Source organism: Chaetodon auriga, chromosome 3 (genome assembly GCF_051107435.1).
Source record: "Chaetodon auriga isolate fChaAug3 chromosome 3, fChaAug3.hap1, whole genome shotgun sequence".
In the NCBI taxonomy this organism is placed as follows: domain Eukaryota; kingdom Metazoa; phylum Chordata; class Actinopteri; order Chaetodontiformes; family Chaetodontidae; genus Chaetodon; species Chaetodon auriga.
This window is the reverse complement of record NC_135076.1, coordinates 11,742,462-12,030,819: the sequence shown is the minus strand read 5'-3', so window position 1 is coordinate 12,030,819 and position 288,358 is coordinate 11,742,462. Positions and strand designations below refer to the sequence as shown.

Below are 288,358 nucleotides of genomic sequence, written 5' to 3'. Positions count from 1 at the left end.
CCCTGTCTAAGGAAAGTCTGACAAACTTTTCAAGAGCAGACTTTGCATTTTGTTGCAGTCCTTTGAGAATCACCTGTTTTTGTCCAGACTTTCTGCATTTCGAGAGGGGACAGAACCTGTTGACCCTGTCTGAAGCTGCAGCCCCATATCGTTCACTGTTTGGAAGAGCAGGCTGTTTATTGGATGCTGTGCCTAATACATAGCTGCTGCCACGTGCTGCACTGTTTACTATTCACTGTGTAAACCAGGCAGCAGCCTTATTCATTTGTGTCTAAGTGCTGCTTGATTATAAAGGCAAACATTTCATCTCCAAGCCATCAGGCAGGCAATGGATCATATACAGTAACACCTGGAAAACTCCCAGCCTGCACCGCAGGTATTTAATTTCAACTGTTGCACAGGGAGACAATGCCAGGCGGGCGTCATGGCAAAATGTGACAAGTTGTCCTGTCGCATCTCATCTTGTACCTCTCACACAAACACTCGGGTTCACATGCAACAGAGTCATTGAAAGGTGTCTTCAACAGAGCATGTCATGTATCAGCCTAACAGAGCACAGATAACAAGCACTCCGCCTGCCTGTTCTGTTCTGTTGACTGAGTGGTGCAGTGGGACACTTGACAGAAGAAGGGAAACAGGATCTGAGCAGCTGGCTGTCTACCTCTCAGTCTACCCGTCTTCTGGTCCACATTTCTGTTACCTGGCTTTAAGTTAGAGCCTGAACGTGTCTGCTCGTCAACTGTTTGGGCCTGTTCTGCTTTTTGCTCTTTGTTAGTCTAACTTGAGGAGTTACAATCCTGATTATAACATGGTGATCCATGGGACGGATGAATATGTGACAATCCGTCTGGATGCCCAGTGAAAATGGTGAAAAAACAGAAATGAAGGGAAATCAAATGCTACAGGAATAGAGCAGTAGCATCCAGCCTGTCTGCATCCATTCCTTGATTCCCTCTGTCATGCTCTTGCATCATGCCAGCAGATGAAAGGCATGCAACAAAAGATAAAAAGATAAAATGTTGTGTGGACAAATCCAACCATAATAAAATGAAAAACAGAGATCTCTCTGTCACATTTCCTGCCCCATCCCAATCAGTCTTTTAAGATCTGGATTTGTCATCACTGAGTCCAATCCATTATCTATTTTATGTTTTATATTTGTTTCCCTGTGTGATACAGCGGCACAGTGCAGAGCTGCGATCTGTCATCCATTGCCACGACAGGCCATACATTTTAAAGATCATACTGAGGACATTTTAATATATTAAGCACCACTGACAGAGACGAGGGGGAGAGGGGATGGCCAACAATGAATATTCAGTACACATTCAGAGCATGTCACTCAACATAAGTGAACAACTTCATATATTTCAAATACTTTCTTGAAGAATTACTATTAAAGATGTGTAGCATAGGAATTAGTTTTTCACACTCTTCCTCTTAAATAAGGCTGTCAGCTTGAACAAAGCAAGAGTGCCCTCGTCTTTACATGAACAATATACATATACTGCACAGTACTGGTAAATTTATTGTAAGTATAATCTATTTATAGCAGCACAGTTATGAGTTTTATAAAAAGCTCAGTGTTATAACCTAATGATTGAATGTATTTCAGCGGTGGTCTGCTACTGTAACTGAAGGAGAATATCTACAGTTTTGGCAGTATTTCAGTAGTTCAGTTTTTTATTTTTTACATAAACTGCGAGATACTGTTTAGAAATAATCAGTTAACTTATTCTCACCTCATACCTTTTAATGTAAAAGCTTTCCCTTTAACAGTTTTCACACATTTCAAATTCTGGTTCAGTAAAACAGTGAAAGAAAACTACACAATTGCACCTGCAAGTGAGGATACAGAATTTATTATGACAATTTACCAAATGCAGAAAAGCAATTTTATTTTCATTCCTCCAGAACTGGAAGAAAAGCAATTTATATAAATTGTTTTACGATTTGAATCCAGTACTGGTTCCTCTGTACTAATCCACTTCAAAGCACACAGATGTCCAGGCAAAGATTTTCTGACACTAGTTACATAATGCCCATACATATTTGGTCCTTTCTGTTGTAGATGGGAAAAATGTGATGCATTTTCTATCTTTTTGTCATTTGCATTTTCTTTCTGATGTATTGTCTGAAGAGGGCACTGAGGCCAGTAGTTTGCTTTTTAAAGCCGCTAAAACTGTCACGGGACCATAGAGTGCAGTGGCACTCTGTCTGATGGGAGCCTTTCAGGGCTTTTAAAAAGTGACAAATGATGCCCTGCCTAACTTTGATGCATACAGATGGAAAGATGAGAATGCTTCAACTTGAGCAAAAGATTTGTTACGTGACTCTTTTTCATTAGTGCGCAGAGACAGGAGTAAAAATGGAGAAATTATCAACTGCAGTTTCAAGGTTTTAGATAACTATAAAAAAAAACATGAAACCATACTTGCACTTGCATATTAGCACTGAAGTGGAGGTCACTATAAAGGCTAATTAAGGGTCAACAACACCAGTTTTCCGCCCCAGCATTGGAGGATTTTTTTTCTCCATGACAGAAAACTTACAATTGGCTGCAGTAATTGGTATTAAATTGAAAGACAAAATACAACAACATGTGCCCTATTAAAATGTTTCTGTTTTTTGTTTGTACATTAATGTGTTCCTGTTGTAAGGAGACATCTTGGCATGTCTGTAAATTTGTGAGTTTGTGACCCTAAGCTGCTGCTGCTGCTGCAGTTCAGCTGCTGATCCCGTATCTGAAGTAACAGTGGCCTGTCTGCTACTACATGAGACCTTGTGTTTACTCTGGATTCACTCATGAAAAAGCAAACTTCCACTCATTAATTTACTGTCTGAAGGAGGCTTTCATCCAAAGGAGAACAACAGAAACAATCATCAACAAGTGCCCCAAAACAACTTATGTTCAAGTGACAAAGCCCTCTAGTGGCAGAAGTAGTTATGATAGCGCCAAAGGAGAAAGTCTGCTGATGTTATTGTAGAGCAACAAGGTTCATGTAGGAACAAGGTCAGGGTGGGTGAATGAGTTAACAAAACACCAGACATTAATGGTATATTCATGGAAAAACAGCTTCTGTGCACACCTCCTCCATGGTTGTGTAGCTTAAACTAGAACTGCCATGACTTTAACCATGACACAGCCAAATGTTGTTAACCACTGATGGACGATTAACCTATTAACTTGCGTTTCTGAATTTCTAGAACTGTATAATAACAAATTGGCCTCATATCAAGAACAAACAAAATATTTAATCTGTGAATTATCAGCATTCAGATGCAGCTAGCCAGTTTAGGTTGACTCTCTATAGAGTAGCGATCTGCTAGCTACATTACTGTAACATTGTAGTTAAGAACTCATAATATTCCCACGGCCCACCTGCGGACTGTCAGAACGTTTCATTCATTTGCAAGCATCTATTTGCAAAAAATAATAATAATAATAATACATTAATTCAATTCAATAAAATATTCAGGCAGAAAAAACTCTATTTCGGTGGGTTCAAACTTCTATTAGTCAAGGCCAATACCGAATTACTTTTTAACAGTGACTTTTTTGGACTGTTTTGGAAGGCACAGAAAAATGACGCTCATCTGCCAACAGAAGTGTCAGGACTTGAACAATGTATTTGTTGGTTAATTTGGAGGACTTAATGGTCTTATGGTCCCTCTGGTTTTCTTATCAGTCAAAAGACATGCAGCTCAGGTGAACTGGAAAATCTGAATCAGTCATGAATACAAACACAAGAAGGTTTGTACATCTGTGTGTGTTTCAGGTACCAGGAAGGTAATGATAGATAATCCAGGATGTCCAGTTTGAGTAAGTGGTCCATGAGTTTGAAGTCTTGTGAGATGTCACACCGCACAATGGTTTATCACACTGGCAATAACTTTACCCTCGACTGCAACAAGCAGCAAGTGAAGAGTACAAACATGCCATTCATATCACAAAGTGATACATGAGGAACACACCCATGTTAAGATCGTCACAACTTGTGTGAGAACAAAGGACAGCATTAAATACGTCTTTCACGACACATTGAATATGCTTTATGATGGATAGATATTTCTGAAACTATGTTATCACATCATTCGGCAGCCTACAGGCCTTGAACGCCTCCCACATGAGAATAGTGTCGAGGAGAAAAATCACAGAGCGAGAGGTCAGAGGAGTGGAAATAGATTCATTGTTCCCACGTTTTCTACAAATGTGGTTTTTTACTTTTTTCTTTTTCAAAACTCAGGTTTACCAAGTCAGTTAGTCTCAGGACTAACACTGAAAAAAAGAGGCTGCTGATCTTTAAGACCACATTATTTATTTCATCCTCTCACTAATCTTAAAATTATGAGGGTTCCACAACAGGCGACATTAAATCATATTTCTAAACTCATTCCTAAACGCCCCTCATGCTGATTGTAGGTCCTGAACCAGCAGCTGTTGAGAAGCTTCTCATCGAGACCAATGATGACTAGTTTATCAGCTGGCTCCAGTCCGCTCTGTCTGGAGATTTTCCTCCTCACAGAGATCATCAGGGTGAGACAGAAAACTGGTGCTCAGGGAGCTCCTAATGAGCAAAGTCTCTCTTTTTATCTGTGTTTCTCTTTCAGTCGCTCTCTTCTCCATTTTCACATCCTGATGTGGATGCTGTCATTTCTCTCTCTCTCCCTCTCTCTCTCTCACACACACACACACACACACACACACACACACACAGCCTTGTCTCTCCGAGCACCCCCTACTTGACTAAGTCTTTGGGAAATCAGCTGTGAAAAGTAAGTGCTTTCTCATAAGTTCTTGTTGAGACAATTAAAAAAACTTGATTAGCGTCCCTCTTTTATTCGCTCCTACAAACAGTGTCATTCTAATGAAGGGTGAGCAATCACAGAGAGGGCTGCACTCCTGTTGAGTGTGCACTGGAGGTTATAAACACTCACAGTAGGGACTTCACACGAACTGTGTTCATTATAAGAAAAAGTGTTTTCTAAAAAAAAAACAACTGAGGCAGAGGTGGCATATTTTCTCACAAACGCAGAAGCAGATGGACAACAGCAACGTGTGTGTGTGTGTGTGTGTGTGTGTGTGTGTGTGTGTGTGTGTGTGCGCGCGGAGAAGTTCCATAAATGCCGGACAATATATTTCTCTGTCGTCTGTCATTAAGGTGTGGAAGTTAATCAGATCAACAAAAATTTCCTTTTTTCACTCGTGGTTTAGATTTATTAATTGGGTATAAAAGTAAAAAGTATATTTTTAACCTGGTTAAGCTTTGGATTAGAATACTTTACCATTATTTTCCTTTTGTAATCTTTGATTGGTTTTACTGCATTTTCTTGCTTTTATTATATTTTTACTATTTATAGATATTATAGTTATTTTATTATTTGGTTTCAAGAATCCATTTTTTCAGATTTATGATGGTGGACTTGAACTGGGCATTAAGGAAATAAAATGAATTTGCTCTTAATGTATATTATTACTTTTTTCTTTTTTTTTTTTGATATTTATATTTTATTGTATGTTCTCCAGATTGCATTTTTTTTTCCAGACTTAATGATTATGGATTTTAATTAGGCATTAAGAAACTAAAATTAAACCCCAGTGAAAAGCACACGACTAATGACATTTGAAATGCCACAGCGTAGTGTTTGCACTGGCACTGCTCCATTTCCCTCTCCACACACATCCTTTTAGCTGCTAAGTACTACTGTATACCATTTTCACACACAATCCATTTGACATGGGATTACACATGGGATCAACTAGCGTTTGACACAATCATAACCAGACTGCTGTCATGGGTTAATCCCCTCATTGTTTCTATTCTCAGAAGTCCACAGCTGCAACTCCATACACATCACTGCTCAACGGAGCAAATATACAGAGAGGATATGCTGCTGGTGCAGGTGGGGGGGGCGTTGAATTATCATTTCTTGTAATTGGTAACTTTGTGAAGAGCTAATCAATCCATTTATCTGCTAACACCGGTTCACATTAAATATGCAACGACCCTCAACATACAAACATGTTCAAATGTATCTGTGACTGAGCAGAGGCGAAGCATAGCGTAAATTCATTCCAACAGAAACTCAATTCACATTCTAGCTTCCTTGGCTCAGCTGATCACACACCAAGCCACATCAACTGACAGCTCAGCTGATTCTCTGCTTCACACTCTATTGGCATATCTCAAGCACGGCGCTCTATTTAAGATGTCCTAGCCTGCTTACCCTCGCTGCTCCCTCTGCAAGCCATTTAAAACCCAGCTCCACCTTTCATGCTATGTCTGACAGAATGTCAGACTGTCAATGTCTGACTGTCATTTCCATTGTCATTGATGCATGCTCTGCTCTGTTCCCTATGGGGTCATTGCTGCTGCTCTCCCTGCTTCAGGCGTTTCACGTAAGCATGTGGAAGGGCAGAGCCATAGCACCAAATGGAATCTCTGCAGTATCAAATAAATATTCTTTGACTAATTTGGCCCTGACTGAATTATAGTTGGGCAGGCATGAGAACTGAGAGGGAAAATCCGACGATAATTCAATGATAACCCTACAGTGACCCTCTCATACCAAAGGTGAGCAGTGTCAGGCAGTCTTCAACGTGTTTACCCACTGAGATCAACAGCAAACACATCACCAACCACATCACTGTGTCAGTCTAGAAGGCTTCAAAACAGTAAGCTTTCAGGCTGTTGCAGTTCACCAGGGTAATGATTACCGAGGTATTACATCAAGTAAGAGGAGAATATTGACTGCCTGCCAGATCAATTAGACTCCTCCTGCATGGGTGTACTGAGCACCTTCTTGACACAAACATAGTACACAATCAGACTTTTTCATAGCAGGAAAACCACAAGCATAATCACTAATGTTAATGATGGTTCTATGGCATTTAGGTGTCGTAGGGTTATTATTTGTGTTTAGTGTGAATTAGAAGATGCTAATATGATAAGCTAATATGTTTAACAAGGTAAACATCAAACTTGGTAAACATCACCATGTGAGAATACTGATGTCATAGGATTTAGCTCAAAGCACAGCAGTGCCTGAGCTCACCTGTGTGCTGTGAGAGACGTCTATTGGCCAGAAAATCACACTGGAACCAGCACTCATCCTCAGCAGCACACATTTAACGGTCGTTTTTGGAACCAATGTACAGTAGTTTAAAAAAAATGCTGCTAATTATGGATTTTCCTCCAAATATTTAAAAAGTTAGAAGTGAACAAAAAAGATGGCAAGCCAGATCGTGATCAAGCATTAAGCCCCTTTGGCACCTTAGATGCTGCTCATTCTGCCTCAGATTATACTTTGTTTGGAAAGTGCAAACACAGACTGCAGGTGCACCCAGCACACATAGAAAAAAACAACCCAAACCTCCTACAGAGATGTTAGGGGGGCAGATAAAAAACGAGGTCATACTGAAAATAAAAATTGGGAAATGTTTCGGGGAAGATAAATTTGGGCCTTGTTTGAAAAGCAATCTGTTTGCTATTTGTTAATTTTTTAGCTTTATGTGCTGTTTGAAACACTTGATAGGAAAACTGCATTTTTATATTTAAGGCAATGCTTAATGTTTGATGTGAAAGATCTGTGTTCACCCAAACTGTATCTGTATTATGTCCCTCACCAGTGTTTCTTACACAGAAAACCAAACCCAATCCTCAATCTACTCATCAGTTTTAGCTTCCGCTTCTCTTGAACATGAAGACATGAGCGGGCTGCTTGGCATGTTAATTACTCTCAATTATCTAGCTCATCTCTTCTTGCTATTCATCTCCGTCAGCTCAAGCTTAGTGAGGGTAATACTCTTTCAGAGTCAATGAGAGAGAGGAGGGGGAGGGCGTCCTTTTGTGTACTCACTGATTAAATCATAACCAAGACCATTCACTTTAGTTTATGATACGCGTAAGAACACTGTCAAGAGTCAAAGGGAGAGACAGACGAGCAGGACAGAGAAAATGAGACCAAAAACCATTCTGTCAACACAAGACTAAACGGGTGCTTATACTGGATGCTAAAAATGGACCACCCACAATTTGTGTGCTACAATAAAATAACAGCCTTTGGATCGTACAATAAACAGGTATTGACAGCTGCAGCCTTTTAAATTAGTCAAAAGAAGGCACATTTCCCAGAACACATCGCTCTCTGTCTTTTCTTCACTTTTTAGGCAGTGTATGGAATCAGGGTTGTGGAGTTTAGCTCAGCCTCCTTCAGGTAGAAAAATCTAATTCTTGAATTGAGATCCAACACATCCAGACTTAGACAGCCACAGTGCACATGACGACGGGGCAATCTTCCTCTGCTGATGAAGGACATCTGATTTGACTAAAAGCTCTCGAACAGCTACTAAATGGACCTTGTGGGGACAATGTTTTCTCAACAATTGTTTCCAAGGTCATGAATGAACCGAGAAGCAAGCATTTAAGTCAACATGGGCAAGTCCTTAAAGTGCTCATAAAAATGGAAATTTGCATAACGACAGAGCAAACTGCATCTGCTGAAGGAAGCTCAAGAGTGCTACTCGAAGTTGTGGTGAGACTGTTTTCTCAAGTACTTTGGAGTTGAGGCAAGGTTGGGAGCAGATAACATGCAGAATTCAAAAGTCCTGTAAGCCCGTGTAATTTCTTGTCTCGTCATTTGCAATCAAACCTTGAAAAGAGTTGAGTTTTTCTCTCAGCTCGGTAGACTCGGTGACCTTGATTGCACCTGAAGAATAAAGTCTCAGAACACACGTGATTTCATAATGTATTAGGCATGAAAGCAGCGCACCCACAATCATGATTATGAAAAGAATATCTTGCTATGTGTCATTCAATCAGATCAGATAAATGTAAACAAAATAATGAACTTACTACAAACCCGCAACAGCTACAGACACTGGATACCGATTCATTGATTGCTGTCAGGATGCAGAGACTTTAAACAAACATAAGATTCCTCTAAGATACATTACCTGCTCTAGCTTTAAGGTATTGACAAGTTGATGATAAATGGGAATAATTCAGTCCGCTCTGTGCTTGACAACAAAACCCAATTATCATGAAATGTGCTCGCACTATCGCTGTTGTAATTACAGTTGCCTGACGACCTCTTACTCTCCATTTCTTTCTCAAATTTTGTCTTTAATGCATGCGCACACACACAGCTGTCTCTGCTCCTCCTGCTTCTCCACCATTATATTTCAATTCCATTTGGCCTATAGAGCTGTGGGCATTATCCTGCCATGTCTCTATCGACCAGACAAGTGAAAGCCCACTTAAAATTGCCCAGTGAAGATGATCCAATGATGGCTAGATGGCTTGAGATTTCTAAATGGTTGCTGCAGGAAAAGGAGGAACAAAGGTCTGTTGTTAAACTAAATGACAGGAAACACATGGGGATGACATCTTCTTCGGCCAAAGTGGGAAAGGGGATTGCCTTCCTCAATCATGTTTACACTATTTGCACAAAACAACTATCAACTACCATAAAAAGCAAAAACAACATATGAGGCAGCAAACAAACAGTCTGAACAACCCAAAGGTTGGCGAGCTAAGAATACGTGTCAACTGAATTCAACGTAATATGTTCCTCTTCTAAAACTTTCATTATATTTTATGGGAAATCCATTTAAATGTGCTTGAGGCATAATGTTTACAGCCAAATGGACAACCTATGAATGAAACACAACATCGATGGCAGACTTTTGAAGAATTAACTGGCAGTGATATCACGTCTTATCATTTTATTGACTTCATCAATTTTGTTGTTTATCAATTTCATTGTTATGCTTTAGACTCGTGCCCAGCTCTACCAATTCATTTTTAGACCAATTTTATCTATTTTATCTATCTTTACTTTGCTTTTTACCTCAATTGACTTCAGTCTGTACAAATTAGGCTGTTCAGCTAAGCAAAACTTGAAAGAGTGGAAAGGCTTAATTGTAAGGTAATGCTGACAACAGCCTAATCAAAAGAACATAATATTTCCATAAAGTCCATGGTACTGCATACACAAGTATTACCACAAGCAAAGTTAAAACCCAGACAATTCTCCAAAAACTAAGTGAATGACCACCTACCAGCTAACTAGCTCGCTTCCACTGTATCCTGTTTAACTAGAGAACAGCCTGCTGACCTCAGCACTCGAGACAGATAACACCAATGTACACCAGCAGCTGGCATATTATGGTTACAAAACACAAGCACTCACAGATTTGTGTACATGTAAACACATCTAATATCCTCACCCTGTAAACTCCCAAAAAGAGGGATAACTGGTTGTTGGCATGCTCCACAGTCGCCTGTTTTTAGCTCTCTGTGTGAGGATTTTTAGCAGATGCATCTTCTGTCGGGGGATCTGCCAAGAGTATTTCATCAACTTCCAAAAAAGCCAGTACAAATATAGTGATGGTGTCATTCAAGAATGAAAGAATACCAGCATAAATAGCTTTTAAATAACAGAAATGGGCTTGAACCACACTGTATTTACCTGCAAAAACACAAGCAATGCAAAGACAGGCCTGACTCAAACTTTGTGTGAACTGAGTGAGAAACATATGGTTCTCCTCAAACTCAACAACAACCGATGACTGTTTCTGGAGACTGTCCTCTATGGCCAACAGCATAAATATACACCTTTGAGGTGTGAAAATATGCAGTTATGAAGCAGGGTGTTGTTGAGAAAGACCAAATGCAGTCAGCAAATCTCCAGTGGGTACAGTGTCACAACACTGTGCAGTTCCCAGGTGTGAAAGCGTACAGCTGAGAGAGTGCGAAGTAAGGTGTTATCAAAAAGGCTATACAGTATAACCTAGCAAGTCTTCCATGATAAAAAAAAAAAAGTCCGCATGCAAAATCTCTGATTTCCAGCTTTGCAGTGGCAGCCCATGATTCCATTTCTTTCACTCTAGTCTGATAAGCATTTTGAGTAGGATGTGTGAGCGATGATTGACAGTCTTCTCCTCTACTCCTGATATCACCATAAACCCGTCCTACGCCTGAATGGATGAACCAACCTCTCACTGAGCCAACAATGGTCTTTATGATTTTTAAACCTTGAAAAACAAAGCAGGTGTTTGGAAACTTACATGTCTTACCACTGAATGCTATTGATGAATACACTAGGTATATAAATAGGCCATGTGAGGCTCCCTGCTGGCTTAGGGGTTCAGGCATCGACCATGAACTGCAAAGTATCTGGATCTACTCTAGTAGGGGACCTTTGCTGCACATCATTCCTCATCTCCCTCTCCCCTTATTTCTTCTCATTACTCTATTGCCGGCTCCAATAGTAGCTTATAATGTCCCCAGAAATAATAATAATAATAAAAGAGAAATGGGACATTGCAAAAGCAACACCTGCAGCAGTTGAAAAGGCAGTTCACAAGGTTTGTGCGTCTCATGATCCCTTGAGTCACATAAGCAGTCAATAATTGCGTTGACATAGATGAGTCAGGCCAAAGCGCTTCTCAGTGGATGTTCATCAGACTTCAATCTCATAACAAAGAGGGATCTCAAAAAGTGTAGTATGGCTTTGTGAGGCTATTCACCGACTGCTGCTACTACTGCCTATCTATTGTATAGAAGGTGATTCATGACAGTAGAAATGGGTCAGCTATTTCCAGTGGGAATTGGATTGAAGTGTCCAGACCACCACCTCTCGAGTTACTGTAAGTGTGCACTGACTGATTCTGGGTTAAATCCTGCAGGAGCTATCACTCCTATGTCCCCACCCCGACAGTATGCTGTCTCTTTCACCAATACAAAAGAAGTGAGCGTACAGGCCCAACCTCTTTAAAATAATCAATACATAAATAAAACATGCCAGAATGGCAGCCGAAAGACCACCACCACCGGGATTTCATCAGTGTCTGAAAAGCTGAATTCTTTTTAATTGTGAGAGCAGAGCAGCATTGCATTCACTTACTGGGTGAGTGTGCAGTACATAAGCAGGCTAATTGGTTGACATGCACGCAGAGTGTTACATTACGGAATGTGTGATTACTGTAATAAAAAAAGGTTTAATGTGCATGCATAGCCCACTATGTAACCCACATTGGCACCACACACACTTTTTAATGCAATCAAACTGCCCACATTATAGAGTGCTCAATTACAATCCCAAAGTGGGCCAGTGTAACCAATTTCAGCCCCATAATGATACCAATTAAATATTTGTGATTAGCACAAGTCAATCTTGACAGTCAGTATTAGGTGCCATTCCTCACGTGCTGCAGGGCTGAATATGCTGGTGTCTCTCAACTAAGAGCTCTGCTCACGAATCAATGGGTTTCCACATTTACAGATGGAGTGGAAGGCAACAGATCAATAGACCCTGAGTTTTGGATGGAATGACTGGCATGGAGGAATAACGCCACACATAGTTCTCCCATCGACTTAGGGAACGACAGCGAGACAAAGAGAGAGGCAGAAGTCTGAAGATGTGGAATGCATGTGAGCAAAGCTGGAGGATTTAAAGATAGCAGAGACGCAGGCATGAAGGAAGGCAAGCAAGGAAGCACAGAGAGCATATCAGAGCATGCGTAAGGTGCAGAATCAGAGAGGTATGTGAGAAAGATATAGAGTGTCGAGAAAAATGACTAAAACAGAGAGAGCTGCTGGAGAGAGGAAATACGCCTGCCAGTTAGTCAATCAGCAGAGTGTGTCTGTTCACAGTTTCCCTCACAAAGCAGGACAGCCTGCTGGTTTGGATCTGTCACAACTGGGAGTCCCCGCACTGCCTCTCCACCATGTAAGGAATTCCCATTGTACCAGGATGGTTTACGGTTCATGATCTGAGTAGATTCTCAGCCCACCAAACTCTAATTTACAAATTCAATAAATGCAATACAAAGCCACTGCAGCAGACACAGGCCAAGACTGAACTGTCTGAAAAGTCTGTCAAAAAATCTGAAATGTCATTGTACTTGAAGCCACTATGAGTCAGGACACCATAAAAGGGAAAGCTGCTGCTCTCTGCAATATCAGAAATCATGTCACCAAGCTCAGTGACGGACAGACGCGTTGACAGCTCTCTGTGTTTGGGTTGTTGAGTTGAGTTAGGATTACAACTGGACGGCAAGAAACTGTAGCAAATGGGTTCTGATAGATGCCTCTCTTTTAGACAATAACATAATCCACTTGTTCACAGCAGGTCAGGTCAACACCATCGGGCTGCATCCTCATGGATGGTGTGTCTCCCGCTGGGACTAATGAGCACTCTCCTGCAAGGCACTGAGGCAGTTGTGGATGACACTTACAGTATAACACTGCTGATGGAAATATGACCCTCATATGTAATGTAGATCAATGGCAAGCATCCTAATGAGCAGGTGTACTGCCATGTCTTAGAGCCCAGCAAAGACTATATACCTTCATCCAATTAAAAAACAATAGGTAACATGCTATTTAGCCTACAAAGTGAAAGATGTGCTGCAAATGAATGACATTAAATAGTAAAACACCTTAAAGTGTATATTTGACAGAAAAATATCTTAAAGTCAGCACTGAATTGCATTGCATTTGTTCGTATGAATAGAGCAGGGATGCTGTGGTTTGTCTGGTTTCAGTGACTCCTTGGACTGTGCTGATTAAAGACAGAAGGAAGCACCAGGGGTTAAAGGCTCGGATTAGGCTGAACTTGGTGTATTTAACAGTGACAGGAGCCAAACAAAGCCAACCAAAATGTTGTCCACGTCTCCAAAATCCCATTTCCAGTCAGCCCTGTTCTTCACTGTGGCGTTTGAGATCAAATTAAAAACCCCGTCTAGCAAATAAAAAAATAAAAAAAATCAAAATCAAAAAGTAAATGTAATTGCACAAGCTAATTTCTAAATGACCGAAAATGAAAGGCTTCTTGATTACCTCGTCTCCTCCACAGTTCATCCACACGTGGGGACAAAGGGAATCCCGACGCCTTTTGCGCGTTGTTTACGGACCGGAGCGAGCAGCTGTCACCACGTCAAAAAATGTCTTTCATTCCGTATCAGCGACTATTTTCGCCATCCTCTGCTGGGATATGCTCACTCCACAGCTGTCCCCAACGAACAAGACAATCCACGCTCCTAAACCGTTGTTATTCTATTCACATGATCTGAGGTTGTTTGCTTGTCCACTTTTTCCGACATTGAAACATAAGTGAAACAAAACTGGTGCGTTCATGAAACTGGCGCTTGCTCGTTGCATCCCGTTGTGCCATTCACAGGCTCCTTTCTGTTTGGGGTGGGGGTTGAATGCTTTCTCGTATCAAATGTATCAGAAACTCGGTGTTCCCCTCCGACCAGTCCTTCCCACCTCCGTCCCTCCTCCCTCCCTCTGAGCAGACGAGGAGTGAGAACCAATTGGGAGGCAGAAAAAAGAGAGAGAGGCGATCAGAGCATCTCAGACTGCTGTGGGACCAGAGATGTGTCAGTGACTGAGAGAGCAGCTTTCTGCAGAGTAAAGCATCAGTGAGACCAGAAACACACTTCAGCTCTTATTGTTCTCATCATAGTGATTAAGTATTTGGCATGTTAGTCTTATAACAACCTTGGTTTTTATTAACAATACAATATTATTGTATCATTTTTTAAGATAAGCTAAGATAAGATAAGACTTTACTGATCCCACACTGGGGAAATGAAGTCATTACAGCCAGCAAGTATTACAAAAAGCAAAATCGGTGGCACAGAAGGGTAAAGAAAAAAAAAAAAAAGAAAAGTGTACAGGATACAGAAAAAAAAAATATATATATGTACATTATGTACAGATAATAAAAAGAATAGTAAATGCCATGAAAAAATTCTACTTCCCATAAAAGTACTATTGCCAATATTCCAATGAGAAAAACTACTAATGTTATATGCTCTATTGCACTTGAGAAAAACTGTTGCATATAAATCTTGAAAGGACATTGAATGGACATTGAATTTCACTAAATGTCATATTATTTTAAATATTAACATTTGTACAATTGTTAACTCAACAGTGGACAAATAGATGGTTAAAGGCAGGATGTAGGCTAATTACATTCACTCCAGTGCTGCGTTTGAGTACAATTCTGTTAGAGTGCTCTGTGGAGTTTCCCTTTAAAGCTATTGTGTGTATGTTTTCTGACATTATGGATTCTGTACAAGATCAGGAAATAGTTCTATAACTCTCTAATAAATAATAAGCCCAGTGACCGCTCAAAGTGCGTCCTGGTTTCTGGCATTGTGAAATGACCAGAGCTGACTGTTACTTCAGTCACTGGAGCAGGGAAGTTCTGATCAACTGTATGAAATTTTCCACATAACTCACATGTGAACACCAGCCAAATCCCATGATTGTCAGCACATAATGTGAAGATGGGTTTCTCTCTCTTTCATCCCTGTTGTCACAGTATGATTAGTATCACCAGAGTCATTAACTGTTCAGCAACATGAGCTCAGTGAATTCCCATAACCTATATTTTATACTTGCCTCCTTTTACAACTATAGACATCTTCAAATGATTCCCATGCTGCTGTAAATAATCTAACAAGAGGAAGAATAATGTGGAAAAAACGCAATATTACTCTCTTGTGAGTTCATATAATATGCTTTGTCAACATCTGATCTCATGTTCTGGGAGTTCTCCATAATAAATTTGTAACTGAATTGTGTGTGTGTGTGTGTGTGTGTGTGTGTGTGTGTGTGTGTGTTACTTATGTTGGACAAAATGTAATTTCTCATTACATATATCATTAATTCTTAGGGTAAGGACTTGGGTTAAGGAGATGGAAGGTTAGGTTTAGGTCAAGGTCAGGAAATGAATGTAAGTCTATGTGATGTCCTCTGAAGTGATGGAAACATGACTCTGTGTGTGTGTGTGTGTGTGTGTGTGTGTGTGTGTGTGTGTGTGTGTGTGTGTGTGTGTCACCATGTCACCAGGTCATGTTGTATGTGATTACTCCACATATGCTGTCTCCAGTCTGTCCCCATTCATTAAGCCCTGTGAGACTCTGCTGCTCTGCACTGATTTTCCGTGGCTTAAAAAAGATGACTCTTACTGTCAAATACATATAGTTTGTGACATTTGTCTCACATAATCCACTGGAGCTCATATTTACTGACCTACATTAACCAAAGAGGCTGCAGGGAAGCTTTTTCATGAAAGTAGTTAAATGCATTATGAGCACTGTCAAAATGCATTTGGATAAAAATCCAGCTAAAATAATCTAAACGGGGTAAAAGGTGTAATGTGTAAGATATGGTAAGAATTTTAGTTAAAAACATTCAAATAATGAGCTGTGTATGACGTCTATGTATTGTTTTGCAGAGATATCTTCTGAAGTTAGCATGCTAACTAGCTACCTGGGCCCGACAGGTCTTGTAATACCACTTTGTACCTCAATAGGTGACATCTGACATTATAGCTCAGGTCCTGATTCAGCGTGTTCACTCAGAGGCTGCTGCACTTGGTTTACCGGAAAATATTCAAACATGAGGACAGCGGCAGTGAAGGGTAAAACATTTGATGTACAGACACACTGGACACATTGACAAAGTCAAGTCTTTGGATCCTGTTGATTTTTTATGGCGTGCAAGAGATGTGGTGCATGTCGGAGTCGTCGGCATATCTGAATTTGCATAATCACAACTTGCCCTCAACTTTATGTAAATGAGTCTGTCCAGTGTGACACACCAAGAATCAAATCAAACTGTCAAACTAGGCAGTGTTCATAAAATCTGAGTCAAGTTTCTATTACCGCACTGCCTATTTTTCACCTAAAATGTTTTCAGAAAACATATTTCAGTTGAGTGTTTAGCTGTCTAGCTGTGGCCGTGGCTTGTCAGGCTATTCCTTTCAAGATGCAGGAGATGTTTCTCAAACTGGGAGACAATGGAGCATGTGGGGAGTGAGTGAGAGAAGAAATTCTGACTATGCCGACCTTGGGGAGGCTAAACTGGAGACACAAGAGGAGCAGGACGACGATTTAGAAAGTAGGAGTTGATTGTTAGGGGGTGCAGGTGAGTGTCACAAGAATGATGGTGAACAGGTGGGTAGATATACTTATGGGGTTGGTCCTACAGACACCATCCTACCCAGGAAGGAGGTTTCTCTATTGTGTGGTCTTTCCCAAGTTTTCTTCCAATGTCCCTGTCAAGAGAGTGTGAGAGTTTTTCCCCGTCCACTTTAGGGGAATGTCTGCTTCTTGTCACTGTCAGGTAAAAAGAAGCAGCTTGAGACAAACATACGCCATAGTGGTAGCACATGTCTGTCTCCAGCCCTCCTTACAATTGTAACGGTACTGACATGGACCTGGTGCCTGAACAGTGTGGGTGGAGGAACTGTGGGGTTATTCAATCCGTTATATCCTGCTTTTCTGAAAGGTAAAAGGAAGTTTCGGGTTCAAAAGCACAGACAATTGAATGACATAATGAGGCGAGGGTCAGGGCTCACAGATCAGTCGATGCACTTAGAGCAGAGTGGGAGAAGGCGAAGCAGTTCAAACACTGGAGGAGCTGTTTGTGCAGGGGCTCAAAGAGAAGGCAAATGTCCTTTGTTAAAGGGTAAGAGTGCTTGAGGTGCAGCTGCAGAGCAAGGAGTGCTTAATTTCCATTGAAGATCAGAAATTGGGGAATGGACCCAATCTCATGCTACCTCAGTGGCACCTATCTGTCCCCAACCCTCCATAGGACATCTGTAAGAGTTAGCTTTGGGACCCTGTGCCTTGACAATGGAGGTTGGAACTGGGAGCACGTTCAATGTGTTATACCCTCCTGGTGAAGCTGGCAGGTAAAAAGAAGCAGTACCACGGCTGTACCATGTTCTGTCATGATATGGATGCCGAAGCTGATTTGGTTAGCTTTCAATCTCAGAGCCCATCAGTTATTGTCTCAAGACGATAGAGTAAAGAATTAGTGTTGGAAAATCTTGTGGTTTGGTCAAAGGTATTACTTTGTTAAGGTTTGGAGACCTTCATCATGGTTGGTTAAGGTTGGTAGGGAAATGGGAAGCAAACTGCGCTCTGCGATGTGACACTTCCTCCTTTGCTTCCTATGATTCCTACGACCAACAGAGGGCTTTGTCTCAGCGTAAACACAAGTAGTTTGGGGGGATTCACTGAAATGACTGATGCTGTCATTTCTCGTGGGAGGACAGTCTCACTTACTCTTCTATTTCTGACTAAAGAGCTTTAGTCATGTAATGAATTTCTGTAATCCAAGCACAAGAGTTGAGTGCCATTTCAATCCAACAGAACGGAGACATTTATGCAACACAAAGCATACCTAAAACAGAGATATGAACATGTTATTGCTTACTTACACTTTTCACTGTCAATTGAGTATTGACTTGAATTTAGAGAGAGTGGGGCTAACTGACTGACATTTTTTAATCATATATTAGTGCTCATTATGACACTCCTTTTTCACCCTCACAGAGAGATTTGGGCTTTTCCATTTTTGTTGTAAATCCCTTGTATCTCTGCGACCACAAAGCATTTCTAATCCTCCTCAACACCACAGGAGTAGGCCTCTGTTGAAATGAGGATTTAGGAACAATGCAGCAGCCTATTGACTACAAATGTTATTTACTCATTTCCGGCATCATTGACCCTTTCAACCTTTTGTGTCAAGTACCAAGTCTGTTTTTAATGTGATGTGGGACAGAAACGGATCACACGCGTGGGAGTGCTTAGCATTGAGGCAGAGTTACGGAAATAAAGTATTTAAGGATTAGTATTGTAAGAAATGGGGTGGTACGACATAACAAGCAGAAGAGAACCATTTTTAAATTGTGCTGCCAACTACAGGACCATTTTCTGTGTGCATGAGTGTATAATAGTGCATCTGGTACACTATTGCTATTACTGCTGCAGCTTCTTTCCAGGGCTCATAAGCATATTGTGATTTGAATGCACACAGAGTCAGCCATCAGATCTTTAATGCACAGTTCAGCAAGTCAAAAAGGTCTGATCAGTCAACAGTAATATTTAATGGAAGACCCACACTGCTATGAGTATACCATGCCCGCCTCAAACTGTCTGATGCTTATTAGTCCGAATAAGCTATTAAAGGCCTCAGGTTAGAATACTTCATTCAGTCACAGTGGAACAATGCCCAAAATGCAGAATGTAAATGAGTTTCCATGAGTTTGGATTAAAGTAATGTTTGAGAGCTGCAGAATACTGTCACCTTGTAACATATATACTGTATACATCCACATGAGGTAGCTCGATATGAGCAAGCCTGGTTTGCAACTGCTGAACCCTTGATTTTCAGTGATTTCAGCAGGTCTGGCGTTGTGCTCACTCACAACTGTTTACCCTGTTGGGATAAACAACTGAGTTATTAAGAGATTAAGAGATTTAGGAATCAGGATGTCATCTTCCTTTACTAGACCCAGAAAAACTGCAACAGAGAGATTGGCACAAAAATGGTGGTAAGCATGGATGACATCACCACACAGATGTACTCTTTGTTTTGATGTGAACAACTTTAGGATAAATGCTCCTAGTGACCCGTGGCTAGTAATGAATCATGAGATGAAACAAAACAGCAATGGGTTGTTTGCAGTCACGTGATGTTAAATTCAGAAAGAGGGCCTGAAGTGAAAAACTGCACTGGATGAGATGGAGGAAACTTCTTACTGGGCTCGTTTAGATGAAATTACGTGATTGCGCCTGAAAGATGGAGCTAGAGCTACCAGGTCATTAGCTTAGCTTTTCATAAAGACGGGGAAACTGCCAGGCAGCCTGTGTCCACAGTAAAAAATCTCTGTGCTCTGTAAAGACTCACTGCTCCCGGCCAAGAAAGAGAGTCGGCATGTAACTCCCCTCAAAAGCTCAATTTTGGATTAAACAATGTGTTACTTTGTGGTCTTTAGAGGTGCTGGTAAGATTATTTTTAATTTTGCACAGTATCCAGCGAGCTTCTCCTGCTTCCAGTCTTCACGCTCAGCTTAGATAATCACCTGCTGGTTGTAGTTTCATATAAAGATGTAACTGTTCCTTTAAACATAAAACCCTTGAAAGAAATCATTTTTAGAATCATGTTTTCTATGTTTACAAGAACATATTTTTCTTAATGAAATGAAGTTATGCTGATAGTAGTGGGTAGTACTGACTGCAACTATTGTTTTTTTGTTTTGTTTTGTTTGTTTGCTTGTTTTTTAAAGTTTTCCAAAGTGAAATATCTGCTTGGAGCCAATAAACCCGAGGTGTGTTTGGTCTTTCTTTCCACTAAGCAGAAACCCTGAGGAATTGCGATCTTTCGTCTTTTCTATCTGAGCCTGGGGGAACTCTTGCGAGAAAATAAAACACATTTACACACATTCCTTTTCTGCATCTCCACACACAGCTGCACACACAAAGCTATTTAAACCACTAACTTCCTGCTGGCTCAGGCTTTGCAGACATTGTATAGCCGGCGTGAGTCTGTCCCTTCCAGTTCACGGTAATAGTGGAGAGTAACAGCGAGAGGCCCTCCTATCTGAGCGTGAACACATGATTACCCTTCCCTTTGTGGAGGCAAGGACTGTAAACACACGCACACACACACACACACACACACACACACACACACACACACACACACACTGATGAGATATGCAGCACCAGCTCCACTGTGAAGATGCTCATCAGTCATACTGCTATGTATTAAGTCATAGACTGAAGAGATATGTTTACAGGAGATAAACATGTATCTGCTGAGATGTAAACATCACCTCTATGTGACAACAAATGGAGACTGAATGAATCTATTTAGGTCTATTCATGTTCCAAAGCTGAGCAGCATTTATTTGCGACCAAAGAGGGAAGAAAAGGATTACGGCGACTTGAAAAGGGAACAAAACTGAAGTGATGTTTCTGAATGCAAATCAATTCAATCCCCTCCTCCTGCATCTCGGTGGATTGACTCAATCTCACATTTAGACATCCCTGTATTGAGTTAAGATAGAATATTTCTAAATCATAATATGCAAAGCAAATCTCGAGGCCGCGTAGACTCTGCTATTGAGATTAAAATACTACCACAGCTATAATACGAGTATTTTTTCACAGTGCTTTCACGCTGATCTCATTTCACTGACATAATTCCTCTCCTCACTGTGCGAAATGCTGTCACTGGGCACCAAGACAGATAAGAATTGGACTCCTCTCTATTGATGAGAGATGATGCCTCGGTGGGTGACCAATCGTATTTGTTTAAGCTATGACACGATGCATTCTGTACTTCTAATTGGAGGCAGAGATACGCTGCTTTTTGTTGATTCCCACTTGACCCGTTTCCTGCAACACACAAATCCCAAGAGGTCTGTTTGATTCGTGTTTAATTAATGATGTGTGTGAAATGTGTGCATGGTACAGTGAGGTTAGTACATTAGCAAGGTGTGTGTATGTGTGTCTTGGTGTTTGCGCGTGCAAGCACTTGTATTGAAAGTAGACAAATGGGAAGTGTGTGTGTGTATCAGTGTTTGTGTGTTTTGGTTTTTCCGACAGGGGGATTTACTACTTAAGTAACACAACCGTGATTAGGAAGCACTGCCATCTGGTCGTTTGAGAGGGGTGCTGAGACACATGCACAAGGGCATGTGCACACACATACATACATACAAGGGTACACACTTGCAAACACATACACACACACACAAATATCACCACATAATAAATAATTCAAATACGCAGAAAAATGTCTTTCAGTGTCTCCCCATCCATATCCGGTAATTACACACACATATGATATGTAGTAAAACAACACTACCACCTTCTTCTGTCTCGGCCTGCTGCTGATTGCAGAGAAACTTCAAATTCTCTCATGAATATCACACAGTGTGCTCCTTTACTCTCACCAGACACTGCAGATTTACTTTCAGAGTTGGGAACACTTCCAGTAGATGTTGCTTTCATTTTGTCTAAAGCGAGAAAAAAAAATCACCATCTGTTGACTCAGATGAGGATAAAACATCAAGTCTGTCTCAGGAAAAAATGGATGTTTCTAGGTAACATATTTACCTCTTTCTATATTGAATTACAAGGCTGTTTTATACCTCATAAAGTTAAACATCTTCTGTTTTCTCACTGCTTTCTCCCACAAAAACAGCTTTATCTCATTGTTTATGTGCACTGCAGCTGAGATGAGTTTGACCTTGGGGCAGCCCGATCGCTCACCTGGCAGAGCGAGCACCCCATGTAGAGCAGGTTCAATTTCAACCTGGAGCCCTTCGCTGCATGTCATTACCAACCCTCTTGCTATCTCCCGTCAGCTTAAAGAGAAAGTCATCATCTGCACTAATGATAAACCTTTCACTGCCACTTTTCAAACTGCTGCTGGTGAGGTCAGTTCATTTGGATAGAGCACAGTTTGTCCTGTTAACAGATCACTACTGTCCTCTACGGACAGCAGTGTCACATGTTGCACCCTCACACTCATATACGTGAACACATATGGGTGAAATCATTCAGCTCGCCTCTAGCTGACTCTCCCTCACACACACATGCAGATCGCTCACTTCTGCTGCTCATCTGGTGCACAGTGAGCGAGGCGTGCTGAGTGCTTTTGCCTACACACTTTGGTATCTCATTCTCGTCTTTATGAGTTTAACCTGTCAGACCCCACAGCATGATCTGCAGACATGACTCACCAGCATAACGCTGCATCTGTACACACACACACACACACATACTCACACACACACACTGAAGTTGCAGCCATCAGCACACATAGGTTATCCAAGAAAATGTGGAGGCAGAATTTTGTACATTTGATTCCTTTTCATGTACATCTGATGTTCCATTAAGCATCAGACGACTGTACACACACACACACACACACACACACACACACACACACACACACACACACACACAGACCCAAAGACTGAGCACATAACTGTCACCCACATACTGTAGACCTTAACCAAGTCTTCATCCTAAACTTTAATGATTTACATCATGGGGACCTGCATTTTGTCCCCATAAGTCAGGCGAGTGACTGTGTAAGCAGACACACACACACACACACACACACACACACACACACACACACACACACACACACACACACACAACCAAGACAAGCTGAGACGTACAAATATTAGTAATCTGTGTAAAAAACAAAAAGAAGCATAAATTCAAATGTGCTCTTTGCAATCAGACACACATGAAACAAAATACATCTACACACACACACCACATGACAAAATGCTAAATATGAATTTGCATCCAAAATGCCACAAATCTGGGAAACTTATACCTAAGCGTTATCATAATGGATTGCATTATCCGCTCAGGTGTTCACAATATTGTGTCCAGTCCCTGCACAGTACATACTTTATCTTTCAGTAAAACAGTAGACTCTTATGAAGCGTCTGAGACTGTAACGTCTCAGCAGAAAACATCTTTAAGATGATATTCATGTGTGCGCTGTATGGTCTACTTTATAGATAAAAAAGGTCAGTCTTTGCTTCGAGTGCTTTTTCCTCCACATCTCTCTGTCTCCTGGCGTTCAGTCTAAAAATAGGAATACAACGTTTGCATATATGCTGGTTCTATAGGCCTGCCAAGCTCACACACACATCCAATCCACACACACTATACACATATTTAGGCAAACTTGGAAATTATAGAATATACAAATATATGTTTGCATACAGTCAGAGAGACTTATTTAGAAGCACAAACAAACATGCATTCATAGCAACGCACGTACGCAGACAAACAATCAAGATTTAACCTGCAGCGTTTTTCTGTGTCATTGTGGTTTCACAGACCTGCAATCAGAGAGAGAAAGAGAGCCTCCTGGAGGTAGCCTGGCTTATTATTTCAATCAGCGGGCACTTGGCTGACAGGTCAGGGTAACACACAAACAGCTTGGTGGAACAGGCAACAACAAGCACACAAAACTACACTAAAACACACACAGACACACTTCCACTAAGTCTCCACACAGTGAAAAAAAAACCCTCATCTATAAACACATTCTCTTGTATTAATGCCACGCCAACATGCTCTTACTGAAATCATGCACTGCACACACACACACAGGCTATAGACACTCACGATGCCATATAGAGCCACTGTTTCAGACACTGCGTAGGTCCATTGGGTGACTGACCCAGAGAAATAAGCTGAAATATTTACAGCGGAGTGTCTCAGTATTTATGTCCATATACATTTATCTTCATGAATGTCTCTGTCCCACAGTGTGACCTCTGTGGGATATTTTTTAATGGCAGACACCACTGGGACACAGAGACGCTGGGAAAACCTTATATGCACTGAAACACTGATGGAGGTCACTGCTGCCTTTGTTTTTATCTGCAGGAAAAGGCTCCATAAAGACATAACAGAGCATGAGGTCCAGTGGAAAAGGGCCGCATACTTTGAGTCTGTTGCAACTGCTGTTATTGATTTTAAAAGTCATAGTTTGGAAAAAAAAAAAAAAAAAACTTTTCTGCTGCCTGTGAAAAGATAAGATTGGTGTTATTTTATTCTTTTCAAGAATAAGGTCCAACAAGCCACAGTGAATGTATCCATCTAACAACAATGATCAGTGTTCATGGAGTATGTGTACTCATTACGGTGAACATGGCCGGTGGAGTTTATTGTGGACAGCTCTGAGATTGCATTCTAGATCTCTGCAGAGAACAGCGACACAGAACATGCTTAGGTTGCTTGTTTACTCTACTTTGCTAGTTTGACTAGTGACCCGACTGCACTGGTCATGTTTATTGTAATGACCAAATGTGCCACCCAAATACAATAAGACACATTTTTTGAGTACAGTTTTATGGCTGAGGCATGTATGTAGCATATCAGGCAGCTGCTGCAAGCAATACGGTATCAGTGTCTTTGTCACCCCCCCTTTCTTACCCATTTGGCAGAAAATCTAATAATCAACCAGATTCTGCTTTGCAGCACCGATACAACAGCTGTTTCCCCGTCTTGAAACACTGCCTGATCATTTTATTGCTGTTCATGAGACTTTTTCTGTCTCTTTTCAGACAGACACATCACAGTAATATCACTCTGTGGAACCACAAAGATAACTTTCTCAGGCTCAGAAAAAGCACAAAGTTTTTGCGTTGCAACGATGCATTTTCAATGCAAATAAACCTTTAAAAGACTCACAGTCTCCTCTGCAAATCAGTTGGGGTTTGCATGCCCTCCAAAAAAATCTGTTCCAAAAACTCCCCTCGGTAGAGTGAAGATGCTGTGTTGAGTCTTCCTTGTGATGAGTGTTCGGAGAGCAATCCCTGTGCACTTTATGAGAGGGCTGTTAACAGCAGCATTGTTATGTCAGGGATGGAGAACTCTGGTGATGGAAGGAGAAAGAAATGATGTTTTTGTTCATATATATGCAAAGTGACAACATATTAGTCCAGTTTTGAAGCCACAGCAAGGAGACGGTTATCTCAGATTAGCACAAAGACTGGAGACAGGGGAAACATAATAGCAAATATCTTACTGTGTGCAAAAACCAAAATCTAAAAAATTCTTTACAGTTTTGGAAGATGGAGACTCAAATAGTTTGGCACAAAACCGCAATGTTTTTGTTTGTCTTTTGGGATTTTTAGATGGCTTAAAAATGACATGTTAACTAGTGAGGATTTTGTTACCTTTGTACAGAACCACGCTGGCTGTTTCCCCCGTTATCAGTTTTCATGCTAAGCTAAGCATGTTAGCATGTGACTCCTCCTCAGCGTTTACCAACCTCAGCTGAAGGGAGAGAGAAAGAGAAAGAGAAATCCTTTCAACAAAAACCAGTGTGATCACGATGGAACTGCCGCTGCTGCTGAGAATAAACGATTCATTCTGACGCTTCGTCTTTTCTGCCTGTTTGAGTAAAGACAAAGATCTACCTGTGTGAGCCCTGAATGGCTACGATGACGATGCTGTGTTTGGATTTACCCAAAGAGCATTGTCATGACGATGGGGAAGGAAGTGGAAGGTCATATCAAGCTCTCTGGGGACAGGAAGAAGAGGTTTACAATGAAGTGTGTGTGTGTGTGTGTGTGTGTGTGTGTGTGTGTGTGTGTGTGCGTGCGTGCGTGCGTGCGTGCGTGCACTTGTACAGCTATCTCAATGAGAGCCAGTTTGAGTTTTAGACCTTGGGAGGACATCTTTGGAAAGTGAGGACATATTGTCCAGTCCTCACTTTCAGACAGACCTTCAAAGGGCTGTTTGAGGGTTTAGACTTGGTTTTAAGCGTCAGGTTGCATTAGGGAATGCATTATGTCAATGAGTGTCCTCACAAGGATTAAGGTACCAACGTTTGTGTGTGTGTGTGTTGAGGAAAGTGACAATTCTGAAAAATAACACACAATTAACCTGCTCAGAGTGTCTCCCTTGTTTCCCTGCAGTCTGCATTTAGTCACAAAGGACTGACAACAAGCAGTCAACACCTCGTCTGTTTTGTTATTATTTTATTCAACAGTGAATATTGTCATTACGAATAAAAAAAACACAATAGAATTTAATTGACATGGTGATATTAAATGACAAACTGAGCTCATCAGCAGCCTGTTCACACTGCTGCCGCCTGGCAAGCAATCCAGAAGTAGTAGTAGAACTAATTTCATGCATTAGAGGTAAAACTCAAATGTGATTTCATCCTTAGAACACACACATCCCAGTGTTTAATCAAGCTGTTTAATCAATCTGCTGCAAAATTAGCTCATTTACAGTGTTTATGTTGTTCACAGAGATGCTCGCCTGCATCAATCTGCTGTCTCTGGTAAACAGCACAAGCACCATAATACTATGACAGAAGTGTTGTTGGAGGAGGGGGTGATGAGGAAGATTAAGATGTCCATCTGTTGCAGAGCAGTCAGCTCGGATCAGCATGTGGAGCTACTGATCGGTGTGATGCCTTTGCTGAAATGATTAGAAACTGAGAGATACATGTCCACTAAATGGGAAAAAAAGATAATTGATGGATGTGATGTGATAGACGTGAATTAATGCCATCAGAACTCGGCAGGATTCAGCAGGGAGGAGGCAACTGAATACTGCTGGGTTAGCGTGTGTGTGTGTGTGTGTGTGTGTGTGTGTGTGTGTGTGTGTGTGTGTGTGTGTGCCATCTGACTGACTGAATGAATAACTGAATAACAGGAGTAACTGATGAAATGAGTAACTGATTAAACTCACTGAAAGTGAGTTAACCTCTAGACCCTCGAGGTGTGTTGCACGTTAAAAAAAGACCTTGAGAAAAGCACTGATTCGTGTTTCTTTGATTCCAGTAAAAAACTCAAAAACCGAGTCTGCTTCAAGGCTTTGAAAAGAGAGGAGTCTGAGGTGGAGGACTATGACATTGGGTCATTGTGTAAAAACATTTCATTGTGCCTGTAACATATCTGATCCTCCTCTATGTATTCAGCTCAAACCCAAAAGGATCATATCATATGTGCACATGGCATAATTACTCACCTTTTTGATTCATTACTTGATAAATGTCTTTAGAAGAGAAAGAATCCGTATTCATACAGCTGTGAATGTTTGTCACATGCATTTTCTGTAGCTCATTTTTCCCCCACTGAATCAACGTTATTCATGGCACCCACCGTATTCATTAAATGATATTTTTACTGGCTCTTTGCAATTTTTCAGATTGCTCAAGATGTATCAGATTTCCTGGCCTGGTTTCACAGTTTTTGAAGTCTTAAAACAATAGTCAGGTGCTCATTTGAACAGTGATTTTGCTTTCTGTAATCATTCCTGTTCATACTGTCCTTTAAAACATCCCTTAACAATAATATGAGACGTCAGCAGTCTGTCAAGTGAAAATCCTTTTCAGTATGTAAATCCCCCTTTGTGTTAAGTCTTTCCTTAATGATCTGGGGTGGAGGCAAAGTAAAAGGGTAGAATTTTGAACTAACATCCGCAAGCATCAGATATAGTTTGGAATGTATTTTCACACCAAACGTGGACTGCAGATTTCGTCCAGTCTATGACATTGTAATTGCACTGGGATCAGACCTCTTCAGGGCCAGTACGAACAGGAGAAAAGCCTGTTTCACTGCTCATACGGGCACCTGAATGTTATTGTAAGACAGACTTGAACAATTAACAGTTATGAACCTATCCTTTATATAGTTGTTTTACAGTTACATTGTTCTGTGGTATGTGATTCTTTCTGTCAAGCGGTGAAAATAGCCACACATACAGTGAGAGATGTTTAGATCTATTTTATCAGCCATATAGCTGTTGAAAGCTGAATCACAGCTGGCTGTACATCCAGGAGCAAACAGGCTGCTCAAAGAAAGGAGCGTTTAAGAAACAGAAAATCATTCATTTTCTGTGCATTGCTGGTTGTTTGGCTATATGATCAGTGACATGTCAGTCACAGTTTACCTCCCTTTCACTGACTGAAGTTACTTCAAGGTAAGTAGGACTCTTAAGGGATTGGGACCGTGAAGAAATGAAATATTTGAATATTCACATACTGCTATCTGACTGTCTCTTCAGCCTTGTCCATGTTTTACATAACTACTTGTAAAGTCTCCCATCCACATTTAGCTTTCTGACTAATATCTGTGATTACTGCATACCTCCTGCAGCACTAACCTCCTCATATCTCCCAAACTGCCCATCTCCCTCTCTCATCCTTTAATCCGGCTCCTTCAGCACTTACCATATCCTCATCTCAATGTCCTTTTAAGATCCAAACTCTTCTTCTCTCCCCTACTCTGAGCTTCATCCTCCCTTTCTGACCACCCTCTCAATCTCTCCAAAATAAATCCTTCTTTACATACCCACCCCATATCCTGCCAATCCTCCCTTCTCCCATTTCTTTACTGTGGTAAAGTTTCAAAAAATTATATTAAGAAACTCATCATATCATTGAAGTTATTAATAAAATAATGGAGGGTAGTGAGAGTGGTATGAATTATTCTCTGCATGAGTGAGGCTCCTGCAGCTTCCAAGATAAATCTGCTGTGTTTCCTTGGACTGTTTTTGAGTCAAAGAGATGTTGAGATGTCCTGCAGAGCTGCTTCAACTGTACAGACTCCTCCATCTTTGAAGACTGATCTCATGAGCTGACGGATGATTTGCATGGCTACATTAATGGCTGTGCGACACCCGCCAAGCAGGTAGTCCAAGGGTTTCCAAACAGATGAAAAGTAATTCTGTTTTCTGTGCACAGAACAAAGCTGCTGTCACAGAAATCAGAAAAGACGCAGTGAGGCAAATTCAGGCGTAATAATCTCAGATATGGTATGAAATGCATGACAGCCATTCATGATAGGGGTAATCACCAAATCTCACGGGATGGTTTTACTTGGAAGCAGCTGCCAGATTAGCTGAAGAGTTTTTTATCTGAGAGTTAATACTTCTATTATACTCTTTCCCTCTCTCTGAGTTTATAATTTGTGTGATCTTTCCAGCTCTGCTCCTGCCAGTGACATAAATTTAAAGTGCCGCACAGATTTGGAGACAGGCCGTGGAAAGTTCAGGATCAGACAGTATCAGTGGTGGGTTGCTGGCGAATATGCTGTCATGCATTTACTCCCGATACAAGCAGTACCCCATTTTTTTTTTTTTTTTTTTGTGTGTGTCCTTGTTCCAAAAACCGAGAACCCCCTAGCTCTAATTAATTTCTGCATTTTCCTGCACAGCTACAGTCACAGTTAGCCTCACGTGTTTGCTGGAACGAAGGTTTTCTGTTGGACTGGAATCTTATTGGCTACTGTAAATCATGGACTGATTTTGCATATTGTCTCCATTGCAAAGGTGGAGCAGCCTGTTCAGCCAAGGCAGCCCCGAAGGTCTTCACATGTCTGGACTCTTTTATGAGGGAAGCAAACCAGGATCGTCTTGGGAGAGTCATTAAATTCTTTGAAACGCTGTGAGCATAAATGGTCATCTAAGGAACCTCCTGAAGCTATTTACTGTTTACAGATTCATGGTGCCCAAAACAAATGCGAGGCATGCCAGAGACTCTTCAAACAGACTGAATGTTTTGGTGTAATCAGTGCCGGCTCCAAGCAGTTGGCACTTCACACTGTGGCACTTTGCTTGGACTGTTTCTTACTGTGGATGCTTTTAAAACTTCAATGTGACGGGTGCAACTCTGAGCTATCTGTTCCTGGCAGAGGGTTGGCTTTATCTATCAGCAGTGGTGACTTTATTTTGACCTTGTTATTTATTTGAGTTGTATTTGGGTTTCATTGTCCTACTTGTGGGATGTTTTTTAATACAGTTTGTTTTATGTGCTTTTATGAGTATTTTGGTCCTGGCTGCAAACCAAATTTCCCTCGGGACAATAAAGCTGAAGTTGAAGTTGGGGACTCCAGACAGCTCGGCAGCAGAGAGACTGGAGGGATTTTTCAAAAAGGCCAACAGAGGCAAGTGGAGTGACTCCCTGGCAGCATTTAGCCAACTCTCACACACAGGAAGAACAGTTTTCTCCTGCCTCCTATCAGCTCATCCTATTATAGTTTCCCCACATTAGGGAGATACAGCAGGGCTTAGCTGCACTTAGCCTGCCTGTGTACAGATGAATTAGATTTGGGGGGCGAGACAGACGGAGACACTCCATGACTGCACATCCAAACTGCCTTCACACTGTTACAGCTAACCTTGATGAGCAGATTGTGCTTCAACCAAAGGAGGCACAGAAGCAAAGCTCAATCCTTGTGTTTTTAATGTTAGTGGCTCTAAGGATGGTAATACGTCACTGTCTGTTAGTCGACCACCTCAGTCCAGATTGAAATATCTCAACAGCTTCTTAAACAAATATTCGCTGACTCCTGTTAACAACCTCTTTGGTCCCCTGACTTTAAATCTAGCGCCATCATCAGGTGAAAATATGAATTTATCGTTCATGACCAAATACTGCAAAACTAATGACTTACCCATCAACCTCAGCTGTACTTTGTTTTGTGCTTATTAGTAAATGTTAATTGAGTGTGTGAACACACTAAGCTAAGATGAAAGTGGTGAACATTACACCTGCTAAACTGTCACTGTGAGAATGTTAGCGTGCTGATGTTAGCATTTAGCTCAAAGCACCACAGCGTCATGGATGCATTATAGCTCTCCTAAATACATCCACGTGCAGCCTCACGGAGCTGCTAGCATTGCTGTAGTCTGCCTGGATTACTGTATCATTGCTGAATCTGTGAGGTGTAATGTGGTTCAACACTAAACACAACAAGTTGTGTTGAACACTGTGCTCATAATTCAGTTTTATTTAGATGCTTCTTTCCAGTTGACAGCGCTAACTTAGCCACTAACTGCCACCTGCACTTAGCTTCATTTCTACATTCTGTTGCTAGCAGCAACCTCGACTGGCACACCTCCACAGCAGCTGCAGCTTTAACTGACTTTGTGATATCTGCCATTTTCTCAGTTAATGTGCTGATAATGGGAAAGGTTGACTGGGTGAACGTCTTCGTGACTCCATTCACAATAGCACAATACTGTGTTGAAGCAAACAAAACAATCCAGTGAAAAATGGAACCACACAGCCTGTGTTTCAGCATATCTGAAGGAAATCCTCCCCACCGGCTGAGATGATGAAGCCCTGGGACCTACCTTTATATAACACACATAATTTCCATTAAGATTAACTTAAAGGTCAACCGATCTAAAGGCCTGCATAATGCTAATCATGATATTTAAGTAGAAGACCATGTCTCACCCCACAGGCATGTGCCAAATCAAGCACCCATATGTCAGTGGGTATCACCACTAAAGTGCCCTTGAGCAACACACTGAACCTCAAATCAGCTCCAGGGCCAGTGTCATGTCTCTAACCTTGGGCTCTGGATGGTTCCCAAAAGCTAAAAAAAAAAAAAAAAATGACATGGTGGTAATTGCTGATCAAGGGCCCCCTCTTCTGGTAATTATGCAGCAGTGCACTGGTTCATTTGGCCCCAGCAAGAGCATTGAACTTTCCCAAAATCTGCTTATCAAATGAGATGCTTTAGATTTTTCATCACCCTCTAATATCGAAATCTGACCATGAGAAAAGATAAACAAAACGTTAGATTTTGATCAGGAGGACTTTGACGCAGAGACAAGACCGATAAGAAGATAAGATTATCTTTGAAGTCACGAGTGGTGGAAGGAGATTTAACTTGATAGTCCCTGCAATCATCCACTATCTGAAAACTGGGACATTTCAAGTGAGGATCTACTGTACATTCCCCTGAATTTCATTGATGTGAGAGTCAATTCATTTCCTTACTTTTGCCGGGACATTTATTCATGGCACTGGATCTCAATGTCGTCGATCGAGGAGAAACACTGGAAACACAGTCGCTGCTGGATAAATGTGTTGATTCTTTTTCGTGATCAGAGTGCACAACTCATTCAAACCTAATTATGGGAAAAGCTGCAACAGAATTCCCAGCAGTATTGGCCTTTTAATAACAACAATAAAAACAGTTCAGAAACAATTGTGTTTTTAGCCAAAAGCAAGCATGTACAGTAGTAGTACAGTAGTAGGCCAGTAAGAGTACAATACAATCTGTAAATACATATAAGTGAATAAAACAACAAAATCCAGGTTGGACAGAAAACGTAATCAAAATAGCTGAGGTCCACTTGTTTCTCTGTTAAGAGGCCACTCTGTAACCATGCCTTCCCGCACCTGTGTCAATGCATCCATGTGAGGCAACATGGAGAAACTGCCTGGTGGTCCTCACATCAGCAGCTAGCTGTACAGCTTAACATGAAATTTACTCACCGGCATGAGAGACTGTTTTCAAATCAAACTGATGGACTCAAACGTAAAGTATCATCAAACAATGGCTGCCTGTCAGCTGAAATGGCTGAAAAATGCTTGTGCAAAACCTACCGCACGGATGTGATCACAGCAAAACAAAAGCAGGAATTGATGTGGTGCGAAAAACTGGAATTTTAGTAAGAAATTATTTGGAGTGAGGCGTCAAAAACCTGATGCTTGACAACTACCTTGAAAACTTAGATCCCTGTTTAAAGCCACAGCCAAAATGTGCCATTAGCCTGTCTGTTGCTCGGTCTCCACCCTGCGAGGCAGCCAGGAAGAATACGTGATCAGTACATTCAGTTGATAATGCAGACTCTTCGATGGATCGGCCTCTCATCGTGCAAATATCTGTAGTCCAAGAAACATACCCAACTCAGACCTTCAAGTTTTAAGTGAACAGTTGGTCCACTGAATCTCACATCCTAGTTTTATTAACATGTTAGAAAAAAACGCATATGACCGCAAGCATGATGCTGCTTTTAAGTCCAGCATTGAAATAAACAGTCAGTAAAAATGTCAGTCAGGTTAAAATGGCCGTGCAGGAGGTAAGGCCACTCTATCTGGGATGGAAGATGCGTCCCATTGGTCCAGGCTGATCCAACACCTGCGTCCTCAGTCCAAGTCAGAGCTCTCTTTTGTACTTCAAGGCGGCTGTTTGGCCATTTGGTTGAAATCCACTGGGGATGGTTAACGTAGAATGCAAAAGCAACCTGATGGGTATGGGTCCAGCATTTTCTGTGGGTCAGTAGGGGGGCCACGTCAGTAGTTCTTTGCAGGTTTGCAAGTAAAAATCTGCTTAGCTACAGACTGTTACTGAGCTCCAAAGGCCACCAGCAGTCCAAGTCAAAAGTCAGACTGGCAGTTCGGGCCCCCTGGAATACGTTGTGTTAGCTTATGTAACAGGCTGTCAGTGGAACAGGCTGTCTGACAGACGTGGACAGACCATCTCATGTAACCCAGCAAGCAGTCAGTGAGTGAGGGCGACCGTTGTTCAGTCGTTGAGGCGGCGGTCACAAAGTTCCTTGTAGATTCTCTTGCGGATGCGAGGCATGTCCTCCTGACTGAACAGCAGAGGCTGCTTCACAGAGAGACAACGGCAGTACTGACAGACCAAGAGAGAAAAACAAGCAGTGAGCGGAAACTGATCCACAACCACAGCGAGGTCGCCATGCTAAATGTAGACAATGACGGAAGCTTCTCTCCAGTGCCTTTTGCCCCCTTGGAGACCTGAGTGAAGATCAAATTTGCATCGAGACCTGGGGCAGGAAAGACACTGGAGACACAGCTCCGCTTCATTTCTCTTTCTGCCAAAGAAAAAGACAGATTGAACAAAGAGAGGGGGCAAACAGGGACAGGAGATGAGGTGGAGAAATAAAAGAAAGAAAGTGATGAACAGAGGACAGCCATAAAGGTGGGAAAGAATAGTGTCTCACCTCGAGGACAAAAACTCCACAGTCACTGTCGTTTTTCTGCTGAGGAATGCCCTGAGGAGTCAACAAGACACAGTCAAGCCAACAATGTTTCAGCTTCTGGACTGAACGTCTCTATCTGTGTGTATTTACTGTACACAGGCAACTGTAGTCTAGATCAGGGATGTCAAACTCATTCCACAAAGGGCCGAGTGGCTCAAGGTTTTCTTTCCAACCAAGCAGCAGCACACCAGACTTGACTCATTTCATTAGCTGATCTCAGTCTTCAGACAGCTGATTGGTCAGACTGCGTGCTCTTGATTGGCTGGAGGAAAAACCTGCAGCCAGGGCTCATGGTTACCTTGATGATGGTAATCTTCCAGCCTTTCTGGAAAGCCGTCTGTTTCTTCTCTCTGGCTTCAGACAGAAGGTACTTCATAATGTTCTGATAGGGAGGCACACACAGAAGACACAGATAAGCTACAAGGAAAATGTTGGAAGGACTAGTTTTGTTCTGATGAGGTGGAACTTGTACTCAAGACTTTGCTGCTGACAGCTTGACGGCAGCTGTGGGGAATTTTTAGCGTGGTGATAGTATTTGGATTGAAGTCAAAACACTTCTGTGACACTTGCATTGAAACTCTTCCAAGCAAGCCCGTTGTAGTTCATTACACATTCTGACTATCTGCAGTGACTGACATCAAAATGGAAAAAAAAAAAAAAAAAACGGCCGTTCATCTCATGGAGATTACTGAGCATCTCGTCTCATCAGTTCGTTTCTTCTGCAGAGAATCAAAATCATCACGAAGCAGAAACAATGAACTACAACCCGAACGCTTCAACGTGCGCAGATGCACTCACGTCTGTGGTGTGTCTGAAGACGATGCCTTGGCTGTCATAGTAACTGATGGTCTTGGTTGCCATGGTGACCGTGACGAGAGACCAGTGGATTTCCAAATGGATGGGAATTAGCAACAGCCATTTGGAGAACAGATCAACCTGAAATAACACAAGTACAAATGTCAGATTATCAAGAAATATTTGGTCTATGTGTCCAAAATACACCAACTGGATTCTGCGTGACGCTAGATAACTTTTTGACCTCCTTTACTTGCACAGGTGGTTCACATGAAATACTTTTACTTTACCTAGTTAGCAAACTGTGGTTGTCAACAGTGGCAACCAGACCAGAAAAAAAATGGCTGACTGTGAAATCTAGTTTCCTGCAGCAACAGAGCAACCGCTGCTGTCAAGCCCCAACTCTGAGAAGCAAATTAAAAGCCGGAATGAAAAGCGTAATTGTGACACGAAGGTTCGGCTACTCGTGATACTGTGAGAAAACCTGAATAACGGCAGAACTGCACTAACTGTTCCAGCGTCCTCCTTACTTTTTTAGTCCATCTCTTCACACCGTCATAACCCTTGGCAACCAGCTGCTTGTGGAAAAAACTGTTGAAAAAATGAACCTGAAAGAGCGAGAGAGAAAAATCAATAGAGAGCAAATTTTATTCATCTATTACATAAAAGACAGAGAATCAAATATTATCTCAAGAGTCTCAAAACAATATAAGACAATTTTTAGCCTCCTAAAGTGAGACCTAGATTTTTTAAATGCCAGTCTACATGCTTCTGGGCTGTGTGAACACTCGGCTACAAACACACCCTCTCATACCTTGTGTTGTGTCGCCTCCATGATGAGTTCTCCATACATGTTGATAATCTGACAGACAAAGAGAGGCGTTTCAATAAAAGACTGTCCAACTTCACCAAAACAACAAACGTGTTATTTCTGCTTTTTCATTGTTGCTGGATTAAACTTTCATGGTGCCTTCTTGTTGGAAGGCTGGACAGAGTGAGAGGAAGTGTGATCCGTCTTTACCTGGTCATTAAGCCAGTTCTGTTCCTCCAGCGTGCCGAGGTCCTCCAGGCCCAGAGTGTGTTTGTTATACGTCACCATGAAGCCTGCGATAGGAGCAGAGGCCAGCCCCGCCCGATACCGACTCATCTCCCTTTTGATGTCCAGTCCGCTAAAACAAAAACAATTTCACACAAACCTCTGCTGTGTTTATCATATCTTCAAGGACATTTCAAAGAATATGACAGACTCGGATTAGGAAACGGATGCTGCAAGGCCAGAAACCAAAAATCCTCAGCACGCTGTAAATGACACATTTTACTGGTCATGGCTTCAGTGTCCTGTTTGGAATGTTTACCCATTTTATGACATGTACTATACTGTGTGTCACTGGATTCATGTGAAAGACTGAGGCTGAAAACATACAGATAAGGCCTCAAGAATTCAAAGCAGATTGCGTGTGTGTGCGCACGTTCGTTTGCATACTGACCTGTTGCTGAGGTCAGAGTTGCCTTTCTTCTTCAGGTATTCCAGGACATCAGTCTCACTGAGAGGAATGAAACCGCCATACTTCATGTAGAAGCTCTCCAGAAACTCTGAGAGAGGGGAGAGTGGAGGTCAGCATCACTGAATCTTACCATCCACATATTATCTGCACTAAATAACAGAAACACGCTGTTGTTCACAAGATGAGCAGCTGTGTTATCTCTGATGTGTAGAAATGTTTGACGGACGGGGTCGTGTGTTTTATGGATGTCACATGACAGAGAGATATCCTCAGAACGTCTGTCAGTTTGTGTGTAAAAGGATCAATGATTTACTGCGCTTCATTTTGAAATGATGGTGACTGTATCTGTGTGCTTAAAACCATTTCTTACCATGGATCAGATCAGTAAGCTGTTCCAGGCTTTCCTCCTCATCTCCTCCACCTTTGCCCAACACTTCCTCCATCTCCTGCTTCTCCCAGGTTCCAGGCTGACAGTACAGCCTGTGGTCTCTTAACGCACAGCAGTGCTGCATGCTGGATACTGTAATAGGGCCCAGGGATGAGGGAACAGCCGTCGCTGGAGGAGAAGTTTCCACCTCCATAAGTGTGGAGCAGTGGTCCTCATTCGTTGGTGTGGTGATGTTTCCGTTGGACAAAGTTACTTGAACAGACAATGAGTCTGTTTTGCCAGGAGTCTGGTCCATGTGCATCTCAGAGTCAAGGTCCTGGGGAGATCCTGACCTGGAGGCAGGATCTGACTGAGAGACAGACAGTAGTCCATTTTCCATTTCACTTATGATCATGTCCTCCTCCTTTGCCTCCTCTTCAGGTTCGGTGTCAGATAGGTTTACTGTGTCTCCATTTCCAAATGGAGATTTAAGTGAGCTGGGGTCAGGCTGCCCTCCATGGGCCATCTCCGCATCTTTGTTTGGCCCCAGCCTCTGCACAAACACTAATCGAGGTAGGGCATACGTTTGAGAACTGATGACAACACCACCTAAACCTCCCCTCTTTATTCCACCTTCAACCTCCATTTTTGATGCAGACGTAGCTCCCACCATTCCTCTCCCTCCTCTCCCTAAAGCCCTAACTACTGGTGCTCCCCTGCCTGCTATTCCCGACAATCTCATCTCCACATCCCTGCTATCACCACCAACTTTCCCTTGTGGAACCGCAGCGACCCCTGACCCCTCGATCAACATGTCCTGCTTTGTCTGTGCATCCCCTTTCTCTGGAGCAGCATAGTTCCTTATTGGTCCATCCTGCAGGGATACCGTGACAGGGAGGGCAACAGGCATTTGTGACTGAGTATCAGCCACCACAACAGTCGTTTGCATCTTCTCATATCTGTCATCTTCATCCTCTGCTTTCTCCACCCTCTCATTGCTCAAATCAAATCTTTTGATATGTGTCAGCTGGCCGCCCACTTTCCTTTTTGGGGTTTCCCAGAGGTCACTAGCAGCACCCCTCCCTCTCCCTCTCCCTCTCCCCCTCCCTCTGCCCGAGGTTCTGACAGTGTGTCCTTTACTGTTGGGGCCACAGCAGTCACATGCCTTAGGGGTCCTCTTCCTGCCTGATGTACGGCCATTGACTGGGCCCTGAGCAGCGGTTGGTGCCGGCGTAGAGGACCAAGATGATGCTTGGCTTGAGTTAGTAGCAAGTGCTTTTTCTAGGGTTACAACAGGTGGCTCTACATCAGCAGGGGTCGGAGTGGAGGCCTGAGTCAAGTCTGAGTTGGACGTGAGGTCTGTGGTGAGGAATCTGGCAGGGGTCTGGGTTAGGTCCTGATCTGTAGTATTTCCAAGAGGGGGCACTAGAGGAGCTGCTTGCAGAGGAGGTGCTGTAGCAGGAATAGTTAAATGAGGTGATACTGATGGTGTTGTTTTCATTGAGGATGCAGAGCCGCTGTGAACCATGACGTCCTCCTTTGGCTCTTCAACCCCATCCCCAACACCCCGTCAGCACTCCTATCCTCTCCTCACCTTTGGTCCTCTGAAGTTTAGGCACTGTTGTCGTTTCCTTAGTTTTTATCCTGACTATTCTGTCCAGGTTGTCTTCTGAAGTCCTTTCACTTGTAGGAAAGAATGTTCTCAAGCTTTTCCCACCATAGAGGTAAGTGATATGACAGCAGACTAGAACATGGCAGGTGTTGAGTGTTCCTCAGTGATGGGCAGACACTGTGTGGAACAGTAACACCAACATGGCCTCCTAATTAAAGTGGGAAATGTGACGAGGAGAGGGAGCAAGACATTGGAAGAAAGAGAATAAGAGCCATGTTAATGTTGGCAAATGTTATCAAACTCCTTTCAGTTAGTGATATAACTTAATTTTTGCAGTTTATGGACAGAGGGTATGACTCAACAAAACAAAAAAAAAACAAAAAAAAAACACAGCAGACCAAGGCAGTCCCATAAGCAGGCTGTTCAAAACAATTGCATCTTTTTCAGCACAATGAGTTTCTTCACTGCAGGTGAGATTTCATCTGTGGTGGAGAAAATAAAACATTCAGCAGCAGTCATTCTGTCTTCTCTGGAATGATGGCATTTATGTGTTAAGGTAGATGTTATAGTCATTTTTACTATTTGTTTTGAATACAGCTTAACATGTCAAGTTTGGTCTTGATGTAAGTATCCACGCGGAAACCATGACATGTCTCCATGTGTCCGAGACAGATGACACTGTCACCAGTCCGTTCACTGCGAGGACACACCTGTGTAAATTCAAAGAGTAAAGCCGACTTTTACAAACTGTAAATGTATGTTATTTAAAATAACTTTGTAACCTTTAACCTTTAACCCATAGCTCATTGCGCTGAGGACGACACTCGTTGATCATGTGACACTTGGCCCTAAAACGGAGGCAGCAACACTGGTGTTCTCTTCAATTAACAGGTGGGTCACTGCTCAGATACAGTGTGCAATTCATTTGTCTGTGCTTGCAGCTAATTCACTTTTCGCCCAAATTATGACGACTAACGGGTCACAACAGGAAGTACTTCACTGACATTTTGTACCACTGTTCTTTTAAAAATAACGTTCATGTCACCTTTTCAAATAGGTGTTTTCCGTTTACATACGAAGCTCGCTGTTAGCTGGCGTTAGCTGCATAGCAGCCACGTTTGATAGTTCCTGAGCTGCAAATATTAAGTGTATGCCGATAAATTAGTCATTAACAGCTCTGTTAGTCATTACCATCTCTGCCAGGGTCTACTACAATTCCCACAATCAATGAAGTTATGAAGTGAAGTAAAAACTGCGTTAGCTACGTTAATCTAATACTGGGCACTGGAGCACACTCACACATCATTACAGAATATAACGTAGCATAAGATCATTTAACTTAGTCAAATATCTCATTTCACAAAGTTTTGCATAAGTTAGTCATTCCCTGGAGCTAGCTAAGTTAGCTAGTTGCAGTCAAAACACAGGCGAAAACACAAAGCAGCGACTACACTCATTTCCTCCATTTTCAGTAGGAAGTTGGGGACGTTTAAAGACAAAAAAAGAGCAGCAAATCAGCATTTAAAGTGATGTGGAGTACAAGCTAAAAGCCTGAGGAAACGTGAAAGGGAAACAGCATTATACACTACCTTATCTGTGAAATAACAAACCGAGTTTCGTCAACCACGATTTGAAGAAACAATCCAAGTTGTCGTCGCTCACTGATTACGTCACTACGTCGACGTCAGCTTCGGTTATATCTCGATGCTCTCCCCAAGTAACCTTCAGGGTCCACATACACAAGTCCATACACAAAGTAAGGCAGGGGCATAAGACAACAAGACAACAAGAACTCCTACATTCTTATACGTCCTGTTCAGTTTCATTTGTTTTTATTAGCATTACATTTAAATGATTCTATGTTGCCATCGAAAATAGGGGAAATTAGGCTCGTTGATGAAGAGGAGCAAAGTAATGGCAGTTATAATTGAAAATATATTTTAAATGTAATTCAAAATATAATATAAAATACAATTATATTTTCCCTGTTATTATAATTTCTAACCTCCAGATCACTGACACAACACACACTGTATCTTGATAATCTTTAATTACAAAAACTAAGACAGGAAAACAATAAATAAAACTAACAGTAAAAAAGGAAAAGAATTAAGTACAAAATTATCAACAGTAAAATATAAAAAAAAAACAAAAAAAACAAAAACAAAAACAGTTACATAGAGAGAATATTAACATAAAAATTACTGGTAACTTGACACCAGTAGTTCCCATCTTTTCAACATGACTTTTGTAAAACAAAGAAATCGACCACAGGTGTGTCTCTATTAACGGTGGAAAAATGTCACATCTCTTTGTTTAGAGAAATGGGTGTACCATAACGCAAATTAATGCTGCACACAGTCCAAAATGTATCACACAATTAACTTCAGACAGTTTTGAATGAAAAATTAGCTTTTTTAAACATATGAACAAAATATTAAAATATATTTGAGCTTACTTCAAGACTTCAGCACACCAACTCAGACCCCAAAGATAATGCAGCAGATTATGCATTGAAATAAATGCAGTCAGTCTGTTGCTATATATTTCTGTTTGTACATAAGGTCAGTGCTATATGAACTTCCTACTTGCATGAACAAAAACAATACATAATAAGTGTCTTTACAAGTGTCATTTGGCTCTAGTGATGTCAGGTGATTAGAAATGACCTTATTAGTCCCATCTAAACACCAGATGTGTACAGATGAAGCCATGCAAGGAGTCTCACTTTTCACATACATGTGCAGTACTGTGGCACTAATGCCAAGAGGAATCATTTGGAAAATGCTGCATAAAGAAATAGAAAAAACATGGTTTAAGGATATGCATTTCCCTGACAAGACTAAATGTAAGTACGTGGTGCCTTTTAAACCAGCACCATGTACAGGTACAGTTATTTTTTCTTATAATTTCTACAAAACAATATTGACTTAAGCCACAACCGTTGGATCAGATGACAGATGAATGAATGATTAATGATTTTTTCCATTAGAGCGAGCTTACACCCTTCTCGATGTTTGAATAAGTGATTAAAGTGAAAGAGAAGCAACACAGTCAGAGCAGGAAATTCCATTCACATGAGACAGCGATCTACTTTACACAGAGGAACTATCTTTATTTTACAGCTTTGGTCATGTTTTCTGCACTTGAACAGCAAAGAAACCATGTTGCACTGTGGAAGACCGTAGAGGACCGTCGAGTTGGATGTTGGTAAAGATGACCATGGTGCAGCAAACGGTGACAGCTGTGGGATCTGGGCCTGGAGGAGATGATTGGTGAGATTAAGTGAATAAAAGCTGAAATTCTATTATAGAAACACATTCTCGAAACATGACACGAAATGGATGCCATTTTATCATGCAAAGGGATAAAAGTGAGACTATTCATTTCTAATAGAGCTACACAAAAATGCAGTGTGCTACTGAGAAGGCACTATTACCTGTCAAAGCGTGCCATTGATAGCTGGAGTATGTATGGTCTTGGAGACTGTGGCGCCTTTGCTGCCCCCTGCTGTTAGCACCTGGAGCTGCAGCTGGTAAACGCTGTGAGCCTGAAGACCATGAAGGGACACTGACCGTTGGGACTGTGGAGGGTGAAGCAGGGTAAGTTCATAGACGCACACACAGACACTACCTACACAAACATTCTAACTGAGTAAGATCAGAATTAATCTGATGAAATGTTAAAGGAAACATATTGTCAAATCTGTCTTCCCAAGGCGATCTGTGGCAATGTAAATTTTAAAAAAGCCAAATAATATTGGAAAACAGCTGGACACTGCAGTTTTAAGCAAACATTACTCAAACAGGAGTACACTGTGCATTTGTTAGAGACTACTTTCGCAGACAGACTTGGTGCTGTAGCGTTTCCAGCAGCAGGATGGTGTAGGTGGGAGGGACAGTGACTCAAAGTAAACTACAGTGCCCATGTTCATGGCTCACTGATGTGCTTTTGAACTCTTTTGGCTACACAGAAAACCCTAGTTAGGACCAATTCATTGCTGGTTTTTACATTTCATGGGATTTGTTGACAATAACAGAAACACCAGTCTTACAGTATCAGCTACTCTACATTGGTAAATGTAACACTATGTGGCTTTTTTTTTTTTTACTGCTGTTATGAAAATAATCTTTTATTTTTTAAGCTTTTTTTTATTCTTTGCATGTTGAATGTTGACACTGCCTCTCCAATATACAAACTAAAAGGAAAGAAAAGGGAACTTGACAAAGAAAATACTTAATGGCTCATTCTCCCAACTGAAAACACACACACACACACACACACACACACACACACACGCACACACACAGACTCTCATATTCCTGAGCTATTTTCTTCCTGCTGCTAGAACAACACAGTGCTGTCACTGTGCGCCTCTCTGCACGTCTCACCGGTGCAATTGTCTGCGTCTGGGAGATAACTGTGTCCTCCAGTCCTTCTGTTGCCATGGTAACCCCTGACTGCAGCGTCCAGGTGAACTGGAACCCCTCCACAGCTGCCGGGTCCAGTGCATGCTGGGACATCCTCCAGCGAAGTGTGGTGAGCAGGGTGCCGTTGACTTGTTGAAAGTCTGCTGTCAGTCGTTCTGGGCGCAGTACCACCTTTCTGCCTGACAGGAGGCGCTCTGACACAAACAAAGGGCACAGCAATTCCTTCACTCATGACTCACCTCACAAGGTTTGATGTGACGAAGATTTCTAGGCGAAATGGTCCTCAGTTAATTAGAGTTTGTGTGTCTTTGTGTGTGTGTGTGTGTGTGTGTGTGTGTGTGTCTTTAGTTACTCTTACCCTCAGTGCTGCAGGGCAAAGCTTTGCCTCCTCTGACCCTGATTGAGGAGCAAGTCGGGGTCGTAACCCAGGCAACAGCCTCCGACCCCAGGTCTGCCTTCATTGCCACGGCAACCTGGTACTTACAGGCAAATAGCAGGCCTGTGATGGTGTGATGGGTGCCCTGGAGAGAGAAAATGAAGTCAAGTTAGGGATAAAAAGGGTGTTTAAGGGGATATTACAGTGTGAACTGTACACAGCTGGTGGTTAAAACTGACGTATTACAAGGTTCCTTAAAATATACATGTTACCTCTGCTTTTTGTTTGGGAACCTGTCTCACATGAGCAGCTCGTTAGCTCCATGTTAAAATAAACACCGCCGTTCGAAGCAGCATTTGGCAGCTTTGCAGGTTGGCTGCTTCACATGGCGAGAAATGGCATGACTGTTTAAGAACGGCTGAACTTCAGTGAACTTCAGTGAATAGAAATCATGCTGTGTGACCTCAGAAAATTGCACACAGCGCTTTGATATTTATCAACCCGCTGGGTCTGTGATCATTTTGGACGAGAGGTTACCCCTGGGTGAAGAGCTCACATTGGCGAGTCCAGCTTTCTGGTGCGGTGGGCAGATATCAAGTGCACAGCATAAACTCATTAGCAGCCGTTCTTTTAAAATGCTCCCCGCTCTGCCGCAGTTTCAGTTTGTGAATTGGGTTTAAAATAGCTGCATTTTAAAGAAGTGGTTTTGAATGTGTATTTAAAGTAGATTTTGTTTTGCCTGGTTTAATTTTGATGATACATGTTACGGTTAATGCTCATTGCTGAGATGATTCTGCAAATCACTCTCTCATGGATCAGTCAAACATCCTGTATTTCTGTCCCTGTGACACACGCAGAGGCTCAGAACTACTTCAGCCGGGGTTCTGACAGAGTTACAGTAAAAGTGATGTTAGGCAGAGACAGATGATGGCAGAGAGACAAAGTTAGACACAGACAGAGGATGAGAGCATTCCAGACTGAGCTGAGTTACGGTGATGAAATCTGACCTCTGATACACACGTACACATAAAAAGACACAACAACAATGCCAACATGAAAACTAAATATAAATGCACAATTTCACAGACACAGAGACACCGAGCCACGCCGGAGTAGTTATACCTGCACAGTTGCTGTTCTCTCTGCGCCAGTAACATTAGTGCTGCAGGTATGTGGACGCCACCGCAAAATGTATGGACCAGGGTGTCTCTGTCTGCCTGTAAAGCAAACAAAAAGAGAGTAGCAGACACATGAGGTAAGTCAGTGTGTTCATCTGTGTCATCAGGAATTACACTTTTCTCTACGTTCCTCTGCTTCGCCTCCTCCCCTTTATGTCAACTGCATGTTTTCTCTTGTTAGATCATTAGAGTTATCTGAAGCTGGTGAACCTCTTATGGTGTCTTCTCTCAGGTCTGACAGCATCAGAATCAGGAATGGAGGGAATGTGTCGTTCACCTTATTTCTCAGTGTGATTTACAGCCTGAACTCTAACTAAACAAGTAAAAAACACAAAAAATGTGCTTAATGTGCTTAATGCACATGAAGTACAAATATATACATCTTCATCTGCAGTTTACACTTGGATTATTGTCTATGTGGTGTCAAAGGTTTGGGGGCTTACAGCTTCACAAAACCAAAATCTGTTTTTAAAAGAGTTTATTCTTTTATTGTTTCTTCATTCTTTATTGATGACCAATACTCATATTTGTTGGAATAGAGGTTTGGTCTATTTCTGATTAATCTTCTTTTCAGCAAAATCTAAATTACCATTCAATGCCAGGGCCGCTGAAAAGTCTGGATTCTGATCTGTATATTTTTCTTACCAGGCAGTTTTACGTTGGAGCATTTCACTGGTCTTTGTCCTTAATTATCTTAATAACATATTCTACCTTCTTACTGAGATTTCATGACTGGTTCAGAGTTTTACTTGTTTTAACAATCTCGGCAAGTGAAATCTTCCTGTTCTGTTGGCAAATGTTTTTTTTATTATTACAGTAACACTTCCTCCGTGTTATTATTTTTTTTTGCTTGTTTTTGCAGCACACAGCTACAACACAGGTGTTTGGTCGCAGTTCTAAATCAAGGCGCCAGGATTAAACTGTGGACAGTGAGCCTCAGCTAAAGAGCTTAGAGCTCGGGTTATTTGTGGGTAATAGGATAAACAGCTCCTCAGTGACAACCACACAAATTGAATTAGAAATGTGTCTGATGTTTGCGTGAATCTGGTCCAAATAACCGAATAAACATCGCAAATGCATACATGTATACATACACGCGTATATACAGTGAGTCTGTGACGGACGGAGGGGAGAGAGACAGAGTTTTAATAATATTCGCTAGCAGCATCGCTGATCTCTGCTCTTGAGACCAACAGTAATCAGCAACACTTCTGTCTCTTCTGGTTTCAAAGCTGGTCAGGATTTAAAGACTGACACAGTGCTCAGAGAATCGCTCCAAGTCCAACGTAAATTGTGCGTCTCTCTCTTTCTTCTTTTCTTTTCCTTGTGGGGAAATAGTTGAGTTGCCCGGAGCTTAACTCACCGTGTTTAGGCCACTTCCAGAACACCTTGACCTGCAGCTGGTCATCGTGGTAATGAGGGGCGGCGACCTCCAGGCGCAGGTTGCCAGGGGTGACAGGGTTAAGGGGGGATTCAGGGTGAGGTAGAGAGGAGGAGTGGGGGAGGTCAGAGGAAGCAGGTGAGGAGGGTGAGAGGGAAGGAGAGGAGGGAAGTGACGATGAAGATGAAGAAGAGGGGAGCTCATTGGAGAAGTCTTCGCCTTTGGTGGAGGGGAGGAGAAAAAACAATGTTACCATTTCTTCCACGTCGTTGGATTGAAAACAAACAGGGCAGTAATCTTGTTTCTTGTAAATGTTCAAAATTACGTTAACGCGTAATACTCTGCATGCAGGAGTGACATTCATTGTGTTTTCATGTATACGAACGGTAGCTATTCTGAATGTCTGTAACTGGCAACATCACAAAAGCACACGTTATGAATGACTGGATGTAATGAAACCTGTTGTACAGCGCGTGGGATTTATAAGTGTATTATTGTGCCAGGAACATCGTAAACTGGGGACGAGAGTGCAGCTGGTAGCTAGCTTTCCCGTTAATTCATTTACTCAGAAACACTAATTGGCTCTATCTTGGCTAACTGACCCTCATTAGCATTGACAGAAACCAACCAAATACATGGGCTGTATGAAATATTAATCCTGCTGAATTCTAAATGGCAATATGTTCCATATTAAATTGTTAGTATGTGGTTTGATGATTGAGCTGCAGCTGGCTATAATCTTGTGCTGGTCTGACCAACAGGTCACCTATAAATACCTCTGTTGCCTGGATGACCATTAACATCGCCACGCTCCACTGTATGTGTGTGTGTTTTAACAGTGCAGCTGTATGGAGACTAAATATGCTGACAGTCAGCAAACGCTGCAGCTCTGAACTAACTAACTCATACTGCATGACTCTGTTAACAAATGAGTGCCGTGGACTGTACATACAGTATTTAGTAATGGCACAAGAAGTTAATGAAATGCTCAAAGATGTGTGTTTGAGTGAGCTTGTAGTTGGGTTTGGGTTTCAAGGGGAATCACAGCAACACAAACAGGACAGCAGCAGTTTACACTACTTGTGCAATAAACCTCGATCTACTGAGCAGCTCTAGGCTTTATTTCTAGCCCCTTACTGTTAATTACTACAAAACAAAATATACAAAACATACTATGCAATATTAAGCTGCATATTTTTCACCAAAAGTAATTACTCCTTCAACACACAGTACGGAATTTCTGCCGCTTTGGGTTTCTCAATCAAAACAATGAAAACAGTAGCAAAAATCTATCTGACGACTCAGGCAGAAATGCTCACAGACGAGGTAATGTATTGAAGTTTTATTCAGGTAATGTTTAGCCACGTTCTCCAGCTTCCTTCCTCATTATCTGGCGTATCATGTGGTGTTTCCCCGGAAGTTATAGCAACTACAAGTGGTGAAGGGGAAATGACGCCATTGACAGCACACTGCTATCCTGATTAAAATGACAGATTTCTCAGGGTTAGTGGGAACATTTGGGATAATGTAAGCTCAACATATGTTGTGACAAAGCGGTGCTCTTTATAACCACTCTTAGGCACATTAATAGCTAATAGTTAGTTAGAGATTAAATTATTACAAAGCAACAGTCCTTTAATTCTACTGAAAATATGAGGAGAAAGGTGTGTTACTGTCACCAGTGTATGATGACATACAGTGAATATAAGCCATACCACACAGTCTGTTTACCTGTATGAGTTAATGTGGTGAAGACAATTTGGGCTCTGGGACTCTTCAGCCTCTTCTGACCCCAGTAGGCCACCGTCTGGACAGACAGGAAGTAGGACGTAGCAGGCAGCAGACCCTGGAGCCACAGCTCACACTGCGTCTATAACGCAGTAAAGAATGGGAACAAGGCAAGAGAGGTTTGTCAGTGTGTTTGAGCGCTGGTGCTGAGTCTTTCTCAGTCTGTACACATTCACGTCCACTTGCTGGAATTTGACTTATAGAAACAGTACTAAATCAAAACCAAATAAAAAAACTTGAGTGAAATAAAAGTCTTTGAATTCAATCAACAAATGAGGATCAACACTACGGCCAGCACAGTTACTGCCACCATCTTCATCGTCCTCATTGTCATCATCCTGAGTGCTGTGCGTGCTCTGCTCTGTGACTGACAGTCTAGACCTGTTCCGCATTAGCCCCCGTTTGACTGACAGCTCATTAACAGGCTCTTAGTCCATCAGGTCTGTCTGTCTGTGTGGATTTGAGCTAGTCACAACAAAGAGATGCTCGGATGATAACAAGTCTGTGTGGGTGTGTGTATGTGTGTGTGTGTGGTTCTGTATGTATGTGCGCACACTTGAGACAGAATGAGACAAAAGCAAGTTAAAAGCAGTTTCTTGGTGACCTATAGACTAAATGGGGTTGAAGCATTTCCATTACGCTCAAGATAGACAAAACATATGGCCTGTACAGCTGTACGTGTGTGTGTGTGTGTGTGTGTGTGTGTGTGTGTGTGTGTGTGTGTGTGTATTTGTGAAACACAGACAGCGAGCGAAACCTGGGTTTCTATTTTGGTGCACAATGTCACTGGACATTATATGAAAGAAGCTGATGTATATTTAAAAGCACCAATTCAGCCGAGGCTTTTCCATGTTTGAATACTTCTTCGTATTCCCCCGTTTTTAATGCTAAATCCCTCCAGTCCCACATACATTCCTGATTGACAGGATATATGTTTTATACACATCTAGAGAATGTATTACGATGTGCTAATGGAGAGCAATAAAATATCAATGCGTTCCATGATAAGAAAACTATTTTACACAAATATTATTCTGGTTCCTATTTACCTGTTGGGATGCTGCTGTCTGTGTGTGCGTCTGGATGCAGCTGCAAGTAGGAAACACTAGTTAGGGGGCCTCATTTAAATTCCAGGCCTCCCAACCAAGCAGAACAGAGGACCAGACTACAGATAAATGGCTCCACCAGACTCAGTCTGGGATCGCCATCACCACTTAGGATAGCGAGGTCCATATGAGTGTGCTTGCACTGAAACCTTGCTGTTTATGTTTTTAATTATTTTGTCTCTTTTCTTGAAGTGAACGCTCACATTAGACCTGAACATTTAAGTGGATCTAAAGCTGAAGGATCCAGCCCAAAGAGTACGTTTTCCTAATTTGGAGAAAAAATGTTCAGTCACGACACAGGCAATCATGACTGTTGCGTCAAAGCTGTAATATCTGCATTGTTTACTGTGATTATGAGTATTTTGGTGCTGCAGACTGGACTTAGCTGCATTGTGAACATATTACATCATCATCACACCTATAATCATAACAGTAAAATCCACCCTCTTGACTGTTATTGTTGCATTAAATATAATACAGCAAGAAACCGACTGTATTTCTTCAGAAGTTCCTCTTTGAAATGGGTAACAATGAGACGGCAACATTTCACTTCATAAAAGAACTTCACATCCCATAATTCTCTTGGTTGAATGCTTGCGATCACATTTACATGTTGTGCAGCTACAGTAATGATCAATAACTCTACCTTTGCACAGTTCCTGTGCTTCACTTCTCTGACAGCTGATACACTCTCTCACTAATGCCCTCATGCTGTAGTGACTGGTATGTTGTCGGTACATTCTCAGATGCTTTGACTCGAGTTAAACATGTTATCCAAATGCAGGAAAGCCACTTCTCTCTGTTGTCAGTCAATCTACATGGCTAAGCTGTCGTGTTATTTCACCGCTGGAAAGGCTGCATGTTGTCATAGCACTCTAACAAAGTTATGTCCCATGAAGGTAATGGTATGTTGGTCTGAGGAACATATGCACAAAATGTCTGCAAAAGTAATGGGAAAGCGTGCCAGACAGTGATTCCAGGATGACTATGTCAACTCCAGACCTAAAGTGGGGTACATGTAAAATTCATTCCGGGAAACATGTCAGCATATAACATGAAATCCCATTTAGAAAACTTTAATTACCTTTATAAGTTTTCAAGTTTTAAATATGCAAGTTTAACAATCATGCAAAAAAGCAGAGCATGTTTTATCATCAATTCATTTTTGGTCAATAGATGAATCCACATCCTTAATTTAGACATCTATTGTAGCTCCACCATGTCTCCATATAATCCTCTAATCACTGGCCACAGGTGGTTCAACAGGGCCTGTAATCATTTAATATCTAATATTGAATGAATATAAAGGAGAATTAAATGCAAGTACCATCTGTTGTATTGTTGTGTGTTGTTTCCTCTTCACTTTTGCAATGCCTCACACACACACACACACACACACACACACACACACACACTACACAGAAGTTGCTATGTTCATATCAAGTGAGTTATTCCAGCGTGCACCACCACTTGCATACGGTAGCTGTTTACAGAACCTGTTCTGTTTGAACACTTCAGAGGGCTGTAAAATCACTGCAGTAATCACAACCAGGATACAACAAGGAATGTATGGGCATGCGTGTGTGTGTGTGTGTGGTGCATAGGTTTACAGACCCAGTAAAATCTCTCAGGTGCAGCAATAGATCTGGTGTGGTGTGTGTGTGTGTGTGTGTGTGTGTGTGTATGTGTGTATGTGTGTGTGTCTGTGTGTCTGTGTGTCTGTGTGTCTGTGTGTGCACTTTAAATTCAGTCTTTGTAAGTCCTGATTTGATTTCAAACCTACAAACTGAGGCGTTTGCTTCCAAAGTGGAGAAGTTCGGCCTTGTGCACACTTCAAACGGCTGTTTTAGGACTAACGCTTGGTTTCAGGGTTTAAAGAAACAGTTCAACATTTTGCTCAATATTATTCGCTTATTAACTTTCTTGCCAAGAATTAGATGAGAGGATCTCTTTTCTTGGCCTCACGTCTTGTTGTCACAGTGAGGTTGCCAGGAAATCAGTGGAGACTCCACAAAGTCACTGCTCCTGGCCAAGAAATAGCCCTGCACATAACCCCCCGTGAAACCATAACATGTCATTTTCACTTCAAGTCATTTGAGTTACAAATGAGATACACCTTGTTAATGAGTAAGCTTTAGAGGTGCTGGTGCACAGACTTCTTTACCTTTGGACACTTTCCAGCTGCCTCTAGTCTTGAAGATACTGTAAGCTAACCGTCTCCTGGCTGTAGCTTAATACAGATCAGGCAGGCATGAGAGTGGTGTCAATCTTCATATCAGCAAGAAAATGAATCAGCATATTTCCCAGAACATTGAACTGTTCTAAAATCTGGTTTGCAGATGGGGAAAACGGGTTTACGGTTCCTCCGAAGTAGAAATATGTGAGTGTGTAAGCCTTTAGGCAATGTGTGCATACACTGCACAGAAAGGGCAATATAATAAAAATGAGATTATAAGAACATTGTAGCCATAAAAGAAATGAAAGTAAAAAAACACCAGTCACTTTTCAGAAACAGCCTCATAAAATGACCCATCATTTTGTACAGTGTGTTGAAGACAGTGTTTGGTCGATTGTGCACGTCCATAGTTAATCACAATATTCTCTCATGTTGTGAAATTCAGTTTAAAAATGTTTCTTACCCCCTGAGTCACTCTGCTGTTGCTCTCCCTCCGACCCTGCTCTGGTGTACGTGTGTGTGTAGGATGTGTGTGCATGTTACTGTGCACTGTATGTGCGTGTGCATGCAGCGTGTGCGTGTGCTTGTGTGCCGTGTGTGAATTTCGAGACATCCAGGTGACTCTGTAGTTGTGGACCGGCAGGTCTCCCTCTCTGGGGGGTTCCCAGCTTAATAAGACCGCCACTGTGACCCCACTTCCCCTCGACCTAAGCAGAGACAGCAACAAGTCAAACAACATCACAATGTGGATGTAAACCAATTTATGATAATAAAGCAGAAAGAAAGGTACTTCCTTATAAGTCAAGACCAGCTATACATGTTTTTGCAGTGGAAGTAAAACAGATGCAATACATGTTTGCTTGTCGCCTTCTTCCAGTGTTGGGTTTCCTATCTGTCATTTATTCTATGTATGTGCAGTATAGTTACAATTTAAGCCCTCACCTCTGTTATTAAATGTTCTATCGGAATATTGCTGCTCATCCAAGTCGTGGTCTGAACTTTATGTGACCTTGTTTAGCAATACAGCACACAAATAGAAAAGACGCTGCAATGTATGATTGAATGAGGACAAACTGTAATTTCGTCAGACAGGTAATGACTATCCACTGGACCACATTTTATGACAGATTGCCACATCGGCAGCATGCAGTCCTGAGAGGACTCATAGCAAAGTAACCCAGCAAGGAAAATAGCCAAGAAAATCATCTTTTTAATCATCTTTCATCTACCTTTCTGTGAACTGGTTCCCTGGTTGTGAACCCATCCAGTCCAGAGTCTCGTTGATCACTCTAACATTTATTGGAGGTTCTGGTGTTGAGGGGTCTGCGGAAAGAGACGGTCACAGAAAAACACTGTCAAGACAGAAATGGCAGAAATGATCATTTTTCAGTCCTGAGTAGTGCCTGTATGTCTTCCTCTCAGACAACAACCTCCACCATTGCATTGTCCCACAAGCAAGGAAGCATTAAAACTATACAAAGATTTAGTGAAAACTAATTGGGGTTAAGAATGTGACTCCCACAAAGCAGAGGCGTTCACTAGCTGCACTGAATTATCTAATAACTCGATTTTAATGTGCTGCAGCAGAGAAAATATAGAAGCCATTCCAGGGGGGGAAGGCTAATTCCCCCTTGGTCTCATTCAAGTCTACAAAACCAATTAGATTTACAGCATCAAAAGGTGAGCGACACTGGAGAAGCTTGAAGCCTCCATTTTCAGTAGCTACCACAGCACAGACCAAAGGCGACCACCACAAAGTCACTGTTTGCCTCCAAGATTGAATCCCGGGGTCACTTTTCTTTCAACACTGCCCCTGTATCCCATTAGAACCTCAAACCCCAATGCTGTATTTGATTAAAACTACAAAATGCATCTGATTAGAACTACATCCCCCATGGCAGGCCTCCCACAGGCCTCGGGCTGTGCTTGGCAGAGATCAAAGTTGGGGCAGCATGTTAGAGCTGAAAGATCTGGCTTGTTTGTGTGTGCATGAGTGGCTTTTCTTTGGAATAAGCACGATGTCTCTTAGTGCCAGCAGTAATTGTCAGATCAGAACCAAAACGGACGTTCTTCTCTGAGGCCTTTTCACTTTGTGCATCTCCCTCACTCAGCTGATTTCAGTCCATTGTTTGAGGAGACCAAGACACCACAATGAGTTTTCTGATCAGACATTCTGATTCAGACATTCCCTTATAATATAATCACTGCTGGCAGGTCCTGCTCGACCCTAACATCTGAATGAACAGGAAAGGGGATTTTCAAATTAAAATTCTCTCTCTGGTTAGCATCAGGTCACAGTGGAGGAACGTCAACCATCCGACATCTGCCAGCTTCCTGATTTGTGACCCCTGACCTTGAGCCCCTGACTAATCACACCAGTGAACTGGAAACACAAGCCTCAGACTCTGATCAGATGGTATTTAGAATGTTTAAGTGTGTCTTTAACCTTTAACCTTGGCCCTCAGAATACACACACATACAAAACGGGCACAGACACACACACATGTACACACACATATACCCTTAAAGGAATAACTCAACATCTCAACATCTTGGGAGTTTATTTGCTTTCTTGTAGAGAGTGAGAGGAGATGATCGATACCACTGTCGTAGCAGAGCACTGGTTGTTCACTGGTTGTTTGCTTGGTAGCTAGCAGCCACTTAGCTTAGCCTAGACTGGCTCTGTCTGAAAGCAAAAAAAATCCAGCGAGCAGCACCTCTAAAGCTCCAGTCCATACAAAACCAAGCAACCAGTGGAGAATTCATTAAAAAAAAAAAAAAAAACCTATAAAAAGCCTAATCAATCCTCCATAAAAACATAAATTCTAGCGTTCACACTTTGTTTCCTTATGCTAAGATAAGCTAACTGGCTGCTGGCTATAGGCTCAAGATGTTTCATAGTTGTCGTGGTTTGTACACACTGTCACTGGGTTGAAACTGATTTCCTTTTCCGAATATCCTCTGTTTTCTTTACACTGTGGCTTGTTAAACATGACACTGTTTAGAAATGGACCCATACGCTATACTCTTACGTCTAATAAAACAGCACCTCTTCACATTCACTTACACATGAGAAGCATTATTCCAGCTTTGTATATAACAGACAGACAGGAGAGTAGTATCAATTTTCTCATCTAACTCTCAGCAAGAATAAGAATATTTCCTAAATGTCCAAATATTCCTCGAACACGTTGTATGTTCTCTAAACTCTACTGGAGACATGAGGAATTGTACTACTTGGTGTTTTGTTGAAGGCGATGGAAAATGCAATCGCAGACACCTCTTCATAATCTCCCATAAGTGCTCAATTGATAAAGAACCTTTTTCCAAAGTTCGGTCCAACCTGAAGTCATTATTCACATACAAATATGCTGTAGCCAATCCTGGCAGGGGACTCATATCACTAGCCAATCCTGGCGCAACACCAATATGACCTAAGTCTGCTAAGCATTAGAGTGAGGACCTCCTACAGTGTGTGTGTGTGTGTGTGTGTGTGTGTGTGTGTGTGTGTGTGTGTGTGTGTGTGTGTGTGTGTGCCTGTCTTACTCTCCCTCTGTCTCACTGACCCACTCCAGGGATTTCACTCTGGCACTAAACCACCTGAATGAGTACGCGTACGGTACACGTATGAGAGAATATGTGCACGTGTAGTTGTGTGTATTTTCTGCTTCCTGTCTGTGTTTTATGGACTGCCTGATAGTTTTCCTGCTGTGCGTACCTTATCCATCAACTGTGAGTGAAAGAGAGAGAAAGAACAGGGAAGGACAGGAAGGGAAATGTTCCTGGGTTTCTGGCTTTTCCTCAGAGTGGTGTAACATCTCTCATAAAATGACACAAAGGAACACAAGAATCTGTGTTTTGCTCAGTGTCTCGTGACAGAATATCAGGATTCACAGGTACATTATGGAAACACGCAGGATGAATCGTCGCTCTCCGTGGGACCATCATAACAGCCCTCTAAAGAAAATGAGAGCATGCGTTCAGACCGAACGTTGTGTTTGCGTTACCTTTACTGGAGATGTAGTGTTTGCTGGGCGTGGTGAAGCCTCTGCTGCCGTGGCTGTTTATGGCTGCCACTCTGAACTGGTACCAGCGCTGAGGTCTCAAATCTGACAGAACCACATCTTCAGAAAGGGTCTAAAGATTCAAACACATCACATGTAACAATGACTACATGCACAACAGAACTACTTACTTAACCCTAATCCCAGACAGCCAGTGGTTAACCTCCTCACCTTACTACAGGTGTACTCTAGGACACTGTGACATCACTCTTACATGTGGTTACAGGTGAAACAGCTTCATGTTCCATTTTGCTAAACAAGTATTATATGAAGATTACATGAAGTCCCAATATTTACAGGAATAGTTTGACATTTTGGGAAATACACTTACTCGCTTTCTTACTGAGAGTTAAAAGAAGATGCGACTACTCTCATGTCTGACTGTCATGGCTACAGCAATCAGTTGAGTAGCTTAGCATAATGACTAAAAACAGGGGAAACAGCTAGCATGTCTCTGTCCAACTGTAACAGAAATCTGCTTACCAGCACCTCTAAAGCTCACTAATTAAGAAGTTATATCTCAGGCTGGACTATTTCTTGGAAGTGACTGTGTTTAGCCCAGAAAGAGTGCAGCACATAAGCCTCCATAAAACAACGTGTTGTTTTTAGTACAGATTAAACACACAAGATGTAACATGTTGATTGGAGCTTTACAGGTGGTGGTAGGCAGATTCTCTTATTTTCGGAACGAGACCGGCTAGCTGTTTCCCTCTGTTTCCAGTCTTTGTGCTAAGCTAAGCTAACATGCTGATGACGGCAGCTTCATATTTAACATACATGTATGAGAGTGTTATCAATCTCATTCATCTCAGCAAGAAAGAAAATATGCACATTTCCCCAAAAGTCGAGCTATTCATTAAACATGATTCCAGGTCCCACAAATGTAATACTGATTCAACACTAAATTCACTGTTATTATGATTGTCTTCATTGTAAATAGGAAGAGTTCACGTCAATCCAAGCCCAAATGTTCTGTCATCTCTCACATATCCATACTATCTTCTTTCAAAAACATGACATAACGCTCTGCATACTTTCAGGCATATAAGTTTCAGGAGTTAATGAGCTGGAAAGTCAGATGAACACAGTCAGATTGGAATTCCATCTGATAATAGTGAAATTAAATGATTCGCCAAAATTATGGTTAAAATTGCTAAGGATTCACATGTTTTGTCTCCCTGACAGTGAAAATGTAATCACTGCTTAAAATCTACTCATCCACACACACACACACACACACACACACACATACACACACACACACCCACACACACACACACACACACACACACACACACACACACACACTAGCTGCCATCTATTTAAGTCTATAATGAGCATTCAGTCATTCAGAGTCAGCCGGTGGAACGACTGTGGCTGCCTGTGGTTCCTTTTTAAGCTCTGCTTATTTACCTAACCTCACACAGGCACACACACATGGATGTACAGTGCACACACACACACACACACACACTCACTCAAACACACACACACAGACGTACGGTTTACCCTGGCAGAATGGGAGACTGGCTGGGGTGGAGAGGTTTAGACAGCAAGGCAGCAGACAGATGAGGTGGAAACAGAGTCTAACATCCATCTCCATAGCTGAGAAGTTTCATCATTCGAGGCAAATTGAGAGTTATGAGGTAAAGATATGTTACAAACTTTGTGGCGTTGTTCCACTGTTAAAGGCACAGGGAACCATTTTTATTGCTTCAGTGACTCATGGGACATGGGTTTCTTCTAGCAATCAGCTTCCTGACATCAACATCCTCACAGCTAATATCCCCCCGTACACAGATAAACAGGATGATGCTGTGATTCTTCAGAAAACAATCAAAACACGAGTGAAAAAGCACATTTCTATAAGGATCACTGTGTGCCGCACATCAGCTCCTGAGTCAATGAGTATTTCCTTTCTGAATCTCCATTACTTCCATGTCTAAAACTTTCTAATCCTCATATGACAATGAAAGGTGAGAGGCTGCTGGTTCCTGTAGTTACCATGGCAACAGTAGTCCACGGAGAGGCGTGGTCTTCACTGGGGTGAATCCCGATGTTCCAGCGGGACTGGAGCATGTAAACGATGGGCTCCACGCTGACGTTGAACTTTGACACCCACGCCACCTTCGCATGGCCCTCTGAATCCTCCACGAAGCTCATCTCTCTGCGAGGCTTCAGAGGAACCCCTGCAAGAGAGACGGACATGATTTAAATCAGGGTTAATATTATATTCTTATGTAGAAAGCCAAAACAGAAAAGTGACGTTATTTGACAGTATATCAAAGGGCATTTAAATAACATCAAATAACAAGTCAATTAATACCATTATAAATAATAATTACAATGATCCTATTGGTCACGCTCTTATTGTTGGTGCTAGTTTATATGAAGGTACATATATTCACCATTAACCACTTGCTTATTAAGCATGCATATATATCATATTGGCTTCTTATTAGTCATTATAAAACACTTATTAATGCCTTATTCTGAGGCTTGGGGTTAGGTTATTATGTAATTCATGCACAACAACTTCCTTATTTACAATCAATAAGCAGTAATCAGGAGGTTGAGGGCCAACTCTTAGTCAACAGCCCAAAATTAGCGAATATGGTCATGCAGAATAAGGCATTAATAAGAGCTTTATAATGACTAATAAAGTGCCAATATGCTACAAATATGCATGTTAATAAGCAACTAGTTAATGGTGAATATGAGCATCTGAATATAAAGTGTTTCTCATTTGTTATTTCATAAGCTAAAAATGACTTCATCAGTGGTCTTAAATGTGCAGATCAGAGTAACATATCACAAAACTGATAAAGCATCACTCAAACAATATCTTATTTTATGAATGAATCAATTATTATGGCTGCCCAGGCAAGGATCTTTATTACATTAAAACACATTTAATTCATTTGGCAGACACTATTAACCAAACTAACTAAAGACAGGAACAAGAGCTAGGTAAATATTAGAAGTGCATCTCTTCCAAAGAAACAGCTAAAAGCATGTTCAGTGTCATGAGTAAAAATATCAGAGATCCTTTGAATTCATGAAAAAAAAAATCAGCATCATCACTTTGAATTAGCACAGTGTCAAACAATACAAAACATTTTTTCTTTAAACCATTTCAGTGCAGCAGCCTCTTATAACAGAGCCCACAAGATGTTTTAAACAAGTCCCAGCCGGCTGCCAGGGACTTGCCTTTACCTTTATATAGATTGGCTGGGGCTTGGCAAGTGTGTCCACAGCCATTAGAGCAGCATTTCCTGGGGGAAGGACAATGCTGGTCTGATGAGCAGCTCTCCACACAGGCTGCGGCGAACCCGGTGGCTCGCTGAGGCGGAGGACAGTCGCCCTGACGGGACGACCTCAGGGAGGTCAGAAACTCCCTGCTCGTCACACACTCCGTCTGCTTCTGAGAGAAAGGCCAGCGGGGAAATGTTATTACTACAGTTGACACACAACGGAAATAGGATGTACGTAATGTATAAACACGAATATGGGGGCAGAAAAACACACAGCAGAGGTGAAAGTGCTTCCTTTGGTAAACTCCTACTGACTTTGAAGGCAGCCCTTGAGATCTTGTGTGAAGGGGGGTGTATAACTGTGTGTGTGTGTGTGTGTGTGTGTGTGTGTGTGTGCGTGCGTGCGCAAGGCTGCAGATCTGCAAAATGTAAACACAAGCTTTAGCTAATAGCTCTGAATTACCCAGTGTTCCTAACCAGCCCGCCAGTCATCCATCCAGCCAGTAACATGCTTCAGCTATTGTGATGAAAAACTAATCTGAAGACCACAGTGACTGGCTTTGCAAATAATCATTTAGGGCCACACACACAAGATACACAGGGAACCGATGCACACTTTCACATGTATACACTCAAAAGCTCACAAACATGTTATTCATAACACACGTAAGCTTGCATAAACACACACAGGAAAGCTCATTCGTGGCATACACAGTCAAAAAAAACTGCTTCATGGTGCCAACAAAAGCAAATTTCTGGTGCAGGCGGAGTGACGCTGCCACCGAGGGTGTTGCGACTTATACACACACACAAACACACACACACACACACACACTGTCTTTCTGTCTTACCTCACAGGACTTTGGAGAAAGCACCTTCCTTGTTTCCCACAGATCTTTGCATGGCTGAAGGCACTACACATAAACAAACAAATATAAGAATACAAAATCTGAGGCTTTAGGCACAGAACACTTTTTTTAACACTGCAGATACAGTTGACACTTGTTTCATCACACATGATAAAAATAGTAAAAAACTAAACGTGTACATCTACACCTTCTCATAGCAGTGGTTTTTCCAGCGCTCGAGTCTGTCCGTTCAATATAAAGGTACGGCCTGCAGCCGGTTAGCTTAGCTTAGCAAAAAGACTGGAAAGAGGAGGAAAAAGCTAGTCTGACAGCTGATTTGTTACTGCATTACGATGGGGCAACCCACTTAAAGGAGGGTCTCGAACTGATGACACAGTTGTCATGGATGGATGATGAAAGCAGTGTCCTCTTCAGAGCCATTTATTATTGCACTGTGCAACAGGTGGTAGCAGCTACTTAGCATCATAGATTTTCAGCCGTTTCTATGATTTTCATGTCATCTAATCGTCCCTGAGTGATGACGAAACCCATCTGACACCATGCAACATGATGGAAAAGTCCAACTGGAGTCTCTTTTTCACTGATTGCCAGACAACTGGTCCCTGCCAGTTATAAAAAATGGTAATTGGTGAGCTTCAAAGGTGTTGGTAGACATATTTTGTTACCTCCAGACAGCATGCAGGCTAGCGCTTTCCCCTTGCTGCCAGTCTGTGCGCAGCTAAGCTAACCTGTTACTGACTGTAGCCCTACATTTAATGGACACTTTGAAGAATGCCAACAATCATACAAACTAAGTACACCAGAAAGGAAAAGTAGGCATATTTCCCCAAATGTCTGACTATTCCTTGAAAGAGCTCAGGTTTGAAGAAAAAGAAATGGTGTAAGAACAAGGAGAAAAGTGTCAGATTGTTTGAAGAGATGGTGCCATTTGTGCAGGTAGGGAACACAAAAGCAACATGCACACACTCCTGAAGCACACACTCATCTGGTTTGCCACCTCAGTGAACTGGTGAATGATGACTCTTACCAAATTAAAACCAGACAACATATAAAAACTGCGGTTTCACCCCCAACCTCCTCCCCCCTCCTCACTCACTCCCTCTGTCTGTCTGTCTGCCTCAGCTCCCCAGCGTGCCTGGCTTCAATCATTTCTGCAATTTATTCCATCGCAATGATTCCAGGGGAGCAAACAGAATCAACAAAAAGCCATAAAAACTTCATCTTTGCACAAATAAATGGCTACTGTTGGATGAAAGAAGTCTGTCTTTGAAAGCTGCGTTAAACAGGCTAGTTTGCAGACTGATGACTATGAATACTTCGAATGACAAGCAGGCTTTTAGGGTTATCATCACACTGCATTTAAGACCATGTAAGCGTTCATTTGATCGACAAAATAAAGGGCAAACACTACATTGTAACTTGTCACGGGGATTCATACAGCATCAAAAACCAAATCCACATTTTGCTGGTTTCTTAACTTCTAGGACATAAAATGGAGTCTCAGCACGAAGCATGATAGCTGTTTAATGTTGTTCAGTCGGGCCATTTCATTTAAGTCATGGAAGAAAAAGTTTGGGTTTGCTTAAAGTGATACTCCACCCCAAATCTCTCTCTTGAGTATTAAACACGCTTGCTCTGTAGGCATGAAAAGCTGCTGTAAAAAGTTTGCAGTTTGCGTCTCCAGAGGGAGCGAAGGCTGTGGTCAGCTTAGACTGACGTAGGTTACAATGGATTCCAGTAGTGACTGTATGAAAATCCAAATATTGAGAGAAACAGTTCAGACTCCTTCTACTCTATGCTCTCCATCCATATGTTCACTATTTTCCAAGCACTTACTGAAATCGGTGTTTAAAAAGTAAATCTAATTAGTTTTCTATGGCTTTTTCATTGTTCATACAGTTATTGTACCTTCTTTTATATCTGATTAATAGGTGATGACAAATATATGGATAAAGTTTGTTTGCTTGCTTTGACACAGTTTCCTGCCCTCTGTCCTTTTTTTGTGAGCAGGTACCTGCATTCATCTGCAGACTGTAAACACCAGTTAAGCACATATTGTATCCTGTAATTTGCTGAAGTCATACGTTAGAAATGTTCTGATAACATTATAGAAGTTCATACAATTGAGTTTTGGAGCACTAGTCTGACAAAAAGAAAAAAAAAAAAGAAAATGTCACCTTGGGCTCTGGAACATTTTATAGGCCAAACAAATAATCAGGAAAATAACTGACAATGAAAACGATCATCAGGTATATACATTGTATGATTGGGCGAGAGTGGCACACCATGTCATACAGAAGAAGCAGAGGGACAGAAGTCCGGATCTGAGAGTAAAATGTGATAAATTTGCAGCTTTTCAGGAGAGTTAATGCACATCAGTTTGTTCGCTTTGTAGGTGTGTGGTCTCTCAGGTAGGCAGTAGTAGTCAAGTAGTACTGCAGGTGTTTGGACACAAGCCCCTTTAGGCATCACATCCAGTCTGAGGGGCCTTGGTATTTAGAGTACTGGAAAACGATCATTCCGCCAATGTCAGACTGTCTATCTGCTGCTCATTGATCAACAAGAATATTTTGGACTGACTGTAACTCCCCCACCAGACAGAGGGACAGCAACGATGCAACGTGTGCTGCATTCGCTGCAAGTTTCTACGGACTTCTCACATTTGAATCAATTAAAACTGCCATTGTTCTCCATGAGGAAGCGAATTCCAAACTTTCTGCAGCCTCCTCTGAAGCTTTCAACCACAGAAGAAGAAATCTGAGAGAAGCATCACTTTAACTTATTTTCCCTTTTTCTTCTCTGTAAGTTAATTATGCATTCCTCAAGCAGTCTGGGTATGAGGAGACAGGGAGATAATACGAGACACACACACACACACACACACACACACACACACACACACACACACACGCTATTGTAACCAGATCTTGAAGTGTGATGTGTTTCTTCAAGGAGATCTCATGGGTCTCTTCATTCGACCACGTGCTGCTCAGGTTGTCAAAATCTCCCCAAAAACACCTCATACATACACACACTCAGACACACGCACACACACACGCACACACACACGCTCCCTCTTGCATCCAACCCTCCCCCTCCTCTTTTGCTGCCACTTTGATCAGTTACAGACATGTTTAATTTTTCATTCCTCTCCTCTCGTCCTTTACCCTCCCCTACCCCCGTCTCCCCCTCCCATCCCTTTCAATAATCCTCTGTTCTTTTTGTCTCCTGTCTTCACATTATCACTGCTCTTCTTCTCCTCCATGACCTCTCATCTATGTGCTGCCCTCCTCTACCTCCTTCCTTGCTTCAGCTCAATACCTCTCCTTCTTCTACTTTAACAATTGATACTTTGCCAATCACAGTGATATACTGTAATACTTATTACTTACTTATTACATTATTAACACAAAATGTTCTCGTGTGACAGAGTGTTTTTACTTGTTTTACTACAGTAATGAATGTGAGTATTTCTTATTTGACATAGTCGATAGAACAGCTGGGAGAGAAAGGCGAGAGAGGGGAGAGAGGGGGAGTCGAGACGAATGGATTTAAGATGAACATACTTGTGGTATGTATCCAGTGCACACCTTACACTCTCAAATATCACTTAGATGTTGTAAATCACTGCAAAGTATACACACACTGTATTTGTGTTAGAGGAGCTGAGAGACACGTTTGGCCTTGAAGGCGACATGATGAGTTATGTGTGCGAGAGAGAGAGCAGTAGACACAGCAGAGGTCAGAGGTCAGAGATGTTACTGTTTAACACACCACTGCACACACTGTAACAACAGCGGCGAGATTAATGACCGTGTATGTGTCTGTGTGTGCGCACGGTTCGCATAGGAGCTCCTCAGATATGTGTATAACAATTAATCACACGCACACCTTGTCTGCTGGCCCTCCTCTGGCCTCTCCTGCTGTTTTATGGCCTCACCTGCCACGATAGAGGGATGACAGGCACACTCAGCGAGAGGGAGGAGAGGAAATGGGAGAGGGAAGGGAGGTGAGATGTGGTTTCGGAGTGGATAGAGGGGGGAGAGAAGTGAGTGTCCGTTGAAAAGGAGAGAAGAGATGAAAGACAAATAGTGAAACAGGTCCAGAGAAAAGGTGGAGAGGAAGAGGGACAAAGGCAGACAGCAACAGACCAGATGTGCTCATTCTCCATCCACGCTCACCAGTTCAGAGGGTGCAATGTGAAAAACTATACATGCTAATTTATGTGTTCAGCTTGTCATCAACTGTTCAGAGTTTATTTTATATCTTCCACCTTACAGTCCATATGTGTAGCATTTAGGATTGGGTGTTGTTTGTACTATTCCTTCAGTTTATCAGTGGCAATATAAAAACTATCCATTTGTATACTTTTCAAATTAGTTATGCTGTTTTCATTACCTTAATACTACAACGGGCAATATTAAATATCAGTCAGTCTCCATGATGTATAATCATGGTTGAAAAATGAGAGTTGTAAAATTCTATCAGTGACTGCAGGCCTCAGTCTCAGGGTTCTGGTATTAGCCCGTGTGGTATTAGCAAGTATCTCTTAAAGTTGGGACAAAATTTCAAATGAACTTCTCGCAACAAAGGACGTTTCTTCTTCTGTAAAATATTCTCGTATTCACCTTAAAAAAACAAAAGATAACTTGAAAGCTATTTTCCATCAGCGTTTCTCATCTTCCAACATCAGCTATTTTGAGAACCTGAAAGCTCTGTTTGAAGTGAAGAACAGCATCCTCTTCATGTTTTCTCCTGCAAAGTAATCCAGCAGATTTCCTGCGAAATCTGACCTGGTGGCCCACATTGTAAAATGCAGTTCAGTGGCTGATTTCACATACTGACTGGAGGTTAAAGGTGTTTTATGAGCGTTGATTTATTGATGATACAGTGCTACATTCACATATAATGTAATACCATATGTACTATGCAATATTGAATGGCTGCATATTCTATTCATTAAATAAGCTTTTTACAGTCAAGATTATGTGTAACTGCACTTTTATGCTAAATGCGACTCTGCAGAGCATCTCTGAGGATGTAAACATGCTTGTTTTCCAGTTTGAATGTGCAAATACATACATATACTGTATGCATACACATGCACACAGATACACACACGTCAGGCTTTGAGGTACATGAGTGAAAAGTAGCCAAACAAATTCCAAAAATCCCTTTGAAAAGCATGTTAGACTTTCGCCAGACCTTTGGAAAAACATGTACAACAACCAGAGCGAGCTTCAGTTGGCAGCTGGTGAGAGGAGAGGAGAGGCTGCGGAGAAGAGAACAGAGGATGAAGAAGAAGAGATCAAGAGGACGGTCAAAAAGACAAATGCTTCAGATAGTTCAGTGGTTTATTTCCACACCTCTCAAACCACATGTGCCCTCAACAAAAACCTGCCAGAGCTTCGCCTCTCTGTGAGTCCCCTGATCATTTTCTTTCTCTCCATCCACAATAAATCTACTAAAAGGATGCTGACTACTCTGCTTTGGACAGAGACAGGAAGAACGTGTGGGCAATAAAGGATGTGTTGGTTGTTGTGATATATCCCAACAAGACATCAGATTAAAGTACTGAAGTTTGAACTGCAGAGGGAATGGAAGTGACAGTGGGAAAAGGAGAAGACAGCAAATTTATACATATGGCTAGCAAGCTGTTGTTTGCAGCTGTTGTACTGGGCTGTCCAAATCTAAGGAGGAGAGTGGGAAAGGGGGCTTCAGACTGGCACAGAGAGATGACTTCCTGCTTGCTGAGACTCTTTCCAGCATTATCTTCTTCTATCGTTTCCTTTTGCTTACAGCAGTAGAGTGAGAGGCAAACGAGGAGAGATTCAGCCCCTTCCAGTCTGAGGCCATGGTACTCTGCTGGAGAACCAGTACGATGGAGCATGTGTTCAAAGGTGGATTGTTGCACACTGCAGCAGCAGTAGGTGTTGGTGTATGTGAAGGTGGACCTGAGCCCAAAGACAAAGCTCTCACTTAACCAAGCCATATATGCTCCAGCCCTCACCTGTGTTCATGAGCTGTGGGTAGAGATCAAAAGAATGAGATTGTGGATTCAAGCAGCTGAAAGAAATTTTCTTTACAGCTTGTCTGAGGCCACACATGCTGAGACGCTACCTGGACAGCTCCCTATAGACATATTCATTCGCAACGGGGAGGAAACCCCAAAGGAAACCAAGAAGACAATGGAGGTACCACAATTGTTTTAGGAGCCACCATGAGGAGAAGCTGGACATAAGGACATTTGGGCTACTGTGCCTATCCTTGTGCCATCACAACCCATATGAGTGATGGACAATAGATGGCTAAAGAATTTTCTCCAGAAAACATTTCAATACTTTCATACAAATATTTATAGAGAGAATTAGGGGCGAGTGGGGAATTATTCCTGTGCTCTTTATGCAGGAACCAAACAGCCTCTCATTAGATGTATGACAGCTAAAACAGAGAAACCATCCCTGACAGAGGAGGAGGTCTGCGACTGATCCTCAAACTTCAACGCTCTCCTTGCAGTCCGTCCCAGGAGATTTAACAAACAGTTGGCTTCATGTGACAACTCCGACTGTCATTCACACTTGGCCTCAGGTGACTCCAATGACTGCCGTTAAACGGCCAGGAGCACTAACAACCCGAGCAGTATCAATGACAGGGATAATGTTTCAAGTGTCTACAACCAAGTCAGGTTGCCCTACAGATTCAGGCCTCCATGTAGAACAATGAGCTGGATGACTGAGAATCATCAGAGAGTGAAGAAAATGTTATCAGTTTAAGGTTAAGCTGACTCAAAGGAAGAGTAGAGCGTGTTCAGTAGAGTTCTCCCTTCCAGTATGATGTGACAGCTACCAAACTAAGGCTAAAATGTTAAATGTGCTTATATAGCGCTTTTCTACCTTGAAGGACAGCTCTCATTCACACATTCAGCATCTTGCTCAAGGACACGTGGACAGAAGGAGTCAGCGATGGAACCGCCAACAGCAAATAGTGGCTGTGGCAGAGCTATTCAGACTGGTATTACAAGCAATTTGAACATCTTAAGAACAAGTTATGAGGAATGAGGGAGATGATAAGACGAAGAGTAACAGCGACTTCATAGCTCTGCTTCTTTGCTCTGCATCAGCTCTGTTTGTTAGTGGACACACACGTACACACACACACTCACACACCTGGTACCCATTTCTATGTCTAACCTGCGTGTGTGTGTGTTTGAGAGAGAAGCAAAGAGATAAAAGAAGGAGGAGATGGACAGATGGAGGAATTGAGTGAGGGCTGTAGTTCACTTTTAGTGAACTCCCATGTGTGTTTCCATGAGAGTGAATCCACCAATGATGTGACACAAACCATATGTGTTGAGGCAACATCTGCCTGGTGGGTGTGTGCATGCTTGTGTGTGTGTGTGTGTGTGTGTGTGGCTTCAATAGGGAGGTCTCAGGCCCTGATGTAACGAAGCACAGATAAAGCAAAGAGTCGATCAGGCAATGCTTACCTTTATCTGTTGTCTCGTTTCTTTCATGCTTTTTCTCTTTTCCTACCCTGTTTGTACTGTAACCACACTCCACTCACCGGAGGAGTCATTTTAGAGAAATTGTGTTTTATCCTCTTTCAGGCTCTTCTTTAAACATCCTTCATGTATAAATAATTGCCTCCTATCTGTCAGAATGTCCTACAATCAAAGATCTCATATAATACACAGAGTTTGGAAGACTAATTATACATCAATGCAGAGCACTGATGCACGTTACAGCCTCCTCTATATTTACATTTACTTTTAAATGTAAGTTTTTAATTAGTTGTTTTTTATAACCAAATGCTCCTCAGACTTTGAGAAGGAAGATGATTAAAGAAAAAGGAATGAAGTTTCTAAAAACTATTCAAACACATGACGATTTTAAAATACTTGAGTTTTTCCATGTGCCGTTTCCCTGTGATATAGCGGATCACTCCAAGCTTTCAGCTACGTATGAGAAATAGATGACATGGGAAATTAAACGAATCCTTTAGTTTCACAGTGCACCATTTAGTGTGTGTGGGTGTGCGACTGTGAGCGGACAGATTGACTATGTGTTACACATGTTAAAACTCAGTGAGAACAACCGAGTTCAGCACTGCTCCAAGTCTGCGTAAGGACCCAAAAAGGAGCTGAGGGAAAAGCAATACCAGTCCCCACATTATTCTGTAAAAGTCTTAGTCAAAAGTTATTGAATATGCTACACTGCCAAGCGGCTTTATGAGATCCTGCAGCGGAATGTAGGTTGAGTCACATTTTGTTAGATTTGCCTTACTAATAGCTCTAAAATTGGGTTTATAAACATAAGAAAAATGTAGCTCCCCCGAGAGAAAAGTCTGAAAATCAAACTGTGCAGAATTTGTCCTCCATCACATCACGAACCAGTGGGCTCACTACTTCCTCCCCTCTGGCTCACTCCTTCGAAAATGGTCCAGACTGAGGCTGGGTATTACACCTTAACGATGTTTTGGTCCACATCAATGCAGTCCGGTGCTCCAATTCACAAAACCTGTCAAGCACTGACAGCTGGAACTGAAAGTCTGTTCAGATCTGTTTATTCTTTAATCAGATATTTTCTGAATTTAAATCAAACTGTCACTGCCGAATCAGACTGTGTTTTATACAGGCCAGCTTCTTTTCTGGCTATACTTAATGCCATAAAACACTGAGAACTTTGTCTTCTGTTTATATGACTAAAAGGTATCAAAAAAAGTGCAGCATTGCTTAGAGAAACCTGTGTCATGTCAGTACTACCATTAACCACTCTGTGAAGCTGTAAAATGCCTTCAAAATAATACCAGTCATTGTGCTAACATGCTGATTCTCTGCAGGTATGATGTGTACAATGTTCACCATCTTACTTTAGCATGTTAGCATGCTAAGATTTGCAGCTGAGGCTGATCACAAACCAAACAAACCTCTATTTTGACCTGACGACGGCCCTTGCTGAAAAGTCAGGAGATCTCCATAGTTAGTAAAATCCATCCGGAGGGGATCACGAATGTGAGGACAAAATTTCCAACAACTTTTGGATGGATGAAACAAAACCACAGATGTTAACCTCATGGTGGCGCTAGAGGAAAAATGAAAAGTGAATCCAATATCCGGCCCCGTCTCTCTGTAGTTCATTATGATTTCAAACACTGTTGGCATCGATTCTTCTGGTATCAAACATGTTACTGCAACGAACGCAGAATAAATATGACAGAGTGGAACAGAAACCTGGGAGTATTCGTTAGCCTAATAAAACAATAATAAAGTGGCCTGCGCTCTTTGCGTAGCTCATTGCTCCCAAGGTGGATAATCAATAAGAAAATAGCACGGCCTAAACATCTCCCACATATCCTGTTAACAAATATACATACCTTGGGAGCATTAAACAGCGTTGGGCTTCCTCCACTGTATAATTCATTATTTTGATTAATCTTGGCAATTATTGCTCAGGACTGGGATATGTGCTTTTCTCTTCTAATTTATTTTTGTTGGCCTGCCGTGCTGACTTTTACAAATTGGGCTGGAGCCACTTTCAACAGACTGTAAAAGGGTAAGAATTAATAACTTTGCAATTCAAACAAGCAAGAAGAGACACTGTGCATGTCTGCGCAGTATCAGCCCGCCTGAAAGGAAAATTGTGGTTTACACAGCGTCAGCTCCCACTGGCCAGATTCAGAGACTGTTGTTGGACGCCGCTTACAGCATAGTGCCACACTGCATTCACACATAGACAACAGCAAGACACGAAGCCAGGGCAGTAAAGTTTAGACATGGTATTAAACTCGAAAATATTTTCCGTTCTCATTCTCTCTGTTTCTTTGTTGAACTCTAAACATCAGGAATAGAAACAAAGGAAGGGAGAGAGGGCAGGAAAGAAAGGACGCAGATAAGTCTGTGTAAGGTCAAAGCAGCTGTGTGTGTTTGTGTTTCTGGTGGAGGTGGCGAGGGGGGCTCGGCAAAGCTCAAAGCTGATGTCAGATGTTTTGCTCAGTGTGGCGTCCCCCTGAAACAGTCTGTTGGTAGGAGGTTTTTTTTTGGGGGGGGGGGGCATGTTCTCGGCTGTTGTTGACATTAACCCCAGCTGACCTCAGCATACACGCATTGCTGATATACGCGCTGTACAGAAGAAGCGCTCTCACGCCTGTTTCTTGCTTTCCCTTTAAGCGACTGTCATGTGAATTTGTGGCAAAGCTTGGAAATGTTGCGAGAAGTAAAATACGGTTCAGGTGTGCTTTCAGCCGGGATGAAGCTTTTAAAAAGGTCTGAACCTGAACGGAGAGTTCAGGAAACACATCAATAAGAGACCAGACAGAATCTCTCAGCAAGTCATTAATATTGAGTAAGTTAAGGTCAGTGAGTAAAAGGTCGTCGCTTTGTTTTTGTTTGGCGATCAAAATAAATTTCCTCCAGTACTTTTTTCCAGTACTGAAGACATTTTCTTGGACTTATGTTTCCATCTTTGGGCCTTTTTGAGTTAAAACACGATCACTTGCATCAAAATGTGGTGACGCGCTTTCTGTCCTATCCACCCACTGCCTGAGCGTCTGAGATGGGACCAGCCGTCTGAAACACCCACAGTAACGTTCAGAGAGCTGTAACAAGCTGGAAGTGCTGCAGAGTGGACGGACTGGCAGCTAAAAATACAGTGCGTGGAAACTCCTCTTCAATCAAACAATGAATTAGAACGCGCACACACACACACACACGCGCACACACACACACACACACACACAGTGAAGCCTCCTGGCAGGCAGTGTTAAGTGAATAAACAGGGGATAATTTTTGCTCCAGGGTGGATGGATAATGGGGATACAAGGGAGGACGTTATTTTAACTAAAAACACAACCTTTGCTATTAGCGAGCCGTGCGGTTGGTGTAAAGATTCCATACACCAGGGAGAGAAAGACTCTCTCTGTCTCTCTGTCTGACGCTCTGCTTTTTGCAGTGTGCTCTGGTTGCGTCACGTTCATTATATTCTCGGAGCAGGATACCTCAGTGTGTGTTATCCTGCGGCCAAAAAGACAAGATGTCAGTTCAATCCATCGTTTGGACTATTACACCAGGCACAGGTAGCTGGTAATGTAGCAGAAATGCTGCTGAGGCTACAATTAATTGCATTTTAACAAACCTTGCACGCTGATTTAAAGTGTTAAACGTGTTGTACAATTTCAAAAGTGCCAACAAATCAGAAACATATTTTCCATGACCTTGCTGTAATACCAGTAAAGACATTACACCTGCTATACTCGTGTTCTGTTTAATCTACAGCCCTTTGGCAGGATGCAAAATTGAAAGCACTGAAGGTGAACAAGACGACGCCAGAGGTAAAAAACAGCAATGACAGAGGATCAAAACATCACACTCATCTCATCTCGTTTGCACAGAAATGTATGATCTAAGCTTTCGGCCAAGCTCGGATAATAAATCTGGTGCAAAGGCAATACGTGTACGGATGTTTTGATCCTTTTTCGTTGCTGTTTTTCACATTCGGCATCCTCTTGTTTTCTGGTAGCGAGCTGTAGTTTTCTGACGGTTTGGTTAAATCACTGACTTGGGATTTATATTCATATCTGAGGACATAAATCTGGTCCTCACAAGATCAACAACTTGTTTTATAGTTACAGCACAACTTTATCCTGTTTTGTTTTTTTTTTTTTTTTTTGGGGGGGGGGGGGATATGAAATACCCAATCCCCTGTGCACTACAGATCTGTGTGCAGCTGCTTCTTTTCACCTGCCACTAGGAAGGTGGAAGGTTCACGTTATCACTCCCAGTTCCATCCCAAGCAACCAGCAGGAGCTGCTGGTGCAACAAAAAGAACAAGAAGCCTCACAGGCTTACCACCCACGAACACAGCCAGTTGTGTTCAATGAACCGCAACACCAAGTCAGAGTTGCTGTTACCAGAAGCTGAATCGCCGGTCTTTACTGCACCAAAGACTTGGTTTCAGGGTTACCATAGGGTTATGACTGGCTTAAGGATAGGTTAGGGTTGGGGTGAGGCACAGAGTGATAAATGTTTGGGTAAACCGTCAGGGAAGTGAATGCAAGTCAGTATAATGTCTCTGGAAAGGCAGCAGCACAGGTCTGCGTGTGTATGTGTATTTACCTGTGCGCAGCGTCTGTGGTTTTCACACCAAACCAGGACCTGGTCACTCTGGAAGAGACGGAGAGGATGAGGGTTAACACAAACACAGAGAGAGAAATAAATCTTTCACAGACAAATCCTGTGTTTGACACATTCTGCCCACATTTGACCTGTCCATGAGAGACTGCTGTCCAACATACAAGGAGACAGAAAGTAAAATATTGTTAATAAAAAGGCCACTGACCAAACTGTGTGACCAGAGTAAACTTGACATGCAGACAGACACGCACAACCTTTCTCTTATTTACATAATTATCCTCAGGGTGCAAAATGACTTAACACGCTGTGCTTGTGGCTACTGAACCAGACAGAGGCCACGTCACTTGGTGAAACGTATGCTTTTGTGAGCGTGCATGTGCGCACAGTTATTGCTAAGTGAGTCAAGACCACCAGTAAACATGGCCGCTATAACCACTGTGACAGAGGAAGACGTCATCTCATGACCACAGGGACAGAAATACAGATTATCCAAACCGACCACTAGTCCTTAATTCTCTTCAGCTTTTCAAATTTTGTCCTCCATCCAAATAAAACACCTTAAAAAGACACTCATGCATGGTTGTATTGAATGCACAAGGTCACAAAGGACCTGCAAGGTGTTTGGAGATTTTTCATGTAACCCGAAGAAGCAGCTGACACCTGAGCTACAGGAAGTATTTTTTTTAAATAGATCATGGTCATCATTGTGACACATTGTTGTAATACCAAAAAACAAATAACATTACAGTCAAACAACTGGTAGCCTATAAACAATCTACTAGAATTATTTTCATTATTGATTAATCTGTTGATTGAATCTGCTGAGCCTGAAAACTGCAACCACAATGACATAAAACAGAGTAAAGCAAAAATTGTTCACTTTTTAGAAGCTGGAAGTGCATTATGTTTAGTGTGTTGGCTGGATAAATGTCAAACACCAGATTATACAAAATGCTTATTATCTGGTCATTAGTCCAGTAATCATTCCAGCACTGCTTCCCATAAACCCTGTTGATTTCACAGTGAGGATGTTACCGCTTGTTTCTTGGGTCCCTGCAGTTCCTTTTGCATTTTTCAAGTTTTGGGAGATTTTGGATCACTTGAATGGTTTAAATGCAGCCTGAAAACCGTGTTAACGGTATTTAACTTGCACTGGTAGGACAGTCAGTCAGTGAGTGAGGCGTAACTGCTGCTCTTCCCTCTGAAACGCTTTGTCATCATCGGCACAATCATGATGCCGACCCCCAACATCAAAACAACTATTAGAATACTGGTGTGTGTGCATGATTTGTGTGTCTGTCTGTCATGTGTGTGCGTGCCTCTGAGGACTATATGAGCTGCTAGTGTGTGTGTGTGTGTGTGTGTGTGTGTGTGTGTGTGTGTGTGTGTGTGTGTGCGTGTGTGTGTGTGTGTGGGATAAGCCTACTTAACGACTCCTTAACCCTCTCTCCTAAGTGTGCTGTATTTAGACTCAACCAAGCTCATCTCTTTCCACACACCTACGCACACACATACACACACACACACACACACACACACACACACACACACACACACACACACTTTTCAGGGCTTCTCCTCTTTTAAGTAGCATTTGTGCTTCTGGTATAATGAGGGTGAAGGGGTTAGAGTTGGGGTAACAGTGCAGAGGTCAAAGGTTAGAGATTAGGGGTTAAGGGCTTTCACGGTACGGAAGATGCTGAATTGACTTGTTCTTTCTTAACATTCAAAACAGATGCATATTGGCTACTTTGGTGAAAAGCTGTAAAAGAAGCTAAACTGCTCTTTGAAGTATGAAGATGAGGACTTATTTCCCTTCTAAGCCCTGCAGAGCCGCTAAAAAGAATCTACTGTCACTAGAACAGCCAAGGGTTTCTACTGAAGTGATTAAGGCCGTGATATAGTTTTAAAGAAGTGCTGGTCGGACAGCACAGTTAAAAGCTTCTTTCACACCGTAGGACGGGGAGGGGCTGCTTCTCACAATTTCCGTAAATTTCCAAATCTGACAAACCGTAAGTCACGCCTGCCGTCTGCAGAGGCCAGCCATTGAGCATATGTGTGAAAATGGTCAGAGCTCCAAGTTCTCCACAAATTTTGTTCGCCTCATTCCTCTCATACTCTCACCCCTGTCCACGTCCACTGCTCCAGCTGCTTACTATTGCCTCGGCTGTACAGCTGTTGGCAGCAGTGAGGAGGGTGATAGCCTTCAGAGAGGAGATACGAGGAGCGCAACCAAAATCAGATCAGGTTCTAAGATAAGGTCACAACAAATTTGCTCAGTTAACGAGGGAATTATGTGAAATGAGTGCTGGACATAATATTGGGAGATTAAGTATAAATTTGTCCATGCTTGCTCGTCTTTAAGAGTTAATGAGTATTGGTGGGGTGGACACCCTTGGTTTAACAGTAATCTGGGCTAGCTGTAAAAAGCAACACTGCTGCGGTTATACTGCTTAACCAGCCTCCTACAGTGATAGATGAGAGAGAGGAGAGCAGTGGAGCATTAAAGCAATGGTTAAATCTCTGATGAACAGATTAATAACAAGCCTGTGGGGAAGGTTGGATGGAGAGAGGAACAGATGAGAGGAGGAGCAGAGGAACGGCTGTCATGGTATCACTACAGATACAGAGAAACAACTTCCTCCTCTGCAAACATCTCCCCTCTCTCCTCCTCTCTTCAAGGCACTTTCTGACTACACAAAGCGACGCCGCCCAGGTGCTACTGAGCGCATTATAAAAGACTGAGTCGCCATGGATACAGGTCTTATAATAGCAGTGTATCTCACACATATGGAGGAGGCTCTTCACTCTCTCAAGCATTAAGACATTTGTAAGCAGTCGACGTAGCTCAGAGGCAGTCGTGCTCTTCCTTCCACTGATTCTGTCAGACGACACAGGTGTGAATGTTAAACAGGTCTCCCTCTGCATTTTCCCCATTTCTGCTTCTTGCTGCTTTTTGTGGTGCGTAAATGCCACCTGTCCACTCATGGAGTGATGTGAACCATTGTTAGGTCAGGGATCAAAACAGGGATCCACAGATAAAAACATTGCTCCATGGTGCTAATAGTGGTCAAAAACTCCACAGGGTTCCTTTAAGTTGCTTTGATGCTGCAGAACTGGCACCCTGGGCTGCAGCAGTGAGGCCAATTCCACCCTCAGATACTCTTTGAGCATAGTTTTGTGACGTTCAATGAAGTCCTGGAGGGTTTTGGTGATGACTGATACAATTTACTGTTTTTAGTGCTTTGGCTTCTGTTACAAAGTCGCTGCATTTATCAGAATGTCTTTCTAAAGTTGCCAAACGTACGTACCGTGACTGGTTGGGTTTTAAATGTAATGTGAGAGAGCAGTAATGACAAGTGTATGGGTGAAAGAGTCTTACAGCTGCATTGCAATCTTGTCCATTCATGTTGCTCTGAAAATATAGTCCTAAGGCTGCTCAACAGTGGAACAAAATGACAAAAAATAGTAAAAAGAAAAAAAAAATTGATGGAGTGAGCGTTTCCACAGCATACACAGCCATGGATTTAAGCAATTGATTGAACAGGATTAAGAAAATTCACAAAGACCGTGTGTGTGTGTGTGTGTGTGTGTGTGTGTGTGTGTGTGTGTGTGTTACGTTTGGTTATCTTTGAGTTTGTTTGTTTTGAGTGACACGTTACAGTTAAGTGAGGTCATTTTCCAGACTCATCATGCTGCTCGAGCTGAGTGATATGACACCAAATGGTTATGAATCTTAATCATATCCACATTAATCATAATCAAATTCACATTGCAGCACTAATTATTACATCCATTTCATATTGCTGATTTGCAGTATCCAAGGTATCCGGTCAAAATATTAGGATTTTTGATTGTGGCAATATCGCTCTGCTCTGTCCATCAAGGTGGGCTGAACATTTTGTCCTCCAGCAGAGGATGGTTAATGACACCAACCACTCTTTTGTCTCAGAACAGAACAGAATCCACACATACACACACACACACACACACACACACAAACACAGTGCATTTTTCCTCTTCCTCCTCCTGCTGCTACTCATCCAGATTAGCCTACTTTGGCCACTCTGGCGTTCTTTCTGTCTTTCATTTGTACCCTTATTTCTTCTGTAAAGACTTGTGTGTTGTGATCATACACCGTAGATGCTCCACACAAAGAACTGAGGACAGTGTAGAGGCCAGTTAAACGTCTCCAGATTTTCACTGAGGAGATATAAAGCTGCTTTCCCCCCCTGCTGGCCTCACATCTTCATCCCCTCTCTCCATCTTTTTCACGCTCGCTTTCTTTCTGTCTCCCTCACAACAACATCCCCCTTTTTCTGTCACTACTCCTCAGCCCCCTCTGCAACACACACGTTAATGCGCGCACACACAAATGTACACAGACACACACACACACACGCATCCCAAGTCAATTTCATGGGACATATTTGCTGTCAGAGCCAATCAAGGCAGTTTAGATGGGCCTGTGTGCCGTATGGCTATTAAACGGTGGTCAAAGTTGGGTTTCGTAGGGTCTCAGCGTGTGTGTGTGTGTGTGTGTGTGTGTGTGTGCGGCAAAACAGCTGCACATGTTGAAAAAGTCAGGGAGAGAAAGGGAGGATTGGTAGAAGGTGGCTGAAGGAAGAGAAAAGAAGTTGGATATGGGAGACTGAGAGGAAATGGGAGGCAGGGAGGAAGTTGAAAAGAGCAGAGGGAGACAGACAAAAGAAGGTAAAAGATGGAAATAAATATCAGTTAATAGGAGCAGGGAGGAGACTGGCAAGGAGCGGAGGATTCTAGTTGTGAAACAGGACGCAATAAATTTTGGTGACTGCTGTTCGTCTGGCTGGAATTTAGTCTCCAGAGTTATTTTATTAATGGGAAGCCAACTCTTAATAGAATTTTCATCCATAGTGGAGGGACGTTTTAAAATTTACAAACGCGTTTATTGTGGTATTAGACTTTTGGTTATGGAAGAAGCTGTGCGTGATGTATTTGTTTAAAAATAATGTGAAACACCTAGAAAAGTCCAGAGGCTTTTGTGCTTTTTCCATGCATGCACCAAGAAATGTGCTCAGAATTTCACTTCCACCCGTCTTATGATGCATGACTTCGAACAAAAATGTGCAAAAAATCCCATTTCACTTTAATGATGGATTTCCACATGGCTGGATTTCATACCAACAATAAAAAACAGGGTCTTAAACTTTTTTCCAATCCTGGGATCCGCAAGAGAAATTTGTCTGAGCCTGAGACACGAGAGAGCCGTCAGAAACAGAACTGACCCACGGAGTGAGAAACACTTGCACTAAAGGACTTCCACATGGCTCTGATGACTGCTGAGCCCACAGTCATCACCGCTGAACAATAACAACCTGATATTACTGGATGCAACAGCAGGAAAGAAGCAGGGACACAAACACACACACACACACACACGTAGAAACACTTGAACGGTCCACACGCACACGCACAGCTGCACACACCCTTCAGTGTTTGAAAGAGAGTGAGATATAAATCACACTTCTGCCAGATGCAGCGATAAAAAGTGAGTGTGTGTGAGAGAGAGAGACAGAGGGAGAGAGAGTGTGTGTGTGTGTGTGTGTACATATTATGTGTGTGTGTGTTGTGGTCAGTGTTTGCGGTGAGGCGCAGTAGAAAGTCTATTTAACACGAGGCATTAACTCTGCTAATCATACCCAGATGACCAGAAGCAAGCGCAGCTACGGTGTGTGTGTGTGTGTGTGTGTGTGTGTGTGTGTGTGTGTATGTTGAGTATATGCGTTGTTTGTGCGAGTGTGTGTGGTGAGTGTATCATGACTAACTTCCATTCAACAGAATACAAAGTTCTTCCAAAAAAGCCCATGTTGAGGTCTGAACATTCCCGACAGAAGCCCCTAATTAGTCTATGTGCGCGCGCTCCCGCGTGTGCGCTTCCGTGCACGTGTGTCAACGTTAGTGTTTGTGGTGCCCCACATCCTGTAAACAACAAGCGTCACAACATAGTGGTTGTTATACGGTCCTGAACCTTGCCTCATCCGACTATTATGTCGCCATCTGTCTTTCTGTTTCGGTTCAGCTCCAACAGCAACAATACTGAAACTCCATTGGTAATGAAAATAGTCTAAATAGTCAACAAATTACAGGAACAGTTCAACATTTTGGGAAATAAGATGATTTGCTCTCTTGCTGAGAGTACGATGAGAGGATTGATACCAATCACATATCTGTATGCTAAATGCAAAGCCACTGCCAGCAGCGGACTAACTTAGCTTAGCACAAAGACTGTAAACAGGAAGAAACCAGCTGAGACTCCAGGAAGTTACAGATACTGACCAAGAAATACTTCAACTCATAACTGCCTGTAAAACTGTGATTACTCGTTTCAAATCTTTGGTTTTTGTACAAATTACACAGATGGTTTCCAGCGTTTTTGCTAAGCTAAGTTAGCCGGCCAATAGCAGCAGCTTGGTATTCAGGGTGCAGAGGAGAAGAATGGATATCATTGCTCAAGTATCAGATGCCATCACGGGTTTGATGTGGTACCAGAGTCTTTCCATCTGTCTCGCTCTGCAGCTGAAAGAACAAAGCCTCGCTGCTCAACGCGGTGCCATTCCAGCTGTGATTTACTGTTTTGGAATTTCTTGTCCTGGTTTCAGGTGAGAGTCGCTCCTACGCCGCCACAGTTTTATCACCATCCATCCCTGGCTCTACTGATCGAATGACAGGGCAGTCACAAAGCCGCAGAAAGAGGCAGAGGTTTTATCTCTGAGGCGAATCAAACAAGCCTTTGTCTCTCTGCCTGTCTCTCTCCGTACCTGTCTGTCCTCTGTTTAGCCTGTATATCGGTTTTTCAGGCTGTCTGTCTGCGTGTATGTTTGTCACACCTGTCTCTGTGTCTACCTGCCCGCTCACCCCTGCCTGTCTTCGTGCTCGGCCGCGTCCATATACCTGCCTTTATCTCCTCGTCTGCCTCTGTGCAACCTGACCTGACCGTTGTCTCTGGTCTTTTTCAGAGCGTGACTGGTTGGCTGACCGACCTTTGGGCTGATTAGAGTTACCTACCGCAGAGCAGCAGACACACACACACACACACGCACACACACATGCATGCACACACACATAAACATGAATGCACAGGCAGCTCATTCAGCCTCGCACTGGCCCTCAGCCCTGGCCCGAACCGCTAACCATCCACTCATCAGCACCACAGACCTGTGAGTGTTTAAGACACGCAGTCTAATCTGATCTACTACGTATGTGCAAAAAGATCCAGCTCTGCAGCCGAGGTTGCACTTTTTTCCTTATTTTTAGGAGTTTACATCAAGGAGGAATTTGGGAATATGACAACATACCAGCATATATATCCTCATGAGCACACGCGCACACACACACACACACCAAGAGCTATAATTACACTATTACACCATACAAGGGAAAGTAGTGGAAAACCCAGAGAAGCAGCAGAAAGAGAGGTGTAAATAGAAAACTGGTGACTCACATTCTGGTGGCTACACACTAGCCACACACACACTGAGAGAGAAAGAGCCAAAAACACAGGGTTCACCCACATGAAGCCAGAGGAAGCAATGTGTGTGTTTGCGTCTGAGTGTGGTGACAGAGTAGGATGAGTAAAGCTCTATTCGCCCTCACTGATGTTATAGTTACTGGAGATGTTATCAAAAGGGTTTTTTGTTTTAAATGTTACGTTCTTCAAATGAATGAATGCTCTAACACACAGTCTCTCCCAACCATTAATCACTCTGTCTTCTGCTGCACCGTCCTATAATAGGTTCAGAGAGTGATGCTGTTCCCCAGGATGTGGCCGAGAGGAAACTTGTTTCCTTGTTTGCTCACTTGAGAGGCTCTTTTTAATTTGGTATAGCAAACACAGTTTTCAGTGTCCCTTTATATCCTAAAATGCTCTTCACACGTCAACATCGTCCTTTTCCTGTTTGTCACTGTCCTGCGAATCGATAATGGCGTCTGTGCCCAGTGCTTTTTCTTACACGCATTTCAATCAGGGCTGCAACTAACACTTTTCCAGAGCCAGACGAGATTTCTTTTAATGTCTTGTTTTGTCCAAAATTCAAAAGACATTCATTTTACAACGACATAAAACAGACTAAAGATGAAATCCTCACATTGACCATGCCGGAGAAGCTAATATTGTCCCTTTTTTTAATTACTCAAATAGCTTATCGATTATCAAAATAGCTGCTGGTTAGTTTTCCGTCAATCAATTTACAATCAGGTAGGAAACACTGATTTTAATATGATGAAAGGGAAAAATTGCTCATTTTAAGAAATCATTCCATGTAGCATTTCATCTTAACAATAAGTTTTTCCTAAAGTGAGTAAATCATCTGCCTAACTGAGTGAGCTACTTCAATTTGCTTGCAAAGAAAAGCTGCTTGTTTCACAAATGAACTGCCTTCCTCTGCCTTGTGTCAAGATGCTGGCAGCCTAAAAAACAGGAGCGTATCAATGTTCCCAGGGTCCTGTGTTCATCTGTTCAATATTCTTCCTCCACACATCAACCTTCTTATTGTGTTCAGGTCAAAACCCGAACCCTAAACCTGGAGCTGGCGAACAGAGGAGCGACTCCTTCAAAACACTCCTGAAACTAATCAAATGTATATAGCAGAAGAGGAATCGTCTGAATGAAAATAAATATTTTAATAACTTCACTTGTTTTAATATGGGCAATTTGTTGTACAGTACACCAAGTGGGATTATTAAATATGGTTCTGGGATATTTTCTCAACAGATCAGCATGTGTGTTTGAAGATATCAGGAGACAGAGTCAGAAAATCCTGGAAGTCTAAACACACCATGGACGTCAACCGATGCCAAGACTATGACAGAAAACAAACTCACACAAGAAATTAAAGAGTTGTATCGGAGAGGAATGCAACATTTTGTTCACTTTGTTTAACTGAAATGAAACCCAAGTAGAAAATGAGTGCCTGGCCTGTTTGCTACCTCCCAGTCAGTTGGTCTCATTTCCATCACTGCTGTTTGATGCTCAACATCTCACTACTGCACTCCACTTCATAAAGTTTAAACCAAATGTTCCCTTTCTCACACCTCCATTCCAGAAACCCCAGCACACACACACACACACACACACACACACACACACACACACACACACACACACACACACACGCACATGGCTCGAGAGTCATCCAGGGGCCACCCTCATTACCCAATGCACAGGTGCTGGGAGTCTATTCTAGATGGACGAGGACCAGACCAAACCTTCTTTTTATACATGAACATATGCAAACCCACACACACACACACACACACACACACACACACACACACACACACACACATACGTACACACACTTTCTTCTACACACCTCAGAGGCACTGGGGCTAAACTCTGTGGTTAATGACTTTCCCACCCACTACACAGCATGCACATGTTGAAGCCGTTAACGATAAGTGGCTTTTCGAACTTGGTAACGTCCTAATGTCCCCGTTAATCTCACATTCCTCACTACAAAGGCCGCAGAACATGGGCCAGCGATTTCACTGAGATGAGTAATTTTGTCAACCATTATAAACCAGTAAGTTACATTTTTTCAGGCTACCTTTGGCCCTCTGCATACTGACACGGGGCAACTTCAATCTGAAAACTTCCTGATGAAAACCATGTTGGAAACAACTCCCTGTTTTTGGGCAAGATCACACGGTTTTCTCTGACTAATTATTTAGGCAGTAAGTGCTCACTTCGCTTTTCTTCTCTTGTGCATAACGACACCTCTAAAATCACTACACAACATAGCACTGAGTGGCTATTGTTTCTGTAAAGACCCGAAGAACGACAAGCTTCCTTAAAAGATTTGGATAACTGGACAATTGTATTGACTACACACTGTTTCTCCAGGAGGCAACACAGCTGCTCACAAGAGCGATGGAACTAGGTGGTACAGCTATGAATGGTGGGTAGGGGTGTAAGAATTTTTCACCAATCAGACCAGAGAATAAGGATTATTATTTTTTGATCTTTCAATCATTTAAAAAAGTTTAGTGGTGCGGTTTAAAGTTTATGTAAATGTCTTACACATGCCACTGAGAGCAGATCAGCCATTTGTGCAAACTGCCAAATCTGAAAACTCACTGAGAGGTCATTATGTCTGTGTGTCATGAGAACATAACTCATAAACTTCAATCCTGTGTTCATCAGAAATGTGACTATTGAGTGCACCTGATTGATTCCAGATGCTCGTCCCTATCCCCCCTCCTGTTAATTTCACCCTTCAACATCTTCCTGTGAAATATTTTAGGGCGCCATGAACATCAACATAAATAAAATAAAAACACAGCATTAAGCAAAATGAGGGTGTTGTGAAGCTGTACCACAAAAAAATCTCTAATGAGCCCACTGAACTATCAAGACTAATATAGAAAGTAATTCACCTTTAAACGAAGCAGTTTGGGTAAATCTGTCTAAAATTGAGCAAATTTATATTATACACTTAATTAACTCACCTTTGAGGGTCACACAAATGTGTCTAGCATTAAAATACAACATCGTGGGTCTCTGCCCTTTTTATTTCCTGACTTGTGTGACCTCAGGGTCAGTAAATACCCTTAAAGAAGGCACAGAGTGGTCGTAGGTACCTGGAGGTGTCTGAACGCAGCCGTCAGCTGGGTCATGTGCAGAGTGAGGCACCTGGACGTGCATCTGGCGCTGTTGATTTTCTCCTGAACATCCTCCTGCTCCGGTGAGCTCCTGCGGGCGCGAGTCACCGCCAACACCGCGCACAGGAGCACCAGCCCGGCCCGACAAACTGCCATGACGCGGCGAGGGAATGCGAGGAAACGAAATGAATGCACGCACTAATCACACGGCACTTATCCTCCTCGTGTCTGGCTCGTCAACGTCCTGCTCTCGCGACCCTTTGAGTTCAGAGTGAATACATCAGAGCGCTGCTGCTATCGGCGCGCGAGCACGGAATGGAGCAGCTCTTCCCTCCTCGCGGTCACTCCCACCACCGGTACAAGTGCGGCCGCGCGGAGTTCTAGCGGTCTTCATCCTTACTGTCCTTATCATCTTCCTCATCACCTTTGAGACTATCATGACTTCTACCTCCTCACGTTCTCATCATCATTACTCCCTTTACCTGTGCACGTGCAGTTATCATCATTATTATCCTCATCCTGATAACATCATCATCACCATTTTACTGTATTTCACAACATCGTCCTCGTTACCTCCTTCACCTTTACCGTCATTGTTTTTATGTTTATTGTCTATTCAGTCATTGGTGCTCACTGACAACCACCACTACCATCATCCTCCATCTTCATCACTAGTTCCTCAAACCGTCACTCCCACTAATAGTGCACATTATCATCATCCCGCATCTTCATTATAACATGAATGTCACCTCATCGTCTTCAGTATCATCACAAGCCGTTTTCACAGAGACCATCTGCACTGAATTCCTGATTGTTTCTCAAAATCCCCAAAATGTGAAGATCCAGTTATACAGATAAATAATATTAATGTGGCATTTTGTCAGTATCACTCTGCTCTAAACTGCAACACCCTGGAGCGAGGACACCTGGACCATTTTATGTCACAGTGGGAAAAGTGCATAACAATATTAATGATGGCTGAAATCCACTGAACTGCTTCAGTGTCAGACTCCTGGTACTGTTCATGCTCTCATACTGTCATCACTTACTGGGACACTTAAATAGAATTGATAATGTTATAAGTTATTGCTCTTCTTTTCCTTCTTTGACTTGTCAAAATGTCATTGTTGTTATCATCACTGACACACTCACCTCCAGCAACATCAGCAGCATCACATGACACTTCTTTACTTTTTTTTAATTAACATTCATTATCCCCACCTTCATCACGCTCATGATCACGGTCACCTCCATGATCATTATAATGGTCGTCATCAATACTGCCACCCTTCATCATCATAATCATCATCATGCACATTTTAATCAACACTGCACTATCATCTCCTTTGTTTCTCTTGCCTCATGTGCAATTATGCATCATCATCACTATGTTTATCATCTGTATCCTCATCATCCTCTCCTACAACACAATGTAGATCTTCATTATCAGCTGTCAACTCAGTGAGTTCGGAACAAGAAGGAGCATTTTGTTAACAATCAAAATGCTGCTCTGGATCAAACATCAGCAGACACAGTGCCGTGAAGTAAGAGAGGAATTTATGGCCTAATGTGTTGCATGACAGGCTATTGTTTGAGGCCTATAAACGCTTTACTATTATTATTCTGAAAAACAAACTTCTCTTTATAGTCTGGGAATTCTCTCCAGGGGTAATTATCAGAGAAGAGTAATAAAAGAGCATTTATTAATGGGAAAGAGACCTGAAGAATGTGTTGAGGTAGGTGTCTGTCACAGAGCCAGTCAGTGCGTTAGTCACCACTTTTTCACGGACAACTGCAAAGCCAAGTGGAGGTTATTAGATCCAGAGCAAGGTGAAGATGTTTAGGACACATGGTTGAAAGCTCAGTATGTTTATATGAAAGCGTAATCCAGCACAGGAGTCATCTCTGTTGGCTATGAGATGCACAAAGAATCACCTACATTTTGATTTATGGGGAAACGGAGATGTATAAATATTTAGTAAGTACTGGCCGGACTGTTCTTGGCCCTGTAGTGGAAAGCAGAGTTTTCTTTCTGTCCCCATGCAGAAACAGCTCCACACTATAGGTTAGTGTAATAGTCTGGACTGGTGATTAACCCTCAAAACTAAGCTGTCCTTGGCTGTATGTAGGGGTTATTTTTCATCAGTGTTTTTGATGGTTTTATCTGTAAAATGCCAGACATTGGAGAAAATGCCACAGCTCAAGTTGATGTATTTGAATGGCTTGTTTTATTTTGAAAACCCAAAGATGTGTCGTTCACTATCAACAATTAATCGATTATCAAAGAAGTTGCTGATTGATTTTCTCTTGATGGACTAATTGATAATTGTAGATATTAACTACTGATATGTATTCGTGACATTTGTGTCCCCACATCATGAGCTACGGCCTCAGTGTGGACGCAAGTTTTGGGCACAGAATGATGTTTCCTCTCACATTCTGTCTTTAGACGGACTTTCACACGGCTGAAGGGATTAACAATATTCACTTTTTTGCAAGAAAAAAGCAACAATCTGACAAGTCTGGACTGAGACACACAATCTTGTGCAACAGACATGATTTCTTATCCACGTAATTATCTGTGATCCCTCAGATTTATCTTGGGAGTCTTAGAGGGATCCAGACTGGGAACCGTGGATGCAAAGAGAACTCAGACTGCAGATGATCTGATCAAAACAGCATCACTTCTACGACGAGAGAGACAAATATACAAAATGAGAACAAGAGACAAAAATAAGTAATGAGCTGTGAAGCCACACAACGTGTAACAGTCAGCTTTGTGTGTGTGTGTGTGTGTGTGTGTGTGTGTGTGTGCGCGCACACACCTGACCTCAGAGGACCTAAGCAGTCCCTAAATCAGAAAGCATAAAATCCATTCTTACACACACGTCCACACTCTCTTTCCCCCTCTCTCTCTCTGTCTCTCTCACACACACACTCACTCCCACACACACACACACACACACACACACACACACACACACACACACACACACAGATGGACACACAGTAGTTGCCCATTATCTAAATGACTGAAAGAATATTTTCATATTTTCATAAAACACCCTACTCAGGTTTCTAAGTAAACCATTAGTGGAGCAAAGACCCTCCCCAACACATACTCAAACATCTCACTCACACACACACACACACACACACACACACATACACACACACACACATGCGTAACAGAAGCATTCACCGTCTGTCCAAATCTGCCTGTTGATTAAAGCCAAATGTCTTTGAATTGCATGGAAGGAGGATGGAAAGAGAGACGGGTGAAGAGAGATGGAGAGACAGAGAAATGGAGTGATAAAGAAGAAAGAAAGAAAGAAAGAAAGAAAGAAAGAAAGAAAGAAAGAAGGACAAACAGGCAGACAGCAGAACACAGATGTCTGAAGTTGAAAAAAATGTACCAGAATCTCAGATCTTAATCACTCAGTAGGTGACAGAAGGCCAAAAGATCCCTCTTTTATTCTATATAACTAATTCTGTTCAGTCTTTAAATCCAAGCTGCTACAACAAACCTCAAGGAATAACTTGATTTTCACCCTGATGTTATACATTTGCTTTGGACTCTTAACCTAAGTATTTCTAAAGTCCTGGCTGCAGCTCTGTAAGCACACTGGTTTTGTCAAGTATGTGTGAATCAGATTTGAGTGGGGAGAGATGTGGTCGTACTGTCTACTCTTATTCTCTAAGAGTGACATATGGACAGATTTCAATGTGTGTACTGGCTTTGTTTCTTTAATGTTCACAAAGACGGTTCAGTTTCATGATTCGTGCTAATAAGGAAAGCTATGTTGCTACATGTAGCCCTCTGATGATGAAATCCTATGAACCGGTCTGTCAGACATCTGACTTCTGGACCTTCATCACAACATATCACATGAACACATTTTATCCCAACTAAAGCCAGCAGAACTGACTGTCTCTATGAACTACAAAACAGAGGCTGTTTCCAATTTTCAGATATAATCTTTATGTATTTAACATGTCACTGAACTAATCCAAATGGTGTCATCTACTGAATCCCGATCTGTTTAAGTGTTTCTGTCCCAAGTTAACCATGTTGATATCGTTCCCGTCCAGGACTATTGAAGTGGTCAGAGGTTATTCCCTGCAGCTGCTGCTACTCACAGTTCATCTGTTAGTCGTCTCTTTTCTTTCACCTTCAAAGTCTTCAACAGGACTGTGTGTCAAGCCATGGTCCAGGGACCCCAAGGTGGATCATTGTGAATGCTGAGTGCAGTCAGTACAGGCAGGGTGTTTCTGAATGGAGCTACAGTGTCGCTATGTGGCATGTAAGAGCAACTGCAGTTTCAGCACTGGTTTCGTAAAAGATTAGTGGTTTCATCCCAAATTTCCTGGAAATGACTCTGTAATTTGGTTCTAATTACACAGAAATGTTACAGAGGAATGGAAGCAATGGAAGAAGGAGTATTCAGATCCTTCACTTCAGCAAAATACTGTGCTCGAAAAATACTCTGTTACAAGTTACTGCATTGAAAATGTTACTAGGGAGAAGTAACAGTACTCAGTGCATAAATATTTCCACTGTGACTGTTGTACCTTGATGTATCAGTTTTTTACTGCTGTACTTGGTTGAGGTGGAGGTCATTTTGAACAGTTTTGTTAAGGCCTGCAAATACTGGTTATTTCCATTATGACTTAATCGACTGATTATTAGTTATTATCATAAGCAAAATATTTTTGTATGCAAAAATCTCAGCTGTGCAATAACACTATTTATTATCCATATTGGCAACAGTACTTTTATAAACTGTATATTTTGTGCATGTACATAGTCCTAGTCTTTTTCAGGTGCAATACAACATATGTCATTAAGAGCAATAGTCCTTTTTTATTGCAGTAGGATTTCTATGGCATTTACTATTGTTTTTATAATCTGTACAAATGTACATACACATATTTTTTTCCTGCTCTGTATCCTGTACACTTTTTATTTTGACTTCTTTATGCCACTGTGCTTGCTCTTTGTAATACTTGCTGGCTGTAATGACTAAAATTCGCCGGTGTGATACAAATAAAGTCTTATCTTTCTATATCCTCCCTCCTTCAAATTTGGTCCGCTGAACTTCTGCTGAATTCCTGCCGAGCAGCTCTTTTCTTTGCGTGGAAAACTACTGACTTAATGTGGTGTAACCTTGATGAAAAGACTGTGTTGTCTGGGAAAATGAGCAGCTGTCGTAAAGAACAGGTTTTTAGTGTGTGTTTGTATAAAACGGTCGAGACAACCCACACAGGCAGTCCTCCATTATGAAGGACTGCATTTGTCTGAGAAGACATACAGTATATTTTCATGCAGCGTGTGTGTCTTCTCCTACAGGATAATGAAGACTCTCCGGACTTAATAGTGTTTATTCATCACAAGAACACTATCTAGCAGCGCAGACCTCCACTCAAGTCCAGTTCATGGCAGTCATATATAGCAAGTAGATGAAGAAATAGTGGTAGGAGGAGGAGAAGAGGTGGAAAAGCAGATGTTTTTTGAACTTCCAGGGAGGAGTTTTCAAAGAAGCAGCGTGAACAGAGGATAAGTGATTCTGCAAGATTGTGAATGTAACAATCATGACATAGAGTTTAGATGATGATTGGGATTACAGTGGGAGGGAATACAAACAGGCCCACTACCAGAGCCGGAGGGAAAAAGCTAACTCTTTCTGGGTTTGTTCAGTTATTCAGTGAGAGAATCACCTTCCACCACCAAGATGTTTCAAGAGTCAGTGTCGGGGTCATGCATCAGGACAAACAAAGGAAAGGTGAGGTGTGCATGGTGCGGAGGGACTCATGCATACACACAATGTTGTGGAAATGATAGAGTGAAATCCTGCCACAGTGGAGGACAACATAGTGCCGCTTTTCAAGGCTGTGCTGTGCAAAGGTAAGCGAGAGATGTACAAAGATACACATTCATGAAGCAGGTTATGAAGGTCTAGTTTGATGAAAAGAACACACTGAATTGTCATGTTAGGTCAGCCTGCATAGAAACTAAATGTAATAAAGCTTTAAACCTCAGTGCTGCAAACAAAAGAAAATCCAAACTAAACTAATGTGGGGATGAGGAGCAGATGGAGATATGGGTGGAGGAGCTCAGGTGAGGGGAATGATGTGAATGAAACACAAGAGGATGGAAGGAGCTGATTGGCTGGGGAGAACATGGGAACAGAGCAGGGCTAACGCAGGCAGATGCAGGCCAGGTGTGGGGACAAAGTGTGGAGGGAAACAGCTAATCAACAAAAATCAATCAAGCAATCAGCCAGCAAATTATAAAGAAAAAAAAAAAAAGAGAGAGAGAGAGCCAGCCATCAGAGCCACGCAGAGCTTCCTTCATCCTTTGTAAACTACTGCTCTGTTTGGTTTGTGTGTGTTTTCATCTCACAGACCTTGCTCTGTCAGAGTTCCCTGACATCAACGTGCAAGATGTGAGATGCATCATAAGAAACTACAAAGGCTTTGTCGAGAAAACAAGCATATGAAAATGACATTTTTGTTTCCATTTAGTTCAAAATAACATTTTTTGGTTCCTAAAACTTAACCTTAATCCTGAGTTAACCTTAACCTTAACGTTAAAGGTATATTTCAGGTCTAGAAAATAATATCTAAATAGTCATAGTAATATACTTTAAACAGCAATATGATAAAGAAACATTAAATTATAATTATGATGGTAAGTTCACTTGAATTAAGCTTGCAGTATAAAAAACTACTAGTTTATTCGGAGTATGCTTAAAAGTACGCTTTCATAAACTAAAGATTAACTGTATATGCGTCTGTGTGTGTGTGTGTGTGTGTGTGTGGACTCTGTATACTTCAAAACATACTTTCATAAACTAAAAACTGGGCCAAATTAGTCCCAACCATTAAATTAGTATACTTACAAGTACACCTGGGAAATGCACTAGACACTTATTCAAGTATACTTATACATGTGAACTTGAAGTACTGTATACTTCTTTTATGTGGAAGCTGCAGAACACATCATATGTATTGTTGGAAATGTAATTCAGAGGGAGACACTATATTATGTTAGAAATATGTTATTATTCAGTAGTAATATTATTATTTAATTGTGTTATAATTAGGCCCCAATTTACTCACTGTGAATTATTTCCTTTTTCTTTGTATTCATGTATTTTCCTGTATTTATGTGAACGTGTAAATCATGCTCCTTAGTCTGAACACGGTGACATTCTACCTGATAAGACAGACACCAGATGTGCCCACAGACTCCTCTCTTATCTGTCAAGGTTAAGTCTGTCTTGTTAGATTCACGCCTTGAAACCAACACACACACATCTTTTGTATTATATTTCAGTTAGTTCACGTGAACTTTGGTCGTCTTGTTCACGTCAGAGATAACTGGCCAATGAGTGATCGCATCTAGGTCCAACCTCTATACGGGGCAAGTGCCAGCCCAAGAAGATAAAATGTGTATACATCCGTAAGTCTGGGCTCGTTCTGACTGAGATCCTGGGAGAGCTGTGTCACTTCAAGCCCAGCGCTGCCTTGCTTTACCTGTGATCTGAATAAACTTCACATCTGTGAACTAAAGATTTCTCCTGTCTTGTTCTGGGGCTTCCAACAAAAGAATCGGGCTAAAAAATATATATGAGGCAGGGCAGGAATGGAGTTTAGGATCACCACTGAACACAGCACAGGACTGTCAGGATGAAATTTATTTTTTTGTTGCTTTTTGATTTGTTTTGCTTTTCTACAGTCCAATCAGAATTCAGATCATCTTACACCTTGACTCTACGCCCTCCCATCCAGTAGGTGGCGAACCGCTTTTTTTTTTTTAAGTGAAAGCAGAAGAAGAAACAGCTGTCTTGGAAACCTGTCGGCACCAGGTTAGCTACCTGACTTGGCTGGGAATTGTACATTTAATCCTGCAAGGCGTGCTTAATTCATCGGAATTCATCTACGCGAACGTTTCAGGTAACAAAACAGTCAGTTCGCCGGTATTGTCAGGGCTTTTCACGGTGTTTCTCATCAGCTAGCATTAGCGTTAGCTTAAACTTTAACGTTGGCCTTTGGTTGAGTGTCCAGTGTTATGTAGCTAATAAGCAGCTCAACACTTTATATTCTGTAATATTATCGTAGGAATTAGTTTGATATGGATTTTGCCAAAACGTTAGATACAGTCATGTTTGTGTCATTGTAGTCTCCTGTGTTGATCCGAGTTTGTGGGACACTTCATGAAAACACAGGTGACAGTTAGACTTGTCGACAGGACATTTAATCATTCAAAGTTAAGTCATACCTCCATTATATTTTCTCCGTCTCTCATTAAGACACGTTTGCATCTGTATGGTGTCTTCTTAAAGATCAAAGTTGTTTTGATCATGGTTTGACATAGTCACTGAAGATAGTGTCTGTTCCTCAAAACCTTATAGGAAAATGGGTAAACAGCCAATGAAGAGGAAGCACAGGGACTCGTTAACGTCAAGTGACGACGATGAGAAGGTAAGGAGGCAATCAGGAGTGTTTACATCTGCTGTTAGGGGAAGGTACGGAAGCCCTGAAGGGCGAGGGAGATAAAATTCAGATGGTCCGTTTTCAAAGTCTGCTCCAAATTGTTTTCTGTCCTGTGTGTATGACTTCAACTCTTATTTCAATCTATGTTAATTTATTTATGAAAAACATTTGGAATTTTTGCTTGGAAACCTACTAAAAGTAATAAATTAATTGTCTAAATTTCGGATCTTGTCTCACTGTATACATTGCCATATTGGCCGAACTGTTTCTGTCAGCAAGCGCTTCCTCTGTACACTTAACAAGCTGTTCAAAAGAGAGTTTCCCTCATTTTCTGTTCATTTTCTCAGGGATCCAAGGAACAAGATGCTACCAAAGACTGCCAGAGTGCCGGAAGGAAGCAAGATGGAAACAGTCAGGAAAGGTTAGACACAGTATACGTGACCTTTAACAACAAATTAATGTTGAAATTTCTTAGTTGAAGCTGATTCACGTAATTGATGTTATTAATGATCTCAGATTGGGATATTTTTCTGTTCTTTTACATGTAGCTGTGCAGAAAAATGGGAAAATTGTGCTTTTCCTACCATTAACGACGTCTCCCACAGCACCCATCAGATCAAAAAGCCTCTACTGGCAAAAAAACAAGCAACAGACCGCGAAACCAGAACAGAAAGTGTCTCTTTGCCATTCCATGGGGGACACTGCTCTAGTAAAGCAAAACATTTTATTTCAGGGAAATATTACACTGCCAGAGGGAATGAGACTGTGGAAAGAGGATCCTCAAAGCCCTTTAACACCAACAACGCAGTTACTCAGAGAAAAGAGGAGTCGTCTAAAGGCAAGAGACATGAAAAGTCTTCCCAGAGGAGCTCAGACACATTAAAAAAGCAGCTAATGAGTCCCAGTCTGGTTTCTGCTGAGCAGAAAGCACGTGCACAGAATGTACTGAGCAGGAGGTGTAGAGCTGAGAAGCCACAAAGGACTGGAAAAGACAGCAAGCCCATCAAGTCCAGGGAACCGAGCAAGACCTCCTACATCTGCAAGAATTCTGTATGGCAGAAGAGAGAGGAGGTGGCCAAGCAGAAGCACCAGCAGCATCTAGAAGACAAGTGGAAGGTTACAAAGCGACTGTGTGCACCAGCAAAAACTCCTTCATCTACCACAAAGCAGTCTTCCGCTTCAGGCAAGCACACTACCTCAGTCAGTAGCTCACATACGATGAAGAACGTCACATCAGTCCCACAGAATGTCACATTAGAGTCACACAAAACGGCAAAGCCATCGTCTGCTCAGCAACAAGCACGTCCAGTCGCATCACCACTGCCTGCTGATTTTAAGATACCAAAAATAGTTCCACCAAGGCCAGTACGTTGTGCCGGTGATGGCAGTGATGCTCCTACTGCAAGCAGAAATCTCAAACACAAGACTGAACTTTCAAAAACTGGGTCCACAGTAAGCAGCTCCAAGCCGGGAACTGTCCAACCAGCTCACGGCTGTTTGGATGCTGCTCGTAGTTTTTCACCTGAAGGAGAAGATGAGAGGTCATCTTTGTCAGGCTGCCCCCCAGCTACGCTTGATGCAGTCACTGAGCCGTGGTGTGACCAGGTAACAAAAAGCATCATTCGTTCAATCTGAACAAGTCAGTGTTTTACATTTATTGCTTTTCTTTAATGAAATGATTTTCTAATGGAAACATTTTGTCTCGTATAATAACAATACATCACTATTTCATTGTTGCAGTGGTCAAAATGGCAGAGAGGATGTTTGTATTTTGTTTGTTTTAAAGTATGTTTTCCTGTAGATGCAGGTGGTTGAAGAGCTTCACCTTGCCCGCTCTGAGAAGAGACTGGAGGTGAAGGTGATGCAGAGCTATGGGGAACTCACCTGTATGGACATAGTCCCTCCAGAAGAGGGAGCTGCAAGCACACAGTGTAAGTTTAATTGTTTTCCTGGGAGATAGTAAATTGGAAACACTCCATAATTTGCACGTTTCTAAGTGTAAAATCTAAACTGTTTGTGAAACGCAGCCTCAAATGACCACACAGGGGCACTTTAAACTAAGCTCAAAACTGTATGCCTTGTACTGCCCCCACATTTAGTTTGATTTACATGAAACAGATCATTTGAAACTGAACTTTTTTCCCTTTTTACAGGTGAACAGCCCCCTCGCAATCACCTAATCCTTGTTTTGGACACCAACATTCTTCTCAGCCACCTGGATTATGTGAAAAAGATAGAGTCTCACGGCCTTGGAGGTGTTTGAGATGATTTTAATACTTGATGTTTCTTGCAGATCGATTTATGCTTGTTTCATATGTTATATAATGAAGCCTCTTGTTTAGTTTTATGTTTGCTCTCATTTCCTGCCCTTACATTTTCCCAACCATTTAAATTACTTGAGTTTTTTTTGGTCAAGTTCTGATACAATAGCCGCAGCACACTGTGTAGCAGGATGACAGTCTAACTATGCAGAGGAGATCACGCCGACAAACATCATAATGAGACATGATGATTTAAAAAAAAAACGTAATCTGAGAAAATTTAAAATCTAATTTCCACATTTTTTGAGATTTACTTCTCACCACCATGAAATGCACTGATGAAATATGGATTCACTGCTGCTTGCTTTCTCCTCACTTCATGTTCTTTTAGCCATGGGCTTCCCTGTAGTCCTGATCCCCTGGGTGGTGCTTCAGGAGATGGATTCCCTGAAGAAAAACCTGTCGGGTTCTGTGGCACACCTTGCCGTTCATGCCATCTCGTACATTTACAACTCTTTGAAGAGCCGGAAACCTCACCTCTGGGGGCAGTCCATGCAGCAGGCCGCCAAGAGCAGCAGTGAGTGCCGGTTTAAGGAAAATGTGGGGATTTTAAGTGCATTTCCAGGAATTTATTACAACCAAGGATGGAACCTAAATGTTAATGGTGTTTACTGTCTCCTTAACCTGTCTGAAAGCCCGTATGAGAGCTCTACTGGGAACTGTTGGGTGTTATTTTAGACAAAAACATGAAGGCTGAGCAGGTGAATATAAATGTCACTGTTGGTTACAAAAGAGAGAACGCATGAACATCACAGGAATTACAGGCGAAACAATAAGCACTGAAGGGGAAAGCTGTCTTTTCAGCACAATACAATCATCTAAGCCATCATATCAACACTTCAGTCCCTGTGGGATATCTGCCTGTAAAGTGAGCTTGTAAGAGCCTGGTCATTGACTTCTAAATGATTATATTGAGATGATTTTACATGATTTATTTTGGTAGTCTGTTATTGAGCAGGGCCTTTCTCTCATTTATAGTATAGTGTTTGAGGTGTGGGAGCTGACAGCCTGTCATTCCATGAATTGGTCAGTGTTTGACATGTATACTCTGCATAAAGGGTCAGCACCTATATAGGACTTCTCCACACACACACACACACACACACACACACACACACACACACACACGGCAATAGCAACAGATGCCTAAGGTCACTTTAACAGGTGGACAGCAATTCGTGGCCCACTTTACCTCCTGAGTTCCAGCTGCCCAACACTAACTTAAACACTAGGTGGCAGTAACAGCAAGCTGGTCTCCCAGAATTCATCGTCACAAGATACACTGTGTGCATCTCAAGGACAGGTTTCACCCATGCATAGGCTAACCCACTTCTTAGCTGCTTCTGCTACAGACCAGGCATTCATTTCTCACCAGTGGTTTTAGTATCTCTCAAAAAGATGTGCAATAAACACAATTTTGTTTACTATTTCTAAGTATAGACCTGAAATGTCCATATCGTGTTCTTCATCTTTGAATCTTCCTCCTCGTCTTTCAAAGAAAGAAAGGACATGCTTTGCTCTGTTGTACAGTACAGTAACACGCTTACCACTGAATTAACCATGCCTCTCATCCTTATATGTCTCTCACTCTTGTCCTCCTCTCCCTTCCTCATTTGTCTTCCTTGTCCCCAGATGGTCTGAATGCTGAGAATAATGATGACAGAGTGCTGCAGTGCTGTCTGCAATACCAGAGTCTGTACCCAGATTGTGCTCTCATCCTATGCACGTGAGTTCCCCCTCCCCCTACGATCTGCTGCTGCTGCCGCCGCTGCTGCTGCTGCTGCTGCAGAGTGTGTGTCCTCTGCAAATAATGCACATGCATGTGACTGTGAGCGGGTCCAGCCAGATAGTTCCAGTTGGGATGAAAGAAAGAGAGGGCCAGACAGAGTAATTGAGCAAGAATAGAAGTGCTGAGCAGGGAATTCTGAGTTTGGTTCAGGGGATTTTTTTGGCTTACGTAGTGGAGTGGAGTGGAGTCGTGCCATTGTATTGTTTCACTTTATTTTTCCTTGTGACCCATTTCTTTGTCTGCCACTATTTCCAGACGCTGTTACTGATGATTTTACTAAATTGAAGGAGAAATTGTGCAGACGTTGAATTACTCATATACTTCTGTATTCTGTGTTACTCACCGATCTTCCCACCCGGACTGCTGTAAAATAGATGTGACTGAGTTATCTTAATGTTGCATTGTGTTATCATTGCCATATAGAGTCTGATTAAAAGCATGTCATTCCCTCTTTCCTCTATAGTAATGATAAGAACCTGTGCAGTAAGGCCCTCCTGAGTGGGGTGAGGGCCTTCAGCAAGAATGACTTGGAGGCAGAGTTTGGGAAATCCAGACATGGCTTTCAAAACATTAAGCCTCACGTCACCCCTCAGGTCTCATCACCAATGCTGAGCACGAACTGTACATCAGTCCAGCCACAAAGGCAGGAGAGAACAGACCTTTCTGTAGGACTCCGAGAGAAAGGTGAGCCAGGGATTAATGTGTTCTTCTTGCAAAACAGGAAATTACTTGGCACATTGCGTCATCGTCTAACAGTTAACTGCACATACCGTCCGTGCACTCTCCATATCTGTCCACCCCTTCCACTTTTCCTGTTTGCTTCACTTTAGGCAGCATTTTAGCAGTTGTAACAAAGTGACAGCTAACTCACACACTCAGTGGACACTTAGTTTGCTGCACGTACATGCATGTACTGTTGTGTCAAGGATAGGTGCCATCCGGCATTATGTGTTTATTTTGTGTCTCTACTCATAAACAGTATGTATGTATGTAACTGATCACAGATGACAAGCAGCCGAGCACATGTCTCAGTGGATGCATTTCTCAGCTGCAAGACTGCCTGCAAGAGGTGCTGTCTGATGTGTTAGAGGCTGAGATGAAGGCTGCTTATGACGACCTCTGGCTAGAGGTATAACAGAGTTTTGGAATTTCATTTTCTGTTTTAGACTATGTTTTAATTACTGTAAACATAGAAAATTAATGTCAGGTATTCATAAAATGATTACAAGCGCTTATTTTGGTTAGTCTTTGCATGAGTTATAGAGGTTTTATTGGTCATTTTAGATCCGATTTTTGTGTTCTGTGGGAAAATTCATGGATCAGATCTGTTCTTGTGTGCTAAGGGGGGTCTGGGTAACATACAGATGGGCCAGATTGATTGTCATTTTGAGCATTGCAGGTTTTCTTTATTTTTCATGTTCGCTCTTCATTGTGTTTTCTTTTAACAGATAGTTTATCTAAAACCACCCTGGACTCTTCATGATGTCCTGCTCTGTTTGAAAAAGCACTGGATTGCTGTCTTTGGGCAAATTGTCCCACGCAAGAAGCTGCAGACTGTTGTAAATCTCATCAAATTCTTCAACTCAGGTATTGCATGTAGGTCAAAGTATTATTATGTATTTCAGTGATTTCCAGCAGTCTTCTAATGAGGACACATTTTTAGAATGTTTTGTTCTTGCGAACAACAACAGGCTTTTTTAATTGTTTAATTATATCTTCCCCCAGTCACAGATTTCCAGTGCAGTCTTGTTTTTTTATCTGAAATCTTGTTGTAGTTGACATACATACATAAAAATAATATATAGATGTGGAATAATAGTTATAAAAAGTGAAAATTCAAGCAGATAATACATAAAAACAGATAACAGTGGACTGTCTGGGCAGGTAGATGTCTCGAAATGTAGGTCACTGTAAACAGTCTTGTCTGTCTTGGCCATTGTCCAGACACAGCAGCACTCAGTGTGCAGTTGTATAATAACTTCAGAAACATAACCAAGTAGCTCAGAAACTAGTACAAAGATGAATATGCAACTCAGTGAGGAAGTGAGCCACGTTGTTCAGACAGCCAAACCAAGTCAGTTTAGCAAGCAGCTCTTCTTTACAGCTGTGTGATTTCTGTGACTCACACTGTTTGCAGTCTATAAACTCCAAGTCCTCAACATGTTAACCTCTTAAATTGTTTTATTTGCCATATTGCCTGTTCATAGGATTTAAGAAAGCTCGATAACTGTGTAGTGTCCATGAAAACAATTGATGGCAATTTCTAAGGAGCTCATTTCATTTTAATTTGAAAAGGCCCCAATGATACTCTGTGAGACACAAGAGCAGAAATATTCACACGTGTGAAAACGGCCAAGCTCAGCTCCCCGAGGTGCCTGAATGCAAAGATATTCTTTGTTCTGCTGACAGTGGTGCTGAGGTACTGAGTCATCCCCCAGATAAAAGCCTTACTCCACTTGGTGTGACGTTGTCTGCCCTGCACTGCGCTAGAACCCTACAGAACTACATAAAGAATCAGGTCATCTGCTAAAACGGGACGCTCAAATGTGTGTCAGAAAGATGCTGAGTTGCCCACTGCAGCACTTCGTGCTCTGGATCTAATTACATTATGCTTACAGTGCTCTGTGTGTGTGCGTGTGTGTTCAGTCTCTCTCCGTCCACCTGTGAGGGGCTGACTGCTACAGCAGTGGCACAATACTTTTTAATCCATCCAAGAATGTTAATAGCTACAACAATGGAGTTTTGCCCTTGCTCTGTGTATCCTTGGTACACAAGTGTGATTTAGGATTCCTTGGTACCACGCAGCCTGGCTCTGTGCCAAAACTGTGAGAGTAGGACGAGGAGGAGGAGGAGGAGGAGGAGGAGGAGGAGGAAGAGAAGGAGGGATAAACTGTATGTGAGGCTAAAAACAAAATCTAAGAGTGGAAAAGTACTGCATGCAATTTCCTGCTCTCTCTTGAGCAGGCGGTGAGTGTGTTGCTATACTTATGAGGTCAGGCCTTTTACAGCCTCCTAGAAAGTGACCAAAGCTGCATTTTAGGGCGAGAGTTGGACTTGCTTCAAGTCAAGTTAAGTCATGGCTAGGATGGCGTCGCCTGTCATGGGGCCCAGTAAATTTATGGCGGCACAGCCTGACAGGTCCGAACATCATGTAATGCTCATCCAGCTTTTGGCACATTTTACTGTTTACTGATGCCCAGGTGACAGTTAGGGTTATGTATGGGTATGTGTCTGTTATGATAAGGCACAAGGGATTGATGTTTGTCTATACAATGTCCTTTCAGTCACAGCAAAAATAACATCATGCAGTGTGGTGTGCACAGAGTTTTGCAAGTCTCAGAACAGAGCTGGTCATAAGACACACACCCAAAAGCTCACAGTCAGTCTGAGCTGACTTGTTTTTGACCACAGTGTCTCACCGCCTGGCTGTTTTTTTTTGTTTTTTTTTCCATCTTTGTATTCATAACAGTCCTTCTCACAAGGTTACACATACAAAACATCCCCTCTTGAAAAAGGTGTTTGCTGTTCAAGCAGCACCCCTTCCCTTTAGCTGGCTGAGTACATTGTACGTCCACCTTTATGTGCATCTGTCTGCAGTCGTGTGATGGCCCACATGTGTCTCTCATGTGTTTATTCAGGTGAAACAGTGGATTGTAGCGCTATCGAAGAAGCCCTCCAAGAAGCTAAGGAGCTTGTGACAGCATTTGAGAAAAGTTCAAGCCGTGTTCCAAGTGCCCTCGCCCGAATGGACAACATTTTTAATAAGGAAGAACCGCAGGTCAGCCAGGAGCAAATTTGATCTGCAGTGTCTGAATTGTGCTGGTTTGGAAGCACAGAAATGCACAAACATATTTTTATACGTATAATACACATTGTACATAATGATATTTTTCCGTGTGTATAATATTAAAATCTGTGTGTGTGTGTGTGTGTGTGTGTAGGGGGAATCACCTGCCTGTGATGTCGTCATGAGTGATGATGATGAAGACAAACAGCCCATGTCTGTCCAGTTCTCTCACCAGGAAGTGTGGACCCTGTTTGAGAACATGTGGTCTAACGTGGTTCAAATAAGGTGGGTGGAACAGGGATTAGATGATCAGACTGCAGAGAAGTGCTGAGGTTGATCAACAGTTGTTACGAGGGAAGCTCCTAATGACTAATTACCCTGAGGAAGATTAAACACAAGTTCAAACTTAGTCTATCTGACCAGACCAAACGGGAGAAATTCTGGTCAAGTGTTCCCCGTCTTTATGGACCCTGTTGTCCCTTGTTTTTGTGTCTAATGGGGACACCAGCTGGTCCAGTGTTGAGCAGCCAGCTACTGCTAAATGGGCTGCAATCTAATCCCTCCAAGCGTTTGCACGGCGTCAAATTACATCCACTAAAAGTGCTTCTTTTTGTCGCTGACAGACTCAGATTGTTATTCTAAGTGTCTGATAGCATCATGGGAAGGATCCCTACAGAAAAAAGCCTTTTAATTAAAGGCTGCATTGCTTTTTGTTTAGCCAGAAAACAGCCATTACACCACTCTCACCAAAGCCACCAGACTCCATTTACAGAAACGGGAATTTTATCATCATAAAACACACTTCACTCAGCTCGACATAAACAAAACTCACCAAAGCCATCTGGGATGTTTTCCAACAATCACCAACTCTGGTTTGGTCAAAATAAACCGCTAATTCACTGAATCATAAGAGGAGCGAGACAGGGCAGACAGCGAGGGGAAGCGGCGTGTAGAGCTGGAGTATTTTCACATGTGACTCAGGAATTATTTTCTCTGGACATTATGAATGGAGAGATTTAAATACTGGACTTCAACAGATTTTCACGGTAACACCTGGATAATAGAAACCCTACCGTGCGTTCTGAACACATCATCCTGTAACCTAAATGTGCACATTGAGAAAATAATAAGTTGAACAAACCATTGTTTCTGGTGCCGAGCAGCGAGGGTTCAGTGTTTAATGGACTGGTCTACTCAGCTTTTTGTGGATTTTCACTAAAAATGCCTTGATTATATTTAATGGCACAAAGCACTTTGTTTCCTCCTGAACTTTTATATCATCTTACACTCAAACGTTGTTGTGTCTTCTGCAATGAGACCCCGTTCTGCACAGTGAACCAGGCCTCTCCCAACCAGAACAGTTCAGAAGACCCTTCTTCGAATAAACTAGAGGGAATTTGCAGGAACAACACTTTGGAGGTTGTTTATTTTGGTATTTCTTTTGTTTTTTCTTCCACCCCGCTGATCCCAAGCTCATTTTTTTCTGTCATGTTTCAGCGGGGAAGTGTTCAGAGCACTGGGCTTTGACCTTGTCACTAGACAGAGCGCTCAGCCAGTGGGAGGTCCGCCGCCACCACAGGACGCCTTGGTCTGTTTGCACAATCTGTCCTCCATGGTCTCACAGCTGCTCCAAGCCCTGAGCAGGTAACCCGGCCCACTCATGTCACTGCTGTCAGTCTGAACATACCACCAGACACTCTGCCTGTCAGCCGCTACGCTCTCTGTGTCAAGTTTGTGGTGATGAACTCAAATGAATTATCATTATGTCTCTATTTCCATCAGCTCATTGTTTCAGTTTTCCAACCAGCAGTTGTGTTGTTTTGGTCCACTTGCTGCTGTCATAGTGACATTTTAAGCAGCTGTAAAATTTGAATTATTCTCATTCTTTTGCAGAGCGTCTTAGCGCTTTGTCGTTGCTTTTGTGATACCCAAAGCACATCCATATCATTGACCTCGTTGCCTTTTTTGTCAACAGATTTGTCAGCTTTGGAGTATAATACACTTTATTATAAGGTATGGCTGTGTAAAACAAACTGGGTGTGGATTAAGATGGGTAGCAGGTTAGTGTGGGCAGAGAGGGTGAACACATCATATCTCTGCAACTTTGTGCTCTGCTTGTTTAACAGGTTTTTGAGAAATTGATCATACTGTCTCCCTTTTGTTGCACTTATAGATTAAGAGCGCTGTTGTTGACTCCAGTAAAATGAATCCTGAAGTGTGTGTCATTCCCCTCTGTGTGTTTGACGAGCTCAGACCAGGCCTCACACAAACACACTATCAGACAGACAGACAGGCAGCACACTGACTGGCTGTTGTCTTCTTTATTTCTGTTATGTCGATGACACCTTATCAGTGTCATTGACATCAATTTCATCATGCTCCCATATCGAGATCGTTTTATTGCCCAGCCCTACTGCACACTACCTGGTGAACATAGTGGAACAACTAGCAGCTAAAGAACCAGATATTTGGTTGAGAGCAAAAAACACATAAAAAACAGAGCTGTTGTTTGACTTGCATTGGCCAAGAGGCCAGAAACACAACTCCGAATACATAATAGTGCTGCAGGATGTGTAAATAAGCAACTGTCAAAATAAAAGGCGATGACTTGTCAGTGTTGTGCACACAGCTTCTTACTGCGGTTTTAAAGTCTGAAAATGGCATAATGTCCAACTACTACTGCTTTCAGTTAGCAGCTGTTCCCTCTATACAAAACTTAAACCATGATTACCGAAGTGAAAACTGCATCCATATACAGTGTTGTAGACTTGGTCCTTGGTGGGCCATGAATTGCAGTTTTAATATGTTTAAGGGGCCTGGGAATAAATTGAAGTCTAAAAGGAGGTTTTTGAGCAGGCACCTCTGAGTGCTCCTCTTGCGACATCCTGCATGCCTTTTGTGTCGATCTCTATTGATCACCCCCACTTGTCTTTCTTTGTTAAAGCCTCTGACATAACCTCCCTCATTCCTTCATTGGAGTGCCTCACCCGTGTGCGCGTGTGTAGTATGCTTTCGTAGCTCTTGGCATGTACAGTTGGTCAGGCTGTAATCTGCTTGACCTTGTAGCTTTGCCTTATCACCTTTCCCATGACGCAGCAGCAGACAGCTCCACTTCTGACTGCGCCTTTGAGAAGAAAAATGCCAACAGCTATCCTCCCGTAGGCTTCAACAGTGTGCTGTGGCGTCTGAAAATATTTGTACTTGCCTACTTTTCCCACTGATCTGAACACATCACCCATCAGTCGCGGTGGTAATCACAACAGGGCAAGAAGATGAGTTGATCCTCGGTTCAATGAGGAATTTCCACCATAAAGGGTTGATGCCGTTGCGTGATGAGTTATCAGAGGAGCTCTTATTGGGTTGTGTGCTCATCATCTATCTTCTTTGGTGATGCATGTTTCTCAGGCATGCTGTCACATACTTTAACCCTTGGTCATTGATGAGTCACACTGCTGTCATGGCAGATGCAAGAAAACATCCCACAATTCAGAACCTGTCAGCTGACTTAATATAATCTAAACACTTAAGAAAGATGGCTAGACTTCAGTAATCTGGCTACTGGAGGTAGCTGTTCTTCACACTCTCTTTTGTTCTCTCTCTCTTACATCTCTCAGATATAATACCTCCCAACATCACACGGACATGTGGTCCAGTCAGGCAGTACACGTTCACAGTGACATTTGGGCCTCTTTGAAGGCAGAGGAAAATAAACTCCTGACATCCAAAGGGCAAAGTGTCTGTTGATCTCTGTTTCATCCAGGTGTCACTCTGAACTCCTACTCTCTCGCTTGAAGTGATGGGACCATGAAATAAACAATAAATTGGCACTTTCAATTAGTTAAAGTTGACACTGAAATCAGGACACGCTCAGTACATGAACCAAGACGTGTTCATACAGAAAGCACGTGACGGTGCATAGCCTGTACAATTGTTGAAAAGGGTGCTGAGAATTTGGACAATAATGATTTAATTACAAGACAAGGTTGTTTTAAGATACTTAACCTGCAGAGAAATGGTGCTTAAGTCGAGCAGTGTATTCTCAGCTCAGTGGCTATAAAACTGGCAAAACAGGCCTCTCAGATCATAAGGCACTAAACCCCTAAGTATCCCAAGTGCACTTCATTACCACTTAAGCCCTCTAGGCCTCTGTAGCTCCCCTGTTTATTGTGTTTGCCATACAGTATTTGACTCAGATGGTTCTTTATTGCCAGGTGTTTTGTTAGATCTGAAATGTGTGTGTTTTGATTTGATAGCATGCGTTTAGCACATCAGGCGATGCTTATCTATCATTTCCTGTTGACAGTGTGGCGTTACAGACAGCATACCTGTAGCTGCTGAAGTAGGTCATAGTGTGACGTTAATCAACCTGAAGAGGAGCAGTGTCCTCAAACAGGCGCTCAGTGATGAGGCATCTATATGTTATTGCTTTGGATTTGTAAAGCTAAGCACAGTTTCATTGCAGCGTGCTTGATTGGAGTCAGCCCTTTCCTCTGATCGGTTCAAATGGACACGCTTGCCTGTGCTCGTTAGCCGATTTAGTCGAAGCTGTGGAGCCTTGAGAGCACACTGGTCTCTGACTGTGCTCATATATGCTTACCGCTCTCACTGGGCTTCCTGTGCTTATCGAACTTGTGTATGCTGTAAGTATTTTGTTAACCTTTTTTTTGGGCATCTTCAATAAACCGGTGGAGCTGCACTAACAGATGCCTCTGCAGTCGTCTTTTAGAAAAAGCCTTGTAGTGCAATGCTGCATTTCTTCACTGTGGATACTTTGTGTGCACATCTTTGCACTTATCTACACACATGCATGTGTGTGCTGGGCTGCTGAAGCACAGTTGCCTTGGAGACAGCCAGACTCATTTTCACATGTTTGAGCAGAGCTATGACTCACTCTGTACAGGCTATGTCTCTCTCTCTGTCTCTCTCTCCCTCATTTTTCTCCTTCTGTGGACACTAGATATGGATAATTTAGGACTCTGCTCATATTCTATTCCTCATTCTTCACTCCTTCGCTGTCATTACTTACTCTCTTTTTGTCTGTTGATTTGTTTTTTTCCAGGGTCTTTGGGGCATTTCTGTTGCGTGTGTGGTGATGGATGGAAGAATAGATTGAAAGCATTCAAATGCTGTGCATTAAAATATGTTGTGGAGCTCTTGTGTTCAGACTGAAGTAGTACATGTGATTGTATTAGAAGAAATGGTTGAATCTGGGGGAGTTCAGAATAAAAAGTGATGCTTCAAACTTTTCAAGTGTCACCTGGAGGAGAAGTCATCTCTAACGTGTGTGTTTTTGTTCATCCCAGTGTCGTGTCCTCAGCCCCTGGTTTACAGGAAGTCCAAGCGCTGCTGAGCGTCTTCCACTCTAATGCGGTGGGTGCCACTTCACCGTTACTGCAGCAGCATTAGATAGATGCTGTTAATTAAAACCGTTTGACCTTTCTGCACCGCCGTGGTCTTTGTTGTGTGAGGCTCACCTTCATTTTCAGCCGAGCTCACGTTGTGTTTCAGATTCTGAACGTGGATTCCAGATTGACAGCCAACGACCTTCTTGATTGTGTGTCACAACAAGACTACAGGTAGGACACACACACACACACACACACACACACACACACACACACACACACGCACTATAGTAGCAATAATAATATTGTTGACACTGAGCGTTTAAATGGTGACTTCTGGCGCTACAGCTGGAATGTCAGCGGTCTTAATTATCACGTATGACAGGAATTAAGTAGGTTTTAGCATCCGGGACTAGCCGAGACTAAGTTTCCGTCACTTTTCTCTTGAATTGACCGCATTAAAACTGAAAAACAAATCCAGCGCCACCTCGATTTGACACGCTCCCTCTGAGTTTGATGTGCAGTGACTTTCTTCTGACCAGATATCGCAATCAAACATTCTCAGGAGCTCTGAGCTCTAGCGCTCGTTGCCGCAGCATGCCCGGGCAGGTAGGTGTGTTGTTTTTCCAGCGTCATGGCTCTCACTCTATTACAATCGCCCTCCTCATAGATATCCCCAGCAGAGCTCTGACAATAGCGGTGGCCATGTCAACAATTCCAAACAATCGGGCCACTCATTATTGACTTGTCTTTGAGGGAATGCTTAACAGATCTTTGTATGTTTAGAATCCACGAGGCTCACCGCATTAACCACCGGACTGGCGTATAATGGGACTGCTGTGCCCTCGTGCAGTCGCCTGGATCACATATCAGTTGTTTTTATCAGCTGTTGAAACATAATGGCACACACATTGTCTTGTGGGGTCAGGATTTCTGAATTGCTGCTGGAATTCTCTTTCAGGCGGCAGTGTGAAGCAGTGACAAATGTTTAGTCACCAGTTGCCTTTTGTTCAAACCACAGAGGTTAAACATTGCATGGACCGCTCCCACATGAACTCCCATTATCGCTCATCAGGTAAAGGAAGTGGTGAGCGTAGCTGGGATCACAGCTGGAGAGAGTTACGTGTCTCTGAACGCTTGGGTGTTGTGGATTTCATCTATCTTAAACAGTTTATTTCAACCTGCATTCTGCCTGTATGACAGATGTATGTTGCTACGTATTCTACAGATTATTTTCCATCTATTATGTCCTCTCTTAGTGCCTGATGACTTCATGGCCTGATAGACAATATTGACCTCACTAATGTAATGCCTGATTTTAAAGCTCTTTCAATTATTCTCTTCTAGATCAAGAGGAATGAATAATTCAGAACTAGTACTGTGGCTGTAGCGTAGCTGTATTGCTAATGTCTGAAGTATGATCACCAGAACGTCCAATCAGATGAAACCAAAGGCTTATTTAGTATTAAAGACAACATCTGCTGTGTCACTTGGTGGAAGAGCTTTGCGGGCACTTACCGGTCACGTCATCCCGGCTTTTGTAACAACAGGTCACCGCTGAAAGATAGCGTTAAGCTGACCGTGTTGTGATTGTAAATATTTTATTTGTTACATTCACCGTGAAGTGATGCAGGCCGTTACTTAGTCGGCGCATTATCCGTGGCGTTAAATATTTGATTTCTGCGCTCGGCGCCGTGGTGTGATGTCATGAGTTACATAAGGCCTTCGGGAGGCCGTTTCCAGGAGCGTGTTCGGTCATCAACAGGCAGCTTTCAGCACAAGAGGGCTTCAGCAGCACGGAAGAGATGCCAGTTGCCATTTTGCTAACACCTGGCTTCTTTTCACCTGTGGATGACATGCCAGACGGCTGTCAGTGAGCCGTGGCTAAGCTGAAGTGAGACGAATTGCCTCAGTTGTGAGATATCACCTCTTGCATTGTACGTGAGTCCGAGCTCACGTGTTACGTCGGTGTGTAATACGCATATCATTTCTTACTTAATTCACAGGCTCAGACACACAACCTCAAACAGCAGCTCCTCCTCCACATCAGTCTCCCCTTAAGCAGAATCTTATATCCTAATATTTACACATTAGTTTTATGTAACTAAGTCAAACAGCATGACCAGGGGGGAACACCGTCCTACTGTTTGACAAAAGTAATCAACCTACAAGGAACAGCACACAGCCGAATGGAGGAAAGCCTCAGGCCTCACATTAGTTCAATTTCTGTTCTTTTTATTCAAATGCACAGCGAAGAGAAACGGCTTTGGGTGTGATTAGATCACTTTCAATGAAAAATGGGCTCTAGCCGTATTAGAAATAGAGGAGCAGACATTTCTTCCGTCCTATTACTGAAGTCTAATACTATTTCATCATTATTAATTGGACTGCTCCAAAAAGCCCTCGCAAGTCTTTGTATGTCAAACGTTTTAGACTCAGCCCAGTGTCACCTTGTTACCATTAACTGGCTTTCCTTCATGAGCCTGTCCGTAAGGCTGAGCCACGCTGTTCAGGTCAGTGTTTGCTTCCAGATGAGCGTCATATAGGAAAACTGCCTCAGCCTGAGCTCAGATCTTATTGCACCCTTTGATAATGCGATTTGTGAAAAGCCGCACTATCAGTCAGATTTCAGTGCAAAACCCATCACAGCATAATTGTTGGCGATGAAAGAAGGGAAGCGCTGTTCACGTTAGCTTGTGCTTATTATCAAACCTCATTCAAACAGAAGATGCTAATACTTCCGGATAGCCAGTTAGCAATGTTCTCTAAAAGGTGCCCTCCTGCACATCAGCATCAGCATCTTAGTTGGGTCGGAGGGTGAACAACTGGAGGTCTTCTGTTCAGTGCAACATGATTGGCTTGACACTAATCAGCTACTTCATGTAAACACATCATGTGGTTGTTCATTCAGTGCGAATCGTTGCCTTCTCTGGGGACGTCCATTAAGTACCTGCCACACACATCCAGGCTGTTACGTAACACAGAAGCAGCGCCGCTCTCCCTCTTTGTGTATACATTGTGGATCGGGGTCAGTGACTCTGTGCACTGCTCATGTGCGTCACCGACTGCGTGTGACTGCATTCAGAGGTTCTTCATGCCAGAGCTCGACATGGCCAGTGTGTCAGGAATGAGATTGTAGCTGTCGATGCCGATAGGAAGCCTTTCACACAGTCCCTCTGTCCATGGAGCATGCTGGAGTGCAAAAACCAGACCATTTGTGGTAGACCAGCACATTCTGGGAGCAGCCTAAACCTGCCATTTCCACAGGTTATGAAAACACACAGCTGCACTGTTGGATGAAGAAGGGGAAGTGGACGGATGGGTGTAGGGTGCAAACACTGCTCTTTCTTTCCCTCGTCTCTCCCCCGGCAGTTACATAACGTTCCAATGGAAACAAAGCAGAGGAGGAAACAAACAAGCAACAAGCTCCCTCACTGTCTCCGCTGCTAAGCTGCCGCTGCCAAGGCTGTAGCCTGTAGACAGTTGTTTGTGTTCTCCGTGAAGACCTGTTGTGTGTTTTCCTCGTGCGTTTGTAACTACGTGGACGTATGTGTTGTTGTAACCAGAAAAATGTAATTCGGCTGGTGGAAAGTGTTCATGAATAGCTGCAGTTGAGACCCTTCTGGAAGCTGCAGAGGCCACAGAGGCTCTTTTGTCTGGCGTTGACATTCTGTGCTGAACATGATCAGCAGGCAGAAAGTTCTGTTGTCTGTGAAGAGAGGTCTGGGTTCATCCAAATAGTACGATGTGAAGTTGCATAATCCTCCACTGGACAGTTTATGGTTAGGTTTCAGTGGTTATTGCGGCTCATATGAGTAAATTCCTGGGGTATAAAACACACTGAGCTTAAACCAGGGTAGATAAACTCAAGCAGCAGATTTTGGCCTTTGTCAAACCTCTAAATAGGATGACTTGAGAAGTCACTTCATCAAAATACTAAAATGTGCACTACATGAAGCCACATCTCTGTACAGGAGAGTATACAAAGAGTCTTCACACCTTTGACATGAAGTGAGAAGAGTGCATACCTGTACATTGGTGAAACCAAATAATCACTCCATAGATGCATGACAACGTAGAAGAGCAAAGGCAGCAATTCAGGATTCAGTGGGAATAAGAAAGTCTTCCTTATCATTTATTAAGAGGTTAAAATGTAATCTGCTCTCACCTGAGTCCCACACATGTTCAGTCCATACAAAGATCCAAATACAGAAGAAAAACCACTACTGTTCCAGCTTTGAGAGGAATATCTAATGGATCTCCTTTCTTTGTTCTCAGGGACAAGCTGAGAGTAGGTTGGAGCAAATTCGTGGAACTGAAAGGGATGCTGGATTGTTGCATTGAGACCACGGGTCAACACACCTCCTTCCCCATGTTGTCCTGATTGGACTGGCTGGAGTCTGCAGAGCAGCCAGAAGATGCCCTGAGTGATTTGATGACTTGAAGTAAAAACTGTCTTACATCTGTCGACTGGAGCAGTTTGACCTTTTTTCATTTGTATACAAATGTTCCTCGTGGCACATTGTTTTGTTTGCCTGAATGAATGGACGTGTGTGTGTGTGTGTGTGTGTGTGTTCTCCAATCTTCTGTAATATTCCTTAATGTTTTTATATCTGCTGTCAAATCACGACTGAGCAGCCATGATGCATTTTTTTAGCCTTCACAGGACATTTCATGTTTCGGTTCAGTCAGTCTAGAAACATTTATGCACTTTTTATTATTTTGTGAAATTAAATAACATTGGTTTTCATTAATTTGCTCCAATCTTTAACAGTACTCACCTGGCCCACTGTTGTGTTTTATGACTACAGTTAACCGCATTTTAATGTTCACTATTTTTCAGTTCTTTCCTCTTTATTTATGATCGTTCAACTTCACCTCAGCTTCAGAACAGTGTTGGTTTCCAAGTATTTAGTCCCTGCTTCCTGTAGCACGTGGCTCATGTGCTGCTTTTTTTCCTGTGACGGTCAGGTGCGTCAGCAGAGATTAGAGGCTAACTTGTGAATGAGCACAGGGTGGGGATTTAATAATCTGACTGGCCGTCAGTGATGTCTGGGGTCATGCAGATGCAGCCAGCCCAGCTGGTCCTCTTTCAATACTCCACGAGTGCCTGTCGTCATCCCTTCCTGCCGAGGTCTGTTAGCCAGCTTAGTATAATCTCCCCTAAAAGATACTTAGAGGAGCAGAAAAAAACCTGGCTTAGTGTGGTCGTCCCTGAGGAAAACCACGGCAATGAAAGCTTAGACAGCAGCGTCCAGGACACAGTAATTACTCATCGGTTAGAGCAGGATGAGGGCGAGACGAGGCGGCAGCAAAGACTAAGTTTAGGATCAGAAAATCAGCTGTTGGGAATTTTATCTAAGACTTGCAGCACCTGGCTCAGCAGCTGATCTATGACTTTAAAATGCCAAAGGCTGTCATACAAACAGTGTGACCAAGTTACTTCCCAACATGACATACATTTAGAAAGTAGGACGAAGACAGAGAATCAGCTTTAAATGATTTATTAATTAAGAAATGTTACAAATGTGATCATTTTCTCACTAACATTCCTTCCAGAAGAATCTGCCAATGCCTGACACTTTAAAACACAAGAGAGAAAAAAAAGGATCTTCAGTAAACTGCATCTCTACATACATCAATTAGTTAAACCACAATAACAAAAGTTTGGTTAGCAGAAGCATGGTTGTGCGTGTGGTGTGTGCATAAAAAATTAACTAAAACTGGCACTGGTTAGATTCATTGACTTAAACTGTCTGCTACTACTTTTATTTTATCGGTACATCAGCAGTGTATAAAAAATATAAAAAAGGCCATCATTTAAGTTTCAAAAAGCAATCCAGCTTGTTTAAAATGACACAAAAAGCCATGACGGGTGTTTATCAACTCGCACTCTGAGTAAGGCTTCAAACCACTGACCTTTAAATATGTGAGCAAAATTACATTTCCACAACAGAAATATTCTTAAATAAACTTTGATCTTTCAAAAGTCAATTATCACCACTCCATACTGCCACCTTCCAAGTGACCAATGATTGCGAGCTCATCTGAAAACCCTCAGTGAAAGTGACAAACCTTTTAACTCTAAGAGAAAAAGAAAAAGCACTAAATGTGTATTAAATGTTGGCATATGACAAAAAAATGAGGAAGAAATCAAATATATACAGCACGAAAAACATTGTATGCAATATGCAAAGGCGTCATGTTGCTTTGGGCAACAACCCCTCTATCCCCACTCCCCACCTGCCAAATATAAGCCAGTCTTCACTGAAGACCCCTCATCCAACAATCCCCCCCCCCCCCCACCCACACATATCCGCTCACACACACACACACACACACTCACACTCACTCACACAGAACATCACGAAACACGATTACGTCACTAAGCCTGTTAGTTTGGAGAAAGGTGAAGCGCTGTGAAACTCCCCAACCCCTTCCCTCCCACCTCCCTGCACTCCCCTCTTCAGTCAGAGAGGGGAGACAGGGTCTTGGCGCAGTCGTTCCACTCGTCCGTCTCAGGGTTGTACACCTCCATCGAGTTGAGGAACTCGTTGCCGTCAAAGCCGCCCACAGCGTAGATGGTTTCGCCCAGCATGGCCACACCAGCATTGCTGCGAGAAGACGTCATGCTGCCCAGCATCCTCCACTCATTGCGGGCGGGGTCGTACACCTCCACACAGCGGAGCGCGTGGGAGCCATCAAAACCGCCAATGACAAACAGTTTGCCTGGACGGAGTGAAGCACATTAGTCGATTAGTGTCAAAATGATTATGTTCTGAAGCAGCTGCCATAGAACTTGGTGAACCGAGATCTCTGATTCCACCCTTCTCACACTTTTGTGGTGGTGGGCTCACCTGCATGGACAGCAACGCCGGCCCCCCTGCGAGCCACATTCATGGGGGCTATCAGGGTCCAGATGTCGTTCTCGGGGTTGTAGCGTTCAACAGTGTTCAGGCAGTTCCATGACTCCGCTCCACCAATCACGTACATGAAGCCATCCAGCTCACACACTGCTGCTTGGTGCCTCCCTGAAAACACATTTGCTTTATGAATAAGACTTTCTAATTTCCCCTCGAGCTGTTCCGATGTTGGATTAAAGCTTTAAATTAAAGACAAAGACATTTGTTGGTCCTCTGAAACAGATATTCAGCTTTATGCTTGAAGTTGGATCATGTTACAAGTATCAAATGGGAGTATTTTGAGTGTTACATGGGACTGTGTGGACACGTACTGATGTTAAGGGAGGCACAGTTGGACCAGGTTTTGGTCACGGGGTCAAAAGCATCACAGTTCTTAAGGCCCTTCTGCCCGCAGGGGTCCGATCCTCCCACAACATAGAGTTTGTTGTTTAGTGAGCAGACACCTTTAAACAGAGAGGACACGGATGAGCTTAAAAAGCTAACTAGCCTGGAGTCACAGTGACAGAGAGGCCATTTTATTTAACCATTTTCCTGGATTGAAATCATTTCAGTTCAACAGTCTCCTTGCAGGAGGGGCTGACCTGCATTGCAGCGGTTTGTCCTCAGTTCTGGTACTTGAGCCCATTCGTCAGCATGTGGGTCGTACCTCTCCCCGCAGCTCAGCTCGTCAGAATGTCCATTCGAACCACCAATCACATACAGCTGACCCTGTGAGGTGTCAGTGCGTAACTTCTTAGATTTTGACACATCAGCATGACACTTGATCAAGCACTGGATAGGTTCACTCCTTGGACAATATTCCAAGTGTCACTATTGTAGAGTCAATCAATCTGAGATCTGACAATACTAAACTGTACCATGAGCACAGCCATCTGGAATCGAGCCCTTGGAGTCCGCATGGGAGCGATGAAGGTCCAGCGGTCCTCTTTGGGGTCATAACACTCCACAGTCCTTAGACACTCTTCTCTGTTGTAGCCCCCTGTAGGACCAACAAGATGCATCAAGGTTACAGTGGAGCTCCTTCTGTTTCTTTTTTCTTTTTCATAACCCTCATATTAAGCAATAAATATTCAAGACACTGATGTTCACATTCCACCATTTATCTACGGTCAGCAAAGAGGGTAGCATGTAGCTTCCCATGTACCCCTTTCTCCTTGTAGTCCCAGCTACATACACCTTCCACATGACAGAACACTGGTTACTCTAATCCTCTAAGCCTGTTAAGTGCTAACCTGCTGCGATGAGTCTTCCGTTAAGAGCTGCGGTGCCCAGGCCGGAGCGAGCGTAATGCATGGGTGAGAGCGGCTGCTCTTCCAGCTCCTCGGGCTGGGCCTCGAAGCTGAGGCTCTTCATCAGGCAGGGGGTGGCAGAGGGGGAGGTCTGAGGGCTGCTGCGACCGTGCAAGAAGATCACACACAACACACTGTCCAGGACAGCCAGACACAGGTAGGTGTTGTCTAGGGGCAAGTTTGGAGATTGTTAGAGACACTTGAGGAAAAAAACATTTTGGAATTCAGAATTCTGGAGAAAATAAATTCTGACGGTCCTTTCAAGTAAAGTCTTTTAGTCTGACTGTAATCTCACCTATTTTTACTGTGCAGCATCTATGAGACTTCATGCACAAAATATAAAGAATAAAACATCTTTGACTGTGCCCGAACAAATCACATGCAGTTCACAGAGACACTTACTTGTGGTCTTCTCAGAGGCGATGTACTTCCACTCTCTCCTGGCGGTCTGTTTCGGAGCATTTGCTGCTTGGTTGGAGGGCGACAGGCTTCCTGAGGAGCTGCAGCTCATCTGTCTCTGGGTGCTCTCCCGTACGGGTTTCTTCTGTAAGAGCACAGTGCAGCTACAGAAGCCAAGCTTGCACCACAGGCCCACCAGTGGCCAACACCAGCTAATCATACCCCAAACTATGCTGTGATCCAGCCGGTCTAATGTAGACGCTGACATAATGAGCCTGCATTATTCATCCGAGTTTGTATTAAAATCTCACTCCATCTGAAGCCAACAACACAGCACTGCAAACTGCAGTCTCGGACCACGCTACACTCATATCTAGGAGCACACAGTTCAGTCACAACTCAAAAAAAGGGTAGACAGCCATCACTGCCTGTACTCCACTAGTTGATTTTATTTTAAAATTCTAAATTTTATCATATGCTCAACAGCATAGCCAGGCAGGAATCAGCCCATTTCTTATTTATCTACAGACATTAGTCTTGACATTGTGGCTTAATTGCAGCATTAAATGAGCCATATCTACTTCTAGCCGGACACAGGCTGTGTAGTATTTTTATGCATGGCCAAGCACAAGCTGTACATTAAAGCTACACGCTGCCAGGCAAAATGTGGTCGAGACTTTGTTACAGTGAAGCCAGGCACAAGCTGTTGAGTACCTGCACAAACTGAAGGTGGTCCTCCTCGCCACCAAACACCTCACTGTGCCCCTCAATCACCAGCCCTCCATCCACCAGCTTATGGTCAGGTGAGTAGTACAGCGTTTGCACCTGAAAGACAAACAGGAACAACACACCCATGTGGCTGTCTCCATGGCAACACACTGAGAGCCCCAGCACAAGGGGGAGAGGAGGGAGGGAGGAAGAGGAGGGGCAGTGCTGTGAAGAGGAAGAGGGGAAGGGATGAAGGCCTGGATGTTCAGCAGCTTGGATGGAAAACGTCCTTTAAAACGACACACACGCTGCTGCCACTGCACAGAGTGGGTTAAACGGTTGAGCTCAAGAAGGTGTCTGACAGCCGCTCTCCTTAATTTGCATCTAAAAAAAAAAAGAGGGGGGCTGTGAAGAATGAGAGGCTGCATCTGGAAAGATCTTCTGTGAAGAATGAAGAGGAGGAGGAGGGGCTGCACATAGCCCTCTCCCCACCTCTGCTGCTTGGAAACGGGTCCTCTAGCTGAAGGAGTTGCTCATTGTGATGGCAGCCACAACAGGCAGTCAAATCCAGGTGAATTCAGACGGTGCTGTTGTAAAAACTATCAAGCTAACCTCAGTCATTACCCAATAATAGATTAAGTCCAAGAGGGGGGGGGGGGGGGAGTTAAAAAAAAAAAAAAAAGGTAATACAGTAAGAATATGTGTGGAAGTCACTCCCATCTGAAGGGCAAAAATAGGAGGAAAAAGTAAAAGACTCCTCTAATTTGGTAAATATGTGGGACATTGATGAACATTATAAATTCACCTGGAAGATTAATTTAATTAATTCGGTGAAAAATCACTATGCCTGTGTGCAATGTTGTTTTCTGTCCAATGCCTTATTTAAGAGGTTCTTGAATGCATCAGTGGATAAACAGGCCTGTATGAGACTGTATAGTTGTGTGCACTAAATGAGATTTCAATTAGATGTATTTATTGCTAAAGGTTTTGTGAGCAAGGTGTTCTGGTAAATGCAGAAATGGGACGCGTCTGTACAGTATATGTGGCATGGACAGATGGGAGCACAGTGCGGCTTGGCTGTAAAGGGAGGCTGCTGAGAGGCAGTAGTGCTCCTCTCCTCCCTCCCTTTTCTCTGACTCATTACCCTGGTGGCTCAGTCCTGGCTCCTCAGTCTGGTCTCCTGCTGCTGCTAATAAACCTACAGGAGAGATAAATCAACGGGGAGGAGTGCCTGTTAGTGCTGGAGCAACAAACGCGCACCTGTTCAGATAGTAAAGTGGCAGTGAGACAGTAGAATCAGGGGTCAGACCTTTCAGAACCTGCATTTGTGTTTCAGAGAAGAGCACCGTAATACTCAGATGGGGCTGTATGTAAACCAACCACATACCAAAAACAGAACAGTGGAAACAAAAAACGAGCAAACAGCAGCTCTTTTTGGCTCACCTCTAATTTGTAGTATGGTTCAGGGGTACAGAGTTTCTTACTGCAAAAACCTCAACAAATCAGAGGGAAAAAAACAACAATCCTGACGTAGCAGCATGCCACTTCTATTTCAGCCCCCTTAATGACTTCTTAACGTCAAAAACAGGAGGAGTCAGAGGGAAGGGGAGGGGCAGGGTAGAAATTGAAGATCAGCCTGAGTTGAGACTGCACACAGCGATACTGACCTCCTCCATAAGTCGTTCAAGTTGGTCCCCATTCTCCCAGAGGCTGCGCTGCACCCAGTTCAGCACCTTGGAGTAGAGCTTGCCATTGCTGGGCAGGGTCAGGTTGTCTTCTAGCATTACTTCTAACTGTAAACACACAAAGGGGATGAAACAGGAGTTAGATCAGCACACAGTAGGAATAACGTGACTAAAGAAATTCATCCCATGTCCTTTATTACTCACTGGAAATCTTGATCTTACCGTCTGATTATGAAATTTCCTGAGTATTAGGTGAGTCATTGGCTGTATAATTACATAAGTTGGGACTAATCACAGTGTGAAAGTGTCCCAACAAAAATTACCTGGGTTCTGTCTCGTCTTTAAGCAAATTCTTGAGCAACCATTGAAGCTTGTTGTTGTAAGTCAAGTACGACAGCAGCAATAAGCTAATGGGCAAAATAGCTGCTATTCAGCAATATTTCTCATATCAACAAGATCAATACAGGTCAAGTTTGTGGTTCATTCCATTTTACCATTCAGAAAGCCTCAAGGTACAATGACATAAAATTGGGGGGGGGTGTCACATTATAGAGCAGGTCGAGACCCAACGATTCCAATTAGAGAGGCCGTAATCAACAAAAGTTCTGTATTTGATAAAGTTAAACAGTTAAACAGTTACTGATTGAGTTTCGAATTAATGTATAACCCTACATCAGGGTAAAGTGTAATTGAGGCCACACAGCATGCATGCTTGAATTCCAGCCCAATACAACCTCATTTGATTTATCTGACCTGCACAACTTCAACCAGCGTTACCTCGTAAAGTACTGAGTGCAGTGCTCATGCTGAACAAAGACTTACTCTGTAACCCGCCTACGTGAGGTCTTACTATTGCATATGCTCTAAGTCCCCTGCCCTTAATACACTCTCAGCAGGATTTAGCAGTCGGAAAATCTATAAAAGGCACAACTTCATACCGTAAGTATTGTTAATCTCATGTCAAAGTCAGAAAGGTAAAAATACAAAGCTTAATCCTTTATGTCTTATTCAATTTAAGACCTCCAACGCTGGCCAGTTATACTGCAGGAGCAAAGGTGGGACTAGAATAGACTATGCCAAGAGCGGTGAGACATTATAGCATCCATGTAAGTTTAAGATACCTTGAGACGGGGAAGTTTGAGGAAGTCCTCCTGTTCAGACACTTCCAGCAGATGGTCCTGGATGAATGCGTCCACCTTGGCCAAAACTCTGGCATCTCCCATAGAGCTGGCAAAGTTACGGAAAGAGATGGCGTTCTGGGAATCCATTTTAGACAGCAGGTAGTCGCCACAAATCTGTGAAGTGAGTGACATGTGTTTAAGTCAACAAAAAGTAAAGTTCTTTAAAATTCACGTGTGACCGGTGACCGGAACGGTGACACTGGGAAAGCAAGTGGAATTGGAAAGCAGTTGAGTAAAAACATACCTGTTTGACTCGCTCCATCTTGAACCTTTTGGCAGCAGAATAAACTTCCTTGACAAGTTCCTTGTCTGCCTTTAGTCTATGTTACACACACACACACACACACACACACACACACACACACACAAAAGAACGGAAAAAAAAAAAAAGGTTGTCAATCATTCAAAACCTGAGAATTTTACAGTGATAAGATCAGAGACAAAAGGTCAAAGGCCAAAGTCTGTACTAACTGGGCAGTATAGGCATAGTTGAGCAAGATCTCCACAGCCTCTGGGTCCAAGTCCTCAAAAGTGACATGTGAGACTCCATGAGGCTCATTATCACTATTAAAGATCTCAAACAGGTAGGGACTGCAGCAAGCCAGAACAGCGCGGTGAGCCATCAGCTCATGACCACACACCTTGACAAATGAAGAGAAAGAAGACAAACAACAATTATAATTTGAGCTTGTCAAAAGGAAACCTACTTCAAAACATACAACTGCCAGAAAATATTAGGATTTCAGTGTTTCAACATTAAAGTAAACAAAATAAACCCCAGATATTGATTGAGAGAATGTTTATACAGTAGAAGCAACGTGATCCTTGTGCCCAAATAGTATCTAAATGTCCTGATGTCCTAATTCCTGAGTGGCTGCACAAGTCTCTCAGAGATCTGTATTGTACAAGTGGTGGGAACAGGTTGTCACACTTGAGATATGAGAACAACTGAAACATGACAGGAAGCAGTGAAGTAAACATTTCAACCTTTTCTAGTTTCCAAGTTTGGCATGACTCACATGAGTTGAACAAATTACACACCATTCATCACTCAGTTCACTGTTCACTGACATGTCATCTCAAACTTTTTGTATTCTTAAAAGACATGTTTGTTATTTTATCCCCTATGGTGCATCTATTATGTTACATAGTACGACTCAGTGGCTTCCCCGAAAAGTGTAATGGCCGTGTGTGTGTGTGTGTGTGTGTGTGTGCACACGTATTAAGCATACCTGCAGTCTAACATCACAGAACTGCCCACTCTTTCTCAGAGCATTCATTTTGGCCACGGTAGAATCCAGGAAACTTTCATCCTCAAAGATCAAATAACCGTTTGGAATCATCTTGGTAAATTTTGATGGTATGTCTGCAAAAGAAAACGTCAAATAAATTGGTTAATTTTGGCACAGTTAAACAATAATATCCAGTATTCTTGTCTTCTCTTGTCCATCATGTCTTCAGCCGTGCAAAATTGCACCAGCTGGCTTTATTAATTGATGACCAGAGAGAGGATTAGGATTAGGTGCCTGCAATGTGTATTGTGCTTTATAATCTGCGTTATGCATTAGTCATATCCTTACCTAATAGAGAACAATGCAAATCCAGGGAAGGACCACTGCTGAGAGTAGAACAAGAACTGAAGGTAGGCAATAGGCAAAGCAGACTGAGATCACTGTGGAACCCAAGTCTTCTTCACCCGAGGAGAGGGACGAGAAGATGTTAGAAGAAATGCCAGTTGACTAAATGGGTGTGAGCAGAAGGGAGAGGGGGAGCAGCCGCACGGACAAACTATCAGGCTTGAAGCGACTGTAATCAAGTCCTCGGGATCCCGTTGGCTATAGAGTTGTACTTATTCTGTGTTGGTCATACATTATAACCTAGAAGAAAATGGGAAAAGGGAAAAAAACACGTAAGTTTCTTTTAGTGAAGAAAGCTCATGGCTCATTTTGAAATTGATGCCGCCTGTTCTTGGCACCCAGGCGATGCTAGCATGAGTCAGTTCCACGTGCTAAATCAAGGTAACCTTTCACATTGTGGTGGCAGTTGAGAACACTGCCCTCCCTCCTCCTCTTCCACTCCCTCATCGTCCTTTTCACAAGCCATTTTCCAAACATGTATAAGAGCTCACAATGTTTCCATATTTGCCACAAGCATACAAAATTCAAGAATAGAGACAATCTGATTCAGGATATATTAGTCACTTCATCGGATCATTTCATCCCCATTGAATTCAGGAAGAAACTGGAATTCAGCATTTTATCCCAATATACTGCAAACCAAAACGCATGCAGTGCTGGCAGTGAAGCCCATGCCTTCGACACTCCTTCCTTAACACACCCTCCATTTAGCGCTTGAATCACCACACCTGCTGCTATGTTCCACCAGTCCAAAGAAGACCATTTAATCCACCTCTGGCCTTCAGCTCTGTTTGGACTCTCTCTGAAGCAAGGCCTCCCCAACTCTGTCTTATGTGACAAGCCCCTTTAGCTTTATCGTTGGCTCCTCCCTATAGGAACCCTTCCATTCAATCACTGACCTATAAGGAAAACGCAGATGGGATCAATTTGTGACAGCCAGTCAGTTGGTGAGATACAGTGATTGTCCCTTTTTTTCAATTCGTCTGCGTGGCTGCTCAATAAATTCTGGTTGGCCATCCTACATACTCCAAAAAACATGTAACCCTGCCCCACAAGCCCCACCCCTCCACACTTGAATGTCACATCCAATAGAGATCATCCCATATCTCTCCACTGCGAGATAATTTATTCTGCAATTAAAGGGGTTAGATTTCACTTGCCGTCAAGCCACAGGCAGCCAAAACTGAGCCAAACAAAAACACACAGATCTCATTTGCGTCAGTGAGATGTTGGTCATAACAAAAATTGACACAACTGATATAATTTTATGCATAACTACCTCATCACTATGCCATCTGCAGCCCGAAGCTCACTAGATAAATTACATTGCAATTCCAACAGTTTTATCACCATCCCATATGGGGAGAGAGGACAAGACAGACCACAGCAGCTGCCCTATAGTCTGAAATTGTATCCACACACCATGTGACAAGGCTTTCTTGGGTTGCCTAGCTTTCCACGTGTTCTGTATCCAACTCGAATGTGATTCTAACTCATTAGAAAAAGCTGTGATTTACACAACTGCTGCACATACAATGTACTTGTGACTCTTAGCTAAGAGTTGTCAGTGGCACATTTCAATATCAGCATGTGAATTTTTTGTGCAAGAATTTCAAAGTCAAATCCTCTAACTTGTACGCAGAATTTACAACATTAGTACGAGTGACTGATGAAGCCAAAAGGGCCATTGACAGATAAGATTGGCTTTGCAGGAGATTTATCTAGAACAGTTTCAGTTCTAGTTATACTGTGCACAGTCCATGTGTAGGCTAGTGTGATACAAACAGTGTAAAACACAGGCAGATTGACATTAGACAGACAAAGAGATTTGCCTTTGTGCAAGGCTGAAAAAACAACTGTCTTCTCCACAGTCAGATGGTTTGGAGGAAAGGTATATGAGCACATTATTTAAAACCCAAGGCCATGTGCGAAAGGCACTGAAATAATTTTTTCTCTGACATTTGTCTTCAGCTGAAAAACACATTCTTGCTGTCTAAGACACTTTGGATTCAGTAAATTATTTTTCCGTTGAACTAAGACTTTCAGAGCCAAACCTTTTCAATAATAATTCCTATAATAAAAGCATCATATACGTAAACGGTGCCAAGCAGATGGTTCAACATGTAAATCACAATGCCATTTGGGTGTCAAAAGCTAAACATATGTTACACTTTCCGATGAAACCAGTTATGCAACGTTATGACTTGTACGCCGGTCATCTGAAACCACATTGATTCAACATTTAAAAACCACCCACAACGCACAAATACACCTGTGCACTTGAGCAGAACAGAAGAACTAAATACTCAAATCCAGCGACCTACTAAACTCATAACCACAAACAGTGTCAATTTAATAATCATAAGACAAGTATCAGAAGGAAAAAAGAATTATGTTGAGATCAGATTACTTAGCCTCTCTTTTAACTTATTTTCTGTTGCCCTTTTGACAACAGTCATTGTCAGCTGAGTTTTGTTTGAGAGTATTCTAACTATAAAAATGCTAATCATCTTTCAGTATGAAAGTTAAACAGAACATACTGAACATATAGACGTGTAGTGCTGCAATACTGTCGTCTTGGGTTTGGAAAAGATGTGTGAAAGGCGGATGTGTAAAACTACCAAGACTGCTGGGAAGTGAGCCAGAGATTTTTAACGGTAAATGCGCAAGCACGATGGCACATGCTCGAATATAGTCTTTTTGTATTGCACCAAGCCGTGTTTACAGGAAGGCTGGCAGCAAAAACTATAATTCACCCTGTCTGTGTGTGGATGGAGGCAACACTGACCCAGATTTGAGTCATTATGCAACATCTGGCAGAAGACTCCTTGTGAAGGCTCAAAAGCTCAACTCCTCCACGCGGTTGGGTCCATCACGCTCGCCTGTTGCCTGATTCCCCACTCATTTCTCACTTAACCCAGAATTCAGCCGGGCAAGGGAGGCCCTCTGCTCTCTAGATAATGCTTTAATACAGAGCTGCCACCTTAACCACAGCTGTGATCAAATAATAATCTTCTGTAAACTGATAAGATAATCCTACGCCATTACCAGTGTTACTCTGGGAAACAATAAAATGGCAGTTCAGCAATGATGTCTGGCTAAATAAAACCTGCTGTGTTAAGCATAACCACACACTGAATATGTATAAAATTTTTGGCTTTTATGGGAATGGTTGCCACTTTAGTGACTCATATAGACTCAAGATTTATGTCCAGAAACTTCAGTATCAATGGCAAAATAACAGTGATGAGATCAGGTTAATGACCTCACAGGAATTTATGCATAGAGGAAAACGCCATGCAGACTTGGTGAGCTGTAAATGTGGATATACGAGCACACACTTGAAACCCAGGGAACAAAGGAGAGAAAACAAAAAGGCACAAAAGAGAAAGCGTGAGATTGTTCACAACTTTGTCACAGAGGGTAGCTCTGAATGTATTTTTTCTCTCCATTTTTCCATCTGATTAGTCAGGCACAAAAGTGCAGGTCTGACACTGAACAATAAATGCTTGTTAGACATCCCCCCAGTGGTGAAGAGATGCACTGCTGGATATTTCACAGTTTTTTCGTGTGGAAATTTACTGCTTAAATTGAACACATTTTATACAAAGAACTCTATTAAGGGGTGTGACAATAAAAATGAAGGGGACAGTATACAATATATTGGCTGTGAAACTATAAAAACATACAAAAAATAAAAATAAAAATCCACACCCTTGTTCAAAGCAGTATCAGAACTGATACACCAGTACCTCAAACGCAACAACAGTCTCTACAGAACAATGAAAATGAGGAAGATGGCAAATGTGTTTTTATAAATCAGAAACCCCCCACATCCAAAAACTAGAGCAGCTCATTTCCATACCACTGAAGTGAAAAGCAAAATATGTCTTAAGCATGGCCAAGCAGACAGGAAGGATGTTCTATTAACCATCTATTGGATGAGCTTTAAAGAGCCTGCCAAATATATATTTTTTATTTTCATAAAATCAATCATCTGCAGTATTTTGTTTGGGAAATTTCCACGTGGTTACCAGGGTCAGATCAGGATTAAAAGCACAGTCGGTCACATACTACCACGACATAAGGCAACCTGCGGAGACACGACGTATTATACTAAAACATTTTACAACATCTGAAACGTTAAGAATTGGCTCGACAATTTCCTTTCACTAATCGACACAGTGCAGTCAATCATGCTCAACCACGGCAGCAACAGTGACGCGTCAATACTGTGTCGAGACTGGTCACAGCCCATAAAATCGGACACTATATGGCACTAAATAGAGGGTGAGCAAAGGACAGACTGTACCCACGTTACTGACCCTGCCATCCCCCAGTGGGCAAGTCTTACAATTGGCCATCCAATGTCTCATGTTTGCCTATTCGCTGTAAAGCAATGTCATTAGTCCGCCTGCTTCCTCCTCAGGCTGAGTAATGTACCAGGGCCATGATGTCTGGCGATGTGCCAGAAGTCACATAGCTAGTCTGTACATACATCCCGCCACCAGAAACTGGGTCACCAACGAGAGGGCCCCCACCCCCTCCCTCAAAAAAATCTGGTTAAATCGACTTTTACTCGGATTTGCAAACGCAGACAATACGATTACTTTATCTTACAGGCGAGGTGGGCATGTAGTTGGAGCCAAGCAGTTAGCAACCTCAAGAGAGATGGAGAGGTCTGGCACGCTCGGATGCTAGTGCGTGTTAGCTTCCTAAGTAGACAACCTGCTGCTAAAGCTAGGATGGGGAGCCATAAGACAGCCACACCGGCTTCATTAATTAAACTGGACCTTGTCGAACACATTCGGTCGTTTTCCTGTGTCCGTGTTTAATGCTAAACAACCTTCAATATTCCGTTAGGAGGCAATATGAGCCAAATATCCGCGTCATTCTTTAACGCTAACGTTAGCTCTCTGCTGAAAGCCGCCGTTTGTGTGACATTGTCCGCGCCCGTAACGTTACAAGAGGCGAAGTTAGCGTATTTCCAGCAGTTTCCACCCAGTCTGAGCAAAGGCAACAGCTACCATTTCATTTTCAGCGCGAAATAAATATCCAGCAGTGGCTGTAGAATGACGGCCACATTAGTGTCCACGGTAACTAATGTCAGAATTAACGTTCTTCCCCTCATTTTAACAGCTGACTGACGTTACTTGACAGAAACGTCAAACAGAAAAATTATTTTTTTTAAAGAGAGAAAGAAAATCTTACCTGAGGCGTTTGACAACAAACGATATTAGACATATTTAATGCGAATTCAGAGTTGGTTGGTTCGGGTTAGAGCAAAGACGCAACGCGGCTACAAGCACGGGTTGTAGGGCTTCTAGTCGGTTCTCTCTCTCTGTAGGAGAAGCACGTCCGGTCTGGTCTGGACTAGCTCTGACAGAATGGCCGGCTGATGAAAGCGCGCTCCCGACAAAAACCTGTGCGGCATCACGATGCGTGTGACGTAATCAGCAGTGGGCGGTCCTACACGCCCACTCTGCTCTGAAAGTGATGTGTCCTGAGAAGATCGCAGGTAAACAGTGATTAAACGAAAACACCTGGAGGAAACATTTCCAGGAATTATACTAACCAGCCTTCTAATGACGAGGTATAATTCATCGTAACGGTGTACAGTCAGTGGTAGAAGAGCAAGGCTGTTTAAGAAAGGAATTTAATCCTTCATTTTAGGAAAAATACAACACTGTAAAAATACAAATTAAAGTATCTTGAGTAAAGGTAAGCAACGTAGAGTATGGTTTGGCCAAAACCCTGAGAGTCCAACTTTGGAGATTCACATATGGTCAGATTAGTTGAAGAGGGAATGAAAGAGAAGGAAACAAAAAAGAACAGAATGCAGTTAACACAGAAAATGGAATGAAGAAGGGAATGTGCGGCCAAAATGAAAGAGGAAATAAATGAAGACAGATGATATCATAAGTAATATTTTATGTCATCCTACAAACTTTTAGTTGACTACAAAAGAGCTCTTGAGTAAATGTGCTGAAGTCATGAATATCCTACTTTGCCCTCAGGGTAAGGTCAGGAAGCAGATGAGCTATAAAACAACAATGCTGTCTGCCCAGTAGGACACTTTGGCAGGGTGGATGTTTGTTGAGTTAAATCCAAATCCTGGTCCTGGTTCTATCTCGGGGCCAGCATTGCTCCTCTGCCTTTTTCTTGAAATGTTTGTTTGGAATTGCCCCTTCTACATGTTGTCTTTTGAATGCATTAGCCATTCAAGATTTTGCTGCCCCTCTGTCAGATTTAATTTGTCATATTCTTCTCCACCACTATGAGTCATGACAGCACACCGGGACAAGCACCATTCCATAAGTCGTTTGATGTTCATTTAGTAGGAACATCCAGGCTCAATCCTCACCACTGCTGCACAGACGTCATCTGGAGGAAGGAGAGCTCATTCACCTGCCTTGAATGAGTAGCGCTTAGTACTACCTCAGTACATCAGTAATTAGATTAGAGGATAAAGAATCGCTTCAGCACCAGTGTGTCAGTCAGCCTTTGCATCGGCACAAGGAGCGTGCGCATGTCTGTATTTGTCAGCATGTGAAGTTGGTTGTGAAAGCCTCGCACCAAATGTAACTCAGTGACAGCAGCACAAGAGCATTTAACCACAGCCTTAGAAGCACACTGACCATTGTGTTGAAATCCACAGTGATAAGAACCAAAGCCAGGGGTCCAGTCAACACAGATTAGGTTTATCAACACATAGTAATCTCTTCATAACGGCTCTGTGCTGGTATTATTACCACGACACGTTCTGCTTCCATCCATGTGGGGGTGACATTTTTGACAAGGTGAGAGAAGTTATTGCTGGCTTGTGGGCAAGAAAATGACTCATTTCCAAGAACGGTCACCTGCATCATATTTCCCCTCTGTTTGTTGTTTTTTTGTGTGTATGTGTGCCTGGACTGTAGAGGTGCAGCCTCCATATAGACGGGCCAGGAAACCAACCAGTTTTGAGGTCATATTGTCGAGAATGTTTTCAACTAAACAAATTGAAATAAAAAACATTGCTGATTGTTCACTATGCAGTTTCCATATGACTGCCGAACACATGCTGACAAAAATGTGAACACAAAAACCTATAGCTGGTATGGTATGAATGGCTTGAATTCATGACTCACAGAGTGCAAACCCCAAATCAGCAGAGCTTCCTTCCTTCACCTTAAGGTGTCTTTCATTAATCAAGTTTTGTCTTAGCAAAAGCTCCTTTGGGATGTCTGGCTTAAGCATTATCTTGACTGTCTGAAAGGTGAATGAAGATCCCTGGCAAGCAGTCAGTCCATCTCCTCAGCACAGTGTCTGCAGCCTCAGACAGAAAAGTGGTGATTACAGATGATGGAGTGCAGCCAGCTGGTCCAGCCTGACTTATTAGTTTCTTTGGGAGGTGTTTTTAGAAATTGGATCATGGTCAAAAAGTGGGAATCTGAAAAAATTGAGTAATTGAATTGGTATCCAGAGTCATATTGCCATATACCTTTACTGGGATTAATTCTACCAGCTAATAAGGAAAGTGGGCACAAGAGGCCTGAGATAAATGCTGCCTTTGTTACAATGCTCAGTTTTTGTTGAGACTGTGGCAGAGAAGGTGGCAATTTCTGAGGTGGTAGTTTGTGGTATTGCTATAATTGCTGTATCTTAAGTCTGCATGCTATTCTTCCCCTTTCATATGAGTGGACAAAATACCATGAACACCTCAAAGTATAATGTAATGTAGCAACACCACAACGACAATATCAACAAAATAAATAAATGAATAATTTCAAAATGAACTTGTGTGTTCATTTCCAAGTGCTCAAGTGTTCGTTTTATTGTATCCACCCCTGGAGACACTGTTGTATATCCTGAACACAGAATTCTGAAAGCTTTCGTATGAGATATCACATGGAGGTGAACATCTTAGCCTTGCTGATGTTTTCATTCCTGACTTGTTATTACTGAATATTGAACCAGCTGCAAGAAACTGTGCATGTGTGTGTTGCCTTCCTCTAATTCCAGCACAAAGGACACAGCCTCTAATCTGCTGAGTCATCTTGTACACTCTGGCGCCCCCCTCATTCTTTCATTCTACAAAGATTTGTTCAGCGAGGCTGCATAAATGTGTTCTGACAAGGACACTATGAATATTTTAGGTATCTGGGCCTGGCAGTAACATGTGGCTGAGTCTGCTGTGTGGATGGAATTGAGGCAAGCAGGAGGTTTATGTCTTGCGCAGAATTTTGAGTGACACTGCAGGGTCGAAAAACTAGTTTATTTACTGTTAGAGGAGATGCTTTACTGCCAGTGATGGCCTTATAAGCTGCTTACTGATTTCTTATTCAGTGACATGTGACACCGTGAAGCTTGTCTTTTTTAGTTTGCATTGACTTCATTCATTTTGCAGAATATTGATTTAATTCACTGATGTCTTCCCATTTCTTTTGCACTATGGTCTCGCTCTTGTCCCAGTGTGAGACACACAGTAGTTCAGAGCTGTACGTGCTTTCCTACCTCTCAGTTGAGGACACAGAAAAATGACGTCAGCGCCATGTGAGGGTAGTGTTACATAGTCCTCTGATAAGGTAGTGATAAACTGCGAAACTTGTTAAAGCAGCCCTGTCATGACAGACCAATGGCACTTCCAGAAGAGAGGCAGTGGGTTTTCAGTAGGGCCAGCTCAAAGTTGAAGAAAATGTCTTCTTAGTTTAGTGACGGTCTGCAGGGACATCACACTACTTGTGGCTCCAGACTCAAGAGAATCTTAATTATTTCCAAAGAATCCAGCCCATAATGTTTTGCTGACACAGATATGATCTTTGCTCCTCTTTTTTCCTCATCCAGTTTCTTAAAGGAGAATTGCACTGAATCAGATATGTCATTTGAGTGCCTTGCATTGAGTTCACTCAATACATTTTAACATGCAGTACTCCTGACTGGAGAAGAAACATTTTGATTTGAGGTGTCAGTTGTATTAGTCCATAGATAATGACTGAGATGCAGGATTTACTTTGTTGCAATCAGGTGAGGTGTGAATTAGGACTTAGCACATGCATGTCAACAAAGAAAACAAGGCGAAAATTCAATACCATGCACACAATTTTGCCACATTCAGCGGAAAAAAACCCCAAAACATTACAAACAGATTTAAATGTACCTTTTTCCAAGCACTACAATGACTAAATTTGGCAAAATGGAGCTGTTAATTTGACCCTGTGCCACTTTCCAATCTACAACCCATGAGGCGACAACATGAGCTATCACTTACAGGTAGATGGTAAGTTACAGCTAACACCTTCTGCTGTAACTGATAATTGTAAGTATGCAGAGCCACAAAGGCACACTGTAGCCAAACACCCTCCCTGGTCTTTCCCACAGATCTGTGCCAGGCTCTCCTCTAGTCCCCACAGGAGAAAGCATCACAAGAGTCTAGATTTCTGTCTGTAAGAACACAAAATCCCCCTCAGCCTCTCTCTTTTTCAAACCCTCCACCCTCCTGTGGTCTGTCCCTCTCTTAGGAAGTGGGTCAGTGAGAATAGAACACACACACACACACACACACACACACACACACACACACATACACACACACACACATGCACAAGCTACATTTTGTTGGAATAAAAGACTTGGTTAGTGGCACATTGAGCTGCTATCTTGACCTAGTGCTGCGCTAATCTCTCTGGATCTTCCTGTAAATGCATCAGATGCTCTAATTAACTCGGAAACAACAGACTGCGTGTTTTCATTAAAATGCTGCATCAGCCTCAACCTCACACATGTCTTTAGTTAGCCAGAACCCACCTGTTGACAGATTCAGTTTCTAATTATCTTCACTAACACTGAGAATTTCTGCATTGAATAAGTGTGAGGAATTCAAAGTTGTACCAATTCAGATATGCAGTCAATTCAACTTGTTTTTTTTCCAAATTTCACAAGTTCCACTTGTTTGCACAGGCTTTTGGAGTTGAACAAATCAGCTGAGAGACTGCATAATGTCCCTTCAGACGCTTGCATGTGACTGTGGTGTGTTAGTTGTGAGTTGTGCAGGCAAAGGTCATGATCCTTGAACCCCACATCCATCATGCCTTGCCCTTGGACCTTTGCATTTAAACAGTGATGTAACAGAATCAGCCTCACCACATCTGCTCGAGTTAATATAATTAAATAAAAACACAAGGGCTTGCTCAGAGTGAAGTGAATGCATTTATCTTTCACAATCCTCCCAAGTTAGAACAATCCCAAGAAAGGTTTATGGTGTCACATGCTTTTTGTGTCGCCTGTTTTTCCTCCAAACTCCAAACTCCAAGCAGCCTCTGGCCCACAGGACTGCTGGTCAAAAGCAATGAAAAACAAGGCCAATCAATAACAGGGTCGCTTCAAATGATCAATGACTGTGAAGAATAGAATTTCAGCATGTAATGATTGATGCAACTGATAAGGTAGAGTTTCGTGAGAGTGTACGTGTGTTTGTGTGTGTGTTTGCAAATGTTAGGATGTTATGTCGATCATTAAGACAACACATGATCTCTCATACGGCCCAGGCTGGTGACCTTAGATGGCATCAGTTTAAAAACATGCAAATCTGTATCATGGCATGTGACAGTGTGTTTGGTTCCAGATAATTCCAACCACTGGCCGCTCCTCTGTCCCTTTCTCATCTCACTCCTTTCATCCCTCTGTTTTAACCCTCCCTTCTCTCCTTTTGTGAATAAGACTGGTGTGTGAGGTGCGGACGATTGCTAGATGTTCATTTCTTTGAAACACGTAAATAACATCAGTCATCCTTTTTGCTTTTGATATCACCAGCCAATATTTTAATCTGATGCTGTGACTCAGTGAGCTCTCTTCTCTTTTCCTCGCAACTGTTAAGACAGGATTATCCCGGCTGAACTCATAAAACCTCATTCATATTACGCAGAGCCAGGAGCAAGTGTTGCTGTGGATTTCACAAGAAATAACGCTGAATATAAAACGCTCAACATCAGTATCAGAGACATCACATGAAAGCCTCAAGTCCATGGTGGAGGAGCAATATATCATCACAAAAACTGATGTTCATGACTAGAAATTCATCTGCGGGTTTAAATTATTTAGAATGAAACTCACATCACAGGACTGCAGTATTAACACATGCGCGGCAGATTCCTCTGGGCTTTGTGTTTACTCCAGGACAAGTAGCTGGGTGGAGAGAGGACATAAAACACAAAATAGAGAGGCAAGCACAAAAGTGGAGCTCTCATCCAACCTTACGGCTCTCATCATCTCTCCATCCTTTACCTCTTTTGTTTGGACTGCTTTTACAGTCATAGAAGTCCGCCATGTTAATGGTTGGCTCATCACTTTGGCAAAGATATACTCATTGAATTATTCATTATTACTCATTATACTATTCCTATTCTCAAAATAATAATTTAGACATAAGTTAATGAGGGTTTAACTTTTTATTTGCTTGGTTTTTGATTTATGTTAAAAGCTGTGAACCTCACTCATGGTGAATTGAACTCTATGCACCGTCCCCTTCATACCCAGTACACCCTCTGTTGTTTAATTCCTTTGTGTCTTTCCTAACGAGATTTAATATCTCTTAACACACTTCACCCATGGTGTCGGTGGGGTGCTGAGAAAAGCTGCCAGCAATACCTAATTAGCTGTGTACCAACGACCAGCTCATGACACTGTGCTTTCCATAATGAGCTAGTTAGCAGCATATCCCCTTTGAGAAATTGTTCAATGATACACATTAGTGTTGTGCACTGGTGATGATGAGAACCAGAAACCTGTTTTTGAGGCTGTGGTGACTGGACGGCTTTATCAACATCAGCCAGTTGCTTAATCACACTTTTGCACTGCAATCATCTGTGCAGTCAGTACTGATTTTGAGGTTTATCAGTTTTTACCAATCTATTTCAATTCCCTGAAAACTTTACATGCATGTCAGTTGCCTATATAGTAAGACACAGTGCTCAATGGCAGAATTACAAGAATTATGATAATAACTATGATGATAAGATAAATATGCAGAGAGATCATTTGGCTTGTCACTGCATGTACTGTTAATCATTATTCTAGTCACACTCGGTGTTGTTCAGGGAGAATTTTCAACTGTTTAAGTAAGTCATTTCCTCAGAGAGCCAACAACTGAGGCTTAAAGCAGAGCACCTGATGTTGCAATAGCATTTTTCTAAGTATGGCTTGCTGAAGGGGTTATCCCTAAAACAGGTGACACTGCAATGAGACCAAGATAACATCATAGGTCAAACTTTAGGCACGCACAACTCAAGCACATGCTGCGTACACATGAACATGGGCCAACACAATCACACAAATCTGCGCGCACACAGTGGCTGACAGCTATCAGTAATATTCTCTTGTGGTTTAACTTTTAACTAGTGTGCTTCCAGAGGAGAAGTCGTATATCACACTGACCAGTCACATTTATCCAGTTGTAGCTGGAGTTGTTGGCAACTCATGTCACACCAGCAGAGGTGCTTTATTAATCCCAGAAAGGCAAATAGTCAACACAGAAACAAGCAAAATCGGTATCTAATGCATACCTGAGATTCAACCTTATCAGCTCAGATGTCTTGGTTGAGAGGCTTAACTCAGCTTTAATGATAGGCACCACAATAAAGTGGAACGTTTAAGATTTTCAACTTGATGAACAGGAGAAATGATCAGACACAGAGTCACAATTGAATGAATGGAGAGTGTTTGAGAATTGAGCAGGAGGATAAGCAGGTCTGGACATTTGCATTAATGTCCTCGCATTTGACCTGGTTTCTATATGCACTTACCTCTTCAATGTAAATATGGGTTAAATATTGATCAGAATGGGGAAATAGGTCTGGAAAAATGTTTTTTACATTTTCTTCAGACTTGTTCTGGTTGTCCTATGTTTCACAGATAGAATACATGATGATATTCACCTTTCTTTCGAGACAGGTTTCAAAAAGTTTAATGAACTTTTGCTGCTTCCAATTGACCTCTTTCTCAACTTCAGTGTCTGTGTTTGTTTAAGTAAATGGAGGATTAACTGAGCAGGCACATGATGTTGAATTATATACAGAACTGAGCAGTGCTGTAACAGGAGAGGACGTGACATTTCGAGTCCGGGCTGGAGAGTGTGAATTAATATTGTAGACAGACTGGAGTGCTAATTGATGTTGATATGTTGTACTTCTCTGTCTATCTTCTGCATTGCAAAACACAAACACTCACACACAGTATGTTTTCAGAACTCTGCAGATCAAATGTGAGTGAACAGAGGGTTTGCATTCTGTTTGAGACCCCCGCCCAATAAACTGCATGTTTAAAAACTGACATGTACGTTTCCTGTTTAAATTCAGCCGTCCAGACAGAAAGAGACAGTTGCCTTGATCACACTGTATGTCTGCCCTCTCTGCTCATTCAAGTATATAATGACAAGAACATGTGCTTAGCTTGTGGAAAATTTGCAGATCATCCTTGGAGCTGTTGTGTTATTCCAGCAGCTTCTGTTTTATCATTGTTGTCCATGATGTGTTTTGTTATGGCACCAACAGCAAATGTCAGCAGGCATATCCTGCCGTGGCAGACCATAACATTTACTTAAGGAATTGGATCATAACAAATCCATGTCTGTCTCTCTCTGTATATACTATATATGAAAAGTGGCAATTTAACATGGCACAACAATGTACTATGCAATTGCATTCAGGAAAATAAGATATTTATGAATAATTATGTAACACTGTGCACAATATTATGTTATAAACATTGCATATATTATATAATTCACATTCATTTTATTATTTCACATTTTTGGCTTTAACCATTGCAAAAACTGGCTTGTGGGAAAGGGGAACATAGAGGGCAGCGGTACACTCAAAGAAATGTTCCTCTTTATTCACTGATAAATGATTGTCATTATGGTTTGATGTTAGCATTAAATGCCTGTGACCTTTAAAAAGTGTATAATAATTGTGCTCAGAACAAGTAAATAATTAGGGCTTAAGAGAGCAAAGAAGGATTTTTTTTTATCTAAAGTAATCAGAAAGAAGAGGACAGTGGATAAACTGCAGCGCGAGACAGCAACGTGAGGTGCTTCTTAAGATTAATGCGCAGGGGTTTTTTTTGTAGATGCATTAATAATGCAATAGCTTCAGACTGGCTCCTTGAGTGGCTCCTTTAAAAATAGCCTGGTTTTTGTATCTTGTCTTTTCCTCAATGTCACATCCCAGCAGTGAAGAGGAGTGTTGATATTTTAGCCAGGATCTTGTGTTTTGGCCAAAAACAGTCACGTTTTCCAATTGCTTTGGCCTTCCTAAAGGTCCCACCAAGCTGTTTTCATGTTAAATACAATGAAGACACACAAACACTCAGGTCGATGTTTCTGATTTGAGGTCAGTTGGAACTGCATTTTTTTCAAGGTCAGGGTTGCAGTGGTGAAGAGGGATTAATAAAACAGTATTTGTTTTTCCATGACACTCAGCCAGTTTAATACATTTTGGTGCTGGGGAAAAAGAAATCAAGAAAACCACTTTTGCATTGGTGGAGCTAAAATGGAACTTTTTAACCTCTGACTGCACAACAAATGCTGCATAGATGACTGCAGGCCACAGAGTAAATGGCCCCGTCCACTCTAATGTGTGTGCCCTTTAAGAGTAAGTCAGCGTCGTTTGCAAACAAACAATGGATTCATGGAAATTATATTGAAATTATATTGAATAGATGCATTTCTGGTTTGATCAGGTTTGATCCAAAGCAAACAAAGGTGTAGTCTCTGGTGTCAAGTTCCTCAATTGCTGAGTACTTGGGGAATCTCTTGCCTTCTGCCTTCACTATGCATATGGATGCACAGCTATGACATGAGCTTAACTCACTTCCAATAAATGTTGGAGACACCTGATTGTCTTTTAAGTTTTATATGAAATCCATTGTGAAACTGCGAAAAACATTATTTGACAACAAACTGAATGAGAGCGATTACAAATCAGTACACAACAAGATGAATGAAGATAAATGATCACAAAGCTACAGACTGTCAAACTTCATTATGCCTCATGACACAAAGTGTCATCAGTGAAAGATCAACACTGGAAGCACAGTGAGCCCATAAGACTAAGATACATGACCCAGCAGCAGTTGAACATTTAGGTTGGAATGTGGGTGGGTGGGAGGATGTGCGTATGGCATGAAAATGAGAGAAGAGAGAAAGAGGAGGGGGTATTGAGGCCATAAGGGGTGGAAAGATTGATGGAGGACATAGTAAAACTGATGTACAGTCAGAGAAGTTTAATTACATTGTCAATAAGTGATAAATCATCGACCACAGAAAACAAAACTGTGTTATAGAGAGAGAGGGACAGAGAAGAGAAATACTTCAAATGCAAGTTGCATGATGGATAGATATTCTTTCTTTGCTTTTCAGTTCTCCTTCTGTCACATACCTTCCAGCCTGGGGCACATGCCATAACATACACGTTCAGCCAGTTCAAAAATAATTTGTTGCCTTTCATTAATGACAGATGTCACTGAACTGACATACAGTGGAAGAAGAGCATGCTCAACGTGCTGGTGTCACTGTAGCAATGTTTTGTTGTATAGTCCGCTTGTGTTGTCAGTTCTTTGCAGTATTTCAGTAATGATTCGTTTTTGTTTGAATTTATTCATTTAGAAAAAGCGACAACAAAACAAGTGATATCATAGATCACATGCTTCACCAGGAGGTGAAGCAGTCAATCTGTCACACCAACCTGCATACAATATATACAGCAAATACACACACTGACCCACTCACACACACGCACACTTGCGTACAGCAGCACTGTCGGATTAGGGAAGTTGTGCAGCGACCTTGTCCATATGCCTCTCCCCATGTATAAATCTGGCCTCGAGCCTATATCACAATGTTACCTTGGTGAAGTATATTAGTAACCTGAAACCTGCACGTGAGTTTCTGTGGTGGCACTGAGGCTGACAGGGTTGGAATGTACATTTGTCTTACAAATAAGGCCCACAGCCAAGTAGGCAGCTACTTCCACATATCTTACAACATGAGTGACTGTTTTGTTTTGTTGAAGTGTCTGTGAAGATGTGTTTCTGTGTGGTTAAATGTGCCTATTTCTCTGGAATTGGTCAGGTTACATTATACTAGGTGAAATAAAGGAAAGACTAATTGGATGGGATAACTGTGGTAGGAAATATCAGAGAAACAACATTCATATATGTTAATCTATAAAATTCATTTAGATCAAATAAATCAAACTCATTTAGATAAAAATGTGACTCTCATAACCTATGTTCTCCCTGCCCATCCAAATAATAGCTCTAACCCGGTGCTAAAGACTTTACTTTCAGACGTAAGCTAACAAGGTGACACTGTTACTAGAATCATGTTAATATTAAATAGTTTGAGTACAAAGAGTTCCGTCTAGATTTATTAAGGCCCCATACTAGTGTTCTATTAACTTTATGGACTTTTCTGTCACCACTGACGAAACAGACTGCAGCAGCAATCTTTAACTAGCACAAGAGTTAATGGTTTCCTCAAGGTAAATTACAAGCAGATAAGCTCATTTGAAACCACAAGTAAAATGTCCTAAGACACAATGTCATAATCTATTTTTGGCATCAGTGTCCTAGTTACAGCACCTAGTTTCAACAGGTGCAGCTATGCCATCAAATACTAGCATTGGTTAGTGTGCAGATAGCTAACGTGTTTGGTTGTAAAAGACCGGCACTACAATCATGACAATTAGACACATACATGATAGTAAAAGAGTTTGACTCTTTGTATGACTTGGAAATAAAATATGCCACGCTTTAACATTGGCTCACTGTTTATATTTCAAGTTACAAGTAGCTGTAGCTAGCATAGCTGGTCATACACCTTTATGTGAGGCTAAATAGATTTAGCTTGTGATTTTGACTTATGTGGATAATTTGGTCACAAATGAATATTCAACACGTGATAAATACTGTTATGAGCACTAGCTCGTTACCTAGCTTACATACTTTCTCTTACACAGAAAATTACTAACAGGTAAGCTAATTTCAAAATGGGGGATTTTTTTTGTTAGAGTACCAGCATTAGCTAGTTAGCTAGCTTACTTTGCCGTCCACATTTTGTGAATGTGTAGGCAATTCTGTGTTTTTGGTGTTTGGAGTTCTAGCAGAGCAACACATCTGTAGAGAGGCTGTAGGAAAATATGTGGTGGGAAGTCGCACACTAACTAGAGGATGAGAGCACACATAATGGAACACTTCCTGACCTTGCTCAAAATAGGTCAAGTCAATATGAAAAGAAAAACTTTTGAGACATTGAATTAACTAATATCATTATAGTATTAGAAACCTTGGTTTGACCTGACGGAGCAGATCTTTCATGCCGGACCTTGTTTATTATGTTTCTGTTAAACTGTAATAAGACACTATTTTCAAACATGCAGACTTAGCATTTTCTTCTGTAGCCTTACATAAGATAAACATCCACAGGTCAGCTTCCTCAAGACCATGGGAAGTGAGACTTACCAATGAAACTCGTCTACTTCTTGACTAATGCTTCCTTTTGGACGTTGGGGGTGGAGTTGCAGTTTATCTGTAGTGGAACATAATGTCTTCAAACAAACAAATGTGTACACACACAGTAGTATGCTCGACGCACACACAAAGGCCTTCTGTCGGAGAAGATTTGCAAAGAGAGACTTTATTATGGTACAAGTTCCCTCAGCGGGATAAGGCCAAGGAAATGTTTTGAGAAAAGGGTTGTATGGGAAGAGACAAAGTCTTCTTTCCCATCATGATTTAGTTCATGTGTCTGTGGGTCTGTGTGTGTGTGCGTGTGTGTGTGTGTGTGTGTGTGTGTGTGTGTGTGTGTGTGTGTTTGAATGAGTGGGTGCTGCCCACATGCAGGTGCATTGGTTTGCAAATAAAGAAGATAAAGAGACAAAGTGATTGACAACCAGTCTGAGAAAGACAGACACTGTACTTGTTGCATAGTACAGTCATTCACTGCATGTCCTCTCACCCTTTTCCTCCCTTTTCTCTAAGCTTTTGCTTTATTTTACTTAAATTTAAATCCCTTCCTCACTCTCCATCCATCCCACCAAACTGTATTATTTATTGCCCATTCAGTCATTGTTGTTACTATTGGTCAGTTTTTGCATGATATCCCACTGTTCTTCTGACCTGTGATTTCATACAGAAATTCCATATTACACACAAATGCATGTTAGAATGGAAAAACCAAAGGAAGACACTAAAAGCAGATGTTGTGACAGAAGTGAAAAAAGTAAAAAGGATACAAGGAAGGGAATAGAAAAAAGGAAGGATGGAGAGATGAATGGAGGGGAGTAACAGAAAACCTCAGATGGTTCAGCAGAGTTTTTCTAGTCTTTCTACCCTCGTTTATTGTTCTCTGCAGACAGATTGGCAGACAGACGATTATAGCCATTTGCCACCGTTCGATTGGTCCACTTAGCAGAGAACTCTAGAGGGGATGCTGTAATTATCCAGATAGAAGAAGTCATATGACCGACCCATATTCCCCTACATAGACGGAAAAGTAATGGTAGCATGTAGGATGGACAGCAGTATCAAATCCCCCTAACTGCTTTGGTATTACTATGTAAACATTTCTCCTGGGGGATTAAACTTTGTGGAATTGTGTGTGATTTTTCTGGCACAATCCTCTGAAAGCAGCAGTGGCTGAGCATCCTTTGTTTTGCAAATCACGGTTACGACTGTGTGTGCCTGTTGCTTCTGTGAAACCAGAAGTCTATTTGCATATAAACACCATTTATACAATGAATGAACAAACACCCGTTTGATTGATATTCTCTTAAAAAACATGTTTCAGAAAAATAAATAAAAAAACTGAGATATCTTTTTTGCAAATGAACCCTTACTGTATAGCCAGTATTACTGTTTCTGCCCAAAATAATGATTTATATTAACATCTATCCAAATGAATTATTATCAAAATAAAGCATGCAAATGTGTGCAGTTATGTTCTTATAAAGTACATAGATAGGATAATCGATCTCAAAAACCCATGTGTGACTTTATCCAGGTATGCGTAATACAATAGTCCCATAATTGTGACCATGGCAACTAAAAGCGCGACAGTAAAAGACAGTATATTGCACAACAGGTGCCTTCTTAAACGTAAATGAGCCTTTGGAGGTTTCTGCAGGTCATGAGCCATGTCCTTGCTAAGCTCTCTCACTCCTCAGGCCTCTCTCGCCCTTTTTTATTCTCTGTATCTGTCTTTCACCTTCTGACCCACTCATAGACTCACATGCCCAAACACACGTACACACAGCGTTCTCGCAGCGTCTGTGTTCCCAGCCCATGAAAAACAAAGCCTGAATGAACGCTTAATTATGTGATCAGCATTCACAGTGGCTTTTGAAGCGGGGAATGTGCCGAGCACATAGCCCCAGAGGCCAGAGTAAAGAGAGCGGCAGAGAAAGGTGCAAGGAACAATGAAATGAGATGGGCACTCTGGCCAGATCCAGCTGGATCCGACTCTGACGGATGGACAGAAGCTTCTTCTGTCCTTATCTGTGTTTTCCATTATCAGCCAATTATGAGTGAGGAGTGACTGCAGCCTGTCTTAACTTTTCAGGAGTCCAATGTCTTAACTTCTCATTGCATAATGTCTGCAGCAACATTTACGCTGAACCAAATGTCCCTCATCACTTTTTTATACTTTTTCCTTGATGTCTGCTGTTCTCTGTTCTTCCTCTCCCTTTTTCATTATTTACAAAATCCTGATAAAAATAGCCAAGGAAGAAAGAAATGTGTTCATCACTGCTTGTTTTTGACTGATGTCTGAGGGCGTGTGAGAGAGAGTTAGAGAATGGGGACAATTGTGCACACAAATGCTGGTATTTGTGTGGTTACCCATGCCTATACTGTACACTGTGTGTTTATGAATGCGAGAGACCCAGAGTGGGAGACAGTGAGAGAACAGAGAGGGATTACCAAGAATATGTTGGTGTGTATGTACACAACCAGTGAGCCTCATTGGCCAGATGAGCTGTGTTCACTACAAAAGAGGGACTTTAGCGAGATGAGAGGCAGTAAGCCCAGGGATTAGGTCTGTTGGGCAACAGAGCACCAGGCCTCAGGGCGGGCTTTCTGTTTGGTTTACTGGAGGGATGGAGCCCATGTGTCATGCGGATCATGTTTAGGAGACAGAGGGGCTGGTGTTTGTCTGCTAGAGTCATGTCTGTCACATGAACCTGCACTCAGCAGCCAGTAATTTGCAATTTACCAGCTATAGAAAACTGCAACAGGATGCAGGGGAGTCTGGACCCTGCACATAGGCATTCTCTATGCCAATATGAGGAAAACATGGGTACACACACACACACACACACACACACACACACACACACACACACAGGAAGTGAAACAGCCTAATGTTGTTCACCTGCCTTGTAAAAATGGCTTATGCAGAGGGATCATGTCACAAAGTGATCATAAACAAATGCAAAACAGATCACATGGTTGCCTTTTCTAGCACTTTCTGGTATGTTTTCCATCCTGTACATGAGAACAATCAGGGGGAGGGTCCAGAGAATAAAAGATGAAGATGCGACAGGAGGCAGGAGAAAGTTAGGAGTATGAAACTATATTGCCGTGTCTCAATCTTTCCTTCCTGTCTTTACATCGACTCTCCTCCCTCTGACAGGCTTTTGTGCCTGACTTGTTCACAGTGACAAAGGACACTAAATCCACTTCCACATCTGTTTCAGTTTGTAAAATTAAATGTTGCACTCTCTTTGATGTCTCTCGAGAGCTCCTCCTCTTCTACACAGTGATTCCATGGCTTTGTCTCATATGTTATTATCTTTATTTCACAACCAATATATTATTTGAATTATAACAAAGGGGAAAAGGACTGCAAAGTGTAATTTCAAATATCTAGAAGTCCTCAGCGGTCAAAGACGAGTGTATACAGCTGAAAAATAATTTTGAAGTGCCCGTAGCTGGCTGCTGTTGGATCCCTGTTACTTTTCTCTTCCAAGTCTGAAAAATAACGAAATCCTCGGGGAAAATGAATTGCGTGCTGCTCTTAAAAGAAAAGAAGCTTCTTTTCTCTCTCCTCTATTTCCCTATTTTTGTCAGTGTGGAGACTGCCATCCATTTACCTGTGAATGTTCAAATCTGTGTCATACACACTGAAAAAATCTCCTCTCACCATCTTTCTGAAACTTGCTCTGCAGGATTTTCAAAATATTTTGTTTTCACAGTGGTGTCACAATATAGCAATAGTGCAGGAAGTATGGAAAGACAGCGGGCCTACAACTGTGACTATGTCTCCTCTTCCTCGCATGACTGTATTATCCAGCAAATACTGGTAGATAAAGGAGTATGTCCGTGCGATGAATGTCAGTTTGTCACAGCTGGTTCAGATTCGTTGTGCAATGGAAAAGGAAGTTGTGCAACTCTGATGTTGAGTTCATTGGACTATTTTATTTTGTCAAGTTTGGGAAATCTTTTGCAAACCTGCCCCAGGCACGTGTATTCCTGTCAAGCCACCAAACCTTGCCAGAACATAGAACAAGCAAGACGAGTACTGTGTCATTTTTGTACAAAAAAGTGAAACAGAAAGTGATGCTGTGTTCCTGTAGGCCACATGAGGACAAGGTCCACGGTATCTGTTTTAAACAGTAATGCAGGATTCTTGAAACCTCGACAGAAGTACACACAGGAGAGTTTTACAAATGATTACAAAATATGAAAACCTGTCAAACAGGCCAACAGCCTGTGACGTTAATGTGAGTTGTTGAGCTGGTGCGATGACAATGGAAGAGCCATGCCTGTCAGTCAACTGAGTATTGATTCATTGCCTTTGGATAGAGCTGTGTTAGCCTTGGTGGTTGCCTTGGAACGTGTTGAGCCAGTGAACAAATATCCTGTGTGTGCAAACTGTTGAAATTCAACAGTAGTGATTATAAAATAAACTTTATTAGGTTTTTTTTAAAGAAATCATTAGGGCAAAGGCATGTCAGATAAAAACTGAATACTTTACCGTAATGATAAGCGATTGATTATACTATCCCATTAATCATTGACACTTTATACTCAGAAGGTTGTGAAGGTTTATATAAATGTTAACCAGCTGAACTGGGTTGTGATGGGGAAACAAATGTACCAGGTTCTACTGAACTCAGTGTTCAACTGTGTTTGCCCACACCTGATAATGAATCTCTTCACTTTGGCAGAATTTAATCTGGTGTTTACCTTGAAAACAAGTTATAGTGTGTGTGTGTGTGTGTGTGTGTGTGTGTGTGTGTGTGTGTGTGTGTGTGTCTCACTGTATCAGAGAAATTCTTCCTGCTTTCTCTCCACCATATTTCAAGGGAAAGCAGTGTGAATACACAGTATTTCAACATATCTGCTGTCACAGATTGCTTTTGGGTGAGTGAATCATGTTGCGAGCTTGCCCACATAGTAGAGAGGAATGACACTTGATGTGAGATTATTTGTGTGGGTGAGTGGGTTAATAATCCCTGTATGGACTTGTTAGGAACAGGATGTGTTATTTCAGCATGGAAAAGACATGATTTATTCATGTTCAGAGACATGTTGTGTAATCACTGCCTGCATGCTTGATTTGCCATGGTGCATTTTCAAAACGCTTTAGCCTCCCTATTTGTTTGCCATGCAAAATTCTCTTCAGCAGATGTTCTCTTCCTTCATCATTTGGGTTAAGGCTTGGATTCTTATTTGAATGTTTCCGTGGAACTTCCCACCCACATCCTCCAGTATAGACCTTGTGAAATTACCTCAGAATGACAGACACCTCACTTGCCAGTCCCAGTCCCTCTACAAAGCCACGTATTTTGACATCTGGCAGTGAATTCCATATGCTCTCTTTACCTTCATTTGTCTGTTATTATTAAATTATTCTGTCATGATGATATGTTCCAGTCCATCCGAAATTGTCCTGATCACACTTAGTTTTTCTCGGCTCAGCAACAGCAGCCATGAGTCATCAGTGTTGTGCTAGCTCCACCTAGAGCCAAAATACGCTAATTGTTTGCAGTTTACAATGATTGAGGGGAGTGAAGAGCAAAGAATGTTACAGAGAAATCAGCTACTGAAAACATTTTAGCAGTAGATTTATGATATATTTAGATCTGTTCTTCCATGTCGTTCTTAAATGAAATTAATAAGTAGAAGTTTAAGAATTCACATGGTATTCCTATGGCCCAGTCAATCAATGAACTTATCAATGCCTCTCATATAATTAATTATCAGGTAGTTCTGTCGGTTCCAGACAAAGATCTCTTACTGACCAAGAAAAAAATCCATTTCTTCATTCTCACTTTCTCCCATATTCTCCTTTATTTTTCCTATTTCTTATTCCTATTCGTTCATTTATTACCCAGATGAAAAAATATTACACTTAAATTACACATTTTGAAGAATGTCCTGAGTACACTTTATGCTATTTTGTTGTCCTCACACATACTTAAGTGCCCTCAAGTAGTCCTTGAGTTCCACTTGTGTAATACTTGAGTATACTTGAAGAGTAAATAATAAGCTAAACTTTTTAGTACACCAGTGAAAATCATGATTCAAGAGCATTCAAAACACACTTGCAGTGCAATTATATTGTATCACCAATGTGTTGGGAATATATTTCAATGTGCTTAAAATGAAGTGGAATTCAAGTACGCTTTGAAAATAGGAATTTATTGAATGTGCAAAGAGGAAACTTGTAGCTGGGAAGTCCAGAGAACAGCAGGTGAGGCACAGGTACTGAGGTGGTCTGTCATTCCAAGATACGGTGGAGTGCATAGTGCTCAGGTGGAGTGAGTACTGAGTACGTGTGGCATGTGGGGATGGAGGCACAGGTGACGGAAGGTTATTTGGACCTCACAGATGTGCAGGAACACAGTCTCTCAGATCTCTCTCATGTAACTTCTTATACTCGGAAGAACCTGCAAACTGAACACAGTTGAGCATTGAATTAACATCCATCATAATTGTGATATTCATCATCAGCTCCTCTTTTGTGTTTCAGCACATATTTAGTGAAGTATGATGTTGAATTACAAACACTATTCCCCAGCTAAGGTGGTCTTTTTCGCGTTGACATTATGACGTCACAACATGAAAATTCATCCAATCTTTTGGATGAAGTGGCCTTTGTATACTGTCATAGTACGTCAGGAAAGGGGTCCAGGTTCTCTCAAAACTCTGTATGGAGCCTTTCAGAGTGTATCTGATTTTTTCCAATTTCAGAAATGACATGGTGTCTCTAATCCATCTGATGAATGTGGGTGGTATCTGTCCCTTCCATATGAGAAGTATCAGATGTCTAGCAAGCAGAGAGGTCAAAGCTATGACAACATGGAATTTGCTTTTAAGAGAGTGAGTTTCATCTGGAAAGCCAAAAATTGCACATATTTGGTTTGGGGCAACGTTCACACCACACATTGTAGAATAGGCCTGAAAAAAGTCTGCCCAGTATGTTCTGAGATGAGGGCAGGACCAGAACATGTGTATGTGATCAGCTGATTGACTTTTACAATGCGGACAAGAGGGGTCAACATCAGGAAAAGTCTCAGCCAATTTGGCCCTTGTCCAGTGTACTCTTAAAAGGATTTTGAGTTGAATCAAGCTATGTCTAGCGCAGGGGGAAGAGGTGTGTACGAAGTCCAGCGCAGCCTCCCACTGATCCTCTCTCATTACTTCCCCAAAATCAACCTCCCAAAGTGGTCTAATTCCTTGTAATGATTGGGGGGAGATGTTGCAAATATGATTATAAAGGACTGAAATATCGCCTCTTGATGTGGCAACAAAGAGAGAAGATTGTCAACATGGAAAAGAAGCAAAGTTTTTCTGCACAAAATGTCTTATTTGGAGATATCTGTAAAAGTGTGATTTAGGCAAATCAAACAAACCTGTGTGTAGTTATTGACAATTGGGGAATGAATTGACATTATGGACAGGTTGAAATGTCTTCTAAATTGTGACCATATCTTTATTAAAATGAGAACAATTGGGTTGGAAAAGAATTGGCTTTGTGGAGTTGGAGGGGAAGGAACACAAATGACTGAACCACGGTGGACTGGGCAGTTTGCACATTCAAGATGTATCCAGGCCTCACTCCTGTCAGGGTGATTGTCCTCTGTCCAGAATAGCATTTTCTGGATATTACAGGCCCAATAATAGTAGATAAAATTGGGCAAGGCCAGACCAGCAAGTCTTGTAGGCCTTTCAAGAGATTGCCTTTAAATCCTGTGTGATTTACCATTCCAGATGAAGGAAGCTATGCAATGGTCCAGAGTTTTAAAGAACTTTTTCCTAATCAGATTGGATATGTTTTGGAAAAGGTAACAGAATTTCGGTAACACAATCATTTTAATAAGGTTGGTCATATGTAAGATAATTTGAACAGTTGTTGAAGTTAAAGCATGTGAGAAGCTTAGAGGGGAAGTGTCTTGTTGGTGGAGATGCCAACAGCTCATAGACATCTGAAACATGACAGCGAGCCCCAGCTGGACTCCCAAACAGGTTGGGAAGCATTGGTTTAATGTTTCCACCACTGCTTTCGATGGATGTTACAAAAATACTTGCATGCCCTTGTGTCCCATGGATGGAAAGTAGACAGAAGTCTTACAAGAATAAAATTCTATTTGGGGTTAAATTAGGATAAATACATCGGCCCATGTGTCTCCTGTGTCGTATTGATGTTATGCACATTTGCTGACATCCAGAAGAACTGAGGGATTAAAAAACAGGCATTGATCAAACCTTTTAACCCAAACATCTGCAGCCAGAGGTTCCAAATTTGACTAAATTTGAGTGTTTGCAATCATATGTTTCCTAATGATGACAAACTGAAAACTGATAAACATTTGAAAGTGGGGGAGTTAAAAATGCATCCGTCTATTGTATGTATCAAGTAAATCGATTGATTAGTAGATCTTCACTTCCAAGTATGACATTTTTTTTCTTTTTTCTGTTGTTGCACATCTATTTCTATAGAAATTCATCATCAGTTCATTTACACAATGATCAAGAGTTGCAGGATATTCCTGCTGTGGGCAGTTACATGTGAGGTCACATCATAACCGCTAGATGGCAACACGGTGCTCACAATCACCGACGAGCCGCTTTTTGATTCTCCTTGTCTCACACATAAGATCACCATTTCAAACTATTATTTGCTGAATCTCAGGGTTCAGAACAGCTCAACATGAATTGACCCTCTAACAATTATCATCTAATCGGTTCACATTCCTCACTATTTCTCAAGAAGCAACGAAAGCTGCAACAAGTGCGTTACTGCCATGTAAATCCATCCACATTGCGCATTTTGACGGTGGATCTTTGCTGAACGTGAAGTCAGTTACGGTGACAGCGTTGCTGCTCTTTGTCTCAGTTGACGCCGTAAAGTAAATTACGCACGCGGTCCTTCGAAGTCACCCAAAACATCTCGTCCAATCACAGCAGCCCTATTCTGCACGGGCTAGCTTTCGCCTTGGAGACTCTGTGGCCAGCTGAGAGGTGGTCTTTGTATGACAGAGCTGGACTGGGGCTCCTGACTCCGCAGACAACAGGCACTGCAGCAGCTGCTGGGACCGCAGAGCTTCAGTTCACACAGAGGTGAGAGGCTGCGACTCGTGCGCGCAGAAACCAAAGACGCGCAACAAAACCAGGCTTTCTTTCTTTTTCCCTGGTTCGTTTGTGCACTTTATAAACTGTTCGAAATACGTTTCTGTGCATTTTGAGAGCCCGATGTCTCTACCTCCATCTCGAGACTCACCCTGAGGTCCCGACTGGCGAGAACGAAACACTCAAGAACTTTGCTGAAGAAGCATCTTGGCTCTGCGATGGGCAGCAGACTGGTGTGGCTGTCCCTTGCGCTGTCAGTGGCGTTTTCCGCCGGCCAAGACACAGGGGCCGGAGCCACAAAGGAGGACATCCCGGAGGGCGCATCCACCCTGGCATTCGTGTTTGATGTTACCGGCTCCATGTACGACGACCTGGTGCAGGTCATCGAGGGCGCCTCCAAGATTTTGGAGACATCCCTGAACAGACCGAAGAAAACTTTGTACAACTTCGCCTTGGTCCCCTTCCACGATCCAGGTAATGTAATGAAAATATGCAGAGTGAAAGTCTAACTCTGTGGTGGACACTTTTTGGACGCATGACGTTTTTGCTATTTTTGGTTCTGCACATTATTTGTCACATTATTTGGAGGTTACTGCAGCGTTACAACAAAAGCACTCAGAAAAGTGAGAAATGTGATAGTTTGCTCACAATCCGCCCCTTGAATGCCTAATGTTCCTCACACCTCCAGAGGAGGGACTCTGGGGGATTCTGTCTCCGCACACAGATGTTCAGCCTGGCGGTCACTATCATTAGCATTCCGCCAGGGTTAGTGTGTGGCTTTAGGTTTGCAATGCAGCATGATGATTATCATCACCCCTGAGTGCTCTCTCATTCTGAGCAGATAATGCCTAGACAATATATCATCGGGCTATTTAACAGTAATCCTGGCTTGTAGGTCAAAGGTGTGGGCAGGTCAGAAAAATAAATGTTAAATATTGAGGACTGACATTAAGTCAAGCTACTGGAGAGCATACATTCAGTGTGTCTGGAGACTTATGTTAGGTGTAAGACTTTCCCAGTTAACTCCACTTGCCATCACAACTACAGCTTTACCGAAGTTTACATTTTAAGTTTGAAAGTTTTGGTGATGGAGGGACTTTGTGGAAGGATTATAAAGCCCCTGTAATTACTGTTTTCTGAGAGGGAGGAGAGGTCATTTACCTGCTTGCAGAAACACCATCAAATCTGCTGTCATGCATGTCGAGGGGGTTTGTGTGACTGATCTGAAGACGCGTTAGATAGTCCACCTGCGAAATGCTCCATCAACTGCAAGAACAAGGAGACATGCTGGAGAGCGCTTGCTGCAGAACTCTTTCCACAAACCTTATAAAGGTCAATGGAGACAGGCAGAAATCAAAGACAACATAGGCAAAATCAGACTGAATAGTGGTGTTTAAGCACTTTAGGGGACAATTTACTCAGTTGTTTCCTGCCACAGTTTCATAGTTCTTGTATAGTATCCTGCTAAAACATGATTTAGGACTTTTTATATGTGTTGCCCCCTCATTACTTTATAATATATAAGTTAAAAACGTACCCAGTTTGACTTGAATACACCGAGCAACTGCAGAAACAAACTGATCCAAGAGATCTGAGAGAGAAGCAACAAGATGAATCAACAGAAGTGTTCTGTGCGGCGAAGAGACAGATTCCAATTCCAGATGTTTGTCCTCCTCTGCGAAACTTCAGCATGTCACAAATTCTTATGAAGCTCAATTCCTCAATCATAGATTCAAGCTGCAGCTCCGTGCCTAGAATAATAATTATATCCGAGGAAGAAGTATGCTCAGTATACACAAGTGTAACAAATGATGAATTCATTACTTTGTGCCTCAGGGGGGAAAGTAAATCTTAGGTCATTAGCCGATGATAAAAGAGCTGTGATGTGTTGTATCTTGGACAAAGCAAAAGCAGTGAAAGAATCCTGTGATTACAGCCTGAATCTAGCTTCGAGGCTTGAATCATAGCAAATGTTACCCTCACTAAGAAGTAATTACAAAACTCTCCTCTTGCAGTGAACTGAAGCTGCGACAGCTTAATTCAGAAACTCCGTGTTGACGTCTCTTTATGAACTCTTTGTGTTTGTCGTGCGCCACCAAAGTGATGTTCGTTTGCTTCTTAAAATGTTTACGAGGATGTCAGAATGTGTTCTCCGAAGCCCCGGGGGAATAGAGGAATGATCAGCACAGCACACTCCGAGCAGGGGTAGCTGAGCATTTCCCCAAATGTTGTTCTGCCTGTCTCCCTTGTGTCACTTTCTGTCCTTCTCCGCCAATATCCCTGAACCCCGGAGAGGATCAGTTTTGCTTTCATAAGAGCTTTTATTTAGGGGTTGTTTCATTCTGACACAGATCCATTTTCTCCGCTCTCCATCCGACCCAGTGCGATAAGGCAAACCCTCCTGTTTGATTTGGCTCCTTTTAAATCAGAGGCCGGAGCTTCCCCTTTATTTACACTGCAATCTGACACGGTAAACATTGGAGTGCGTGTTTGTGTATCTGTGTTCCTCTGTGTGTGTGTGTGTGTGTGTGTGTGTGTGTGTGTGTGTGTGTGAAGTGAGAGTGTCAAGAGGATGCCTGGATATTGGGGTCAGGCTTGTGTGGGAAGATCAGTCAGGAAGCCTCCCCCCTTTCCTCCATCCTGCAGGGAGAGAAAGAAAGAAAGCAGGAGGATACTTCACAAGTCACTTCACTGAGGCGCAGGGGTTTGTGTATTTAACACTACAGTCTGAAAACACTCCAGTGACACAGTGGTAGGGTTGACTTTTGGCTACCCTGGTGTGTTATCATTTCATATCCTGGTTACTTTTGAAAATAGCATCCACTTAATGAGAGAATCCATGATAAAATACCACCCTGGACTGTTGTAATAACAGCTGAAGGTTGCTCTTTTGTAGCTACTGTCAAGGGAACAATGACTAATCTGTCAGTAAGGAATCCAGTTTTAGGATGAGAAGTCGAAGGTGCATTGCAGTCAGACTCTCTGGACTAGATTTATTTGAGAGTTTACAGCCAAATGAATTTTATTTCACAACACTCCTACTGCTCTCGAGCCTGGAAATGTGGCATTTACCCCAGAAGTTGTGTCAAATTGTGCATTTTTCCAATTAACCACATATTCACAAACTCTCAAATGTGTGAAGAATGTGCTTTAAGGAGAATACGCACACGTCCACAAGCTTGTTTCCAGCGCCCTCTGACATTCTGCGTTCTTCGTGGCCCTGCTGACGTCCATACACACACATGCTCGTCCTTGTAAATGCTGCCTTGCTGTGAGAGGGTGTGTTTGTGTGAATCTTGTACGTGCTTGTGTGAGTGTTTAATTAGCTGATGTTGAGATGGGTCAGAGCCCAGCGCCTTGGGTCAGTGGGGGACCTCGCTGTCTCACCACAGTCATGTACATTCAGTACAGTCAGAGAGTGTGAAGATAGTGACATATGATAGCTGGCACAGTCCTTTAATTTGCATCTACATCAAAAGTGTCACAGTTTTATCCCTTCTGTGTCGTGTTGAGCCATGCAGACCTTCAATTTCAAATGTCAGAAACCAAAGCAAAGTTCACAAAAAATTAAATTAAGTCGTAAAATGTAATTTTTGGTTGCAAAGGCTTTGTAGTCAGTCAAGTTTTGGAACCTCTCCAGGATGCAATCTTCCTCAATCACAGATGTCTGGAAATGATATCATCTCCAATTCTTTGCTTGTTTTGCCTCGCACGATCATCTTGTCTTCATGTTTAGGATTTTTGTTCTTCTAAATGTGGCTGACCGTTTATAACAAGGGCGACAAGTCAGACACTGTTCTCCCAGTATGGATGGGAACGCTCTCAAACAGCCTTAAACAATGGCTGTTCAAGTGGGGATTATGGTGCTCACTATTGGACCGTTTTTCCTTGGAGGCATTGGTAGCTTTGCAAACATTTGTACATGTCAGAAGTCAGCACTAGCAATTCTAACATTTCAAATCCAGTGTTCCTGAGAACAAAGTCAGAACAGAGGAACCAATCTCTGCCCTAACGCTTTCTGACTGCTCTGGATGCCAAACAGAGAGAGCCTGACGTTCAGATTTTGATGTTCCAAAATGAAATCTATCACTGATGCCTTGGAGCTTTGCTTCTGTTTAATTGGTATCCAGAGCTTGTTTGAGCTCTGTAGATGTTGATGGTCCGCCTTGCTGCCCTTTTCCAGCTGCTTGACTTTAGTCAGAAAGAGATGGACTGAGCCCTTGGTGTTGAGTGATGGGAGGAGATGACGGGATAGGTTCTACCTCCCGTGCATGATCAAAGGCACTCATCTGTGATCTCCCTTTGTTGGTGTTCAGCGTCCTTTTCCACCATCCTCTTCTCCCTTTGTTTCCTTCTTTCCAGAGCAGCACTTATTTGTCTGAACCACCCCACCTTCATGAGATTACAAGGAGCCTGCGTTAAACTGGACAGAGTCAATAATGATGCTATTAGGCAGGAATGCCAAAAGAGAGAGGTGGAGGTTTTTGGTGAATTAAAGGAGGAGAGAGGAGTGTGGCAGACTGCAGTGTGTGTCTGTGTGTTTCATGTTCTAATAGACCTGCCCTGGAATATTAAAATGGCCTTTAATTTTTCGGACTGTACGTGCACCTTCTGAAGCGCCCTGAGGAGCTCTTCCGCAAGAGTTTGAACTGCATGTAGCTTTGTAATCGGTGCCCTTTCATCATGGAGGGCAGCACATACCTGAGGGCTGCTTCAGGCACACTTTGTCCATTCTGTTCCCCGTTTACAAATTTTGGTGTGACAGCTTGAGAGATGCCAAGGTTATTATGAATCAAGGATGTTGCTTGTATTTTGGAAAGTCACAGGTAGTTGACCTTTGAGTAAGCTAGTTGACATGAATCCATTTGACATCAATGACCCATTCAAGAGGCATTTGTCAAACGTTTCTGGTACTTTGTACTGTTTCTCTCTTGGCTTTGGATTTGTTTTCCAATCCCTGTTGAATTCTGAGCCTCGTCCTGAGCTCCTATGGGTTCCTGTGCCCTGGTTGTGACGCCCAGGGCTCTTTGACATCACTGTCTGGGCTCTTGACCTTTAATGGCTAGTTTTTTGTTTGTGTTCCAGTAACTTTTGGGTAACTCTCTTGAACAGACTGTTGTAGTTAAAAAGTGGAGAAACAGCACGGGAACTTTAAATGACACATAGCATGAGGAGTATAAAACATAACGATTCATGGTTGGAAGTGAGCTGAGGCTTAAAGAAAGCAAAAATAGGACGAGTTCATGCAATCAAACTAAACTTTTGCTGCAATGCAATATGACGTCATACTGGCAGGTGCTGCATTGGCCAATTAAATACTGTGTGTGCTGATTACTTTATAGCATGAATGCTGTATTTCTACTGTTTACCATGTGAGCGAAGACAGAAAGGCTTGTAAAATCCTGTCTCATATGATTACAGACCACTGTGCAGTATTTTGGCATCTGATCATATTTCATCAACTCATTGGTAGCTGAAACAACATGCCAGCACCAACTCATTGTGGTCTAGTTATCAACTTCAGACCATGATTTAAGAATCTTTTTGCATCAAAACGGGTATATCAGTGCTGTTGTAAATATGATAAGTTAAAAAAAGATTTCTCTTTTGAAGGCAGTTCACTACACAGACTAATGTGACTGTTCCCCTCTGTATGTTTAGAGAACATGCACTGTGTTTGCAGCATGTCTGAGATGTGTTTTTCCTGTTCTAGCACAGATATGTTTACCTTACCTGTCCTTAACTCTTACCATGTGTCCACAGCATAAGCAACTGGTCACTCCAAGTCCATTTATCTAGGAGAGTTGAGCACGCGGAGCAAGTCAGGTGATTTTGCGAACATCTGCCACTGCTTGCCTTTCGTTGGTGTGGAACGGCTTTTAAATGCTGCTGTTGCACTTTGTTTCGTCAATCGCTGGAACAGCGGCGTGGCTAGAGACGGCTTGAGCCACATAACACATTCAGAGACTAATATGGTTATGAATAACACACTGACCCATTTTTGTGCCTCTGCAACAAAAGTTTGGGTCCCAAACCGCTCAAAATTCACTGCCCTGGAATCCAAGTGGATTGTTTCCAGCTGCTCACTGCCAGCCATACCAGCTGCACACATACGTACACTATGTATGTTCGTATTTGCCAGTCAGCATTTTTGGTTGCTTTATTACTCATAATAATAAGCAGCAACCTCAGCACTTTTACAGTTGCCCCTTCAATGAGGGCTTTCCTCAAATCAGGACTTTTTTATAGTCAATTTAGACTCCACAGATCAATGTCTAGACATTATTATTAAGGAAACATTTTCCCAAAAGGACTTTTTTTTTTTTTAGCACAGATTCATTTGATTTCATTGTTTTACATCATACTTTCAGGGTCTGCAGGGCTCATTTGGAACACATTAGATTTATGTCCTTATTGATCTGGCTCCAAAGTTAAAAATTCCCATGGTTTGGTATGGCATGACCTCATTTTCTTTACTGTGTAAGCTGTTTATGTGCATTTCAGTTGAAACATATGTTAGGTTTCAGCGGCTTGGCTGGTGTGGTCAGAGTGACATTTATTCTCAAACCATGAGTACTAGAGTGATGTGCTTCTTCCCGTAGAAATAGACTTTTTGAGTTGTAAAGACATACGAATAGTCATATCTTCCCCTCAGTTTCTTAGTGTCTTTCCGGTCTTTCTCTTGGTTTCACTGTTGCAGTTCACTCTCACTGCTCTCATCAACCTCTTCTTTCCACTCTCAGCAGGCGGCTGTTTTCCACAAAAAGCCTTTGATAAACCCACTGCACCCTACCTTCCTAGCTCTAAGTGGCACCCAGATTGGCAACTAAATGGTGAACGTGGTGAAGCATAGTCAATGCCAAAACAGAGGTTAAAGTAGAGTGAATGGTTGACTTGCATATGTCATTTGGCTGAAGACACATCTGAATACTTTTACTGTTCCATATCTGCTGGATTTGCAAATAGGAAACTGTTTGCTAACACGTTCAGCAGAACAACTAACAGCTTTATAAGGTGATAATATGTCAGCGTTGTTGCCAAAAAAGTTAATTATTGTTGTGGCCAGTAAATCCTGTCTGCTGGGCCAGTATTACCATACTGGAATAGACCAAGCAGGGCATTGCATCCTTGTAAAACTTTTAAGTATCTTACTATGGCAGGACCACAGGTTTACAGCCAAATTTGAGCAGGAAGTTTACAGTGACAGTACGTACGGTATGTATGTTCACAAAAATTGACGAGCTCACGCGATGGAAGCACAGCTGAACTATTTTAAGAGTTCTGTTGTTCTGTCAGAGAGATGTTTTATTTAATGCAGACTGTTCGGCTTGTTGGCGATAAGCCAAATCCTTGAGATTGTCATGAAAATGACTCTCTGGGTATGCAAGAAAACGTTGTGGGATAGAAGAAGTGATTAAACAGCAAGGGATCTAAACATTTTGATTGACATGGAGGCCTGTGCAGCTTTTATGTGTCTGAACGAAACAAGTGTTTAGGGAATCTGAATTACAGGCTGCACGGCTGAAGGTCAGGCTGACAGTGCCCTCTGCCCCTCGCCTCTGCTGGGTATGTGTTGGGGGAAGTCATTTATCATGAAGACCACTGTAGACCAGTGTTTCCCAACATTTTCAATGCCACAGCACACTTTCTATGTTCTAAAAATCCCTGGGCACAGTTAAACATTTCAAAATGTTATACACGTGTTAAACTGGGTTAATTCCCGACAGATATAGTGTCATTCAGTGAGACCTGAGCATGTCTTGATCAACCTGGTATCTTGTGTCTACCAAGACTAAAATAATCTTCTTTTCCCACATAAAACATTTACAGCTTCAATTTTTAATTTTCACAATGCACCTGGGCGGTTTCGAAGGCGCTCTCCTGTGCCGTGGCACACTGTTCGGAAATCCCTGCCTCAGACATCTGAGTGTGCGTCTGTGTGTGGTCGGCAGTGCTGATCTGCTGCATCTGAGGTTTCTCAGTCTGCTTCGGCACGCACAATTAGAATTTCCTCCGTAAAACAAAAGAGGCACACAAAACAGAAAACACCACCCAGTCACTTTTGAGCATTCACCGTCACTCATAAAATACGGACTTTGTCACAGGCTTTGCAATGTTGTGGTTGTAATATTGAGATTGTTGCCATTTCTTTTCAGGCCCTCTACTTAATTTTTGAGGCAAATTAATGCAATTAAAAGGGCATGTTTAATTGTGAAGTTCTCTTTTTTTCTCAGAGTGAATCATAGAATCAGCCTCAGCCAAGTCTCAGGGTTTTGGCCTTTGTTTCTCCAATGGATACCATATGTAGAGACGTCACTACGTCCTCTGTGTTGTGTTGTGTGTGTCTGTGCCAGTTTTTGCCCTTTCGGCGAGAAGCATTTAGAGACTTAGCAGAGACAACACTACCCAAAGCCTCTCCAAGCTGCAGCTTTGTCTTTTTCATCCCCTTCTCCAGCCCCTTCCCCCTGCCGTGCTCATCCTTAATATGTTGTCAAGGCAATAAAATGAGCATCTGTCTTACTTCTTCACTGTGATGCATTATGGGTAAGGGAGACGTTACACAACACAAGCCATTCGGGTGGGGTCAGTTAAGTAAGCTGTCGTCATGCAAAGGTGTCAGCAGGACTTATGGCCATGATTTGTTTGTTTTTCAGTTTTCCGTGTTTCACAGGTGAAGTTGCTTAAGATTTTGAGACAAGAACGAGATTTATCACCGCTTGACCCAGAAAACGCACCATCAATCAGTATTGATAGAAACCGAAAAATGTTAAAGTCACGGAGTTGAGAGAAATGAGTGCCCATATGTAAAAAGTGGGGAGGTGCTGAGCAGAGAATTGATAATGCAGCTCTGACAACAATGCTCTTAAATCAGGCCAGAACTCTCCCACTCAGTCACATCCCTTTGAATCGTTTGCTTTTAGACGTCACACTCAGTGTTTCTTCCAAAAGTTTATGTTTGAAATAATGGACATAAGCCGCCAAAGAGCAGGTTGCAAATAAGTGAGGACTGTGTGGGATGATATTGATACAAACCAGATACTGGCAGATTGTTTCTTCACATGAGCTAAAAAGGGAAAATCAAAATTCCAAGTAATCTCAAAACACACCTTGATTGAAAGATTTCTGGCAGAGATAAAAGATAAGCAACATGACTGACCTAGCGTGCATTACGTAAACAGCTTCTATGGTCAGAAAATAGAAGCTTTTTTGTGCAGTAAAGTGAGCTAAACTAAACTAAATTTAGATAGCCTAAAAAAATGCTAAATAAATTATAGGGAAAACAAAGAATACTCAATTGTGACAGTTCTGAAATATCCTGGATTTATGTAGTGTGTCCCATGCAGACCATTTACAGATCATGGAGTTCAATAGCACCACTGACAACCTGTGAAGGTCAAAAGTCAACCGTGAAGACAGGGTCAGAAAGGGTCTCAGGAATTGTAACTCATTCCTCCTTGTGCTGCTTTTCTCTGAATGCCATTCAATAACACTAACAGCTCACCTTTACCCAGGTCACCAAGTCAGTTCTATTTATGTAACTCACCTAAATACACTCTATACTTCAGACATTAGTTGTGAATACATGCCATGTATTCTTACACAAGTATATACATGGACAAATAATGCATGAAATTTATGTCCCAACATGCAGAATTCAACAATATCTCTTGTTGCGTGCATCTTCATGAATGAGGTACAAAGCGACATCCAGTAATACACTCTCTTGTTTTAAAGCAATGCATTATTTGCATACCCTCATCTTGCCTCCATATTTGTCAGCCTTCCTCTCATGTTGTTGGTATTCAGACACAAAGTCCACACAGACAGATTACATTCAACTCTTTTAAGTTCTTCTTTGCAGAAATCTGCAAATCCACACGTCACATTCAGTCATATAGAGCTTGTGGTGAGAATGAGGCTAAAGCATTGACTGCCAACATGTGAAAATGTTTATGTGGATCCTCAAGAGAAGACATGTTTGCTGGGTCCACCAAGCCTCTGGCCCCACCCTCTCCCAGGCCAGATGTAAATGGAGCATCAAAAGAATGCAGCAACAAGTTGAAATCATCATTCAGTTCCTCATTTTTACTGCCTACTGTGCACTTAAGACTTTGAGATAATGTTTATGAAGACCATGAGCAATAACAGTGCACAGATGGCCCGTGCTGACAGATACGTGTTTTTAAATCTTGGGTTGGCCACAACGGTTATTTCCCCCTACATTTTCGTGAGTCACTGCTGTGAAGGACATTAAAAAGGCTGCATCAACGTACAGGCCAAAACTGTTCAGGTACAGTAAAATATAAATTTATGAAGTCATATAATGTTAGTTTGAGGTGGAGCACACCTCAGCAAAAACACATCCCGGCAGTTTTCGTTTAATGTCAGATACTGATATCACTTGCATTTAAATGCTATTTCTTCTTTCCTAGAAAGAGGGTAGCGACAGGAGAGACAGGAGAGATGATACCTACAGCAGCATTTCTTTCTTCAGCATTTCATCATTTTTTTAGTTCTATGCACAAACATGTACTGTACCCCCTTAAAAATATACATACACAGGCAGGGGATTCCCATTTGTTGCAAAGTTGCATGAATGACCTCAGCACAGAACCACACATCCCCATAAATGACAATCATAAATTTACACCCACACACACATATGCATGGCACACACTTAATTAAGGCCTACCCTCGGGTTACATCCTCTTCTGTGTTCTGTCTCCGGCACCAGTTATGAAGCCAAGATTGACGACTGGCGAAGGGTTCAGATCTGCAGTCTGTCTCTGGAACATGCTCCCCATCAGACCATGCATCTGGGAGGGATTACATGCCTGTGTGTGGCGTGTGCATCGGTTTGGTCTCGCTATATGTTTGTGTGAATGGCTGCGTGTGTGATCATTTGAACTCACGAGTGCAATTAATAGAGATCTGTGGTTTTTGCGGCCCGTCGTCCCGAGGCGCATCCAGTTGTGCCTGGTGAAGTGAAACGAGAGACACCGTAACCAGCTTCAGTTCAGCTGCGTGGTGGTCCTGCTCTCTCTCGCTCTGGCGGTTGTGGGGAGAAGTTTCCATCACAATTGCATTTTGTGGTGGCTTGAAATCAAGGTTGTTGTCAGCTCTGTCTCTCTGGGCTAAACCTCAGCCATTAGACGGCAGCTGGTGGAGTCAAGCAGGGTGAAAGAAGCAGTTTGGTAGAAAAAGAGGGAGAAGAAATGGAGATGACATGGATTTTGCAGCGTGGTGACTGATAAGCTTTGCATCCAATCAAGAGCAAAGAGTGAAGGCAAAGATTTTTAAGACCGCCAGTTTACATCAAGCCAAAATCTGATCTTTTTATGTTGTCAGTTAACAAGACCTTATTTGAAATAATAACTCTAAATGGAGATTATCGTCCCGTGAGAGGGTCTAACCACTTCCTCACCGCTCTGCTTTCCCATTTTAAATAGGCAACACATATGAGCTTGGTAAAAAGCAGGAATTAATCTTTCACAAGGCTGCAATTTCCTGCTCGAGAAAACCTCTCGGGCTGATTTCACCACCGGTGTCTGAGTAAAGCTGGCCAATTTGAGCAAATTTAATTAGGGATTTAGATCTCTTGGGAAAAGGCAAGCAAAAAAATGGAAGACAAATTAAAACAAAAATAAATGAATAAAAAGTTGGCAATAAGTTGGGAGGGAAATAAAGTTACTAGTTAAAAGGGGATGAAAGAAAAAGAGAGTTAGCAATTAAGAGAGAAAGAAAGAATGATAAGCACTGCACATACAGTTTTAAGTATGCAGTTTACTCAGACTTATTTAGTTTTGTTGCCTGTTCCCAAGAGAGACACAGCATATGTTAGGACTGATGGCTGCTCATAGTGAGGTCACTATAGAGCATTATATGTTTTTAACCCTTTATCTACAGTATATTTGCTTGTGTTCGTGTGCCTCACCTCACATATATGTCTGCAAACACGTCTGCTCCTTTGCTTTCAGCATGTACAGTACTGGACACTTCCCTCGCCGAGGCGCACTAATTGCACCATGTGCTGTTTCACATATGTTTTCTCAGTGGGGCTGATTAAGTGAATTATGCCCCATAGCTGACAGTCAGGATGACAGCCACTCTCATTCTGGCAGGTTTTACCCTGAGTCAGCACAATGACAGCAAACCTTGTGTGTTTACAGCCTCTGCTGCTGTTAAGTGCTGTAACAGCTTCATGTTCTGTAACCTGTAGGATGTTGTTGGCGCCTCTCAGGACCTCTTTTACCTGACCGTTATTTGAGTGAATAAGTTAGTCTGGTAATGTGTAACAGCTCTTTAAATCGATTTGAAAACTTGGACACATCTGGCACATTTTGTCAGTAAAAATCTTGAACCTTAACTGAACCAGTGCCTGTGAAGTTGAGAAAAGAACACAGCCCTCCCTGTGTGACTGTGCTGCTGCTGGTATTGACGAACAGACGGTTCAGTTTAGGTTTTCCTCAGGTCGCTGTTGGTCTGTATTGTCACAGTCATTGGTTTTCTGGAGCTCTCTGATGAGGCTTTTATAAACCAGAGTAATTTTGAGTTAGGAAAATCCTTGTCTTTGCCTTCAGGAATGAAACAATGAAAAGAAATGTTGCAGACGCTAAATGTAATTGCTGCCACTGCTATATAAACTCTCCCCACTGTGGCAAAAGGTCTTGCCGGCAGCAAACAGAGAGCACATAAAGAGCATGGCTTTCCCAAACTGCCACATGATATCATGGTGACAGCTTTGCAGAAATGTCAGTAGTACATAGGACAGTGTCTCTTTCGATTGTCTATCACGCACTGGAGCAGCTTGTGAAGTGCCTGTGTCTTATGCATTGCTGCCAAAATTCAGAATTTATTTGGTTGGAAGACATTAATGGCTGTGATCTTTCAGCGTGTTGGCCTTGGGATTCCTTGCTATTGATGTTGTAGGGAAAGAGAAACTTGCTCCACAGTGAATGCGTGAGTGATTCCCAGCAAATTACGTTAAGCCCTAATGTCAGTGGAGGTGAAACTAAGTTTGCCATTGGACGGTTGCCCAGTTTGTTCCATCCCATTAGACTTTCTGTGAGTGTTTAAGCTTGCACGTGATTTGCAGATGCATGCTTTTACAGCCGGCATTACAGAATGCTGTAAGAACGGTGAAGAAGGTGGAGGCTGGAGTAATTGGCTTTGTTTGTTTATTTCAAGGCCACTTCCACAACAGATTAAAAAAGAGAACAGGATGAGATGCAGGTCTTCACTTTGATTTGTTTGGTTTCGTCATTTTCTCTCCTTTGTTGTTCCTCCTTGTCAGACTTTAAAGCATTCTTCCTCTCTGAGTTCATTCACTTGGCCATGCTCATGCCATTTATGTGTTTCTTGTCATCACAGAGAAAGCATTAAAACTATTTCCTGTGGTGCCGCCAGAAGACTGTGTTCAGATTTCTTTGTATAGTATGAAGTCATTTAAGGCGAGTTAGCATCTCTTGTCCTCAAATGTGTTTTATTCATGATCGTCTGGTGCTAAATGAGGAAAATAGCTTTGGTCCTTACTATATTTTGTGCACAGAACCATTAGTTTGACTCTCCAGACGTGCAAGGAGAACATGGTTTTGGAAATGAAGCGGTAACGATTGCCCTCCCCTTAACCACAAGTCATGAGGTGCTCTCAGGCAGCGCACTTTAACCCCAACAGTTGTAGTGGACTGCTGGCATGGGGAAGCTCCCAGGCATGAGTATTTGTAACTGCTTGACTTTGGAACTGGCACTGAAAAGAGGCACTCATGTTTTGGTTTCTAAATATGGATAAAAGCACATTTAAAGAAAAAGTAACGATGACCGCAGTGCCACCTTTATCTTGGTGTGTCAAAGTCAAACATCATTACAAGATGAGTTTGTAGAGTTAGTTTCATGTCATCTCATACTGTTTGGAGGTCATGAGTATTAGCTATGGTTTTCCACAGTACTGGTGCAAAGATGGTGGCTGTGGTGAGGGCCGCTGTAGCCAAAACACTACTTAGAACAGCCATGGGAACTTCTCCCACAAGGAAAGAGATGTCAGCTTTTCCATCTCCGAAAACTTTGGCTCGAGATCTGTGTTCCGATCAGAGCAGCCAGACACCATTTCCATGTTAGTTTTAAAAAGTGTCTCTGATTCCCACAAATGTTCCTTCACTCCACCGTGGTGATGTACAAGGATGCCAAAATCAGGATCACTTGGGAAAAGGCCTCTTGCTTCTTTGTGTACATTATTATAGAAAATGAAAGTGCGTGTGAGGTGCTCCTCAAGAAGGAATGAGAGGTGATGGAGGCTGCAAAGAAGAGAAAATGCTTCCTGACTGCATGCAGTGTAAAGTTACGTCAAAGTCGACAACTCTGAACGTTTTTCTTTATATAAAAAGAATAGAATTAAATAGAATAGAAAGTTCTCAATGAGAAAAGCTAAATTTCTCATTTGGACCCTGGTCTAGTGGAGTTGAAGTCGTAAAACAGTTCAAACTGTATCCGCTTTCAAAAGTCAGGGATCCTTTGAAATTGCCCTATCCTCAACAAGGGAAACCTTGTTTTCCAATCTGCTTGCATGTGCAGAACTGCAGTGTGTGTGTGTGTGTGTGTGTGTGTGTGTGTGTGTGTGTGTGTGTGTGTGTCTGTGTCTGTGTCTGTGTGTCTGTGTCTGTGTGCCTACGTGTGTGTGCTCTTTGCAGCCCCTCATCAGGCTCATTCCACAGCACAGCTGCAGTGGCTGAAGTCACACAGTTTGACTCAAGAAGGGGCTTAGCAGCTCATTAACGGATAGAACAAAGTAAGCTGAGAAACAGCACTGACTACCAGCATGGCTGAGGTGCAGAGCACAGGCCATGTTGGCAGTATGTGGCGGTGGTGCTCTACTTGTACGTTACAGTCAAAGATGGCCTCACTTGAGTCAAATCCCAAGTGGACATTGGCACAAGAACATTACATTCACTGAACTGAAAAGCCTGTCATCTGCAACCACAGAGGAGCCAATAACACAAGGAAGAAAGATTTCAGTATTCTGATATTTTAAAGACAAAACGATTAATTAATTACCTTAGAAAATAATCATTAGTTACAGCCCTCTATGACATCTGCTGCATTTTTCTTTATCCCAACCAAAAGTATCTAAAGGTAGAGCGTATTGTACATCGTACAAATTGAAAATCCCTTCAAGACAAGTGTGTGATTTGGGCAATACACTGTTAATACAGCTGACCTGACTTTACTGGACAGTGAAAAAATGATTTAAAGAGCTTTGATGCTTTTGTGCTGCAGTGATCTGAGTGTATAGATGATACAAATACACTGAAAAAGAAACAGAGTAAGGTACAGAGTACTACACTTACATGCAGACACACTGTATAACGACACACATCTAGTGGAAAGTCTGTCGTACTTCATATTTCCAGTGTATTTTACTTTACTCTGTTTACAAAGATCATCATTTCAGGAGTCCCACTGGAATCATAACAGTGTCAGTCAAGTTAGACTGAACCAATTATTCATAAACTGACATCACACAACCTGTGTTTTAATGACTGTAGCTCTTTTTTTAAACTCATTCTTTTTAACTTTATTCCTGGACAGTATGGAGTTCACCATTTATATTTGTCCCCTCTGTTCTGGTTGATGACGTGTCGATGATACCAGCTTTGCTATCAGTGACAGAACGAATTGGAGGTCTTTTCGGAGCATCAGTACAGATGTTCAAATGTTCATCATATCTGTCTTGAGAAATATTTTAAGACTGTATCTCAGATCCTCCCTGTCATTCCTTCTTTCTCACATTTACCTCTTTCCCTTTCTCTCTTAGTTAAATATATCTCCTTTCCTGAAGTTTTTCCTCACAGCTGTCCATAATGTGACATTTTAATCTGGACATCCGTGCACATCTGCCAAAACTAATATTTGGCTCAAGAGAGGAGTTTAGGAAACAAAAATGGTTTCAGTTATTCATCTGATGCAGACTTCAGCCTGTGGCCCTATTAATCACACAGTGTCTTTCTGTTGTTGTTGCTGTTTTTTTTTTTTTTTTGCAGAGATTGGACCCGTAACAATCACAACAGACCCCAAGAAGTTCCAGTATGAACTGAGAGAGCTGTATGTTCAGGTGGGTTCAGAGATCACATTCATCAAACCGTCGATAGCGGCAGTAGCCTGGATGCTGTAGCGGGAGCATAAGGTCATCTGGCCTTGATAAAAGCAGCAGACTGAGCTCATACCAGACGTCTGGGCAGAGATGTTTGTTAGTTGATTAAGACCAAGCCTGATCAGTTCGTCGACACTGCATGATGAAAGAAATGTTTTTCTTTACTCTTCTTTCAGACTTGCGATTGCTGTTCCAGTTTTTAGTGGGTTTTCATCTTTCATATTAACGCTGCCATAAAGGCTCACACGCTCCAAGGCATTGATCGCACGTTGACCCTGCTTTTGCTAATGAAAAACCCTTCTTCGTCCCATGTTTATTTGCCTTCTTGCCCCATTACAAACAAATGCAAAAACAAAAACATACAACGGCAAGAAAGCTAAACAGCTTTCTGCCAACTTTGAATTTTTGTGTTATCGCTCGATGAGAGGAAGGACATTGTGCGGAAAGCTTGTTTTGCACTACTTGAGCAAAGCAGAAAACCTGGCAGTGGGACTGTTCATGTCTGAGGATGGCAGAGGCAGACAGACGCAGACAGAGACAAGTAATATTCAGAGGTCTGTCCTTTGAAGAAAAAAGATCTGGCGTGTCTGTGCATCCTTGGCATGTGCTGCTGTTAATCTGGTGTGCAAGTGTGTTGTGTGTAGCATGGAAGAGATCCAGTTTCCTCTCACTTGCTGCTTCATTCCTGAGTCTGTTTTTCCTCCCCCCACATCTTCACCTGCACAACCCCTGAAGAGGCTTTGGCCAGAGTGCATGGAAAAGATATTCTTTGGAATTGACATTTTTCTTGAAATTGAAATTCCTCTGATGTGAACACCATTGTGTCGAAGGGTGACGATGTTTGGCAACACAACATGTTTTTAAGCCACAAGAGCAAAAGTGCACAGAGAGGTTATTGGGCTTAGTGTCGGGGGCGAGTGGGGAATGGGGGAGTGGATCTCAGTTCAAAGGAGAGATGTTGGGGTTCAGGGGAGACAGAGGATTCCTGTCTCTTCACCTTCCGCCTCCCCTGGCCTAAAATCATGGGTCACTCCGTTCCAGATGTTGGGGATGATGCATGATAGCTAACTATTGAACCCCACAGACACACAGAAATGTCTGTTGGAATGCTGCAGAGGACATTTGTCTTTGACCACACCTACGAGACAGAGAGAGAATAGTGGATGGCAAAGACAGATTGAACACACACACGGACAGACAGACAGACAGACAGACAGACACACACACACACACACACACACACACACACAGTTGTACATTTTTAACTTTGATTGTTGCTCCTGTCAGTTTTGTTGGATTATTAGATTTTTTTTGTAGCCCTTTGTCTATTTTTCAGCTGCATATCTTTAAAAGCTACAAAGTTCAGTAAATACTGGCAGCCATTGTGTCTTATAAAGCTTGTGCTGCTATTTATGTATCACTGATGGGAAAGTCCAGCATCAGGGACTTTCTGCTGAAATATCAAGCATTCAGTCAAATGCAGTTTTATTTAAACATTGTTCTGCAATAAAATCCATTTGTATGATGCCTGTAATGTTCAGTTTTTGTTGGCATTGTCATAGAGGTGAAGTATATGTTTTAGCATTGAGTTAGTGTTTAGTGATGGTGCTGTACTTGCTTTAGCTTGTATAAAACACACCCGTTTTGTCTGCTAGATGTCGGTGCGCTTATCGTTAGCTTCAATCCATAGCGCCAGCGCAAGTCTTCTGCTCGGGTTCAGCTTCACATTTCTTTGTAGGTGGCAGAACGCCAAATTAGCCGCTTAATGTCTGTTGTTTCTGGACATCTCTCACAGTAGGTTACTTCATTGGATCAAATACGAAGACGAGAAATGTGTGTTTATGACCAATGAGAGTGGCTTCTTTCTTCTTCAAACTATTTACAGAGTCCACTCACAGTAATCCCATTCATGACACTGTGCATTCTATAAACTTGACCCAATTCAGCTGGAACATAGAGGCGTGTTTTGAAACAGCTGGACATTATGCATTTCTGTAGCTGATTATAACCAACATGTTTGCTGGACAAATCATAGAACTGTGTTGTTGGTTGACAAACTCATACATATGTACGTGCACACCATTTGCTGATGATGTTCGTCTCTTTCTCAGGGAGGTGGGGATTGTCCGGAGATGAGCATTGGTGCCATTAAGATTGCTTTAGAGATCTCCTTGCCGGGATCCTTTATTTACGTTTTCACAGACGCCCGTTCCAAAGATTACAAGCTGACCCATGAAGTCCTGCAGCTCATTCAGCAGAAACAGTCACAGGTTTGGATATCGCTGTAATATACAGTATATTGCATTCAGGTTTAGGGGTAAAGAGATCGCATTTTTATATGTGTGTATGTGTGTAGGTGGTGTTTGTGCTGACAGGGGACTGTGATGACAGGACCCACATCGGCTACAAGGCTTACGAGGAGATCGCCTCCACCAGCTCTGGGCAGGTCTTCCATCTCGACAAGAAGCAGGTCAATGAGGTAAGTTCAGTCCTGAAAGGAAATTTGGAGCTGCACTCCTTTTCTCATTGCTTCTTTGACAAGTACAAATTTTCAGCTTTTGGAGTCAGAAGAAAAACTTTCTGCATTCAATAGACAAGCTTTGGTCACAGTATTCAAATAATTTCAGCTTGGCCTGCGTAGATTCAATGGCAGTAGAAGGTTTTACAGCCTCTCTTGTGTGTTTTGCTGTGCCCACGTTCAAGTCTGGACTCCAGATCAAATGTGCAGGAAACATTTAATTGATTGATGCGTACCATAGCTTTTTATAACCTTTCCAAGAAATGTAGATCAACAGTCTCGGTCTGGGCATCGAGTCAAAGCCTGAAGTTTGAATGGTATTTCTGTTTTAATACTGTAAGGAAGGGATAACAGGAAGGGATCCTCATTTTAGAACAATCTACTATGAAGTCTGCATGAAAGACCCCTTTTTTTAGGAAGACTCCCATTTCTCTATTTATTCACCTTCTCTGACTGACCTGGTTTGTCTTTGTATGTTATATTGGCTCATCAGCAGCATCATTTTCACTAAACAATTTGCAGTATTACACAAAACACTCCTCTTACAGCCTGTGTGTGCTGTAGTTTTGTAACTACTTTTGAGAAACACTGCTATCAAATATCTTGACCGTGGTTTGTCTTGTTCTTTCAGTGCTTATTCTGAAGAAACAGATTTGAATTGATTTCGACATATTGATGTATAAAATTGCTTGTGGCTTTCAGGAAGAGAAATTCAATAGAAATGAAGAAATTGACTCAAAACTTTCTATTTGTCTGTGCAACCAGCTTCACCCAGGGTCCATTTGAAATGAATGCACTGCATCACATGCTATGTCTGCACATAGTTAAATACCATTAGGGTCTGGGTCTCACACAGTAGCTCACAGTAGCACAATTCTCCAGAAGGAACATGAGGGCAGGACACGGGAGAATGTGAGAAACTTTCTGAAAGCTTTGCACATGTTAAGGGGGTGACCTTGTATGCAGCTGAGGGGGTAAATGTGTGTGTGTGTGTGTGCATGTTAGTTGGTAGATTACTCATGTTTAAAAATGTATGACTTGACTTCCTATAACAGTTATATCTTTCAAACATCGCGGTGTTGAAACACAGAATCTTATCCAGAGCACATTTCACAGTATCGATGATGTGTAATTCCTACATTCTTCACATTTTCTTCCCATCGCTGTAGGTTCTGAAGTGGGTGGAGGAGGCGGTGCAGTCATCTAAGGTCCACCTGCTGTCCACTGATCACTTCAGTGGAGTCAGCAACACTTGGCAGATGCCCTTTGACCCCAGCCTCAAGGAAGTCACTGTGGCCCTCAGCGGCCCAGCACCCAACATTGAGATAAAAAACCCACAGGGTATGATGAGTATGACCGTACATAAACAGGATTTTCAGTGGGATTCCTGTTTTTTTTTAGTACATATGGACAGACGGGAAGGAAGCAGAAAAATGCAGATGCTTCTGTAGAGGATAGGAAAGCTCATTTGATGACTATCACAATGATTTGAATTGTATGTAACTGACTTCACAGTAAGTAGATCTAAACCCATCTGAAATGTAATACACCACTCTATAGCATACAATTAAAACAACAAATAAGGGAATAAATACTTGAAAACAGATCTCCCCTTGCTCCAGTAGAACAGTTCAGATGTAAAGAGTCTCTGATGAGGAGCATGGACGCTGCTTGGGTTGGCCCACCTCCACACTAAGCCACTTTATGTGGGGTTTTCCTTAAATTTGTTGCTCATCTACAGTATATATAAACAAAACAAAACCTGTCAGTCCTCCAGAATCAAAGTTTTTTTTCCAGACTGCCAGCAGATCAGGGTCCCATAATCCTACAGAAAGAGTTTGAAAATGAGGAGGAACTTTATAGTTAGTGAAGCTACCATTCACCAACAAGTGTTAAGAATTCATTTGTCCGTCAAAGCTGCAGAAAAGATGAATAATTGTTCATGTTTGACCTCTAGGGAAGCTCGTGGGGAAGAGCGATGGCCTGACTGAGCTCCTGCACATTCCCAACTCTGCCCAAGTTGTCAACATCAAGGACCCACAGCCTGGGATGTGGTCTATCAAGGTAAACAATTCATTCTTTACCTGGGAATGTGTGTGAAATTACAGGCTTCTCCTAACAATTCCCAGAGCTGAGCTGTCTTTTAAAAAGACTTACTGCAAATAGGTCAGTAGTATATCCCTGGAATGAGGTCACAACTCACACCCCAGGAAGGAGCTATGCCCTTGAGGAAGGTTCTTAAGTTGAATTACTGCAGTAATATATCAGCATGTTAGGATACAGTGATATGTAATCAATTTAACATGCATGATGTCTGGTGAAAGCATCTCAGAGGAAACAAACACAAGATCAGAAAGACACATTTGAGCACTGCGATGATTTTTAAGGCAGTTCTGCTAGATGAAGATAAAGCATGTCCAAGGCCACTGCTGTCAACACAACCTGCTACATCTTTGTTTGGAACACCCTTGCTGTTGTGTTCTCCTTGTAGAGTTGAAATTTTTGGCACCCTGCAGTTGAAGTAATGTGAAAAGGGGTCACACATTTGACTGGCCGCACTGTCAGTGCCAGATGTTGGGAAATGACAAGCATTTTTACCTGAGTGATTTGTTGAGGGGGCCTCGGTGGCCCCTGTATTCTCTGTAGACTCCTGCTGGGACACTTTCCCTCATCTCTGCATAGCTGTGTTACATATTGGTGCCCATTTGATTTACAGGGGAAGAGATTTGTTGAAAAGTATGTCACCTCTGTGTTTCCTCTCAAGGAAAAGTGCAGTTGTGAGTAGATGAGGAGGCATGTACGCTGAACCTATGCTGTAGGTTAGGACTGGATTTGTTCCAGCACTTCTCCACTCTTTTTATTGTTGTACAAAATGACATTTGGCTCTCATCACTTCCATGAAACTTCCCTGAACCATAAGACTGTAGTGTCTCTTGCTGCGCCTCCTCTTCTCTTCTCTCTACTTGTCATGCTTTTTAATGCCTCTCTAATCCCATCTAAGTAGGCAGTAATGACTTTAGTTGTCTCAAAAAAGCAAAAGAAAGAAAGTTTTTGGATTGAGGTTTTTTTTTACTCTTTAAGATGAAACAAGGCTTCCCAGCTGTGTCTGCACTTAACCCACAGGTTAATCTCATGCTGTGGTCTCTCACTAAACACCAGTGTATGGAGCCCTTTCTCTGCCCACACAGGAAAACTGGAAAGAGCTCAACATATCCAACTCTAGCATCACTGGCTGTCTTTTTCCTCCTGTGTGATGGAGACTGAAAAACACTCCTCAGCATGTTGCTTTACCTCTGGCAGACCTTTTGCAACTTATGATTGATTGTTAACATGAGTTTTTTTGGCTTCGTAACGCTCTATTGGGGGTACCTGTTGAATGACACTGGGATTAAAAGATGCCCAAAGGTGAATAGTTCTGCTTCACTGTGTGTTCTGTTTAGTATCATCTTAAACATCATATCAGGAGGCTTTGGTTGAGGTCTTTCAGACTTCAGCCAATTAATTGGGTGACCTGTTCCATGAACAGAGCTCATAGAAGTGATGAGAGAAATCAAACAGGCATTAAAAAGAGAAATTGCATCCTCCTGTCTTATTTCTGTCCTGTGTTTGACTCTGCTCTCTGTCTTCATTAATCTCTTCTGTCAATTATCGTATTTTCCGTTTCCTCGAGCATCTTCATCCAAAGAAATTTACTCCTCTATTGCTCTCCTGCAGAGAAGTGCAGGAGGATCTTCTGTTCTCTCTGTCTTTGGTCCCAGTTCACCTTGTTTTTCCCATTTATCCTCCTGGGCACTGCCTTTTCCAACCCCAGCCCCCCCAACGCACCGCTGTATCTGGCTTACAGACTAAATATATCTCCCTCTCATCTGTAGCTTTGTTTCCCAGGACTTCGAAAGAAATGTGGATAAATACTTTTTGGGGATTTCACTGTTCTGCCATGCTGGATTTCAGTAAGGCCAGTGGCCCATGACACCCCAGTGCCAGGGCCAGGCTATAGATTGTGTGTGAAAGGGAATTTGATCCTTTTTAATCTGCCTTTAATTGGATGTTGTGGTGGAGTGTAGATTGGTGGGCTCACCCCACTGTCACCCCCTGCTTCTACACTTTTGCTCAAAGTGTTGCTACCAAATATGTACAGAGAGCTGTCAATCAAAGAGCGACCCTGTTGTGAAAACTAACTCAGACAGTAAGTCACTGTACTTTCCTAGTAATCAATTGCTCTTTAACCTTGGATAAGACGTCACTGGAGCCTTTGCACATCTGCTACAATTTAAAAAAACAAAAAAAAATTACCATTGAGCTTCTCCTCCGTTTATATAATGTCTTGATTTTAGTTTACATACTGGCATTGTTAGAGGTACTTATTTTTTGAACTGCCCCAGTGTGAATACACTACACTCTCATAGTTATAATAACTGTATGTGTATAGTTATGTTCTAGTGCATGTTTGTGTGTGTGTTTGTGCATGTGTGTACTTGTTTAAATATGTGCTCTACTGAGAATCAACCAGGTGAGACTTCTTTGATGTCATTCATCAATCCTGCAGTGACCTCAGCACTGATGAGTGCATTTAAGCATGTGAATTTTATAGCCCATGATAATAGTTTAGGAAGGCTGTCATTTTAAAAGCATGCAAACAGGTCAAAGGCAGTGCAGTGCCATTCAGATGCCCTCTCTTTCTCAGTCTGCTCCTCTTCTGTCCTGATGCGCAGACACATCGATAGTTTACATAACGGGGGAGAAGTAAGCAAGACACTCATTTTAAAGGACCTGGAACAGCTTGGATATTTATTGAGAGAGCTGTCTTTTACCAAATGCAGAGAAAACAATGACTCATGCTGCTTGATGCTACTATTTTGCAGATTACTGACTGAACAATTAGCTTTGAATGTAGATTGCTATTGTGAAAAAAATACAACAGAACTAATCCTTAAAGCCCTAAAAATACATTTGTGTACTCCAGGAAGTGAATCTAGATTCAGAGTGAACGTTACACCACGCAGACATTGCTGGTATCGGTAACAGGTCTGGTCAAATGTATATTGAGGTGAATGAATGGACATTTCCGGTACAAAGTGTTCAAAGTGCTTTGCACAACACATTAAAAACATCAATGATCAGTCACATCAGTAGGTAAAATGGTGTAAAAATCTGTGGCAGTTGTCTCACCTCAGCCACACAAGAGCTGATTCAGCTGAGTGAGGGTGTACCTGAGACCTGTGCTGCTCAATCTGTCTGGGTGGGTGTGAAATTGGGAAATGAGTACCTTTAATGACAGGGACTATGCGTGTCTTTGGTAAGGGCATGACCTTTAAAGGACCTCTCCCCTAATTATGGCCTCATTTACAACCAGTTTTAAAGACCCGGGATAATTCCACGGTGGCCATTAGGACAGGGTTGAGAGTGATGACCACAGCATGTATTGTTCTTCACGATGCAGCATTAGCATTTAAGGCTGTGCTGGATCTCCTTTGTTCTCATGTTACCTCATTGTTTGAGCCATTTCACCTCCAGCTTTGTTAAATATCTGCCTATATGCTCCGCACTATCCTGTGTTGTAGTTTTCTTTTCACAGGGAATTTAAGTTTGTGTCAGGTAGAATTGTAAGATACAGTAAATCCACACATTATCCTTCATTTCAGGCCATTGCAAATGACAGTTTGGGTTTGCGTGCCTCACTTTGCATTGTGAGTCAGTGTCTGTGACACCTCCAATGTGTTTTACCTAAGGTGAGGAGTTTCCACCTCTCACCAACCTATATTTCTTGTAATTACTCTGTCTCTGTCTCCCTCAAAGCTTCAAAAGACCTCCACACGATGAAGACCACATGAGCCATTAGCCACTCTTTGATTATAGTGGTCGTGTTTCTGTAATTAAAGTGCGAATGTCAGACTGAATGGGTCATCGCTGAATTGTGGATGTTTTATAAGCTCGGCTGCGAGATATTCGACAGTCAGTCTTGACTTACTGAGAGAGGCCTGTCTATACATGCAGGGATGGTTGGCATACAAAAGGCTGTTACACAACAGTTCCAGTGTGTCTGTGTCTGTCATTTGGACCACTCAGTGCTGCCTTTAGCCATTTTTACACATGCAGTCTATCCCTGAAATGTTCAGGAACATTTTCTGCATGTGGTCATGTGTGGCTGGAAGCAGGGATCAGCATTCAGGGAAATGTGTACTGCCAATTTCCCACTTCAAGACCTAATAACTTTGAAAGAAAATGCTGGCATTACTGTGAACAGAAATGCTCTTGAATGTGGCTAAGTGTGTGAATAGTGAAAATCACTAGTGGTGTCTGAAATTAGGGATGTGCTGACCAGTCGAGTCACGCTACCAGAGTCCTGTAAATACATATCTGTAAATCTACACGTCATCTTTCTTTGATACAGACCTCGAGTGAGGGAAGACACTCAGTCCGTATCTCAGGTCTCAGTACCATTGACTTCCGAGCCGGGTTTTCCAGAAAGCCCACCATGGACTTCAAACAGACCTCCAGTCGGCCAGTTCAAGGTCAGTGAGGTCAACCATACCAAATTGTAAAAAAAAAAAAAAAAAAAAAAAAAAAAGGATACTGCAGCTGTTGTCTGTTTTCACTGTCACCTGTTGTGCTAATTCACATCTTTTAGCTTTCGGACAAATAGAAATTAAGCATACAACATATGCCATAACAACTCTCCAGGTATTCCCACCCACATCCTTCTGAACACCACTGGGCTTACACCTCCTGCTCGGGCGGACAGGTTAGAGCTCCTGTCAATCAAGGGCGAAGTGATCAAAACATTGCCAATCCGCTACTACCCTGAGCGTCAGCCCTACGGCCTGTGGAACATCACAGAGTTCATTCCACCCAACGAGGCCTTCTTCCTGAGGGTGACAGGCTATGACCTGGATGGTTTCCTGTTCCAGAGAGTCTCCAGCGTTTCTTTCTCCAGCATTATACCTGGTCAGTGATGCATGATGACCATGTGAGGGATTGCTCAGTTAGTTGATTGATTAACCGACTGAATGATTCATTTTATTTGCTGATTTCCGTTATCTCTCTTTTAGATGCCCCTAAGGTACTGATGCCAGCCACAACTCATGGTTACTACCTCCAGAGAGGGGCTGTCAGATGCCAAGCAGACAGCCTGATCCCCTTCACTCTTCGCTTTAGCAGGGATGGGAGGCGACTTGGGGTGGACCAGCTCTTCAGGTAAGCGTTGCTGGGCAGGACTATGTGTGTCAGTTCAGGAACTGTTATTTCAGTCCAAGCCCAATATCACAAATCACAAATTTTCCTCGAAGGGCTTTGCAGTCTGTGCGTGCTACACAACACCCTCTTTCCTTAAGAAACTCTTCCAGGACAGAAGAGGGATCCTTCCTCTGCCAAAACCTAGTAATTGTCAATATATGGCAGTTCTATATGATGACCATCCCATCATTTTCTCCATGTCCCATTTCCAACCTGTTTAAAGTCAGGAGATGAAAACATTCTTATGAGTGTAACTGGACCGAGATGGGATACATCTGTTAAAGCCACCTTTTAAGAATTTAGGTATGATCACTGCAACATGTGGTTAGTCAGAGGTGTATTTGTTCAGCAGCTTTATGGGTTACCCCTGTATCTTAACAGGCTTTGGAAAAATCTGCCTCACAGTCACGTTCAAACTGGACATAAGCTCCACAGATGCACTATGTTGTTGGATTTGGCTGATGATGAAGGGTTTGTCCCCTCTTCTCTCAGCTGACAGACGCACAACGCTTGAGGATGATACGATACTTCATTTGATCATTACATGCTGAGAAACCATACCCCTTTGGCCAACAACTATCGGTTCCACATTTCTTGAAAATCTGTTGATACCTTCTGAGAGATATCTCTCCAGCAGGCAGAAAGACAAACAGAATGTATCCAAGCCATTCCTCCTCCCAGCCCTGTTGGAGGAGGTTAACACTCCCATATTGAGTTTCCATCTCTTCACTCCTGTGTGACTAAATCCGATTGGATTTTCACCAGATCAAGGGATGAGTTAGTTTGAGATTGATGGATTCAGCATTACTTTCAGCAAAGACTGAGGATAAAGGCATTCAGTGTTTTTCCTTTTGATTCTAGTGAGTCTGACAGTGCATCGTGGGAAATACCCCAGGTAACTCTGAAGGATGAGGGCTACTATGAGTGTATTGCCATCAGCAGTGCTGGGACAGGAAGAGCTCGCACCTTCCTGGATGTATCAGGTAAGCAGCCATAGCAAGATTCAGTCAACTTATTCAACTTACTGCGTAACTTACTTGTAATGCAACAAATATATTAAATTCATAATGACAAGCTGACACACAAAGTGCAAAGGTCCTCAAAAAATCTTTGCTCTGTCAGCACAAAACAGCTCTACCGCATACCACAGTAACGTTAGTCACCAAGTTCTTAACAAAGCTTAACTGAAGCAAAATGAATTTGCAGAAATGAGACAAATCATTGCTAAGAAGGAGAAAATGAAGTACTTTATTAGTCCCTCTTGGGAAAATTTAGTTTTGCCACTCTGTTATTTTTCATTACACACATGCACACAGGGGCCTATCCAATTTCAATATTCCTTTATTTGTCCCGCGAGGGGAATTACAACATTGCTTCATTGACAGCAGTGTTGACTTATGTCAATTGACTGTAATACTGTAGTTTATCTCATGGTGAGCCAACCTCCATCACTGTGTGTAATGAGCAGGACTGTCAGACAGGAATGCTTAGGGGCTGGCAAGCACTACACTGTCAACAAGTGTGATTGGTGTGTGGTGGATCTACTTGCAGGGCAGTGAGCAATTGAAAGTCCAAATGCTTTTTTGTGTGCTATAGCATACTTATCTGCTCTGTAAATCACTTGTCCTGTCTTCTCCTGGGAGAAAAAAATCAGAAACCATGAGGAGATATCCGTATTTTCTATTTTTTAATTTCATGCTGGCACCATGTGGTCTGGTTAGATGCTGCTGTGTTTCCTACTCTTCAGAACGAAAAACAACACACTGTCTACAGTGCAAGTTTGTTTGCTTTGTCTCCTGTTGCCCATGGTGTAGCACAGGCACTCTTCAGTTTACCAGCTGCTGTCAATCAAACACAGACACCCGCCTGCTCCTGCAGCCTGCTGAGATGAAAAGGAGGATTTCTGCGATTTCTTCAAAGATCTTTTTGTTCCTTTTAAAAACAGAAAAACTATTAACAATACATCATTTTAGACAGCAAAAACTAAATCCAGACTAAATGTGATTTCAGTTGGCATTTAAAGTATCGTTGTCTTTAATGACCTCTATCAAACAACTCTAAAGGGCACACACAAACTGTGTAAACACACAGAATATCTTAAGCGAAGTGGTGCAGCAAGATTAAGTTTATGTCATGCTCAGTAGGTTTACACACATGCTCACACACACTTACACTACTTAGGGACATAAGGTTGGAATTCAAGCGCCAGTTGCTGTCGGTTGAATTTTATAGGGTTTGAGGTCTCTTGCTGCGGATCCCATGCAGAGAACCTGCATAATGGTGGAATTAATGTAACTTTATGGAAAATTTGACCCCAACATGATGTTGTAGTCCATGCCTCAGTGCAATCATGTCATGGGGTTTATGGTATGGGTTTTGTGCTTGATTTGTAAAGCAGTGAATATGATGTAAAGTGAGAATACATATAAAGTTGTGAATAAGTTCCAGAGAATAGTGATGGTTTAGATGGCTCTGCTATGACCCAGGTGCACAGTTTCAGTACAACAGCAGAGCTTAAACACTCACTGCTCACCATAATAAAAAATAAGAGTCTAAGAATTTATGATCTCACAGAGAAATTCGTAATCGAAGTAATAAATTACTTGGATGATGATTTTGTGATCATCATGATTATCAAAGCTTTGAGCACAGATAAAACCAGTGGGATCATGTAATGATTTATACGTTTAGTCGCACCACTGGCCAAAATAAAAATTCATTTTCGCCTTTTCCAAAATCCTCTGTCGTGTGTTTATTTTTCAGTCTGAACCCTTTCCAATATGAGACACCAGAGCTGACACCATATGACTCCCAGTGCAGTCAGTACACGTCTCCCTGTCCAAATCTTGCTTTCCAAAAAACTTCCTACTTTTTGAAATTCACTCGAGCCTCGTCAACATGATGAATGCCAAGCAGAAGGGAAGAAGATGGAGTGCAGAGAAAAAGAGAGTGAGAGGTAGTTGAAAGACGCTCTGTGAAACAGAAGAAGGAGAGAGGGAGCCAGGCAGGGATCTGTGTAATGTATGAGTGTAAGTCTTTACTGTAACTCACCCACCATGCTCACGGTCCAAAGCAGCAGAGGGGACTTAGTCTGTCCAACTTTTACCTCTTATGACGTCTCTAAAATTAGGTAGAACCCACAGCTCCAACCTCTGCTACTTGGCCAGTGATATTCTTAACAGGAGGGCAGAAACACACATAATACCCACTCAGCTGCCAAATTTATGTCCTCCTAATCCAAATGAGCTGTGCTGAAATCCCCAGCATCCTCCTTCTATCAGAGCCAAAACCTCCCCTACCTCTCCTCGCCCTCATCCTCTCTTTGTCTCCCTTTTGCCCTCCCTTCCCTTTTTTACTGCTCAGCTTTGGCTAACCTCTGAAAAAATAGAAGAAAAAAAAAGATTGACGATACAATGGGGCTCAGGGGATGAGTGTTTTTGACATGGTGACGAGAGAAAAGACAGATAGTGGAAGAGAGAAGATTAATGATGAACATCATTCTAATAGAGGGTGTCTCAGAAATCAGATTTCTCCTGCATGAGGCTAAGATAAGGTACAGGGAATTCCTTTATATAAAGCTAAGAAACGCATACACCTAAACGCAGTGTAGGTGACAGCGGTGCATTATATGAGCGTCAGACCAAGATCAGTATTCTGCTGATGCTGATGATGGAGGTTCCTCCCAGATGAAAGCAACCAACAGCATGTACAGTCTCTAAAGTCTGCAATAACATTTTATTTAATCACCTTTTTTGTTAAAGGGTATAGCACTTTAAATAAAGAATGGTCAAAATCAAAGCAGCAGAGGCAAAGATATCTTGACTTGTAGAGGCTGAGCAGTAGTCCTAGTGATGGTAAGCTCACCTTTATATGTAGAGTCAAGGCATTTAAAGTTTAATTCATGATATTCACCTGCTGTTGAAAGCTTTATCATTTCAGGTGCGTTTTACTGTCCGAGATCTAAGATAACCTTTCTGTTTTTTTACACCAAAGACTGATGTTCCTCTTCTCAGATTATTTCATTTGATTAGTTTCAGAGATGAAACTATCAGGACTTCTGTCATGAATATCAAAGACAAAGTAAGAGAGAAACACATCATTTGTGTCACAGAAATGTGTCTTTCATCTCCCAACCTCTCAAATTTACCTGTTGGGGCTTTTCCACCGTGACGCAAGCAGAAAGTCAATTTTTGGAATGAGGATAAATAGATTTAAAAAAAATTCTCTATAGGCTTCTAAAGATCAGTACGGTCTACAACACTGACTGGAAAACATTACATGTCTCTACAAACTAAAGTGTCAGCAGGAAAGTAACCACTTGCTCTGAATTTTGTTTAGCTTTCTTTATGATGTAAAGTTCTTGGCAGCTGCCAACAACATTATGCCTTTTTCCTGCAGAGCCGCCTCCAGCCATCACAGTCGGGGGTAATGTCACCGCCTCTCCTGGCTCCCGTGCTGTCCTCACCTGCCACGTGGTCAGCACCGTCAACTTCAACCTCACCTGGCTGAGAGGAGGTCACGACGCCCGCCTGGACCCACGGGTGCAGGTCTTGACCAACCTCTCCCTTCAGGTGTCCTCCGTGACCCCAGATGACTCGGGCTGGTATGAGTGCATCGCTATAAACGAAGGAGGGGCGAAGGCAGAGCGAATCTACCTCACTGTGCAAGGTGAGGAACGTGTGCTTTTACCTGCATGTATTTATTGTGATTCTGTGGTGTGACTTTCACATTGGAAACAGTTTGTTGCCTGTGTTCAAATAGGCAGAAGTATACATGAGCCTCCAAAAGATGGGGCTACCAGGCCACAGTTAATCCTTAATTTTGTTGGTGGTGTGTGTGTATGTGTGTGCGTGTGCTTGTCTTTGTCTTGTTAATGTTTCTTCTGCATGATGTATACCACGGGGGAACAGGACTCCTGGCAAACGCAAACTCCTTCCTAAATACATGATCGCCTCCCGCCCTTCCTCCCTCCCCAGCTCCCTATAATTCACTCTAATGCTTTATGGGACGTGTGAAAATTATTTACGCCTGACTCTCAGGCAGCGCTAAAGTAGAGTTTTCCATCTCCAGACAGCTCTCGTTGTCCTGTTCTAACACTTCACTGACACTGAATCAGGAACACTTTGTTGTGCAGATGGAGCAGAGTGGCTATTTGGCCTGCACCACAGAGCGTTGGGCTGCCCCTGGCCAGGAAATGGCAATGTAATAGAGTCACTAAAACCTGTCATTAGCAGATGATTTCTGCCAGAACCCATTGAGGAACATCCAGTAGGTATAGAGGGTGGAGAGAAAGCAAGTGAGAGAGACAAAAACAATTTTTTACATAATCCAATCCATCTAAATGAACATCCAGTATTTATTTTGTTATACAACCATCAGTCCCACAAGAAGTTAATCCAAAGGCCATATGCTGCGTACTCCAGCCTAAATTCCTCCTTGTGTGTGTCCTGGCAGGTCTTAATGCTTTGAAGCAAAAACAAAAAAAGAGTCATTCATCCTCTTCAAAAAAAAAAAAAAAGAAAAGAAAAAAAAAAAATCCTCCATTTCACCTTAACATGGCTTTTTTTCTTGTCCCAAATTTAAATAATTGAAAAGTTCACTGTAATTGTAAGATGGAGCAAACAGTTGTCTGTGTGAGGTGAACCTCAGTGACACACACTGAAGAGCTGCAGGTTTAACACCAGTGCAGCGGACAGGTTTGGAGAGGAACTCTGTTATTTGGCTCGTCTCACTGAGTGATAAGTTGCACAGTTGACCCTAAAACATTTTCTCTGGCTGAACTGGATGCTTTTTTTTTTGCTCCTCCTCCACCTGTGTGTCTTTTTTCATGTCATCCAGTCACAACTGTCTTTCGTTGTATTCTTTTCTTTTTTTAACCAATCTCTTACTCCCTGTTCTTTTTTTTTTTTTTTTTGCCTCATCTCTTTCTCTCTCTGAAACAGCTGTCAGCAAGCCCTGGGGGTGACCTAAGTAGCCCCTGGTCAGTCCCCTCCTAGTTATTAGTCTCACTTTGAAGTGAGTCAAGTCTGCTGATGTCTTACAGCTCTTGGACAGAACACAGAGTCTGAGTGCATGTCCACACTGAGACCACTAAATTTGAAAATGCATTCTTTCTTAACATTTTAAACTTAATCGATACTAATCACTAATTTTAAATGTCAACATGTCACACACTACAGGAGTTGTCATTAAGCTGTATGTGGGTGTATTTTGCAACTTTACAATCATAAGATGACGTCTCAGCACAGCAGCATTGGGGTGCTCAGATCATCATTGTTCAGTAGTTGGAGAACAGAAATAAAAAATATGTAAATGAGAGCAACGAGACGGGACAGAAAGGAGCTTGTGTCAGCTGTGATTCTTTACTGTATGTTGGATGTTATGCACAGGTGTGTTTTATGCCACCCAATATAAATTGTAGTCGAGAATTGTAGCCGTTTTCCTGCTGTCTTAGAGTAGAAGGTGGATGCCCATTGTTGTCATGTGTAGGCAGCATTTCCAAAATTAGCCATCTTAATGTAGATGTGGAGACAGGATGCATTATTAGCATAGACTAAAAACAGCTCCAGTTTTTGGCTCTTCTGCATTGGCTTCAGTTTGCTGCTTGATTGTGAGTGGGAGTGAACGCAAATGAGTGAGGGAAGAAGACAGAGGGAAAGATGGAGCAGGTGATGACGGAAGTGCTACAGACAGGTTTCTTCCAGGCACACTGAGGCTGCTGCTGAGTCAGCGGAGAAGAGTGCGTCTTCCCTCCGAGGAACCTCCCTGTCCCTGAACTGAGAGGTGTCCCTGCCCCCCCCCAGAGCCCTACATTCTGACACTCTTACTTTTCACCTGAGTGATACAGTCAGCACAGTACAGCCATCGGCCCCACTAAGATTAGGATCAATGCGGTGGATGATGTATTTCAAGTTTTTTCAAGACAACCCTGTAATATATCAGTATTGCCTTTAGATTTATTGTCAGCATCTGGTAAATGTGCTGTATTTCTTTCAAAATGTGGCATCATTGATGATTGAAGCTAAAGCTAGGCATTCCTTCACACCTACTGTATTTATGTGCATCTATTCAACCTTTTGAACTTGTGACTACTGGCAGTGGCCTTCTATTATTCGCCCTCAACCACCCCAAACTCATGTTTTGGTTTATAGATGACATGAAAGGAATAACAAGTTCCCATTACTGTCTTCCTTCTGGTCATAGGAAAAAATAAATACCTCCAAATAAATCCCTTTCTGCCATCTGAGATAGACACAAATTAGAATTTTGTGGTTTTGGAAATGGTCTGTCTCCATTATGGCTACTAGTTCTCACACTGTATTTTTATACAGGTTGGAAAGGTCAGGGACTCTGGAGATGATTCTAGCAGTGGGAATAGAATAGAGAAAACACGCCCTTGACGGCTTGAGTTACACATCATGAATCAATTGGAAAATCTTTTCGGATTCCACAGCTCCTCTGGGTCTGGATTCAATATTCCTCCCTCTTTTACCAATGAAAAGGAAATGATGGTGAAAGATATGCGATGAAACATTATTAGTTGTAGTAACAGCCATCACTCTTCCTGCTATAGTGACAATAAAAGTTTATGCTCTGTTAGATGTTGCGGCTGAGCCTGAATTAATTCCAGGTTATGGAAGACGTTTGATGTATCAAGACTTTTATCAGACATTTATCAAAGCCAAATTACACTCACATCCTAAATGATGGAAATAATATGTCATTAAACATGTTCACATTGAGAAAAGAAGATCCAAATCAATTTTATTCACATTTTAAACTGTAACTTTGATTTTCACTGTCACAACTTCCTACCTCGACTGTTTCAAAGACTGACTCTGATCAAATCTAGTCAGTGCAATCATTGCAATATATTAGTGACTGAAATAGATTTATTATTGATTAATTGATTGATATGGTGAACTTGTATTTTTGAATCCGCTGTCTTTTCCTCTAGAGGTGCCCAGGGTTTCAGTGGAGCCACGGAATCAAACCTTTACAGCAGGAGATGAAGTGAGGATCAGGTGCTCGGCCAGCGGCTACCCTCCACCGCGACTGGTGTGGACCCACAATGACATGTTCATCATGGCATCCAGCAGGTGACTTCATCTCTTTCAACATTAATAGATATGAGGACTTTCATGTATCTTCATTTTACAATATGGACATTTGACAGTTTCAGAAGCTCTTACAGAGATGATGAGTGCTATCTTCATTATTTAATTTTCAAAAAGTTACACATGTTCACACTGTTTAAAGCTGGAACCTCAGTGCTGAAAATATATCACATTAGAGATTAGAGGGGCCTTTATTCCCTCCCGTGGGTGAAATTTGTCTTGGACATCGAGAGAACACAGAGACATGTATAGTTAAACTGCAGTATCACACCCACATCTACATCCACAGCAAGAATACTGCATGATGTCCGACACCACAATGTTGCACAGGTGCTCTACAAAAAGATATTGCACATATGCCGTACATAAAGATGTTGCTCAGGTGCCAAACATCCAAAAATTCCACAGATGCCCTCCTGCACAGTTGCACAGTTGCCATGCATGTTATGATGTGATATTAATCAATCAGAATCACTAGCTTTACTTCTCTCAGTCACGCTCGTCTGTGCACTTCTTGATAATGCTGAAATTCCTTGAACATACTGAATTGTATGTCTTGCGTGTTCAGACACAGGATGACTCCTGATGGTACACTGGTTGTAAGAAACATGGAGAAAAAGGACGGAGGAGTGTATGGCTGTCTCGCCAGCAACCAGGCTGGGACAGACACAATGACCTCCATCCTCACTTACATTGGTGAGTTCCACAGACCACATGCATACACCCGTTCATCCATCAGCTACACTGGCTAATCCTGCAGAGGGTTGTGTGGGGGTGGAGCCAGTCCTAGTTGACAGTGGGTAAGAGGTGGGGCACCCCCTGGACAGGTCATATAATAATACACTGCATTTCCATTTGCTCTGTCTGTCATACTGATGTCTATTGTTCAACAATTCTGCTTTGCTAGAATCTCCTGTGGTGACAGTGGCTTTGAGTGATATTCTCATTGGTATCGGAGAAACCACAGTGATGGCGTGTTCTGCATCTGGAGCCCCACAGCCGGAGATCTGGTGGTACAAAGGTAACAGCTCAGAAACAAAAACAAGATTTACATTTTGTGGAGGAAAACAAACAATGACAGGGCCCTATGAAATAAAAAGTTGATTTTTTTTCTGCGTTGCTGTTTGGTTTTGTTGAGGTGATGAGCTCTTGGTAGTGTGCAGGTACTGTGACCTCTTTGACATGTGTGTATGTCACACCAGAATATAGTAACAGTTTTTTTTTCTGTTCATTTGGCTTAGATGCTGTAAAAAAAAAATGCTTATATCCATCCAGGTTTTGGCAACTCCATTATATTTTTTTCTTAGTTGATTCAGTTTTTATTATGAATTTCCTCGATTCTGTCCTTGTTTTCTGCATCATGGAAATCATAGGGCCCTATAAAAAATATTAAGAAAAATAGTACCAGCTCAATGTGGAGCTAAAATAACACCCCATTCAATTTACAGTAACATTTTTTCCATTAGGATTGAGTTTTAACTACAACACTCATCCCTTGTTGCATTTGATCTTCTTACTAGGTGATGTCCAGCTGCATTCATCATCCCACTTGGATGTTGACACATTAGGAGGTACACTGACAATCAAGGAAACCCAGGATGTCGATGCTGGAGATTACACCTGTGTCGCTGTCAATGCCGCTGGCACCTCATCAGGAAAGATCTCTCTCGATGTAGGAGGTGAGTTTAGTAGGAAAAGCACTACTCAGTAAGAACCCAGAATAAATAAGAGGTTTACTACCTGTGAGCCTCAACATAGCTGTGAATGTGCAAACTGCAACATTATTTAATCTGACAGGAGTTTGATAGCAATGGAGTCATTGCTTGTTCCTTGCATTACAAAGTTGCAACAGGTGGCTGTTTTCATGATATAGATGTTGAAGCTTTATCCCACCAGGATGTCCCCAGACTGGCGTTTATGTCCATATTCCAAGCTAGATGGGCCTTGGCCTCTGTTTTGGACCATATCTGTTTTAAAGGATGAATTGCTTAGTTTTACCATACATATCTTTGCTAAGTGCCTATCCAGCTTGAAACATGTCCAATAAAAAAAAAGCTTCTCAAAATGACACTGTCCCTCATAGACAGTGGGATTTCAGCCCTCTGTAGTTCTGGGGCCAAATGCTACAATCATAAGATTTGTGATTCTAAAGAAGGTGTCATATTTGTACCTATACTTTACAAAAGGCACACTGTTGTGAGCTGAATTGAATGTGATATGTCTTTGTTGCAAGGAGAGAGAGTGAAGTTTAGGAAACACCTTCTTTGGAGCCATAAACCCTAAATGGTGAATGGATTGGCTAGTATATGATATCTGTGTAAAGTGACACAAAGCCTGCTTTGGGGCCGTTAATGAACGATGCCTTTGCTAGACCGACGACAGAACATGTCTGGTTTACACCTAAACAAGGTTACACAGGGTGTGTCAGTATCCATGCATGGCTAACTGTGCAGGCCGTATTTTTCACATGCAGAAAATGTAAAAATGACTGACATGTATAACGCAGACCAATGCATACTGTATCCAGAGGGCTTCATATTTTTGCTGAATCTACACGTATTAAACCATAAAATGTTAACTAATAAATAAATGAAAAATCAATTATGAAACGATCATATGGATAAATTGTGTAAAATCTATAAATGAATTAACAAAATAGTCTGTGAAATAACTGAAGACATTATTAAAACTCAACTCATTATTATGAAATGTTATTTCATTATTCATCGTCATCATCACATTTTATTTCATGCTGTCACTTTTCCTGATGGTGGTGTTGTCACTGTCCTCTCACCTTTCAGCTGATCATGTACCCGCTGCCTCTTGAGGTAGCAAGCAGAAAATTAGCTAATCAGCGCCCGTTAGCTTTAGCGACAACAATGCTAATGTTATTCTGAATCAACCAACTAGACGCTGCTGAGGTAAATTAACACAGTAAACAGTAATACATCTGGTCCTAAAATCAGTAGTGAACAATCTGAACTTGCATGATGGACTGCTTGTTGTCTGTAGAATGTAATACAGATGAACAGGTATTTTTTTGACCTTGATCTCTCCAGCCGCACCCAAGTTCACCCGAGAGCCATCAGATGTGGCGGTGGACATCGGCTCGAATGTGACCCTGCTGTGCCTTGCCGAAGGTTACCCTGAACCACAGGTCACCTGGAGGAGAGAAGATGGACATCCCCTTTCCAACAGGCCCCATGGACACGGCACTATTACACAGAGAAGAGGAAGTCTACATATCACCAGTGAGTCTTGGAGTGGCATATGTGCATACACGTTATACATGTAAAATGCTCCAGGTTTACACCTAGGTATCCCTTTTTCTCTCAGGCTTGTGGGTGGAAGATGAAGCAGTATACATCTGTGAGGCTCACAACCATTTTGGCAAGATCCAGACCCAGGCCAGAATCACAGTGACTGGACTGGGTAAGTGTAACACTTGAAAAGTCTTGCCTCTCTGACTCTCTGAATATGTCTTTCAGTTTGTCCCTTTGATATCAAAAAGTCTCCATAGAGCACAAAATGCAAACACACACTCACACATGCTTTTCCTGAATTAGCATTTTTTGCTGACTGTGTCTAATCAAAGATCATATCTGTTTTCCATTTTCTCAAACAACAATGCAACGTCATGTTCTTTTCATGTTCTTGAAAACAACGTATAGTAACTTTGAGTGCCTACATCTGTCTGTGTGTCTCTGTGGATGTGTGTGTTTCTGTTTCAGTCTTAACATGTGAGTGTGAGTTCATTAGCACATTTCAGTGGGTGTGTTTGAACACATGTGCCTTGTTAACCACTGTTCCTGTTTCACCGTTTTCTCTACAGTGGAAACACATTGAGCTCTTAGTATTGTGGGCCAAAGGTTAGACACCACAGACCAACCCAGATGACATATATTACTGCCCCACTGCCCCGTTTCCCTGCTGACAATGCTGCCTCGTGAGAACCGCGCTCCCATTGCAGACGCACATGTAAAATTGGACGGTTGAAGTAGAAAGCAATGCGGTCGCCATACTCATTTGTGTGTGTGCGTGTCTGTCTCCGTGTGTGAGGTTGTGTCCCAGTCCAGTCAGGGTGGTCGTCAAATTCCCAGTGACACCCTGCTGTCTATCACAGCCCCCACAGATGACATCATTTTCTGTGTGAACACAGCCAAACCATGTAGACAAATCTGATGTCACACGTCGTTAAATGTGTGTGTTTGTGTTTGTGTCTGTGTCGTGCAGAGGTATGCTTATGTGAGGGGAGACGAGTGTGTGCTGATACTTTTAGCAGCTGTTGAAAGTGTGTACTGTATATGCTGTATTTTTAATGTGTTTATAGCAACCAAGCCTTCCCCACTCATCATAATGTGCACACTCAAACACTTACACCTGGGCTTCCTTTGAGTTTTGCCAGTGGTACAGAGCTTTGATGATTTATTATGTTTGTCTGAAAATATTGAAGAAAATAATTACAACCACACTTTTTTGTCCATTTTGTTGAGACACCAAATTTGAAACATTTGTCATATATTCTTCATATTATGACTGTCTGAGTCATGTGAGATTTTTGAAGGATGAACTGGATTGCAGTGGTTGGGTTCTGGTTCTTTTGGTCATATGCTTTCAGACACACAAATGTATTTGATCTGTGTGTGTGGCTGTTTTAATTCTCTATCCTCAGAGGAGGCTGCTACCCACATATTATACATCCCTACAGTGTCGAATAACTTCACAGGATTTTTGAAGCTCCCTGCTGATATGAATCTACTTAATCATTTTCTTGAATATTTCCCTGTCATCCTTGGTTTTTTGACACAAGCCCTGTATAATTGTTTCATTGGTATCTGCAGTCTCGCCTGTCATTGCAATGAGCCCAACTGTGCTAAGTGTGATCGAGGACCAGCAGGTGACTTTGCCCTGTGTGCTATTGGCTGGGAACCCACTGCCTGAGAGGCAGTGGCTGCACAATTACGGCTTGGTGAGGACACAAAGGAATCTCACAGTTTTCAGTTGTCTTCCATGTGTTTATTTTGCACCTAAGTTAAATAACCATGATCTCATTTGAACCTATTTAACCCACCAATCTTTCAGGTTACCTCAGACCAGTATGTGACAGTGAGGAGGGACGGCAGTCTGCACATTGACAGAGTCCGGCTGGACGACGCGGGGGACTACACCTGTTTGGCTGAGAGCATTGTTGGGGCCACCAACCATACCACCACTGTCAATGTCTATGGTAGTGTATTAAAGCATCCACACAAACAAACTATAAACAGACATATATAGTTTACCCATATTATGCATGTTTAACCAGCACACTCAGCAGGATGTGTGCGTGCAGCAGAATTGGGGAAATGTGATATTTCTGCTGACTGTGCAGTCATGCAAATATGTACTTTGATGGCAGAGGCAATAAACATCAATGACCTGCACAATTCTACTTCCCAGCAGCTGGCAAAGCACCTGAAAAGGAGAAGCAGAAGTCCCAAAGCCAGTGCTCTTCCTGTCTTCCGATTAACATTCATAAGTAGTATATAAACATTTATCAACTGTGGATAATGAATTATAATGTAGTTACAAGCAGATGTATGTGTGTATTAATGCATAACTCCTGTGGGCACCCATACATGTATGCTGGTGTATAAGCAGATAATACTGCAGCATAAGCAGACAAATACTGTACCTGGATAAAACGTGTTGTGTTCAAATGTCATCAGCCAACTCTTTTGATTGGATCGCTCACTCCACATGAAAGTGTCAGAAGGATGTAACCCTTCATGTGCATGATCCTGTCCCAGTGTTACTGCTTTCATTCACGACAGCGTTGTAAAAGCATTTTCCCTGAAATAAGATAGGACTTTATTGATCCCACACCGGGGAAATGTAGTAATAGTCTTGCCATTGAAAAAATCTGAGGTTCTTGGTAGCGCATGCTGAGACACTTAATGGAACTGAGCCCATGGTCAGCGTTATTAATCACAGGTGCCTTTTCTGCTGTGATGAGTAAAAACATTTTCTGTGACAAAGGCCTGTTGTAAATTCTTTATGTGATATGAAATGTCCCCCTTTGTCTCTTTTATTCTGTTGCCTCCTCCAGTTCTTACTGCCCCTTTTAAAGGTCTCCTTTGCACCGCAGAAGGCTCTTAACCTCATGAATAGGATTATCTTTGAGGTTGCATTAAAACCAGGAGCAGCTGAGGGTAATGGCAGACTGTGGAGCACAGTGAGAGGGGAAAATGTGTTCTCCATTTATGCTAAGACGGTCATTGCCAGATTCTACCAACTTAAATAGGAATTGTTCGCAGCGTGTACGTAAAAGCGTTGGCTCCCTCAGTGCTGAAATTAGGTTAGTCCTTTTCAGATGTACATACAATATGCACTGGACATTTACACTATGTAGCTCCGTGTATAGCTAATTTCCCACAGCCTATGAGAAATACTTTCCACAGAGCCTACATAATGCGAAGTACATGCAAAGAGTGCAGATGGAAGACCACCATGCAATCCCGGCTCGTACTGTGTACACTGTGTGTGATTTTGTTGTTTAGTTAAATCGCGTTTTTCATTTCCAAGAAGATGCTCCAAGCCTCCAGGGGCTGATCATTTCTGCAGAAACCTGGGATCATAGACATAAACAAACAACAGAAACAAGACAGACAGTGAAGGTTGGAGGGAAAGGATGAGAGAGGGAAGAATAAAATAAGTGGGATATCTGCAGCGAATGCTGTGTGTCCATTTAGGGACAGACTTCCTCCAGATGCCTTTGAGACACTCATAATAAAAAAGTGGTGACGCTATATACAACAACCAAAGGGACAGTGTATTGAACTAACTGTGTCATCAATGTTTCTTATGTTTCCAGTGATTCCTACCATTCAGCATGGCCCTCAGGTGTTCAGCACAATTGAGGGCACACCCATCACTCTGCCCTGCCGTGCCAGTGGAGTACCCACCCCTGAAATCACCTGGGCGAAGGTATATATTGCCATTACCGCTCTGAATGTAAAACAAACCAAAGTGAGAGCCGCTACTCTCTTTGCAATAGTGTGCTGTTTTTGTGCCACTGGAAACATTTTCTCTACATAAATGGCAAAATAATGAAAGGGTGATAGAGGGAAACCACATGAAGCAAGAAACTAAATGCAGGTCAAAGGTATTACAACCAAAATGGCCACATCTCACCAAGTGAAAGTCCAACACACCTAAGTAAACAATGTCTTGCCATCCCAAAGTCAGAATTTCTTACTGACAACCTCACATGTTTAAGAGGCATTTTATGATGTCATGACTCACAAACTCCCACTCAAGCACAAGTACACCTCTTGACTCTTTACTTGTAGCTGAATGCAGCTCATTTGGATCTGAGATGTGTACTGTTTGTATTTGTGCAGTTTTGGGCAGTGATAAATTCAACTTCAGGGTGTGTTTTCAGCTACAAAGGAGCAGGTCTCAGGGGTGTTTCGCATGAAAGGGCTGCTATTCGTTTTTAGTACAGTGCTTACTCTATTGATGGGCTCTGGCACGACAGTAGCACATGATAGGAAAATGCCTGTGTGAGGGTACATGTGTGTGCCTCATGCGCTGCTCCATGAAATCAGCTCTACCTGTGGCCATTGGCCTGCACAGTGTGCTCAGTCTTACCACGTGCACTTTAGTGTCTTAGTGTGTACTGTAAGCCAGGGTGTGTATGTGGGCACTTCCCTCTTTTCCATCTTTTACACTAGTTTCTTGGAGTTGTAAAAGCGATGCTGTTAAAGTGAACAGGGCTACGGGGACATATGAAACCAGACCCTGCTAAGTTTTGCACCAGCTGTGAAGATGTGATTCGCTCTGATTCCTTTGCTGTTCTCTGTAACATCAGTCGAGTCGAGTTAGTCATGTCAGACGTGCAAAACCAAACCTGATAGTTGTCTAACTTGCTTCATGTTTTGGTTCTGCATTTAATTGCACAAATATTAACATTTTTATTCAGAGCCTTCTTATTTTACAGCTGGGAAGAAAATCAAGTCATACATGTAGGAAAAGTTAGTCAGTCAAACCAAACATCCTACCTCTTTCTTGGACACCACGTGAAGTGTTAATGAAGCAGAGTTAATGAAACAAACTCTTACCCCTGCCCTTTCTCTGCTGTGATTTGTTTTGCAGGGTGGGGAGCTGCTGTTCTTGGGTGGTCCAGCATTCTCCCTGGATTCTGACGGCAACCTCCTCATCACCTCCCCCTCTGGAAATGAGACTGGAGAGTTCATCTGTACAGCTACCAATGTTGCCGGCTACGCCTCCAGGAAGGTCCAGCTCACTGTTTATGGTAACCCTCGTCACCAGCTGGAGAAAGTCTCCACAAAGCTAAAGGACTTGTACATAGCGTTTAGCGGCAACAGATTATTACTAAATTAATTCTGACACATTAGTATAAGTAGTGTGATCATTGCCCAGAAGTCTAGCAGCATCTACCAGCTGGCAAACAGCATTAATGGCTTTGCTTTGAGCAGAAAAATTAGATGCTTAACACTACAAAATAGAATCTAATGTCCACTATTTTGGCTTCATGGTTTCATACTTAGCTGTAATTTGCTTTGTCTATGTGCAGATCCAGTGTCCTCTATGACTCTTTTTGATTCTTAAAGCCAGTCTTAAAGCCAAACTTTAATGTCTCCACAACTTACAATGTCTAGTCATTCACAGTCAGGCCTGCTTTCAATAGCAATTGGCCTTGTGTGCATAGGCGTGCAAAAATGGGCAGAGCGCCAAGTGCTCAGCAAGTCATTTTCTCCACATTCCTCAGAGTTCTCCTTGGGCTACTGTCAATGTTCAGTGCGCAATCGCTCCGATTGCCTCTGTTTTGGCAGTAATGGAGGACATTTTCAGGACACAGAGGGACAGATATGTGCCAATCTGCTTTCTACTTTTTTAATTTTAATTGCAGTTACCTACCTGTATCTGTATCTGTAGCCCATTTATTGATCACTTTTTATCAGCAATGCTTTATAATCCCCACCTGACGTGGTATAGTATCAGATAAATGCATAATGAGCAAAGGCAACTACCGTAAGGGAGGAAGGAACACTACCAACATGCTTATTACAACAGGGAGCAATTTTATTAAAATCTCTTTTTTATTCATTTGGAACTAAGTCTTTGTTTGCATACTTGCACTTTATACGTTGTCTTAACTTGCCACATGTACTATAAATTAAACTGCTGTTTCTGTGTTTTCCTGCTCATGTTTGTCCAGTCCGTCCTAGATCCAATGCTGGCAGCGCTGGAGGCTCAGCAGAGCCAATGAGAATGTCAGTGGTTGAGGGTGAGGATGCCATTTTGCCGTGTGAGGTCCGCAGTGTCCCACCTCCCACCATCAGCTGGGCCAAGGAGAGGCAGCTCATCTCCCCTTTCTCTCCCAGGTAAGACAAACTGAGGACCACTCACAGCCCTGATGCTGTTCACTGATAATCCAGCAACCCTGTGTGCACTGTATTTGAGTCATTTTTCACTAAATCACCCCATATAACAAACAAAAACACGTTGCTGCCTTAAAATGCACCCTTATGAATATTATCCCATAACAATAAATAAATGTGGCAAAATGATACTATCCCGTCTCCATAATAAGAGTTAGGTTTGTAGTTCTATGAGACTAAGAGAGCCACCATGCTGTCTACATTGCTTTGCTTTATCTCACAAACTATACCCTGTACCCCATCCTATAAAACCACAAAGTATACCCTCAGGGTATACTTTGTGGTTTTATAGGATGACTGAGTAATCATACTCTTCTCTGTGATCTGTTCTACCTACTGTGCGCCTGCCACAGCAGCTATAATTGTGGTTGATGGTGGATTAGTCAGAATTACCGGAGTATCTGTTTACAGAAATGACAGAATAAATCACAGAGTGGAAAAAATGTGGAGTGTGTGTTCTGGTTTTGTATTTGGATTCTTTGCAAGAATGATTGTTACTCAGACTTTCACTTTACACTTATTGCTGTTTGTGTGTGTATGTGCTCCTGCCAGGCACACTCAGCTTCCCTCAGGCTCTATGAAGATCTTGCAGACCAGAGTGTCAGACAGCGGACTTTATGTGTGTGTTGCCTCTAATATTGCGGGTAACCTAACACAATCCATTGAGCTGAGTGTTTTGGGTAAGTTTAGAAATTGTAAATACTAACAAAGATTTAATAATGATGTTATCAAGGGGGGCTGATCTGCAGTATAACCTTTTTCTATCATGAATCACTGAAGCTTATTAAATCTGCTCCTCTGTCATCTGCCCTGCAGTGCCCCCCAGTATCCAGGCTGGCCCAAGGGTAATGAAGGTACAGGTGGGTTACCCTGTGGAGCTGCCCTGTATGGTGAGAGGGGTCCCAGAGCCCACTCTCACCTGGACAAAGGACGGTAAGAAGTACCCAGTATCAACTGATGGCAGCCTGGCATTGAGAAATGTAGGGTTGGATGACGAAGGAACCTACACCTGTACAGCCACCAACACTGCAGGCCGAGATGAGGCTCGAGTTCGGCTTCTGGTGCAGGGTTGGTTTCAGTTTATATTGTGATCCCACAAAATTACACTATCTTCATTATCTTTATGTGCTTTCAGATGTTTTGATTTCTGTATGTCTGTTTAAGGACTTGAGGACATTAAATAATGTGTAGTACTTTGTATTCCTTGTCATGGCAGTGTTTATTGAGCAACGTGAGTTTTAACTCTGATTATTAGAAAGCATCACTGTATGGATCAGGCATCTGCAGCACAGATGATGTACACTACTTTTTAAACATGCATGCTAAACCAGTTATAGATGCTTTGTAGTGTGTGTAAGTGTGTTTATTTTGTAGTGTGCTTTTGTCAGTGATTATGTGTTTAAAGTTTTTTTTTGTGTTTTCGTGTGTTTTCAGTGCCTCCTGTGGTTGAGGTTTTGGAGCCCCCCTTCAACAGTCCTCTGCAGGAGAGAGTTGCAAACCAGCGTATTGCATTCCCCTGCCCTGCCAAAGGTGAAGGAAAATTTCCACCCAGCCTCTGATTCTATGAAGGAGAAGATGCTTGACCATTTAGTTCCCTGTGTAGGATGATAAAACTATCAAAGGGGACATTTAGTGAGGCAACGCTAATAGTTTAAAATAGTTTCTGCAAAAAATATACATTATACTCTCACAAGTAATGATGACTATGTCTAGTACAACACCAAGTTTTATTCTAATTTCCTCTGTTTTGGGTTTCATTTTTATCCGTTCCGTATCTTCTATCTCAGGTCTTCCTAAGCCAGTGATTCGGTGGTTACGTAATGGCCAGGAACTGACTGGTAATGAGCCCGGTGTGTCCATCCTGGAGGACGGCACACTGCTGATTCTGGCCTCTGTGTCACCGCTGGACAATGGAGAGTATGTCTGTGCTGCTGCCAATGATGCCGGATCCACTGAGAGGAAGTACCAGCTCAAAGTCAATGGTGATTGACCTGTTCTCTATGGTTGTAACAGGGGTTACCAATTTAAAGGCATTTGCGGACACATCAGTGTTTAAACACTAAAACATGAACTTTTATCTTACATCTTGCATACATTTGATTGTATTGAAACCAACACTTAAAGCTTGATAATCACCTTTGATACCTCCACAGTGCCCCCAGATTTCCGGGACAGTGTAATGCCAGAAAATGTGTCGTTGGTCCTGAGCCAGTCCACCAGCTTGGTGTGTGATGTCACAGGAAGTCCGACCCCTGTCATCACCTGGTACAAGAATGGGACTCCTGTAAGTGAAATCCCTTTAAATAAACTGTTAACACATGTTCAATGCAAAAAATACTTACCGTTGTTATTCATGTTTACTACTCTAAGAAGATCAAATGTTACTCCTTTAAAGGTAAAATGCACACATCAAAGACACAGTCAGAAAGATTAGGTAACATGCTGCCTTATAATTCACATAAACTTTCCCTTAACTGTGGTCTAGTAAGTCTTCTACAAGGATTGGATCACAAAACTCTCCACGCATAAAAGAAATGAGAAATTATAATGACCTTTCCTTTCATTTATTAATGAAAGTGCTCATAAAAACCAAATGAGCTCTGATCACAGGGTACACTGTCCAAGAGAACAGGCCTTTAACCACCATGGATCCTGTGTGTATTCATGTGTGCGTGTATCAAAGACCAGCAAGTCCAGCCATGGTGGCAGCTTGGCCAAAGCTCTAATGGCAGAATAAATATGATAAAATGATACTAGAACACAGAGTTAGCACACAGTTTGCTGTAACATCCTGGTTAGTTGGCTGCCTTTTGTTCCCTTAATTCATTTTTTCCTGCAAGGCACAGATGGGAAAATCAGAGCCTGCTAATTATTAGCAATCTCAATAAAGATGCTCTGCTGTATGAACGTTTCTACCTCTAAGCAACAATTTAAAGAGTTTCATGTTTTGTACACTTACTAAATTATATTCCTCAGCTGAATAGATCTTTGGCTCTCAGACTGCGACTGTTATTTATTTCTTCCTAAATTGTAAGCTGCAGCTATTTTACTTTATATCCTTTTATCACGATGGCTTTCAATTCACCCCCTAATTACCATCTGAGAGTATTTCCTAAACTGTAACATATGTTCTTATTTTTGCATTTGCATTTGATTTCATTTATTTGTGTTGATCGACAGGTAGTTGCCAGTAACAGTATCCAGATACTTGATATGGGAAAAACGCTGAAACTACTGAAGGCAGCCACAGCAGACGCAGGCAGCTACAGCTGTAAAGCCATCAACATTGCTGGAAGCACAGAAAAGGACTTCTTTGTGGATGTACTGGGTGAGTAAGGGCAGTGTGCAATTGTCTATGGAAACTTTTAATGGGCAAAAGCACTTAATATGCCATGATTCTCTTACTCTGTGCCCCAGTCCCCCCAACCATTGTAGGATCAGGCTCTTCCCAAGATGTTTCAGCCATTGTCAAACAGGAGATCAGTCTGGAGTGCATGGTGCAAGGAGTTCCCTTTCCCACAATCCAGTGGTACAAGGACAGGAAGTAAGTGCCTTCTAATATTAGCGTACTTACTGTCTACATTACTGTAAGAATGGTCAAACAAAAAGAGAAAAACTGTGTGAAACTTTTTTTTCTTTAGGCTGGTGTTTCTTGGTGATCCCAACCTAGAGGTCACCAACAGGGGTCAGGTTTTGAGGATAAAAAGTGCCCGTCTTGGGGACAAGGCCCGCTACCAGTGTAGTGTCACGAACACAGCTGGCAAACAATCCAAGGACTTCAACCTCAGTGTTTACGGTGAGTGTGGATTTTGACAGATCCTCAGCAGGCAAGTGACTATGGCCAAAGCCCACTCTTTATACATTCAATGTATGTAACTGCGTTCACCACCTAACATGACCAAATACAGCTTAATTACAATTTCCATATGGTATCATTTTTTTCCCATTGTTCCAGTGCCCCCCTCCATCAAGGGTGGTAACATAACCACAGAGGTCACAGCCCTGCTGGACACGATGGTAACGCTGGAGTGTGAGGCGCGTGGAGTGCCGCTTCCCACCATCACCTGGTACCGAAACGGAGAAGCCATCCTGTCTAACCGACAGGCCCAGTACGTTGAGCGAGGCCACTACCTGAAGATCCCTCGGGCGCAGGCGTCAGATGCTGGCCGGTACAACTGCAAGGTGACCAGTGTGGCCGGGGGTGCCGAGAAGAGCTATGAACTGGATGTCTACTGTAAGAAGCTGATAATCTACACACACTTCTCTCACTGTGCTGAATGCCATCCTTTTGAAACAAAACCTTTTAGAAACGCATCTTAACAATGTGATTTATAAAACCCAGAGCACATTTTGACACTAAACCAGGGTTTCAAATTGTTGTAAATGAGCAACTCTCTGATCTAAAGCTCCCCTTGTCTCTGCGTTCGCAATCCTTCTCATATGTGTTGAGCTCTTATTGTATTAATCAGAGCTTTAAGGCATTTGGTTTCACTCACAAAGCATAAAGACATTTGTAGCGGTCAGGAATAATTTCACACAGCTGTGGATAGCTGGCAGAGAATTTAATTTAGAAAAAAATCCTTGATCCTTGTAGAGCACAAAAATGGATTCAGAGTGGAGGACTTGAAGCATTAAGCAATTTTACATGTTGTTGGCTGATGAAAGCCTTTGAGTGTGAGATGTCAATAAGATATCAGTCAAAGAAAAAAGTCCACAAAGCTTTAACTCGCCTTTTGTTCTGCCCCTCCAGTGCCTCCTACCATTACAGGGGGTGATGACGGGCCAACTGAGAGGAAAGTGGTCCTCAGTAAGCCTCTGATCCTGGAGTGCGAGGCTGGAGGACACCCTCCCCCCTCCCTCACCTGGCTGAAGGATGGTGTTCCAGTGCGAGATGGTGAAAGCGTCCGTGTTCTCGAGCAGGGGAGTAAAATAGAAATCCTCTCAGCCACAGTGTCAGACTCGGGACGTTATGTTTGCGTGGCGACAAGCATTGCTGGGGAGAAGGAGGTCAAATACGACGTCAGAGTTTTAGGTATAAAAACACATCAAAATAACTATTTGAATTTGTCTATCCATATGCTATACTGACACTAACATGAACAGCACATACACGCACTCACACCTAATTGTTTGTTATTGTTGGACTCAAATTAATGAGACTTGATGAAAACAGCTTGAAAACAAGTGGGCTATCTCTATGCAACCAAAAATGCATCCAGTACCTTTTGAAATTTTGAAAAAATAACTTTTCTGATGTTGGTGGAGGTTGGTTTGCTTTTGTGCATGTATGTTGTGGCAATGCAGTTTAGTAATTCTCAAGCCCTGGCCTGACCTCACTGTTCTTTCCACATTTCTTTGGTGGACCTCAATTCTAGCTAGTTTTAGACTCAAACTCAGTGAAATGAAGAATGATTTGTCTCCCTGCATAGTATATGAGCAGCAGTTCACCACTGCTCACACAGACAGGAGGCTCAGAAGAAATAGAAGCCAAACGTTTGATTCATTCTATGCCAGGTAAAAACACATCAGAGAGAAAAGACATCATAGAGGCTTAGGATTAGCAGCTTGTTTTATAGCTGCTGAGAGACAGAACTTTTTTTGAGGAGTTGTCTTGGTCCACGTTACCTAAGCCACACTGTAACGTATAGAGCTATGTGGCTTGAGCTGTCATCATAAATCAGAAACTATCCTGAGAAGCCCTTTCAGCATGGCTCTGTGACTTGTTAACATAACTCATTTAGTAAAAACTTGATTTGCTTTAATGTGTTTTTCCTTTAACTCTTTCACATATCAGTAAATGCCAGAGGGAAAACTAGTTTTTCTTTGGTGAAGTTGTCAAAATTTGCAGTTCTGCAGCCACGTTGTAGATGCACATTGTGGTCTTGCTGGTGTTTTAATCTCTATGAGCAAACCTAATAAGTCCAACAAGCAGAGCCTGTCATGTCGCGTTTATTCTTTAACAGTTGGCAACGGCTGGAAAAGCATTAAAGCGTTGTCGGCAGGATTCGAACCTGCGCGGGGAGACCCCAATGGATTTCTAGTCCATCGCCTTAACCACTCGGCCACGACAACATGCATAAAAGGGGGACTACAGTGTTGTTTCACTCGAGAGTATTGCTATTTATACCGCATGTATTCCACATGGGAAACCGACACCTGCTATGCTACCATGGCTCTGGATGTGTGACTGATATATTCACAAGAACTCTTCACAAATACAAAAAAAATGCAGTTCAAAACATTTCAGCGCATGAGACCCAAAGCACAAGATTTTATCTTTTCATCACTCATAACTTTTCGTACTGATCTTTTCTGATATTATTATTATCAGTAGCATAAATAGAGAAAGAACAGAAAGAACAAATAAGAGTAATGAATAACAGTTTCAAAGGTGTGATTTTATAATTAATATTTACATAATACATATAGAAATATCAATTTGAAAATGATAAATGGATATAGTTATGTACATTAAGATGATACTTCAAAACTTCACGGAGATTTATGTCTTTCACTCCCAGTTCCTCCTTTCATTGATGGAGCTGATGACGTGACAGAGAGCACAGTGACAATCAACAGCCCTTTGGAGCTGGAATGTCAGGCGACTGGAACACCTGCACCTGTCATCACGTAAGATCTCCATCTCACGTATACAAATACACAGATATAAATACACATGCATAGCTACACACATCCACTGTAAACACTATTCTTTTCCAGCTGGTACAAAGATGGGAAACCGGTCAGACAGGGCGAGGGGTTGCGGGTGGCAGCCAGCGGTCGACGTCTGGTTGTTTCCCGCGCTCAGGTCTCTGACACGGCTCGTTTTCAGTGTGTGGCCACAAATGAAGCAGGAGACCATGAGAGAGACTTCAATGTGGTTGTCCATGGTAAGATATTAAAGTGCGTTTTTATATGATTTGCAGTCAAATGTTTTCTGGCAACAAATGAATAGGGTGGATAGTTTTGCGCACACTGTAATTTTAATAAATGTAATTTATGCTTGAACTTCAAGCCACATGGACACTCCCATTTTGGGTAAATACTACTTTCTGCCTTTTTGGAATTTCATTTTTTTCCCAAATTTGCTGCTGTAAAGTGTTTTTAAGAAAATGACCTTAACCTCCTCATCTTTCCAGTTCCTCCATCCATTCGTACCACCGGGCCAGCTGACCGGTCCGTCGTTCTCCACAAGCCCATCAGTCTGGAGTGCATCTCCAGTGGCATCCCTCCTCCCAGCATTACCTGGCTTAAAGATGGCCGACCTGTGGACACAACACGGGGGCACTTTAAGGTTGGTTTCCTGATTGACTGAATGTTGATTTTAACATGGCATACCACTGGAGTAGGCACAGCTTCAGTCAAACCCTACACGCAGAGTAATGCTGCTGAAATGCACTGAACGCTGTAAGCTGTTCAAAAACCATCACCAAATTCCACATGAATTAAGAGAAAAACACACACACGCACACTATTTAGTTTCAGCGCGGGGCTGTATTGGATAATTGAATCGCTGCCATACAACACAAATGAAAAAAATAAGGCTAACTGTTCTGTTTTCCAGCTGTAAGTCACAGAGCACTGCAAGGCAAAGTTTTGTGCCGAGCGTGTTTAGTTTTTTATAGTAAATGGGAGTCAATTACAGTTGACTCTGACTTTCTGCCATTGATTTGTTTCCAGCAGCACGTGTCTGCATGTAGGGTCATGCTTAAAGACACTGTGTAGCGTTGGTTCAGGCACCGCTCTGAAGTCACGCTTGTGTTGGTTGATTGGCATCAGCTGCAATCTGCTTCACAATGCTTGGCTCATTCACAGCTGTGTGGGTAGTGACATCCAGTCAGATTCATGCAGGTCAGCTGCATGGACACTGTACTCACACTTACTACTGTTACCCTGATGATCACACTGTGGCTGCCACAGCTCCCCCCACCAACACAAACCTCCTCCTGCTCTATGTGGTATTTCTTATTGTTGATTTAGCTGCGATTTAATGTTTGTGTATGCATTTATTAAGAGCGATCAGCTGGATCCTCTTTACTGTGGGATTTATTGAAAGCTCTGTCAAACAGCCTTTTCTGGCACATTTAACTGTGTAACCATTGGCGATAAATGGTTACAGATCCCGTCCATACATGCTTTCCAATGTATGTAAAATACTGTAGTTTGAATAATAATTTGTGGCTGAAAAGCACAAAAAGCTTCAATTATCTTGTTAAAATCCTTAAATTGACATCTCCCTCATTTAAAATTCCATAATCTATGAATGTGTAGGTTTTTTTTTTGTTTTTCATTTCCAAAGTTTAACTGTTGGACACAAGATGTCTCCTGCTTAACTGAGAAGTCAATTCTCAGTGTAGATGTGTGCATTGGAGGCTTCAGGTTTCTGCATCACATTTGTGATCAAGATTGAACCTGTAACTCTGTGGTCACAGCGAAGTGTTTCTCTGCCAGAATCAGTGACTGTTGCTTCAAACAGGTGGAGGATACTTTCATGCTCATTTTAACATGGAAAGTAGTTAGCAGTCTGAATTCTCTGTGCCCTTTGTCTGTTTGTATCTGTCACAGCTGGAGTCTGCAGGCAGAATGTTGACGGTCACAGAGGCAAGGCTAGAGGATTCTGGGAGATACACCTGCCTGGCCACCAATGCAGCTGGTGAAGCCCAACAGCACATACGGCTCAGCGTCCACGGTAACTCAAAGAGACACAGTGCACTCTCTGCATGTTAATGTCTCACTCATCGTCTGGTTTCTGTCACACATACTTCTCTCTACTCTCTGCGTCAGAGGACTAGGTGGAGACCGGAGGATATCATCTTATAAATTGTTGCTCTTGTGTGTAATATTCTGTGTGTCCCGCAGAGCCTCCCAGTATCCCCCACTCTGGAGAGACCATCAACCAGACCATCCTGTCAGGCTTTCCCACTGAGCTCGAGTGCAAGGCCACAGGCAGCCCATTACCTGGTAAGACGGCTCACAGGCTCCTTCCTCCATCCTGCTGTGGTCGCTCACAGGCTCCAGAGCGTAGTTCCCTCAGCCTGCTGAGTTGGAATTGGCTGTACTGCTGCTTTCCTTATCTTTCAGCATTAATGGAAAAGCGGAAAATTGATCTCAGATGTCGCCCTACAGGCAGCTTCTCTCTCTTCCCACTGCCTTTCTTTCCAGTGTATAAGTTCAGCACAGATAAGCCGTCGCATTCCAGTGTAATTGAGCACTTGGGATGTTTTTGTATTTCACAGCAGGTGTTTCAAACAGTCTGATAACTGTGAAACCATGTTACATGTGAAAATACTTGGTTAGAAGTCTATTTTAAGCTCCACTGTCCTCAGCAGAAACAAGAGGTCTTGTTTTCAGCTACTTTGCTTTGTCTAATCATTGAACAAAAGCAAACACATAAATAATTGTTTCTCAGTGTTTTCATGCCGTTAGTGTGCTTGAAGCTCTTTAAATCAAGGCTAAGAGGGGCTGTTTCTCCTTTTTAATGAGTTTTGTGTTGTTTCTGCACTGTAGCTGCTCTCCAATCTTTAGTCATTTTGTTCCAAATTTGATTTATTTTTTTTCTCATGTCTTTCAAATATAACCTTCCTGTGTGTTTTGCTTTATGTAAAGCACTGTGAATTACCCTTGTGCTTCAGCTATCACTTGGTACAAAGATGGCCGACCGCTGACCAGTGCAGCTGGGGTGACTCTGCTGAAGCGTGGCCAGGTGCTGGAGATTGAACGGGCCCAACTGTCTGACACTGGGATATACAGATGTGTAGCGGTGAACCTGGCTGGAGTCGATGAGATATCCCACAGCCTGCAGGTTTATGGTGAGTGTCTTTTTATATGACATTAAAGAGAGATTTACTGATCCTAAATGAAATCAGATAAGATCAATGACACAACATTAGGTATGACTAAGGGACAAAGATACGCTTAAAATCAACTTCTTTAAAGTCTACCAGCACTGTTGAATTCCTGTCAAATACAGTATCTGGTTATATTTCATGCATCGATGAAGTTATTCTTGACAATTTTCTTTTTGTTGTTCTTGCAGTGCCTCCAGTCATCTCCAGCCGAGGTGGTACGGTAACAGTTGTGGTGAATGAAGCTGCCAGGCTGGAGTGTGAGGCCACCGGCGTTCCTCTGCCCAGCCTCACGTGGCTCAAAGATGGCAGCCCCGTGGCCAGTGTTTCACATGGCATGGAGGTACCCATACGTACATAATTTAAATGCATTAATCAATTCATGAGGTAATGACATATTTGTGTACCATGCAACTTTGATGTGCTTAAGCCCAAAAACAAGATTGTGAATGTGTACACATCACTCAAAACGTATATCTCAATCAAATTCTAAACATATATCATATATATTCAAACTTATGGTGCAGTCACAGTAGGTTTCTTGGTGACTGTATTTGTGTGTATTTGTGTGTGTGCGGTGCTCTGTGGTCTGACCTGTTTCTGTCTCCCTCTCAGGTGCTGTCTGGTGGCAGAGTGCTGTCTCTGAACAGTGCACTGGTTAGTGATACAGGCAGGTACACCTGTGTGGCTGTCAACGCCGGAGGAGAACAACATAGAGAGTATGACCTGAGAGTTTATGGTGAGTAAATGCATGTCACCGCGGCGCTCAGGGATTGTTCTTCGACAGTATTCTCTGGCATTTTACTGACAAAATAATTCTCTGCTTAATTGAGAAAATAAACATCAGATATAAATAATAAAATATGAAAGTAAGTTACAGCCTGAGAAGGTGCCTTTTATCAGCCAGCGGTACCATAACTTTCATCATCTTCAGTACCCAGACTTTAAAAAATGCTGCACTGCATTACAAATAAAGTCAGACCTTGGATGAATAGTGTTGTTTTTATGTTTGGATGCTTTGAAATAAATATGAATTTTGGTATCAAAGTAGTTGTAAAACATTGGCTTCATTAGGCAAGTTGCTGGCAGGCTCTGTTGAAAGAACGGAGCTTATGATCGGTTCTTCCTCCTCTTGACTTTAATGTCTTTTTAATGTCTTTCAACAGAGCACCAGATCCAGCACGAAACATGAACTGAAATACTGAAACAATATTTGAAAAGGCCTTGAGCGAAACACGTGCGTGCAGAGGAAGTATCACTGGACTAAATTTAGCTTTTCAATAAACCTTGTCAGTTTCCTACACAGAGCTGAGCTTGATGGCAAATCATTTGTTATACAAGTCAAATCAAAGCTAATGTCACTGAGGTAATCGGAGACAAGTAGTTTACATATAGGGGATTGTAAAGGAAGTGCTTGTGTGCATCTGTCCCTGTATGAACACATGTTAGCAGAACACAAACATCCACATGACTTGCGTACCCTCAGAAAGATCAAAAAGAGCGTGTCCAGAGAAATTAAGGCAGATTTGTTGAGGTAATTGCTACCATTCTTCAGCAGCTTCCTGTGTCTGGCCAAATACTGAGCGGAGCGCCTGTTTCTGTCCTTCCCCAGTGACTTGTGCTCTGTCTGTCCAATAATCATAATGCGGGGAAAATTGGTCAGCAGTCATTTTCTAGATCAGGACAGATTCACCAAAAAAGACGAACTGTCTTGTGAGAAACTGATAAATGGAGGATTAGACGAACAAAATTGCCACTTGACGTCATATTTAAGGAGTTCAGTCTTCTGTAAGAATAGAAACATTGTCATACATTGGGCGGAGACTTGCAGACATTTCCTGAGTTGTTACATCAAAGTGATCAGTTAACCACAGTTTGCCTGTCTGTGGCTCTGAGTTGTGTGTTTTCGTGTTTGTGCCACATGCAAATCATGTTCGGCTCAAATTCTGAGAAATCTCGTGATCTACCCATCTTCGCCTGTGATGATACTTTTATCATCGCAGGAGAACAGAAACGTCCTTGTGGAATTTCTTTGCTCATTAAGTCATTATGCGTCGCAATTTCCATGGAAATAAGGTACTTTGATTGTTGATACCACAAACAAATGTTGAAGTGGTTTAATGGTGCTGTCATTGCCCAAGATAGAATTAGTGCTTAAAGAGCATCAGATGCCCAATTTAGCAGAGCCTGTGCATCTCAGGAAACAATTATTCTGTTTGCTCATGAGGTAATATCAAGAGCTTGCGGCGTTCAGAATGGCTCAGCAGGCTGACTTTCAAGGTCAATCGTCAATATTTCTTATTGGTATCTCATTCAGGGGCTGATTTTGTATGTGTTTCTTTTCAGAGGAGATGTTTGATGATATAATCTATAGCTTGCCCTCATGTCCGCCATAGTGCCCCCAAACATCAAGGGTGAGGAGGTGAATGCCACAGTGATGCTCGGTCGTCCGGTGGAGCTTCACTGCCAGAGCGATGCCATCCCTCCACCCACCCTCTCCTGGCGCAAAGATGGCCGCCCACTCTTCAGGAAGCCTGGTCTGACTGTCTCAGAGGACGGCAGTGTGCTCAAGGTAGAGCCAGAGCTGACAGTGTATACGCCTCTTTTTTGAAATAAATATCATGTTTATTAGCTTTCGGGTTCAGAGTTGTTTCCACGTGTCATGATTTGTCTGTGAATGTAATTGTTAGGTCAGTAGTGCCCAGGTGCAAGATTCAGGCAGGTATTCCTGTGAGGCCACCAATGTTGCCGGCAAAACAGAGAAGAACTATAACCTCAATGTCTGGGGTGAGTTAATCTTCATTTTTGGCTTTATATGTTTGTTGTTTTGTTCATAAGAAAAACTGATTCTGTAGTCGGTTCTGACAAAACTGGAACATTGAACTAACACTGAACTGTCTGTGCAGTCTATGAAAGACTGCAGGGGCCTGTTATCGTTAACACCTGAAGCCAGTGTTTTTTGATAATACCAATGGTTGGGACTAATTTTGGTTTCAGTTCTACATTCACTGTTCTGTGTTTAGCTTCCAAGGTTGGTGTGTTCTTATATTGGTAGGTTTTTAGATTTATCAATGGTATAAATTTTGTTATGAACATTCTCTCTGTCGACTTACAGTTTGTTGTCCTCAGATTTGTCACAGCAGTGTTTTTGCAGTGCTAGGCTTTGCTCTTAATCTCTTAATGCACCAGCATGTACCTTGAATGAGATGTGAGCACCTCCTCTTGGTGTCCTGGCACTATTACAGTTTCTCCCAGTATTCGCGGCTCGGAGGAGGTGTCCCCTCTGTCTGTGACTGAAGGAAGTCTCATCACCCTGGTGTGTGAGTCCAGTGGCATACCGCCCCCCAGCCTCACCTGGAGGAAGGATGGTAAGTGAATCAATGTGTGACAACGACAGCAAAAGAAGTCTGCTGTGTGGACATTGTATGATGCACTGAATACAATGAGCGTGACGTGTTTTAACACCATACCTAACCTGTGATTTGTGTCCCAGGTTCTGAGCTCAAGTCAGACCAACGGCTCAGGGTTTTGTCAGGAGGCCGCCAGCTGCAGATCTCCAGTGCTGAGAGGACAGATACAGCCTCCTACACCTGCACAGCTTCCAGCGCAGCCGGCACCACTTCCAAAGAGTACAGCTTACAGGTTTATGGTACGTGTGTGCCACCATATCTGGTCAAAGTCATTTCATCAAGGAGGAAGTTATGTGTTTTACATGTCGGGAGGCAAAGGTACTGTGTTGACAGTGGCAAAAGAGGAGGCATTAGCCCATGATAAGTTTCCTTATTTGTAGTATTTGGGACCAGGGCTTAGACAAGAACAGACATTTTTATCAATTTGCAAGACAGCAAATTGATAAAAATGAGAAGAGGCATGCAACAAATCTATATTTGTAACATGTTTAAAAGGACAAAAGCATCATGCAGATGACTGGCTCCTCTTACACTGTGACTGACAGTTTGACAGAACGGTATTTATCTTTACAGCAAAGCCACACAGTATGAAATATTGTGGAACCCCTGACATTATACACTTAACAAATGTTGGCTATGCTATAAGTGCTTAGCATCTCTTGTTCGAGCACATGCACCAACTCACTTGATTTTCTCACTTCAGTCCGCCCTTCCATCAGACGCAGCGAGGGCGTCAGTGATGACCTCGCTGTGACAAAAGGAGGTGACGTGACCCTGCAGTGTGCTGCAGAGGGCGTGCCACGACCAGCTGTCACGTGGCTGAAAGATGGACGGCCTATCACAGGCCAGCATGGGGCCAAGGTCCTGAACGAGGGGAGGCTGTTGCAGATTAAAGATGCTAAGGTGTCAGACACGGGACGCTACACCTGTATCGCTGTTAATGTGGCAGGACAGGCTGACAGCAAGCATGACATCAGTGTACATGGTATGAATCAACAGCTGTCTCTGAAGTTGGTTTTTTGCTTTAATTTTTCTTGTTGTAATCACGAATCTTCAGTTCGTAGAGGTACAGTCCATCTCAGGGTTTTACATTGTCTTTCTGTCCCTTTCCCTCATCCCCTCTCCTCTTGTTCAGTCCCACCTAATATAATTGGTCAGGTAGAGGTGCCAGAGAATGTGAGCGTCGTCGTGAAGAACCCAGTGGCTCTGAGCTGCGAGGCTTCTGGCATCCCTCTTCCTGCCATCAGCTGGCTGAAGGATGGTCGGCCAATCAAAGCTTCCAGCTCAGTGCGTGTTCTCTCAGGTGAGTTCCTCATTTTCTGGGCTTTCTCTGATGTTGTGGAGAAAGAGATTTTAACTGACTTTAAGGTTGGCCTTGGCTGTGTTGTCTTCGATAATATTCTTTGTTATTTCACTGTCCCATTCATGAAGGAACAGACTCAAAGAAAGCAAGCCACCAAGAATGTGAATCTGGAACTATTTTGCTTTCTAGCTGGGTTTCAGAGGGCAAGCGCTTGCAATACATCACCAGTAATTCAGTGTAATAGGATCATTGCAGCTGGGGCCAAACTCAACAGACAGAGATTTGTGAAAGAAGACAAACAGGAGCAGCTGCTTTGAAATGTGTTTTTAAACATTTTACAAGATGTATTGGGTGCTTCCACATTGAACTGGGGCCCCTGAAGTTAAGCATACTACCTAAATTGCTTGCGCAGAACCTAAATTCCCATGCTCAGCCGAGTTGCCTCAGTTGTTTTTTAACTTGTCTACATAATGTGCATGTGCTCAGGAGAATGGGGGAATGTTTGGCGACAAAATAGATACAGTTGTTTCGAAAAAGTTCATCATGTGACTTTTACAAAACGAAGATATTATCATGTGATGGCACTCGTGGTCAGGGTAGGCTCATGTTGAGGTATATCAAATAGGTGTATCAATTAGTATGCAGAAGATACAGTGTTGTAGGTTAATTCGGTGCAGTGCAGAATTCATGTTGTGTCAATGTCTGACACTTGTTTTCTCAGAAGATTCTCATGTACCTGTTGTTTTAAAAGACAGATGGCATTAGTCTTGAATCTCATTAAACTGGCTTGCAAATGTTTTAACAGCTGTGAGCCCCAGAGTACATTTTTCCATTAATTGATTGCAGTTTTCAAAGAGGGATGATTTACTTTTACTAACAGGCTTGAAATATTAACACATCCTTGGGCCATTTTCCTTCTGTGAAAAAACAGCAGGTTCATGCTGACATACCCTTTGAAAACATTCCACGATGACAATAGATAAATGCTAATAAATGACCCATATAATCTCCAGGGGGCCGGAGCCTGCGTCTAATGCACGCTGCAGTGGAGGATGCTGGGAGGTACACCTGTATTGTGTCAAACAGCGCTGGAGAGGAAAGGAAGAACTTTGACCTCGATGTCCTCGGTAAAGTGAAGTCCATGGATCATAATGTTAAAGCTTTTTAATGAATGGGGAGACAGTGAGAACCATGAAATTAATGTTCAGTCTGTTTCAACAGTTCCACCAAGCATTGTGGACGAGGGAACAGTGGTGGACACTAAAGTCAAGGAGAAACACAACGTTACTCTCACCTGTGAGGCGTCAGGTAATTGGCGTAATATATACATCTCTGCATTGACATCTAAATCATATGCTCTGCTGATGAAAATTCTCTTGATCACACCTTAATGTAAATGATTTTTAAGATGCAGTAACCGCTGTCTACTGTCACTTGTTGACTTCACCATGTGATTTCCCAGGCAACCCTGTACCGGAGATTAAATGGCTGAAGGACGGACAGCTGTTGGTGCCTGACAGATGGCACCAAGTTTTGTCTCACGGCCGTTTCCTGCAGATCTCAGGGACCCAAGTTGCAGACACTGGCAGGTACAGCTGCCTGGCATCTAACAGCGCGGGGGATCGCAGCCGGCACTTCAACCTCAATGTCCTGGGTACAGACGCAACTCTTTCAGTCCGCTGAGGATCATTTCTAGAAAGAATGAAACTTTTTGAGATGAACTTGAGTCATATTCTAGATTCTGCTCTTCCCTCCTTTTTTTCCAGTTTCTCCCACTATTGCTGGTTCGGGTCCTGATGGCTCTGCAGAGGAGGTGACAGTAACTCTGAGTAGTCCCACCTCTCTGCTGTGTGAAGTCCAGTCCTACCCTCCTGCTCTCATCACCTGGCTCAAGGACGGCACTCCGTTTGAGTCCAGTCGCAACGTCAGAGTCCTTCCAGGTTTGAGATCACATGCACATAACCATAATGTTGAGCAGAATAGAATGGTATAGAATGCTATAGTGGGTACAGCTTTTGTCAGTTATAGCCCATGCTTTCACAGGCGGGCGAACGCTGCAAATCCTCAATGCTAAAGAAGAAGATGCTGGGAGATACACCTGTGTGGCCACTAATGAGGCTGGAGAGACACTGAAGCACTATGAGGTCAAAGTTTATGGTAAGATTCCTCTATCTTTTAATAATGCTGTATCTTTCTTTAGCCCAGAGAGTACAGTGTCAAGCTTTTCATGTGGCAAATCTCAGTTGGAGCTATTGTGTATGTTTACATAAACATGTAAATTTAACTAAAATCGCTGATAAGAATTCTCACTGATCACATTTTTAACAGTACTTTAATGTCATCTGTAAATTCTTGACATACCAATATACATATGGCAAAGTAATAGAAAACATCTTTCTTGAGTCCAGTTCCCCCTCAGATCAATAAGAATGATATCCCAGGAGAAGGACTGGCCCCCAAAGAGGTCAAGATTAAGGTCAACAGCACACTGACCCTGGAGTGTGCAGCTCAGGCCTTTCCTACTCCAGCACTGCACTGGTACAAGGATGGACAGGTAGAAATCCGTGTGTATATTGTAAACGACTAAAGTTTGTAAAAGATAATCTCCTGTCTCACGTTTTGTTTTTTTGTTTTTTTTTCCCCTCCACAGATCCTGCAGGCAGATGGCCACGTGTCCATAACAGCCAATGGTCGTATTGTTCAGATCAAACATGCTCAGGTGTCAGACACTGGCCGATACACCTGCGTAGCCACAAATATAGCTGGAGAGGATGAGAAGGACTTTGATGTAAATATACAAGGTGAACTGGGTTGACTGATGCTGATGTGTTAACTGAGACTATTTGTGCATTTCATGGGCTCAAGCAGTATTGTCTTGCTCTTGTTTGTGTGTTTTTATTGTAATATGAACAGTGCACATTGAGAAATGTTGTGCCTTTATAATTATTTTGAAACTTTAAACCTTTTTCTCTTTTTTCCTCTCTTATTCAGTTCCTCCTAATTTCAACAGGCCTGGTGGAGCTGGCGATGCCACGTCTTCCCCAGGCTTTGGAGGGGACGTCCGAGATGTGATACTCAACAATCCCGTCTCGCTGTACTGTGAGACCAATGCTGTCCCTCCTCCAACACTCACCTGGTACAAAGATGGACAACTGCTGACCTCCAATGACAAAGTTCTGATCTTGCCAGGTGAGATGGACAAAGAGAACAGAAAGAAAGCGAGGGAGCAAGACAAAGAATGAGGTTCTACTAATGAGTTCTATTTCCAGGTGGGCGAGTGCTACAGATTCCCAGAGCCCAGGCTGAAGACTCAGGCAGGTACACGTGTGTGGCTGTCAACGAAGCAGGAGAAGACTCCATTCAGTATGATGTTCGAGTGTTATGTGAGTAAAAACACTTTTCTTTTCTTGTGGTACAAGTATCAGTCAGTTTATCAAAGAGTTTCTCACGCTCTGTGTCTGTCCTGCATCAGTGCCCCCGATCATAAGGGGAGCAGACAGTGATTTGCCTGATGAGGTCACAGTCTTAGTCAATAAAACTACCCAACTGGAGTGCCACGTGGACGGAAACCCTGCTCCCAAGATCACCTGGTTTAAGGACAGCCAGCCAGTCAGCTCTGATGGGCCACATAGAATCCTGTCCAATGGGAGAACACTTCAGGTAACTACCAGGAAGCGCAGATTGTTGTTCTCAACATGTCTCATAGCCCATTTTTGCATTCAAAACCATTCTAGGTTAAAGTTACTGTCATACACCAGTTGTCTGTAAAATCCACAGAAAGTCTTTAATCATCATGCAGATTCTACAAATACATGGAGCTGCATGTGTACAAAGGGGCTCACTCACATGTTAATTGATGTATTGATATCATGACCAGAAAAATAGAAACCTTTGAACAATATAGTGCAGTCCAACAGAAGGGACATGTAGTAAATTTAGGCAGTTTGTGAAGCTGTTGGATTTTTGGTTCATCCACTTTAATGTAAATGGCAGACTGTAAAGTCCAGATGAATCAAACACACATGTTTACACTGGGAATATCTGTTCCATTAAAAAAGAAACACTCCATCACTTTGGGAAGACACATTCTGTCTGTGTACTGTACAGTGGATCTGTGTTCTTACTCCATTCTGTGTGTCTCCATCAGGTGTTGACTGCTCAGGTATCTGACACAGGGCGCTATATGTGTGTGGCTGACAATGTGGCCGGTAGTGCAGAAAAATCCTTTAACCTTAATGTTCATGGTGAGTCATGTGTCAAATGATACATTACATTTACATGGTAAATTTCCTGATTTTATCATTTTGCGAAAAGATGAACCAGATGAAAAGATAAAACGACCTACATTTATTGTCATGTAGAGTAGTGCTGTTTTCACTCAAAGACTTTGAAAGACTGTGTTGAAGCTGCACTTTAAGATAGCTGTAAAACTACTTGATTATACTGAATGTTTCTTTTCTTTTTCCTTTCAGTGCCTCCGACCATTATTGGCCTGAGTTCTGAGACTGTGACTGTGGTGGTGAACAACTTTGTGTCTCTCTCTTGTGAAGCCACTGGTTTCCCCCCTCCCACCTTGAGTTGGCTAAATGACAGGGGCCCCATTCAGGCCAACACCAATGCGCTCATCATGCCAGGTACTGTGAGCTCGGGTCACATTTAACAGAATGAACATTTAGTGGTGGGTGACAACTGAATTTAAAAAAAGAAATTAGAGTATCTGGAGCATGTCATGAAAATGATCAAGACCAACAGCAAACTGCAGAATTACTCAGTGCCGTCCATCTGTGCCTTCAGGTGGTCGTACACTACAGATTCTGAAAGCAAAAGTATCTGATGGGGGAAAGTACAGCTGTGTGGCCATGAACGCAGCAGGAGAGGCTTACAAACACATCCATCTCACCGTTTTTGGTGAGTCCACATCCACACTGTGTGTATTGTACACTGAACGTCTGACTTTAGCCTGACACTACATATTTCCCTCTCTCTTCGGCCTTTCAGTTCCTCCGAGTATCCGGGACAGTAGTGGGGACTCTCCCGTGGTGGTGAATGTGCTCGTTGGTAAATCAGTAACTCTGGAGTGTGAGTCCAACGCTGTGCCTCCTCCCACCATCACCTGGTACAAGAACGGCAGGGTGGTGACAGAATCAGCCAGCCTGCGCATCTTGGCAGAGGGACAGATGCTTGAGATCAAAGGCTCAGAGGTCGGAGATGAATGGATATTGTCTGTTCTTGTTCTCTGTCATTTTTATTTTTTCAGCAAAATCATTCAGCGATCGCATGTCAAGTCAAACAGGGTGGTGATGTCTTTTTTCTTTGTTTTTGTTTTGATGGAGGTTTGAGTTTTTGCAGTCACTCTCGTCTGTGTGGGCTCAGCCATAATAGATATCACTTAAGTCTCCCTGCAAGGAGCAGGGTACAGCTGACACTTAGTCACTATATTCCCTCATACCAGAGGGTTTTGTAATTAGGGGCTATTGCAGATACCCTGTAGATATAAGGCTGGGTCATACCAATGAGTATCTGCTCTTTCCATGGGTTAGAGTAGGAGTTAAAGGCATTAGGGACAGAGAATGGTGTTGCCTCTAAGAGGACGCAGTAAATTTACAATGGCACAGCCTGATACTCACTGCAGGGCATGATGTTAAGTCAAAACCTCGTTTAACATGAGTGCTGGGCTTCCATTTGAATGATCACTCACTAATTAACTGACTGTTGTTATTAATGTTTTTTTTTAACATCTTCCTCATATGCCTCCTCTGCTCTTCAGGTGTCTGATACTGGACAGTATGTTTGCAAGGCCACCAATGTTGCTGGACAAGTGGACAAGAACTTCCACTTGAATATCTATGGTAGCACATTATAGACATTTGTTTATTAAAAAATCTGAAAATTCATTAAATGCGTTGTGTATTTTCAAGCAATGTTTGACATAATATTAAAGAAAAATCTCTGTCTGTCTTCAGTACCTCCCAGCATCGCTGGCCCAGCAGAGGAGAGTGTTGTAGAAACCATCAGTAATCCAGTTGTCTTTGCTTGTGATGCTACTGGGATCCCTCCACCCAGTCTCACCTGGTTGAAGAATGGACGACTCATAGGTATGCCTTCATTATTCACCTGCATCCTACATTTAAATCAAATTACATTTTGTTTCTTAACAACTTTACACAGGGTAAAACACATAAGTAAGCATGGATGTTACAAATGGTTCAGTTACTTTGTCAGTATCATATCATTTATACCAAATATGTGAACTTCATATTTCTTCAGATAACTCTTTAGAGTCGCTGGAAATGCACATCTTCTCAGGAGGAAGCAAGCTGCAGATTGCACGGTCACAGCTTTCTGACAGTGGCACTTACACATGCATGGCCTCCAACGTGGAGGGCAAGGCTCACAAGAGCTACCACCTCACCATACAAGGTATGTGCACATGCGGAGTCACTAGAAGAAAGTTCTAACCTTTTTCTAGAAACCAAATTAAAGAAAGCTTTGCAGAAAATTGTGCCATGTTCTTCTCAGGCATCATGTGTCATCCATACACTGTATACATATTCTCTCTTAGTCCCTCCCAGTATCTCTGGATCAGAGCTGCCCAGTGAAATGGGAGTCCTGCTAAATGAAAGCATCCAGCTGGTCTGTCGAGCCAGGGGAACCCCGACTCCAACCATCCAGTGGTTGAAAGATGGGGAAGTCATCAACAACACAAGGAGCGCGGGGCTCAGGTAATGCTCGCCACAGAAAAAGAACAAAATAGAAGAAAATCTACAGCAGTGATGTTATAATGACGATGTGATGCTGCCTTTGTGCTCAGGATCAGTCCAGATGGCAGCACACTCACTGTGACTGGAGCTCATACTACTGATAGTGGCAAGTACACGTGTGTGGCCACCAACACTGCAGGAGAAGAGGACAGGATATTCAATCTGAACGTTTATGGTGGGTTTCATACTTTTTTTTCATGTATCGTCCAGTACAACACTTGACATGAAGAGTTTGTTTTCGCATCACTGACTTTTCTCTCCATTGACTCTTTCAGTGCCTCCTGTAATAGATGGCAACAGTGAGACAGTTGAACAGTTGACCACAGTTCTGGACAGTTCTGTCAACATTGAGTGTGTTGCTACAGGCTCTCCTCCACCGCAGCTCAACTGGCTGAGGAACGGCCTCCCTCTGCCAGTGTCCTCACACATACGGCTTCTTTCTGCTGGACAGGTGCTCCGGTAGGTCAGTAGACAGGGTTCAAGAAGAGTTTGTAATAGTGCTGCATTCAGAGCAACTTGTTGTGCATCTTATGTGTGTAAAATTCAATTATTGCAGTGTAGTTACATTAGGGTAAAACTGTGTTCATTTTATTAGTAAAATTTGCTAAGAAATTTTTGTGTTTTCACATATTTAGTTCTTAATTTAGTTGTGCAGTTATTATGCTTCCTTGTCAGCGATGTCATGGTCAGAGGCGTTGTATTTTCAGGTTGTGGTTATTTTAGAGTTGCAGTGTAATGGGTTACTTTTGTATCTGTCAGGATTACACGAACCCAGGTGTCCGACAGCGGCACCTATACCTGCATTGCATCAAACAGAGCAGGAGTGGACAACAGACACTATAACCTGCAGGTTCATGGTGAGTCTGAAAACATTACTCGCCTGTAAATCTGAGGAATAAATCAAACACCATTCCAAGAGCAAGGTTCAGCAGTAAATGACAATCAGTCATATGTTGTATCACTCTCCTCAGTCCCTCCTGGTCTGGATGGAGCAGGGAGCACAGAGGACATGACTGTAGTCAGAGGAAACTTGGCTTCTCTGCTGTGTGTTGCTGATGGGACCCCAACCCCCACTGTGTCCTGGCTCAAAGAAGGCGTGACTTTAATTCCTGACCCCCACCTTAAATTCCTCAACCTGAATACCACTGTGCGAATGATTCAGGCCCAGGTCAATGACACAGGACGCTACACCTGCGTGGCTAACAACACTGCTGGTCAAGCCAGCCGCCACTTCAACCTGAAAGTGCTGGGTGAGTAAAAGCAGATTGTAGCTCTTGTTCTCCAGCTTCAGCTTTTGGTTCAGGGATGAGAAAACAAGTTGTGTTTGTTTTCTTTGTCAGACCCTCCACGCATCAAGGACTCTGGTGTACAAGCAGAGGTGTCTGTTGTGGTTAATAACGTCCTGGAGCTGCAGTGTGAGGCTTCAGGTATCCCTACGCCTTCTTTGACCTGGCTGAAGGATGGACGCCCGCTCCCACAGACAGACAGCCTGCGCCTCCTGCGGGGAGGAGAGGTGCTCCGTGTAGCCTCAGCACAGGTCAGGATTGCCGCAGTGAAATCCCATGTCTTCTATAAAAACATTAAAACCATACTTTCAGTACATTTACTGACTCTGATAACACAAGTGCAGCGATTGTGGCTCTTTTTTCCATTGTTTTCACACTTAGTCAAACTTTTTTTGTGCTCAGTTGGAGGACACAGGCAGATACAGCTGCTTAGCCAACAGTCCAGCAGGAGATGATGACAAGGAGTTCCTGGTTCGAGTGCATGGTGGGTAACACAGATGTGTAAAACACATTGCAGTGTGCACCGTACATAACATAGTGGCTTGAAGGTAATTAACCAAAAACTAGCTACAACTAAAAGCTCGGGCTATAAAATCCATGTAAGTTATGATCTCTCTCTGGTTCTTCTTGTCATAGTCCCCCCTAACATTGCTGGGGACAGTACACCTCAGGACGTGTCCGTGCTGCAGAGCCGACAGGTGACTCTGGAGTGCAAGTCTGATGCTGTTCCACCTCCAACTCTGACCTGGCTCAAAGATGGCCAACCGTTGCAGGTCAGAAGTCAAACAAACAGCCATCCACATAATGTAATGACTTCTTGTAAAAAGTTTTCACTGTTTACTTTTTGCCTTTGTGCAGGCCTCTGCTCGTGTGCGTATTCTGTCTGGAGGCCGCTACTTACAGATCAACATGGCTGAGCTCGATGACAGAGCCCAGTACACCTGTGTGGCCAGCAACATCGCTGGCAAGACCACGCGACAGTTTAACCTGGCTGTCCTTGGTACAGTGACATCTTTTATATACAACTAATGTACATATAGAGATGCTGTATGTCCTTTCTTATAGAGCGGAAGAAGAGGACAATTTGTCTTTTTTCTATTCCATCTGTAATTTTTCATAGGGCTCAATTCATCACCCAGCTACCAAGCAGTAAAAAACAATGTATTTGTCACCTGTCCCCTCAGTGGCCCCAACTATCAAGGAGGGTTCCCAGGCAGTGTCAGTGCACATCAACAAGCCAGCCGTGCTCGAGTGTATCGTCAGTGGAGTGCCACCACCTCGCGTAACCTGGAGGAAACATGGCGCCATATTAGCAGGAAACAACGCCAGGTAAGTCCACATCATATAACAATTATCTGGTTTTGCTGATTCTTTTTCCTTCTGTTAGTTTCATTAAAATACAACGAAGGCATATAGAGCTCTCTGTGATGAATATAAGAGTTTTAATGGTTTCCAGGATATTAAAACTGCACACTTCAAATTCTGGAAGTAGATCTGATATGGACTTATTGGCGTTTCTTTGATGTTGGGCCTTTGAACAAACATGTGCAGGTACACATTTGCGGAGGATGGGTCGCTGCACATCCACTCTGCTCAGGTGACAGACACTGGACGCTACCTTTGCATGGCTGCAAATCAAGCCGGGACGCAACGGAAGAGAGTAGATCTGCAAGTATATGGTGGGTGGTGCTGTAGATATGTACAAAACACAAGAATACTTTCAAACTGTCTCAATCGTCCATGAATACACAAACCCAGTCATTTTATGATCCTTGCTTCTCGTCTTTCAGTCCCTCCTTCCATTGCTGTCGGCCGCACCAATGTGACGGTTACAGTTAACGTTCAGACCACCTTGTCCTGTGAGGCCACCGGCATACCCAAACCCACCGTCAGCTGGATGAAAAATGGTCGAGCCATCAATACAGACCAGAACCAGAATATGTACAGGTTGATCCAGGTTTTCTCCCTCTCTGTTTTCTAATTCAAGATTACAAAAACGAAAAGACAAAACTGCAACTTTAGAGACATTTTATATTCAACTCAGAATAAATGACTACCTTTATTTCTTGTACGAGTCATTGTGAGATAAACTTTCTAAAGATATATATATATATTTGTATTCATTTTGCCGTTTCTGTAGTGGACATCATAGAGACACAACTCCATAGATACTAACTTTCTTGGTATTTCCAGATTGCTGTCATCAGGCTCACTGGTAGTTATAGCACCCACAGTGGAGGACACAGCAGTTTATGAGTGTGCGGTCTCTAATGAGGCAGGGGAAGACTTCAGATCCATCAACCTCACTGTCCACGGTGAGTAACACAGCATTCATTGACAAATTGATCATTCTAATTACAGTATGTTCATTGATACTGTATCATGATGTTTCTGTTGTACATTTTCAGCATTTTTGGCATTTGATTTCCAGACAGCTCAGCCGTCAACATCTGATATCTTCCTAACATGTTCTAACGTATGTCCCTATAGTTCCTCCATCTATAGCAGATGAACCCACAGAGCTTGTTGTAACCAGATTGTCCCCAGTGGTCATCGCCTGTACTGCATCTGGTGTCCCAGAACCCACAATCCACTGGAGCAAAGATGGCATGAGGCTTTCCAAAGCAGGACAGGGCTACAGCATCCTGCCCACAGGTCAAAATCATATTAATGCAGATAGCGTCCAAAAATATCTAAATTTATTTGGTGCAACTGTCCAAACTGTCTCCAAAAATACTTCAATCGCTAGCAAAATATGCAAATCACACACTCTTTTATTAGTATTAATATTGCTGATGTCAGTTAATTCTTGAACTGGTCTTGCTAAATTCAAAGAATACACACTACTCATACTTACTGCAGTAAAAAATATACTAAGTGATAAATGTGTCAGGTTACTCTGTATGTAAATATAGAGAACATGCTTTAATCAGTAATTGTCAGCTGGTCAGCTTTAGTACTTATGTTGATTTGGTGTGTGATGATCTGTGCGCAGGTCCAGTCGAAATCACCTCAGCTGAGCTCAGTCATGCAGGACGTTACTCCTGCACAGCGAAGAATGCTGCAGGCTCCACCCACCGCCACGTGCATCTCACAGTGCAGGGTAATGAAGACATACAGAAGTTGAAATAAAGCCGTTCATTCATGTTGACCTTGACTGATACGTGTTCAGTGATTAAAAAAAATTTGATTTATGAATTTTACACTAGGCTGTACGACTCTGACATACGTTTACCACTTTATTCTTTTCTCGAGATCTTTCTGAGCGTCACTCTTTTCCCATCTCTCTGCTCAGAGCTCCCAGTGATCCAGTCTCATCCGACCACCCTGGATGTGATCCTGAATAACCCCGTCACTTTGCCCTGCAGGGCCACAGGCTCGCCTAGACCCACCATCACCTGGCAGAAGGAGGGCATTAATATACACACCACAGGTAGTTTATCTTGTTTTGGTGTGTATGTCAGTAATCACAGGTAATCACATATAACGTCATCACATCCCTTGTTTCATGGCAGGGGGAAGTTTCACGGTGCTGCCTAATGGGAGTCTGCAGATCTCTAAGGCCGCTGTGTCGGACTCTGGAACGTACATATGTGTCGCTCAAAACCCTGCAGGCACTGCGCTGGGCAAGACCAAACTCAGAGTACAAGGTAGGACACACGCTCAATGGTCACTTGATTAATGGACATATTATATAGGGCTGTACAGGATAGTTTGAAGCTTGGCATTCAAAGTCGACATTGCATAGATCACAAGATTGTGGTTTTTGCAACTTCAGTAATGTTTATTCTAACTTCAGCTGTATCTGCTCCTTTCCTTCAAAACACATGATGTTGCCAGCACTGACACCTTATATTCATTAAAGAAAGTTGATTTAATAACAAAAAAGACCAACTCATTTAAACCGATCAACCATTTCATTCAGAATTTAGAAATTTGTTTTATTTTTTAGGCTGATGATATAAAATATAACGACATACAGTACAGTGCAAAAGTTTTAGGCAGGTGTGAAAAAATGCTGTAAACTAAGAATGCTTTTAAAAATCTAAATAATTGTTCATTTTTATTAATTTACAAAATGAGTGAAGAAAATAAATATCTAAATCAAATCAATATTTGGTGTTACTACACTTTACCTTCAAACCACCATTAATTCTTATAAGTACACTTGCACACAGTCAGGGCTTGTGTAGGATTATAGTCAGGTGTATAATCAACCAGTTGTACCAAACAGGTGCTAATGAAGATCAATTTCACATGTAGGTGGAAACACAGTCATTAACTGAAACAGAAACAGCTGTGGAGGAGGCTTAAAACTGGGTGAGGAACAGCCAAACTCTGCTGCCTAGAAGAATTGATGCTGTTTGAAGGCCAAGGGTGGTCACACCAAATATTGATTTGATTTAGATTTCTCTTCTGTTCATTCACTGCATTTACAATAGTCCAGCACCATCAAACACGTTACACCATCATGTGTGTCTGCCTAACACCTAATTGTTTTCACAGCATGTGGTATTTGTATTTGCTGTGTCCTGCAGTCCCTCCAGTGATCAGCTCAGAGACTCAGAAGTACCTGGCACCTGTGGACTCCTCTGTGACGCTGCAGTGCCAAGCTGACGGCTCCCCTCCCCCCTCTGTCACATGGCACAAAGACGGGCAGCCGCTCACTGAATCAGTCCGCCAGCGGGTGCTCAGTTCAGGATCCCTGCAGATTGCCTTCATCCAGCCAAGTGACACTGGACGATACACCTGCACTGCTGCCAATGTAGCAGGCACTGTCAGCCTCGAGATGGGCCTCACTGTGCAGAGTAAGTTCAGTCAATACAACATCCCTGAACACCACACACTATGTTTGTGTTTCCACGGATATAGTTTGTCATCCTTTATTAATTAATTTGATAATGAAAAATGAAACCCTCTACCTTGCAGTCCCACCTTCTATACGTGGTGGAGAGCAGGAGATAGCAGTGGTGGAAAACAGCCAGGCCCAGCTGGTGTGTGTGGCAGAGGGGGTCCCTCAGCCCAGCCTGTCCTGGGAGAAAGACGGTCATCCCCTCATTGAAAGCACAGGGGAGTACACAGTCCTGCCTTCTGGAGAGCTGGTCATAGACATGGCTCAGGTAAGGGAAACAAAGACAAACATAGGGGAAACATTATCTCCAAGAGATGCAATGTAAATATTTTATCTGCATGCTCTCACTCTCCTCATCTCCCCTCTGTACCAGCCTGACGATGCCGGCAGTTATACCTGTGTAGCAACAAATGCAGTCGGGCAGGACAGTCGGACAGTGACCCTGTCTGTTCACACGCACCCCGTCTTCACTGAGCTGCTCGGAGACGTCGCCCTCAACAAGGGAGAGCGCCTGCTGCTGGCCTGTGGAGTCAGTGGCATCCCTCCACCCAGAATCACGTGGGCCTTTAACAACAACATCATCCCAGGTATACAGCAAGATCTCCATTGATTTGGAAACTGTGTTATATTAAAGAGTACTGAAAAATCAAATGTAGCTTTTTGTCACATATATGAATCTGAAAACTTTTAACCATGTTTTTCTTACTGTCTTTTCCTGCCTTTCGTTAATGCTTCAGTTCACTACGATCATATGAATGGCCACAGTGAGCTGGTGATAGACAGAGTGAGCAAAGACGACTCTGGCACCTACACCTGTGTGGCAGAAAACAACGTAGGAACCATCAAGTCTCTGGGCTTTGTCTTTGTCAAAGGTAAAAAAAAAATCTTCATTTTACTCATGTAACAACTCTGGTAACAATCAGAGGGACAAGAAGAATCACACTTAACACTTTAAATCCCACTATGTAGTATTTATAAGATGTACATAAACATGTAATAACTGAATATGACATAATGCAGTTGTAACCAGATATAAATGTTAACGTATTTGTCAACAACTTGGACTACTCCTGTGTGCACCTGTAAGTGGAGTCTGGTGTAAAAACAGATAATGAGTGAATCAGTAAAAAAGTGCTGTAATGATATAAAATATGTCTTCATCGGAGACATTATGATTGTTGGCAAATACTATACATTAATAAAAAAAGCCCTTATAGCTGCAACTGCACTATAGTGTGTTATAAATACATTTTTAAATGTTTGCATGCAGGTTTGAAATGCTAAATATGGGGATTTAAAGCAAAGGGTTACCATGTAACTCACAACTCAACCCGAATCAAGTGACATGTCCATGATGTTACAACAAGTTCTTCTGTGCATCTCCAGAGCCTCCTATCATTGATGGGGACCTCCACTCCAACCGTATCGAACCTCTGGGTGGTAATGCCATCTTGAACTGTGAGGTTCGAGGAGACCCCTTGCCCACCATCCGATGGAGCAAAAATGGAATAAACATCCAGATCAGCAACCGCATCCGTCAGCTGGACAACGGCTCTCTGGCCATCTATGGCACAGTGGTAGGAAAACGCATGAGACTGAGACCTCATAATTATATGTTCATGTACAAAGTGCTCTGGAAGTATTTTTCAGAACTTGCAGGTTTTTCAGACGAACTTATTTGTCATTACTGGGTTTCATTCAATTTTGTGCAGAGCGAAGATGCAGGCAACTACATGTGTGTGGCAACAAATGATGCTGGGGTGGTGGAAAGGAGCGTCACACTTACCCTGCAGAGTAAGTGAAAAGGTCAAAGTTACTGTAACCTTAAAGAGTACACCGAGGATTTTGTATTGCACCTTCAACAGTGACATCAACAGAGGCTATTTTCTGAGTACTTCCCCTTGATGTGTGAAATCTACTTGATCACATGGATCTGCCCTTCTTCCAGGTGCACCCACCATCATAGTGGAGCCAGTGGAGACAGTGGTGGATGCTGGAACCACAGTTGTGCTCAACTGTCAGGCGGAGGGTGAGCCTGTCCCCATGATAGAGTGGTCCCGCCAGGGACGCCCCCTGTTGGGCAACGACCGCTTCACCAGCCTGTCCAACGGTTCCCTCAGGATCAGCAGTGCCCAGAAGGAGGACACGGCTGAATATGAATGTGTGGCCAGAAACCTGCTAGGATCAGTGCTGGTTAGAGTCACTCTCACAGTGCGAGGTGAGCTGGGCATTGTGGGGATTTTTTTATGTTTTATCATGTTTTGGAGTCAGTTCCATTTTAAACTGTAGCAAATGTAGTTAAAATGAACAAGAGGGCATTATTTCTTCAATTGTAAAGTGAAGTGAAAAAGAAGAAAGCATCATCTGAACTGACCAAATGGCTAAAGACGCTTTGTGTTAATGTGCATTAATTTTTCCAGTTCATGGGGGCTACTCAGAGTGGGCAGAGTGGGGCCTTTGCAGTGTGTCCTGTGGTGTTGGGTCCCAGAAGAGACTGAGACAGTGTAACAATCCTCTACCTGCCAATGGAGGGCATCACTGTGCAGGATCAGACACAGAGACACGCAGGTGTCAGGGGAAGCCATGTCCAGGTGAGAGTGTTGTAAAAATCAGTTTCTGTACTTGTAAAGAAAACTGTGTGCAAATGACTTCAATCTGTACCTTTGTCCTTCTACAGTGGATGGTAACTGGTCAGAGTGGTCGGTCTGGGAGGAGTGCTCGCGTACCTGTGGGCAGGGCAATAGAACTAGGGTTCGGATCTGCAGTAACCCTCCAGCTCAGCATGGAGGCAGGCCATGTGAGGGGAAGGCAGTGGAGGTCATCATGTGCAGTGTCAGACCATGTCCGGGTGAGCAACCAAACATGTTTGCTGTAAATGCAGCAGAAGACTGTATGAATGAGGAGCTGCGACTGGCAGGACCGTCCCACACAAACAAAACTTCATATTTATCTCCATTGTGTAACTGCCGAGAATAAGTTGCATATTTACGATGAACAGGCTTTATTTCAGATTTCATTTGCAGTGATTTTCACAAGTTCTCCACAAACAAGCTTCCATTATTCAGGATAATGGGCTTCAATAGTAGTGGAAACTCTTCAACACTCACATCCCTTACTTTATACAACTAGCAATACTACAGTGTAAAAATATTCCATCACAAGTAAAAGTCCAGCATTCATCTTATTAAGTCTTACTAAGTAAAAGTACATTAGTAGTATCAGCAAAATGTGCTTTAAGTATCAAAAGTGAGAGTGCTGATAAGGCAGAAAAAGTGGTCCTGTGAGTGTTATACTTAAGTCAAGTACCTGAAAAATTGCACTTCAGTACACGACTTGGGGAGATGCACTTACTTTCCACCTAAATATGAGCCTGTGTGTACTGACTATCTGTTTATTGTCCTGCAGTGGCGGGTAACTGGGGCTCTTGGCTGCCATGGAGCCCTTGCAGTGAGTCCTGTGGTAAGGGTATGCAGTCCAGAATCCGGCTGTGCAACAATCCTCCCCCAGCATTTGATGGGCTGCAGTGTGAGGGCTCAGACACCCAAACACAAGTGTGCAAGGAGAGACCTTGTCCTGGTGAGGGCCGAGGCATTGTACTGTACGGTAGAATGAGATTAAAATAGATTTCAGTCAGTATCCACGCGTGTTCCCCCAGTGGATGTGAAAGACTTTAATATTTCAAACTTCATGTTAGCATGTTACTGATGCTCCTGCTTCTTCTTCTCTTGTACCCTCCAGTGGATGGGAAGTGGTCATCTTGGGTGAGCTGGGGAGCCTGCAGTGTGTCATGTGGAGGCGGCACCAGACAGAGGACACGCCTCTGTACAAGCCCCGCCCCCCAGCATGGTGGCAGGCAGTGTGAAGGCAACGACGTGCAAATTGACTTCTGTAACAGTGACCCCTGCCCCAGTGAGTCATATTACCTTTTATTTGCTCTTACTGGTTAAATTTTACAAATGCAACCATATATCCTCTGTATATTTATATATGTGTCTGTAAAAATGTCTGTTTTGTATCTTGGTTCTTTGCTTCTTCTGAGTAATGTACCTATTCTTTGACATTTTGACTTTCTTTCTTTCAGTCAGCGGCAACTGGGGTCCATGGAGCAGCTGGGGCAGCTGCAGTAAGACATGTAACGGGGGTCAGATGAGGCGCTACAGGACATGTGACAACCCCAGACCTGCTAATGGTGGGAGAGCGTGTGCAGGTGCAGATACACAGATACAACGATGCAGCACAGCCAACTGTCCTGGTGAGTCAGCATGTTTGAGACCGTTTCAGGGGTCAGCAATGCGAAGGGAAGGGAGGCTCTTTCATGCACATGTTTCAGTGAAAATTGAAGTAGCTGTAATACACTTTATGTCTGCATGATGATCTCTGTGTTAACGTGTGTTCTTACTGTACGTTTTTGTGTTGTGCCATTGCAGTCGATGGTAACTGGGGTTCATGGCAGCCGTGGGGAGAATGCTCTGCTTCCTGTGGGGGTGGAGAGAGGACACGCGTCCGTCTCTGTAACAGTCCGTCACCTAGCAACAGTGGTCGACCATGTCCTGGAGACTCCTCTCAGCTGTCCAGGTGTAACCCTCAGGCCTGCCCAGGTAAGGCCTTCTTGTAAATATATATTGTGTATCTGTGCATTTGATCGCGGCACTGGAAGCAGTCTGAAATGCCTTCTGTTTTTGTCAGGTGGACCCCAGAAGGCCCGAGGAAGCATCATAGGGAACATCAACGATATTGAGTTTGGCATCGCCATCCTCAACGCCACCGTCACAGACAGCAAGTCTGGTGGCAGAATCACCAAGGCCACTATTACTAATGTACCAAGGACATTAGGTCAGTTTACCAAAAGCTTCATATGTTTAAATCTTCTACTTTTTGATGTGATGTGGACCAAATAATACCTGCCTACATGCAACAAGTGCATCTAAGTCGTTCTCTTGATCTTTATCAACAAATCTCATCATAAATGAAATACGCCCCTCTTCTGCCTTCATTGTTAAGGTCCTGCAATGAGAAAGCTCATCTCAATCCTGAACCCGGTCTACTGGACCACTGCACAGGAAGTAGGAGAGGCTGTCAACGGCTACACGCTAACAGGAGGCATCTTCAGGAGAGAGACGCAGGTGGAGTTTGCCACAGGTATGAATGGACAGGCCTTGCTGTGCTGTGTACAACTTGAGATATTTCTATAAATACACATAGCAGCATGGTGCTCGTGGGCTGTTAACAGCATAGTGTAAATGTTGACCTGGATCTTGGTAGGTGAGATCCTGAGGATGACCCACATTGCCAGAGGCCTGGACTCAGATGGAGCGTTGTTACTGGACATCGTAGTGAACGGACACATCCTGCAGCTGCCCTCACATGCTGACATCAGCGTCAAGGTATATGAACAATAAATCTTGTATAAAATCTGGGGAAAAGCAGTAAAAATGTTACGAGGGTAACAAATGCTCTATGTTGCCTGTTTGAGCCTGTCACATTTAGAGCATCATACCTGTGTTCTCAGCTCTATTTTAGCATCAACATACCAAATATCAATGACAGTATGCGTGATTTCTAGTAAATTAGCTGAAATGTGTCAAAACACTGAAACATTGCCTCACATGTACACTTCATTGGACTCAGGACTACACAGAGGATTACATCCAGACTGGCCCGGGCCAGCTGTACGCTCTGTCCACCCGCATGTTCAGCATCGACAGGGAGAGTGTGCCCTACTCCTGGAACCACACCATCTCCTACGACCTGTCCAAGGGCAAGATGCCCTACCTCGTAGAGATGCTGCACGCCACGTCCATCAACGCTCACTATCACCCCCTGGAGGAGATGTTGGAGTATAGCATCCACGCTAGTATCTCCAAAGGTGAGAATACTGGTCTGTGTAAGGACTGAACGTAGGAATGATATTGTAACTAAGGGTGTGTTACAATGTTAGATTCTGTGTTTTTCCCCCATTTTCCCGCTTTTACATCTGATCTTTTGAGTTTTTCCCTGCATGTTTTTGCCTTAAACTTAATCAAAATTTAACTTTGAAATGTTGCAGGAGATCGCAGTAACCAGTGTCCTCAGGGATTCACTTTGGTGTCTGCTGGGCCCTACTGTGCAGGTAATGTTTGTCACACCATATTAGGCAGCTTCAAACTCTCATTCAAATCTATTGAAAGTTGCTTTTGAAGACACATAGTGAACTTAAAAGCACCTTTAAATGATTTAACAGTTAATCCAACAGCAGAACTTAAATCTGTTCTGATTTGTGCAGCATTTTTGTTTATGCATCATTTCATTTGTGCAGATGAGAACGAGTGTGAGGTCGGGAACCCTTGTTCTCATGCCTGCCACAACGCCATGGGCACCTACTACTGCTCTTGTCCCCGAGGCCTTACCATCTCAGCTGACGGCAGGACGTGTCAGGGTACACCACTCACAAACAAACGCCAGTCAGAAGCAGTGCCGTCGGCATGATTATTACACAATCAGGCCATGGCTTAAATGATTCAGTGCTGTTTGTTCTCACAGACATTGATGAGTGCTCGCTGGGTGGGAACGTGTGCCATGACGGGCAGGACTGCGAGAACACGATTGGCTCTTACCGATGCGTCATGCGCTGTGGACGCGGCTTCAGGAGAACAGCTGACGGTCTCAGCTGCACAGGTACGTCAGCAAGCTGATGGACATGTGCTGTTTCTGATATGAAACTTTATTTCCGAGCCGCTGTAACAGTGTGAAGACCTGAGAGCTGCTGGAAGTGTTGGAATTTTTAAATGTAAACTTAAAACCCGCCTCTTCAGCCTGACTTTTGATTGAAAAAGGTTTCAAGACAGTATTCAATCTATTTCATTTTTTTATTTTATTGCTATTATTATTGTAGCTTTTAAATCTATTTATTGTATTTTTTTTTTTTTCATCTAGTTTTTTATTTAATTTATTGCACTCTGTTATGGTCTACACTTGTTCTGTCATATTGTCAGTCATCTGTGAAGCTCTTCAGACTACACTAACCTGTATGAAAGGTGCTCTACGAATACAGTTTGATTGAGTGATTGATTGACTGACATTTGTCTTCTTTTTTTTTCTCAGACATAAACGAGTGCCAAGAGTCCAATCCGTGCAATCAACACTGTCTGAACACAATTGGTAGCTACCGATGTGCCTGCGAGCCGGGCTTTCAGCTCAGGAACCGACGCTGTATCGGTAAGGCAGCTTCACCTCTCCATATGAAGCCTTTTCTGTATCATTCATAATAAAAGGTCACTATTTTGGCATTTTTAAATGTAATTGCATTGCTTGAAACAGTGCAGTCAAATGCCCTGGCCTCACATCATTTGAAGAAGAATTCAGTTCTGGGTTTGACCTCTTCTCTCGCTCGTCACCTCAGATATAAACGAGTGCAGGCAGAGGGTTTGTCGTTCAGACCAGCAGTGTAAAAACACACGGGGTGGTTACACCTGTATTGACCTTTGCCCCAATGGTATGACCAAGGGCGCCAACGGGACGTGCGTAGGTGAGTACTCACAGTGTTTCTCGTTAATCCAGAGAGCATTTGTTGAAGTCGTTCTCACGGAGAGATTTCATTTTGTTTACGTCTCTATCCTCTCTGGCCTGCCGCAGACATCGATGAATGCCGAGATGGAACTCATCAGTGCCGATACAATCAGATCTGTGAGAATACCAGAGGCAGCTACCACTGCACCTGTCCACGTGGCTACAGATCTCAGGGAGTGGGACGTCCCTGTGTCGGTATGTGCGTCCTTTCTGTCTCACACCCTGTCAGTCATCATCAGGTGATACCTCCACCTGCTGGTGTGTAGTTCTGTTTAGCTGAGGATATTTGCCAAAGCACACAGCATGTTAAGTGATTAAAAGGTGTGAAGCATTCTTGCGCTGCTCTTCTCTTACGCTTCCCGTCAGCTTGCTTGCTTCTGCCAGCATACTTCTGTCTTTGTGTCAGTGACTCACCCCTGTTTAAAGTCTAAAATGTCTCTGCTGTCATCTGCGGTGTCGCTCGGACATTTATATTCTGCCAGTGCTTGCTTAAGTCTCTAAAACCGCCGATTAACTCAAAATGTTCGAGGCAAAGATTCAGTGCATGTATGAGGTCCTCTAAAGCTCTAGATTGATGTCTACTTCACTACACTGTCAGAGGAGTCAGAGAAAGGGTAGGAAAGGACTGCAGAGGAAGAGAAGTGTCCTCCTTTGACACATCAGCCATATGAAGACCAGCACCACGACCTCACAGCTCTGTCTGTCACTCTGTTTCCATTCACTCTCTTCCAATTGTGACTTTTTAAACTCTTAATGTTTGGATCTGGCTATTTCCTGGAGTCGCTTTGTAATGGCACACACTCACCGTTCCCCTCATGACATCTTTAACTTTGTATGCTGATGTCTGTCTTTGTGACATATTTATCTGGCATGAATTGGATTTTGTACCTGATAGCAAATGTGAATTATATTTGCTATCATTTGACACCATTTCCTCATCATTTCTTTAACTAGATCCAGAACTGAATTTGAAGTTATTATCTTCAAAGCATTACTTTTATTTGATATGAGAGGATATAATCTCAGTCTCTCATTCAAACTAGACCAATTTATCTACAGTCTCAATACATTTCTGTCTTAGGGACATGAAAATGTATTGCTGTACAGTGGGGTAATTGACATATACCATTTTTTCCCCCCCTCATTCTCATCTCCCTCATCTATTTTCATGACCCGCACCACCTCATTTTTTTTCATCCATCACCTTTTTCTGTTTCCTCTGCATTATTTTTGCCCCTTTTCTCCTTCCATCCTTCTTCTCTGTCACTCTGTCCTCTTGCCTTTTCCTGGTGCTGGTCTGTCTTTGTGCTGAGGGTAGACATTAATGAGTGTGAGCGGCAGCCCTGTGCCCACCAGTGCATCAACACACCTGGCAGCTTCAAGTGCACCTGCCCACCGGGGCGCCACCTGCTGGGCGACGGCAAATCCTGCGCCGGTCTGGAGCGTCTGCCCAGCTATGAAAGTTACTCATACGGCTACCGAACGTCTCAGTCCTCCCCTGAGCGCAGCTCCTACCAGCGGCTGTACCACAACATGGCCTCTCAGAGCTTCCACTCCTACACAGCTGCCACAGGGGGGCGCTACAGGAGCCGGAGTCGCAGAGAGAATCCCGAACAGTCCCCTCAGCGGGGCTTCCTCGCTTGTCAGCAGGGGTTTGAGTCCAGGGGTGGCTCCTGCGTAGGTAACTATGGAGGGCAGGCAGGGCTGAGATGAGGAGAGGATGAAGGTTAACAGAGAAACTGTCTTTGCCTCCGAGCTGCTTGAGGACCTGCAGTAAACATGCAAGTGTGAGCTGTTCTTTTTCTGATTTTCTCTGTATCACGTGTTTGTGTGTGTGACACCAACAGACATCAATGAGTGTGAGGTGAGGGATGCCTGTCAGCACGAGTGTATGAACACACCAGGGAGCCACAGGTGTCTCTGTCCTGCTGGGTACCGCCTCATGACCAACGGCAAGACGTGTCAAGGTGAGAACCACCAGCTGCTTCCCGTTTCTTTCCTTCCATCATCATCACGCCTTCATTATAGCGTGTCCTGTAATAACAATAAGCTGTTTGCTGTGTGCGCAGATATAGACGAGTGTCTGGAGCAGAACATCCAGTGTGGAGCGAACCGAATGTGCTTTAACATGAGAGGAAGTTACGAGTGTATTGACACACCCTGTCCGCCAAACTACCAGAGGGATCCAGCCACAGGGTAAACCCTCTCAGAAATGCACTTAACTCTTTTTTTTTTTTTTCTACCTCCCCACACCATGCTGAAATGTGCTGTCTGTGTTACAGGTTTTGCCTGAAGAACTGCCCACCGAACGACCTGGAGTGTGCGCTGAGCCCTTACGCCCTGGAGTACAAGCTGCTGTCTCTCCCCTTTGGCATCGCAGCCAACCAGGACCTCATCAGACTGGTGGCCTACACACAGGACGGAGTGATGCACCCCAGAACCACCTTCCTCGTGGTGGACGAGGACGTCACGTTGCCGTTTGCCCTGCGAGACGAGAACCTGAAGGGAGTGCTGTTCACCACGCAGGCGCTACGACAGCCCCACACGTACCGCATGAAGGTCCGAGCCCTCTCCTACAGCGAGGACGGAGGCATCGAGTACCAGACGACCTTCATCGTGTATATCGCCATCTCTGCCTACCCCTACTGAGAGCACTTTAAATGACACGGGACAAAGGTGCGGCGATGACTCGCGTCCTCCACATGCAACACCTCTGAGATAAATGAGTGGGTGTGGTTTTGGAAAAGCATCAGTAAACAAACTGAGAAAAAAAAGGACTTTGTGTTAAGTGTGAGAGAGGCCAGTGAGTGCGTCCAGCCCTGAAGACACGAGGAAGTAGATTCAAAGTGGATCCACACAGGCCACTGGAGGTCAGTGGGAGGCTTGGACGAAACTGGCTATTTATTGGCTCTGATCCCAGGAATCGTCACCTCAGTCTGTCAGGACTTTTTCAGCGGCATTTTTTGATATTTTGCCTTGTTATTCCCCCCCCTTCAGATTTATTTATAAGATCAAAATAGATTTTGCTCCTCGAAGCCAAAGCGTCATCCTCCGGCTCAGAAAGTAAGCTTTAATCCTACTCATGAAACCTTCGCTAGCCTTTTATTTACATCTAACTATTATTAACTTATTGGGAAGTGCTTGAACGAGAAAAATGGGCAGTTCCCACCTTTGTTTCGCCCTTGTGTCATCAGTCACCAAAGCGGAGGTATGACTGTTCAGATATGGTGCTCATTTTGGTGATAGAAAACTTGACTGTCACATGTTCTGCGTCCTCAGGTAGTGGCCTATCATACACACCAGTGCATCAAATAGAAACCCTATCCAATCATTACACTGATTACATCGTCAATGTGCCATACTGCTCCATCCAATAGTTGATACCAAGATGTATTTTATTTTTATGACTTGTACATATGTTTTTTTCCTCATAATGTATTGCCATACTGTACTTACTGTATCCATTTTGTAATAAAAATGTAATAAATGAATATACACTGAAATGAAGCGTGATGTATGTCTGCAACAGTACTGCATATTGAGCAGGTCGCATCTGGGCCAGAATTATAGAATTATAGAATTATTATCTCAAGTGATCACATGATAAATGATGTGTGCTCTGGAATAGCCAATCAGAGGCAAGGGCTGTGTTCCAGTACCAATTCTACTACACCATTTATTATGCCAGAGAAAAGATTTAGCATGTCTCAACACTCAGTATGTCATATGCAGTGCGCCAAAAAATACCAGGATGTGCAACTGCATCCTGCCACATTTCACAGTATACAAGCCAGCATGTTTTTCTGGCTGTTCTGACCCACAATCCTCTGCGCAGTGGAGGATGCTTCACATCGAGAGCGCAGATAGATGACAACACGTTCAATTGCCTTTTTCTTTGTTTTTTTGTAGTGGCTCGTGTGTATAATTACCACATTAGTATTTTATTGCTGCACGAAGCTTGAGGGATGTGTGAGCAAGAGGGTCAAAGTTCAAGCTGCATGTTATGATGAAGCAGCATGTCCCAGGTGTAAGCACACTGCATGCAACCGTGGAGATTTGGAATTGTTTACAGCCAGTTTTCTGTGTTTCAAATACTGAATGTCTCCAGTAGAAATCCATATTAAGTTAGCAGTAAATGTATTAAATTAACAACAATCTAATATATTAAAATGTATGAATATATGAGGAGGAATTAAAGAATGGTTAAGCGTCTCGATCAGTAAAGAAATTCTGCTGCTGGTACAGACATGGTACATCACGTCTTAATAATTCAGAGTATGAGGATGGATGGAAGAATATGAACCTTATTCTTGTTTGTAGCCCTGAATGAATATAAAGAAGAAACAAAAGTGGTGCAACATCCAAAGGATCCTGGCAAATGTGGACTTTTCAATAGTAGTTCCTGCAGAGATTCGTTCATACAGGCCCTGACTTACATTCACCATACTGAGCATGTGCATGTGAAACATCATCAAAGGCCGAGACGTGGTCATGATCAGCATTCATACCTTTTATTTTTTTGTCAAAAAAGCACAAACATAAAAAAGGAATATCGAGTAAGGCAGTTTGTACATCAGTTTGGTACGCTCCCTCGTCTTCCCGCCCTCGGCTTGAAGAGCATCTCCGGCTAGAATACATGAAGCAGGAGGAGAAAGCGGGCCGTTCTCCTTCTCATGTAAAACTAGACGTTACTGCATCAGAAGAAGGAATCTAATGTCTGGATGCATCATCACTGATGACACCATTCAAACGTGAAGAGCCATGTCTCAATCTCAACTGGTAACAACTCGTGAGTGAAGCACGACTGCGATGATGCTTTTGCAGCATCCAGTGAGAGACTCCACTCAGCGTCCGGCTGGACATGAGCAGGAACGAAACACGATGCCGGAAGTGAACTCCTCGTACCACTACGTCTAACATGAGGAGCGGCTGTTTGAACCGTAACACGCTTTGCTTTTATGTTCATTTATAGTGTTTATAGTTACAACTCCACCACCTTGTTGTTAAAATTCACACAATGGCGACTAAATCATCCATGTAAGCTACATTATTTCCATGAAAGCAAAACAAACCATTTGGCAACAGAATCCGTCTGACAAGGCAGACAGAACTTTTCCAGTTTTCCTCCTCATTCTATAAAACGCATGGAAATTAAAAACGTATGTGTTGGTAACAGGACGACTTCCTACTGCCAGAACATACCATGTGTGGAGGATTAAAACTCTGATTCGATACAAAAACCACTTAATTTTTCCAGAAGAGACACATAAAGACGTACAAAAGACAGGTATGAAATGCTTGAGAAAATACTTAAAAGTGGGATCATGCAACCGAAAATTTTTTCTTTTCTTTTTTTTTTTAAATCACGCAAAATTCCCTCTCTACTGTCAGAGAGTTTCATTCATCTCATCTCAGTCTCTCTTGATACTGTCAACCCTTTTAAGCTGTTTCATTTCAGTCGAGCAGGGATTTGGCCTTGAGGCAAAAATCATTACTATAAAACGATAACAAAACTAAAAGGAAAATGTTTAATCCTAGATTATTTTTCCGTTAAATACCAAAATTAAAAAAAAGCAATCTGAGAAAGGATTCTCAGGGTCGTTTTCCTGAAAGTACAGACAAACTGCAGCTCCTGTGAACAGCAGAGCCTCATGCTGCCCCGAAGCAGAGAGAGACGTCACACACACACACACACACACACACACACACACACACAGCATGTGAGGAACAGTAAAGTGGGATTAATAAGAGTGGTGGTGGAGATGCATCGTGGGTAATAATCCTTAACTGGGGCAGCAGGCAGCGCGAAAAGGATGGATGGATGACACCAACCCCCCACTCCTCCGGGTGGCATGGCTCACCCCCGTGAGCAAATCCACCACCCTCCATCTGTGACTGTGCTTTTGAGGAGAGTCCCGCTGCTGAAGTGTTATCGAGAGAGGCAGCGAGAGGATTTACTGACAGAGAATCAGGCTTTCATTCCACCAGGAAGTCTCCGCTGCAGACAGAACACAAGAGAGTGACGGCAAAACAAACACCCAGAGAGTTTTCCTGAGAGAAACGAAGCTGAAGCCGTCTGTGTGTGTTTGTGTGGAGGTCAATGGGGGGGGGGGGTGCTGTGTGTTGCGCTGGCCCCCAACCTTTTTGGCTTGTGTGACTGCTTAAAAACGAAGGTGGTCTACTGTTCACAAGACAAAAGCGAAGAGGGAAGTCTCAGAAAATAAAGAGAGTTTCGTGTTCGCCTGCGTTGTAGGTCGGGAACCACTGGTGTGCACAATGAGCGTGTGCTGTACAGGAATGACATGGGGGGTGTTAATAGATCAGGGGCGCAGCACAGACACATGGGGGGTGAAGTTATCTGTAGCACCCTGTGAGGAATACAATTTAGTAGGCTGTGATCAAGCATAGGAAGAAAGAAGAAAAGCCATTTTTTAACTGAATGCGACCCAGATTTCACTTTGTGTTCAGTCGAGCCTTGAACGCAGCAGAGTCTCACACTGGGTTAAAAAACAGCTGTTCCTTTGAGTCCCTATGCCGTCTGTTAGATTACATGTACAGTACAGTGCAGATGCAGCCCTCCTGCATCTGTCAGCGATGTGGAGCGAGCTGATTCGACCTCCGCTCCTCTTCTAGACCGTCTTCCTCGCTGTTAGTACCCTGACGATGCTGCCCACTCCTCCGGCCGCCAGAGCCTGGAGACACGCGGGGAGAAATAAGGTCAGGCTGTCTCTACAGTCCCACCGTGGCCTCAAAACGCAGATCCCTAACATGATGCTTCTTCAGACATATTCATTCTTTAGAGGAGAAGGTTTTCATGGAACCCTCCCTGTGTGTGAATACTCACCTTTTCGTGCCACTGCAGTAAGACCGCGCTGCTGTTTTCTGACGGCCTCTCGAAGCCTTTGTAGATGTATTTCATCAGCAGGTCCACGCCGTTCTTGTCGAGGGACTGCACCCCTTTCTCAATGTCACTGCTCTTAAAGGCGCTGAGCACCTTCAGCACCAAACCCTCCGCACGATCCTGAAAAGAAAAGGAAGATAAACTGTGAGGAGGTGACGAGGTCGAGTCCAGCTCATGACAAGCCAGGTTCCACAACTCTGCATCACTGCTCATGTCCCCCACTGTTCACTGACAAAGACCCAAACCCACCTTGACGTTCTGGTTCTTTGTGTTGATCGGCGGATTCTTCAGAACTGCGTGCAAAGCCTCCATGAGATTTCCTGTGCAAGGGGGGGTTAAGGATGCAACGCAGCACAGCAGGGGCCAATACACCAAAATATGACACATGAGGCCAGTGTCAGGCCATCACAATACCCTGAAAGACTCTGATCTCTGACTGTGCTCAGAGGCCAGATCTGGTGGTGGTCTGGTTACGTTATGAATAATAACCTGCCTGATGGCCTGAGATCTGTCACAACTGTCTCAAATCTCAAAAGCAAAATGAAAACCTTTCGGGTTTTGTCCAGGCTCATGATTTGTGAATCCAGGTGTGTGTCTGTTTGCAGGATGGCTGTGGGGTCCTCGCAGGCTTTGGGTGGGTGCAATTTCATGTAAAGCACGCTGGAGTTTGCCTGTAAGGAACGGTGCAAATGCAATTAACACTGCCTTGCCTTCATGCATGCATACACACCTTGAAGGACAGGTTCACATTTTTCAACAAATCAAGCACGCTCCATGTTGGACTCATTATAGCACAGCAGGGTGTCTTTGCTGAGCTGCAGTGGTGGGCGAGGAGCACAAACAGTGGATGTTACTCTGCCCTGACAGACATGTCAGAATTGGCTTTCTGTGCATATTTTGAGGACTGTACTGTCAGACTGAGAGAACTGTGAACCTCTCCTTTAAATCTCCTCCACTGTGACATGAGGTGGGAGGAAATCTTACACAACGAGGAAGTGGAGCACGTCCAGGCCTTATAAGGCATCTGAGACTAAAAACTGAATGCTCAGAATAGCCAGAATAACTGCTGTTCATGCAAGTGCTGTAGCAAAGAGGATACAGGCTGTTAGCACATGAGTCAAACCCGCTGCTGTAACAGCGAACCTGCAGACACACAAAGTCGCACCAATCTGTAAAGACACTCCGGTGAGTAGAAGGCTTTAAGGAGGAAATTTGCGGTTCTACAAACGCATACTAGCTTGAATTTAATATCCATAAAGAGCCTGCTGTGTCTTGGGGCAGACATCCCTGGAATGTGACTGCCAGGCAAGTCTGGACAGTAACTGGCCTCCTTCCTAAACGCCCATTCATCCAGGCAGCAACAGCAGACACATATCGAGGCAATTAGCAGATAAATCGCAGGCCTGATTACACGCAGACCTGTCGACCGTTGCTTTCCTTGGCAGGTCGTGTGTGCTAACAGACAGGCTAGCTAATCACGGAAAGGATATTGCCTGATGAGGGAGTCAACCTCTGCCTCGTCGGGACCCAGCTGGTTTTCTCCTCCGTCCTCCTCGTCCACGAATTTGTTCTCGTCGTACTCGTCCACGTCCACTCGCCTGAAGCGGGCGGACACGGTGTTCTTCGACATGTCGGTGGCGGTTTGAGCGTCTGATTCTTCGCCGAAAAGGACAAGAGTTGGAGCTCAAGCCCGGCCTTTTTTCTAGCGGTGCTTTTCTTTGATACGGCTGTCACAGACAGGCAGGTTCCTGACTTCCTCCCCTTTTTTCTGTGTGTGGTTTTTGCTTCCGTGTACACGACATCGCCACCTAACGGGGTCATGTGATACTGCGAACTGTTATCTGCACTTCCCACTTATGTCCGCAGGAGGGCGATCAAACATAAGAAATGGTTCCACTGTCTGTGAACGCGTCACACTCACGAACACGTCCCTTTTCCTCGCTCATGAGTCTGCACATTTTTGACGAAGCAGCATCAAGATTGTTGTTAAGTGAAACTCACACCATTTCCCCTTTATTTTTACTTTATTATTTATTTAAGTGCTGAATTGTATTTTCTGTATATTTTAACATGCTTACAGAGCATTCTCAATGTTGTCAGATATGTAAAGCAAAACAAAACAAACAAAAACAAACAAAAGCGTGCGTATGTGTGTGTGTTACCATGTATTACTATATACACACACACACACACACACACACACACACACACACACGTATGTATATATGTATACATATACATACATACATACATACATACATACATACATACATACATACACATACATATATGTGTGTGTATGTGTGTGTCTGTGTGTGTGTGTGTTTGTGTAAGTGTGTGTATGTATATGTGTGTGTCTGTGTGTGTGTGTGAACCTTAAAAAAAACATAATCCCAGAAATATTACCATGCACATGACCTCACTGTACAGCCCTGCTATTATTTTGTTTATTTTTCTTGTCTCTATTTGTAATTAATATATTTTTTTAACTATGTTATTTATAATAACATATCTAACATAATAATCACACATTCATAAATCTGAGTGTGCCAACCCTTTTGCCATCTTTCATAGTCTTTGTAAACAATTCCAAGCAGGACCTTTTAGTCTGAACATTTTGTAACAAAAAAACAAAACAAAACAAAACAAACAAACCCATAAATCACAAAATTTATGTATTTGTTTTAATAGTTTTATCTTTTTTTATTATTATTCTGGATCCTCGTTATGTTTGCTGCTGTATGTCCCCCCCCCACCCCCCACCCCCAACATACAAATATGATCAGAATCAGAAAACTTCATTTCAATTCATCCTCATTGTCATGTTACTTGTATGCAATGAAATTTAGTCTTATTCTTACAAGATAGTTTAAATTTGCTGAACATTATTTAAAAAGTATACCATAAGTTTCTGTAAAACTTTAAAAGTGAGCAATTTCAGTTTAGATTCATGATTATTAGGAAACTGGATTTTAAAAAGAATGGAAAAATTCACATAAATCTGTCAGCACTTATACACGTTTCTTCAGCCTTCAGCAAAATGATGCAGCAAAGTATGACTGTGAACCATGAGAATAACCCTCAGAGCCTACATGCATGTTTCTATCAAGCAACGTTCAACAGTGTGTTTGACCAGCCTTGAATTAATGGAGCTACACTATCTCTCCATTTACAGTGTCCAGCAACTTCTCATATCATTGATAGGACAGTCTGCAGAGAAGAAGCCTCCCACACACACACACACACACACACACACACACACACACACACACACACACAGGGGTGCTGTAAGTGTGTGATACCCCTACATAGCAAGCATATAATTCACCTCTATGACTGTGTGGGCTTTTACTCTGATAGGACCCAGATACCCCTGCTGCAGTGATTATCCTCTGGAATCCAAACAGATGATCTACACAAGCCGCACTGGTGTGTGTGTGTGTGTGTGTGTGTGTGTGTGTGTGTGTTGAGTCACAGCGCCCACTGACCATTTCACAGCTGTGGTATAAGTATTTAGTTAATGGCCTGTGATCCCACGGACCACCACATCAGCTCCGTGATGTCAGAGCCTTCCTGCGTCACATTGAGGTGCACTTCTCTCTTTGCAGGAAGTCAGACACACTTTCCATGTTGCTAATTCACACACTCATCTTTATTTGAAGCAGAACGGTGAGCTGGAATAAACACAAACAGACATATCCGCTTGTCAAGCCGCAAGACAAACAGGGTCAAAGTTTTGGCGCTTTTCATCCTCAAACTCTTCTGAGCTCATGCTGAAGTCTGGCAGGGAGTCCTGTGCTGTTGCCATGGCTAACAGGCACACGGTTCACTGGTATGGATTCTGACCAATAAGCTCAAAGCACACAAGCCTCTTCTGGGAAGGCAAGAAAGTTGGACACACCTATGTTTAATGAACATCTTTTTTTTTTTTTTTTGCTGGAAGTGGAATTTTTTTAATTTCCTTATCTGGCCTGTCTAGACTGCTGGCCCCTTGCCTCGGGAGGGGAAAGGATAACACCAGTCGATGTATTTCCCTTTGTGGACCTCCCATTCCCGCCAACACGCACACACCTATGCACACAGACACACTCACACACCTGCACACACACTTCTACATTTATGAGGGCCCTCACTGACATACTGCCTTCCTTAGCCCCGAACTCTAATCTTGACCATCACAGCTAAATTCCCAAGCCTAACCCTAACCCTAACCTAACCCTAACACTTAAACTCAAGTCTAAACCTTCAAGCAGTTCTTTTAAGTTGCAGCACAAGCCAAAATGTCCCCATGTTCCAAAAATGTCCTCACTCCGTTGGTTAAAAACTTGTCCTCCCTATGTAGCAAGTACAAGTATACACACACACACACACACACACACACACACACAGAGAGACACACACACACACACACGTCATATCTGACCCATGAAGGCAGCGGGTCTGTTACAGAGGAATGAGAAAGTGTTACTCCCTGCACTGAGCATGACTATGTAAGAGTGAGGCTGAATATCACATTTCAGAATAGCAGGATTGGATGATTGTGAAACAGAGAAGTCTCATTCACTCACACACACACACACACACACGCACACACACACGCACACACACACACGCACTCACACAGCCTTGCGTGCATTGGTCATGACTGTCCTCATTGCGGGCTTTGTGGAGGGCCCCAACCCATCTGTGCTATGTGAATGACTCAACACATCAAAAGGCGAGGATGCAGGCACATACATGAGCCTCACGTGAATGTGCAAATTAACAAGCCCTGGAAATTTTCAATATTTCATCTTCCCCTCCTACTGTACAGTGCACGCTGAAAGCGAGAGGAGAAGGAGGAGAAGGAACTTCAAATGGCCTCTGAGGAGCTTCTCCAGCTCTCAGTGCTGGAGCAAATCTGCAGGCGCCGGGCCAGGTGCTTCCGTGCCAGAGAAAAGGACTAACATCACAGCAAAGTATCCTAAGCACATAATTAGTACTTTCACATGAGGGGAACGTTGCTCCTGGATGATGATTTAATTGGGGAATGTAATGAATTAGCGGGGGCCGTGCTGGAGCAGGTCTTCAGGCAGGCAGAGACGGTGGGTGGCTTCTTCCTCTCTGGAGGTGAAAGTGGTTCCCTGGGTTGTTTCGTAATATCGCATTGATCTTAAAGTTAGAGCGTGTTGACATGATCATAGAAGTGATGCGCATGTTTTTGGCTTTTAGATGACACATTCATCTATTCATAGATGCAGATAGTTTGGGTTTGATTTATGCAGGTTATCCCATTTTGAGATTTCTGCCTGTGGTGCACATGTGAAATAATTCTTTCATGCACCATTTTAATTGTGTTTAAAGGTTTATATTGTCTCATTTAACCCCACTTGTTTTCGGCCCATAGTTTTGGTTTTATTTGCGCTGTCTCCTCCGTGCAGTGGAGGTAAATTGAAGAGAGTTTATCTTTCAAAGTAACATTTTTGGCCTTGAGATTTATTCTAAAATATTAACAGTCGTTATAAAACTGCAGACTATGAGTGACTAGACTATGAATATGAGGCAAGCTAGAACAGATTTTTAGCACAATCATTAACAAAAGAGTCCTTGCAGTGCAAAAAATTGCAGCATTTAATGTAATATACAAGTCTCCAGCCCTGAGTTTCACCTCAAAATCTGGACAAATAAAACCAAACTGTCTGTATGACCGGACGAATAGAAACAAGGGAGGAAGTTTTGTTTTGTCATTTGTATGAACAAACTCATTATAATGACCCATTTATGCCATATTTAGATTAATATGAGTGATTTAATTGTGAAACTGACTTGTTCATTATCGTTCATCATATGACTCAATATGTGGAAACAGATTTTGAACAAAAGGCCGTTTTGTTGTGGATGAAATGCACCATTTCTACTATTCTAAACAGATGATTGATGAAATGTTTAAAAAGCAGTTCTGTTTGTTTAGTCTCTCTCGTTCTGTCTGGATCGCTGTCTCTCTGTGGATTACAGTCATTATTAGTATTTGGACATTATCATTGAACATTTTGAATTAACCACTCACATACACTCACACAGTGTGTATGCAAAGCTTTATGCAACTTCTCATATTTCTCATCCAACTCGCCAAGAAGCAACAGACCGCTCACCTTGTTTGTTTTGGCATTGTATATATCTGGATTTTGTGGATTTGGATACCTGTTTTTGTAGCTCAGTCTCACGCCACAGCATGCTATAGACTCGCCGATACACTCGAGGATAATGTGTCTGTGTCACGTTTTGTCTTGCCCAGACATGAAAATAGACTGTATAAAACATCGTCTCTGTGACGTCACCCATAGGTTTCTGGAGAGCTACTGTGACGCTTGGTGCCCGTGGCTCTGGCCGTCGCCATCTTGGCGGCGCCTGACTCCACCAAACTCCAGGCTAATCCAAAAATCGAGAGTGTGGGTGGAGCTGAAACTTGCCGAATTAAGCCACGTCGCTGAAATTTAGCTGCTAGCTGTTAGTTAAAGCTGCCATGCCCATAAAAATACAGAACTTCAAGCTTTTATATAATTTAAACAAGTGAGTTATATAAAAATTCAACCCCCATAAAGTTGTCATGGAAAGGGAAATTAGCTACAGAGACCAGGCTGTAAACATGTTTATTTCCGCTGTTAAGTTGAGCATTTTAATATGGAGGTCTATGGGGATGGACTCAATTTTGAAGCCAGCCTCAAGTGGCTACTGGAGGAACTGCAGTGAAGTTTTGGTGCCTAAACGTAACCGAAACTGTGACTGACACCTGAAATGTGTCTCAACAAGCTTTATTTTGAAAGTTGAATAGGATACATGTTGCTTCTCTGGACTGCAACTGCTGCAGAACATTTTCCCTCAGAGTGAATGAAGTTCTGTCTTATCTTAAGATGAAAACATGAAAGTAACTTAATTTGCATCAAAGTTAAGCTAATCTCAGGTATTGTAACTGAAAGACAGGATGATTCACTCTGTGCTGTGGATAGAGCCCCGAGCTGCAGGCCAACACACAGTAAAGCCTCCATTTCATACGGTGAAAAGCTTTTTCTAAAAACTGATGGGATCTCAACACAGACCAATCCTGTCACTCCACATTTTTTAAATATCTAAGACAAACAAGAGGAAACGGAAAATGCTGGAGCTGCACTTTCCCACAGTTGTTTGTTGGTTCAGGATGAAGGAAGGGTGCCAAATATTTTTTGAGAAAACACGACAGAAAAGATAAAATTCTCTCTTTTATTATCGTCCTTTTACGTCGCACATAAACATTATGTATGACAGGCTTTGCCAGTTAAAATCCAAACAGTTCATGATGACTGGAGTATTTCTGTACATGTCTTGATCCCCTTGAACTGACCGTTTAGCATCTTACACACTTGTAAACATTATCAAAGATCATAAAAATGTAATATGACAAAAAAATATTAGAAAATCAAATGGCTACAGCTCATGAATGCTTTCTAAATGAACTAACCTTAAGCTACAAAGACAATAAAGTGTAACATGGCAACTCAAGACGTCTTCATAAAATGATCAATGCTTCTTTTGTTGCACATAACATTGAGTATGCACTTTGTATTTCAACAGTTTGGGAGATATGCCTGTAGGCACTTTGCACTCAACCTCAACAGAAAGACTGATGCCACTCTCATATCTAATAGCGCCAGTCGCCAGATAGCTTAGCTTAGCTCAAAGACTGAAAACAAGGGGAAACAGCTAGCCAAGGTAAGAAAACCCACCTACTGGCAACTCTAAATCTCATACCATGTTATCCTGCTAATCTTTTTCTAATAAATTGTAGTTCTTGTAAATTTGGACAAAGCAAAGCTGGCTGTTTCCCCTGTTTGCTTTATGCTGAGCTAAGCTAACTGGCTGCGGGCTAATAGAAAATCAAGGTGAAACAGAAACTTTTGTTTGGCTCCAGAAGTAAGAAAACTCATTCAACCACTGACAATTCTAACAGTCTGACACAAGAGTGGTGTGATAAACATAAAAGAATGCAACAAAAAAAAACCTGCAAAGAAAAGAGGCACAAGTGATCTGCTCAAAAATCAGCATAAAGAGGAAGTCGCTTGTTGGTCATGAATCCCTGCAGCGAGTCTGCACAACACTTTTTTTTTTTTGTCTTCTCAGACTGAAGGGGGCTGAAACACGAGCATACAGGGGTCGGAAGTGCTCCAGTGTAAAATTCCACTGCTGTGTGTGCAGCCTTCGGGCCCCTGCGAGTATAGGTGTAGTGTGTCAGATTCCAGGCCTCCACTGCTGCAGGTGTAGGTGTAGTGTGTAAAATTCCACTGTGTGCTGCAGAGAGCCACCGTTTCCAGCTGCGAGCAGGTCTCGTGATTCTCACCACTCCGCCCAGCCTTCCCTCGCCCTGACCTAAGCTCCACTTCAGTGTGCGGGGGCCGCTCGAGGAAGCTGCAGCAAGTCGGGTTTGCAAGGGGGGGAAATGGGCCGAGCAAAGCAAACCTGTGCCTGTATCTAAAAGGCAGCCTGAAACAACATGGATAGGAAAAAAAAAACACACCTTTATCCCATTGGAGAGAGAGAGAGAGAGGGGGAGAAAAGAAGCGGCGCTGTTTCTATGGCATCAGGTTTTGTTTTTCCAAAATGGTGGCTTTAATATGAGACACGCCCTACAGGGGAGCAGGGAGTGCTCCTTCGCTGTAGGTGGATAAGCATCATTGAGATGTTTGAGGTATCCAGAGAGGGTGCACCTGGCATGTTTAGGAGCTGTCATCAAACAAAACCAATGGTTACAAGCTCCTCTTCCATGTTTTCCAACGGGATTACATGTTTAGACGAGCCATTACGTGAAGGAAAACAAAAACATGCCAATCTGCAGGAAAGAGTTCAGCTGACAGACAGGTACAGTACAGGTGAGGCTTCTGACAGTGCATTCACGCAGCTCAAAGTCAAAATGGCTGCCTGCAAAGTCACGGGAAAGATGCAAATGCAGCTCTGCTCTCGGCAGCGTGAGCCGAAGCCCAGAGGTGTCCACACGCAGCAGCTGGAATATTCACATGATGTGTGAAAGTGAAGCGAAGGATCGACTTGAAGTGGACATTTCTGTCAAACATGGAGAGTCGATTCTCAGTAAATATCAAAAAAAAAAACCCAAAAACAAACAGAGAGAGGACTCCCAAACAGTCTCCTGCTGTTTGTGATGGAGCCACATGTTAGCTGTAACAGTCCAGTCACACTGCAGTGTTTAGCGAGTGGTGATTGTCAACATCCACTCACAGCCAGCAGGGAAGCACAGACATCAGCTGTTTGTGCTCAGTAAACACCAACAACTTTCCAAGCACACGAAAACTCTCACCCTGTGGTATATGACTGCAATCACGAGGCTTTTACAAGTAAACGTTAATGTTCTTTACAAAATTAAAAGTATGATTAAAAGTATGCAGAAAAGAGATCAACACGAGAGCATTTTCCAAAAAGAAAATGCTTTACTTTAAGACAGAATCTACAAAAATCCCTACAGTCCACTTTATCCAAAGTCTCATGTCAGACTACTGGTTATCCTTTCCCAGGTGACTCCAGGGTTTCACCCGAGGATCCCTCTTGAGAAACTTCTTTTTCGGGATCTCACTGAGGGAGAAGGGAAGGGAGAGGCACGAGGGATTCTCCTTCCGGGACACGATGCAGTCCTTGATGGCTTCTTTGATCACCTGCAGGGGACAGATACAGGGACTGAATCCAAAATGGCACATTGTGACAGCAGATACTGTATCATTGTATTGGCTAAACACGTAGCTGCAGTGCAGCACAAGCCCACCTTTGCATAAAAGTGTGCAGACTTGCAGTCATTCGCTCCGCAGTGTAAACCTGTTTGAGTCTCTGCACTCACTGAGTTATGATTGGTGCTTTTGCATCCTTCTGGTTCACAGTTATTAGCAATCAATACAAGTATCCACAGTACATACCCTTGCTCTGTATCTCTTAACGTGCAGATCTGAACAAACATAAGAATGGATCTGGAAGTGACGTCTTTCCATATATTATCTTTGATTATAATATTCCAATTCCCATTTGTCAGTGGTGTTCCAGGTATTCTGTGAGATGTCAGTGACAAGCTTTTTATATCTAAATATGAGACGTGTTTTAAATGTTAAATGATTGGTTGATTGTGCCTTTGTCAAACCACCTTCTAAACTCACCATCAAACAAGGAAGGTTGCCTACCACTGGCATGCCGTTTTTTACCTGTTGTCCAAATGTTCAAAGTGTCTTTTGTCCTTTCTTTTCAATTTTCACTTTTATGTTAATAAAAGGCAGCACCAAGACGTACCCTTGTCCCTGTGCTGCCTGGCCCATTCTGTCTCCTGGTCTTTCCTAATCCATGGCAGCATTACAGCAAACTGTGCAGCCCAATAATAACATTGAGGATTCAGCAGATCCAGGCCTCCCTTATCTTTTGGCAGAAGACGGTTCTTATCTTATCTTCAGTCTCCTTTTCTGCCAGAGGAATTCAAACTTTGGTGTTGGTGAAAATATCTTCACTGACAGTACAAGTCTACCTGAATGACCTGAGCTGACCTTCCCGTGAAATCAAGCTCGATGAATCGCATCTGAATCCTTCCTCAGCAGGGAAGTGACTCAGATACAGTGAGTGAAAGTCAGTCTGACCTCTCACAGTGACACACCTGCTGTGAACTAGATATGACTTGCACTATCCAGTCTGAGACGGGCCTTTGCGATGTGAAATGTTTGATGTTGCACAACAAACAAAAATGTAAAACTTCCCAATTGACAAAACTGAATGAAGGCAGATTAACAAAGAATGACTGAGGGAATTCATGAAAATCAGTCAGCCTCTGTGCAAAGCCCTGAGTCACTGTTTAGTTCCTTGATGAACTGTGAGCACACACTGCAGACATCACAGTTTCCTGTTGCCTGATGTCAGACAGCTTTGTATCCTGTGGTGAAAGCACAGGGGCAGCACTGACCTCCAGGTTGTTGAGCGTGTTGAACTCCATCAGGTCATGGAGTCTGGTGAAGGCCTCGTTGGAGTACTGGAAGTTAAACGTGGAGAATGGTGACTCGGGGTCGTCAAAGATGTCAAAATCAGCCAATTCCTTCTCTTTCTCGGTCTCTCTGGGAACACCTGTGAGCAAATGAACAAGTAAGACACCAAATGCATTAATAAAAAATACATTTCACAAAAGCAGCAGACAGAACAGCCTCACTTTCAGGTCTGTTATTACTTTTTGATTTGATTGATTGATGACTCAAAGTGATTGCTTTTAATGTTCCAAGTGGAACACTGGTGGAGATCAAACAGGAGCTAAAAGGATATGACTTGAATTGAATTATAATGCTGCTCTGTGTCTGCTACACGTGTATATGTGGGACGTTCACCATGACAACTTTATAAGGTGATGATATGTCAATGTTGTGTTTACAGCTTGCACAAGTGTTTCAAGTATAAAACCAACTTAATTATAATTTAGATTTGGTCATTTTGGTGCAATTTGGTTGGCAGTGAAAATGTTTTGAGTTTAAGTTTGATAAGCAGCTATATTAGATTCCCACGCATGTTAGGATCCGCTACCTGTCTGTCCTCAGTGTTTTCCTTTTTCCCTTTTCCCTTACTGTTATTTGTCTGTCTGTCTGTTCTCCTGTCTGCCTGAGTCTGGGTGTGGTCTCCTACACTCAGCCGGCTCCGCCTAATCATCTGCGCACCTGTGGTGCATCAGGCTGATTAGACCAGGAGTATTTAAGGTCGGCTCTGTGCTCTACTAGTCGCCAGTTCGTCCTGATCTCTTCCGTGATTGCTGATGTTGGATTTTGTTTTTTAGACTGCCGCTCACACGTGCTCTTTTTCTTTCACTGCCTACCAGCCACGTCCATTTCCGAATATTTCAGTGTATTCCTGTTGTGCCTGGACTTAGTTCTTAAATACTGCCAGTCAAGATTGTCAATGAACTGGAGAATGAAAACTCCAAAATATGTAAAACTATCCAAACACACAACTCAATGAGGAAAGACATACTGAAATAAAATCAGCTGTGTGTGTTTAAGTAAGCTGTATGTCTGTGACAACTTTCGCAGTGCTTTTTTCTGCAGCGGAAAATACAATCAGTGCTCATGATCACTTTACTCCTGTAGTTTTTTCCTGGTCTTCCAATCACACCTGAGGTTTGCTCCGTATTCATTTGTATGAACTATTCCTGAGGTCCTGAATGAACTTTCCCACTCAGTTTTCAAAACAGCCTGTTCTACTCACACCTGATTCATTGTCTACGTTTTGAGGACATTTGAACATCGATCCTTAATTTTTCCTGAAGTTATTGTTCTGTGGCAGGTGTAAAGATGAAAGACCCCATGCAGGAAGAAGTTATGGTCTTGAACATACAAGCATACAATGGTGAACTGACAGGAACGGGAAGTCCATTTAGGGTATCATTTCCTTCTCGTCATTCGGATTTGAGTGTAAAACGCTTATGTAACCTGCATAAACAGACTGCGGAAGTATGTGGGCTGATTACCTACTGAATGTAAAGAGGCGCCAGTGGAGATGTGTTGATAGTGTGTCTTTGTATGGCTCATGATATATGGCCTGTTTACATGCAGGGCTCTCCCACAGGAGCGAGACATTCCCTGTCGGCACCTGGCTCTTTAAGGAACCATAATTCACCAGAGCAGCTCATAAAACACTGAACACGCTGAGGTTCACGTGCACGCCTGTGCTCACACACTCACACTCAGTAAGCTGCACGTATGTTTAAAGATAGATGCACCATTTCCACCATGAAATCACAGTGATTTTTTTTTTTTTTTACTGGGGTCACGCAAATGAGGGGCCCAACTTGTGACTGACCACAAAAAAACTGTGTGCTGCTGACTGAATACGGCTGAATTCCAGTGTGTAATTTCGAGGAAGAGATGCCTCATGTGCTATGACGGTAAAACAGCATTATCATAACAACACAAAGACCTGGCATATTTTCCCTCTCACACACGCTGTGGAAACCTCCACGTATGCACATTCATACCAGGTGCCTTGAATTTCCTGAAATTGATGTTAACCAGCACAAAGTGGATGACCGTCGGGCAGTTCTTTTCGCCTTTTTTTGGTTTGAAAACGTAGCACTCCTTCAGGCCCTCGCGGTCGAAGACTTTGGGGTCGATCTTGGGGAATGGAAGCTTGTTCATTCGAGCCCACTTTTCTGCCAGCAGGAGCTCCTGTTGCGCAGATTTACAAAAGAGAAAAAAGGTGTGATGATTCCCTGCTTGCTCAGGTCATTTTTAGAACTTCATGACTGTAAAGAGACTCTGACCTTGAACGGGGGACTGGAGTCGCTGGGTCTTGCAGAAAAGTCGAAGGAGATGATGAGGTTGACACCACGCTGCGGCCGCAGGATGAGAGGGTACGGAAGGTTGTAGGTCAGGCCACTGTCCACTACATGGATCTTCTTACTCTTCACATCCAGAGGCTCGTAGATGCGTTCAAACTCATCTGGGTCTGAAGAAATCACACTGACTGAAATTAATGACGCAGGAACAAATTTCCTTTGTCTGCAGCCAAATTTCACTTCCCCTGACTTGACCCAGCCTATTTAACTGTGACTCAACTAGGTAATATCAATCGGAAGCAGGGCTGGGTACCATCCGAAAATTTTTCAAGCCACACCTTTCAGTACCAGTAAAGCTATCGTACTCTGCCAAATATGCATGTTTAAGAGCTGCGTTAGTCAGCATTTTCAGATTCACAATGGGTTAAAATAACCGCATGTCATATGAAAGAAGTGGCGACAATCTGCACCTCTACACTTGCCCTCAGCTCTACAGTGTTTTGGCATCTTTCAGCTCATTGTTTCAGTTTTCAAACCCATGACTTTACTGTTTGTTTCAGTCTCATCACCCTCTTCAATGGCATTTCCAGCAGTGGCAGACAGCAGTTTGCAGCACCAAACAGCCAAAGCATTGTAAGCAACTGGCTGGTGAACATAGTGGAACATTTAGGACATGGTGGAGACCAAATGAGAGCTTAAAGGATATGACTGTCTGCTAAATGTGTAAATGTGGGACGTTCACCCCAACAAATTAATGCTGTTTTAAGAAAAGAAAAGAAAGACTCCACCTTCTCAAAGGATAAAATCTACTAAATTATGATTTAAGTTTGATCATTTTAATGCAATTTAGCTGGCACTAAAATGTTTTCATTTGATAAGCTAATTCAGATTCACATGCATCCACTCGCAAATTAAGAAACAGGTCACTATTCAGTCATTCTTCCATGTCGAAATATTTCAGTATCATTCCTATTGTGCCTGGACTTGTTTCCAAACATTGCCAGTCAAGATTGCCGGTTAACGGGATTAAAAACTATGTAAAACATGTAAATGTGATCATGTCCTGTCCTGTTTTTTTCTTTGACTCCTGCAAAATTAAAATCTAAAAGCAGTGAACCGTGAAAATCATTAATCCTTCTCACCTGTGACGGCGTCCACCTCCTCCTCAGGTGTAGGGGCGTGGCATGTCACCTCGCTGACTGGAGAGAACGGGATGTTGGTGTTCAGGTTCAGGCCCAGCATGAAATTATGAACCTGGCAACAGGGTGAGAAGGGTTATAGAGAGAAATAGAGGCAGGAAACAAGAAGGCCGCTGCAGTGTTTTGAATGAATTCAGGTACCTTTCCGGCTCGGCCCTCTCTTGTGTTGAATAAGGCGGAGTCACTGAAGAGCGAGGTGAACATTCGCTGAACCCAGCTAGCCTGAGCCGTGCGATGGAACTCGTCTTCTGCCTCCTGGTTCTCTGTCCCACCTGAACATCAAATCATGGCAGAGAAAATGCTGTCAAATGTCGTCTGCCAAAGAACTGCAGCTAAATCAAATGAGAGTGTTTGAATACTACTTGATGTAATCTACCTTCGCCTGACCTGCCTGTTTCAGACTTTCAAACACTTTTCTTCTCTTTCCTGTTTACAAAAAGGCTTTTGTCCGAGCTTGTGAAACTACAGTTAAGTTTGACTGAAATCCGGCTTTAATTACTGTCTCAAGTGACAGACACGTCAGAAATTTCCTGAATGTTACTGAAATGAAAAGCGGCTTTGAGACTTTTTTAACTGTAGACTTAGATCGTCTTACACCAGCAGTGGTAAAAATGTGTCCATGTCTTCGTGTCATCTTTTAATTTTCTAGTTTCTTATCGGCCTGGTATTGAAAAACCTGAAGGAGTCTTTTTTGTTGACTCTAAAACACACAAAGAGCGGTTTTAGTTTGATTTTTGTCTGTCCAAAGTTAACCTTGTTGCTCCTGAGCACTTCACAAATCTGATAGTAACACAATACAAGTAATAAAAGCTATTATTCTGACTCAAAGCAGTCATAATTGACATTTAGAAGAATTTACAAAGTGAAAACAATGTGAAATGTGCTGCTTTTAATGATCAACCTATAGAGAATCATCACCTCAATCTGCAGCTCTAAATATACAATTTTATTTTATTCGATTTAATTATTTTTAATATAACTACTCAATCATTATATTTAATGTCATGTTTATTCATTTTTTTCTTTTCCCTGAGATTTCTGTGTTAGAATGAGTGGGAGGCCGTGGGAGTGTTTCCCATCATGAGTGTTTGCTGTTTATTCAAATAAACAAAAGCCAATAAAGAAAAAAGCATTTTTAAAAAACAGGAAAAAAAAAAAAAAAAAAAGTCCGCAGTGTACAACCAGTTTCACAGTATCAAAATACTTGCGCCCCTTTTTACTCCATGTTCAAGGGAAATTCATTTGAAACAAAAGCCTGTTACTCATCTTACCCAACCTCTTCTCTTTCTTCCTCTCTTCCTCTTTTTTCCCTCACAGCTAAAGCTCACACTTACAGCGAGAAAGCCTGTACGTCTTAAAAGTCAGCTTGCACTTCATTATTAATGCGATCGTTAACCAAAGAGTTAGCCGTGAAAGCTCCACACATCACCAGTTTTGCTGACCTGACCACAGTAACCGCTCTGCTGTTGCTGTTTGACGCGAACAGAAGCGAATGGCAACATTACCGCAAGAAAAAAGTGTTAAGGCGTTGACTCTCTCAAACCCAAAGATCAGTCACACGTCTATTGCACCACAGCAAATTTTGCTATACTGCACAATATGGTGACTGAAAGCTCCTATGATGCATGTAAGCATAATACGCATGTCTTAGCTCACCTTTTCGTGGCTCGTCGTCATTGTCCAGACTGTCTTCTCCAACGATGTGCTGTGGTTTGATCTGCTCTGTAAGGCACAAGAAAGCTTCACTCATTAGGTCACAATGTCAAAAGAAGCTTGTTCATCTCATGAACAGCACATATCAACACTGTACCTGACAGAGTGCGTATACTCAGCGATGTGACATTTATCAAATTCACTGTCTATTGTTTATGTCTATCAAACAGGTCCTTAGAGAAATGCAAAGCATCTGATAAACTAATGCATTCTCAAACTGGGTGGAGACTTTAGGACAACCGATGCATTGTCAGAGTGTAAAGGTCACCCCAAACAAATGCACTCAACCAAAACAAATGCAATGAGTTGTCAGAAAATTCACAAGAAGCTGATACCTTCCCATTGTTATGGTAACATCTCACACAACACACACTCACACACACACACTCACAGGTGTTTCCTTGCTTTCTGGGACTTTGATTAATGTCCTGGAGACTTACCCTACCTGATAAACACACACACTCACTCACATACTATGTATGAGCGAGATAATTTTAGGTTGGCTATTTTTAAAGGTGTGAAAATTATGCTGCCATGAGACAAAGAGGCAGACAACAGTACGATCGAAGACATGGCTGGATGTCAGTTTCAGTTACGTGAAAGGTATTTCATCAGTACAAACCAAAGACAATGGCACTATCTGAAAACACACACCTATACCGACTCACACAAAGTACCCATGACTAAAATACACATTTCAGATTAAGTTCAAGACAAGTTTCAAATCAGTCATTTCAAAATGAATTGTATTGGTCTTTTTCTTTACATGCAACAGTATAACTAATAAAAACATTTTGGTTCATTGTTTTATTGATTAATACAAACTGGTAAAAGCACACCAGTGAAAAATTAGAAATTAGCTGAGACTGACAGTCCAATTAGTAGCTATTCTGGAGCTTTCCATCGTATCACATGATTTTTTTTTTTTTTTTTGCACTTAACCTGCAAAGCTTTTTAAAATCAGTACAGTGTAGCTCAGGACAAACGGGGAGAAAGATTACCTAACTCCTCCTCCATGGTGCTGCCTCCAGCTGTGTCTTTGACTCCCAGCACTCTGTTGAACAGAATGGAGAAGGCGCTGCCCCACACACCTGACAGTGAAAACATACTGTTAGTAGGTCTACTCATGTGAAGTGGTCTGACTGTCGTGTTCAGTGACGCAGATGAAAACGTCTCTCTCACCCATTAGAAAATGAAGAGGGTTTTCCTCGTATTTCTTGACCACAGTTCCCATGAAGAACTTGCTTCCAAACAGGTCTGGGGTCATGAAGGTGCCGTACTTTGCCATCCCAATTTCATACGGGCTGAATTCCACCCAGTCTGCAGGTTGAAACCTCAGCGTTAATGCAACAGAAATGCAACACATTTTTTTTTTGGAGCTGGGTATATGTACTCAATAACTGAAATAACCCAGTGCCAAGAAGTGCTGAAACGTGAAAGTGATCTTTTTGTACCCAGACCTAGAAAAAATGACTATTTTGAATGGTTTAATCGCAGCCAATCAACACAAGTGTTCATTGATTTAATTTAATGTGTGATTGGCTTGCTATTGTAGCAGCTCCAACCTAAATAAAAAGTTGTCAAATCTACTACTGGTATCACTTTAGGGTACTGGTATTAGCACTGGTATTGTAATTTTTTAAATGATATCCAGCCCTAATCGAGATAGTCTTCAAGTACCTGTCACTGACTAGTATGTCTGCTCTGTCTGCTCTGTGTGCATTTGTACATTAAAACTTTAAACATGTAAATACACGACTACGACAAAATCAGGGCTATCAACAGCCTTAGAGGAGATGACTACATTTTAAAATCAGCATTTTGGGGTGCGTCAGTCATTCAAAAATGCATTTCTGGTAGATGAAATTTGAATAAAGACAACTGGATCGAAATGAGAAAAACAACATTTGAATTTCAATTAGTGAAAAGTCATTTGGAGTTATAGTTCGATGGCAGTCAGAGTGTATGCAGCTGTCAAAAGCATACTGAAGGGCTACTTAAGCATGACAAGATTCATACTCAATGCACAGAGAGTGTGAAGAACCACAGTCGTCAATAAGGGCCCAGAGTTCAATTTTGCATTTGCAACAGCTGTAACAGCAACAAGCTGTCACATTGACACGTACACAAACGCTCAGGCGTGCAGCACAAATAACCACACAAATGCACACAAAGCGCGGCCTTAACCTGATGCATATCAAATTGATAATGCACAATATCAACTTCATCAACCAGAAATAACAAAAAACATACTTCGTATTTTTCATTCTATTGTGACAGTTGTCACAGCTGTGTGGACGACATGTTTCATACTGTGTCTCCCACACACCAAATGAGAAACTGTGAATACGAAACTCTAAATAAAGGACTGTCAGTGTGTCTATTTAATTTTTTTTTTTTACTATCTGTCTGTGAACTGAAACAGTCAGTCTCCCTTTTATTGTTTATAAAAGAGCTTCACAAAGTGTCTCCAAAGGACACCCACTTGAGTCTTACTCTAATACTAGAGTTGTCAGTTTCTGAAGCCAAAGTATATTCACTGATACGAGATCTTTGTCGTTCCTTTTCTATTCAAATGTCTATTCTGCTGAGGCAATGAGTTGTTGTGCAGGCTGCATCAACAATGAGGAAGTACTGTACTGGGACTAACCCAGAGTCTGTCATGACCTTGTGCGTACTGCTCAGTTCCTTGATGTAGAAAGGTTGCTATCACAGACTGCGGCGCAATGACACATCCTCTCTGAGGCGGCGGAGCAGTATAAGGAAATGAGTTACGCGTGGTTATTTTGCATGTGGCCAAACTCATCTGATTATTTCTAGTTATTCATTACATAATGCAAAATAGTTCTCTGAAACAAATGGGCTACATGCAACACACAATTGATCATAAATGCACCTGCAGATGCTCATAAAAGACAGATTTTTACCTGCAAACATGAGCTCAGAAACATCAGGCTTGACGTGCAGACATGTGAAGAGAGGAAGAGGACTCTGGGACTGGTTTATTTTCTCCTGGATGCTACTCAGCCTGATGTCCATCCTCTGGGAGGAGAGAACACAGTCTTTGAATCATTTACAGTCACACTCCTCAGGTAGAAGGAGGCTCATCTCATCGTGATTGTCATGGTTATGTGGAGGCAATGATTTTTTTTAAGTAGAAATTAAAAAAAAAAAAAAAACAGCACAAAATGAAAATAAAAGTTCAAATAAACCTTGAGTGGGATGTCAGTTCAAAAGAAAAGAGAGGAAATGAAACATGAAGTTAGGGGAAGAGGAGGGTTGATGCACTGCTGAGCAACAAGGAGACAGAGAAATAAAGAATCCCACCAAGATTAAAACAAACAACAGCTGTCAGGCAGCTCTTACCGCAGGTATAAGTGTCTCTCCTATGAGCATGCCAAAGATATCAGTAAAGGTAACGGGCTGCCCCGTGGCCTTTTTGGTCCAGAGTGCCTGGATGTAGTTAGTGATGTGTTGGGGGAGCAACAGCCTCAGAGGGTTACTGCTAACTCTGTTCATCAGCTCCTTGTTGATGTCCTTTGGACCCTTATTTGGAAAGTCTGGGTGGGAGTAGAGAGCGGACATGTACCTATGGGGATAAAGAGAGAAGTGCAATGTAAAATGTCAATACACGCATGAAAAATATCACTCTGCTCTTTACAAGGTTTATACAGGAGGTACTGTACTCGTAAGGGAGGATAATCCAATAAGGCACTCCATAAACATGAAGATGGAGAATGAAATAAGGCAGAGACACTCGCTTGTTGACAGAAAGAAAGAAAGAAAGAAAGAAAGACACCAGCAACAACAAAGAAAAAGATTAAAAAAAAGTAAAAATAGAGGCTGACCATGTGGATCCAGAGAGGCCGGCGATATATGTGGCACAATCCAGGACCCCAGACTCAAACAGGGCTTTCATCACACCTGAGAAGCCGACCATGGCACGGAAACCGCCTCCTGAACCCGCTATGGCAATCACTGGCACCTGTACCACACACACACACACACACACACACACACACACACACACACACACACAATAGGTCAGAGTCATAATTTGAAGAAGAAGACAGAGCAGAGGCATGTTTAATCTCATAAATACATACTACACAGCTTAGGGCATGAGTCTCACATTCATTCTGTCTCATTCTTTCAGGTTGAGTAACTCTACCCCCCCCCCCCCCCCCCCTCTATACGATGGGGGTGCCATGCCAGTTGCATCACGCCTTTGAAACACTTTTTAACTTGTGCCTTCGGATTTTCAGCTCTTTCATAATTCTCATTGTGCAACATCGCTTCCTTTCTGCAGACTGTGTTTATCTCATGTTCAAATCTGAATATTCTGATCCACGAAGGTCATCCTAGCCAGGGAGTTGAGGGATGTTGGGGTATCAGTGGACGGCAGCTGCTTATCTCATTCCTCTGGAGCTTCCTGCACATGTTGAACACATGAGCAGGCCTGGAGACTGCAGCCAGGCCCAAGGGCATCTGACTTAAAACCACACCAGAAAATGAAACTTAGCGTAGCTCAGAGCAGACAAGCAGAAGTTGGATCTTTCGTGAGGCTTGCTGCATGATTTGCTTCCAAGTGTGAGAAATGTTATAGCATTTATGTAAGCTGAGAACGCAATGTGTGAAAAAGTGCGCCACAGTAATCACAAGCAAATGCAACATATCTTGAGAGTGAGTCTGTACTCGAAGGAGAGATGACACAGTAAGTGCACATATCACACCCATCCTTCCTCTATGCATGCACAATGCTAAGAGGCTACAGCAGCCACTCAGTCAGCTAACTCATGTGTAATGGATTATTATGTGAGTGTAAAATATGAACAGTGTAGGTATTTGGAGTGTAGGCTCTGACCTGATCACTCCCCCCAAGAAAACACTTGGCACAGCAGGGAGTGATGCTGTTAACTTGAGGAATGTAGATAGTTGGATGCTGGGGTGGCAAAAGTGGCAGCAAATGAAGCATAGCTTTCAGATGAGCTGTGTGACAGCAGGCTGATAGTAAAAGGGTGAGTGATGCGCCATCAGTTTAGGTTCACCACCACTGTGAAAAAATGTGTGCCAGATCTGTTGCAATGACTGAAAGAGAGAAAGTGATTGTAGCTGTGGACTGGATCTGACAGTTCAATTCTTTACTGTGGCTCTATTAACTTTAGAAGTGCTGGTAGGCAGATCTTGTTACCTTTCCACAGGGCGAGACTAGCTGCTTACCCACCCTTTGTGCTATGCTACTGTTTGCTAACGCCTGCTGGCGGTATCTTAGCTTCAGATTTAAATGTGTTTAGACGTTGTTTTTGTATGGGATTAAAGACACAAGATATAACATGCTTTCTTGTGAGCTTTATATGTGCTCGGCTGGTATGGTGCATCTAATCCAACTTTCACCAAGAAGTGAAGCATATTTTCCACAATGGTGAACTACTACTAGTATCACCTCACAGATTTACACAATGACTGAGAACAGTTTCAGTTTCAAAGACGTACAGCTCCCACGTTCACACTAAGTTAAAACTTGATCTTATCGCTCTGTTCCCACCTCCTCTGGAGAGCTGGGGAGGAAACGAGGCTTCTCCATGTCTAGCAGCTTCTTGATACCCAGCATCACTCTTTCTCTGCGGGTCTGTCTGAACTGCTTTTCTTTGTCACACAGGGCCAGGCTAAACCGCAGGTCCAGGTTGGTACTGCAGAAACAAATGACAGAAATGACCTTAAGTAAAGCTTGATGGTGGGAAGACAAACAACAACTCAAGTTTTTACATTTTCTGCTGAGAGGCAGATAGAGGATATGAGCGTTCTGGTTATGATGCTGCAACTGATCTTTAGGTCAGATAAGATCTGCCTCGGGTGGCCTGATGTGAAACACATATCCTCAGACAAACAGCCATGGCCTCTCACCCTTTACTACTCACCTTCTCATAATTACTAACTCTTCAAGCATGTATGGCATGTACAAACCCTCCCACTGACCCTTTAACAGTGATACCATAGGAATTATGATGCATTATGACCCTTATTAGCTTTCATAAGTATCCTGTTCTCACTGAGTCAGAAACTCGTTCTACTTCAAGAAACTGCTTTAGTTCTAATTTTAGCTTCTGCACCGCTCCAGGTGAATTCCTCTGTATTCTTCAATCCCTGTGTGTTCCCGAAGCTGAGGCGGATTTGTACACAAGACTTCATGCACACATAACCAGTGTTGCTTAAACCTAAATTTGATGGGAATACATACCAGATCTCCAGGGACATCTCTAAGTATACTTTGGTTGCCTGTCAAAACAATAAAATAAGTGGTTATTGTCCAGTAAAGGAACAGCTGATTGTGGTTGGTAATTCTGTCAACAGGCAAACATTAAGTCTCACAAATAAAAAACCTAAGAGGTGGAAATGTAATTAGTCACTTTATACTGTTTTAGAATTGTATCATTTACGTCATGTTATGACTAAAGTCTAGAGTTGTCCTGTGGCTCGCTCTAGTCTCCATACATATGCTGTATATCATTTGTAACATTGCATCAAATGAAAAATGCAAGGTGCCATGTTCATATTTCCTTGTTATTAATCTTCACATATTTCTTGGGACGTTAAGTAGAATTTAAAGGAAGCTTTCAACACTGCTGGTCAGCACAACATGACTTCATAGTGATGAAACAGCCAAAGAGTCTGCTGGGATTGAATGTCTTACTTTGCCAATGAGGAAAGACTCCATCTTTGTCTGGCCTACAGTGAGCTTGGTGATGTCATAGGACGCAGTCCCAAGTGTCTCATCCATCACGTAATTGGCGTCCATTAATGTTAGCTGAGTGGAATAAACATTGGTGGTTAGATGATGAAATGCATTTCAAGAGCTACATATTCTAATTGTTCTGGTATGTGTTTAAGTTCACCTGAACAACCCGTCATTCTACTGATCAAAGTTTCCAAAAAGCCTTAATTTATTTACTTTTAGATGAGGCCCGAACAAATGTATTGTGACTCATTCTGATCCAAGTCTCAGTGATGATACTGTTTACCTCATATGAGGCAAAAAAAAAAAAAAAAAAAAAGTTACGCTGTGCTTATTTGGGTTTCCGCTCCATTACATCCATGTATCATCCTGCGCTGGTGTAGGCTGTGCTATAGACAAGCATAGACATTGCAGGTCTAACCTCCAGGACGTTCTGCTGGTTGGGGTCTAATATGAAGGTAAAGGTCTCGTTCCATTTTGGGTTGATGTCGTTGTCTATGTGCTTGGTCCTCTTTCTGCTCTCTGGGGCAGTTGGGATGAATAGTTCCACATATGGGTCTGGGGTGTCCACTGCACACACACATTCAACAGTGTCACTGAACAGCAGAATCCAAAATTCAAAGCATCAAACTGCTCAGCAGAAGAACATTTGGATTGTTTTTTTTTTGTTTTTTTTTTGCATGTTCTCCCCATATAACACAAACATATATGAAGCTCCTACACACATGCAACATGTTAATTTAATGTATTAGAATCACATGAACGCGGCAAAGCAGACGTATTAAGACTCACACAGGTCACCCAGCGCTCCCTTGGTGACGCTCTCGGCTCGAACGACCGTCACTGTGAATTTGTGAGAAAACTGCTGTTCCACCTGCAATACAACATTCATTCAGTTGAGTTTGACTTCATCATCTCGTGCAACCACAGTGATAACAGAGACTATAAAGCAGGGGTGGGCAATCAATTTTTACAAGGGGCCGCGTGATAAACCTGAGCTGTGTTGGAGGGCCGAACCAACAATGACTTGAACTTAATTCTGCTCAATATTAATTTTCTCACATTGTAAAAAGCAGTAAATTATACATTTCAATTAGCTGCTCCTGGTAATCAGAAGAAAAAGGATATTCTGTAAATATTTCTATAAATATATGAAATTGTGGTGAATGTCAAATGGGAAAATACTCCTATAAAAGTAATTAACAGTAAAAACAAAAACAATCATTACATCAGTGTTTCATTTTATTTTAAACATCTTCACAAATTCTGAAAATGTGTTTTGCAGTATGTTAAAGATCAGCAGTTGGTCAACTTCATACAAAAAGCAAAATGTGCTTTTAATGTTTTTTCACTTGAAAAAATCCAGTCTGTCTTGGGCTTAAACAAGTGCATTGAAATCTGGCTGAATGTCTGCATTCTCTTCAAAAAACAGTTCACATAACTTGTCTCGACAGCTGCATCTGTGAATGTGCAAAGTTTAGTAAAAAGTCCCTGTTGATTTTGCAGCTTAGCTAGCAAAGCATCCGACTCCCTCACGCGCTCTTAATCAGACAACTTCTTGTATTTCTCCTCGTGTTTGGTCACGTAGTGGCGATTCAAACTGTAATCTTTGAACGCAGCGACCCGTGTACCGCAAACTAAGCACACGGCTTTACCTTTGACTTCTGTACATAAATATGTAGCAGTCCATGTATTATTGAAAACGCTGCATTCGGTATCAACTTTTCTTTTTTTGGCGTGAGCTGACATTTTAAGGGCTAGCTGGCCAGCATCACATGTAGCTGTTCACCCGCACATGTACGTCCTTACATCAATTTAAAAAAAAAAAGGCATGCTTTTCAAAATAAAAGCAGCACAGTTGTATTGCGTGCACAGTCTAAATACTTTTTCATTTGTGTTCTAATTTCCGATTGACCTCACAGGGGCCGGACAGGGATGCCCTAAGGGCCGGATGTGGCCCGCGGGCCGTAAAATGCCCAAGGCTGCTATAAAGACAAATCACACTACTAGGTATGCACATACCCCACACTGCATGAGAAGTATGGTTATGATGAACAGATTTGAAGTGATTAGGTTCATTGCAGGTTCACATCTTAATCAGTGACAACATCTGGGGTTTTTGGCACGTAGATGCAATTCTCTAGTTCAGTGATCAGTTCCCAGCTGTGTTCAGACTGATCACTAATTGTTTTCTCCTTCTATTTTTAAAACATGCAGTAACACAGCTTAAAATTGACAGTACAAGTTACCAATAAAAAAAAAAATACTATTACTGGTTCCTTCTGGTACTTAAACACAGGTACAGTGGAAGAAGAAGACTATGGGGAAAATAGACGTTACAATTCAACTTTATAACATAGCTGTAAATGAATGACATGTCCCTGATTATTCCAAGATTTGGATGCTTCTTTTTCACGCTCCCAAACCTAAAACTACATTTCTGTACTGCAGCTTTGGTGAGTACACATGTTTTCAATTAACGTTTCAGGAGCATTTTGAGAGATATCCCCAAAGCCCCTTTCATTACCTTATTGTACCAAACAGTTTTGGTAACTTATTGTTATTGTGAAATGTATTAATTACTTTCTCAGTTCAGCAAAATATCAGTGTCGTTAACACCACTTTTCCCAAACTCCAGGTTTGAAATTACACTGTGAATCATAGGCTGTATTATAACGTGCTACCAAACATAGTGTAGAGGTCAGTACGAAGGTTCGGCTTATGTCTCCACTCTCCAATGTTGAAAAATATGTGATATACAAGTTAAAATACGGGCATTTTTGGAGGTCATTCATCTCTAAACAATGTTCCTTTTGTCCTTCATAGATATTCATCGCTCAGCCCACATGTTAGATTAAGAGCAGCGATTGTTTTACATTTTTGCTGGGTTTTTTTTGTGTCAGCCAAAACTTTCACTATTTCTTCAGAAATCTTGACATCTGTTAATATTCACGGTAGTTTTAAGGTGTGACCACTCATGAGGGACAAGAGTACCTTTAAAAGATTGCTTGTTTGTGATGGTCTGTTTCAAACTCCTACGTTATGCAGGAGAGATCATTTAAACTAACCATTTTCAAGTCTTTAAAGCAGAAAGCGTTCAACACATGTAAAACAATCCAACAGGGCTGTGATATAGAAAGGTTTCGCTTCAGAGCAATAAGAGCGAAATACATTCTCCTTTACTATCGGAAAAACAAGTAAACTGAGGCGTGCTATGGAAGAATTTACTTCATGATTTATTTCACTGGAATCTGTATGTATCTGTTTCAACTTGGCTCAGTTTTACTGTACATACAGGAAACAATACTATTACTCACAATTATATTGGAAGCCATCGTGTGTTGTCGGGTGAGCAATTCTCAGGAAAGCCTACGTCAAGATGTGAACTTATACTCAGGAGAACATCTCAGTCAAGAACGGGGGCATTTGGAGCCTGAAGGATGAAACAAACAAACAAAAAGTTTAATATCTGCACATGAAAAAAAAAAAAAAAACATTATCAAATGTGTGATGCTATGACACGAAAAACACTAACGTGCCAGTTTTCCCAGTGGTTGCATATAACAAGGTCAGACAACATCACCACAGCCTCAACAGCCACACATATTACTGTAACTCCTTGAAGGAGGATATACGCTCTTACAAAAGCCAAAGCTGCTTCAGATATGTCAGTGAAGCCTTTTTTTGCATCCTCACAGGGGCAAGGGGAAGTGTGCTGAGGCACTAACTCATGATAGGAGGACTCGGCCAGTAGCAACTATTTACGTGCAGGAGTGCAAGTGCACCACATGCATATGTAGAGACAATGAGAGAGACAGATGGCAGGTTAAAGAGATATATGTATCGTTGATAGCAAATATGACTCACACGACTCAACAAGATGATGTATGTATAACTGACTGTCCAGTCTGATGTATTGATTGGTGTGCGTTTGCAGAAGAGGTGCTATTTTTAGCAGCATTAAAGCTTCTCTATGGTGGTTGAACGAAGGTATGTTGATAGCAAATTTGCATGTACAGAGAGAGAGAGAATGTGTGTGTGTGTGTGTGTGTGTGTGTGTGTGTGTGTGTGTGTGTGTGTGTGTGTGTGTGTGTGTGTGTGTGTTAGGGGTAGCATATCAAGGTCAGCGAGTCTTTTCTCAGCTGTTCACCAAAGCGTATCATCACTGAGGGGACTGAGAGCACGTAGAGAGTCTGTGTGTTCACAGCACTGGTCACGTAGGTTGCATCAGTGGTCCAACTCTTTGAAAGTGCCAGTTCACCCTGTCCTCATTCTGCAGCGTACAAAGAGCGCATGCAGGCTACTGAGTCCTGTGTGCGTGCCAACACGGCCAAGAGACTTCACAGCAGCTAAATTTTCATATGAGGACGCAGAATGTGAGAGAGACACACACAGCGACCGGCCACGATGCAAAACAGCTGCCGTAATTATAGCTTTTAAGGGTATATGGTAAGTCTCCTACTGTACAAGTGCCGTCCCGCCTGACACATGAAAGATAAAGGTGGGCAGTAATAACAAAATACATACATATACATATATATCACATGATTGCTTCCATGAATGGTTTTCCCAAAAGAAATATTTAGGCAAGTGCAATTCTTTGGATTATACGGCTTCATTCAAAGCTTATTATTAGGCTACTATAAACAGGTTTTGCCTGATTGTGAGCTGGGCAGAATAAGGTCACATCTGACCAGGCCTTGCGCGAGTTTGACATACAATAATATTGCGTCAGATATTGCTAGACAATAGAGATGACTGCGTAAGATATTAGTTTGCAATGCTGTAAACATAAAACCTGATAGTCTTATAGAGCATTTCAAGGCACTGAATAAAATCATATCAATGAAGACTTCACTCTTCTAAAGTCAACTGCTTGTTCTCTTCACTCTGATCTTCCTGATGTAGCGCTTAATAAAGGCTTCTGCCGATTGGATTAAGAATATTATTGTTCTGTAAGTGTTGGCAATTCCGCGTTTTCAGTTTCTTTGTCCTCTAAATTGCGTAAAGTCAACAATTCACGAAGACGCTGGTGAAACTACTGGTACTGACCTTCTTCTCCAAATTCCTGTCCACTACTATTCGAAACAAAAAACCCATAACACTGCATCTTGAAAACAAAGGAAATGGTAACAACATACCTTGGTCGGAAAGCGCTATCAACTCACAAATCCTGAAAAAAGTGACATGCTGATCGAGAATATCGTTCCACCACAGTGTGATAGGAGGTGCTTCTCGGTAGATGCACGATACGCACACCCGGCAGTCAGGAGGATCGCAGCCTTGCCACCAAGTTGAGGCAAAGTCTAACAAACACAGACTACACGGAGACGCCAGGAACAACGGTTGGGTTAAAATGTTAGTAAAAAAGCATGACAGGCACGAAAGAGTAAGTGAGAACTCCGAGTAAGTCAGAGTTTGATTCTGCGGGGGAAGCGGCCGCAGACGAATCCACTCCACCTCTCCAAATGCGCACCAGTGCGCGTCCACATGAGGGCGTTAAAACTGACGGTGTCCACAAAACAACTTTTTGTGAATTAAAAGATGTCACAGGGGTGCCTCTAAAGTTTAAAGTGTTCTTTTAAAATACTCCCTTCGGATAGATCTGCCTATTGTTTTCAGCACATATTTAAAGCCAGACGCTGAGTATGTGATCATCTGAAGTCTCTTTTTTCGCGCAGTGCTGCCATCCAAAAAAAAAAAAAGAATTCATTTTAGAATAAAATAAAATGATAGATAAAAAAAAAAAAAAAAAAAAAAAAATTAAAAAGAGAGAGTGCGCCTCTTGTCTACAGTCATTCGTGGCTCTGTAGGTTTCATACATGTCAAGTAAATGTAATCATCTCATTTTCATCACCTCATCTCTTGGAAAAATCACATTAGAAGCTAATCTCTCATGAATCAAATAGTGCATTACATTTTTTTTAATTTCTCAATGCTCATTGATTAGTTATAAGCCACAGCTCTCATTTGTTAAAATAAATAATGATATTATCTTTAATCATGGTCGTCCTCTTGTGAAAATACAGTGCATACAAAATATGATATGATATTGTCAAAGAGGCTGCTTTCGTACTTAAGAGACATTAGTCAAAATGTGAAAATAAATCACATTTCTGTAAAGTCCCATACTTTAACAACTTGCCGTGTGACCGCTGGAATTTTTTTTAGACGTTTTGATAGAACACGCAGAAAACAGAAGCTGGAGATCAGGAGAGACGCACTCACGCTGCCCGGAAGCATGACGTCACCCTCCGCAGGTTTATAACCGTGCTTCGGCGAGCAAGTCAGACACACACACACTGCCATCCTCAGAGAGACAGCGGACGAACAACAGCACAGAGCAGGGAAGCAGAAGAGGCGCTGACAAAGTCTGTGGACTATGAACAAACTCATATTCGCGGTTTTCCTCTTGGCACTGGGTTTTCTTGTCTGCGAAGCTGGTAAGTAGAGAAAACAGAAAATGATATCTAAGAGCTTAACTAGATGCCAGAAGTGTGGTTTAGGTGCCTCAAGTTTTCATTTGGGATTTTTATTATTTTTTGTATCAGAAGACCTTGTAATTACAAACCACTCATAATATGTTGATACGGAATAAATAGTAATATAATAACATTAAGAGTTTAACATTAAATTATCTTCATTAGGATGGATTTATTATATTCTAGTGTAACAAATACTGAAGTGTTTTGGGAGGATTCAATGATATTTTGAGGCTTCTCGAACAGATTTGTGTTGGTATCTGAGGTGAAGTGAATTCTCAATAACTGCCCAACGTTACCTGTTACAGGTAACCCATGTTGCTCAGCACCATGCCAGAACAGGGGCGTCTGCACAGCGCTTGGAACAGATAGTTATGAGTGCGACTGCACACGCACAGGATATCATGGACAAAACTGCACAACACGTAAGTATGAAGGGCATATGAGGTGAATTTCAAATGACAACATATTTATTGAGGTGAGCTGTTCAATAATTTCCTTCTTGGCCTTTACAGCTGAGTTCCTCACCTGGCTCAAAATTACCCTGAAGCCGTCGCCCAACACTGTCCACCACCTACTCACCCACTTCAAGGGCTTCTGGAACATCATCAACAACATCTCATTCCTCAGGGATTTCATCATGAGCTATGTGCTGACATGTAAGTGCTTCCACCTCAAGGCAAAATGAGAAGATAGATTTTTAGACTGCTTCATCACACATCTAATCATTTGTACAGCAGGTTGTAGAGGAGCGTTAAGACTAATCATCAAATGCTATCTTTCTTTCTAGCACGATCCCACATGATTGATAGCCCTCCAACTTTCAATGCGGATTATGGTTACAAAAGCTGGGAGGCCTATTCCAACCTTTCCTACTATACGCGCACCCTCCCCCCTGTGCCAGAGGATTGCCCAACCCCTATGGGAGTAGTAGGTGAGTACGCTTTCTCTGCCTTCGGAGAACCAGTTTTCTCAGATTCTTGAATACTGAGCAAGAGTGGCTTGGCCCCATTACATCACTCAAAGTGCACACACTGAAATTGTCTCCTCTGTTGGATTGAGTGAAAATGTGCTGAGGGAACACAGCAAAGCCAAAACTAAAGAACACGAAACCACTTTTTCCTAATTTTACACTGAATGGGTCTCAGGAATTTAGAATAACAGTAAACCTCAGTCATAGCTTTTCCTGCAAGTCAAAGTAGGTTTATTCAACTGGCCTGATTCTGGATTACACCTCCATGTGCTTACTGCAACCTTCTTAATTGCCTCCCCAGGTAAAAAGGAGCTACCCGATGCTAAGCTACTGGCGGAGAAGCTACTGATGAGAAGACAGTTTATCCCGGACCCACAGGGCACCAGTCTGATGTTTGCATTCTTCGCGCAGCATTTCACCCACCAGTTCTTCAAGTCTGATATGAAGAAAGGACCTGCTTTTACCGTAGCTACAGGTCATGGGGTAAGCACAGCAGATATCAGACCACATCAGATTTTAGTCAGGAAAGAGAGCCAAAGAGAGCACATTTGTGAATAGGTAATTTGTTGAAAATGCAACATGTATTAATGGTTTTGGTTTTGCTTCAGGTGGACCTCAACCACATCTATGGAGACAGCCTGGCGAGGCAGCACAAGCTCAGACTCTTCAAGGATGGCAAGCTTAAATATCAGGTATGAGAAGAGACAACTACACTGTCATTTAAACAGCCCAGTGCTTCAGACCACACAAGTGTTCAAACAGCTGCTCCCTCTCTTGTGTAATGCTGCAGATCCTGAATGGAGAGGTGTACCCCCCAACTGTAAAGGAGGTGGGCGCTGAGATGCACTACCCTCCTCACGTTCCCGAATCTCACCGCTTTGCCGTGGGCCACGAGGCATTCGGACTGGTCCCCGGGCTGATGATGTACGCCACCATCTGGCTACGGGAACACAACCGGGTGTGCGACGTGTTGAAGGAGGTCCACCCTGACTGGGACGACGAAAGGCTCTTCCAGACCTCACGGCTCATTCTGATTGGTGAGTTCATGAGATTCTGACAACTGCCCCAGACTTCTGCTGTAATGTAGCTGGAAATTACATCAAAATGATAACATGAAAGGCATGTGATGCACTTGGTACTAATATAGCACAAGGGAGTTATGAAAGAGGAAATTGTGCTTTTGATATCAGTAATTGTCTGCTTGCAACCATGTAACCACATTTAAGTGAAGTAACAATAAGCAGACCACATATTTAAGAATGATATCTGCATTCTATTAAAACATTGAATCATTTGTTCTGTAGGAGAGACCATCAAGATTGTGATTGAGGACTACGTGCAGCATCTGAGCGGCTATAACTTCAAGCTCAAGTTTGACCCACAGCTGCTGTTCAACCAGCGCTTCCAGTACCAGAACCGCATTGCATCCGAGTTCAACACCCTGTACCACTGGCACCCACTGATGCCTGACACTTTCCACATTGAGGAGACAGATTACAACTACAAACAGTTTGTCTTCAACAACTCTGTGGTGACTGAGCATGGCATCAGCAACCTTGTGGACTCATTTTCTAAGCAGATTGCTGGACGGGTAAGGACTGCTTGAGCAGTAGTCACAGCATTTCCATTTCGATTGTCACACAGCTGTTTAACTGAGTTTCCATTGACCTTTTTTAGGTTGCTGGTGGCCGGAATGTCCCAGGACCTATCATGTATGTGGCCATCAAGTCCATTGAAAACAGCAGACAAATGCGCTACCAGTCCCTGAATGCCTACAGGAAGAGATTCTCCATGAAGCCCTACAGCTCTTTTGAAGACATGACAGGTGAGACAAAGTCAAGATCTCTCCCAATGATTGCAGGTAGAGAGTCAGAAGATTAGTGAAGAGGTTCTTATCAACATGAAGTAAAAGGAAATGTTGCCTCAAATTGCAGGAATTAAATATGAGCTTGAGAATTGTGTCCAGCTGCTGCATGTTAAAACTTATGTCATAGTTAACTTCCTATTAAAGAAATGGTCTGGACCTAGCTTCAGTCCCCAGCAGCTTTGGAGGTTAGGAATTTATTTGCGTGACACTAAGAACCAGATGTTCATTTCATCTTGAGATAGAGTAAGCAGATTGTCATCACAAGAGAGCGAGATATAAACAGACAGGAGAGGCCTCCTGCTTGAGAGGAGAAGATTTGAAGTCCATGAGGAAAGAGGATTTCATCTAAATATAAAAAGTATCAGTGAGAGACAAGAAAAGATGAGAAGGTGGAGGCAAAGGCAAGAAGAGAGGTCATTTTTATCTACTATTTGCTGGATTTCAATCAGCCAAAACACAGAGCTCATATTTAGATTAGCAGCAGGCTTTGCAGCTGCTGAGCGAGTGAGAGAAGCCAGACTGAGGCGCTAACTAAAACCGTTCCCTCCTTTGTGTTCCTCAGGAGAGAAAGAAATGGCTGCAGTGCTGGAGGAGATGTACGGACACATCGACGCCGTGGAGCTCTACCCGGGTCTGTTGGTGGAGAAACCCAGGCCTAACGCCATCTTTGGGGAGACCATGGTGGAGATGGGGGCCCCTTACTCCCTCAAGGGCTTAATGGGAAACCCCATCTGCTCCCCGGAGTACTGGAAGCCCAGCACATTCGGAGGCAGCGTGGGCTTCGACATCGTCAACACCGCCTCCCTGCAGAAGCTCGTCTGCAACAACGTGCAGGCCCCCTGCCCCGTGGCATCCTTTCACGTGCCCGATGTTAAAGAGACGGGGTCTATGGTCATCAACTCGAGCACGTCCCACTCACGCAGCAGTGACATTAACCCCACGGTCATTTTGAAAGAAAGGACTACTGAGCTCTAATTTGTATGAATTTCCCTTTAACTTTATCATTTAAAAAAAAAAAAAGAAAGAAGTGTATTTATTTATTTATTTATTTTTCTATTTATTGTCATATATTTATAAGAGAACATGGGAAAGTCTGAGACAGCTTTTTTAACACGTGATTTTGTATATTTTTATCTGCTTATCAAGAACAAACATCTGTGGTTGTGTTTATTTATTGAAAGATCCATTGTATTGTAAGTTATTGTTACAGTAATGACCTCGGTCACTATAACTTGATACTTGAAGATTAGTTTACAGTTTCAACTACATGGTAGCATATGTTATATTTCTAATATAAATCTGCATTTCACTCCATTGTAATGCAGTTTAACAGTACTAGGATATATTTGTGATGTTCACAGTGAACTTAGTGGCTGATCTTGACTCTCTTGATCTCATTTAATAGAAAACTACATTCCTCTTTCAGTATTGTTTTACTGATGTTTTATTCCTCCAGTCTGTGTATTGGCATGGGTAATTTGAAATGACATTAGTAACTCTGAATCTGCACTGTTGTTTAGAATCATATTTTCATTTGATAGAAATGTTATAATTCAATCATGTTGGCTTAAAACAGCCATTTTGTTGTCAATGCCTATTGACTTCCTAGGTTGACACCAATAAATGCTACCAAGAAAAGGAGCTCCTTTCTTAGAAATCAGCTGACGTTGTTGTTGTTTTCACTTTGTGGCTCTGACTGTGCTCTGACATAAACTCTCTGAATGACACTGTGGGAGCAAAGAGGCTTTTCCGCCGCCCAAAACAAAGTAGTGAAAGTGCTGGGTGTAAAGCATGTAGCAGTTCAGATTGTATCAGTGGTTGAATTAATGTATTTTTGAAAAAGATGATCTCTTTTTATCAGTTAAAATCATAGGTTTCAGAGATCGGGGTATGGCATGCAAGAGACAAATCCAAAATCCATTTTACAAACCCATGAAGGCCGACTGTTACAGTGCAGGAACACACTGCCGTCAAGAACTCACACATCCCTGAGATGATTAATGTAGGTGTTGTATCACACGGCTGTATAAATCAATTTCACCTCTATGTGTTTCCAAATTTGTTTCCTGTATTTGTATAATAACAGAGAGATTAGGATGACAGCAAAACGATATTTTAAGAATGCAGTGTAAATCATTGCATGAAAGACTCCAAATGCTGGGGACAGCACTGTGGGAAATTCTCAACATGTTGGATTCATGGTGTAAGAGCTTGGTGCAGCAGCGGCTCAGTCTAAAGGGACCTGGGGGGACCGCATGCGTGTGTGTGTGTGTGTTTGTGAGACAGTTTGAGTAAAATTACTAACAGAGTGGAAAAATTAATTTCTCCAGAGGGCCAAATAAAATGATTATCATCAGTATAAGATATGCTGAAATATGTTTCAATATATGGGGGCGGCGCTTTGGTCCACTGGCTCTTCACAGCCGAAGGTCCTTAGTTCAAACCTGCCGGCTGGCTTTTCTCGATCTTGCATGCTCACTGCAGCTGGTCCGGTTTCCTCCCACAGTGCAAAGACATGCAGGTTAGGTCAATTGGCAACCTCTAAACTGGTCAACAAAATAAAGAATATTCTCTTAAGAATGAACTTTCGTGCTCAAACTTTAGCACTGTACTTATGCACACTTACTGTGAGTATAAACATGTTCTTATCTGCAGGTTTGAAAGTGCAAGCGAACAGCAGACGATGAACAAAAAACAATTACCCTCACAATGAGGTTAATATGAAGTAACACATGACATTCACCTTCATCGTAACTCATCCAGGAGGGTTTGAGGAGTCCTTTTACTCTGAAACCTGCACTATTGCCCTCAACACTTACGCACACACTAGACCAATTTTCAGCGCATCAGATAAAACATGCAGACACTTGTCAGGCTTGAGGAGGTCTGCACGCTGAGAGGCAACAAGGCATGATCACCTGGGTCACAGATATGCTGTGGTGAGATAAATCATTTGAAGGGGAACAGATCAGGAATTTCTCACTAAAACCTTCCCTTTCCCTTTGAGGGTATGTCTGTTAATTAGATCAAAGAATTTTATCAGTTCATATTCCTCAGGCAAAGTTAGTGTCCTTGAATAATACCACGGTATATTCCCAGCAACGGTTCCTGTGTACCGCTTCTGTTTTGACACAACTTTGTGCTGATTTTAGATAGCTGAAAGAACACGTGACATGATGTGTATCAAAGAGGAAAGGTCCATGTCAGTGGCATTAAGTGGTGTTATACACATCCCTAAAACTTTCCATTGGTTGGTGAAAGCATTGCCGGGAAAATGTGCAGAGGGATAAAATGACGTTTTTTACTGTATATGAGGTGTGAAGATTAGCCCCCAGTCCAAAAGCGTACAGGAAACTTGCCTCAGCAGTATAGGTTGGCAGCGCAACAGAGGAGAAGAGTTATTTTTTGAGGGTGCCCATTCCAAAACAAGCATGATGGAAGGAATGTTGACGTGACTGGCGGCACAGAGTGGTGAGTCAGGCCGCCGGGCATCATCCCTTCTAAACACAGACAATGACAAACTAAATCTTCCCATTCATTCACATGTTTCTCACAACCGATACAGAGAGCACATTTGCTCCCTCCCCTCGCACTGGACGATTCGAGCCTTCAACACAAACCCACACAGAAAGCGAGGAAATTACATTAATTAAATCATGTGCATCAGTTGTCATCTCAACTGAACCTGATGGACAGTTCCTCCTCCATCTCATAATCTTTGTCCTGCCGTTCAAAGGACCAGGCGTAGGATTCCCCGTCACAGGGACTTGGCCCATCCCTGCATGAAAATGACCTAATTGTGTGTGTGCACATTATTTGCTTTCCCCACTGTCAGTTGCCCGAGGGTGAGTAGTATTATTCCATTGTTCATCAATGTGTGGCATGCTCAGATCCTGGTCTATGAGATAGAGCAGGGGGAGCACATCGTGCTTTGTGTGGGTGTAATGAGGATGAGCAGGCTGTGGGCCCTGGTGTGGGAGAAGATCAGGAGACTTCAGTGTGTGTTTTCCCTCTGACCGATTCTAGACCTCTCTGGAACCGGACCCAGTGTGGAGGCCCTGATCGCAGTCGGAGTTACGTGACGCCTTGCAGGAACTGGGGTCAACTGGGAGCAGCCACCAACCTCCGCACGAGAAGCACTGGCACTGCCCCACTGGAAGCCACTTGTCGCTTACAATCACAAATGTAGACAGTCTGAGAGTACACAGTTCTTCTCAGCTGCTTTGACACAATCGTTGAAAGAAACTCATGATTGTGTTGAATGTTAAATTCTAAAACCTGTAGTTCATTTGCTGCTGTTGTCACACAGAAATCAAAATATCTTCAGTTGATTAAGAGAGTACTTCACAATTGAGCATTCAACTCCGGTAACATTGTCACACTCACGATGGACATTTATAAAAGGGGGTCTGAATCGATGCAGCAGGACTTATTGAAACCTAGTGCCTCCATTACCCACAATGCAACTCAACTGCAGACGATTCGGCTACTTCATGCTCGGAGCGTCTTGGAAATTGTAATCGTAATTGTCTGTTGATGGATTAATGGACCAATCGTTTCTGCCCTGTGTGAATTAACTTTTGAATGAATGCAGGACAAATGGAGGCGTCGTGCCTCACTGTATGTAACAATGAGGTGATTGCACCCAGTGAGAACTGCAGCCGTGTTTCAGTAAATGTGCTTAAGCAACTGATAATTACAGCCCATATAATGGTGGCTGCAGTTTTCCTCAGCCTGTATCCACCCATATGTGGATGGGATGTTTTTTAAGCTTACTTCCTGACACCTAATGCTGATGATTTGTAGGGTTTTGCCACCGGTGGGGCAACACGACTGCCACAGGTGAGATCTCTATATGTCACTGTCAATGATGTCATTCTTTCGAAATCGTAATGGTATCGCCTGACTCTTGACATACTCACACTAATAACATTTTTTTCATACTTTTCAGGCAATAGCTTACCTCATAGTTACTGTTGTCAGGAAAAGCCTGCGCCATATGAGATGTTGTCAGGTGATAATAACCTGCTTTTTCTTTGTGAGTATATTTGTGTCAACTGTCACTGCGATCAATCATCCCTGAGAACCTGGTGATTAAAACATTTCTAGAGACAGGACAATAAGTCAAGAAGCCACGACTAAACAGTAAATGTGCAATTCTGGTGATTCCATAGGATATACAATAAGAGACGCCACTGGAAGGAAGACAGGGAAGGGCAAGAGAACACACACAATGAGACATTGTGCAAGTAGGAGGAAGAGAAGACTGATGATTCATCTTCATCGTGTGTGTTTACACCCATTTGCGTTCGGTCGCTTTTGGCTTGCACAAGATTGGCATTTGCAGCATCAGGTGAAAATCATATTGAATTCTGATTGACCAGTGATAAATCCTGGAAATGTACCATCATCGTCTAGCAGTCGAGATCAATTCTCTTTATTACTCTTGATAAACAAGGAAGTATTGGTAGTTTTCTATTACTGCTTAATTATCAACATTACATCAGGAAGTAGTTGAAGCCCATGCGTCACCTACACAAATATGCACCAGTTGAAAACAAACACTGAAAATAAGGCTGTCTGAGCTAAGAAAGCAAACTGAAGGAAGGAAAGAATGACAGAAAAGAGAAACAAAGACGAAGAGAAAGGCAGATCAAGTTTAGTCTAAGGAAAGGCAGAAAGATAAAAATAAACAAGGAGCAGAGACAGTCCACATCTAACACTCTCGCCCTGCCAAGGTCGGACCCTCATGTTCTGTATGTCTCTGTGACTTTCGGAGAGGAGGAATGCCTGACACCTGATCATTTCCGTTCCAGACAGACCCGCATGTTTCATCTGACGTGTGCTTTACAGGAACGTGCCTTAGACAGAAACTAGGTACAGTATCTGTGACATAGCCTTTTAAGGTGGCACAGGGGTGAGGAGTCCTTCTCCGTCTACAACACGACATCACAGGATGACAAAACAACAAAATAATAACACAAAACAGCTGTTTAAGTGTCAGGGATCACACAAACGTTCTGTCATAGCACATCATCGCACATACTCACTCATAGCACACACTTACTCATCCATCGGACATATGCGGGCATCACTGTTATACATTATGAAAAAACCATTTGACAGCCTGAAGAAGCTAACACAGCGGATGACATCACATACCAAAGATCTTAGAGAGGATCTTTTTTCATCTCACTCTCGGATCTGTGCTCAGCCTGATATTAATCAGTTAATGAAATGGGTTTTACAAGTTGTACTAAGAGCCTCAGTAGTTATTTTCTCAAAGTATACATGTTAAATGATAGGTTCACATTTTTCCAAGTCTATCTTAAAATGATACTGACGTGTCAATATGTTATTCGTCGCTGTGATCATTCCTCCTGCCCACAGTAGCCATGAAGAGATCCCTTCCTTGAGCAATTGTAATGTAAGTGATGAAGGACAAAGCCTATCATCTTCATTCAGTGTAATTTAGGGTTTAAGCCCTAATGATTGACTTAAAACCAGACACACAAGTCAAGCTCAATGTGCTCTAACCATGATGGATTTTCTGCTATTTTGATTTTTTTGAAAAACAGTGATGTGAATGGAACTTGTTGGATTTCTACTGTATCAGTACCAAAATGAGTGTACAGGACTGCAGGACTGAAATACTTTTCTATTCTAAATGACCAAGATGGGTCAAAAAACATGGCCACCATCAACCAAAAATCTTTTCAATGGGCAGGACTTTGCAGGAAACTTGCTATAATTCATTAACAATTTGTCCGGCCATTGTAAATCTGGGTATATATCCTCAGGCCTTGTTTGGGAATAGGCCTACTGAAGCATTTAAAGCCCGACCAGGGGGTGCTGCAAACACCAAAAATGCGTCGGCCTACCTTAAAACTCACTGGACAGAATTTCATTAGGTATTTAGGTATGCTTGCTCTTGGGTTGAGTATTAACCAGAATCTGGAGAGCCATATTGATTGGTGCAAGTGTGCGAGGCCTATCACTATCCACTCATAACTCAAGATGCTTTGAGCAATCCTGACTAAACTCACCGGAGACGTCCTGCGCCAGCTCCTGGACATACATACACACATACAGCAACATTACAGTCAGGGTTGACTTGCTTTCCAAGTATTACACTGTATCACTGGAATTTCTCCTCCCAGAAGTTGTGCGTTTTGGAGCATGACCAGAACAGGTGAGTTAAAGTCCCATCCTCTGACATGGTCAAGCCCCTGCATCCAGTTTTATGCTAAGCTAATCTAATCACCTCCCAGCCAACATTTCCTTAATGCACAGACATGAGAGTGTTGTAATAGTATTCATATGTCTGAAAATGCTGAACTATTACTTCAACTCTATCTATTTACTAATTCCTTTCCGGAACACGGTTTCATAAGGTCTTTAAAAAAACACAAGATAACGTAATAAAATCAACAGTGTCTCCATGCTGATATTGTGACATTTATTTGTCCACTGATAATTGACACGTTCGTGTTTTCATCAGAAATTAAGTAATCACACACACACTCATGCACTGATGCAGACAGGTACCACCCATATGTCATTCATAGTAAGGAGCTGATTACCTCTTGTCGCACACAGACCTTGGTGTCAGTGTCCTGAGCTTTCTCAGACATCACTCTAGTGACTAACAAGTTACAGTTCACCTGTAACATGTCAGTTATTTCTTGAAAGCTTTCCCATGTTAGTAAGAGATTGTCTCGAGCTCTCATACCTTGACACGCCTTGCATATCTGTCATATCTGGTTGCTCAGCCCTTTCACTCAATTGTCTCTGCCTTCCACATTCAATAAGTTGCTTCGGAAACATTTTTTGGAATAACAAACAAACAATTATCAAAGTACTGACTTGTGGTTTATTGATTAATGTGAATGACATGAGGCAGCTGCTTCCTTGTCAGCTTGCACAGGTGAAAGCAGATGATAGAGGTGCAAGTGGAGCAGCTTTAAGTCATAAACACTCTAACTTTGTACCAAAGCGTGAGTGCTGACTACAGCCGTGTGATTTGTAACAATTCAGTCGATGAACTCCTGCTTAGAAAATCTCTCAGTACTTTTCCCTTTCAAAGAATAGAACACATGCTTCTCATTTCATCTCTCCCAGGACATCAAAGTGAAATGACATGTTTGTGTTTGTTGGAAAGCTCTGTGAATCAGTCTCCACAGGGATCCAGAATTTGGCAGGACAGACGCAGGACACCCGGAGACTGATTGGGAGCACATTCAGCAAAGCGATGCTTAATTGCCATCCAGAAACAGCACGTAACCTTGATGTCAGCTGATGAATATGCGTTTGTGTGTGTGTGCGTGTGTATGTGTGTGTGTTTGATTTGTGGGTGTCCAGCTGCCCTCTACTTCACATTCAGACTCGCTCTTCAAGATCTCTTAGGCAAGCTCTTCTAAGGAAGCAACGCCTTTAAGCAGAGTGTGGATGCTGGTGGAAAGAAAGTGTGTTAGTCAGTGTTTAGGTGTGTGTTGACGTGTTTACATGTTCATGTACTTCCGGACGTCAACTAAGAACTCCGTGAAATGTTGAGCCATGAATACGAGTTTCAGTAGTCGTCTCTGAAATTTGCTGGATTACCCAATGAAACTCTTTTGCAATCTTATCTCCATGGGGAGGCTGTCACATTAAGGGGAATGTTTTGTTGTCATCATACCCGTAATTTGTTTTTCCTTTTAAAATTGTTTTATCATCACACCTGTCGTTACATGAGCTGGGGTTTGGTACAGATGAAAGCTTTCAACTACAGATGACTTACTTTTCTTAGAAGGATAATGCTCTGTTTAGGCATGATTGTGTTTCTAAGAACATTCCTTTATGCAAAGAATGAAGCAATAGAAAGGAAGCTTAGAATGTTATCGACCTTGTGGGAACAATTAACTAGAAACTGAAGAAGACAGCATCAATCCCTTCAGCAAGTGCCCCAGAATGACGCATTTACGTTCAAGTCCTGAAACAGTTGTGGTAATGATGTCAGGGTCAAGTCATAATGCAAACTCAACCACAGTGTTGCCACATCATGAAACTGGTTTCATTTTTCAACAGTGATTTGTGCCGGATCAGAAAATGTGCCATGCTTTAGTCTTTATCATATGATTTGAGGAGTTTATCAGCTTTACCAGAAAATTAATTTGCTCCATCTGTGTTTCCAAGAAATTGCGTTCTTATACTGCTAATTTGAAGAGGATGCCATGTGCACATCTTCTATTAACATAACACAAAAGTGTTAATTAACATCTAGCAGAAGTGAACCCAGTAAAATAGTCAAATCCTCACTGACACAGGATTTCATCTGTTTTCCAGCCAAAATATTTGATCTTGCAATAGAATATCTGCAGTTATGTTTATGCACGCACATCATTGGGGGTCATCATTGGTCTGGTTTAATACAGAAATAAGTACAATGACTGAAGCCATGACCACCTTTATTCACTCTAAAAAATTGCTGCCTATCAACAAAATTCAGGCAGCCATTACGTTTGCCATCACAGTGTATTCAGGAGAACAAGTTAATGATGTACAAATATCATTTCCAGGATTCAATGTTGATTTGTTGATAAAACATAGAATATATCAGCACCATGTGAGCCACTCACTGTACATGCCGGGATAATTTTGCCTGTCCGAAGGGGTTAAATTTTTTATGATTCGGATGCAGAAGAGGGACCGACAAAAGTTCCAGAGCTCACCTTTTTTCTCTTCATGCCTTCTATGCTTTACCTTCAAGTGAGTCAAGGGAGAAATAACTGTCTTTTTTCTGTCTAACTATCCCTTTGCTCTAAGTTGCAATTATGGGCCACTTTGAAGGATTCAGCCTATCCCTCATTGCCTTCTTTCTTAAAAATGCATAAGTCAGCTTGCAGTACTGTAGTTAACAGTACAAAAATGAAACTGATATATCATTTAGATTTGATTGCCAGTAAACTCGTAATTGTAAGAGAATCTCAGAGGAGATACTAAGTGACATCTCTTTTTCCAGCTGTCCTTGCTCTTCCTTATTTTTTCACGCTTACTTACAGACTCTGCAGGCAAACGTCTTGATGTTTCAAGCCTTCCGAAACTGGGATACATTGGTAGTTGTTAGTTTTACATCCCTGACTCATGTGGCCTCCTTGAATGACTCTTGAGAACAGTTTAAAGTGAAGTTGCCTTTTATTATAAATAGAGCAGTGGTGGAAGAAGTATTGATGCTTTACTTCAGTAAACATAGCAATACCACTGTAAAATACTTCATCTCATTTTGCACACACGGTATTTACACACTGAAAGTCCTGCATTCAAAATGTTACTGTGAGTACATTTTACTGAAAATATTTAAAGTATAACAAATGAAGTACTTCATACAGAATAATTTCTCCTGTGAACTTTACACTATTATGTTTTTTTTTTTCATTAGATGCATTGATAAGCATTTTAATGATGCAGGTAGTCAAGTTGGAGCTACTTTGAGGCATTTGTTACTTTGTATATTGTATGTACTGTGGTTTTAGTGCCATAATAATACAAGTTTAGATTATATAAGCTCAAATTTGTACCTAAGTACATTACTTGGTTGTGTTGTTTGACTGCGTATGTCAGTAGTAATGAAAATAATTCTCATTATGTGACCACATGTTACAGTATTATACCACTACATCACTAGTTAATAAAACCTGCTGAATTAAGAATTACAAACAAGGAAAATACAGCACTCAATATCACTTTATGCATTGCATAAAGTGATATTGTGTGACATTTCCACTGAAAACACAACAGGGAAATCCACAACAATGAGTAACAGTATCAATGAGAGCTTCTTTATGGACGGGTGAGATGAGCACCATGTTTGTCACATCTACAAGTAACTACTAGTTCAATGTTTTTCTCCAGAAATTTGCATAATGTCTGTCACAGGGACCTGAGACCTTCCCCAAACAGAAGCTGCTGCAAAGGTTTCCATGACATGTGTGAAATGTTGTCACAACATGTCAGGTGACAACATGCTCTCCACTCCAAGCCTGTCATTATGGCGCAAAATATGCTTCCTCATGTTTTCTTCGATTGTAACAGGCGGATGTGTCCGTGCTGTCATAGAGGTGTTTGAATGTTACTTACACTGGGGTTACTGACACAAGTCCATCTGTTCTGTTCTTAAATGCAAATTCAAGGCACTTGTACCTTACGTGAGTATTTCCATTTTATGCAGCTTTATAGTTCTACGTCTACATCTCAGAGAGAAACATTACATTTTTTACTTCATTACATCTGTCTGACAGCTTTAGTTACATGTTACTTTCCAGACGACAATTTTTCATATCCTTCCTGTCCAGTGAAACCCACATATTTGTGATAAACTTCAGGATTAAGTGTTTCTTTAAGAGCAAACTGTCCTCCTTTCTGAAGTTAAATAAACTAAACACCGATGATGATGTTCATCATAATGAATAAACATGTCACCCAGTGGATGGACAGACAATGCTTGTAAGCTGGATCAGTTCCATCCTTAATTCTTCTGTCTTTTCAAGCAGTTTCTTGACAATAAGAAAAAACAGAGATGGTTGAATGTTTTTTATTATTGCTGTAACAGTGCTCGCACATTAACTAACAACCACCATAGCATCAAATATAAAAGACAGTCACCAACATGTTGATGTAGTTTTGGAATATTTACGTTATGTGTGTACAACCACAGTGGTCTCAAAAGGAATTCCTTATTATTGAGTTGAGGACGTGATGGTTGAGAAAACATATAGGAAACCCTCAGCAGTTGTTTGCACATTTACAGTGAATGAGTCATCGTAGGCTGGAGGACACGAGTAAACAGCTTCAGTCTGAAGGGGAGTCAGCAGGTGGAGGAGGTGATGGTGGGAGTGTGAGACAAGTGGAAGGGGAGTGGTGGGAAGTGAAGTGAAGTATACCTGAGAAATGACAACTGGTTTCTGTACAGGATGTATTGTACTCATCTAGAACATATGTATTATATAGGAGTACATGTGGAAGAGTTTCCATCCTCATGAAAAGTACCATAGATTTAAGATCAGGTGTTCAACACATCAAGATTTCAACCAAGCTGAACCACCGCCGCTGAACACCTGAACACCTGAACACCTTTTTTTTTTTTCTCTCATGATTTCTGTTCGGAGATCTGAGGCATATGTAGCTCCAGACATGAGTTGTGTTTCACGTACTTTTACAGGCGTGAAGTGCAAAGCCTGAGGCAGAAGATGCGTCAGATCAAAAGACGTGACACTTGATCACTGAAAGCATGAGCAGCGTTGATGCTTCATCTGTTATTGGGACTCCAGACTTGTCTCAAAAACCATGTGACTGACAGAGATCCTGTCAGTGAACTGGCGACTGGCTTGAGCTGCTCTAAGCCACTCTGAGGTGATTTTGTTGTAGCTGCGATGATCACTGACTCACACAGAAAGTGTAGGTAGTAACCAAGGAGCATTTTGTAATTACGCTATTTCAAAAGCACGGAAGTATTTATGTCTAATGGTCTGATGACACATGAGACCATAGTTTGTATTTGTTTATTGTAACTTAGCATTAAAACTGCTGCATTGCTTTACATTTGATTGCAAATAATCCCTTATGAGCTTTTTTCTTTTTGCTTATTTCATTTTTGAACTTTCCCTTGCTTTTATCTGTCCCATTGTTAACCTTGCACTGCATGTTAACACACTTGTTCCAGCACTTTTTTAACTCTTTGTTTATCTCAAAAGGTTTTAATCTGTATTTGCTCAGTGTGTAACCTTGAAGTTTTTTACACATTAACCTTGGCAGTTAATGTATAAATAGTTTTCAATATGCCCTTTCATTTGCTGATTTGTAACATCTCCCTGATGTTAAGCTCCTGACAGTAAGTGTGTGTCAGTGTCATGAGATAAGATGCGGATATTTATGATTTACGATCAATAAAAAGACCTTCCTCCTTCTCCCAAACCTGCTGCATGTTGCTGACTGACACTGTGCTCCAGCAGCTCCTCCCAGTGGCAGCTTAGAAAACATATAAAATCCAGTGGGTCACAATGTTTTGTGTGTGCGTCATTTTTTCCCCTTCGGAACAAGAAACAGTCAAGACTGTTGAAAACAGAAACACCAGCATTTCTGTGGGTTGACTAATATTTATGAATGGGTCGCAATAGTAGCAGCAGCAGCAGCAGCAGCAGGGGAGAGGAGCTGGGTGAGTCGCCTCGTCACTGCCTCTCTTACGCACCACTTGCTGGACAAGCTTTAGTGTTGCACAATAGGCACAAACACACATGAGTATGCAGAGTGAATCAGGGGTCCCTGTGGAGACTTTTAAACACAAAACCACAGATTGTTTCAAAAAAATCAAGTCTGACTTTCTCTTATTTCTCAACAAATGATCATGACAGTGATGATGATGGTGATGATGACAGAGGAAAATTACTGACCAGCAGTGTTGGGTGTTTCCATTAAAGCCCATATTGTCCATATACATTACATTAAATACAAACATTGCACAGGAAGATAATCAGAAAGACAAACACGAACATCCGGAAAATGACTTCAAAAATCTCTTTGCATGTGGACAGGTGTTAAAATCCCAACTGCAGAGCAGAGATGAAGGAAATGTGTCAAATTTAATTAGATTTAGTTATGCAAGAAAAGTGTCTGAACATTATTATTCTGTAGTCAGCGTGAGTGTGTAGAATGAATTAAACACTAAACATAAGCCTGCTGTTTGCAGTAATATACCTTCCACTGTGTTATGTTAAACACTTTCAATAATCTATTTGGGGCTACAGCTAAGGATTCCATTCATTATCAGTTGATCAGTTTGTCTATTAAATGGTGAAAAATGCCTATCACAAGTTTCCAGAGCCTGGGGGCCTTCAAAATGTCTTGTTTGTTAAAAAAAAAAAAAACTGTCCAAATGCCAAATATCTTCATTTTTCTGATCATATGAGACAAAGAAAATCAGCAAAAGTTGTGGCATTTTTGCTTGAAAACATTGATTCACTAATTGATTAATCAAATAATCATTCAAGCTCTCTGTCCACCAAAAATAAACGTCAAGGAATAAATATATAATGTCATCAATTTGTTCAACTGTCCACCTTCACGGAGCAAACTGCAACTCTATGAAAAAGACTGAAATACCTCAACCTAAAAAAGGTCCCACTTTACCAATAGATATTGTCTCCTATTCAAATGTGCTTCATCTCACCTCACCTCATGTGCAAGCAGTTTTTGATTGGTCTTTCTAAAAATATGGTAAAATAAATGTAAAAGGCGTAAAATACAAACAACAATGGATGGACTTGAGATCAGATCAGACCCCAAACTGCATCAAACCTTGCTCTAAAAACTGTTACATCTGACATGTATTTAAGACGGTAGATGTTTCCTTTGAGCAAAAGGAAAATAGAAAACATTCAGCTTCACAAAAGAAATGCAGATTGATCTCCTATGAAAGGACACTCTGCTTTGCATTCGTGCCATTTCACGTGCAGGGAAAGCATTTAGGAAGGAGAAAGTTTTACCCATAATGAATCACTGAAGAAACAAAGGCTAGTTTCTAACTTTCTCCATCAGATCAGACAAGTGTCCGTGCATTTCCAGCGCTCACATGCAGACACTGAGGCAGACATGCGTGCACAGACATAACATTCAGACAGGAAACATCCTTTTTTGGGTGAAACCATATGGTTCTATCATGCTGTTGATTCATCCTCATCTCCAGTGCCTCTCTCGGTTTGCCCATTTTAAACCAGTCCTCTGCCCACCAACACTTCATCACAGTTTCCATCTGTTTGCTTCAGAGTTAACATGCACTCAATGCTGTAGGCATTCACTGTACTTTTACTGGAAGTGAAGGCATTATAAAGTAAGGTATGTAAATGTTGGTTCATCCAGTTCAGCAGAGCTTTAAAGAGTTCTCTATGGGCATCACAAAGAAAAATCTATTCAGGAGGTGAAATCTGGCCAAAAAAAACCCTAAACTGAAAAAATTTTTTCTTTTCATTGTGGTGAACTAACTCTTCATTTAGTTTTGAGTGCATTTATTTTATCTGCTCAAAGAAGCTATCAGATATGGCGTCTCCCCTCACTTGTCAGAGCCTGCAGGGAGGAAGAGAAAGAATTTGGTAGATGAAATGTATTTAGCCCAGAAAATGAGTGTACCAAAGCTGTAAAGAGGGGAATGTGGGCGAAGGAATTTGCAGAGGCAGGGAACTTGGAGCTTTCACGCTGAGTGCACCTGGCTGCACACAGTGGACATGGTTTGGGATCATTTGCTAGAAGACATGTCAGAAAGTGTGAAAGTAGCTCCTCGGACTTTTCAGCTCTGAAAAGAGCGTATTGGTCTTTACATGGTTGGTGTTCGGTAATTCACCTTCAGACAGGAAAGCGGAGCCTCTGGACTGGACAGACATCTGCAGGAATTGCCTCACAGTCACTTCATACGTAATTTTGGTGTGTCATATGATTCCATGCTCAACATTAATTCAGAAAGTCATTACTCAGTTGCCTCTGTCATCAGCTTCATTGAAGTGGAAGTGAAAATTCCTGAGTCAGAGCTGCAGAAATGTGCTGGCTGTGGGCCTCAAATAAAGCAAGGCTGGACTTTCAGACAGCCTCTCATAACACTGTAATAGCCTACTGCTGTCACAATATTGGAAGACTCTCAATTCCTGTTCACAAGGTTGATTAAAATGTCAAAAGGAAAACCACATCGTGGTCAGAGCTCGGCTAGAGGAAAGTTACAGGACTGTAAATGATTTCCTTTCTGCAGACCAGAAGACCAGGTTCCAACCAGTTAAGCATGACGGTCAGTGATTATGGAAGGTTGTAGGTGTGGGAAAGTAGCAAACAAAAGGCTAAGTATAAGCAAATGTTTAATGATAAATTGCACTTATCCCGGAATGAAACAAGCCCCTGAGAACAAAGTGACAATGTGTCACAAGGAAGAAAGGAAGGTTGGAATGTCCAGTGGACCACCTTACCTGTGATTTCCTCCTGTTAGCATTATTAAGATAATGATTCAAAGCCTCAGGTAAAGCCGTTATCTGTGGTATGCACGCACACTGAGGGAAGTGGCTCACCTATAGTATGTGCCGATAACACACGTGGGAGAGACACGTCCGTTAAAACACATAGTTTCTCATAGACACGGCAGATCTGTAGATTTACATGCCCTTTCTAATCTGCGTGACTCAGAGGTTACTGCAGACACCCATAATATTCAGAAACCTGCTTGTGGATGTATGGAAAGCGATGACTGGTTGTAACTACAGGCTGTCCAAAATGAGGTAACTCTATACCCTCAGTTCCACATGCAAAGACGTCATGGAACGTATGGTTCACATGAGAAAATCTGTGCCTCCGCGTACTTATAAGGCCAAGGAGAGCTGACGCACCAGTGCACACACACTCATCCACAAACACTTCATTTATCGTAAACCTCCTGGTGATGTATATCTTATTACTAGTTTTTCCGACTGACTGTTAGTTTTTTTAGGCATAAATGCAGTATTGTGAGCTTCTTTGATTGGTTGCATGGTTTTACATGTTTATTGTACTCTCCGGTCCCTGTAGAGAGGTAATGCTGGTAGACATAAATGCATATTTGTAAACCAAAGAGAGACATACTGATAGTGGTCAGTAAGAGATCTGGGAGATCAATGCTTCTTTTCTTTTAACTTTCATCCTCTGCAACATTTGGCTCATTATAAACACTCTGCAGCATGGTGTATGACGAGGGAGATCCTAATGAATTAAATCCTCTTCTTTTTCTTTTTAAGCTTTTTTTCTTGAAGTGTTCATGCAGTGAAGTAATTTTTTTTACATGTTATAGGACAGAGGGAGCTGCTGTACCCAGTGCAAAATAAAAAAACAATAGGTTGTTTATTTAAGATACAGCAGAAGCAATATATAGCTCAATAAGGTGATATGATATATTCATGTATAGATGTACACATAAAATCAAGCTGTGCTGTATAAACCAGAGAGGATAGGATTTAATCTGTAGGACTAAACATGATTAGTTGAATATACAACAAGTAGCTACTGTAGTCTACAGTTGTAGTCTGTTGTCAGCCAGTGTCCAGTAATTTTGCTGCTAAACCTGAGAGGTCATTGTGTAAAAGATCATCAGCTCAAAACTTTAACGGAAACTTTCTGACAACATAACTATTCCAGGCCCAATGTCGGCCGAAGGCTGCCCTCTAGCTTTCAGAAAAAGGTGTTAGAGAGCTGACCTAGTGTCACCCACGATCGCCAGCCAAGACAAGTGACCCAGTGAGCCATTATAACGTAACACAGTGACTCTAAATGGGGCTCAAACAGAGGCGCTGAAAGCCTCCCCCACGCAAGGCTCCCCCAGGAGAGTTTCCTCTGAGAGAGATTGTTCTGGGTCGTGATGTATTGTTGATGTGGCCTGCACATACTGTGGTACAGACACACATCCCCTCATTGCTGTTTGAACATGTCAGTTCTATAGGAAACTCTTCTAGTCTGTTCCCAGTATCATCATTAAATGACATATGAGAATATTCAGCCACAATTAGAGAAAAAATAAGCTTTGAAAACAGGCTTTAATGGGGAAATTAGATGATTTATAGGTTTTTGTATTATTATATTTGTGCATTTGTGCATCACAATGGGATGCTTTTGTAATGTGCCGAGTGTGAAGAGATGCTTCCTATTTTTAGTTAAAGTTACTTTGTGATAGACGGGCTAATGTTGGACTCATCGCTGTGGCAGACATCTTTAGAACAGAAGGCGCTGAATAATCTGCTGAATTCCATTTTTAACAACCTGACTGCTGACTGTTGACTGAGAAGAATGAGACCCCACCTGACCCGCATGCTGTGTGTGCCTGAATAAAAAGTCTGGTAATCCTTTAAGCCAATAAATACAGGATGCAGACACATAGGCGAAGGACAGAAGTCCTGTCCCCGAAAATATCGTGTGGGTGTGGAGAGCATTTACCCTTCCTATTTGCACTGCAGTGACTCAGCACTATGCTGAAGTGGAGCTTACAATGAAGCAAGTCGGCAAAGACAAAGAATTAAGAGTGATTGAGTTATTTCTTTTCACACTGCAGCTTGTGGAAATATACCGCCTGAAATTTATTGCCTGCGTGTATGTTGTTCTAGGGTGAAACCTGAGAGTATACACCATCAATAAGGTCTCACAGGAGAATATGAAACTACGCTGGCACTCCTCCATGAGCGTAATAAAACAGGGACGCTGTCACAGAGCCCCTCCTAATTCATGGACAGAATACAAACCTGTGTGGCTGTTTGTGGTGATGGGAATACTGGCTTACTTCCTGTCCACTGTAACAGCAGTGGTGCTAAAACGTAACTATATTTTTTTTTAAGTGCTGTACTTCATTACGCTTGTGATGTTCTTTTCTTTAGAATTTCCATCCTAGGATACGTGTTACTTCTACTTCACTACATTTAAGACAGAAATATTGTAATATTTACTCCACTGCATTTATTTGGCTTTACAGATCAACATTAAACAGTGGAGGAGTTGACGTTGTTACTCAATCATTAAACTACTCATCTTGACAACATGTAAAAGCCGCTTACATGTTACTGAATCAATAATAATACTCCAATCTGTATTGATGATACTCTGAAAGGGGCCATTTTGCATTATTAGTACTTTTATCTTTGATTTTGCTGATGCCAATTCTGTACTTTTACTTAAATGGAATATTTTTACATCGTAGTTTTGGCACTTTTACTTGCGTAAAACTTCCCAATACTTCTTCCACAACAAAAAAGAGGTAGAGACAATACAAATCTTATTACAAAACTGCAAAAAACAACAAAAAAAACTTAAACATTAATATAAGATGGCCAACAACTTTTTGACCCTCAATTCTTCCATAACTTATCCACAACAACACAGTAAATCTCAGTGAACTGTAACAACATGCACACGCTCCTATTGTCGATCTCTTGTCTGTCTCTGTTGAAACGCATTGCTTTTGTCACTCAGGTAACATAAAAAATGTCTTCACCTAACTTTAAAGCTCCTTGTGTGCGAAACACAACAGGAAAGCCACAGTTTGCGAGCGGAGAATAGACTACAGTGTGATGTTTGTGTTGAAAATAATCAACAAGCACATGATAAAGCATCACTCGACATTCCCCACCCGTAGCTGGAGGTGCTTTGTGTTTTCAAAAATTCCCATCATGTGTTCATTTTCATGTGAAGCCCTATGGCTTGAAGAACTTATAAATTCCAGATCAGATCACTTTATTTGAGAGTTCATCTTGGGGATATAGTGTCCTTGTTTAAGTTAACCCTTGATGTGCTGTTTATAGTGAAATACAGCACAGCAGCTCTTGGACACTGTTGAATAGAAGAGGCTCTTAACTTTTCAAGTAAGTGTTGTATTCCCTCTCTCTCTCTCTCTCTCTCTCTCTCTCTCTCTCTCTCCCTCTCTCTCTGTGTGTGTGTGTGTGTGTGTGTGTGTGTGTCTCTCTCTCTCTCTCTCTCTCTTCTTTGTGAGTGGTCAGGCCTTTATCAAGCAGAGGCTTCTAATTCCTGAAGTGAAATCCTCTTAGGATCTCTGCTCTATTTCTGTTTGGTCTGTAGGGTCTTTTTTGAAATCTCCATTAGACCAAGCTCATTGGCTGGAAAAGACACACGCATGCACACAAAAACGCACACCATCCAGCAACAGATAGCTTAGTGAAGTTATCGAGTGTCGACCAGAGCAAGGTTAGCTACTGACACAAAGGGAGGACTTCACTGTGACTGTGGGAGGTAAGAGAAACTCTACTGATGTCTCCTCCTTTTTGGAAGATAATTGAGTGAAATCAGCTAAAACTTTGTCTGAACAATTAGAAGTTTAGTTTTGAATGGATGTAATAGGAGATATGTTGTTTGGCTTGTATGTTTTTGCATAGTTTTGAGACTGATTCTGGGGGCCATCTTGATTTTTCATGCGTATAATTTTCCATTGCCACTATATAATGTTCTGTATCATATGGAAAGCTTTTCAATAATTCTGCTGTAGTTTCTTTCTTGTTTTAAACTAAATGCTTCTGCACTGAAGGAGAACAAGGGATTCTTTCTCTCGGTGCTGAATTTAGTCACGGGTCTGTGTCGAATTGCAAGTCAGCTGTTTACAAGACTTTATTGTCGTGTCTCTCGCTCACACACATACACGTACAGGATTGAAACATCTATACAAGGCTTCATTTTCTCATGCTGGAACTAATCGCGACAAATCTCCACTTGTGGATTTGGGGGTTAGTGAGGTGGCCACAGAGATCATCAGCCCAGATCAGCATCGTGACTGCACGCAGGAAGGAAGACCACGCTAATTGAAACACTGGAGAAAGGCCAGGAGATGTTGGCTCTGCATACGTCACACATCGACTGATCCAGACACTGACACCACAGACAATACAAAGCAGTGTGAGAGCCAGAGCGCATTGAAGAGTGGTGCAAATGAGTTGTACATGTTCGAGACATAAATGCTGAGCAATTCGACTTAATGATAATGTGAATATTTATAATCATTGATTTTATTTCTGTTTTTCTTCTTTAATATCTAAATATACACATACATGCATTGTTAGCATTGAAATTATTACATTATTGTTGTTGTATGATTTTGTTTTTTTCTTCACAGTTTCATGTTTTTAGTTGCCAACCCCATCTGTTCCATCTTAAAACAATAGCAAGCCAGAGAGAGATCCGTTGCAGTTCAGTAATCCTCTTAGACTGCATTAATTTAATTAAGTATCATGAGACTCACTTGGTATCCAGCAGCTCTGTCACAGTGCAAAGATTTTGAATCTGTAGCTTCACCTGTGTCACAGGTCATCAAAGAGATAAAACAATTATTTGTTCAAACATCTGAAGCCCTCATCCTGCAAACCATAACCACATCATATGAGCAACCTCCTTTAACTCAGTCTGATTCTCACGTTTTTTGTCTTACAGGTAGCTAACCAGAAAAATGTCTGACAAATTGATTGAGCTGGAGGAGACCGCAACCCACACAGGTGAGTCAATGCATCGTTTTCAGACATCACATGCTAACAGAGCAATGTTACAACCTGGTGGAGTTTGTACTTGAGCCCGGTCCATCCAGCTGTGAAAACACACATTTTAGTTATTAGTCACTTAGACATTACTTGTGCCTTTAATAGAAATGACTTCACAAATAGTAAATCAATAACATTGATTACAGAGCAGCTGGCTGTGAACAAACAACAGGAAACCAAAGTAGAGCACAGATCTGTAGAGCTTTGGCAGTTTAACTGGCTCTCTAATCTTCTTTTTCTTACGCAACAGTGGTGCAATTAGTACACTTCAAGAAGGGCTGGGATGAAGCTTTAATCCTCGAATTAAAACAGGACACAATTCCTACCAATGATTCATAGCTGCATATTGTCATTATACAAAGCAATAAACCAGTCATTCAGCTTGAAATCCCACATTTCATTAATTATGTGTGCCTTGAGAGCAAAGTTCGAGAATGCTGCTTTCTGAAATCTCAGCCAAGTAACTCCTGCTGGACTGGGACTGAATTGTGTCTGTTTCCAAAAATACTTTCCTGTGTGTTCTTTATACTGGCTTACTAAATAGTCAGAAATATACACTAATAATAATAAGAAATAAAACACAATCTTATTATTATTTTTTTAATCTAAATAGCACTTTTCTAGATCTAATGCTTTCTAAAAGCCTCAGTAACTGAGTATAGGTTGGTATTTGCCTTCTTCATAGGTCCAAAAGGAGTCATCAATGACTGGAGGAGGTTTAAGTTGGAAAGCATGGACCAGGAGAACTTGCCTCCTGCAAAAAAGGAACTGCTGAGACAAATGTCATCCCCGAGCAGACCGAAAGATGACTCCAGAGCAAACCTTAACCGCAAGGTACAACCAAACAGACCGCAGCAAAGATGACAAACTGTTACTCTGATGAGCAGCAGCTGCTTTGGCTTGTGATCTTTGAGCGCTGTGCATTGTATAACTCTCACCTTACATCTTAAATGACACGTTTGTGATGCAATTCTAACCAAGACAAATTGTAACTCTTGTTTTCATGTCATTTTTTTCAGATGAGTGTCCAAGAGTATGAACTGCTTAAAGAGGAGGATGAGGGGTGTCTAAAGAAATACAGAAAGCGGTGCATGCAGGAGATGCATGATAAACTCAGCTTTGGGCCCAAGTTTGAAGGTGTGCATGACCTGGACAGCGGAGAGGCCTTCCTCGAAGTCATAGAGAAGGAGCATTACAGCACGGTGGTAGTCGTCCACATCTACAAAGTTGGGGTCAAAGGCTGCGAGGAGCTCAACAGCTGCCTTGACTGCCTGGCCACTGAGTACCCTACTGTAAAGTTCTGCAGGATTGATGCGGTCGCATCCGGTGCTGCCGAGCGGTTCTCGGATGAGGTTTTGCCTACGCTGCTGGTGTACAAGGCTGGAGAACTACTTGGGAACTTCCTGGCCTGCACGCAGCACCTAAACGAGGAGTTCTTCGCCACTGATGTGGAGACCTTCCTCAACAGCTATGGGCTGCTGCCAGAGAAAGAGCTACCTGGCTTGGAAGATGAAGAGGAAAATGATGTAGAGTAAACAAAGAGTTTGGCTGCTGAGGACGATGGGAAGCTGTCTCAGAGGGCTGGCTAGAAAGCTATTAAAGACAATTTATGACATAAGACAAGTTATTCTCTTGGGCTACAGCAACTAGAAAAACCCTAACATCTCCACTAGCTCACTAGTGTTTGAGGAATGTTTTCTAAAGGAGAAATTTTACATTCAGTTGGTGAAGAAACCTCGATGTTTCAGATATGGGTGCTGTCAAATATGGATGTGGGTTACAGTAAGGTGAGGAGATACAGCATTTATTTATGTATGAAAATATATCACAAACATCCTCACCACCACCAAAACAAAAGCCAAAGCCATCGAACTGTAATTTCAAATACAGTAATTGCAATGTTTTATTTTGTAATAATAGAAATCATGACATGCTGTATGTACTTGTAAAAATGTATTAATTCACAGTTTTTTTTGTAGCATTTGATTAGGTTGCTCTGTACACAAGTTATTTATAAATCCAAGGTTTGTACAAGTGACATCCACAAATGTGACACAATATTTAAACACATTTATACATGCAGTATGTCTGTGTGACCGTTTTTTTTGCCAAAAATTAAAAAAAGAAACTTTGAAGAGCAAAACAGTCCAGGAACTCTTGAGACTTAAGAGGCCAAAGCACTCTGGATGTGGAAACCTTTTTGTGTAAACACCAGCTGGCCAGTCCAACATGACCTACCCCTGCTTCTTCAGCCAGCGTGGTGGGAGTTGACATATTGTGTCTGGAAAAAACATCCATGAGCTTCTGGTATTTTACCATCATCAGTGAAACATCACCAGTGAAGAGTTTTCTGTGTAATTTATATTGTGAAAATGGAGAAAGTCATGGAAATACACAAAAAGGAAATTGTGGGTCCTGGATTTTCTTAGTGTGATATGAATCAGCCAACAAGATCTCACCTCAGCATGATGGCCAACATCATCATCACCATCATCATCATCATCATCATCATCATCATCATCATCATCATCACAGATTTTGCTAAGGATTTGGTTACTCTCTTAATTTGTGTACTGGAATATAATGAAACATAGTCTAATATACATGTTGTCCAGAATAAAAATAAAAATGAGAATAAAATTACATAAAATAGTAAAGTTCTGCATCGCATTTTATTGACTTAGGGTACCAGAAGGTCTGGTGATTTCGTGGCAACCTGCTGAGAGCAGCAGTGTCTCCCTGTTTTCTGCTAAACTACTCGAACCAGTTGCTAGCTGTGCCTTCATATTTAACGCACAGATGTGAGATGAATCTTTTCTTCTAACTCTTGATAAAGAAGCAAAGAAGCATATTTCCCAAAATGCTGACCTGTTGCTTTAAATGTGATTCCTTCTTGCAGGCTGAACATTGCAAAACTCTCCTCCTCCTCAATCACCACCATTATCTCAAGATTTTGTTCCAGGATCTGGGTCCTTTCCCAACCCCTCTGTCGTCAAGGGCCTGCCTCACCCTTTCATTCAAATACAGTCCAAAACCATGTCTGAATCTCAAGTTTTTAATCCACCCTAACTTTCTTTAGGAATATAACTTTATATAAAAGGACGAAAAACTAAAAAGGCTTAAATTGCATTACCCCTGCTTTTCAACAGTCTTGCAAGAATCCAAATCATCTTAACTCAGTGTTCAAAACAGAGGAATCAAGGAAAGAAAACTGCAAAATGCACACATGCAGGCTTGCATACCATTGCAGAAGACATCTCTTTTCTCTCCTGTTGAAGCAGGCTGTCACATGTTCAATTAGACTTGACTCTGCTGTGACCCCATTGAGCTGCAGGCATGCCAAAACCACAACATGAAAGCTGGTTTTTAAGTAAAGGATTGCAATACCAACCCGCAATTTGATATGTTGTCAATTAAATTAAGTTGTCTCATATCTGTTGAAACTGCCAAGCACATTACCACACAAACACATCCACTGCTACTGTAGGAAACAGAGGTTTGTAACTCAGACAGACCACCGGCTCATATACATTTTTACAGAAGGTAGTTTCTTTATTATCAATATGGAGCCAGTTCTACTTTGTATTTCCAACATCATATCTCTTGAATCACAAGTCCCTACAGTAACCATTTCATTGTTGATTTTCTGCTCCGAGTCTGTTCAACTCAATTAAAAATCACTGCAGTGATGCTGCATCACTTTTATTATGTTTGTCATAGTCATAGTATCAGAGAGCAGCAGTGTGTAGAGCTTCATTAAAGAGTATTATTTGATGATGCACAGTGCAGAGATCTATCCTGAGACAATCAGGCCAATCCTCTCACAAGATTAAGGCAGTAGCTTTAGTAGGAGTGTTTTTACACCTGCTTAGGTCTAAAGACAAGAAAAGGGTTATAGTCATCTCAACCCCTTTGTTAAACTGAGTGATATGGGGTTATACACGGTAGTCCAGCTTTATGTCTTTGCAAAAGCACCTTCAAACACATTCCAAGGTGTCTGCTTTTACTGTATGTGGTTTGACTTACGTAAGTTTCAATAATCTCTGACACGTTACCTGCAACGTGTCACTTGATTTCTAATTATTCAGAATGCAAGAGGTAGTGAACTGTGACACGCTAACACATATTTCTCTGAGGATATACATGTGTCTGTGTTTCCACAGGACCGCAACTGGCAGGGCTTACATAGCCTCTAGCTGGTAACACCTCACTTTCACACTGTAGCGTGTCTAAGATTTATCAAAACCTATTTGATAGCTCCCACAAGAGTTTTCTGAGGACAAGAGGTTTTTCTGAGGTGCCCAAACATGTCAGCCACACTGGTTGCTGCTGACCTAGACTGCAGCACTGTATGCGAGAGTGGCAGCCGACTAGCCAAAAAACAACCTCCTATTCTGAATTCTCATACAGCGCATGTGTGCCACCACTGGCCCACAAAGTTCACACCAACTAAAGGTGCTCTTACCCAGGAATGTGCCTCTGAGCTTCAGTCAGAGGCATACGCCACGTACAGTATATGTGACAGTGTTCCAACAGCGACCAGGGTTGGGTGAGTGTAACAGGAGTCACTGTGAGAGAAGATTCACCTCAATACAAGATGACTCATATAAGTCCAGAATATCTAATAAACCATTCACAGGTGAGAAGGCGTATTTTGTCTCAATAGCAGCAAAGCATGGTCCTTACCCAGCAAAGTTACCCAGTTACCCCAGTGAACTTGTTTCTTGGAACGAGACCCAGAGCACGATTTGACTCATCACTCTCGTCAAACTGATGTTTACCTCGATGTTTACCCCCGCAAAGACCACCTGATTCCACCCCCATTTCTGACGTTGTAATTCCATCCTTTTGTTTATGCTGCTTTGCTAATTGGAGAACCTTTGTGATTTTTGTATTTGGACTCTTGGAAAGCCCAGCTGCCACGCTCTAGTTCACCCACACAAATACCAGTTGCACTGGCGTGATGTCATGACACCACAATGAGACCTGGTTCGAGGCACACATGAACCCTGTGACCAAATATGGAGAGTGGATGTGAACAAGATGACATAACTACAAACTGTGCTCACCGGCTTTCATCATAAATGTTTAAGTCACTTTGTTTAGATATTTGTAAGTTCCTTGTGACTCATTATTTTCATTTAGGTGATTGAGTAAATGTTGTTGTTTGACTCATTTACTCCAGATGTATCCTGAAAAAACAAACAGCTCCTTTTCATGTGAGTGGAATGAGCAGATACAAAGCATTGCAACCACGATGCAGCAACACAGAATAATATTGTGTTGTTATTAAAAGAAGAGGCGGAGTGAGCAAACAGTTAAAGATAACAAGAGGGAGGACGAAAGAGGAAAGAATCAGGGGTATGAGGATGAGAATGAGTAATGAAGCTGTAAATTACTGTGCACATATCACTCCCACGTCACAGTCCAACATTTAGGTTGATTTTAGCGGCGTGTCTCATACTAGGTTGACCTTACTAATTGTTTGAATGAATGGGCAGATAAATAACTTGACAAATGCAAGGGTGGAGGAAGGCACTTGTGGGTGGATGGATGATAATCAATCAATCAAAATCATTACACAATCAAAAAAAGATCAAAAATCTAAAGTTTTACTGAATTTCTATGACAGTAGATGACCCTTCACTGCTGTGTTTGTTCAGTGTTATATAGAATTTAAAGTGGAAACTTATAAGC

The 288,358-nt window shown here is 42.3% G+C and overlaps 10 protein-coding genes and 1 non-coding gene across 19 annotated transcripts in view; 4 read left to right on the top strand and 7 right to left on the bottom strand.

The window, feature by feature from the left end:
- Positions 1-14,296, bottom strand: part of pde4ba (phosphodiesterase 4B, cAMP-specific a) — a 163,751-nt gene extending 149,455 nt beyond the window's left edge. Inside the window, exon 1 of the mRNA XM_076724409.1 lies at positions 13,848-14,296. The gene's annotated coding sequence lies outside the window, so the exon portion shown is untranslated. The remainder of the gene's footprint in view (positions 1-13,847) is intronic.
- An 18,024-nt stretch (positions 14,297-32,320) lies between these two features.
- LOC143318692 (uncharacterized) lies at positions 32,321-40,083 on the bottom strand. Its single transcript, XM_076727152.1, has 10 exons — positions 40,004-40,083; positions 36,806-38,622; positions 36,418-36,523; positions 35,952-36,099; positions 35,745-35,792; positions 35,461-35,538; positions 34,934-35,071; positions 34,434-34,517; positions 34,097-34,147; positions 32,321-33,765 (listed from the first exon to the last, which is right to left on the bottom strand). The coding sequence occupies exons 2-10, from the start codon at positions 38,328-38,330 to the stop codon at positions 33,655-33,657; spliced, it is 2,289 nt and encodes a 762-aa protein (XP_076583267.1). The 5' UTR covers positions 38,331-38,622; positions 40,004-40,083; the 3' UTR covers positions 32,321-33,654.
- Positions 40,084-40,446: 363 nt separating this feature from the next.
- On the bottom strand, positions 40,447-82,134 carry anos1b (anosmin 1b). Of its 5 annotated transcripts, none has more exons than XM_076761819.1 (15): positions 81,784-82,134; positions 71,146-71,193; positions 59,019-59,081; positions 58,130-58,337; positions 56,918-57,102; positions 54,857-54,986; positions 52,079-52,172; positions 51,313-51,556; positions 47,511-47,649; positions 45,762-45,998; positions 44,343-44,437; positions 43,203-43,365; positions 42,806-43,038; positions 41,854-41,997; positions 40,447-41,673 (listed from the first exon to the last, which is right to left on the bottom strand). In XM_076761819.1, exons 1-14 carry the CDS (start codon positions 81,958-81,960, stop codon positions 41,857-41,859), a joined length of 2,157 nt encoding a protein of 718 aa, XP_076617934.1. In that variant the 5' UTR covers positions 81,961-82,134; the 3' UTR covers positions 40,447-41,673; positions 41,854-41,856. The 5 variants fall into 5 exon arrangements, with proteins under 5 accessions (XP_076617934.1, XP_076577478.1, XP_076617950.1 ...); XM_076721363.1 differs by having other exon boundaries at positions 41,854-41,964; positions 81,784-82,101; XM_076761835.1 differs by having other exon boundaries at positions 58,130-58,334; positions 81,784-82,101.
- Positions 82,135-89,625: 7,491 nt separating this feature from the next.
- swt1 (SWT1 RNA endoribonuclease homolog) lies at positions 89,626-108,320 on the top strand. Of its 3 annotated transcripts, none has more exons than XM_076724336.1 (17): positions 89,626-89,763; positions 90,222-90,291; positions 90,651-90,724; positions 90,852-91,908; positions 92,105-92,234; positions 92,457-92,558; positions 92,956-93,141; positions 94,257-94,350; positions 94,877-95,097; positions 95,418-95,542; positions 95,862-96,000; positions 98,052-98,191; positions 98,355-98,485; positions 99,698-99,844; positions 103,504-103,570; positions 103,709-103,776; positions 107,824-108,320. In XM_076724336.1, the coding sequence occupies exons 2-17, from the start codon at positions 90,226-90,228 to the stop codon at positions 107,927-107,929; spliced, it is 2,853 nt and encodes a 950-aa protein (XP_076580451.1). In that variant the 5' UTR covers positions 89,626-89,763; positions 90,222-90,225; the 3' UTR covers positions 107,930-108,320. The 3 variants fall into 3 exon arrangements, with proteins under 3 accessions (XP_076580451.1, XP_076580442.1, XP_076580460.1); XM_076724327.1 differs by having other exon boundaries at positions 95,862-96,009; positions 107,824-108,314; XM_076724345.1 differs by having other exon boundaries at positions 89,697-89,763; positions 91,037-91,908; positions 95,862-96,009; positions 107,824-108,314.
- Positions 108,321-109,033: 713 nt separating this feature from the next.
- ivns1abpa (influenza virus NS1A binding protein a) lies at positions 109,034-122,761 on the bottom strand. The gene is made up of 15 exons (XM_076724357.1): positions 122,579-122,761; positions 117,311-117,607; positions 116,963-117,096; positions 116,202-116,371; positions 115,975-116,050; positions 115,671-115,844; positions 114,532-114,657; positions 112,871-112,981; positions 112,160-112,301; positions 111,701-111,925; positions 111,326-111,447; positions 111,050-111,176; positions 110,780-110,911; positions 110,403-110,576; positions 109,034-110,274 (listed from the first exon to the last, which is right to left on the bottom strand). Exons 3-15 carry the CDS (start codon positions 117,071-117,073, stop codon positions 110,012-110,014), a joined length of 1,953 nt encoding a protein of 650 aa, XP_076580472.1. The 5' UTR covers positions 117,074-117,096; positions 117,311-117,607; positions 122,579-122,761; the 3' UTR covers positions 109,034-110,011.
- Positions 122,762-144,195: 21,434 nt separating this feature from the next.
- On the top strand, positions 144,196-225,915 carry hmcn1 (hemicentin 1). Its single transcript, XM_076727183.1, has 107 exons — positions 144,196-144,451; positions 160,012-160,082; positions 162,233-162,391; positions 162,478-162,600; positions 163,809-163,980; positions 164,597-164,703; positions 169,031-169,151; positions 169,321-169,584; positions 169,689-169,833; positions 170,734-170,855; positions 174,271-174,540; positions 177,830-177,971; positions 178,558-178,685; positions 178,897-179,010; positions 179,510-179,668; positions 181,049-181,240; positions 181,326-181,421; positions 182,831-182,958; positions 183,072-183,216; positions 184,843-184,955; positions 186,126-186,285; positions 187,213-187,378; positions 187,988-188,115; positions 188,252-188,503; positions 188,870-188,965; positions 189,223-189,417; positions 189,589-189,719; positions 190,616-190,763; positions 190,853-190,979; positions 191,077-191,231; positions 191,391-191,669; positions 192,186-192,467; positions 193,957-194,065; positions 194,156-194,325; positions 194,575-194,729; positions 196,001-196,124; positions 196,295-196,396; positions 197,068-197,244; positions 197,472-197,623; positions 197,896-198,019; positions 199,677-199,852; positions 199,971-200,067; positions 200,526-200,648; positions 200,774-200,929; positions 201,394-201,675; positions 201,826-201,993; positions 203,007-203,120; positions 203,215-203,301; positions 203,456-203,647; positions 203,760-203,933; positions 204,037-204,150; positions 204,402-204,547; positions 204,644-204,794; positions 204,985-205,182; positions 205,263-205,376; positions 205,466-205,653; positions 206,141-206,237; positions 206,466-206,627; positions 206,788-206,901; positions 206,992-207,194; positions 207,761-207,842; positions 207,957-208,088; positions 208,261-208,413; positions 208,556-208,715; positions 208,805-208,929; positions 209,030-209,213; positions 209,514-209,611; positions 209,726-210,004; positions 210,095-210,291; positions 210,443-210,524; positions 210,677-210,813; positions 210,899-211,040; positions 211,225-211,369; positions 211,592-211,719; positions 211,831-211,987; positions 212,234-212,355; positions 212,531-212,695; positions 213,036-213,143; positions 213,336-213,473; positions 213,556-213,690; positions 214,579-214,848; positions 214,970-215,160; positions 215,266-215,479; positions 215,630-215,764; positions 216,279-216,469; positions 216,605-216,686; positions 216,841-217,110; positions 217,313-217,483; positions 217,570-217,740; positions 218,298-218,468; positions 218,631-218,801; positions 218,974-219,144; positions 219,320-219,490; positions 219,579-219,725; positions 219,894-220,031; positions 220,155-220,276; positions 220,521-220,758; positions 220,939-221,001; positions 221,188-221,307; positions 221,412-221,546; positions 221,973-222,086; positions 222,271-222,396; positions 222,504-222,632; positions 223,756-224,118; positions 224,285-224,404; positions 224,507-224,633; positions 224,720-225,915. Exons 1-107 carry the CDS (start codon positions 144,196-144,198, stop codon positions 225,084-225,086), a joined length of 16,872 nt encoding a protein of 5,623 aa, XP_076583298.1. The 3' UTR covers positions 225,087-225,915.
- trnas-aga (transfer RNA serine (anticodon AGA)) lies at positions 193,426-193,507 on the bottom strand. The gene has a single exon. It is a non-coding gene; the product is annotated as a tRNA-Ser (tRNA).
- A 1,011-nt stretch (positions 225,916-226,926) lies between the features above and the next one.
- Positions 226,927-231,099, bottom strand: arpc5b (actin related protein 2/3 complex, subunit 5B). The gene is made up of 4 exons (XM_076727061.1): positions 230,829-231,099; positions 229,588-229,660; positions 229,282-229,458; positions 226,927-229,129 (listed from the first exon to the last, which is right to left on the bottom strand). The coding sequence occupies exons 1-4, from the start codon at positions 230,966-230,968 to the stop codon at positions 229,067-229,069; spliced, it is 453 nt and encodes a 150-aa protein (XP_076583176.1). The 5' UTR covers positions 230,969-231,099; the 3' UTR covers positions 226,927-229,066.
- A 5,461-nt stretch (positions 231,100-236,560) lies between these two features.
- On the bottom strand, positions 236,561-257,666 carry pla2g4ab (phospholipase A2, group IVAb (cytosolic, calcium-dependent)). 2 transcript variants are annotated; one of them, XM_076725736.1, is made up of 19 exons: positions 257,425-257,666; positions 255,601-255,716; positions 253,076-253,157; positions 252,705-252,853; positions 252,242-252,355; positions 251,789-251,826; positions 251,096-251,240; positions 249,399-249,535; positions 248,917-249,139; positions 248,478-248,592; positions 246,733-246,870; positions 246,552-246,641; positions 245,494-245,559; positions 243,979-244,109; positions 243,781-243,892; positions 242,624-242,808; positions 242,339-242,528; positions 240,290-240,447; positions 236,561-239,012 (listed from the first exon to the last, which is right to left on the bottom strand). In XM_076725736.1, the coding sequence occupies exons 2-19, from the start codon at positions 255,616-255,618 to the stop codon at positions 238,854-238,856; spliced, it is 2,250 nt and encodes a 749-aa protein (XP_076581851.1). In that variant the 5' UTR covers positions 255,619-255,716; positions 257,425-257,666; the 3' UTR covers positions 236,561-238,853. The 2 variants fall into 2 exon arrangements, with proteins under 2 accessions (XP_076581851.1, XP_076581852.1); XM_076725737.1 differs by lacking the exon at positions 257,425-257,666 and adding an exon at positions 257,336-257,356.
- Positions 257,667-258,598: 932 nt separating this feature from the next.
- On the top strand, positions 258,599-263,242 carry ptgs2b (prostaglandin-endoperoxide synthase 2b). Its single transcript, XM_076725738.1, has 10 exons — positions 258,599-258,726; positions 259,074-259,190; positions 259,281-259,424; positions 259,556-259,699; positions 260,040-260,221; positions 260,347-260,430; positions 260,529-260,775; positions 261,043-261,329; positions 261,416-261,563; positions 262,168-263,242. Exons 1-10 carry the CDS (start codon positions 258,666-258,668, stop codon positions 262,578-262,580), a joined length of 1,827 nt encoding a protein of 608 aa, XP_076581853.1. The 5' UTR covers positions 258,599-258,665; the 3' UTR covers positions 262,581-263,242.
- Positions 263,243-281,213: 17,971 nt separating this feature from the next.
- On the top strand, positions 281,214-285,318 carry pdcb (phosducin b). 2 transcript variants are annotated; one of them, XM_076725746.1, is made up of 4 exons: positions 281,214-281,369; positions 282,558-282,619; positions 283,347-283,495; positions 283,681-285,318. In XM_076725746.1, the coding sequence occupies exons 2-4, from the start codon at positions 282,574-282,576 to the stop codon at positions 284,194-284,196; spliced, it is 711 nt and encodes a 236-aa protein (XP_076581861.1). In that variant the 5' UTR covers positions 281,214-281,369; positions 282,558-282,573; the 3' UTR covers positions 284,197-285,318. The 2 variants fall into 2 exon arrangements, with proteins under 2 accessions (XP_076581861.1, XP_076581863.1); XM_076725748.1 differs by lacking the exon at positions 281,214-281,369 and adding an exon at positions 281,390-282,026.
- The last annotated feature ends 3,040 nt before the right edge of the window (positions 285,319-288,358 follow it).

Bases quoted from the DNA above. Each gene is read 5' to 3' on its own strand.
- LOC143318692 (XM_076727152.1), bottom strand. From the start codon at position 38,330: ATGGTTCACAGCGGCTCTGCATCCTCAATGAAAACAACACCATCAGTA. The intron at 36,524-36,805 runs GTAAGAAATGGT...CCCCTCTCTCAG, and splicing joins GCTTACTGATCTGATCCATG to AGTTTCTGGAGAGCTTCTAC. The intron at 35,072-35,460 runs GTAAGGAGGACG...GTGTTATTTCAG, and splicing joins TGAAGAGATGGACTAAAAAA to GTTGATCTGTTCTCCAAATG.
- anos1b (XM_076761819.1), bottom strand. From the start codon at position 81,960: ATGGCAGTTTGTCGGGCCGGGCTGGTGCTCCTGTGCGCGGTGTTGGCG. The intron at 57,103-58,129 runs GTAAAGGCAAGT...TCTCTCTTGCAG, and splicing joins CCCAGCCAATCTATATAAAG to GGGTTCCTCTGAAGCCTCGC. The intron at 54,987-56,917 runs GTAACTACAGGA...TTGAATCTTTAG, and splicing joins CGTGGACTACTGTTGCCATG to ACCCTTTCTGAAGATGTGGT.
- swt1 (XM_076724327.1), top strand. From the start codon at position 90,226: ATGGGTAAACAGCCAATGAAGAGGAAGCACAGGGACTCGTTAACGTCA. The intron at 93,142-94,256 runs GTGAGTGCCGGT...CCTTGTCCCCAG, and splicing joins GCAGGCCGCCAAGAGCAGCA to ATGGTCTGAATGCTGAGAAT. The intron at 94,351-94,876 runs GTGAGTTCCCCC...TTTCCTCTATAG, and splicing joins TGTGCTCTCATCCTATGCAC to TAATGATAAGAACCTGTGCA.
- ivns1abpa (XM_076724357.1), bottom strand. From the start codon at position 117,073: ATGATTCCAAACGGTTATTTGATCTTTGAGGATGAAAGTTTCCTGGAT. The intron at 116,372-116,962 runs GTATGCTTAATA...TCATTTGTCAAG, and splicing joins TCTGTGATGTTAGACTGCAG to GTGTGTGGTCATGAGCTGAT. The intron at 112,302-112,870 runs GTACTCAACAGC...GTGCTCTTACAG, and splicing joins ACCACCTTCAGTTTGTGCAG to AAGAAACCCGTACGGGAGAG.
- hmcn1 (XM_076727183.1), top strand. From the start codon at position 144,196: ATGGGCAGCAGACTGGTGTGGCTGTCCCTTGCGCTGTCAGTGGCGTTT. The intron at 163,981-164,596 runs GTATGATGAGTA...TTTGACCTCTAG, and splicing joins TGAGATAAAAAACCCACAGG to GGAAGCTCGTGGGGAAGAGC. The intron at 222,633-223,755 runs GTATGTGCGTCC...TGCTGAGGGTAG, and splicing joins AGTGGGACGTCCCTGTGTCG to ACATTAATGAGTGTGAGCGG.
- arpc5b (XM_076727061.1), bottom strand. From the start codon at position 230,968: ATGTCGAAGAACACCGTGTCCGCCCGCTTCAGGCGAGTGGACGTGGAC. The intron at 229,661-230,828 runs ATATCCTTTCCG...CCCCCCTTGCAC, and splicing joins GTTGACTCCCTCATCAGGCA to AGGAAATCTCATGGAGGCTT. The intron at 229,130-229,281 runs GTGAGTATTCAC...GCGTGTCTCCAG, and splicing joins TACTGCAGTGGCACGAAAAG to GCTCTGGCGGCCGGAGGAGT.
- pla2g4ab (XM_076725736.1), bottom strand. The intron at 252,356-252,704 runs GTTAGACCTGCA...TATTCCACTCAG, and splicing joins ACCAGCAGAACGTCCTGGAG to CTAACATTAATGGACGCCAA. The intron at 251,241-251,788 runs GTATGTATTCCC...TTGTTTCTGCAG, and splicing joins GAGATGTCCCTGGAGATCTG to TACCAACCTGGACCTGCGGT.
- ptgs2b (XM_076725738.1), top strand. From the start codon at position 258,666: ATGAACAAACTCATATTCGCGGTTTTCCTCTTGGCACTGGGTTTTCTT. The intron at 259,425-259,555 runs GTAAGTGCTTCC...CTTTCTTTCTAG, and splicing joins CATGAGCTATGTGCTGACAT to CACGATCCCACATGATTGAT. The intron at 261,330-261,415 runs GTAAGGACTGCT...GACCTTTTTTAG, and splicing joins CTAAGCAGATTGCTGGACGG to GTTGCTGGTGGCCGGAATGT.
- pdcb (XM_076725746.1), top strand. From the start codon at position 282,574: ATGTCTGACAAATTGATTGAGCTGGAGGAGACCGCAACCCACACAG. The intron at 282,620-283,346 runs GTGAGTCAATGC...CCTTCTTCATAG, and splicing joins GGAGACCGCAACCCACACAG to GTCCAAAAGGAGTCATCAAT. The intron at 283,496-283,680 runs GTACAACCAAAC...CATTTTTTTCAG, and splicing joins GAGCAAACCTTAACCGCAAG to ATGAGTGTCCAAGAGTATGA.